Source organism: Vulpes lagopus, chromosome 23 (assembly GCF_018345385.1).
Source record: "Vulpes lagopus strain Blue_001 chromosome 23, ASM1834538v1, whole genome shotgun sequence".
NCBI classification, from domain to species: domain Eukaryota; kingdom Metazoa; phylum Chordata; class Mammalia; order Carnivora; family Canidae; genus Vulpes; species Vulpes lagopus.
This window is the reverse complement of record NC_054846.1, coordinates 20,444,976-20,731,724: the sequence shown is the minus strand read 5'-3', so window position 1 is coordinate 20,731,724 and position 286,749 is coordinate 20,444,976. Positions and strand designations below refer to the sequence as shown.

The 286,749-nt window shown below is 37.5% G+C and overlaps 2 protein-coding genes across 9 annotated transcripts; one reads left to right on the top strand and one right to left on the bottom strand.

The window, feature by feature from the left end:
* Nucleotides 1-44,804: 44,804 nt before the first annotated feature.
* ANAPC10 (anaphase promoting complex subunit 10) lies at nucleotides 44,805-253,497 on the bottom strand. Of its 8 annotated transcripts, XR_005985142.1 has the most exons (7): nucleotides 253,352-253,497; nucleotides 250,711-250,837; nucleotides 235,560-235,650; nucleotides 221,261-221,381; nucleotides 195,553-196,077; nucleotides 193,934-193,984; nucleotides 193,740-193,823 (listed from the first exon to the last, which is right to left on the bottom strand). XR_005985142.1 is itself a non-coding variant. In XM_041737818.1 (6 exons), exons 2-6 carry the CDS (start codon nucleotides 250,823-250,825, stop codon nucleotides 171,282-171,284), a joined length of 426 nt encoding a protein of 141 aa, XP_041593752.1. In that variant the 5' UTR covers nucleotides 250,826-250,837; nucleotides 253,352-253,496; the 3' UTR covers nucleotides 171,132-171,281. The 8 variants fall into 8 exon arrangements, 3 of the variants coding, with proteins under 3 accessions (XP_041593753.1, XP_041593751.1, XP_041593752.1); XR_005985145.1 differs by lacking the exons at nucleotides 193,740-193,823; nucleotides 193,934-193,984; nucleotides 195,553-196,077 and adding exons at nucleotides 44,805-44,858; nucleotides 226,665-226,779; XR_005985144.1 differs by lacking the exons at nucleotides 193,740-193,823; nucleotides 193,934-193,984; nucleotides 195,553-196,077 and adding exons at nucleotides 125,864-126,128; nucleotides 226,665-226,779.
* Nucleotides 253,498-253,540: 43 nt separating this feature from the next.
* Nucleotides 253,541-285,053, top strand: ABCE1 (ATP binding cassette subfamily E member 1). Its single transcript, XM_041737816.1, has 18 exons — nucleotides 253,541-253,686; nucleotides 260,297-260,430; nucleotides 261,698-261,783; nucleotides 264,970-265,067; nucleotides 266,093-266,210; nucleotides 266,792-266,929; nucleotides 267,067-267,136; nucleotides 267,362-267,458; nucleotides 268,035-268,124; nucleotides 273,287-273,408; nucleotides 276,307-276,528; nucleotides 277,527-277,586; nucleotides 277,689-277,747; nucleotides 279,568-279,678; nucleotides 279,968-280,110; nucleotides 280,235-280,357; nucleotides 281,535-281,646; nucleotides 283,368-285,053. Exons 2-18 carry the CDS (start codon nucleotides 260,328-260,330, stop codon nucleotides 283,413-283,415), a joined length of 1,800 nt encoding a protein of 599 aa, XP_041593750.1. The 5' UTR covers nucleotides 253,541-253,686; nucleotides 260,297-260,327; the 3' UTR covers nucleotides 283,416-285,053.
* The last annotated feature ends 1,696 nt before the right edge of the window (nucleotides 285,054-286,749 follow it).

Genomic DNA, 286,749 nt, shown 5'->3' with positions numbered 1-286,749 from the left:
TAGCATACTGTACTATTGCAGTACCAAAGAGTACTGTATACTCTTCGCTCTGAGATTTTTTACATTGGCTTTGGACCAAAACCAATAAAATTTTTAACTCTAGGTATAGTTTTATAGTACAGTTAACCATTATGCATGTGTGGAAACTATGCACTGTAATAATGTGTATGCACATCTCTGAGTATAAACAAGTGAAGAAGTAGCACCACACACACAGAGTGCTGGTGGACAGACACTTGTCATGTGCCAAACTTCCCAAAGTACAGACAGAGGAACCAGGGTCATGAGAGTATAACTGTGTGCTTTTATTTTGGGTTGTATAAAATTCTCCTGGAAAAGAAGAATTTTGGAGCAATAATCAACATTTAGAGAGAGAAAATCAAATCCGTTAGGCTGCCTGTAAGATTCAGTTCTAACAATTTTACCACATGCAACCTGATGTGCCTGTGAGGCATGAGCCTGTGAGGCTCCAATATTGTACAGACTGACTTCAGAGCCCATAGACATAACCTCTGTGCTCTCCCGTCTCACAAAGAAAGTATATTAAATGTGTACAGAACTTTAACTTAATTCTCTGTTCTTCTATTTTCATTATTTAACAGAGTCACAGTTTATTTCATCATGCAAGCCCTGCAGGGCCACTATGTAAGGTATGGCCAAGCAGAGGGTCTGGGACCCAAAGGAAGTGGGAAGTGAAGTGAAGAAAAGATCTTTTCCTAAATGAAAATAGACACAAAAGGCACAAGACGGTAGCAATTCAGCTAAAACAAGTGGAAATAAGTGGGAGTGAAAATAATAATACCTAATCCTTACATAATGCTATGTGCCAGGCACTTGTTCTAAGTACCACAAGACCATGAAGTCTGAGAATTTCACTCTCCTTAGAAGCTAACAAGTTAGCCTGCCACACTTTCATGAATGCTGGCAGGAGACACGACACTCCTGGCTCAGAGACAAAGGACAGTTTATTACTCAAAACGATAGCCATAACCAGCATCTAGTTTTCTGAGCTCCCAATTTTATAAAATAACACAGGAAGGGCCAGGTGGTACTTGCACACGCAGTGGGTTGAGTTGCAGAAAAGGAACTTTGAGTTTAGGAATGCCAACTCTTTATGATGGACAGTAGGCAAACCTACCTGATCATTTTGTTAGAGGGAGAAGCCACCCCTGTTCTCCAAGGCTGTTTGCTACATAAGCATCCTTGAAAAGAACGTTAGGAACAAAGGCTTTCGGGCCTTCTGCTTTACAAGATGTGCAGAAACATGGAAGACCCATGAAGGATTGTCGCCCAATGAACACTTCACAAATATTTTTAATTCACTTAAACTTCACAACAGCCGTGCGAGGTCGGTGTTCTCACGCCATTTCACAAATGAGGAAATAGAGGAACACAATGTTCCCACAGCTATTAAATGGCAGAATGAGAATTTGAAGTCAACAATTGGGCTCCAGGAGCCGCATTGTCCAACAGGACCATTATGTGAGCCCTGTGTATCACCTAACATGTTCTAGTAGCCACAGTTAAAAAGTAAAATAAGAAACAAGTGAAACTATTTTTAATAATATATTTTATGTAACGCCATGTACCCAGGATATGATTTCAACATGTAATCGATATATAAATTATTCATGAAATAGTTTATATTCTTTTTTACACTTAGTCTTTGAAAACTAGTGTGCACTCTACACGTATAATACATTGTAATTCAGACATAAAATTTTTATCAAAACTACTTGAAAGTTGAAAAAGTAGATTCATGTACCCAATTTGTGGCAAGTAGACTTAAAAGCTTCCAATAACTGAATCAAGTCTTGGTTTTTGAAGGTATACTAATCAGGATGAAACAATTTAAACATTCATTTCTTCAGTCACAGTAGCCACATTCCAAGTGCTCATCAGCTAATGAGCAACACAGTGGCTCCCATATTGTACAGACTGACTTTAGAGCCCATAGACATAACCTCTGTGCTCTCCCGCCTCACAAAGTATATTAAATGTGTACAGAACTTTAACTTAATTCTCTGTTCTTCTATTTTCATTATTTAACAGAGTCACAGTTTATTTCATCATGCAAGCCCTGCAGGGCCATTGGGAGAAGCAAAGAGAGGGTAGTGCAGTGGGGAAGCTCAGAGCACAGGCTCTGGTCAGACGGCTCAGCCCGACCCATCACTTCTCAGCACTTCTCGGGTGACAATCAACATATTTCCTGACCTCCTGAAGCCCCAATTTATCCTTAAGGTAGGGCAATGACACCTCTGAGGATTAAATGAAGCCATTCACATAAAGGGCCTGGCCCAGTGCTTGGCACATAATTCATTCTAAATAAATGTCAGTCATTGTTTGGTAACTAGAGAAAATTTAACATGCCACCAAAAATGTTTAATAGTATACCTCATTTTACGATGCCCATTTGCTTCCTGGAGAGAGGCCTTGTCCCCTCAGCCACGTGGCCCAATGTCACCCTCTAGTGCCAGAAACCTTGCACAGCAGACAGCACATACCAAACCTCCAGAACACCAAACCTCAGAAAGGATGCCTTCATTACTTCAACTTCAGATGCTGGTTGGCTCCAGGTCCCCCAGGCCCCGGCCCTGTTCAACAGTATGCTGGCTTTTAGGCCAGTGCTTCTCAAACTTTAATGTCCTTTCTTACCACTTGCCAGCTAGTCTTGTGAAGAACAGTTGACTCACTAAGTATGAAGTGGAACCTGAGAGTCTATGTTTCTTTAAAAAAAAAAAAAAAGATTTTATTTATTTATCCATGAGAGACACAGAGAGAAAGAAAGAGGCAGAGACACAGGCAGAGGGAGAAGCAGGCTCCATGCAGGGAGCCCGACATGGGACTCAATCCTGGGTCTCCAGGATCATGCCCTGAAGGTGGCGCTGAACCGCTGAGCCACCTGGCTCAAACAGAATCTGTTTCTAAGCAGATTCTGATTCCAACGTTGCTGCCCCATAAACTCCTCTTTGTGTAGCAACATTTCTGGAAATTCTATTTCACATTCCAACTTTTTTCAAAAGTAACCTCCAAAGTGTTCGACTAAAAAACTACAGGAATAAACTAAAAATTGTCTTCTTCTCCTGTAGGCCTGTGCAAGGGGAAAAGCCTTAAATGAATACGGAAGCTGAGAGACACCTGAATTTTAAGGATGGCTTCTAAGAACTATGCTCCTAGCAAGAGAAGATGGGGGTGGATGGACCCCAGGGCAATGCTTATTCTATTCCTTTGACTTCAGAATGTAATTCAAGATCATGTATTATTCTAACTGGAAATCTATGAATTAATGATGACTAAATGAGTTACTCTGTGTTCATAGTTCGAGGCCCAGGGTAACTTGGAGTAGATAATGACATAGTGCTGGGATCACTGGACCAGCAGTGGAAATTAAGTCAGAAGTCACTGACCAGTGGTCTTCCCAGTGCCATATTCAAGAGACACTGGAAGGTTAACATTTGGAAGATGTCATGATCTCTTGTTATTTCATATTTGGTAAAATAGATATAAGGATAGCTGCTATATTTCTGCAAATGTTAAATAAGGTAACATTGTGAAAGTGTCTCAAAAATAGTGTTCCACACATATAGATGTAATTCATTTGAAGTCTGACAGACAAAATTGGCCATTATCTCTTTGGCATTATAGACAAACCGTTTGGTTCTTCTGTCTGGTAAGGAGAAAAGGGGGAAGGGAGATTGGGGTTTCCTTAAATGTGTCTATTTCTTTGAAAACCTTATTAGGGTTACAATGACTTAATTACTACAAATTTCTAGGTATTTGTGTTGCCTCCCACAAGTGACTGCCAAATTCATGATAATATTTATTCTCATCTTGTTTTTAAACATTTATTTCCGATGATGAGTTTAATACACCATGATACAGTCATATTTTGTTGGTAAGTTTGCTCATTGTCTAGCCAGACTCACTATGTTACCAACTTTGGTAAAAACAAAGTCCACAGGATTTTTCAAAGGCATGCTGAGTATCAAATATGGCAATCACATGGGGGGCCTATAGCATTTATCTCAAAGTGCCGTGATATCATTCTGGACATGAGTTCACATTTTTTTTAACCTACTTTCAACCCCTGTTCCACCAAAGATATATGTGCAGATTGGCCTCCGTACTTCCTTGTTTCTTCGTAAGAAATGATTTGATTTGTTCCTGTTGGCTTCTTAGAAGCTTGTTTTAAAATGTTTTGCTCCCACTTGTTCCGACTTAGGATCTCATATTAATGTGCTAATTGATCCCATCTACAACATGAGAAATCAACAAAACATTCATATCAATGTAGTATACTTACTACAACATAAAATGAGAAAGAAAAGTTTGATTACCAAAGTTTTAGAAAAAGAACCAAAAACTGTTGTGCCCAAGATTGCGAATCCGAGAAACCACCAAGGAGCCGACACCGATGCAAGTGCATGAGGGTTTATTTACAAGCTCGAGCTTGGGTCCAAGTGTACCCAACGCAGCGGAGCAGGGACTTGGACCCCGAGACTAAGAGGGGTAGCAGCTTTATAGGGGCCAGTGGCCAATGGGATCGTATCATACGCAGAAAGTTGCACAGTCATGTCGGTTCACACGCAGGTGGCCGATTGAATTACATTTTACCCTATAGTATCCATTTGAGCTGGCCTATTATTTTGGCCAGAATCTGCGGGCAGTTTTGGTGGGCACAAGGGGGGGTGGTTACATTGTTATGAGCCGATTTCCAATTAGGGTGTGCCCAGCAACTTGACTAGGGTGGGGCAGCGCCTTAAGCAATAAGCAGGTCATGTGGAGGTGATACAGGAGGTGGCAGGTGCAGCACAAAATGGAGTTAGTACTGTTCTGCTTGTCCAGGGGTAGAGGATTTTTGTTAAATTTCCTGGGTCCCACAAAACAATATAAACCCAGCCCTGCGTCTCTATAATGAGAGAAAATCAAAGAAAGAAGGTACAAGAGATGAAGGGAATGAAGAAGGAGAAAAAAGAAGGAAGGAGAGAGAGGGGAAGAAATTGGGAGTTTTCTTTGCTATAAGCTTTCTCTTGCTTTTTTTTATAAGATTTTTTTGCTTTTTATTTATTCATGAGAGGCACAGAGAGAGGCAGAGACACAGGCAGGGGGATAAGCAGTCTCCCTGTGGGGAGCCTGATGTGGGACTCAATCCCAGGATCCTGGGATCACAACCTGAGCCAAAGGGCAGATGCTTGACCACTGAGCCACCCAGGTGCCTCTTTCTTTCACATTTATATAATACAACTAGACATTAGGGCCAGAAAACACTGATTTAATCACATGATGGTGTTAAGAACATTTACAACAATGCACCAATTGATAAATAGTTACTAAAGAGCAGTCCAGGCCCTGATGGGAAGACAAAGGTGTAGAGGGCAAGTTCTTCTTTCTCAAAATGCTGAGAGACTGTGGGAGAAGGGAAAATATGCAGACTTAAAAGATAACATTATTTGTGTCTCAAAGTACTTACCTGACAAAGCAAATTTTTAGGCTTAAATCCAACCCACTTTGATTATTCACCTAAGGCCTGTGTTTGGGGCCTGAGTCAAGAGAGAAGGGTGAGATCTTGTGTCACAATTAAAATTCCAGATGAGATTTTTCACTCAATCCATTAAATGAACCCATCATTTGTCACCCTGGGCACCGTGGAGATTCCCTGCTCTTCCCATTTCCCTATATCCAGACTGACCAGACCCTCAGGCCAGCCAAACAATCTTCCACCATCACGGTAAGTGTCATAAGCTCCTGCTTTCAGCCTCTTTGATCAGCCTGTCAATTCAACTCCACCTCAGGATGGATACTCTTCCTTTCATTATTGCGTTTATGAGCTACCTCACTAGAAGCAGAGACAGCCATGACATATACATGCCCAGATTCAGAAAAGTTTACTCACAGGCAGGCAGCCTGGGCCAATATAAATGTGGCATTGTCAGACTGCTACAAACATAATATATTTATTTAATGTTTCTATGAAGTTAAATTTCCTAACAAAAAGATACCACCTGAACATCTCCATAAAAAAGTGAAACAAGATTATGGAACTTCTTGAGATTAAAACTTCATACTACCAGTCTTTCTTCATTATCTAAGTTGCTTCTCTACTCAGTAGGGAAGAGAAACAGCAAGGCTAATATTTGCAAGGAATTCTTATCTGAAAACCACCATGTGAAGATACATCATTACTCTTCCTTTAGGAGACAAAGTGCATTTCACTTACGAAAAAAAAAAAGCAGCTTTTGAGAACCCCCCCCCCCCCAAAAAAAAGTCTACTTGGAACACTTTGATTGAATCTATTCAACCTCAATTCTACTTGTCCCCAAATTCCTTTCCAAGCAATTTAACAAAAACACTTGCAGCATGTGTAGTGAAAGTAGAGCTAATTAAGGGAAAAACTTAAAGGGAGCCCAAACTGTTCAGGAAATAGCTCCTTACCCAGATATAAAACATTATATGGAAAGCTAATGAGTAGCCAAACGTCTCACTATCTGACTAGGTAAAATGCAATCCAGTGATCAGTCAGTGGAGTATCTGCAGCAGAGAACTCCCTTGATGTACCCACTGGCCTGCCTCGGGGGCTCGGGGGGCTACAGGAAAGACTAGACAAGGCAGCAGACCAGAGGGAAGGAAGGTCCTTGCTGGCACAGCCTGCATTTCTGCAATGTGGGGCTGGGTGGTGGGCTTCGAGGACAGGAAGGCCCAGAAACGCAGGGCATGTCAGAATGTCTGTGTCTTCTGAATAGGAACTAAACCCCTGGAGGAATGTTGACTTGGGAGGAAGAAGGGGGTAGGCCAGGCTTCTTACCCTGCTGTATGGTTATTGTTGCGTTCTTTTTTTTTTTTTAATATTTTATTTATTTATTCATAAAGATGCAGAGAGAGAGAGAGAGGGGGGCAGAGACACAGGCTCCATGCAGGGAGCCTGATGTGGGACTCGATCCAGGGTCTCCAGGATCACGCCCTGGGCTGCAGGCGGCGCTAAACCGCTGAGCCACCTGGGCTACCCTATTGTTGCCTTCTTTAGAGACTCTGTGGGTCAAGGGGAAAGATATTGCACAAATTCTGTGTTTTTAACAAAATTGAGTTAAAGCATCGGTTTATCCTGGCTTTGGGGCATTCATTCAAAATTCCATTAAACAATAACTGCACACTCACTTTGGGCTCTGTACAAAGACAGACAAAGATCCAAGCCGGGAAGAACTTTCCTACTAAGGAGGGAGACATAGTAGAGAAATTCACAATAGACAGTGAATTTCGCAGTGATTTGTTGTATATTGTAACAAATGGTATTGTGGCTGGCCGTATCCTCCAAGGTGGCCGCAACAAGATCTCCTATCCCACGTGCCTCCTAGAGTCAACTGGCATGGAGACATAAGGCTTATTGCCCTGATCTTGAACCGTGGCCAATAAGAAGTAGAAATGAAGCTGCAAGCCTTTCAGTATCACCACGTCATAAAAGGTCGTGCAAGTTGCACTTTGCTCACAGGAACACTTCCCTTTTGAAGCCTCAACCACGATGTAAGCAGCTGGATTACCCTGAGGCCACCATGCTTTGAAGCCGCTAAAACTACCCTGCCTGGAGAGACCTTGAGATTACATGAAGGAGAGCGCTGCCCAGCCCAGCCCACGCTCCTGGCCCCCGTGCTGTTCCAGCTCCGGTCACTTCCTAACTGCAATTGCATGAGACACTCTGAACAGAAGCCACTCAGCCAAGCCTTTCTCAATCCCTGTCCCAAAGAAACTTAGAGATACATTAATAGAATGATTGCTTTTGCTTTAAGCCTCTAAGTTTCGGAGTGATTTGTTGTACAGTAGTTGATAAATAAAGCAGTTAAAAGGAAATGAACGGGGTGATGGCAGAGAGTAACGGGACGTGAGACCTACTTGAAATGGAGAGGTCACCGAAATCCCGTCTCAAGAGAAGGATGTGAAGCATCTGGAAAAGGCCATCCAGACAGAAGCAACACCCAAGATCTTGAAGGAGGAAAAGACCAGTCGTGGTCAGGGGGGGTCAGTGTGGCTGAAGTATTGGAAGCAAAAGGAACAATGAGTTGCATGTAGTTAGGAGACAATCATATAAGGTCTTGTAGGCACCTGATAAGCAGTATGGGGTTTTAAGTGCGTTGAAAAGCCTTTAGGTGATTTGAAGCCACTAACTAACACCAGTCCAAACCATTACTACAGACACCTTAGTTCCAAGGCTCTCCCTCCAGGCCACAAGTCCCAAAAATGGGCCTCGGTATCCTCTGGAAACTGAAGTTGACTGACATCAATAAACAATACATCCACCATCTCAATCAGCAGTGTCTGCTCATAATGCAATGGCAGATGTCTCTTTTATCTCAGAGACTGGCACCCTATGTTCTATACAGGATTTCCTGCTGACCAAGATGTCCAGTTTCAAACCCTCTCAACTGTGCACTCTAGTTTTTAATCTTCATACTTACTTCCAGACAAGGAATTTCATTTTTGCATTTCCCTGCAGACCCTACTACTGAGTAGAGACTTGTTGAATGAATGACTTGCTAGAACAATGCAAAACCATGAAAGACACACCAAATGTTTGATTTAGTAGCCAACTCTGTTCATGCAATAAAATGCAGCCTGCAAACCCTGCTCTTAACCCTGCAAACTCCATCCTTAACTTATCTTGATGGGTTCTTCTAGATGAAGTCCTTTGTGCTAAGGGCCTTCAATAAATCTGCCTTGATTTCTGAGGTTTGTGGAGTCTGTTTTTTAAATGGCATTTGGAATTTAGAGACGTTCCCAGACATCAGAGTTCTGTGAGCAAAGAAGGGAGGTAGAGGGGGAGTGGGATGAGTTGGGCAGGGTGGACCGGGTGGTCAACTGGTTCTTATCATAACTGTTTAGTTTCATTTACATTTTTCTCTGGGTTTCTCAGGTCCAGGGCAGTGTTATTTGATGTTGAACACCTGCCTTCACACAGGGAGAGCTGCAGCTAGCCCTGCCAAGAGCAGCATCGACATTGCTGCTCCATAGAATTGTGTAACAGGGCTAAAAGATGGACACCCACAAGCTCCCATCTGCTTCATGGGATTCCAGTTCCAGAGGAGTCACCTTATCCATGATTATAGAAGAGAAGACTCTCTACTTGTGCTTTTAGTGCTTGTGGTAAAAGCAAGCTTGTCAGCACACTTAGGCTACTTGATTTTGTTCATTGATCATTTTTACAGGTCTCAATTCACTCTTTAAGGAGACATGAGTGAAAGACAAGAAAAACCTAGACTATATTGTGCTACGCTGATTCTCAGGGAGTCCTTGGACATACTCTATCAGAGCTGTATTAAAACTGGAAGTTCTGCAACTCAGAGAGCTTTCCATTCTGAGAATCCAGAACAACTCACAGGTTACTAGATAATAACAGTTATACAGGAACCTCGAGAATGGCACTTCTCACATTTTCATTTCTGTACTAATTGCCTGGGCATCTTATAAAAGGCAGATTCAGATACAACAGGTCTTGAGTGGGACCCAAAACTCTAACAAGCTTCTAACAAGCTTCCATGGGATGTCAATGCTGTTGTCCAGAACCACACTTGAGGTAGGAAGAGTCTAGATTCCAGATTCTAGTTTAGACTCCAGATTCTACAGCCCATGCCCCAGGACAGTGGTTCCCAAAGCATGGTCCCCAGACCAGCAGCATCACCGGGGAACTTATTAAAAATGCAGATTCACAGGCCTCACCTACTGGATCTGAAATTTCAGCAACAAGGCTCCTCACTCAGTATGTTAGTGAGCACACGGGGATTCTGATGTACACAAAAGAGTGAGACCTAAGGCACTATCATGATTCCCTCACTCTAGGGGACATAAGAATTTTTAGCCCCTCTCTCCAAACTTTGATCTAATAATCAACAACTCTAGAATCAACAAGTTTGATGTATTTAACACAAATCTAGAGTTTAGAGTTGAAAATCATTTCAAAATGTTTCATCATCACCAGAATGCAATTTCCATATAAAAATCCTCAGCATTTTTCGCATTTAAAAAGATTAATTGTTTAAAAATAATATGATCTCGGAACAAGTCCAAAATCCTGAAAGCCAGGCTCTTAATGCCCAAGTATAGATGCCAAGCCAAGGAGCACTGGAGTTCTTGGAGTCTAGGCACATCTTTGAACATTTCCGGGGGCCTGGTGGTTATCCTTAGAGGGAGATGAATAGATGGCTCAGGGATATCTCAGATTGAAAAGTGCTGGACTTGAGTCATTTCTTTTACTCCAATGGAGTAGGCCAAATGGAGCAACCTCCTAAAATGATTGGCAGGATCAGTAGTCTAGCAAGAATTAGACCGCCCTCCTTACGTAGGCTGGAAAAACATCTCTGACCCCAGACCTTGAGGCAAAATTTCCAGGGTTGCCAAGACCCTGTTAACTGTCTATCACCTCTGAGAGTGTGAAAGGGCAGGTTACCTCTCAGGTCACCAGAGAAGGTGAAATCTGGAGCCTGTCCAGGCCACAGGCCACCACCTGAGACACCCATGAATCAGGCTTAGAGCCTTCATACCTACTCTGATTTCAGCTTTCACAACTGGGATCACTTTGCAATTTCAGTTTTAAGAGTGATCTTGTGGAGAAATACATAAACCCCTCACCAATGCCTCCTCAACTGTAACTGTGGGAGCACAAGACCTTGCAGCAGAATAGTGCTGACTAACAGGATGTTAGGCTCCTACAGCCCGTTTTGGCATCTGAAGCCCTCAATGCACCAGCCCGCACAACCTCTCCACTCCTTCAAACAACTTCAGTGAAACAGAAACATCATGGTCTCCAATCCTCATCAGACGAGAGAGAAGAGAGCGTGTTTGCCCAGGCCTCATCGGAGCTTCTGACTGGGCTCAGGGCTCAGCGCACCAAGAGAGATTTGGGTCCCCAAGGGCGCTCAGGAAGAGGGGAATGAAAAAGAAAAAGGTCATCCTGAGAGGAAACAACTCTGCTTGTGATGTAAGCAACATTAATCACGAAACCAGCAGAATTCCCAGGCAACAGAAAGAGGGCAGGCTTCCGGAAATGTTGATTTTGCTTCAGAATGTGTATTTTTCTCTCTTCTTGTCCTGTGCTAGTCTTTCGACGGGGTCGGTGTTGGTTTGAGGGGAGCAGGGTTGAAGGGAGGTTCCAGCTCCCTCCATGTTGCTCAAATTCATCTTGTGATGTGCTGCCTGAGGGTCAGTGGCTAAGCTTACACTTAAGATCCTGATACTTGGTTTCCTGATGGTTCCCTATGAGTTTCCCAATACCACTTTTGTAATCCACATTTTATTTATGCAACAATTGCAAAAATTTCCCCAAGGGGGTCATTGAGGATGTTATCAAAAGTACCTCAGGTTTTCTGAACTGATAAGTTAATATCTAAAGCTTTTTAGAATGCTGTGATTGCTTTTCTTTCTTTTCTTCTCTCTCTCCTTTCTTTCCTTTTTTTTTTCCTTTTTCTTCTTTTTCTTTTTCTTTCTGTCTCTGTCTCTTTCTCCCTCTCTCTTTCTTTCCTATTTTAAAATGTCAAAGACTTCCTGACATGCTTTGGCCATGGAAATGGAACATATTTTCTCATTAGGTTAATTAATGGCTCTGCTTGGGTGGCATAATTTGGTGTAAGTTTCCTTTTAGAATTCTGTCATAACTAAAAAGGATCTTATTTTTGTTATGTTTTGTGGTGTCTTTAAATTTTTATGACTTCTACTTTGTTTAGTCTGTGTGTAATCCTTCTTTTGAAACCTAATGTCCTAGAAAATTTACAGTTTTCTCTCAAAACTGGCACTTTTTACATTTTATAGTGATTCCTGTTTCTTTGGTCCTCACTAGAACTTCATTGAAGTCCTTAAGGTATAATTCGCAGCTCAGGGAATTTATGATTACATCGTCAAAGTCAACTCCCCAAATGCAATATATTAAATCTGACAAGATGCTGTTCATTAATCTTTGAAATACAGCCAGGTGTGATGTAGTGAAGGGAGCCTTCCAACTAGGAACAGCTGAGGAGCTCCAAACTGCCCCCCGCTGGGGAGGATTCCTTCCTGCTCCCTGCCAAGGCTGCCTGGGTGGGGAGGGAGCCCGCCAGATGCCTTCCTTGGCCAACCGCGGGGTTCCCTGGCTTTGCTGGTGTTCCTGCAGCCCCGCAGCGGCTCACTTCTCTGTGCCTTCATCCAGTCAACAAATATTTATTAGGAGCCCACTTTGTGCCAGGCACGAGGTGGGCCTGGAAAGACCGTGGTTACCCACACAGAATCAACCTTTGCCTCATGGGCTCATGGCTTCGGGCCCAGCCCTACCAGCTATGAACAAAGGCCTCAGAGCTCCTTCAGTCGCTACCATGCACCCATGCGAAACACAGCACACCAGTTGAACGTGCAGCGTCGCTCCTGTCCCTGACACACGGCTTTGGTACGCACTGACTTTCATCCCCTGCCAGGGGGCCTGCAATACAACCTGACGAGCCAGCACCCTGGCTGGGCTCTGCATATGGCACGGCAAGGGGGGCAGCCAAAGCCACTTTGGGGGCAATCGGTGGCTAGATAAGCACTGTGCCTCCAGAACCATGTGGTGGGGAACTCTAGTTGAAAGGCAATGCTTCTTAGAGGAATCTGTGGACCCCTCTGCCTGTCCATAGGAAACGTGGCCAGCCAAATGCGGCATGGTATTCTGGTTTGGATTCTGAAAGAGAAAAAGGCCATGAGTGGAAAAAAGGTAAAATCCATACAAAGTCTGGAGTTCAGTTAATAACAACATGCCAATATCGATTTCTTAGTTTTGTCTAATGTGCATCGCAGTGTAGATGTAACACTGGGGAAATGGGGACAGATGTTTAGAAACTCGTCACACTATCTTAGCAACTTTTCCACGATTTTAAGACTATGCCAAAATAATAGATTTGGTTTTTCTTTTCTTTTTTTTTTTAAAGATGTATTTACTTGGGGGCAGCCTGGGTGGCTCAGCGGTTTAGCACCACCTTCAGCCCAGGGTATGATCCTGGAGACCCAGGATGGAGTCCCATGTCAGGCTCCCTGCATGGAGCCTGCTTCTCCCTCTGCCTGTGTCTCTGCCTCTCTCTCTCTCTCTCTCTCTTTTTTTCTCTCTCTCATGAATAAATAAATAAATAAAATCTTTTTTAAAAATCTTAAAAAAAAAAAGATGTATTTACTTGAGCAGGAGAGCACACATGTGCGCAAGGGGAGAAGGGCAGAGGGAGAGATTCTTCAGGAAGACTCCCTGCCAAGTGTGGAGCCTGATGCAGGGCTCGATCCCATGGCCCTGAGATCATGACCTGAGCTGAAACCAAGAGTCATATGCTCAACCATCTGAGCCACCCAGGTGGCCCAATAAGTTTATTTTTTAAATGTTTGTTTATGTAAAAGAATCCTTAAAATGAATAATAAGCTACTAAAAAAGAAGAGCACATAGTTGGTGTTAGGAAACCATCTAGCTCCCAGTGACAAAATACAAAGTTTTCTTGAAGCTAAGGAGAAATATACATAAAAACTCCAAACCTTGGAAACGGATGGTCTACGAAAGACAATACTCTGACTGGACTTTTCCCTCTCTCATGCTACTTTGAATTTGCTCTCATTGGTTTTAAGATCACCTTTCAAGGCTTGTGTAAAATGAACAAGTATGTAGTGGAATCTTACATTCCAGGTTAAAGAAGCAAGATTCTTACAATTTTATTTTTTAACTCTGAATTTATAATACTCATTCTTTTATTCATTGCCACCTTCCCTAAATCTCTTTTCCTCTCTCTCTCTTTCTCACACACACACACACACACCCCAGAACATTGCTGAAACACAGTTAGCTCGTCCTTTCGTGTATGCACACATGCTCTTCATTTTCCTATATTTGCCTAGCCATGTAGAAACTTCTTTTTAAGTAACATAAGTATTTATGTGTGCAGATTGAAGATATTCCTGGCTTAGAATTACATTCAAAAAGACTTGGCTTGCAGCATCCAATAAATGATCCTTGTTTTTGTTAGACTTGTTACACGGTGGGGTAGTTACACAATATGTGCAGTACACACTCCCACTTAAATCTTTTCAAGGAGAATTTTCTCTTTCAAAATAGAATCGTGGTGATGAAGGCAATTTTTTTTAGCTAGTTGCATGCTTGAAAAGATAATGGTTTTGTAAACCAAGTATAAACCTCTGAACAAACTCCTGGCTGCAATACAGTTTCCTCCAAGAGCAGAGACAGCCTTTCTTTTTCTTTTTTTTCTTTTTTTCCTAAGTAGGCTCCAATGCAGGGCCTGAACTCATGATCCTGAGATCAAGACCTGAACTGAGATCAAGAGTCAGGTGCTTAACCAACTGAGCCACCCAGGCTCTCCAGAGAGAGCCTTTCAACATTCTAATGATGCCTTGTCTAAGATGAAAACTTCTCCCCATCAAGGGAAACGGATCATAGAATTAGACTGTTAGTGCTAGGAGGATTCTTAAAGATCATCTCATGTAATTTTATTGTATTAAAGATGAGAAAACATGGGCAGCCCGGGTGGCTCAGCGGTTTAGCGCCGCCTTCAGCCCAGGGCGTGATCCTGGGGACCCGGGATCAAGTCCCACATGGGGCTCCCTGCATGGAGCCTGCTTCTCCCTCTGCCTGTGTCTCTGCCTCTCTCTCTCTCCCTGTGTCTCTCATGAATGAATAAATAGTTTAAAAAATAATAATAAAGATGAGAAAACAGATGGGGGCTTATGCTGTATTCAAGGCTTTGATGACAGAGCAGAACCAAAACCAGATACCTAGATCTCGGGCCCACTTACTCCCGCTCTGTGCTGCACTGGAGTGACATCCTGGGGCCTAAGCCCTGGGGGCTTTTTTTTTTAATTTTATTTATGATAGTCACAGAGAGAGAGGGGCAGAGACACAGGCAGAGGGAGAAGCAGGCTCCATGCACCGGGAGCCCGACATGGGATTCGATCCCGGGTCTCCAGGATCACGCCCTGGGCCAAAGGCAGGCGCTAGACCGCTGCGCCACCCAGGGATCCCCCTGGGGGCTTTCAATACAAAAACTCAAAAAGTTTGCTTTGTGCTCCATACCTTCATTATTTAAATGAAATAATATGTGCAAACAAGTCACTGATGAACTGGGATGTGCACATACATGTCCTCTCTGATGCTGTTGTTTTCATTATTAGTACCTCCAGTGGGCGAGGAGAGGGACATGATGCATGCAAATTCCACAAATTCTATCCTGGAAAGACAGGCACACTTGACATGCTGATAATCATCTTCTGTGCTATCCCTTCTGATTCCATTGCTTCCCCGTGGGATTCCCTGTTCTCTTGAAGAAACTGCTTTTTAAAATTCCTTTCCTTCTTTTGGACTTTCATTCTCTCTCTTTTAATATGTATATAAGCCGACAAGAAGGACTCACTAAAGAACAGGGCCCAGGTTTCTAGAAAGGCTCTACAAATAGGAAGTAAAACCACATCACACTATTTATCGGCCAAAAGTAATAAACCCAGCCAGCCTCAGCGCCCTCTTGACTTCGTCAGCAACTAACACTCCTCATTTCTCCCTTTCCTTGCAAAGGCAAAGGGAAAAAAAAAAAAATGCCAGGCAAAGAATGCCAGGCAAATCAAACCATGGGAAAAATAACACCTTCAAACTGAGGGCAAAATTCTCCTTTCCAATCCCTGTTGCAGATGTCCCATCCGGTATGCTTGGCCAAGTATGCTGCTCTTGGAATAAGATATGGAACACAGGTTAGAGAGAAGATTTTGGCCAGAGACTCGTTGTTAATTTTTAACGCATAGTTGTAAAGCCTGAGAAATCTCACTATGATTTAGTTTCAGACACTAATCAAAACATACCCATGTGAGATAGTTCCTCATACATCTTTAATAAATATGCCTCTGATTTCCCACAAATTATATTAATTAGATGCTCCTCAAATCAGCGAGTCTGTGCTTATCATTAATTGATAGAATAAATGGCAAACTTGAGATTCAATATTCCAATATTTGCCCCAAACAGAAACTTCCAGGGTGATTGCAGCCTGGAAAAGCCATTCTTGATTCTTGCCTTTTTGGCCCTGGGAATCCATCTGCCTCTTCTCTTTCAAGTCAATAAAGGATTGTTTGAAGACAAGCAAAAAAAGGCCACCTTCTTTTTTTTTTTTTTTTTTTTTTTTAAGATTTTATTTATGTATGAGAGACACAGAAAGAGAGGCAGAGACACAGGTAGAGGGAGAAGCAGGCTCCCCACAGGAAGCCCAATGTGGGACTCAATCCTGGGACCCCAGGATCATGACCTGAGCCTAAGGCGAACACTCAACTGCTGAGACACCCAGGCGTCCCAAGCCTACCTTCTTAATGTCAGCTTTCATCTTTCTCATCAACCAAGAGTAGCAGCTAAGAGACGAAACACACAACCACTTGCAATGAATCACCCTTTCTGAAATACAGGGTATCAAATACTCTGGATTTTAAATCCTGCTCTGTTGTGAACTCACTGTCTGGCATCTCCAGGTTCTCAAACTCCTTCTAAGTCCTCCAACATTCTGTTTTTAAAATAAGGATAGTTTCTCCCAGTCCTAATATTTTCTAAACCTCAGAATGAGATTCTTGTCAAACAGGTAGGAGTACGTAAGTATCTTCCAAGATGCGGTCACTTGGGTAGAGAAAGGCACATACACACTTTCATCTCTTGAAATGGTATTAATAGGGGCAAATGAAAATTCTATGACCAGAAGAAGAAAAAATCTTCCTGATTAGGACACCAGTTGTGTTCTACTCATTTCCCATTTGCCAAACATTGTCTTTAACTGCCCTTCTTGTACCTAGGGTTTCTTCCAAGAGAGGGAAAACAACACTCCAATACATCCAGGAAAACCTTTTCTCCTGTGATTAAAATTTGACCAAGAAGACAACATTTTGAGGTGCTGCTTCATGATTGATCCTTGTTTTATTTTTTTTTAAGATTTTATTTATTTATTCATGACAGACACAGACAGAGAGAGGCAGAGACACAGGCAGAGGGAGAAGCAGGCTCCATGCAGGGAGCCCGATGTGGGACTTGATCCCGGGTCTCCAGGATCACACCCAGGGCTGAAGGCGGCGCTAAACCGCTGAGCCACCCGGGCTGCCCTTGATTCTCGTTTTAAAACAGGTGCTGTCATAAATCAGGAGTTGGCAGGCACCGAGCCCATATTCTGCATGAGACTGTGTGCTCCACACTTAATATTAGGCACTCACTCAGCCACGGCACTTAAAGAGGGAGATTGGGGATCCCTGGGTGGCGCAGCGGTTTGGCGCCTGCCTTTGGCCCAGGGCGCGATCCTGGAGACCCGGGATCGAATCCCACGTCGGGTTCCCGGTGCATGGAGCCTGCTTCTCCCTCTGCCTGTGTCTCTGCCTCTCTCTCTATCTCTCTGTGACTATCATAAATAATAAATAAAAATTTAAAAAAAAGAGGGAGATTGTATCCCTTCTTAGGGAGAAAACTAAGGCACAAAGAAGATAACTTGTCCCGGGTCATTTATGTGTAATAAATGCTGACTTAGAAATTTAAATCAAATGTGCCTAGTTACAAAGCCTTGCCTTTATGGCGGATGAACTTGTTTGTACAAGGTTTTGCCTCTTAGAAAAAACTTAGCTTATTAATGGTATCAAAGTCAAGTTTCGGGATCCCTGGGTGGCGCAGCGGTTTGGCGCCTGCCTTTGGCTCAGGGCGTGATCCTGGAGACCCGGGATCGAATCCCACGTCGGGCTCCCGGTGCATGGAGCCTGCTTCTCCCCTGCCTGTGTCTCTGCCTCTCTCTCTCTCTCTGTGTGACTATCATTAAAAAAAAAAAAAAAAAAAAAAAAAAAACAAAGTCAAGTTTCCTTTGTCTCTCTCTCTCTCTCTCTCTTTTTAAAGATTTTATTTATTTATTCATGAGAGAGAGAGAGAGAGAGAGAGAGAGAGAGAGGCAGAGACACAGGCAGAGGGAGAAGCAGGCTCCATGCAGGAAGCCCAACGTGGGACTCCATCCCGGGTCTCCAGGATCACACCCTGGGCTGCAGGCAGCGCTAAACCGCTGAGCCACCGGGGCTGCCCAAGTTTCCTTCCTCAAGACAAAAGCATGCAGAGTCATGAGATCATAACACTTTATCAGGCACAAATTATTGAATTCAATGAGTACTAACATGAAATCAAAAATATTCTCTTATCCTTATAGAGGATAAGAGAATATTTGCATTTTACAGGTCTGAAAACCAGTGTGTGATGGATCCAACCAATGTTTCAAAAGTCACCAAAGGGGTTGGCTTACACAGCCAACTAAGAAGATTTCACAGTGGTCGTTCTTTTCAAGTATTTCCCTACCTCACCCTAGCTTCCACCACCCAGGGAATTTCAAGAGGCAAAAGGAGCATGGCTGGCAGAGCAGTGGGTCAAAGGCAGGACCTGCAGCGCTGCAAGGGCCACCAAGGTGAAACTCAAAGAACCACCCCTTGAGAGCTTTGTTTTCACGCATGAGAGCCTTTTTGAAATTCACTGACTGGGATTAAACTCCCCAAATGTCTCTTCATCCCATCCCCCCTCCACAGACACAGGCTATTTATTTACTTCTCTCCACCTCCCAGATCTGAAAAAAACAGGGACTGTAAGTGGGAAGTAGCAGGAGGAGCTTCGAGGTGTCCCAGGCCAAGAGATTAGAAGAGATCACGTTTCAACTCCCTACCGTCCCACCCATTTACTCGGCCCTACGGCACCCATCACTCACCCTGACAGGCACACCTTACACCTTTGGCTATCTTCATGGAGGGTGTTTATAAATAAGGGCACCTGTCTGTGAGAGCCAGACATTCATGGGAGCAGCCAAGGAGACAATAGAGGATATGTTTGGGGCGTGTTTATGCCTGAATTTTCCCAATAGCTGGATCTGCATTATATAATAGCCTATATAGGCTTTTGTGACGTTTGTGTTGCAGGAGAGAGAAAGGAACAGGTTCCCTGTCTTCGTACTGGAGACATATCCATAAACCTGTTGCATTCTACAGCAAGTGAACCAAAGGTAAACATCTAATAGTACTTGGAACTCTACTCCTTCTCTGTTAGGGAAGGTTAAAACATGTTGGTTAAATGAAAAGTTTGGCTGAAACTAGATTCTTCCCCAAACACAAAAGAAGGTTGTAATTTCAAGCATTTTCCTCCTTGGACTTAATCGTGAATATTAAGTATTGGTACCCAAGTGCCAGAGTAACAAAGTAAAATAAAGACCACCCATCAACTTAATTCCAAAAGCTTATTTCATGCAACTCAAGCTCCAGTTATCTGAGAGTGAGTGATGCTATTCACAACTGCCCATAACAAAAGTTAAAGCGTTTATGGTAATTTGACTTTTTCATTTTTCACCAGTTTGCTTTCAGATTACTGGGAAAATATTTTTCACTTGTATTCGATGACATGATTTCTAACATATCTTGACTAATTTCTCAACTAGCCAGGATCACCCCAAATGCCACTCACACTGAATCATGGGCCAAAATGTCCAAAACATGATTTGAACACAATAATCCATGAGATACTCCTTAATAGAAGCAACTGACTCTGTGTTACATTTGTAGTATTTGCCACATCTTAAATATCATACCTTTTATTTCCTTTTATGTAGTTTCATTCTATTCAGACCCAAACACTCCAACCTTCTCCCACCAGCACCAACACTCCATCCTCCTCCCTTGACATTTCAAGATGGAAATGAAAGATTCTATCCTTTGTCATTTCAGAGTCCAGAGTGCACTCCTCTTTCCTGTTGAAAACAAGAAACCACAGATGTTTCAGTCAAATTTCTGTGATTAAAATAATTTCTGCAATGGAGACATCATGCCAAAAGCAAAAACACATTCTAATGCATTGTTTGTCTGGAAAAATAAACTGCATTACAGGGAGGAATGTAGAGCAAGGTAATCATAGAAACCCAGAGGCATAATCCAGTTAAACTTCTTGACCTGCATCAAATGTTGACAATTCTAACTTCTCTGTTCCAAGAGAACTTTCTGGGACACATTACCGACATTGCTTAAAAGTCCTGCCACCTAGTGGAAGAAGTAAATAAACTAGACCTCTGGTACCCTGCTAGATGGAGAGACCTTGAGAAAAATAGCTCCTCTATCAACAAGACTTCACTTGAAAAATCATATTGGGTTAGCGTTAGACCTGATATTCATAAAGTATCAAGATTTATTGAAAAGGGTTGTTCTACTCTTCCTGTTCAATGCATCACATTCAAGATGCATAAGACTTAAGATCAAGCCCTCAACTATGGGTGGAATCCACAAAGTTAAGAAATAAACCAAATCCATTCCAGCTTTTCCTGGTGGAGGGCACTCAACTAGGCACTTAATCCTCCAAAAGCTCAGCAGGAAGACTCTTTATAAAAAGAATTTCTTTAGTTGGCAAAAGGAAAATATCCTGCCTGAACAGGAAGGTAGATCATTAGTGGCTGGACCTCACAGATAGCCACTAAGTTTCTGAGAAAACTTCCTGATGAGTCACGTTGGGAAGGAGCTCTCCAGAAGAACTTTGAGCATAGTAGTATTCATGAATAAGATCAACAAGGCTTGCTTGGCCCAAATGATAACAACAGATGTGTTATGACAGGAGTCAGTTCCTCAGTGACTTTAAGAAGGGAACTTGCCTCCCTGTCTACCTGGCAAAGGAAACAAGAGAGTCTGTGATGGGCAAGATCAGAAATAGTGTGGGATTACTGTACATCGCAAATTGACATGTTTCTATGGTGCAAGGCCACTAAATACACTTGCCATTTGCCAAGGCCAATTTTAGATTCTTCTCTGTCCATGATTAAAGGCAAACGCTACTAGGCCACTAGCCCTCTCCAAAGGTCCAAGGCTATTCTGAGAGAAACAACATTTGCTTCTGGTAAAAAAAAATGATGATTCCAGGCTCCAATATTAATTGTATCTTCAATTCCATCCTCTATCTCTGGGACAAACGATCTACTGGCAAACACTTGTGGATAAATGATCTACCAGTGAACACTTGTGATGTTTAAATTAATATGTATAAAACACTTTGGAAGGAGTTATGAAAGACAATCCTACCACTCAATATTCAAGAATTATGTTCTGTGTCTTTATCCAAACTTGCCATTATTTGTTCAGGTTTTTTTTTTAAAGCAAACACCATTGTTTACCGACTTAGATTTGATTTCACAAAGAATTTATTTCACAATTGAAGACTGAAGTGCTTTTCATAATTTAATTGTTAGTATTGCTACATGCAAGAAAGGTTTTTCCATCGCTCTTACAGAAATTTTTTTTCAGTTTTAGAAACAAGAGAACCTATCGAACTGGATCAAAATAAAAGAACTACAGTATTTCCAAAGAATGCAAAATATTTTTTATAACAAGGACTAATTTTTGTTTTATCATTTAATCAGTTATCTCTAAAGATTTCATAGCCACTTCTATGGTTACATCATCTTCTTTCTAAAAAAAATTAAATAAGAAGCCAGTAAATGAACCTGAGGGTTCCCCTACAAAAAATAGCAGAGTCCTTCTGGGTGAAATCAAAGGATACTACACAGTAACTTAAATTTACATAAAGAAAAAAGAGGGCCTGTAAAGGCAAATATATGGATAAAAATAAAAGAATAAATGAAATTTTGTTTATAACTCTTCTTTTTCCCTCCTCTCTGATTTAAAAGACAACAGCACCTAACAATAGAACACCAAAAAAACATGAAGCAACAACTGACAGGATTGAAGGGAGGAATAGACAATTCAACAATAATAGTTGAAGACTTCAAATACTCCACTTTCAATAATAGAACAAGAGACCAAAAAAAATCAACAATTAAATAGAAGACTTGAAATGCATTCTAAGCCAACCACACCTAATGGAGAGAACATTTTACTCAAGAATGGGAGAATGCACATTCTTCTCACATGTACATGAGATATTCTCCAGGCTCTCAATGTTTTTATTGATACAAATATCAATAAATTTAAAAGGTGTAAAATCATACCAAGTTTCTTTTCTGAGCACAAAAGAATAAAATTAGAAATTAATAACAGAAGGAAATTTGAAAAAGTCACAAAAGTGTGAAAATTAAACACCTTCTTAAGAAACTGCTTCAAAGAAGAAATCGCAGGAAAATCAGAAAATGCTTAGAGATGAATAAACCTAAAACACAACATACCATAACTTATGAGATGCAGTTAAAACACAACATACCATAACTTACGAGGTGAGCATACCATAACTTATGAGACTAAGTTAACCATAACTTAGAGGGAAATTTATAGCTGTAAAATGCCTATATTAAGAAAGACGATCTCAGGGGCACCAATTGGTTAAGCATCTGCCTACAGCTCAGGTCATGATTCCAGAATACCAGGATCAAGCCCCATGTCAGGCTCCCTGCTCAGTGGAGAGTCTGCTTCTTCTCCTTCTGCTCCTCCCTCCTGCTCATGCTCTCTCTATCTCAAATAAATAAATACAACCTTTTTTTTTTTTTAAAGAAAGATAGATGATCTCAAATTAATAACTACTCTTCCACCCTAAGAAGAGAAAACTAGGGATCCCTGGGTGGCGCAGCAGTTTGGTGCCTGCCTTTGGCCCAGGGCGCGATCCTGGAGACCCGGGATCGAATCCCACGTCGGGCTCCCGGTGCATGGAACCTGCTTCTCCCTCTGCCTGTGTCTCTGCCTCTCTCTCTCTCTGTGTGACTATCATAAATAAATAAAAATTAAAAAAAAAAAAAAAGAAGAGAAAACTAATGGATGTCAGCAGTTGAGTATCTGCCTTCCGCTCGGGGCATGATCCCGGAGTCCCAGGATAGAGTCCTGCATTGGGCTCCCTGCATGGAGCCTGCTTCTCTCTCAGCCTGTGTCTCTGCCTCTGTGTGTGTGTATGTCTCTCATGAATAAATAAATAAAATCTGAAAGAAAGAAAGAAAGAAAGAAAGAAAGAAAGAAAGAAAGAAAGAAAGAAAGAAAGAAAGACTAAACCCAAAGAAATTTTCCTTTTTGACAAATTAACAAGATGATTCTAAAAGTCTTACGGAAATGCAAGGGACAAAAGGATACCCAAAATAATTTACTGAAGAACCAAGGTGGAGAACTTATATTTCCTAATTTCAAATTTACTCTAAAGCTATAGTAATTAAGACTCTGTGGTACCAGCATAAGGATAAATCAATGGTACAGAATTGAGGGTCCAGAAATAAACCCACACATCTATGGTCAGTTGATTTAGACAAGGCTGCCAATAACATTCAATGGGTGAAAAGAATGGTCTTTTGAACAAATAGTATCCAGACTTAAGGAATTCTTACAACTAAATAATAAAAAGATTAAATAACACCATTAAAAATGGACAAAAGATTTTAGTTGATATTTTTCCAAAGGAAATACATAAATGGCCAATAAGCACATGAAAAAATGCTTACCATGATTAGTCATTAGAGAAATGCAAAAACCACAGTAAGATACCACGTTATACTCACTAGAATAATTATAATCAAAGACTGATAGTAACAAGTGTCGATGAGGATGTGGAATATGAAAGCCTTCAGACATTGTTGGTGGGTGTGTAAAATGAAGCAGCTCTGTGTGAAAAGAGCTGGTACTTTTGGTACTTTCTCAAAAATTTAAACATAGAGTTTCACTCTTAGATATATGTAAGAGATCTGAAATATGTAAACACGTAAATATGCACACAAATGTCACATCGCTATTCATAATAGTAAAAAAATGGAAATAACCTCAAATGATGAGAGGATAAACAAAAGGTGAGATGTCCATTCAATGGAATATTGTTCATCCATAAAAAGATTTGAAGGCTCAGGCTTGCCCTGAATGGATGAACCTTGAAGACATTATGCTAACTTAAAGCAGCCAGACATAAAAGGTGACACATTATATGATTTCATTTATATGAAATATCCGGAATAGGCAACTCCATGGAGACAGAGGGTTGTTTGGTGGATGCCAGGAGCTGAGGAAAGGGAGAAGTGGTGAATGACTACTCATGGGAGAATTCTTTTGGGGATAATGAAAATGTTCTGAAATTAGATAGTGGTGGTATTTACCAACCATGTGAATACACAATATGCCATTGACCTGTACAGTATAAACAGATAAGTTCTATAGTATATGAATTGTATCTCAATAAAAGAAATTTAAATTTTTGAATTATATATAACATAAAAATAAAAAGATGATTATTAGTATCAAACTGTTGCTCCACACACAATTTTCCAATGCCTTGTTCTCACAATGTTGTTCATAGGTCAGCACCAAAGGCATCGACCTGTGAGTTTGTTACATGCAAATCTCACGCTTGCCTCAGATCTACTGAATCAGAATCTGTATTTTAACAAGATCCCCAGGTAATTCATACGCACATTAAAATTTGAGAAACACTACTCTAATTTAAGAGTTTTCATTCTATTTTAGGGTGTATATGAAAAAAATTAAATGGTGTCCCAGAAGCACTCTAATTTCCTTTTGGGGATTACAACTGTGTACCATTATTAGTGGGATGGTAAATTCAGATGCTCCGATTGGTCTTCAGAGGTCAAAGGGATCCTGGAACATCCTTTCTCTTATTACTGACCACCTGCCTTTCATGACCATTCCTTTCTCCACTCACTCTAGCCTGACCAACAGATGAATGGGTATAGGATCAACTCTATCAGACTCCCTCTTCTGCAACTTAAAATCTTAAAGGAAATGACTCAATGAGAGATGAAATAGCTGGTTTCTGTCACTCCAGGAGTAGCCCCCTAATGACTAAATATTCCTTTTTTCAAGTCTGTTTCCCCATCAGTTTGGGGAAAATGTCCTTTTATTTTATTCTTTTTTTTTTTTTTTTGTATATATTAGTCAGAGATGGATTTTGGTGCTTGCACAAAATCCCATTTTAATATTGGTAGATATTAAAATAATTGTTAATGGGTATAGTTGTGATTGTTAAATAACTAGTCAAAGGTTCAAAGCTAGTAAGTGGCAAAATATCCATTGACTGCTGACTGGATAAAGATGTGGTATACATAATACAATGGAATATTATTCAGCCATAAAAGAATGAAATCTTACCATTGGCAATGATGTGGATGGAGCTAGAGAATATTATCCTAATCAAAATAAGTCAATCAGAGAAAGACAAAATTAATGAACAGGGGGAAAAAAAAGAGAGGCAAACAAGAAACAGACTCATAACTATAGAGAACAAACTGTTGGTTACCAGAGGAGAGGAGAGTGGTGGGCTGGGTTAAATGGGTGATGGGCATTAAGAGCACACTTGTTGTGATAAGCACCGGGTGATGTATGGAAGTGCTCAGCCACTAAATTCTATACCTGCAACCAATATGATGCTGTATGGTAACAGGAATTTAAATAAAATGTTGGAAGAAAATAAACAAATAGCAGTCTAGTAAGTGGAAGAGGTAGGAATCAAACAGAACTGTCTGACTACAGGATTCATTTATATAATTCACTTTGAAAGGGATAAGGCAATAGGTAGGAATAAGAGAGGGTGAGATATTGGGGCTCTTAGCCAATCTTGAAGCTGTGGAAGCAGCTGCCCACAGAGTACGCTGAACGACACCTCAGGACTGATCTGAGCTCCTACTGGCAGAACGTGCTCATGCCCCAAGGTTCACAGCAGCGTTGTTCACAATAGCCAAAAGATGGAAACCACCCAACCATTCATCGACAAATAAACAGATGAACGAAATGTAGTATATACATACAATGGAGTAGTAGCCAGCCTGAAAAAGGAATGAAATTCTGACACATGTTACAACACGGATGACCCTTGAAGACAGTATGCTAAGTGAAATAAGCCATATGCAAAGAAGGAATATTGTACAACTCCACTTATATAAGGTATCTAGAAGAGGCAAATTCACAGAGAAAAAGTAGTACAGTGGTTAACAGGGGCAAGGAAAAGGGGTAATGCAGAGTTATTGGGTTTATTAAAAAAGATTTTATTTTTTTATTCATGAGAGACACAGAGAGAGGCAGAGACACAGGCAGAGGGAGCAGCAGGCTCCCTGCAGGGAGCCCGATGCGAGACTTGATCTCGGGACCCTGGGATCACAACCTGAGCCAAAGGCAGATGCTCACCCACTGAGCCACCCAGGTGCCCCCAGAATTACTGTTTAATAGGCACAGAGTTTCTGGTTGAGGTGATGAAAAAGTTCTGTAGATGAATAATGGTGATGGTTACACAACAATGTGGAGGAACTAATAAGACTTAAAAATGGATAAAATGGTGCTAGGGACTGAATATTTGTGTCCTCCCCAAAATTGTGTGTTGAAGCCCTAATTGCCAATGTGATCCTACTCAAAGGTGGGGCATTTGGGAATTAATTAAAGTCGTGAGAGTAGAGCCTTCATGAATGGGCTTAGAGCCCTTCTAAGAAGAGACAGAAGAAAGTTTCTTGTTCTTTTGGCCACATGAGGAATAGAGCGAGAAAGTGGCCATCTATAAATCAGGAAGAAAGCCTGCACTCAAACCCAACCATGCTGGCTCCCTGATCTCAAACTTGCCAGTTTCCAAAAAAGTAGAAATACATTTCTAGTGTTTAAGCCACTCAGGTTATGGTATTCAGTTATAGCAACCTGAGCTAAGACAAAAAGTATATTTTATGTTAAGTACATTTTACTACAACTTAAAAAAAAAAAAAAAGAATTTGTATCCTAAAATGTTAAAATCCGAGAAAGAAAAGTGAAAGTAATATATGATTTACAAGTATTTTTAATGGTAAGATGAGCCTCTTCCAGTTCAAAGTAACAAAAAAAAAAAAAAAAAAACGCAGTTGAAATGAATAATTTGAGCAAAGGGAATTGATGGATGCGTGTAACTACGAGGCCCAAGCTTAAGTCTGGATCCTGGGATGTATCCTTTTTAATTTTTTAAGATTTAATGTATTTATTTGACAGAGAGAGGGAGAGACAGAGAGACAGAGAGTGCGCACAAGTGGGGTGGGGTGGGGTGGGGTGTGCAGCGGGGAGAAGCAGCCCCCCACGGAGCGGGAGCGGGAGCCGCCAGCCCACCAGCCCGGCCCGCTCAGCCGTGGGCCGCCGTGGGCCGCCGTGGGCCGCCGTGGGCCGCCGTGGGCCGCCGTGGGCCGCCGTGGGCCGCAGGGCCTCGCCCCCACTGGGGCTAGAGCTGGCGGCCCGCAGCCTGCAACCCCGGCGCCCAGGCAGCCCCCGCGGGCGCTCTGCTCCGCCGGAGACTTCACAACCGCAGGCCCAGGCTCGCGGCCCAAGGGCGAGGGAAGGCTTCCTCCTCCGCAGAGCCGCCGGCAGCCAGGCGCGCGGGGACGGTCCCCGGGGGCTGCTCCCCAGAAGCCCGGCTGCCCACTGCCGCCGCTGAGGCTCTGCCTGAGGACTCCCTGAGCAGAGCGCTCAGGCCTCCTGGGGATGGGAAGCTTTCAGCCAGTGACAAATGGATCTGATGGGGGAAATATTGCACCTGTCTCACTCTTATTCTTTCTTTCTTCCTTTTTTTTTTTTTTCTTTTCTTTTCTCTCACTATGTCCTAGGTTTACATGACATTCTCTTGCAATTTCCGCCCTTACTTGCCTGTGTCCCCCATTTACCTTCCAACTCCTAAAGGCGGGGTCTGGAGTAAGTAAATATATGAAGAGACTTGTCCAAAGTCACAAGGTAATATGAGATGAAGGTAGGATTTGAACCCACAGAGTCTGGATTCAACTGGGAGCTGAATAAGTGCTATCCCACACCACCACTATCTTCTTTTGGTGCTTTCCCGCCCCTGGGCCCTCACATTTCTTCAGGAAGCCCCAAATGCTCCAGTAGGCCCCTCTGCTGGGGGTTCAGGCTCAGTTTCAGTGCTCATTCAGGTGGGCCCACTGGGCCTGGCATGTCTTCTACAGGATGAAGGCCCAGCTATGGTTAGGTAACAGACGAGGTCGCCGTGCCAGTGCACAGAAGACTGGTAAACCTTGATTCATCCCTAGTGCATTTAGCCAAGATGTCATCATGTGTCACCAACACTTGCATGAGACATTGTAAATAATTAACACATTCTGGGAAAATTACTCTGATGGAAGTTTTTGTGTGAGTGAATAACACATTCTCCCCAGCCAGGAACCACAGGACAGGTGGCCTGGGCATTTTATTTAACAAGGCTTTTTTTTGGGATCCCTGGGTGGCGCAGCGGTTTGGCGCCTGCCTTTGGCCCAGGGCGCGATCCTGAAGACCCGGGATCGAGTCCCACATCGGGCTCCCGGTGCATGGAGCCTGCTTCTCCCTCTGCCTGTGTCTCTGCCTCTCTCTCTCTCTCTCTCTGTGACTATCATAAGTAAATAAAAATTAAAAAAAAAAAAAAAAAACAAGGCTTTTTTTTTTTTCTTTCTAAAGATTATGTTTGAGTGAATTGATTCAATATTAACATAACCTCCTGTCAGAGGAGATAGAAACTGAATTGTAATTGGGTAAAAACATGGTTATCATGGGCCTATTCACCACACAAATACTGACACTTACAATGCTGTTATAAACACAGTAGGAAAGACTGGTTTCATTATTGGCAGGGAGTGCCATCTATGCCTCCCCCCAAAACGACTTGCTACGGTTGACCATTGAGCTGTGGAGGGCCCCCAGAGCAGCCCAGCCATCCACCAGAGTAATAGTAGCCACCTTAACAATGATGATATTGATGGTGAGCAACCATTGTTTATGCTGTTCCAGGCATGGGGCTAAGCACTTGGATGTCTCGACCTAATTTTTTCCCATCATGATAAGTGCACTCTTTAATCCCATCCCCTATTTCACTCATCCTCCTTCCCACATCCCCTCTGGTAACCATCAGTTTGTTCTCTGTAGTTAAGAGTTTGTTTCCTGGTTTGCCTCTCTCTCTCTCTCTCTTTCTCTCTCTCTCTTTTTCCTTTGCTCATTTGTTTGGTTTTTTAATTCCATGTGAGTGAAATCATATGATATTTATTCTTTCTCTGATGGACTTTTTCACTTAGGATTATATTCTCTAGCTCTACCCATGTTGTTGCAAATGGCAAGATCTCATTCTTTTTATGGCTGAATAATATTCCGTTGTACATATACCACATCTTTATCCAGTCATGTATTGATAGACAATTGGGCTGCTTCCATACTTTGGCAATTGTAAATAATGCTGCAGTAAACACAGGGATACATGTATCCCTTAGAATTAGTGTTTTTGTATTTTGAGGGTAAATACCCAGCACTGTGATTACTGGATTGTAAGGTAGCTCTATTTTTAACTTTTTGAGGAACCTCCACACTGTCTTCCAGAGTGGCTGTGCCAGTTTGCATTCCCACCAACAGTGCAAAAGGGTTCCTTTTTCTCCACATCCTCACATATAATACCTGTTGTTTGTTGTGTTTTTGTTTTTAAGTGATTCTGATAGGTGTAATGTAATACCCCACCGTAGTTTTGATTTGCATTTCTCTGATAATAAGTGATGTTGAGCATCTTTTCATTTGTCTGTTGGTGACCTCTATGTCTTCTTTGGAGAAATGTCTGTTCATCTTCTGCCCATTTTTTTAATTGGGTCATTTGGTTTTTGGGGTGTTGAATTAAGTTCTTAATTTATTTTGGATGCTGATTCTTTATTAGATATGTCATTTGCAAATATCTTCTTCTTATCTTTAGTTTTGTTGATTGTTTCCTTCTCTATGCAGAAAATTCTTTTTTTAAAAATTTCTTTTTATTGGAGTTAAATTTGCCCACATATAGCATAACACTCAGTGCTCATCCCATCAAGTGCCCCCCTCAGTGCCCGTTACTCAGTCACCCCAACCCCCCCACCGACCTCCCCTTCCACTACCCCTTGTTCATTTCCCAGAGTTAGGTGTCTCTCATGTTCTGTCACCGTCACTGATACTTTCACTCATTTTCTCTCCTTTCCCTTTATTCCCCTTCACTAATTTTTATATTCCCCAAATGAATGAGACCATACAATGTTTGTCCTTTTCTGATTGACTTATTTCACTCAGCATAATACCCTCCAGGTCCCTCCATGTCAAAGCAAATGGTGGGTATTTGTCGTTTCTAATGGCTGAGTAATATTCCATTGTATACATAGACCACATCTCCCTTTACCCATCATCTTTCAATGGACACTGAGGCTCCTTCCACAGTTTGGCTATTGTGGACATTATGCAGAAAATTCTTATTTTGATGTAGTCCCAATAGTTTACTTTTGCTTTTATTCCCCTTGCCTCAGGAGACCTGTCTGGAAAAAAGATGCTATAGCCAATATCAGAGAAATTACTGTCTGTGTTCTCTTTAAGGCTTTTTATGGTTTCACGTCACACACTTAGGTCTTTAATCCATTTTGAATTTATTTTTGTGTATGGTATAATAAAGTGGCCCAGTTTCATTCTTCTGCATGTTGCTGTTCAGTTTTCCCAACACCATTTGTTGAAGAGAACTGTCTTTTTCCCATTAGATATTCTTTCCTGCTTTGTCAAAGATGAATTGACCATATAATTGTGGGTTTATTTCTGGGTTTTCTGTTTTATCCCATTGATCCATGTGTCTACTTTTGTGACAATACCATACTGTTTCAATTACTACCACTTTGTAATATAACTTGAAATCTGGAATTGTGATGTTTTGTTTTTCCTTTTCAAGATTGCTTTGGTTGTTCGAGGTCTTTTGTGGTTTTATACAAATTTTAGGATTGTTTATTCTAGTTCTGTGAAAAATAATGTTGGTATTTTGATAGGGATTGCATTAAATGTATAGAATGAGTAGTATAGACATTTTAACAATATTTGTCCTTTCAACCCATAAGCATGGAATGTCTTTCCATTTCTTTGCATCATCTTGAATTTCTTTCATCTGTGTTTTAGTTTTCAGAGCACAGATCTCTCACCTTTTCACTTAAGTTTATTCCTAGTTATTTTGCTGTTTGCACCCACCTCACTCTTCAAGAGCAACAGTTTTGAGGCATGTTCTACACCTTCTCCCAGAGTTCTGTGATAGGATTAAGCCCCATTTGCCCAAAATGATAGCCTGCTTTTTAATCCAGCTTTTCTGTTTTACTTCTCTACAATGGTTTCCTGTTGTCACTTCCCATAATAGTCTATATACACTTCAATCCCAGTCTGTGGATCTGATTTTATGGAAACTCAAATTAAGACAACATTGGTGGAGCACCTGGGTGGCTCAGTGGTTGAGTGTCTACCTTCAGTTCAGGTCATGATCCTAGGGCCCTGAGATCGAGTCCCATATCAGGCTCCCCACAGGGAGCCTGCTTCTCCCTTTGCCTGTGTCTCTGCCTCTCTCTGTGTCTCTCATGAGTAAATAAATAAAATCTGTATTAAAAAAAAAAAGACATGTATCATGGAGGGTAAATTCATACTGTTGTCTGTCCTTTTATGTGAAAAAAAATTTGTAGGGGCTATTTGGTTTTATCTCTTCATTTTCTTTAGAACACTCAGTATTTATTTAATACTTAAACTTGAAGAAAATATTTATCCAGAAAAATACATCAAATTGTATGTAGATATATTCATTTGTTAGGGATGCCATAACAAAGTACCACAAACTGGGTGGCTCAAACAACAAAAATGTGTTACCTCACAGTTCTGGAGACTAGAAGTCCAAGATCAGGATGTTGGCACAGTGGTTTCTTTTGAGGTCTCTCTCCTTAGGTAGTAGATAGCTGTTTTCTCTGTGTCTTCATATAGTCTTCCCTCTGCATGTATGAGGACCTGAATCTTTTCTTATAATAACACAAGACATATTATATTATGGCCTACCCTAGAGTCCACATTTTAATTTAATTACTTCTTTAATTATTTACTAACTTCTCCAAATACAGTCACATTCTGAGACACAGGGGGTTAGGCCTTTAATATATGAAGTGAGGGTACATTCAACTCATAACAGGAGGTATCTGTGTATTGTGTCATGTTTGTCATTAGAGGCAAAATGGATAGATGATTTCCCTGTCACACTCTTCTCCACAGATTAGTATAATGCATACCACAAAATAGTGTCCTTTGTTTAGACTTTGATGCTTAGCATTACAGAGTGGACCAAAAGAACTAAAGGGAAGAGATACTGAAAACCAAAATATACAGCAGGAAGGAATCTGTGCACTTCCTGAGTAACATGACTGAATGTTACTTGATGAAGAGTCCTATCACAATCCCCACAGTGAAAGGCTGGGATTCTGTCCTGGTTTCAAGTCTCCACAAAAATCACTAGCCAGAAGTTCTGGTGGTCTTCACCTCATCACCCCTGGAGATTTGATATGACAGATTTATTTTGTATCTTGAGACTGCATTACACACTCATTCCTCTGTGACTTAAATGAGGACATTGAGGTCCAGTGGATAATGCTAGGCTCTCTTCAGCCTGTAGATGGATAGGGGAAATTACGATTGGCTCTGCATGATTGGAGACTGTGATGATAGCATGATTTATGACCAGCAATGCCAATGTGGCTATTATTCAGTATTATGTTATAAATACACTGAGAAATACACTCATGTCACATCACAAGCCAATGTCATCTGAGCAGCTTGATGATATTATGACCCAGGACTCAGCAAAGTATTTCATTAAGGAGACAGGTGGAATGTGAGACATAAATGCAGGGATCAAAAAAGCAACAAAATTGGCTTCTTGCTGCCTAATACATGACCTATCAGTTAGAAAGACCATCTCCACTCAACTGCACGTTTTTGTATTTTGCCACAGCAGTGCCATCTTTCCTTACCACTAGAATTTCTGGCCCTTCTGGGCTTCCTTTCTGCACATATTTCATAGCCCAGAAAGCATGCTTAAATACAGATAGAGATATCTTGGTCAGAAAGTCAACCCAAGTTTGTTTGCTGCCCAATGCATGTCACCAGGCCACAGGGATTTATGTCTTGTTTTGTTTTTAATAGAACTTTCTCTAGACTCCTGATCTTTCCAGATCTGTGGCAATCTGGATCCTGTTTTCTCTTCCCCAGATGTACTTTCAGTTGTTGCCTTTTTTCAATCAATTTCCAGATGTCATTTCTTATTCATTTTATTTCCAGCACATTTTATCCTTTCCTGAACTTTTGCATAATTCTCTCCCATGACACCTTCCTGCGCCTCCTCCATTCCATTCAGATGAATTCCAGAAACCTGCTGCAATTACACCAAATTCAGTTGGCTTTTCCATGCCCCAACTGAATGTGCCCCAGCTCTGAAAGAGAAAGGAATGATTAGTCTGCAGGAGGAACTCCCTTGAATGAGCTCCCAGCTGATAGCCAAATGCTGTTGAGGTCCGAGGTCCAGGCCGAATATTTTCTAAAAAGTCTCTATAGAGAGGAAGAATGTTCACTGGTGCCCTGAAGTCCAAACCACAATTTGTTTTAGAATTTTTTTAAAAAATAATCTCTTTGTGTAAATATCAATCCAGTAAGCCAGAAATGTTTTTTAAATTATCTTGAACAATACAAAAATTGTAAAGAGGTCTTGACTTTCTGTAATACTTCCTGCATTTGGCACTATTTGGAAATGAGATCTTTCACATAAATTAATTCTTTAGACAGTTAAAACATGTCGTAAGGCCCCAAATTGTTGCAAATATTAACTACTTTTACATAAATCTTTCTAGAATGCATTATATTTTAGGGTATACTGATCATAATCTAATGTTTTCCTAATGATTCAGGGTCAAGGTTATGAATATCAGTAGCCATGTCCTGAGGTTTATGAGATGTTAGTTTGCTTTCCTTTACATCAAGATTTCTCAACTAGGCATTATTGTGATTTGGGTCTGGATAATCCTTTGTTGTAGGAGTATGGCCTGTGCATTTTGGAGGCTTAGCAGCATCCTTGGCTTGTACCCACTAGTGCTAGTGGCACCACCTCCTCAGTGGCGACAACCAATAATGTCTAAGAACAACAATGTGTACCACCAATGCATTTTCTCAGCATTGTATGGGAAGCCCTAGTCAATACAATAGAAAAGAAAAAGAAGGGAAAGGTAAAAAGATTGGAAAGAGAAAAAGCACTAGCTTTATTTGCAAAAGACACTACTATATACATAAAAACTTCAAAGTAATCTGCAAACTATTAGAATTAATAAGTGAATTTAGAGCATCACTAATATCAAAATCAACATACAAAGATTAATTGCATTTCTATGACCTAACAAAAAGACAACTGGAAATTGAAATTTAAAAAAAATACTGTATATAATCTCATAAAAAATAAAATAACTAGAAATGAATTTAACAAAAGATGTATATGAGCAATATATACTGAAAACTACAAAATATTAAAGGGAAAGTAAAGAAGACCTAAATAAACTGAGACATGGAACATGTTAATGGATTGGAAGAATTCAAGATTATTAAGATTTGATTCTCCTCAAACTTTTCTATAAATCCAGTGATATTCAAAATCAAATCCTAGGCAAGGATTGATCCCATAATTCTGGGATAGGGAGCAATTTTTAAATAAGACACAAAAATCCACAAAGAAAAATACTGATAAACTAGACCTTATTAAAATCAAAAGGGCAGGGATCCCTGGGTGGCGCAGTGGTTTAGCGCCTGCCTTTGGCCCAGGGCGCAATCCTGGAGACCCGCAATCGAATCCCACATCCGGCTCCCGTGCATGGAGCCTGCTTCTCCTTCTGCTTATGTCTCTGCCTCTCTCTCTCTCTGTGTGTGTGTGTGTGACTATCATAAATAAAAAATATAAAATAAAATAAAAAATAAAATAAATAAAATAAAAAGGGCAGCCTGGGTGGCTCAGTGATTTAGCACCACCTTCAGCCCAGGGTGTGATCCTGGAGACTGGGGATCGAGTCCCATGTTGGGCTCCCTGCATGGAGCCTGCTTCTCCCTCTGCCTGTGTCTCTGGCTCTCTCTCTGTGTCTCTCATGAATAAATAAATAAAATCTTTTTAAAAAATAAAATAAAATCAAGAACTTCTGTTCTGAGAAGACAGCCTTGGAAGTATGAAAGATAAGCTAAGAACATTGAGTGATGTGTATTAAGGAGGGCACATGATGTGATGAGCACTGGGTGTTACAGGCAACTGATAAATTATTGAACACTACATCTGAAACTAATGATACATGTTGGCAAATTGAATTTAAATTAAAAGAAAGAGATGATGTACAGAATATATTAAACACACACACACACACAAAAATCCGTAACACATCAATAAGAGAAAAAAAAGCCCAAAGACTTGAAAAAGAATGGCACAAAAGAGTATATACATACAGACAATAAAAGGATATTCAACTTCATTAGCCATTAGACCCAAATTATAAAACACAATAAAGATACCACTATGCACCCACAAGAAAGACTCAATAAAAAATACTGACAGTACCAGATGTTAGCATGAATGTAAAACCAGCAAAATTTTCATACATTTCTGGTGGGAGTTTAAATAAGTACAATGTCATTGGAAAATTGTTTGATGGTATCTACTAAAGTTAAACAAACATATGTCCACCCAATGACCCTACAGTCCACTCCTACTTATATGTAGAATAGAAATATGGAAATCTTTCTCAAAAAGACAAAAACAAAAATGGATATAAGGATGTGAGAATATTGATCATAGTAGTAGCATTCATAACAGCTGGAAATTGGAAACACCCAAATGTCAGTTAATCAGAGAACAAATTGTGGTATACTCATTGAGAAGAATGAGAAAGAAAGATCATTGCCACATATACCATGAATTTCACACACATAATACTGGGCAAAAGATGACCTTAAAAAATACATACTATATCTATTTATTCTATTTATATAAAATTAAAGAAAATGCAAATTTAATCTGTGACAGCAGAAGTCAAGATAGTGGTTACCTTGAAGGCAGTTTTTATTGGAAGAAGGCACAAGTGGATTTCTGGTGTGCTGCTAATTTCTGATTTCTTGATCTAGGTGGGTGATAACATGGGTGTGTTCTTTTTGTAAAAATTCATCATTATATACCCAAGATCGGTACACATTTTTGTATGATGTATACTTCAATTAAAAAATCACTCAATGGGGATGTTGGGTGCACTATAAACTTCTCCCTCTGCCTGTGTCTCTGCCCCTCTCTCTCTCTCTCTCTCTCTCTCTGTCTCTTATGAATGAATAAATTAAAAGATCTTTAAAAAATCACTCAAAAGGAAAAATCAGTAAGTGTAAGTCTGATGAGAGTTTTAGAAAATAGGATGATATACAAGTATATCATGGAGTACAGATGAAGTCAGGGCAGGTGTCTTCAAGGACATAATATTTAAATTGAACTATACGAATTAACCAGGGAAGGGTGTGTGGTGTGTGAGGAGTCAAAATGAGGAGACTTCTCCAGGGAACGAACAATTTGAACAAAATCCTGGAAGCATAAAAAAAAGCATAGCTTATTCAAAATATTGACAGGAGACTGCCAAGAGCAAAGAGAGCTAGGGTACAAGTGACAAGCTTAGCTTCACTAAGCTGAGACACAGATAGAGTGTGGTCTTCAAAGCCACAGTAAGAATTTTGAATTCTGTCTTATGAACATAAGAAATGCATAGATGGACTTTTAGCACAGACTCATGTGACCTGGTTTATATTATGAGAAGATGGCTACCATGCGGAGAATTCATGAAAGGGAAGGAAGACTGGAGTGGAGAGACAATTTAGGAGGCTGTTGTGGTAGCACAGGTGAGAAATGACAGTGACAGGAGTCTGGTCAGAAGGAATAGAGAGAAAAAAATGTAGGATGCACTCTGATGATTGAATGTCACATGTGAAGGAAAGCCTCAAGTCAGAGAGGCTTCCCAAGGATCCTCCCAAACAATTGGGTGGATAGTGATGCCAATTACTGAAATAAGTGACTACATCAGAGCAAGAAGATGTGTTCACTTTGGTCGAGTTGAGCTTGAGATCTCTACAGGTCACCCAGGTCTGGAGGTCTGAGGTAGACAGCTGGATATATGGATCTGAAATTTTAGAGAGAGGCCTCAATAGGGTGTTAGCAGTTCTACTTTTTATTGATAACAGAATGTGCAGTAGGGTAATATTGTATCATGTTAACATTTACTTTTTTTTCCCCTCAGAATTTTACCCCATAACCATCCTCCATTCAGGCAACAAAACTTTACATAAGACATTAATTGCATGAAAAGAACAAAAGAGTCAAATTCTAGACTTCCGAGTTAAAAGCTTTGAAGGATGCCAAGGTCCAAACTTTGCACAATAAACAATAGATTCAGAAGAATACACAACCAGTTGATTAGTTTTTCTGCTCCAGGAAAGATAAAGGGTTTGAGTGAAGGGCTGGATAAACGAGAAATAACAGACCTTGGTCTTGGGTTATTTCTCTGATAAAGAAACCTATTCCTCACCTTGTAGCTCTACCTACCCTGGGCTGAGTCTTAGGGGAGGAAGAGGAAATAACAGAAATCCCAGATATGTTAGTCAGGGGGTAAAACAGCAGAGGAAACCTTAGACTTTGTGCGGAGCCCAGGGAGGTTCATGTCCTTCAGAGTTGCCTCAGTATGGCCCAGGGAAATAAGCAGACCTGCCTCAATAGGTTGAGTTTCCCACACCCTGGTAAGGCATGAGAAAATCACAGAAGTAGCTGAGAGAGATCTGAATTCTAGGGACCTTCTGGTCAATATAAGAAAAACATGACAATGATTTCAATGGATTTATGATTGAAGTATAGAGGGGGACAAGGATGTAGCAAAGAATCTTACCAAGACGCCACTCTCTTGAGCCTAATGGACTTAATGTATCAGCTCTTGCTATAAAAATGCTGCATAACTATCCCAAAACACAATGATTTAAAACAACCACTTGCTTAGTTGCAGATCAGCTGGGTTTCACTGGCCTAGGTTGCTGTAACTGGGGGATGAGTTCTGCTCTACCTGTCTCTCACCATTTTCCTGGAACTAGTCAGCTAGTCTAGGCTTTTTTTTTCTCTAACAGTGACAGTGGAGGCTCAAGAGTAAGCAAGTCCAACTCTTCATACATGTTTCAAGCTTTTGATCACGTTATGTTTGCCAATATCCCACTGACTAAAGCAGGTCCTAGAGTCAAGGGCTGTGGATAATCTTGTCCATAGTTGGAGGGCAATACAAAGTTACATGATAAGGGAATGGTAGGGAATGAGGGCTATTAATTCTGTCTCTGCCACATCTAAAATTAAATGATGCCCCTGAAAGAGAAGGAAGAAAAAACAATGATGGGACTGTAAAAAGCTAAAAATCTGTGATTAAAAAAAAATAAAATCACATTTTTCTTGATGCTTGCACATGTAGGATTTTGAACTGAGATTCATACCTGTGACAGACAAGAATATTAAAAATAAGAGTACAAACAAAATGCGAAGGAAGTCCAGCATCTCATCCTGACATCAGAGTAACACCAAAAATAAATAACACAATGTTTGATTTGGTCTATGTTACAGAAAATGAGTAGGATTTCAAACAACTGAGGTTAAACAGAAGCACAGTATTATTAAAACTATCTTTTCAATGGCAAATATTTTTGTGGCTGCATAGAATACAGTGATTATCTTCAGACCAGACACCTGCAAACAATAGGAATCCACAGGTGTTATCTTTCTGTTTTCTCAGTGCTCATAAAGAAGGATGAGAGGAGCATGGTCTGCATCCTGAAGGCAGGAACTGTGCAAGAAGAATATGTCAAGGTAGGAGTAGGTATGTGAGGTCTGGGATGGGTAATTCCATCCAAAGTAAAAAGCAGAGAGAAGACATAAGGGAAGCAGAGAGAGAAGCCAGTAAAGCTGGACAAGGATTAGAGAAAATCACAGGAGGACCCTTTTAACCCTAATTTCTGTGGTTTTTCTGATGAAGATGTGGTGTTAATGGTTTCAGAGTTAATCAGAGAGCCATGTGTCTTCAATCTCAGATATAAACCAGATGAAAACAGACATCCCACTTAAGTGGTATTTTAGTGACACAAAGGCTGAAAGAGAAAAAAAAAAAAAGATTTGCATAGTAATGACTCGATCATTGCTTTAAAGCTGCATGGTATTTTCAGAGACCCTAACAACCACCAAATCAAGAATTCAAACCACACCCTGGGAAGGCTGGGCTTCCTTTTGTTAAGAACAAAAACTGAAGATCTCTAAGGTACTCTAACCACGGAATATCTGCCATGTGGACCTACACCCACCTAGGATATTGCCAAAACCCCAAGAAAGTACCATGACTAAGATCCGTGTCTTTCCCTGGGTACTATTTCCGCAGAGAGCTTCTTATGTCTCTTCCCTGACATTTCACAAAAGAGAGAAAAAGGCAAGGAAAAAATATGCCTGAGAAAAGGCCAAGTGTGAAGAAGAATTTGATTTCGGCATCCCATTTAAAAATCTCTACTTACTTCCTCAATCCATATGAGGCTTATTGTCAAACCAACACCATGAAGAGAATCCAGCTTCTGTTTCTACGAAACACTATGCCGTGAGCAAAAGCACAGATTAGACAGATAAATAATAACTATAGCTAATAATCAGTAAATTCCTAACGTGTCAGACACAGTACTAGGAATTCTACATATAAAACCCGTGAGATCCTGACAATGATTTTATGAAGCTGGTACTTTTATTACCCCATTCAATAGGTAGGAAGGCTGAGGCACAAAGAGATTATATTACTTTCCCAAGGTCAACACACTAAGAAAGTGGCAAAGCCATGATTCACGCTGGAATCAGCAGTCTGATTTCAAGGCTCATATGACTTAAGCACTATGTATACGGACTCTTAAAGAAAACATTGGAAATAACACCCTCTTACATTAAACTTTTCCAGAGACTAGAAAAAGAACATTTTCCAACTTATCTCATAAGACCAAAATATTCTTTGCTCTGAACCGAGAAGAATATTACAAAAAAGGAAAATTATCAGCCAATCTCTCTTGGGAAGATAGAAACAAAGCATACTATACAAAATATTAGCATCTGATTTCAGAGAATTCTTAAGAAAAAGACAATCAAATGGAAAAATGGGATTTCATAGAAGTTATCCAAATGGTAAGTAAACAAAATTTTTTTTAAATGTTCAACATCATTAGTCATCAGGGAAGGGCAAATTAAAGCCATGGCATATCCACCAGATTTAATAAAATGAAAAAGATGATAATATCAGGAGTTGATGAGGATGTAAAATAAGAGGAACTCTCACACACTATTGATGAGAGCAAAAATTGGTACACTTTGAAGAAGAGTCTAGAAGCATCTACCACAAGTGAACATTTATATACTCTGTGGCCCAGAAATTCTACTCCTACATATATACTCAACAGAAATTTATATATGGACACAAAAAGACACAAACAAAAATGTGCATAGCATCCTATTCATTTAGGATACAACCTAAATATCTACTAACAGTGAAGATAAATAAATTGTGTTATATTTATACCATGAGGTGCTATACAGCAGTGAAAATGAAATACTGCTGTTCACAATGACTTGAATGAATCTCACAAATTATAATGTTGACCAAAAGAAGCCAGACACAAAGCATATACTTTATGATTCCATTTATATATTGTTTTAAAACAGGCGAAACAAATCTATGGTGATAGAAGGCAGAACACCACCTACATCTGAGAGGAAGCTGCAGTGACTGCAGAAAAAGAAAGGTGCCAGGAATGCTTCATTTCTTGACCTGGTCATTGGTCACATGAGAGTATTCACTTGGTGTTTCAGGTATAGTTTGAGAAGGAGCACCTTGGTGACAGATGTGGGCCAATCCAAATTCATGGTCTACAATAAGTGAACATGGTTCAACCAGATGAGAAAGACATTAAGCAGAATTGACTGCAATATCAACTACACATTCATTGCTTCGCTTTTTGAGTATCTAAAATATGCCTGGAACAATGCTAAGTCCTTCAGTCAAGAAGATGAAAAGACAAACTTCTTGTCAGCAAATTGTTTACAACCTAACTGAAAGAGATGTATAAAAATAATCGATTTCAAACCATAGGGTGCAATTATGGAATGGTGCAAACTGTTCTGAGAGTTTAGGGAAGCCAGGGAAGGATTTCCAGAGGTGGCAAACTTCAACCTCAAAAGGGTTTTGCAGGTGAAAGGGCTGGATGGAGGGTGTAGAGGGAGAGAGTCTGGGAGAAGTATTTGCCTGAGAATTGACAGCATTTGCAAAGAGAGCACAGAGAGACAGTACTGTGAATATTAGGGACATTGGGTATGTAGACATGGCTAGAGCTTAAAATGCAAGATCAAGAACAGGTGAAGGTGGGCAGGTAAATCTTTTACTCTATCTTGGATATCTATCCTGTGGTACATGGGAGCTACTGAAGAATTTGTATTTACTCTAGTGTGAAGGATAAATGGGAGGAAGGTAAAACTGAACACTAGAAGATTGGGTAGGAGGTTTTTGCTGAAATTCAGATGTATGTGTCAGGTTTACCACAGTAATACACAATCCAAAATCTTAGCGGCATACAACAAATACTCATTTCCTCCAAAACCTTTGTATCTTACAACAACAGACTCAGGGGTCTGTTGGTCAGCTGTAGGTTGGTATTAATTCAGCTGGGCTGTGCAGGACCGAGTGTGGCTTGGCTCCAGACATGGCAGATCATGTGTGCTCCGTGGGTCTTCCACATTGGGACACAAGATGAAGGAGCAATGACTTCTGTGGGCCATGCTCTTCTATTATGGATGACAGGCATGCAGGGGAGGTGGGTAGGAATGTGTGATGTCTAAAGCCCCTGCTCAGAGATAGCACACTATCCCTGCTGACCACATTACACCAGCCAAAGTCACATGGCCAACCTCAGTGTGTACAGGACACAGTAGGATTCTCTACCCATAGGGTAAAAGGGGACAGTAAATATTTGCTGAACATATTAACTCAACCTACCACACCAAGAAAAGATTATGAACACCTAAACCAAGGTAGGCAGTGTAGGAATGGACAAGAGGGAGTCAGGAAAGCTGAAACACCCCATAACCAGAGTCTGGGGGCTGGAGCGAGGTGGGATGGGCAGGGATGAACCTTGTCAGGACACTAAGAAACTAGATCAGAACCTTTAACTCAGGAAGTGTCTGACTGGCACAGGGAAGTCAATCTAAATCAATTCACTGATTTGAAAACTTTAGGCAAGATGAGAAATATAAGAATAAACCTCTCAGAAAAGGAGCTAATGGAAGAGAAGATTGCAACGAATGGGGGGAGCAGAGTAGTGACAATATCAAACTGGTCTCAGTTCTGTGGCAATGGGCATCTTGGGAGCTCTCGAAAGGTGGCCCCCAAAGAGAAAATGACAGAACTGATGTGGGAGGAAAGGGAGAGGGGAGAATTTAAGATAAGTCCCAGTTTTCTAGTCTAAGAAACTGGGAGGACACTGGTACTGTCTGCTGACTCAGGAACACAAAAGGAGAGAGGGTTTCAGAGAGAAGATGGTTACATTCAGTTGGGTTTGGTTTCTAGATCTGAGCCCTCTAGGTGGCCATACCTAGGGGAGAGTTGTCTAAACCTCCCTTGTGCCTTTCATCTGTTTTCATATTTGAAACTACCCCCCCCCAACCTAGCGAACGTCTTAAATGCTCCTCCTGATCATTTACGTTTCTGTGCTTCCTTTCTTTGAGCTGCTTGCATCTAGGATTAGCATGCCTCATTCAACCTTGATCATTTATGTTATACCCACATCCCACCCCCATCCACCCAGTAATCATGTGGCCTAAACTATAAATTCCATAAGGTCAAGACTTTGTGTGTCTTTAATATCTCCTATGGAACTTAGCACAGTGATAGGCAAAACCTAAATTAAAAAACTAAAAAATGAATTTAAAAAAAAACCCTGAAAATTGTGTGATGATTAACTACCTCAGTGAAGAATAATAATGACTATCATCCTAAATAATGATGTGGTGTCACTGTAAAGATCATTTTAAAAGGTATCTCTTTTTATTTGGAGAGTGCATCTTACAAATTTTCTTTAAAATGGCATCTTTTTTTACCTAGTTTCAACATTTAAGATGATTCTTATTTTTTAAGCATTTATCTCCTGGTGTACATCTGCATGATTGTATCTTGTTCAAGAAATACTGTTACAGGGCAGCCCCAGTGGCTCAGTGGTTTAGTGCCACCTTCAGCCCAGGGTGTGATCCTGGAGACCTGGGATCGAGTCCCACGTCGGGCTCCCTGCATGGAGCCTGCTTCTCCCTCTGCCTGTATCTCTGCCTCTCTCTCTTTCTGTGTGTGTGTTTCTCATGAATTAATAAATAAATAAAATCTTTAAAAAAAAAAAGAAATACTGTTACAATTTTAACTTTGATACATGTTAAGTGGCGAATGAAAAGTCAGCCTCCTGTAAAAATTAGGCCAAATAATGAACAGTATCAAGAGTTCACAATTTAGATGATCAACTATTTTGTGGTTTCTTGCCAAGAAGACACCAATCCAAAGAGATAGTACATGCTGCGAACATAAAAACACCAGTAAATGCAAAGTATTTTGGAAAGGCGTGCTTATGATTCTTCACATCAAGTCAGTGTTCACTTTAGAAGAAGAGAAGAAGGGGTACCGTTTCATAAGTTCACACTAACACCACTTTTTGTTTTGGGGGCAAGAGTAGAAGACAGGTCTCTAACTTCCAGACCAGAGCTCTAAGACCCACTCCTAACTAGTGGCTGCATCCCAGTAGGGTAAGAATAAAAGATATAGTTGGAGCAGCTAAAATTAAAAGGAATGTTTTAAAATATTTTAGTTCTTCTTTTAAAGGTAGGCTTCAAAAACCTTAATTTTGTGAGGTATTCAACAGGGACCTGGAAAACTGCCCTTAGCATTTTAACATAAATTAAAAATCATTTAAAAAAAAAATCATTTAAGCAGACCTCTTTTCAGCTCTTGCCAACTGCACATTCATTTTTCTGGTCAAGGGCTTTGCCGTTACAAATGAAGGGGGAAATGAAGGTATTAGAGCTTGGGCATATCAGTTTTTTAAAAAAAGGAAGTGAATGTGGATGTTGGATTAACTTCTCTCATATTCGCAATTGCATTTATCTGGGCAAAGAATGTATCCCCCCACAAGGTACTCTTGAAAACATTCTCTGAAAAATTAGGTTGCTGTGTAAAATCTGGAGTTGCTGCAAGTGGTTCTTAAAACCTCATTAGCCCTCCAGAGAGCTATGAAAGTAAAACAGCTCCAGACCTAATGAGAGCTCAGTAAACAGGTTTCCACTGCACCTGTACTGAGAGATGGGTGACCTCCGAGGAGCCTGGAAGCTTAGTTCCATTTTGAATAAGCAACCTCAAAAGTGGGGGGATGGGAAACGGGGAAATGAAGGATAAGAACCTTACTTGCTAATTCTAAACATATGTAGCCTGCACATTAGTGAGCTGAGGTGGGCAAAGGGTAAAACAAAATCTCGCTGAACTGCTTTCCTCAGTGACAGGTATACTTGTTCATTTTTCCACAGGCACCCAGCTTTGGGAGGCTCCACTTTCCTAATATGGGAACAATAGAGGGCAGTCATCACTCATGTCTGAACATGACACTTGCCATCCATGTATTCATATAGAGACGATCATCTTCTGTGAGTCTGCAAAACATCAGTCTCGCTCAGGCTTAGAGTGGAGAAAGTTATACCCACAGCCTAGTGGATTCAAAGTCACCACAGACGGTACCTCTCCCTTTCTTTCGGGGCTTCCTGCATTTCCCAAAGCCAACCAGCAGCTGAATAGAAGAGGCCAGGAGAGGTTTCTTCTCCTCCCATTTTCCCCCATTAGTAGAACATGGCAGAGGAAAAATTGTGACAGTCAACTCACCTGCTGACCTAATTAACGATGGCCCATCTGGAGTCAAAGCAATCGGGGGTCCATTCCAGCAGCAGGAGGAAGCGGAGTTGAGAGGGACGCCACCAGTTACTGGTCATGGAACTTGACAGTCACCTGCATCAGGAAATTGCACATACACGGAACTGTAGAGAGACAGAGTATGTCCCAATGACCATGAATATAGCCAAAAGGCCTTTTTTTTTTTTTTTTCCACTATGCTTAAGCTAGGACTGGCTAGGAAGTAAAGCAAACCTGTGACTATGCTATGAACTCTTTGCTATGGCTCAAGTACTTCCCAGGCAAGACCTTATTCATTAAAAATAAGCTTGAAGGGAGTAAGTTCCCCACACTTCTCTAATTGAGTCTTGCCCCAGTAGGTGGTGAGAGAACCCAACCTACTAATTGTAGCCCCAAGTAAAACATTATAAATTTTGTCCTCTTCAAAGGCACAGGACTAAGATGTCCGATATCAGCAGTCTATCCCTGAAGAGTGCCGTCCCTGCTCTTTGTGGTATTTAGCACAGGATCTACCAGAGTGTGTGTGGATCTGTTTCAATCTGCATCAGCAAATATTTACTGAGAGTACACATTGTCCAAAATACTTTATTAGTATTACATGGGTTATAAAGGAAGCTAAGAGATGACTCCTACTCTCAGGTCCTTGTCCTGCAGAGGAAGGGAATTAGAGATAGATTATACAGGAAGGCCAGGTAAAGTAAGAGCAGTGTCATGAGAGAAGTACCAAAATGTGAAGGAATTTTCCTTATTTTTAAAGATTTTATTTATTTATTTATTTGACAGAGACAGACAGACAGACAGACAGACAGAACCAGCGGGGAGGAGAGGGAGAAGCAGGGGCTCAATCCCAGAATCCGGGGATCATGACCTGAGCCAAAGGCAGATGCTTAACCAACTAAGCCACCTGGGTGCCACAAACATGAAGGATTTTTTTTTTTTTTACATGAAGGAATTTTAAAGAAGGAAGGAGGCATCTGTTTCTGGAGGCCTGAGAGGAAATGGTGATCGAGACAGCAGTGACAGATCAACAGGATTTCAACTTGCAGGGCTAAAAGGAGGAAACTGCTTGGTATAAGTACAGAAAACGAGCAGTCAGAGATCCTCTAGTTGTCCTGTTGGCTGGGGAAAAGGAGATACAAAAAGAAAAGTGAAGGCTGGGGCTGGAAAGGTAGATTCAATCAGCAGTGTTTTCTCCAGGCTCAGGGTACGAATGCCTGCAATAGTTCCTACTGGTACTTGGTATGTACTCACAGCCCTTTCAATCCTATACCCTGCTCTCATACAGCAGGATCTAGAAAGTTAAATATTATGTTTGTAAGGCTCCTATGCAGCTAAGATTTTATATACGATTTAGATTCTGTCAATGAGGGATGCCTGGGTGGCTCAGTGGTTGAGCCTTTGGCTCAGGGAGTGATCCCAGAGTTGCAGGATCGAGTCCCACATCGGGCTCCCCGCATGGAGCCTGCTTCTTCCTCTGCCTGTGTCTCTGCCTCCCTCTATGTCTCTCATGAATAAATAAATAAAATCTTTAAAATAAATAAAATAAAAGATTCTGTTGGTGAGATGTACTCTTGTGAAATTTGGAAAGCAGAAGGAAGATGGAAGCCAGGTTTGTGCAACAGCAGTATCCACTGACAAGATTGAAAATTTGGAGGACATTTCAGGGAAGCTTTCAGGAGTCTATTTTTCTGAAGTCAGGTAGGGATCACTCCTCCAAAGTGAAGATAAGTCACTGCACCTTGCAACCCCTAGAATTATGAAAAAGGTGGGATTTGGTAGCCTCTTTTAGGCTTAGAGGCGATGTAAGTAGGTGCCAACTTTAAGTGTGCTGTTCCTATCTACTTACCAAGAGCATAAGTTATCAATAGTCTCAGTAATGCTGCAAAACAAACTAAACCCAAAAATTAGTGGCTGAAAATAAAAGTCATTTATTATTTCTTATCAGTCAACGGAGGATTGGCTGTTCCAGCTGGGAAAACTCAGCCCTCCTCCACATGATCTCAAATCCTCCAGCAGCCTACCTAGTAGAGGATTCAGGGGAAGAAGCAGAAACACATGAGGACCTTTCCAGCTTCTTCCTGAGTCAAGTTATCTATTATCCTATCGACCAAGACAAATCTGGTAGCCCAGTCAGAGTCAGAGTAGGAAGATACTACAAAGTTACAAGTCCAAGTATATGGATACATGCAGGCCATTAGTTGGGGGCTAGTAAAATAATGGTCTTCTAAACTGAATAAATTTTAAAGCTGCCAGTTTTGAGTAGGGCCCAGAGCAAGAGAAGGCTCTGCTACTAGTCCAGGCTGCAGTTGAAGCGGCTCTGGCTTTATGACCCAGTAAACCCAATACTATTTAAAGTGTTTACAAAAGATGCAGACACAACATGAGTCCTCCAGCAAGCCTTGAGAGGAAAATCCTAAAGTTTCTGGAGCAAGATATATCCTCTGCAATAGGTTTTTCAAGTAAGTACTAATAGTGACTAAATGTCTGCTCTTGAAAAAGTGAGTGAGCATAAGATCTGAATGGCCAATAAAACCTGGTGCTATCTGATACCAGAACTATAAGGTTCCCAAACTGAAGAGGCCACTGGGTACAAGCAGATACAAAAATTATGTAAGTAAGTGACTCAGGTGCCCATGGCACCCACCCCTACTACACTGCAACCTCTCCCCCAACCAATAGCCTTGCTTTATGAGGAGTTCCCTATAGCCAACATGCTGCAGAAGGAAAAAATGTCAGGCCAGTTTATAGCTTTGCAAGATATGCCAGCACCAGCTAAAACTGAACTGCTACACAAGAAATCCCCAGTTAGACACAGCCCAGCAGAAGGACAATCAGAAAGAGAAATATATTCAATGGGCAAAAGCTCAAGCTGTGTACCCAGTTCTCCACTTTGACTAAAAGGAGACACAGAGAGGTGTGCGTCTATAGTGCTCCATAGGCAACAGAATATGGTTGGCCAGACAGTCATGGGTAGAAACGGAACAAAATTAGAGGACTGATTATGAGAAGGTCTAGAGAAAAGGCCTGTGCACAGACTTCAGAAATGGCAGAGAGAGGGGGAGGCCCACTTAGTCAGGAGGAGAAAACCCATTCTGTGAACTTCATTTAGCCTCCTCTCCTACCTTCTCTAGAGCCTGCACATTCAGCATAGCATCACCTCGGCCTGATAGAGATGGAAATGATGTGCGGCTCAGCAATGTGGACTTTCTCTCACTAGGGAAGATAAAGAAAATGCTGTACTAAATGCCTTGCCGTGAGGAAACGTCAGAAAACTTTTTTTAATGTACATTCATTCATTCTCAGGGAGATTTGAAAATAATTTAATAATTTAAATAATTCAAAATAGAGACTGAAGAGGGGAAATGGATATGAGTGAATATTAAATAGTTTAGCTGGAAGATTGAGAGGAAAGAATATCCCCAAACACAGGGCTACGGCACAGAAAAATGGAGACATAGAAGACAGATGATAGGAATGAGGAATTTCAGAAGAAACAGAGAATGGAAGTGATTATTTAAGAATAAAAGAAGGACAGAACATAAAGACTCCTAACTCGGGGAAACGAACTAGGGGTGGTGGAAGGGGAGGAGGGCGGGTGTTGGAGGGGAATGGGTGACGGGCACTGAGGTGGACACTTGACGGGATGAGCACTGGGTGTTTTTCTGTATGTTGGTAAATTAAACACCAATAAAAGTTAATTAAAAAAAAAAAAAGAATAAAAGAAGGACTGGGTGTTATATGCAACTGACAAATTATTGAACTCTACATCTGAAACTAATGATGTACTGTATGTGGGCTAATTGAATTTAAATTTTAAAAAAAGAAATAAAAAAGAAGTTACTCAAAGTAATAAATTCACATATTTAAAAGTTTCAGAATTAGTAAAGAAAAAAAATACTAAATACATCTTGGTAAAATTTCAGAACCCTAAGCATAAAGTACAAATCCTAAAAATGGTCAGAGTAAAATAAGGAGCTGTTCACAAATAAATGAAATTCAGATTGGTATTCACTTTCTCATCACCAACTCTGGATGCTGGAAGACAATGGCAGGAAGTAAGAAAGAAAGTGAAAAAAATGCAGAGTAAATATAATGGAAACAATAAATCAAAACAATTATTAATCATAATATTAAAAGATAACAAAACTCAGATTACAGAGACAGGTGGCAGGAACCAGCTATATGATGATTATATAATAGATATTGTAAAATAAAATGATGCAGGGGAGCCTGGCTGGCTCTGTTGATAGTACATGTGACTCTTGATCTCAGGGTTGTGAGTTCATGCCCCCACATTGGGTATAGAGATTACTTAAAAATAAAATCTTAAAAAAAAAAATAAAGGAAAATGATGCAGAAAGGTTTATTGTAAATAACTAGGAAGATGTACTGGAAAAATAATGCTGGAGTACTAATATTAATATTAGGAAAAAAACAGGAAAAGATATAATTAAGAAAAATATTTACATTGATATTGGCATAAATTACATTGATATTCTTGCAGAATCTACCAAATGATGCAAATACTGGACAAAACCTGCCTTTTGAGAGTGGAAGGCAAAATCCTAAAAAGTATATGAACTAAGTATCAACTCAAGAAGCTAAAGAAAGAGCAAGACAGAGAAAGGGAAGGAGAGAAACAGAGAGGGAGAAGAAGAAGGAGGAGGAGGAGATAGAAGAAGGAGGAAAACCAAATAAGCTAAAAGATAAGTTAATAATCATAAAAATTAGAAAACACAAATAAGTGGATGATTAATCAAATGAAAATATAATTTTTTGATGAGTTCTTTAAAAAGAGCAATTAAATAAACAGACTGTCAAATGTGACCATGGTAAAGAAGAAGAAGAAGACAACTAAAATAATTAACATTAGGACTGAGAAAAAAATGTGGAACAAACTTGAAAATTAGTTGAAATAGATTATTTTTGTAGGAGAAACTAAATAATGAAATTGACTCAAAAAGAACTGAAATCCTGAAAAAACTAATAACCGTAGAGGAAACAAAAACCCTAAAAAGGGCACAATGCCCAGATAACCTTCTGGGCACATTGTATTAAACCTGCAAAGAATAGATAATTCCTGCATTATTTACACTATTAAAGAACATTGAAAGAGGTGGAAAGTTTTCAGTTCATTCTACAAATACAGCATAACACTAAATCATAACCAGATAAAAATAGAGAGAAAAACCACCCACAACAAAACAAGAAACCCAAAGACAAATAGAGGCAAAAATCCCAAATAATATATAAGGGAATTTAATGCAATACTTCACAAAGAGAATTATATCATGAACTAGTAGTCATTTTCACAATAATGCCTAGGATAAGGGCACGTGGGGGGCTCAGTGGCTGCACATCTGTCTTTGGCTCAGGTCGTGATCCCAGGGTCCTGGGATGGAGTCCCACATCCAGCTCCCCACAGGGAGCCTACTTCTCCCTCTGCCTGTGTCTCTGCCTCTCTCTGTGTGTCTCTCATTAGTCTGTCTTTTAGTGTAATTCACTACCCTAAGAGCTTAAAAGAGAAAAAGTATTTGATTATCTCAGTACATATGAGAAGGCATTTGCTAAAATTAGCAATTTTTCCTGATAAGAACAGTTTTTCTTAAGCAACTTGATAGAAGATGCTACCAGACACTTGCATGATGTTTTCAATGAATCATAAAGAGCATTTCCACTAGACTGAAGGGTCCTGCCACTGGCAGCAGAAACTACTCCGGTAGAACAAGGCAGCAAATGAGGGAACAGGGAGATGTATGACCCAGGAAACAGGTAATGCAACACAGCAGAAAGGCAAATGAAAGCCCCAGAATTGTGGTGAAAGAAAAGCCAGCCAGATAGATGTGCAGCAGCAGATCTAGAGAGTGAGGGGTAGGAAGCCGAATGGCCACAGGCAGGATAATTTGAACAAAAGAGGAAAGAAAAGCAAAGACAGAAACTGATAGAACACTGTTAGAATATAATGAGAAGAGATATAGACTTCAGGCAGAATTTCCATATGAATTACTAATACGTACCTAGATAAACAAACAAAAAAAAAGTAGTAAACTATTAACTCTGGGGAGAGTTATTTAAGAAAAATAATCAGATTATAGTACATTATATGACTTATCTGCAAATAATATATATAATCATAAATGTAAACCCTGCATATTGATTTAACCAAAATTGGGATATAACCTTTCTGGGAGAGTGGGATGGTGGGAGGGGCCATTCGTACAAGAAAGCTAATTCCTTATCTTCCATAGTCGGAAGTCATTAGATAATATCTAAAATTTAAAAGTAAAAAGAGACACTAGCAGAAGCATATTATTTAGAAGTATAAACGTGAAAACCAGAAAAAGCAGCTGTAAGAACTGAAAGTGATGCTACTGGGGAGTGCAGGGGTAGACAGGGATGCAGCTAGGACCGCTGGGTTTTGTTGCAAGCTTGTTCACTTTTAAAACTCAATCATTTATTTAAATATCCGCATGTATTACTCTGATAAAAACTTAAATTTATTATGTTTTTAAATTTGAGTATAGTGGACACATGTTTCACTCCTTTCAGGTGTACACACAGTGGTTCAACAACTTTGTATGCTATGCCATGTTCACAAGCGTATATAGCTCTTACCTGTCCCCCTGCAACACTATTAAAATACCATTGACTACGTTCCCGACACTGTGCCTCTTATTTCCATGACTTATTTATTCCACAGCTGAAGTATCTCCCACTTCCCTTTATGCCAATCCACACCCCCCCACAACCCTCTCCCGTCTGGCAACCATCAGTTTGTTCTCTTTATTTTTAAGTCTGATTCTGCCTTTTGTTTATTTATTCAGTTGTTCTGTTTTTTAGATTCCACACGGGTGAAATCATATGGTATTTATCTTTCTCTGTCTGACTTACTTCACTTAGCATAATACCCTCTAGGTCTATTCATGTTGTTGCAAATGGCAAGACTCATCCTTCTATGGCTGTGTAATATTCCTCTGTGTGTGTGTGTGTGACCTCTAGATTTTTAGAAAGCAAGAATGACAATACCTACTAAGGATGTGGAGGAATATATATACTTGGACACTACAGAGAGAGAATAAATTATTATAAGCTTTTCAGTTGAGCATGTTGGCAGTAAGTATCAAAATTTCAAATGTTTCTCTCTCTTAGCCCAATTAATTCCTCCTCTGGCAAATTATTTTCAGGAAAACAACACAGCAGATATGCCAAGATTCACCTTAAAAAATATTCAAAGCTTCATTCTTTAAAATATTGAGATACTTGTGCTATGCATATACATTACTAAGGGAATGATTAAGTAGATTATGTACTTCCTAACAGTGGAATACCTGCAGGCTTATAAAATAATTATATAAAGTAGTGGTTTCCAAATCATGCTCCAAGAGGCTGGACTATTTTTCCAGGGCTGCCATAGCAAAGTACAAAACTGGGTGGCTTAGAGCCACAGAAATTGTCTCATAGTTCTGTAGACTAGAAATCTTAGGTAAAGGTGTCCAGGGGGTTAGTTCCTTTCAAGGGCTGTGAGGGAGAACATGCTTCTCTCCTAGCTTCTTGTGTCTGCTGGCAATCTTTGGTGTTCCTTGGCTTGTAGAAGCATCACCCTGATCTTGGCCTTCATCTTGTATGGTGTCCTCCCTGTGTGTATCAAATTTTCTCCCTTTCTGTGATCAAATTTTCCTTTTTGATAAAGACACCAGTCATATGGGGTTGGGGCCAACCCTAATGACTTCATCTTAACTTGATCATCTGCAAAGTCTATTTCCAAATAAGGTCACACAGGTATCTGGGGTTAGGATTTCAACATCTTTTGTGAGTTACAATTCAAATGCACAACAGAGTCTTATCTTAGCGTTTCTGCAAAGTGCCTCAAAAACCACTACTGAGGAACTGTGGGTACTGAGCTGATGAGCTCTGGACTTCTCTTACTCATTTTAAGTAGAAAAGTTCCCTCCCTTATAAATTAGTATTCTGAGAGTTCATATAGGAAGGTCCACTATTTTAAAGAATTTTAAAACTACCAAGTAAAACTATATTTATGTATGTCTCCAATATATTGCAAATTAAGAAGAGCAGTTTGCAAGCATGTGAACATGTTTCCAGTTCTGTAAAAATACAAAATCTCTATCTATATTCATATTTACAGTACTTAGGTTTAGATTTAGATTATTATTTTTCAAATAAATATTGACAGTGCTAAGATGGCTACAGTTCTAGAAGTATCCTTTATATTTGTCTTCACACTTTTCCATATTTTCTAGGTTTTTAAAAATGACATATCTTTGTAATAATAAAAGATTATAACTCTTTTTTAAAGAGAGAGAGGTCACTTATGACATTTGGCAAATACATGTCAGTGAATTTATTGATACAGTATTATCCATTTGACTTGGCTTATAAGAATTTCAAACCAATATAATTTGAATGACTATTCAGTTCTCTCTAAAACTTCAGTCTTTGCCATTCAAATCCCATCGATAGAATTGAGTCTGCAAACCCAAGTGTCTATCAGTGGATGAACACATAAGTAAATTATGGTGTTTACAGAGAATGGAATATTATTCAGCCTTTAAAAGAAAGGAAATTCTGACACATGCTAAACATGGATGAGGCTTTAGGACATTACGTTAAGTGAAGGAAGCCAGTCACAAAAGGACACAACGAGCTTATTCCATACGAGGTACTTAGAATAGTCAAATTCATAGAGATCAGAAAGCAGAATGGTGGATGCCAGGGGCTGAGGAGATAAGAGAATGGGGAGTTATTGTTTAGGGTACAGAGTTTTGCAAGATGAAAAAAGTTCTGGAGATGGATAGTAGTGATGGTTGTACCCATATGAATGTACCTAATCCCACTGAACTGTACATTCAAAATGGTTTTTGGTGAAAAACTCTAACAAGGACATCAAGAGATTCCTTATTTGGAATATTTAGATGGATTTGCCTGAACTCCACATTCACTCCCCTTGCCCAGGGCAACCTCTCTCCCCAGCCCACCACTCTTCATATCCCATGCCACAAAAAGCCACAAAAAGATTGAATGAGATAATCAGAAAAACCACCCAAGAAAAGAAAAAGGGAGAATCAGTTACATATTCAACAACTCAGGGAACAAGAAAACTCAAATCTGTTCCAGTTCTCTAGTTTCACCTTAAAAGCAGGGAACTGTGGATGTTTGTGTGAAGCCCTTGAAAGCCTAAATTCTCAGCCCCACCACCATGCAGGAGGTTACCAGCATCTCAAGAAAAACAACCAATACCAGAAAAGCTCTTCTTTGTTTTCATTCTTTGCAGTCCTTCAGGAAACTCTTGATAATGTGAAGTGTTATTACTGTGAATGTTGGCCCAGGCAAGTTTACTCTAGAGTCTATCACTGACTGTTCGCAAAATAAAACCATTTTTAAAGCCTGAGAGGAGAGCCAAGTGCAAACCACAAATCAGAAAACCACCAAGGCGGGCTGGCCTCGCTGCCAGAGTTTAATGTGATCTAATGGGAGGACAACAAGATGTGAGAATTTGATTTTACGATGCTCCATGTAACATTTGGCAATACAAAGGGGCCAGGCCCAACTTCCCGATCCTTAAGCAAACATTTGAAGTAATGTTTTACTTTCTCATCAGTTTTAATTCTGTCAACCAGGGTGTTGAGATTCAGCCTGCCCTAGTCATTCTAAAAATGCTGTCTGCTTTGGGTGGTTGTACATTTGTTTAATATCAATTCATATAAGATGAAGATGGGCAGGTGGGGCAGGGGCCAGGAAAATCGGATGAAGCTATTCAATGGCAGTGGATCAACTGGATTTCAGCTCTCTTCTACATTTGTGATTTATTTCATGGGTGGGAGGGCAGGGATTGGGCTAACTGAAGGAACATGCTTTCATAAGCAAAAGCTAATCTCGAGGAGAGAGACAAATCTGGGCTGGATGGGGTCGCCCAGTCTCACACCAAATGGGATTGGAACTCAAGTGTAGTTCTATTTCCCATCACTTGCTAAAGAAAAATAAAAAAAGGAAAAAGAAACAAAATGGTTAGCAATACCCAAACTCTTCACATATGGCAAATTAACAACCGATGACATTATGGAATAAAGAGGGGGCAGTCAGGAAATCCCATTAAGGGCACATGAACAATGGAAGATAAACCAAAGCCACATTTCGTGCTGCTTCTGTTTCTATAGCCAGGATTACAGAATCAGAATCAGACCTCCTTTCCTCTTCTTACAGAATAACGCATTCCTGACAACACCAAACTCTTCCTCCCATTGTCACTGTATAGTTGACTCAATGAAGAAATGTGACACCCACTGACACAAGTTTCTTAAAGCAATAGTTTGCTAAGTGAAGTCATTTCTCAGAATGCAGGAAGAAATATTAGAACTTCTAATTCTATTGACTCTTGACATAAACAATAAGAAAGAAAGAAAGCCTCATTAATAATTAAAATCAGAACGACACTAGGTATCCTCACTTCGTCAGATGTAAATGGTCACATACCACTGTGGACTGTTGAGTCTTCCTGAAAGAAAGCTGAGGTCAACAGTGTTAAGGGCATGACAGGTGCTATGTCAGTTCAGGTAAGATGGGCTGCAGCAATAACTAGACCAAACATGTAATAGCTCAACACAATAGAAATCTATTTCTTGCTCAGGTAATAGTTTTGGTGATCATCAGGATAGCCCAAGGTACACAGGAACTTCCGCCAACGGTCAGCATGGCCATCTGCATTTCTTCCAACCGAAGAAGGGTGGGACGTGGAGAATTAGTTTTAGGAGATTTTTTATAGGCCCAGCCTAGAAGAAGCACACATTTCAGCCCTCCCTGGCAAGAACTTAGTCTCATAACCACACCTAACTACAAATGAGGCCAGGAAATGGAACTTGGTGCTGGGCCCAAGAAGAGGAAAACGGATCATGGGGAGCAGCCGGCAGTCCATAGGCACCCTCAGCCATCTGGTTATCACAACATGCCACAGTCTACGTGTTCCCCTTATGCAGGTTTAACTGTTATAATGAAATTTAATCTCACAAAACGAACATGAGAGACACACACAGAGAGAGAGGCAGAGACATAGGCAGAGGGAGAGACAGGCGCCCTGTGTGGAGCTCGATGCGGGACTTGATCCCAGGGCCTGTGGTCATGCCCTGAGCTGAATGCAGATGCTCAATCACTGAGCCACCCAGGTGCCCCTTATGTTACAGTTTAGTGTAATAATATACTTAATATATTATTTTGAGAAGTTTTCTTAATCTTGTTGATAGATGTGTAGAAGCTTCTTTTGAGATTTCTTGTTTAATAACAAAATACAAAAAGCCACATAGCACTGGGTTCTCCTCATTTTTCCTTTCCTCTGTATTAAAATGTCAAGATAAATGTGAAATAAATGTGAAACAATCTGGCATCAAATAATTCCTTTGTCAACATTGAAAAAATTGCTAAGATTATAAGAAATAAGAATTAAAGTATTCTATTAAATATTGGGGTTTGATTTATAAATGAATGAAAGTACAGTTATTTCCACATATCCCAGATTATAGCACTTGCTAGATCCTTTATCAATATACAATGATCTGTGTGTAGGTGTCTGTTGCACATCTGTGCCTACCTGCACACTCACTATATATATATATTTCATATATATTATTTCATTTCAAATACATTTCAGCATTTATATACTAGAGAATGTATCTTCTCAACAGTCATTCAACCAGTACTTATTAAGCACCTACTCTTACCATAATGGAGTTTTCATTAAAGTATCAATAGTAAAGTTAGCAAAACCAGTATTTTAAGAGAAAATTGTACTGTGTAAGCATAGCCACTGATGGGACAATTTCTTTGACTCAGTTTTTTAATAGGTTTCTGGGATATGTTTACTGTAGCACAAGTGAAATGTATTTGTTCCACCATTCATAGGTAAGCTACTGCAAGAAAATGCTATATAAAATGTCATGGATGTGGTTACTTTTATAAAAACTAGACCTTTAAAATATAGAGGAGTCAATCATCTCATACTCATTAGGATGGCTACATCAAAAAACCAGACAATCAGGGATCCCTGGGTGGCGCAGCGGTTTGGCACCTGCCTTTGGCCCAGGGCGCGATCCTGGAAACCCGGGATCGAATCCCACGTCAGGCTCCCGGTGCATGGAGCCTGCTTCTCCCTCTGCCTGTGTCTCTGCCTCTCTCTCTCTCTCTCTCTCTCTCTCTGTGACTATCATAAATAAGAAAAAAATAAAAAAAAATTTAAAAAAATAAAAAAAAAACAGACAATCAGTGTTGAAGAGGATATGGAGAAATTGGAACCCTTGTGCATTGTTTGTAGGAATATAAAATGGTGCAGCCATTATGGAAAACAATATGGCAGTTCTTCAAAAATTAAAAATAGAGTTACCATATGACCCAGAAACTCTACTCCTGAGTGTATACCCAAAATAACTGAAAGCAATGTCTTTTTTTTTTTTAAAGATTGATTTATTTATTGTGGGGGGGCGGAGAAGGAGAAAGAGAATCCTGAGCAGATTCCCCACTGAGCATGGAGCCTGTGGTAGGGTTGTCATGACCTGAGCTGAAACCAAGAGTCAGATGCTCAATTGACTAAGCCACCCAGGTGCCCAAAAAGCAGTGTCGGAAAGAGTTATCTGTATGCACGCATTCATAACAGCTTCGTTCACAAAAACCAGAATGGTAGAAGCAACCTACATGTCTACTGACAGATGAATGAAAAAATAAAATGTTGTATCTGCATATAATGGGATATTATTCAGCCTTAAAAGGAAGAAAATTCTGATACATACTACAACATGGATGAACCTTGAAGACATTATGCTGAGAGAAATAAGTCAGCCATAAAAAAGACGATTCTTTACATTTACACTGGACGATTTCATTTACATGAATACCTAGAGCAGTCAAATTGAGACAGAGATTGCCAGAGGCTGGGGAACAGGAATGGGGAGCTGTTATTTAATCACTATAGGGTTTCAGTTTTACATGATGAAAAGAATTCTGGAGACTGGTCATACAACAATGTGAATGTACTTAACACTAGTGAACTGTACACTTAGAAGTGGGTAATATGGTAAGTTTGCAATGTGTATTTTATTATAATTAAAATTGTTTTAAAAACAAAGGAGTCGGGCAGCCCGGGTGGCGCAGCGGTTTAGCGCCGCCTGCAGCCCGGGGTGGGATCCTGGAGACCGGGGATCGAGTCCCACGTCGGGCTCCCTGCCTGGAGCTTGCTTCTCCCTCTGCCTGTGTCTCTGCCTCTCTCTCTCTCTCTCTCTCTGAATAAACAAATAAATAAAATATTTTTTTTAAAAAGGAGTCTTAACAATATTTTGTAGTGAGATATGGAGGAACAATGAAAATATTTTCTACCACTCAGAAGTTTGCTGTTTTTTTTAAAGAGCAAAGAACACACATACACACACACACACACACACACACACACACACACACATAATCTGCTTCCAAAGTAAGGATGATATTTTACAATAGCTAAAAAAATAACTGTTCTTTAAGGGAACTCAAGCTATGGTGAGAATATTTCAAAACATACTTAAAAGTACTCTTATCACTGCAGGTGTTGTTGCAGATAATTATACAAATGTAGCCCTATGTAAATTTTTATAACAGAATAATTTCACTTAAAAATCTAGTATTTAAGCTATCTAATAATTTATCAAAGAGTTTTAATGATTTAGAATCATATTAGTAAGACAATGCCAATATAGTAACTTCCAATTAGCCTGTAAGAACAATTGATTGACATTAAGAAAGATGAAAAATTTTTACCCAGATTTCCATAAATCTTTGCAAAATTGAAAAATAGGAGTATTATGATTTAGTAAGCCTCGTCAGTAATGGGTTCTTTTTATTTGGATCTACAAATATTTATAAAGCATCTTTTTAAGATAAGATAATCAAAAATTCAAAACTGAGAAAAAATTCAAAACTGAGACAGATTTTGGATTCATTACATTACAAAATATTAAACCAAAAGTTAGGAAAAATAATGAAGCATATTAATTCACATAACCTTCACTGATAACAGCAAAAGGGGGATTGGTACCACAAATAAAACAGGAAAATAATTATTTCAAAGATTTTATTATTTACTTGACCGAGAGAGAGAGAGCATGAGAGAGAAAGAGAAAGCACAAGCAGAGGGAGAAGCAGGCTCCCCGCTGAGCAGGGAGCCCAGCGTTGGGCTCAATCTCAAGACCCTGGAATCATGACCTGAGCTGAAGGCAGACGCTTAACCAACTGTGCCACCCAGGTGCCCCCAAAGTAAAATAATTTTTAAAATATTTTTCATTTCATTTAAGCCTATGTTAATGTCTCTTTTATACATTTTATAATGTGCATATCAATAAATAGTACATGGATATAATTCATGAATGAGTTAATTTTGTTCATACATAAAATTGTTTTTAGGGATAGGGTTATAAAATTTAATATATGTGCTGCCAAAGCAAGCACTGATAGGCATACAAAATTGAGAGAACACTGTTGTGAAAATTCTGGGAAACCAGTTGGGAAGAAATGTATTACTCTTCATTATAAAAGCAAATGGTCTAAAACTGATATAGAAGGCCAAAACTGGATATGAGGAAGACTTTTCATTATAGTAAAGGTAAGGAGACACAAAATAAATCCTCATCCATCGGAATGATTTAGGTATTATTCTTCCTCAGAATAGAGAGATCAGTTCATTTATTCAAGGAATACTATGTAGCTCTTTTCTTCTTTGTATTAAATGTTGTCCATGAAAGAATTCAGAGTATATATCTGCAGTCAAGAATATGCTTTCTTGGGGATCCCTGGGTGGCGCAGCAGTTTGGCGCCTGCCTTTGGCCCAGGGCGCGATCCTGGAGACTCGGGATCGAATCCCACATCAGGCTCCCGGTGCATGGAGCCTGTTTCTCCCTCCGCCTGTGTCTCTGCCTCTCTCTCTCTCTCTGTGACTATCATAAAAAAAAAAAAAAAAAGAATAGCCTTTCTTAGGGAAATAACACTGTACATGTAGATTTTCCTATATAATCTACATGTATATACTTCTACTTTCATAAATAAGGTTCTCAAATCTGTTTTGGAATGTGCTGAGACGTATTTAAGTAAATAATTACATAAATAAACACTATATTATTTTCTTTTTATCTGACCTCTCTCTTCACATAAACACACAACAGAGGGAAAAACATTATGCTTATATCACAAAACAGATTATATTCTCATTATTTAGAATGCCTTACCTCACCTTCTTCCATCTTACCTGAGTTTTCTTTGTCCTTTGGGGTCCATACCCAAGTTTCATTCAGCAACTTTTTGGGCATACTACTGTGTTACATATGACTATGGTAGATGACTTGCAAAAATGGTCTTTTTTCCTATGCCTATAAGCTCTTTGCAACGTGGCTTTGCAGTTCACCTCATCAGGGAGTAGAGTCTACTTTCCCACTTTTCACATGTGGACGACCTTTGGGACTTTCTTTGGTCAATAAAATGTAGCAGAGGTAAGAGTGTGTCTTGCCTACTTGTAATATGTCACTTGGGACCCTGACTACCCCATAGAATAAGGGAGGGCTAGATGACTGTCCACATGCCAGATAGCTGACATGCTCCAAATGATGGCTCACAAATGCTCTGAAGCTGAGCGACCAGACTTATACATGGATGACAGCATGAGCTAAGAGCAGAAGAGCCACCCAACTGAACTCTAAGGTGGAAACTCACAGAATTATAAGCTAATGAACAGCTATTGTTTTAAGCAACTAAGTTTCGAGGTGTTTTGTTAGGCAGTTTTGGGGTACAATACAATTATGTATTAGGTATAATAAATGGTGGAAACTGGTCATTTCTTCCCTTCAAGGACTTATCTTCTGGGGACACGAGTTTTTAATTGGGAGCCCACTGAGGAATTTAAAGAGACCTTGACTTCTCCGAAATGGTATGTGATATCTGGCATGGATCCTCAGGCGTTTTTTTTGTTTTTTTTTTTTTTTCCCTATGGGTAAAGTGGAGCTCATAGTTTTCATCAATTTCTCCAAGGAGCTGGTCTCCTCCCAAAAGGTTAATACAGTGCAGTCATGGAAGCTATTGACTCATTTGTAAAGAATTATAATATAATGCATCAGATCCAATAATGGAAGCACACGTCAGGCGGTATAGCAACAGAGAAGGAAATTTTTAAGTCTCCTGAGGAATGCAGAGGCTTTCTCAAAGAAATTATTCTTCCAATGCAAGAGGGAGCCCCACAAACAGAAAGAGTCTTTCAGACTGTGGAATGGCAGGGATAACAACAACGCAGAAATGTTAAAAATGCCTGATTTATGTAAAGAAAAGCAAATAGACGCAGCTGGAGGGTGAGATACATAGTTAAGGTTAAGGTATGGCAGATACAACTGGAGAAAACTGGAATCAAGATGGGAAGGGCTTTTATTCCAAGTTAGGAAATTTGAATTTTATAACTGTAAGAATCTACCCCTAAAGGTTCTGAGCAAGGGCAAAACATAATTAGAACTGCATCTTAGAAGAAGTCTCTGGTCTTTAACGTTATAACCATGAAAATATTGAGGTCCATCTTAGGAATGCATTCTTTGGTCAGAGGGTGCTTAAAGAACCACAAGTCTTTCCTCAGCACCTGGAACAAGAGTGGTACCCTTCCCAGCCAAGTCCTGTGAGACCAAGCTGGGCTTGAGGTCAGAGTCACTGGGAATGCAAATTCTGGTGAGTCTCCATTCTACACTGTGGATATCCTACACATACTTCTTGCAGACCAGCTCATCACGGAGCAATGCTACCTAAACCAACACTTCCTCAGAAGGAAGGAAAACAGTGGGGAGACACCGAGATATCCCCAAGAGCTACCTGAGTGGGATCAGCTAGCAACAATGGCTATCAAGATATATCTGATATGAAGTTCTAATCATAAGGTCCATGGGAAGGACACCTGGATGGCTCAGTGGTTGAGCATCTCCCTGGTTGGCTCAGGGAGTGATCCGGGTCCTGGAATCTAATCCCATATTGGGCTCCCTGCATGGAGCCTGTTTCTCCCTCTGCCTGTGTCCCTGACTCTCTCTCTGTGTCTCTCATGAATAAATAAATAAAATCTCGTCCTACACTCCAGCTCCAGCCAGGTGTCACCAGCGACAAGCATGGGCAGCACAAGAGACACCTGCCCAGCAGCCCGTGCCATGTTGGAGTGCACCCCCCGCCCCCTGACAGCCACCTCGACCCGCATAGGACCCTGACAACTGTGGCCACCCCCAGTCTGCAGTTTTACAGATGATAAAACAGGCTCAGAAGGGTCAGGTAACTTGTTGGAGATCACTTGTTGGTGTTAAACAGCAGAGGTAGGACTCAGATCCAGTTTTCCCATGTAACACAGCTCTCTCTCCCTACATCGTAGGCTGGTATGAGTGGGCACCACGGGATCAGGTGAGGATGGCTTCCGGCTCTCCTGCCAGGTGAACCAGGACAAGGATTCAGGAAACAGAAAAAGATGACTTTTAAATCATTCTGAAAACCTACAAATTCTACCTGAGATTTAAAGAGAGAACAGCTAGAACGCTACAGAGAGAAGAGTTTGCGCTTCTAACAAGTACAACTCATTTTTAGCCACTCTGCACTGAGCAAAATGAATAGAAAGAAGAACTCACCACAAAAGAAAGGATCAGAAACAGTCCTCAGTCCCATAAAGTTACAGAATTTGGATTACAATTTAAAGTCAGAAAGCCAATGCAGAAGCAAAATCATAAAGCTACTGGTCACTCTGGAAAAAATCATGAAGGATTCAAGAGACTTCATGACTGCAGAATTTAGATCTAATCAGGCCAAAATTAAAAGTCAATTAAATGAGATGCAATCCAAACTGGAGGTCCTAATGATGAGAGTTAATGAGGTGGAAGAAAGAGGGAGCACATAGAAGACAAGTTGATGGCAAAGAAGGAAGCTGAGGAAAAAAGAGAAAAACAATTAAAAGACCATGAGGAAAGGTTAAGAGAAATAAATGACAGACTCAGAAGGAAAAATCTATGTTTAATTGGGGTTCCAGAGGGCGCCAAAAGGAACAGAGGACCAGAAAGTGTATTTAACAAATCATAGCTGAGAACTTCCCTAACCTGCAGATGGAAACAGGCATTCAGATCCAGGAGATAGATCCCCTCTAAAATCAATAAAAACCGTTCAACACCTTGACATTTAATAGTGAAAATTGCAAATTCCAAAGATAAAGAGAAAATCCTTAAAGCAGTAAGAGACAAGAGATCCCTAACTTATATGAGGAGAAATATTAGATTAACAGCAGACCTCTCCACAGAGGCCTGGCAGGCCAGAAAGGGCTGGCAGGATATATTCAGGGTCCTAAATGAGAAGAACATGCAGCCAAGAATACTCTATCCAGCAAGGCTCTCATTCAGAATAGAAGGAGAGAGAAAGAGCTTCCAAGATAGACAGAAACTGAAATATGTGACCACCAAACCAGCTCTGCAAGAAATACTAAGGGGGACTCTGTAAAAGAAAGAGGAAGCCCAAAGAAATAAGCCACAAAAACAGGGACTGAATAGGTATTATGATGACACTAAATTCATATCTTTCAATAGTAACTCTGAACGTGAATGGGCTTAATGATCCCATCAAAAGACGCAAGGTTTCAGACTGGATAATAGAGCAAGACCCATCTATTTGCTGTCTACGAGACTCATTTTAGACCTAAGGACACCTACAGCCTGAAAATGAAAGGTTAGAGACCCATTTACCATTCAAATGGTCCTCAAAAGAAAGCAGGGGTAGCCATCCTCATATCAGATAAATTAAAGTTTATCCCAAAGACCTTAGTAAGAGATGAAGAGGGACACTATATCATACTTAAAGGGTCTATCCAACAAGAGGACCTAACAATCATGAATATTTATGCCCCGAAAGTGGGAGCTGCCAAGTATATCAATCAATTAAAAACCAAAGTTAAGACATACTTAGATAATAATACACTTATACTGGGAGACTTCAACACGGCGCTTTCTGCAAATGACTGATTTTCTAAGCACAACATCTCCAAAGAAACAAGAGCATTAAATGATAGACTGGACCAGATGGGCTTCACAGATATTTACAGAACTTTAAATCCAAACGCAACTGAATACACATTCTTCTCAAGTCCACGTGGAACTTTCTTCAGAATAGACCACATACTGGGTCACAAATCAGGTCTTAGGATACCAAAAGATTGGGATTGTCCCCTGCAATTTTCAGACCATAATGCTTTGAAACTAGAACTCAATCACAAGAAGAAATTTGGAAGAAATTCAAGCACGTGGAAGCTAAAGACTACCCTGCTAAAAGATGAAAGGGTCAACCAGGAAATTGGAGAAGAATTAAAAAAGATTCATGGAAACTAATGAGAATGAAGATACAACCATTCAAAAATCTTTGGTATACAGCAAAAGCAGTCCTGAGGGGGAAAAAACATCGCAATACAAGCATCCATCAAAAAACTGGAAAAAACTCAAATACACAAGCTAACCTTGCACCTAAAGGAACTGGAGAAAGAACAGCAAATAAAACCTACACCCAGCAGAAGAAGAGAGTTAATAAAGATCCGAGCAGAACTCAGGAGACCAGAAGAACTGTGGAACAGATCAACAAAACCAGGAGTTGGTTCTTCGAAAGAATTAAGAAGATAGATAAACCATTAGCCAGCCTTATTAAAAACAAAAAGAGAAATGACTCTAATTAATAAAATTAGAGGGCACCCCAGTGGCTTAGCAGTTTAGCACCGCCTTCAGCTCAGGATGTGATCCTGGAGACTCAAGATCGAGTCCCACATCAGGCTCCCTGCATGGAGCCTGCTTCTCCCTCAGCCTGTGTCTCTGCCTCTCTCTCTCTCTCTCTCTCTCTCTCATATAAATAAATAATTTTAAAAAAAAGAATCCATCAAAATCCTTGAGGAGAACACAGGCAACACCCCTTGTGAACTTGGCCACAGCAACTTCTTGCAAGATATATCTGTGAAGGCAAGGGGAACAAAAGCAAAATGAATTACTGGGACTTAATTAAGATAAAAAGCTTCTGCGCAGCAAAAGAAACAGTCAACAAACTAAAAGACAACCTACAGAATGGGAGAAGATATTTGCAAATGACGTATCAGATAAAGAGCTAGTATCCAAGATCTATAAAGAACTTATTAAACTCAACAGCAAAGAAACAAACAATCCAATCATGAAATGGGCAAAAGACATGAAGAGAAATCTCACAGAGGAAGACATGGACATGGCCAACATGCACATGAGAAAATGCTCTGCATCACTTGCCATCAGGGAAATACAAATCAAAACCCCAATGAGATACCACCTCACACCAGTGAGAATGGGGAAAATTAACAAAGCAGGAAACAACAAATGTTGGAGAGGATGTGAGGAGAGGGGAACCCTCTTGCACTGTTGGTGGGAATGTGGACTGGTGCAGCCACTCTGGAAAACTGTGTGGAGGTTCCTCAAAGAGTTAAAAATAGACCTGCCCTATGACCCAGCAATTGCACTGCTGGGGATTTACCCCAAAGATACAGATGCAGTGAAACGCCCAGACACCTGCACCCCGATGTTTCTAGCAGCAATGTCCACAATAGCCAAACTGTGGAAGGAGCCTCGGTGTCCATTGAAGATGATGGATAAAGAAGATATGGTCTATGTACACATGGAATATTACTCAGCCATTAGAAACGACAAATACCCACCATTTGCTTCAACGTGGATGGAACTGGAGGGTATTATGCTGAAAGAGGAAAGGAGAGAAAATGAGTGGGAAATATCAGTGAGGGTGACAGAACATGAGAGACTCCCAATTCTGGGAAACAAACAAGGGGTGGTGGAGGGGAAGTGGGCAGGGCGTTGGGGTGACTGAGTGATGGGCACTGAGGGAGGCACTTGACTGGGTGTTATGCTATATGTTGGCAAATTGAACTCCAATAAAAAAAAACTAAATAAGTAAATAAAATCTTAAAAAAAAAAATAAAAGCCCATGGGAATGGATGAAGCCAACAAGAAGACAGGGAGAAAAGCAGAGGCTACCAATGGCAGCCTGCTCTGGACTGAACCAACACAGAAGTTTTGTTTGCCCCACCCAATGTTTTTAAAAACAGTGCTATCTGATGACACTTAAAGGTTCAAACATTTCATCCAAAAAAAAATCAATTTTTGCTTTTTTTGAAAATTAGAAGGCTTTGCAACACTGGTCTCGTGCTTCCGCTTGTCAATAATTAGAAGGAATTGAGAAGCAATGGCTACCTTTACAATGACCACTGGTCCTTCAGTTAGCTATTGCTGTCATTGGTTTCTTTTTTTGTTTAATAAGATTTTATTTACTTATTCATGAGAGACACAGAGAGAGAGGCAGAGACACAGGCAGAGGGAGAAGCAGGCTCCCTGTGGGGAGCCCGATGCAGGACTCCACCCCAGGACCCTGGGATCACGCCCTGAGCCAAAGGCAGATGCTCAACTGCTGAGCCACCCTGGTGGCCCTGTCATTGGTTTCCCTGATCTTATTTACCTGCTGCTCTCTGTAGGCACCTGAATTTGTAACCTCCTGGGTAGAATCAGAGACATGGAAGAATTTGTCTCCTGCAGCAGCTGCTTATAACCCAGTTTCTCTTCCCCATTAAAAGGAAGTTCTTTGATATCAGACCTTAGGCTTTATTCTCCTTTTGATTCCCACAGCACTCTGCCATGGGTAGATAATAGGTATTCCCCCAAGCATTTTCTGAAGCTTTTTGCTTTTTGGTTTGAGGTTTTTATGGGGTTTGTTTGTTTTCCTTTTGGTTTAGGATAAATCAGCATTTGTATATAATTGCACTTTTTAAAATCTGAATTTGATGTCGATTTACCCAATGGTACATCCATAGTTCACTCACCCTTTCACTGTCATTACCTTAAATATCTGCCGTGATCAGAGTAAAAAACACTAACTGCCTATTTCATGCCTAATTCGCTTAAAATTGGAGGGTCTTGTGGAATTTTTATTACCTCCTACTATAAGTAGCAAGAAATTGCACATCCACAGACAAATAATATAGGGAGTTCTGTATTATGTAAACAATACAATAAAAGCTCAAAGAATATCATTGTTCACTTAGAAAAGAGAATAGGGAAGGACTGACTGTGACCATGTTTTGATGATTGGCACAGTGAAGGAGGGAGAAACAAAAGAAATTTCCCTTCTCTCTCTTTTTTTTTTTTTAAAGATTTATTTCTTTATTTATCCATGACAGAGAGAGAGAGAGAGAGAGAGAGGCAGAGACACAGGAGGAGGGAGAAGCAGGCTCCATGCCGGGAGCCCGACTTGGGACTCGATCCCGGGACTCCAGGATCGCGCCCTGGGCCAAAGGCAGGCGCCAAACCTCTGAGCCACCCAGGGATCCCCAGAAATTTTCATTCTCAAAGAGAAGAAAAAAAATAAAACTAAAAAATACTCATGGTTAGAATCTGTTATATCAGGATCTCACAAAGTCTCACTGGCTTTGGCAATAAGTTTTGCTGCATTCTGGAAATACAAAAGAATTTATGTCACAGAAATGCCAAAGCCACCTATCAACATACCCTCAATCGTTGCATTTTAATAATTCTCACCTTTTTTCTGCTAACTGAAGAAAGCAAGAAATGAGCTCATATTAAAAATAGGATACAGCAAGTCTGATATGAAAGTTAAGGGATCAATCAGAAAACTTACTGTCAAAAGTTTCCTCCCCCATTCATGGTTCCCATGAAAATGAAAGATAATAAAAATAAATTTTATTTAATCACATTAACTCATTAATCCCATGAAGACCCAGGTGTTGACTTTCCACCTTTCCCATAAGGCTGAGAAAGTCAATAAAGTGATAAATAAAATGAAGTCTCTCTCAGAACTTTAAAAAAAAACAACAGCAACAACAACCGTGTTTAATGATTAAGAATAATGTACACTTGAGAGTCAAGTCAATTTCTCAAAAATTTCATGAAAAATACCGGAATGTTAGCTGTACCGGACAAATGGGATTTTTTGCAATCTCTTTAAAAGGGAGAGATTTTAATGAGCTTCCCTGTTCACCTTGATTAAATCAGAATTTTAGAGAAAGTAACCTAGCAGAACTTCAGAAATGTGAAGTTCACGTTCAACTAATGAAGGGACAAAGACTTTAATTTTCACTGAATGGTCCTCCCATTTTTGTGTCAGCTTCACACTCTATTAGATCCTCCAGAACAAAAGGCTCAGACCCTCCTACTGGGAATCTTTAGCTGGAGCCCTGGGCACTATTGTTGATTTTATCCTAAAGGGCTTGGGAACACGTTTTATAAACATGAAAATAGAGAGCAAATAAGTGTGAGAAACATTCAGTGAAAGAAGGTCAGTGGAAGTAGCTCATACGCTGTCAAAGCCCCACTGGATTTCCTTTAAAATGATGTAGGTAGATGCATTTCTGGTTAGTGTGTTTAGTCTGATAGAGGTTTGAAAATGATATTCATTTGTCTCTTTCTTTGCATGTGAAAATAATCACAATTTCTCAGGGAAGAATCACCCGCTGGGTTACCAACTGCTGAGCTCATCCTCTCATACAACCGAATACCTTATTTCAGCCTGAGATTCAAGGATGCTTTCTTTGGACAAATCAACATTGGCTACATGTATGGAAATTCTCCTTCCTAGGGTTACCCAATGCAAGTGAGACACTGGAATTCCATTACACCTGCAAACCATCTTTACCCCCCTACTGGATTTGGCACAGAAAGGGATGGAATTGGAACTAGAAACTCCAGGACCTACGTGCCAGATGAATGCTATTTCATGATGTCTTCGATGTTGTTGTTTTCCTTTTAAACAAAAGTGAAATAACACCAAGATGAGTTTCACACATGCTAAAACAGAAAAGAGAAGACATTATTTCTTGACCTTCCAATATATGTGAAACACATTTTTAGCTGGAATAAACAACCTGAAAGTGTATTATATTCACAAATGGCATTTGAATGAAACAGTTGCTTATGGGAGGTGAGAGACACTCCATCTATTAATAGATAGCTGCCAGAAATTAAAAACTCAAAACCTTTCTCAGTTTAAGTAAAAATAAATAAATAAATAAATTTTTAAAAATGAGTCTCCTACAAATCCTACCCCTAAATCAAAAGATGAAAATCATTCAGCTTTAGTATGCAGACCTTTCCAACTAACCATAGGAACAATTCAGCCTAAGAAAGCCACTATTAGCCAGCATGGAATCTCTCATATGCAACAGAAAGTTTTCTCAAGCTCTCAGAGGAGTTCCAAGATTGCATTTTCATGACAAATGATGGTTATGACTAACTAAAATTCTACCACAAAATTTAAAGTTGACAGTAGGCTAGAAATCTATTCAGTGAGCAAGCATTCAGTAACTATGAGCCAACTGGAAAAGACACACCAAATAAAAATCTATATCTATTCCATCATCTATTCAGGACATATTTATTAAGGGCCTACCACATACTCAGTCCCATGCTGGGAGCTGGGGTGTGAGCAAGATAGACATAGTGCTCTTCTCATGTAGAGTAAAAATGGTCTCACTCCAATACTGGGCTTGCCAAGCTATAAATGGTAGTGACATCTCAGATTGATGAAAGAGCTATTATCATTGGTGTCAGAATGGGAGAACTCTTGCTCCAGCTTCCTCCAGGCCAAACTACTGATGGGGTTGCAAAGAACAAATATGCTTAACACTTCTGCGAGTTAAAAAAAAAAAATTACATAGGGGCACCTGAGTGGCTCAGTTAATTAAGCATCTGCCTTTCACTCAGGTCATGATCCCAGGGTCCTAGGTTGAGCCCCATATTGAGCTCCCTGCTCAGTGAGGAGTCTGCTTCTCCCTCTCCCTCTGCCCGCTATGCCTGCTTGTGTTCTCTCTCTCATTCTTTCTCTCTCTCTCTCTCTCTCTCTGTGTCAAATAAGGAATAAGTTTTTAAAAAATTTACATAGAGTTTGCTATATAGACTGAATGTTTGTGTCCTCCCAAAATTCACATGTTGAAACTCTATCTCCCAATGTGATGGTATTAGGAGGTGAGGCCTTTGGTGTCTGATTAGGGTTAGATGAGATCACGGAGTCAAGTCCCTGTGGATGAGATTAGCACTCTTAGGAGTTAGGAAAGCTTCCTTCCTCAGCTCTCCACCATGTGAGCGTAGAAAGAGAAGTCAGCAGTCTGCAACCCAAAAGAGGGTTCTCACCAGAACCCTTCCATTTTGCTACCCAGTCTATGGTATTTTTGTTATACCAAACAAACTAAAATTTATTATGAACTTTTTGTTTTGTTTTTATTGCAGTTGTTATTGTGTCCTCTGTCTCCTCTCTCTGTAGACCCAATCATGAGTGGATTGGAGTAAGATTAAAGTTACTAACCACAGAACACTAACTCTCATTTAGAGCCTTTGGCACTGAGCTGATCCAGACAGACATCACTGTTGTCATCACGGTCATCACTGTCACCATCACTGGAGTCATCAAGATGACTGCAATCCCTACCCGACCAATCCTATGTATTATATCCATAAAATGGGTGTTAGTATTACTCAAATGGCACGAGGGACTTGGTCAGAGAACATATTTCAATATATATCTGCATATATTGAATAACTAATGGATTAGGTATTTTAGAAATTGCACCCAGGCTGGCAAATGCAGATGGGCTGGAGCTGCATGAAAATGTAATAAAAATCTAATAAAACATGTGAGCAAACTCACACATCTGTGGACCGATGGGAGGCATTATGTAATACAGGTCATTGCCACAGCAACTTCTAACCTCTCTCTGGCTACTGCCGCTGGGCCAAGGTTGCGTGTAAAGGGCCTCTGTGAGTTTCCTTCTCTGTCAGCATTCAGAGAAATCATTTTTAACCTCTCTAAAATGAGCTATTAAAATAGAAAGTCTTTGACCCACACTTATGAAAATGATGCTCAAAATACCTCAAGTCTTTGACCTAGGACCCAAGGTCTCACTGCTTATATTTGTTTTTGAAAACATAATATTTCAATGAACACACTTTGCTACTTGCCAGAAGTTTTTCTCTCTGACAAATGTACTAGATGGTAATGTTTGAGATGGGCTACCCAAGGTAGCTTTGGGGAATAATTTCAGAAGTAGTTGAACAATCAGCTATACAAACCACAAAACAGAATGAGAGAAAGGCTTGGAATTTTTAAAAGGCTATATTCACCAGACTATGTGAATAATTTCATATTATTTGGCACAATAATATGAAATTAATACTCAGAAGTCTTCATTTGAAGGAGAATTTAATATGTGTGGGTGTGTGTAAATTTTATTGAATTCCAGAATAACATTAGAATTTCCTCTTTCCATCTACTGACTAATCTTCAACTTGATATTCTAGAATGGCTCTCTTCCATGGATGGAAATTCTATCTTCTACAGTATTAAATATTTAAGGCGTGTAAGTCTGGAAAGTGGGGGTTAGAGGGAAGAAGGGAATCTACTTCTGTACCATCTGAGTGAAAAGCTATCAAAGAAAACTTAGAGAACTGTGTTTTAGAAGTGGAACGTTACATGCTTTGGGATCAACCCTACCTGGATTCAACTCTATCACTTTTTTGGTCATGTGATACATTCCTTCATCTTTATTGCTCAGTTTCTTCATCTGTAAAATGAAGATAATAATAGTACCTATCTCCAAAAACAGGTATGAGTTTTAAATGAATCATTGTATATATAAAGCACTTAGAATTGTGCCTAGAACATAATAAGTACTCAATAACTGTAATGATTATCATAGTTATATTTTAGGTGTTGGTGCAAAAAACAAGATTTCAACAAAAAAAATTATTGTTCAATCATCAGAATCCTGAGTCCAAGCAGCAATGCCAGTGAAACTCAATGACCTCAAAGTGTTTAGTAAATGTGCCATGAGTCAGTTCTTAAAAATTTTCATTAGAAGCTGAATCACTTCTCACATATTTATTGTTAGCTCTCTTAGCCATTTTTGGCCTATTGGTACCAAAAAAACTGCCAAAATGAGGACTAGCACTGATAAAAGGTATGTGCCTAGTCTTCCTAGTGTAAAATCCTAAGAATAAGAACTGATAAATGGAGCTTGACTATCAAATTCATAGGTCTGAAAGATTATTTTTCCCCAGATCAGGTTACATAGAATTCGATAGATGGAATTAGAACTTTCAATTATAATTTATAGAATATTTTATTATAAAACCTTTCTTATATATACAGATTTGTAGAGAATATACATTCCCAGTACACTCAGGGCTGGCATGTCCAGCAACTACTGTGCAGAAGGCACTGTACTTCCTACAATGTGGATGAATGATTCCCGTGGAGGTTACTACAATGTATTCTATGTGAAGGGTGTCCCCTAGGATTGAGCTATGCAACAATGAACCTGAACACAATCCCAGACCTCCAGTTACTACTACTTCCATGTATCATTCAGGAGCCTGCACCCTCAATTTGGTGTTGATTATTCCCATTTTGATACTTTTATTACATATGTATCTATTTGTATAGATTTTCTCTGCTTTGGGCTTTATATGAACAGTATCACTCTTACAAATCATTCTGTAACTTGCTTTTTATAAACTCAACATTATACTTGTAAGAGATAGTCCGATTGACTGGTGTAGCCCCGGTTCATCCATTTTTAACTGCTGAATAGAATTTCAATATATGAACAACCAATGTAATTATTTATCGAGTCTCCTTTTTGAGGAACAGTTACAGCTTTTTATCTCTCTCTGCTTTTTTTTTTTATGAGAACATTGTAAATATGCAATAAATGTTAGCTATTATTACATGTCTTGTTTTGCATTCAATACACTGGTGAACAACAACTATTCCATGGTCCTTCTTGTGTGTCCTTCTATAAATCAGTATCTAAAAAGCTAAAAACTACATTTATCAGTTCCCCTTACAGCAAGAGATTTAGGTTTAGCTAATCAAAAGCAATCATGAAAAGTTTTCAGCATGGAAGTAAGATAGACGCTAAATGCCTGCCATTTCTGCTGCTGCTGTTTATTCACATGTCATGGAGGTACCGAATTTTTCTACATAGAGATGGCAGAAATCCTAGTGTACAGTCATTTTATGAGGTTTGAGAGGCAGGGCATAGTGTATCCATTCTGTCAATGTGAATCATTGCAGACCTGCTGTGGGTTTGGAACTGGCAGCAAGTGATGCCTGATGACATGATAGCTTCCTGTTTGTGGCAGCTTCCTGCTCAGGGTAGTGGGTAGTTTGGTTCTATGGCTGGCAGCTTTCTGATCATAAAAGAGCTGGCCTCAGGAGCCAATTCTGTAGTGTGACTTTGGATGTCATACCTGAGAGCTCAACCAAGAGTCTATTTTTTCATACCACTAATGATTTAATTGAATCCCATCATTAGAGATGGATTTACTATGAAGCTTAAGCTTCAGAGATCCTCACTGTGTGGGGCCCATCGCTGGTATGTGTTTTTATAAAAATTGCAGAAGTAAGATATTTTCACTACTCTAAATTAAGGCCATTATCTCTTCCCACTCAAACTTCCCCTCAGTTACATTTGTTTCTAGGGTTGATGGAGTGGCCTTAGGCATTTTGGGGATCCAATTAAGGAGGAATTAAGAGTATATATTTAGATAGGGTTAAAAGATATACTTTTGTGACAGGAAGGGACAGATTTGGAGATAATATTATAGTCAGAAGGTATCCTACAGTGTTACCACCATTAGAGTGAGTACCGGAGGAGTAACAAAGTTTAAAGTCTACAGAGCAAGAAGATAATTGGTAGAAAACTTCCAAATTTTATAGTTCATATAAGAAAGAGATTTGACAGTGGTTTTTCCAATTTTGACAATAATTCTAAAAATATACATGTCATTATCAATAATGAGTTGTAAAGATGAAAGAAATTTTCTAAACTATGGATAATAAAACCATAGTTACAAAAAACGGAAAGACTAACTTGTCTTTTTATTCTCTCTGTAAAAGTGACAATATAAAGTTATTATCAAGAGGCAATCAAAGCATGTAAAAGGCAAAAAATGTAGGAAAAATACTGTAAAGATACGTTAAGTATTTGATTAATAAAATATTATTTTACTTTACTGGATTTTGTGTTCTTTGTGGTAAATGTCAGCTTTTTAGAATTTGTAATTTGTGGTGATTTCTTTTCTCATTATGAATAAATTTTGAATTTCATACCCAATTTTGTTTTTGTGATATTGTATTTTTTTCCTAAAGAAGCTGCCAAATTTTGTATTAAATTCATGTCCCCAAAGAACTAGGTCTTTCTTTGTCAGTAATAAATCAATTGCTTAAACTAACTAAAGTGGATTCTATTCCCTGCAATGGAATTCTAAAAGAGTAATTAATTAGTATCAGGTATGGTTGCATGTAACCGATTTTCAAAGAAATGGTCTGCTGGAAATAGTTATCTCACCTGGGTGGGTTTGAAAGCTATGACATTTGCAGCAGATGATGAATTATGTTTGCCAAGAATGAAATACCTATCAAATGGAAGGCTTAGTAGAACAGCTGGCTGTTGCACAACCCTTCTGGTAAGAATGAGGAATAAAAGAAATGGGGAGTGAGCTGGCTAATTCTAACTGCATTAGAGAGTTAAGGAGGAGGAGGAGCAGGACAAAGTCCACATTTTAAGTTCTTAATTCAGTGCACAGAGGGTTTGGAATTGGACCTGATAACATGATGTGTTTCCTGTTTGTGGTAGCTTCCTGTTCAGGATAGTGGGTAGTTTGGTTCTACGGCCCTAAATGAACACCTTTCCTTTTCTACCTGCAGGACAGATATAACTAAAAAGCAGATGCAACAGGTTGCCAAAATACAACTTAGGTTAATTCAGTTTCACTTAGCCTCTTGTGTAAAAACACATTAGTTTGGAGAGAGTGGGACACTATAAATAGGGATGGGATGTTTGAATGGATTTAAATGTCTGAAGGTACAAGCCCTGCTGAGCTCTCCAGGCTAGCAAATGTCACACTCCCACCTCTGTCAGATAAATCTGTCATACTTAAAGACCCAATGCAACTGTACCTGCCATAATTAACTTGTAGGAAATATTAATTCTTCTTATGGTTCATCCTGCTAGTTCTTGTTCACTCTGGTCAAGGAGTCAGATTCCATGCAAGTACAAAGTTTGACTAAGGAGGAGAAACCTTAGATAACAAAATAGTGTTAAGATTTTGCTAAATTGTATTAATAAAAATCTGGAGATTTATGGGAATAAATTCTGAGAATGATCATTCAGGCTAAATTTATCAACATGGAGCATTTACTAGACATTCTGGATTCAGTATTCCAGTTCGTAGGGTTTGGAAGTAATCTAAAGTGTTTGCTCAATTAGTTAACTGAAACTTAACTCACAAAATAAAGTTAGGCACCAAGAATTCCTTGAAAAAGGTAGAGATTTTGGGAGAAAGGAATGTTGGGAAAATTTAACATGCATGACTGACTTACCACCCATTACCTGTGAGCCTTGAAGGGACTCGGAGGACCCTCTCTTTACCAAAACATTGAAAAATCACTGCAGTGTCATTCTTTTGCAGGCTACAGATCAAGATAGCAGACATTTCCCCAGAAATAGAATCCTGAGTTTAATAAGGATGAGGCCATTTCAGAGTAGCAGAAACCATGTGGCAGCAAGTAACGACCTAAGGTCAAAGAAATAGACCTATTAAATAGAAATCAGGGATAGTCAGAATGGTTCGATCTATTCTATATACCTCCCACCAAAAGCAAAAAACTTCTTTGGCTGATAAATGGAGGCTTGACTTGAATGAAAATGATAGACAATGAAGGTTGCTCCCCAATTCCTAGATCTGAGCACCAGAGCCCCATGACTAAAGAAGAAACCAGGAATACCTCAGGAAGAAAGTCAAAATGTTGCTGAAAGTCCCCTACTATCATTGTTCTACCTCACCTTCCTGGGGACATTCAATAGTATAATTGTACCCTGGAAAAAGAGAACTACCCATACCTTTACTTAAAGAATTATAATATGGGGGGCTCTGAGTACATGCTAATCCCTGGGGCCCTATATTGCCTTTGTAATCAACTATTAAGAAGGGGGATTTATTGGTGTCAAGTGATAAATGGAATTTTGATCCAAGTCCATCTCGCAATGGGCCCAGCGTGTTCTTGCAGACATCCTGTAGTTATTTCCTATTCCTGTAATGCAGACTTGAAAAAAATGACAACTAGGGGCACCAGGCTGGCTCAGTCAGAAGAGCAAACGACTTTTGATCTCAGGGTTTTGAGTTTGAGCCCCACATTGGATATAGAGATTACTTAAAAAAAACTTTTTAATAAAGAAAAGATTGACAACTAAATTAATTCTCACAATAGCTTCCTGATCTGTGGACTGATGGCTATTATACATGTAGGAAAGCCAAGGGGAAGTTTCTGGAATTACCACTTCTTTCCACAGTAGAAAACAAAAGGTAATATCAAATCTCTAAGAGGAATCAGAGATTAGTGCTATCATCAAAGATCTAAAAGACATAAGGATGGTGATTCTTATCACATCTCCCTTTAACTCTTATTTAGATTGTGCAGAAGACATTCTTGGAGAACAATAGTGGATTATCCCAAACTGGCTTGGTCTGCTATAACAAAATACTATAGACTGGGTAGCTTAACAACAGACATTCATTTCTTGTAGTTCTGGAGGCTGGGAATTCCAAAATCAAGTGACCATAGATTCAGGGTCTAGGGAGAGCCTTCTTCCTGGTTTATAAAGGGATGCCTTCTTGCTGGATCCTCAGATTAGGGGAGAGACCTCTAGTCTCTTCCTCTTCTTATTAGGGCATTAATCCCATTTTGGGGCTCCACCCTCATGACCTCATCTAAATTTAACTCCCAAAAGCCCCACTCCCTAATACCATTACATTGAGGTTATTGTTATAATATATGAATATTGGGAAGATACAGCCATTCAGTCCATTTTGGAATGACTCTGATAAGCACTTGATTAGCAGCTATAGATCTAGCGACTCTCTATCCCTATTTTAGTAAGCAGAAAACAACAGAAGCCCTTCCATTGCACATGGCAGGGAAAGGCATGTGCCATTACCATCTTGCCACAAGGCTAATTAACTCTCCAGCTCTAGTCACAGCGTCCTTTATCATCTTACTTTCCCCAGGAGGTCACAGTGGTGATTAAATTGATGACATCAGACTGATCGGACCTGGTGAGCAAGGAGTAGCAGTTACCCTGAATCTCTTCCTTAAGGGAGATGTATGTTAGAAAATAAGATGTACATAGAAGATAAACCTCATAAAAGTTCAAAGTCCTGACAATTCAGTTCATATGTCACTGGATATCAAGATAGAATTGTAAACTGAAATAAAGAAGGAATGAATAACTCGCAAAATTACATGCAAGGATTGATGGGACTTTAGTTTTCCCCTACTCTGGTGGAGATAAGCAAGTTCTTATTTGTGTGAGTGACAGAAAAAATAAGTTAAGCTTTTATATTGTCGTTTGGAAACCTAAGTCAGGGAAAAAGGGCATGTTGGTGCGCTGAAAAACCACAGAGGTACAATGTGGTATGTCACAGATTGAGATTCACACATGCAGACACTAGACAGATAAAAACAATTCCCCCTCACCTTTACAACTAGGTTCTGGAAGTGATTTAGATTCTACCAATCAGATGAACTCTAGCTTTAGGAGGTAGAAGTGAGGCAGAGCCCTTCTTTAAAATAAAATCTTCTTTAAAATATAATCTAAAAAGGTACAGCTTTCTGCTGCTTCTGTGCTCTCTGGCAAGAGTGATCATGGACTATGTGTTGGCCAAATCCCAGCAGCTAGTCATGAGCTTTGTAGGTGTCAAGAGCCCGAGCAAGTTATCTGTTTTGGTGATGTGATCATCGTAGGCATGGCACTGATCTGGATCCAGCAGTGACAGCAGCAGCTTTCTGATCACGGTGGTTTCCTGATCATGACAGTTACCTGCTGTGACAACTTATTGAACCTGGCAGGGGCAGTCTGGTTCTGGAACCAGCAGCTTCCTGATCGCAGAGGAGCAGCAGCTCCCATGTTGATCTGGTTCTGTTATCCTGGGAAGTCATTCCTGAAATCACAACCTAGAGTTTTTCAGCCCTCTCAATCATTCTAAAGCCATTTAACTACTTCTAATAAATGCCTTCTTGCTTAACAAGCTAGAATAGATTCTATTCCTTGAAGAGGAACTGAGATTGATACCAACTGCATGTAAGTTTATCCAGGGTATATATCCAGGAGTGTAATTCTTGGCTTACAGTACAAACACTCTTAGCTTTATTAGATATTGCCAAAATATTCTACAATCTACTGTGCCAATTTGCATTTTTATAAGAAAACTCCACCAAAATTTGTTATTATGACACTTTTAATTTTTGTTAAATGGATGGGTACAAAAAAGGATCTCATTTTAATTTGCAATTAATGATTTTTCATATGTTGATTGGTAATTCAGTTTTCTTTTTTAATGAGTTTCCTGGTAATATGGTTTGTTCATTTTTCTGCTGAACTGCTTATTTGTATTGATTTGTGAATTCTTTATATATTATGTACACTATAGTTTTGCAATTCCAAATATCTTCTATCTAGTAGCATGCTTTCTCATTTTACTAGGGTTATTATAGTTGCACAAAAAAATCTTCACGTTAATGTAGTTAAATATATCAAGCTTTTGTTTCATTGTCCATGCTTTTTGTGTCTTATCTAAGAAATCTGTTATTACATGTCATAAAGATATTTTCTTATGTCTTCTTTTAGTCTTCTTTTAAAAGTTTTGAATTTTTTCATTTTTACCTCTGTAAGAAATCTGGAAATTATCTTTGTAGCTATATGAGATAGCAATGTGATTTTTATGTTTTGCATAGTTATTTCAGAACCATTAGGTAGTTAGTCTTTACCCCACTAATTGTAATGTTGCCTCTGTCCTGTTCCAGGATTCTACATACGCATACGTTTTTTTCTGGGTCTAGTCAGTTTCACTGCTTATTTTTTCAAGCTTGCAGCAGTACCACAGATTTAATTTTTATAAGCTTTGACATCTGGTAGAGTAAGCCTCACAGCATTTTTGTTAAAACTTGTTTTGGCTATTCTGGGAAGGCAAAAGGCTATATTTGTGGACTACAAGAAATGAAATTAACCAATACAGATAGATTAGGGTGTATCATGTGACTCATACTTTTAAACAGATAAAATACCACATTCTGAACTCTATCAATATGTTTTCCCTTAACTGAATTTATTATTTTAAATTTTTGACCTTCAACTTCAATAACCTTTTGTTCATTCTGATTAACTAGGAATAATTACACATAATTCATCAAGTAGATCAGTGGATCCTAAAACCCATTTTTTAAACTTGTGCTTTAATTACCATACTATTCAGCCACAAAGACAATTATAAAATGATATTTCCAATCTGTTTATCTCTGGGTCTACTAATTTCCTTTGATACTAAAAAGAAGTGTACATGTATGTATTTGTGCATATCCAGTTCATCTTTCAATTTTCCCTACCTCCAAGTAACCTATTTTGACAGTCTGCTTTTCATTTAAATTTAAGAGTGATCCTCCCTATACAAAGCATTCCATAGACCTGACTCATTTAATTCTCACAACATACATATGAAGTAGTGTTTAATAAGAAATACAGATTTGGATTCTAGGGAAGGAAGATGGTGGTAGAGTAGGAGGACCCTAAGCTTGCCTCATCCCACAAATACAACTAGATAATTATCAAATCATCCTAAATACTCCAGAAATTGATCTGAAGACGGGCAGAACAAATTCCATGACTAAAGGTAGAGAAGAAGCCACATCAAAGAAAGTAGGAAGTATGGAGATGAGACTTAGGAGAGAAATGGATCATGGCCACTCTAATGGGTAGGGAGTTATGGTCACAGACAAGGGTGAAAGACAAACTGACATACAGGAGAGCACACAAGGAAAATGTTTGCCCATAGCAATTGGCTTGGAAAGCAAGAAAACCTGAATTTCCTCAGTTCTTGCAACCAGGGGGCCTTAAAGCCTGGAGTTTTAAAGGTCACCATGCTTGGCTCTGGGGGAGCTTGGAGGGCACTGAGACTAATTTTGGAGAAAACACAGGGCAAACAACAGACATACAGTATGGAAACAGTGATCTGGGGAATGTCTGGGGCACACAGTGGGGAGATTATTTGCTCTTCTTGGAGCATGTCCCAGAGAGGCAGTGTTCACAGAAAGGCCATTCCAGGAACATGGGAACTGGCTGGTACCATTTCCCTTCCCTGCCCCTCAGTATAAACACAGAGCCACCTTCAGGAACCAGCACAGCTGCTACCTAACTTACATACACCCAGCCCTGCCACCCCATGCTCTGGTGGAACTGCCCTTCCCAGTCACACCTGCTTCAGTCCCAGTACAGTGGGACCTCTCTTTCAGAAGACCAGCTCAAACTCCTGCCATCACCATGTTTCCCGACCAGGGAGTTTTGCAAAGCCTCAGTTCTGGTTCAGTGGCAACAGGTATCATCTTACGAGCAGATGAGAGCACATCTAGTTAGAATGAGCCACATTCAGGATAGGGACCAAACACTACCCACAACAGGCAAAGAGAACCTTTGCAGACTACTGGCCTAAAGGATAAAGAAGCCAAGACACAACAGCAGAGTCACACAGCACACATGGAAGACAATCCCAAAAGCACCCAGGGGAATAGGGGACAATATACTACAGGACACTACAGAACCTCTTCTTCATAAAATCATAACCTTCAAGAACAGGAGAGATAGCTGACTTTCCTAACACAAAGAAAGAGGAGACAGACAGAGACAAAATAAGAAGACAGAGGAATTTGTCCCAAATGAAAGAACAAGACAGGGCCACGGCCAAATATCCAAGTGAAACAGATATAAGTAGCATTACTGATGGAGAATTTAAAGTAATGATCATAAGTATCCTGGACTGGACTGAGGAAAAGAGTAGAGGGCTCTAGTGAGACCATTAACACAGAGATAAGAAATAACATAGCAGAGATAAAAGGTTTAGTAAATGAAATGAGAAACATGCTTGAAGGGATGAACAGCAGGCTGGAAAAAGCAGAGGAACAAATCATGACATAGAAGACAGAGTAATGGAAAGTAGTTAAGCTGAACAAAAGAGAGAAACAGAATCATGCAAAGTAAGAATAGACTTAGGGAACACAGTGACACCATCAAATATAATGACATTTGTATTATAGGAGTCCCAGAAGAAGAAGAGAGAAAAAGGGAGAGAATTTAATTAAATAAATAATAACTGAAAACTTCCTTAATCTGGGGAAGGAAACAGATATCCAGATCTAGGAGGCACAGAGAACCCCCAACAAAATCAACAAAAGCAGATCCACATCAATACATATTTGTAATTAAAATATAATGATAAAAAATATTAAAAGCAGCAAGACAGAAGACAGTTACATACAAAGGAAACCCCATAAGATTATAAGCAGATTTTTCAGCAGAAACTTTCCAAGGCAAAATAAAGTGGCATGATATATTCAAAGTGCTGAATGGGAAAAACCTGCAGCCAAGAACATTCTATCCAGCAAGGCTATTATTCAGAATAGGAGAGATAAAAAGATTCCAAGACAAACAAAAACTAAAGAAACTCATGACCATTAACCCACACCTGCAGGATATATTAAAGGGGACCCTTTGAGTGGAAAGGAAGGGCCAAAAGCAAAAGTATGAAGGTAGGAAACAAAAAAGCAGTAAAAATTCATATTTCTGTAAAAAAATCAGTCAAGGAATCACAAGATAAAAAGATGTAAAATATCACACCTTATACCTAAAACATGAGGAAAGGAGTAAGGAATTAAAACTTAAACAACTATCAACTCAATATAGACTGCCATATGCAGAAGATGTTATATACTACTGCAATGGTAACCATAAATCAAAAACCACTAATAAATATGCAAAGAATAAAAAGAGAGAAGTCAAAATATATCACTAAAGAAAACCAGTAAACCATGAAAGAGAGAATGACAAGAAAGGATCAGAGAGTCTTCAGAAACAACCACAAAACAAGTACTAAAATGCCAATAAATACATACTTATCAATAATTACTTTGAATGTAAATGGACTAAACACTCTAATCAAAAGACACAAGGCGACAGAATGGACAAAAAACAAGACCCATCTATATGCTGCCTCCAACAGACCCTTTTTAGACCTACACACACCTGTAGATGGAAAGTGAGAGGACTGAGAAACATTTATCATGCAACTGGATGTCAAAGAAAGCAAGAGTATCAATACTTATATAGAACAAAATAGACTTTAAAACAAAGATTAAAAATTTTTTCAAAAATAAAACAAAAATTATAACAAGAGACAAAGAAGGACACTATATAATAATAAAGGGGACAATCCAATAAGAAGATATAACAACTGTAAATATTTATGCACCCAACATGGGAGCACCCAAATACATAAAACAGTTAAAAACAAATATAAAGGAACTAATCAATAATAACACAATAATAGTAGGGGACTTTCACACCCCACTTACATCAATGGACAGATCATCTAAACAGAAAATCTATAAGGAAAAATGGTTTTTTTTTTAATTTTTTTTTAATTTTTATTTATTTATGATAGTCACAGAGAGAGAGAGAGAGAGGCAGAGATACAGGCAGAGGGAGAAGCAGGCTCCATGCACGAGAAGAAAGGAAGGAAGCGGCTCCATGCACCAGGAGCCTGACGTGGGATTCGATCCCGGGTCTCCAGGATCGCGCCCTGGGCCAAAGGCAGGCGCCAAACCACTGCGCCACCCAGGGATCCCGGAAAAATGGTTTTGAATGACACACTGGACCAGATGGACTTAACAGATATATTCAGAATTCCATCCTAAAGCAGCAGAATACACATTCTTTTCAAGTGCACATGGAATATCCTCCAGAATAGATTATGTATCAGGCCACAAAATAAGCCTCAACAAATTTAAAAAGATCAAAGTCATACCATGCATCCCTGTCTCTTTTTTTTTTTAAAGATTTTATTTATTTATTCATGAGATATACAGAGAGAGAGAGAGAGAGAAGCAGAGACCCAGCCAGAGGGAGAAGCAGGCTCCATGCAGGGAGCCCAACATGGGACTTGATCCCGGGACTCCAGGATCATGTCCTGGGCCGAAGGCAGGCGCTAAACTGCTGAGCCATCCAGGGATCCCCCACGCATCTCTTTTGACTACAATATTATGAAACTAAAAGTTTGTGAGGATCACAAATACATGGAGGCTAAATAACATGCTACTAGACAATGACTGGCTCAACCAGGAAATAAAAGAACAAACTAAAAAGTACAAGGTAACAAATGAAAATGAAAACCTAATGGTTGAAAACCTTTGGGTGCAGCAAAAAAACAGTTTTAAGAGGGAATTTTGTAGCAATTACAGCCCTACCATAAGAAGCAAGAAAAATCTCAAATAGACAATCTAATCTTACACCTAGAGGAGCAAGAAAATGAACAAAAAACAAATCCTGAATCCAGCAGAAGGAAGGAAATAATAAAGATTAGAATGGAAATAAATAGAAACTAAAAAAAAAAAAAAAATACAATAGAACAGATCAATGAAATTAGGAGCTGGTTGTTCAAAAGTATCAACAAAATTGATAAACTTCTAGATAGACTTATCAAGAAAAAAAAGAGAAAGGACTGAAATAAATAAAATCACAAAAGAGGGAGGAGAAATAACAACGAACAACACAGAAATACAAACAATTATAAGAGAATATCATGAAAAACTATACATTAACAAATTGGACAATGTAAAAGAAATGTATAAATTCCTAAAACCATATAAACTATCAAAACTAAAACAAAAAGAAACAGAAAATTTGAACAGACTGATAACCAGCAAAGAAACTAAATCAGTAATAAAAAAAATTCTCAATAAACAAAGTCCAGGATCAGATGGCTTCACAGGTAAATTCCTTTTTTTTTTTTTTTTTTAAGATTTTGCTTATTTATTTGAGGGAAAGAGAGACCACACAAGCCAGGGGTGCAGGGGAGCAGAAGGAGAAGCAGAATCCCTGCCAATGCCATCCCAGGACTCCAGGATCATAACTTGAGCTGAAGGCAGACGTTTAACCAACTGAGCCACCCAGGAGCCCCTCACAGGTGAATTCTATTATTTATTAATTTATTAATTTATTTATTTATAGAGGAGAGGCAGAAGATGGAGAGTGAGAATCTTAAGCAGGCTCCACACCAAACATGAAGTCCAACATAGAGCTCAATCTCACAACCCTGAGATCATGATCTGAACTGAATCAAGAGTTGGACACTTAACTGATTGGGCCACTCAGGCACCCCTCTAACAACATTTAAAGAAGAGTGAATACCTATTCTTCTAACATTATTCTAAAAAATGGAAAAGGAAGGAAAACTTCCATTATCTTGCTAAAAAAACAGATACAAACACCACACGAAAAAAACTACAGGCCAATATCTCTGATGAACATAGATGCAAAAATCTTCAACAAAATACAGCAAACTGAATCCAATGATAGATTTTTTTTTTCCAATGATAGATTTTTAAAAATCATCACCACAATCAAATGAAATTTATTTCTGGATTGCAAGTATGGTTCAATATTTGCAAATCAAAAACATGATATATCACATCAGTAAGAGAAAGAATAGGAACCATATGATCATTTAAATAGATATAGTAAAAGCATTTGACAAAGTACAACAGCCCTTCATGATAAAAACCTTCAACAAAGTAAATTTGAGGGAACATCCCTCAACATAATAAAGGACATACATGAAAACCCCATAGCTAACATCATCCTCAATGGGGAGAAACTGAGAGCTTTTCCTCTATAGTAAGGAACAGGAGAAGGACATCCACTCTCACCACTTATTCAACATAGTACTGGAAGTCCTAACCATAGAAATCAGACAACAAAAAGAAATAAAAGGCATTCAGATCAACAAGGAAGAAGTCAAACTTTCACTATTTGCAGACAACATTATACTATATATAGAAAACCCAAAAGACCCACCTAAAAAATTCTAGAACTGATAAATGAATTCAGTAAAATCCCAGGATACAAAATCAATCTACAGAAATCTGTTGCATTTCTATACACTAATATTGAACCTGCAGAAAGAGAAATTAAGAAAACAATTCCATTTATAATTGCACCAAAAATAATAAGATACCTAGGAATAAACTTAACTAAAGAGGTGCTTTCACCTGGTGAAAATGATAAACACTGAAAAAAGAAATTGAAGATGAAACAAAAAAATGGAAAGACATCCAATGCTCATAGATTGGAAGGACAAATATTAAAATATCTATACTACCCAAGGCAATCTATGATGTTAATGCAATCCTTGTAAAAATACAACAGCATTTTTCACATAACTAGAACAAACAATCCTAAAATCTGTATGGAACCACAAAAGATCCTCAACAACCAAGGCAATCATGAAAAACAAACAAACAAACAAAAAACAACTGGAAGTATCACAATTCTGGACTTCAAGGTATACTACAAACCTGTAGTAATCAAAACAGTAATGTAGTGGCACAAAAACAGACACATAGATCAGTAGAACACAATAGAAAATCCAGAAATAAACCCACTATTATATAGTCAATCTTTAACAAGGCAGGAAATAATATCCAATGGGAAAAAAGCACTCTCTGTAACAAATGGCACTGAAAAAACTGGACATCAACATGCAAAACAATGACACTGGACCAGCTTCTTATGACATGCACAAAAATAAAATCAAAATGGATTAAAGGACTAAATGTGTGACCTAAAACCATAAAAATCCTAGAAGAGAGCATAGGCAATAATTTCTCTGACATTGGCCATAGAAACTTTTTTTCTACATGGATCCCCCCCAAAAAAGGGAAATAAAAGCAAGAATAAGCTATCAGACTACATCAAAGTAAACAGTTTCTGCACAGAGAAGGAAACAATTGACAAAACTAAAAGGCAGTCTATTGAATGGTAGAAGATACTTGCAAATGACATATCTGAGAAAGGGTTAGTATCCAAAATATATAAAGAACTTAAACAATTCAACACCCAAAAAGCAAATAATCCAATTAAAAAATGTACCAAAGATATGAACAGACATTTCTTCAAAGACATACAGATGGCCAACAGACACATGGAAAGTTGCTTATCATCAGGGAAATGCAAATCAAAACGAGTTATCACCTCACACTGGTCAGAACGCCTAAAATCACAATATGATCAGCCCACAGAAACAGCAAAAACAAAAACAGTTTTTGGCAATGATGTGCACTTTTGGTGGGGATGCAAACTGGTGCAGCCACTCTGGAAAGCAGTACAGAGGTTCCTCAAAAAGTTAAAAATTGAACTAGTCTACAATGCAGCAGTTGTTGGGTATTTACCCAAGAATAAAAAAATACTAATTCAAAGGGGTACATGTACCCCTACAGCAACATTATTTACAATAGCTAAGATATGGTAGCAGCCTAAGTGTCCATCAACTGATAAATGGATAGAGAAGGTGTGGTATATGTATACAATGGATATTATTCGGCCATAAAAAAATAGAATGAAATCTTGCCATTTGCGACATGAATGGAACTAGAATGGTAAATGAAATGTCAGTCAGAAAAAGAAAATACCACATGCTTTCACTCATATGTGGAATCTAAGAAACAAAACAAGCAAAGAAGAAAGAGAGAGAGAAACCAAGAAACAGACTCTTAATTATAGAGAACAAACAGATGGTTACCAGAGGGGAGGTGGGTGGGGGGTTGGGTGAAATAGGTGATGGGGATTAAGGAGGTCACTTTTGGTGAGCATCAAGAGATTAAAATAAAAGCTTCAAAATATAGATTTGGTCTTCTTCCCCAGTTCCTGTCACACAGCTCCTAAAACCTTATAATATCCTGCAAGAAGTTACTGTGGCCAAGTTCAAAAAGGGTGTTGCCTGTGTTCTCCACTAGGATTTTGATGGAATCTGGTCTCACATTTAGATCTTTCATCAATTTTGAGTTTATCTTTGTGTATGGTGCAAGAGAGTGGTCTAGTTTCATTCTTCTGCATGTGGATGTCCAATTTTCCCAGCACCATTTATTGAAGAGACTGTCTTTCTTCCAGTGGATAGTCTTTCCTCCTTTATCGAATATTAGTTGACCATAAAGTTGAGGGCCCACTTCTGGATTCTCTATTCTGTTCCATTGATCTATGTGTCTGTTTTTGTGCCAGTACCACACTGTCTTGATGACCACAGCTTTGTAGTACAACCTGAAATCTGGCATTGTGATGCCCCCAGCTCTGGTTTTCTTTTTCAATATTCCCTTGGCTATTTGGGGTCTTTTCTGATTCCACACAAATCTTAAAATAATTTGTTCCAACTCTCTGAAGAAAGTCCATGGTATTTTGATAGGGATTGCATTAAACGTCTAAATTGCCCTGGGTAACATTGATATTCTCACAATATTAATTCTTCCAATCCATGAACATGGAATATTTTTCCACCTCTTTGTGTCTTCCTTAATTTCTTTCAGAAGTGTTCTGTAGTTGTTAGGTTATAGATCCTTTACCTCTTTCGTTAGGTTTATTTCTAGATATATTATGCCTTTGGGTGCAATTGTAAATGGGATTGACTCCTTAATTTCTCTTTCTTCAGTCTCATTGTTTAGTGTATAGAAATGCCACTGACTTCTGGGCATTGATTTTGTATCCTGCCACACTGCCAAATTGCTGTATGAGTTCTAGCAATCTTGGGGTGGAGGCTTTTGGGTTTGCTATGTACAGTATCATGTCATCTGCAAAGAGGGAGAGTTTGACGTCTTCTTTGCCAATTTGAATGCCTATTTCTTTTTGTTGCCTGATTGCCGAGGCTAGGACTTCTAGTATTATGTTGAATAGCAGTGGTGAGAGTGGACATCCCTGTCTTGTTCCTGATCTTAGGGGAAAGGCTCCCAGTGCTTCCCCATTGAGAATTATATTTGCTGTGGGCTTTTCATAGATGGCTTTGAAGATGTTGAGGAATGTTCCCTCTATCACTACACTCCGAAGAGTTTTGATCGGGAATGGATGCTGTATTTTGTCAAATGCTTTCTCTGCATCTATTGAGAGGATCACATGGTTCTTGTTTTTTCTCTTGTTGATATGATGAATCACATTGATTGTTTTATGAGTGTTGAACCAGCCTTGCATCCCGTGGATAAATCCCACTTGGTCATGATGAATAATCTTCTTAATGTATTGTTGTATCCTATTGGCTAGTATCTTGTTGAGAATTTTGGCATCTGTGTTCATCAGGGATATTGGTCTATAATTCTCCTTTTTGGTGGGGTTTGGAATTAAGGTTTTGGAATTAAGGTGATGCTGGCCTCATAGAACGAGTTTGGAAGTACTCCATCTCTTTCTATCTTTCAGAAAAGCTTTAGTAGAACAGGTATTGTTTCTTCTTTAAACGTTTGATAGAATTCTCCAGGAAAGCCATCTGGCCCTGGACTTTTGTGTCTTGGGAGGTTTTTGATGACTACTTCAATTTCCTCCCTGGTTATTGGCCTGTTCAGGTTTTCTATTTCTTCCTGTTCCAGTTTTGGTAGTTTGTGCTTTTCCAGAAATGCATCCATTTCTTCTAGATTGCCTAATTTATTGGCGTATAGCTGCTCATAATGTTTTTTTTTAAGATTTTATTTATTTATTCATGATAGACATAGAGAGAGAAAGAGAGAGAAGAGAGGCAGAGACACAGGCAGAGGGAGAAGCAGGGTCCATGCAGGGAGCCCGACGTAGGACTCAATCCTGGGTCTCCAGGATCACACCCTGGGCCAAAGGCAGGCGCCAAACCACTGAGCCACCCAGGGATCCCCTCATAATATGTTTTTAAAATCGTTTGTATTTCCTTGGTGTTGGTAGTGATCTCTCCTTTCTCATTCATGATTTTATTAATTTGAGTCTTCTCTCTCTTCTTTTTAATAAGGCTGGCTAATGGTTTATCTATCTTATTAATTCTTTCAAAGAACCAACTCCTGGTTTTGTTGATCTGTTCTACAGTTCTTCTGGTCTCTATTTCATTGAGTTCTGCTAGAATCTTTATTAACTCTCTTCTTCTGCTGGGTGTAGGATCTATGTGCTGTTTTTTCTGCAGTTCCTTTAGGTGCAAGGTTAGCTTTTGTATTTGAGTTCTTTCCAGTTTTTGGATGGATGCTTGTATTGCAATGTATTCCCCTCTCAGGACTGCTTTTGCTGTATCCCAAAGATTTTTGAATGGTTGTATCTTCATTCTCATTAGTTTCCATGAATCTTTTTAATTCTTCTCTAATTTCCTGGTTGACCCTTTCATCTTTTAGCAGGGTGGTCTTTAACCTCCACGTGCTTGAATTTCTTCCAAATTTCTTCTTGTGATTGAGTTCTAATTCCAAAGCATTATGGTCTGAAAATAAGCAGGGGACAATCCCAATCTTTTGGTATTGGTTAAGACCTGATTTGTGACCCAGTATGTGGTCTATTCTGGAAAAAGTTCCAGGTGCACATGAGAAGAATGTATATACATCCATGAAGGCAAGAGAAACAAAAGCAAAAATGAACTATTGGGACTTCATCAAGATAAGAAGCTTTTGCACAGCAAAAGAAACAGTCCACAAAACTAAAAGACAACCTACAGAATGGGAGAAGATATTTGCAAATGACATATCAGATAAAGGACTAGGACACAAGATCTATAAAGAACTTATTAAACTCAACAGCAAAGAAATAAACAATCCAATCATGAAATGGGCAAAAGACATGAACAGAAATCTCACAAAGGAAGACATAGACATGGCCAACACGCACATGAGAATGCTCTGCATCAGTTACCATCAGGGAAATACAAATCAAAACCCCAATGAGATACCACCTCACACCAATGAGAATGGGGAAAATTAACAAAGCAGGAAACAACAAATGTTGGAGAGGATGTGGAGAGAGGGGAACCCTCTTGCACTGTTGGTGGGAATGTGAACTGGTGTAGCCACTCTGGAAAACTGTGTGGAGGTTCCTCAAAGAGTTAAAAATAGATCTGCCCTACGACCCAGCAATTGCACTGCTGGGGATTTACCCCAAAGATACAGATGCAGTGAAATGCTGGGACACCTGCACCCCGATGTTTCTAGCAGCACAGTCCACAATAGCCAAACTGTGGAAGGAGCCTCAGTGTCCATTGAAGATGATGGATAAAGAATATATGGTCTATGTACACAATGGAATATTCCTCAGCCATTAGAAACGACAAATACCCACCATTTGCTTCGATGTGGAGGGACCTGGAGGGTATTATGTTGAGTGAAATAAGTCAATCGGAGAAGGACAAACATTATATGGTCTCATTCATTTGAGGAACATAAAAAATAGTGAAAGGGAATAAAGGGGAAAGGAGAAAAAATGAGTGGGAAATATCAGAAAGGGAGACAGAACATGAGAGACTCCTAACTCTGGGAAACAAACAAGGGGTGGTAGAAAGGGAGGTGGGGGGATGGAGGTGACTGGGTGATGGGCACTGAGGGGGGCACTTGATGGTATGAGCACTGGGTGTTTTCTATATGTTGGCAAATTGAACACCAATAAAAAAAAAAAAACCCTTTATAATATCCTGAGTAATACAGGATGCTTATTAGAGCATACTTTGTTTTTATACAGAATTGTATAAATTCTTGGTTTTTATGCAGAATTCACTAAAATCCTAGGAATTTCCTAAGTGATAGAAGTCTTTTGTTCTCCCTAATCCATTTTATTTACACCGGATTTATGCGAATGAGGTGACTTAGGGTGAAGTCCCAAATAGCCTCATGACAGGGTTGGTCACCAGAAAGACCAAATGATTAGAGGGTTGGGAATTCTAGCCACTGACCTTCAGGAAGAAGGTTGGAATGGGGAGCTGAATAATAAATATCTATAAAAACTCTTGAAGGATGAGACTTGATGATCTTCCAGGTTGAATTCATCCATTTGCTGGAAGGATGACAGATCCAAGTCCACAGGGACAAAAGCTCCTGCACTAAGAAAACTTCTGGACCTTACCCCATGTATCTCTTCTTCTGGCTGTTCAGCTGTATCCTTTATAATAAATAAGGAAATGTAAGTAAATGTTTCCTGGAGTATTGTATGCCATTCTAGAAAAATATCAAACCTGAGGAGACTGTCGTGGGCACTTCTGTTTGTAGCCAAGTCCAACAGAAGTTGTAGGTAACATGGGAACCCACTGTTTTTAACTGGTATCTGAAGTGCAGCAATCAGTCTTGTGGGACTGAACACTTGATGTTGTGAGGTTTGTTCTAAGTCCAAGCAGTTAGTGTCACAATTGAGTTAAATTGTAGGACATCCAGTTGATGTCCAACAGAGAAGGGAATTGCACTCTTGTGGAAAACACACACACACACACACACACACACGCACACACACACACACCTGGTCTCAGAAATGTTCTCTGTAAGAGTGTAGAGAAACGGTTTTTTTCCCAGAAGTAGGTCCTGTTGTACCATGCCCATTATACAGAAGAGGGAAGCAAGACATAGAGATCTTAAGTAACTGGACCAGGCCGTCTTTGTTAATACATGGCACAACTGAGGCTTGAACCTAGGCTCCATCACTCTCCCTGAAAACCCCTACAACTCCACTACCTCTCACTAAACCAACAAGAGATTATATCATGAACCCGGAGATTTATAGCTACAACCAAGACAAGTACTTACAAAGGAGGAGGACAAGGAGCTATGAGAATATGTAACACGAGGACACAACCTAATCTGGAGGGAACAGGCAGGTAGTTAGGAAAGGCTGTAATGAAGAAGAAATGTTTAAACTGAATTCTGGAAGATGAGCAGCATTTAGTTCTGTGAAAGGCTTTTTCTCTTCTCTTCCAACAAGGGGGTGGAGGCGATTGCAAGTGTACAGTGGTACCTTTGAAGAAGCCAGCGCAGCTGGAATTCAGACAGAGACAGAGGGTGGTGTGAGCTGAAACTGGAGCTGTGGCCTGGTGATCAGGTCAGATGGGTGCCCTGGCAAAGTATTTGGACTTGATCCTTCACCTCCAAAGAGTTTTAAGCCAGAAGTAACATGAACAATGCAGTGGTTTTAAAGAAGATGAGTTTAACACACTAAAAAATGTACAATGCAGGGGTACCTGGGTGGCTCAATAGGTTAAGCAGCTGACTCTTGCTTTCAGCTTAGATCATGATCTCAGGGTCCAGGGATGGAGCCCTGCATTGGGCTCCACACTCAGTGGAAAGTCTGCTTGTGGATTTTCTCTCTCCCTCAGCCTCTGCCCCTCCTCCCCCCCACTCATGTGTGTGCACTCACTCGCTCTGGCTTGCTCTCTAAAATAAATAAATAAATCGTTTTTAAAATTTTAAAAAGAATATTGTTAGAATTTCATTAATAAAAGGAAAAGTCTATGTAAATATTTCCATAATAACCTTTAAAAAATTTTTTTCTGAAATGCTATAAATTTACCATCAAAACCTAAATTTAGCATGGACCAAAAAAACAGAGACCAAGGAGCATAGCATTTGGAGAATTCATATCATACTTTCATCCCCACCATTCAAATTACTATGTGATTCAAGAAAAGTTATGTCATTGCTATGTGTCTCAACTTCCTCATCAGTGAAATGGGAATAGTATTTACTTACAGGCATTTCTTACTACCATTTACCTACCAACAGGAGCCCTCTAAAACTTAGAAGTCTGGTTGAATTTGGCCTAACTCTCTAATCCATGATTAAAACCCTTCCTACAACTTTCTGTAACTTCCAATGGCTCAGGGCCTTGGAAGATCTCCACTTCTAGATTTCACCCATGAAGCTACCTCTGCATAGTCATATGAAGGGAAGGCTGGCCCCTTCACATTCTCACCAAATTTCTGGACTCAGATATTGCATAAATTTCAGGGCTTCCAGGGAGGATGATGATGAGATGATGATGTGGGGTGCTAGTCTTCCATCACCTCATCGATACCATCTTCTGTCTTCCTCTCTTCCTGGTCCCCTTTCTGTCTCACTCAAGAACAACCAAAACAGTGCCTCACTTACTAAGAGTGACCATGCCCATGCCTCAATCCTCACAATCTCACGTTATCAGTCATCACAGTATTTCCCTAGCAAAAACAGCTCTCCTCTTTTAAGAGGAATTATGGTGAAAAACTTTGTCTTCATATCATTACATGCAGATTTCAAAATCACTAACTATAGATGGTAGCTGTGGGACAGGGAAACAGAAAGGACCCCATGAAGGACGGCTTGTTTGCTCCTTTTCCTGCTTCTGTTCTTCGAAGGATCTGCACCTCTACCCTACATGTGGCTTATAGAACTGATAATGTATGTCCTCCTTGTAAAGGTCAAGGAGTTAATGATTTCTTTGGCATCTTCCAAGACAACAGATAACATCCAAGGAGTGACCAGGGTCGTCATGTCATGAACATTTTCCAAGACCAATGACTCACCAAGACCCCTGGCTCCAGGGCATAAGTGACTTAGGGAGGACACCTAAACACTTATCTTTGTTCCTGGATGCCTGAGAAGACATGTGCACCAGACCATAATCTTCATTAAAAACCCCAGGCCCCAAGCAAAGACAAGACTCTTTTTTTTTTTCTTTCCAAGTCTCCCAGATGCTTTGTCTGCATCTGCACTCTCTTTGTGTCTTCAATAAACTCGCTCTCACCTCCTCTTGGATTGTGTTTGACTGCTATCCTTTTCGAAGCAAGGATCCTCTTAGCTGGTCCTGTGGGATCCTCTCTGGGTCCTTGGACCCAGCCAGGCTCCATCAGCTGCTATTATGGGTCTTACAATTATTTGTTGGTGCAGACATACTGTTTCTTAGTATGTAGAAAAACATGCCTTTGAACTTTTATTTAGATTTTCCTTAAGGCAGAACCACCCGCCTATCAAAATCTCTCTTATCCAAACCAAGGATAACAGTATTAGTTAGTGTGTTGCCTAAACATGAATCTCGGAAGGTGGGGCAAGATAGCGGAAGAGTAGGGTTCCCAGGTTACCTGTCCCCACCAACTTACCTAGATAACTTTCAAATCATCCTGAAAACCTACGAATTCGACCTGAGATTTAAAGAGAGAACAGCTGGAATGCTACAGAGAGAAGAGTTTGCACTTCTAATAAGGAGGAAAGTGGAAAAAATAATAAATAATAAATAAATAGATAAATAAATAAATAAATAAATAAATAAATAAATAAATATCCAGTTGGGGAGGGGCCCCGCCAGGAGCCGGGCTAAGGGAGGCGGCGAGAGCCTCCCGGACAGGAAAGTCCAACCCCAAGAAGCAGGAACTTTAAAAATCCGCACCGGATTCTTCCCGGACAGAAAGGCGCTCGCAGGGAGCTCGGGCAGGACCCCAGGAGGGGCCGTGGAGCCCCCAGGCTCCCGGGGTCACTAACAGAGGAGGGGCGCCGGGGGAGAGCGCGCCACACCCACGGGCCGAGCACGGGAAAGGGCTGGAGCCTGGAGCGTGCCCAGCGGAGCCTCGGGAGCATCTCACGGGGGGCTCCTCGCAGAGCGGGCTACGCCGCCCCGGGAGCGCGATTCCAGCAGCGAGCCCAGGGCGCCAGGGGACACAGCCCAGGATCCTGCTCTCCCCTCAGGACAGGCAGAGGCGGGGAGGGCCCAGGAGAGTGAGGACGCTCCTGCCGCCAGGAGCCCCCAACGGTGCAGGTCAGCGCCCCCCGCTCCCGGAGCATCCAGGCCCCTGCGGACTGGGAGCTGCGGTAGTTCCTGCGGGAGCGGACTCCACGGCTGGAGAGCTGGCCGCCGCCAGTGCTGTTGTTCCTCCCGGTGTCACCCTGTGCCGGGACGGAGCACGGCCGCCAGGAAACAGAGGCCTCACAGGGTCAACAACTCCCACTGAGCCATGCACCTGGCAGGGGGCGGGGAAGCTCCCCCAGGTGCACACACCTGAGAATGAGCACAGCAGCGCCCCCCCCCCCCCAGAAGACCAGCTGGAAGGACACAGAAAGAGCAAGTTCTTGACCAAGCAGCGCTGGAAAGCTCCAGGGGAAGTCAAGGGATTTACAGTATGTAGAACCAGAAGATACTGCCCCTTGGGTTTTTCCTTTGTTTACTTGTTTGTTTTTTCTGTTTTTTTTTTTCTTCCTTTTTCCAGTGCAACTCGTTTTTAGCCACTCTGCACTGAGCAAAATGACTAGAAAGTTTAAAGACCACCCTGCTAAAAGATGAAAGGGTCAACCAGGAAATTAGAGAAAAATTAAAAAGATTCATGGAAACTAATGAGAATGAAGATACAACCATTCAAAAATCTTTGGGATACAGCAAAAGCAGTCCTGAGGGGGGAATACATTGCAATACAAGCATCCATCAAAAAACTGGGAAAAAAAATCAAACACACAAGCTAACCTTGCACCTAAAGGAACTGGAGAAAGAACAGCAAATAAAACCTACACCCCAAAAAAACAAACAAACAAACAAACAAACAAAAAAACCTACACCCAGCAGAAGAAGAGAGTTAATAAAGATCCGAGCGGAACTCAGGAGACCAGAAGAACTGTGGAACAGATCAACAAAACCAGGAGCTGGTTCTTCGAAAGAATTAAGAAGATAGATAAACCATTAGCCAGCCTTATCAAAAACAAAAAGAGAAATGACTCTAATTAATAAAATCACGAGGGCACCCCGGTGGCTTACCGGTTTAGCACCGCCTTCAGCCCAGAGCATGATCCTGGAGACCAAGGATCAAGTCCCATGTCAGGCTTCCTGCATGGAGCCTGCTTCTCCCTCTGCCTGTGTGTCTACCTCTCTCTCTCTCTCTCTCTCTCTCTCTCCCTCTCTCCTTTCTCTGTCTCTCATGATAAATAAATAAAATCTAAAAAAAAAAAGTAAATAAAAAAATAAAATCACGAATGAAAAAGGAGAGATCACCACCAATACCAATGAAATACAAACGATTTTAAAAACACATTATGAGCAGCTATACGCCAATAAATTAGGCAATCTAGAATAAAAGGACGCATTTCTGAAAATCCCCAACTACCAAAACTGGAACAGGAAGAAATAGAAAACCTGAAAAGGCCGATAACCAGGGAGGAAATTGAAGCAGTCATCAAAAGCCTCCCAAAACACAAAAGGCCAGGGCCAGACGGCTTCCCAGGGGAATTCTATCAAATGTTTAAAGAAGAAACAATACCTATTCTACTGAAGCTGTTCTGAAAGATAGAAAGGGATGGAGTACTTCCAAACTCGTTCTATGAGGCCAGCATCACCTTAATTCCAAAACCTTAATTCCAAACCCCACCAAAAAGGAGAATTATAGACCAATATCCCTGATGAACACAGATGCCAAAATTCTCAACAAGATACTAGCCAATAGGATACAATACATTAAGAAGATTATTCATCATGACCAAGTGGGATTTATCCCCGGGATGCAAGGCTGGTTCAACACTCGTAAAACAATCAATGTGATTCATCATATCAACAAGAGAAAAAACAAGAACCATGTGATCCTCTCAATAGATGCAGAGAAAGCATTTGACAAAATACAGCATCCATTCCCGATCAAAACTCTTCAGAGTGTAGTGATAGAGGGAACATTCCTCAACATCTTCAAAGCCATCTATGAAAAGCCCACAGCAAATATAATTCTCAATGGGGAAGCACTGGGAGCCTTTCCCCTAAGATCAGGAACAAGACAGGGATGTCCACTCTCACCACTGCTATTCAACATAATACTAGAAGTCCTAGCCTCGGCAATCAGACAACAAAAAGACATTAAAGGCATTCAAATTGACAAAGAAGACGTCAAACTCTCCCTCTTTGCAGATGATATGATACTGTACATAGCAAACCCAAAAGCCTCCACCCCAAGATTGCTAGAACTCATACAGCAATTTGGCAGTGTGGCAGGATACAAAATCAATGCCCAGAAGTCAGTGGCATTTCTATACACTAACAATGAGACTGAAGAAAGAGAAATTAAGGAGTCAATCCCATTTACAATTGCACCCAAAAGCATAAGATACCTAGGAATAGACCTAACCCAGGAGGCAGAGGATCTATACCCTAACAACTACAGAACACTTCTGAAAGAAATTAAGGAAAACACAAAAGAGATGAGAAAATAGTCCATGCTCATGGATTGGAAGAATTAACATTGTGAAAATGTCAATGCTACCCAGGGCAATTTACACATTTAATGCAATCCCTATCAAAATACCATGGACTTTCTTCAGAGAGTTGAAACAAATCAACTTAAGATTTGCGTGGAATCAGAAAAGACCCCAAATAGCCAAGGGAATATTGAAAAAGAAAACCAGAACTGGGGGCATCACAATGCCAGATTTCAGGTTGTACTACAAAGCTGTGGTCATCAAGACATTGTGGTACTGGCACAGAAACAGACACATAGATTAATGGAACAGAATAGAGAATCCAGAAATGGGCCCTCAACTCTATGGTCAACTAATATTCGACAAAAGAGGAAAGACTATCCACTGGAAAAAGGACAGTCTCTTCAATAAATGGTGCTGGGAAAATTGGACATCCACATGCAGGAGAATGAAACTAGACCATTCTCTTACACCATACACAAAGATAAACTCAAAATGGATGAAAGATCTAAATGTGAGACAAGAATCCGTCAAAATCCTAGAGGAGAGCACAGGCAACACCGTTTTTGAACTTGGCCACAGCAGTTTCTTGCAGGATACATCTGTGAAGGCAAGGCAAGTGAAACAAAAGCAAAATGAATTACTGGGACTTAATCAAGATAAAAAGCTTCTGCTCAGCAAAAGTAACAGTCAACAAAACTAAAAGACAACCTACAGAATGGGAGAAGATATTTGCAAATGACATATCAGATAAAGAGCTAGTATCCAAGATCTATAAAGAACTTCTTAAACTCAACACCAAAGGAACAAACAATCCAATCATGAAATGGGCAAAAGACATGAACAGAAATCTCAGAGGAAAACATATACATGGCCAACAAGCACATGAGAAAATGCTCCGCATCACCTGCCATCAGGGAAATAGAAATCAAAGCCACAATGAGATACCACCTCACACCAGTGAGAGTGGTAAAAATTAACAAGACAGGAAACAACAAATATTGGAGAGGATGTGGAGAGAGGGGAATCCTCCTGCACTGTTGGTGGGGATGTGAACTGGTACAGCCACTCTGGAAAACTGTGTGGAGATTCCTCAAAGAGTTAAAAATAGACCTGCCCTATGACCCAGCAATTGCACTGCTGGGGATTTACCCCAAAGATACAGATGCAGTGAAACGCCAGGACACCTGCTCCCCAATGTTTATAGCAGCAATGTCCACAATAGCCAAACTGTGGAAGGAGCCTCGGTGTCCATCGAAAGATGAATGGATAAAGAAGATGTGGTCTATGTATACAATGGAATATTACTCAGCCATTAGAAACGACAAATACCCACTATTTGCTTCAACGTGGATGGAACTGGAGGGTATTATGCTGAGTGAAGTAAGTCAATCGAAGAAGGACAATATATGGTCTCATTCATTTGGGAAATATAAAAAATAGTGAAAGGGAATAAAGGGGAAAGTAGAAGAAATGAGTGGGAGATATCAGTAAGGTGACAGAACATGACAGACTCTTAACTCTGGGAAATGAACAAGGGGTGGTAGAAAGGGAGGTGGGCGGGGGATGGGGGTGACTGGGTCATGGGCACTAAGGGGGCACTTGACAGGATAAGTTCTGGGTGCTATGCTATATGTTGGCAAATTGAACTCCAATTAAAAAAATTAAAAATAAAATAAAAATAAAAATAAATAAATAAAACCAAAATGCAAAGTCAAAAAAAAATTAACAATGAATCTCAATTGACAATAGCTTAAAACAAAGTTTTATTTTTTCACTAGCATTTCACCTGGACTTCAGGTCCACCACAGCTGTTTTTGACAATGTGCAGGCTGTAGTTCTGCTCTGTGAGTCTTCACAATGTAGAACATAGACTAAAGAAGCAGCCCCCGTGTGGGGCATGCCATTCTCACTGCAGATGGAGAAGAGGGCCACAGTCAAACACATCATGGCTCTCAAACCTCCTGCTCAAACATGACATATATGATGCCCACTTACCCCTTATTGGCCCAAGAGTCCCACAGCTAAGTTCAATATCAATGAGTCAAAGTGGAGAGACTGAATATACAAGTGAACAGTGATCAAACTGATGCAATAAGACTCAGACCCATAACCTGGGCAGCAACCAGCCCAGGAAGCCAAACCACAACATCTTTAGCAATTGGCCCCAAATGATCAGGACTTTGTTGATGACTGCCAGAAATGTTTGCCCCTGCTTCCAACTCAGCATCAAGCAGAGCAAGCCAACTATGCTCCCAAACCAATCACATTACATTCCCCACTTCCAGTTAGATCTGCCGCCAGCTTCCCCTTGCCAACAACATCCAATCAGCATACCCAAAACCTTCCCTTTCTTTCTCCATAAAATCGCTCTCCTACTCCCCTGCGTACCTTTGAATCTCTGCCAAATGCTAGTGATGGAGGCTGACTGCCTTGCTATGTAGCAAACTCTGAATAAATAGCCTCTGTTTATTCTCAGTTGGGTGGTCTTTGCTTGTTTCCACAAAATATACCCCTCCCATGGTGGGAGGGTCAGGTGGGGAGGGTTACCGCAAATCATATGGCAATGGGTGAGTATGAATAATTCCCTGTGAGGGAAGGGGAGAAAAAGTAGAGGGGGGACAATACACAATCTGCCATGGTTTACCCTCTGGATCATGAAGAGTTGCTTTCATCCTCTCCACATGCAAAATCTCATGAATTATGAAAGCACATCTGAAGTCCAAGGATCTCCTGATAGTCTCTACTTTGCAACTGGGTATGAGTACTCTTTCTTCAGAGATATATGGACTAAAACACAAGTTATGTGGTTAAGCTATAATAATAGCTCAGGAATAAGATAACAGCAACAAACATTCTTCAGAAAGGGGAAGAATGAGAGATACACAGCAGTAACATGATAATAGCAATTCTTTTTTTAAATTTTTTTTATTTAAATTCAATTTGATTAACATATACTGTATTATTAGTTTCAGAAGTAGAATTCAGTGATTCATCAGTTGCTTATAACACCCAGTGCTCATTATATCATGTGTCCTCCTTAAGCCCATCACCCAGTTAGTTACCCCATCCCCCTACTCACCTCCCCTCCAGCAACCCTCAGTTTGTTTCCTATAGTTAAGTTTATTATAGTTTGCCTCTCTCTTTGTTTTTGTCTTATTTTATTTTTCCTTCCTTTCCCTTATGTTCATCTGTTTTGTTTCTTAAATTCCACATATGTGTGAAATTATATGGTATTTGTCTTTCTCTGATTGGCTTATTTTGCTTAGCATAATAAATTCTAGTTCCATCCACATCATTGCAAATGGCAAGATTTCATTCTTTTGATGGCTGAGTAATATTCCATTGTGTGTGTGTGTGTGTATAACATATAATATATGTGTATATGTGTATATATTATATACATTGCTGCTACATATAATATCATATATAGTATATATTCCATAATAGCCAAAATATGGAGAGAACCCAGATGTCTATCGATAGGTGAATAGATAAAGAAGATGTGGGATTCTTGCTGAAGGCAAGCAATCTGCTAGGGTGACCAGAGATCAAGGGTGGAAGGAATTCTAGAATGGGAGTCAGAGGGGAAAAGTAGTTGAAAAGAGGGCTCCTAAGGGTCAGCATCTTTCTCAGCCTGCTTTCTATCTATAGATATGCAGCGACTGAAAAGTTTGCTCTTATGTCTTGCAGTCATGGTCTTTTCAAATTCAAGCCAGTGGTGGCTCTTTTGAGAATCTCTCTCTCTCTCTCTCTCTCTCTCTCTCTCTCTCTCTTTCACACACACACACACACACTCTCTCTCTCTCTCTCTCTCTCTCTCTCTCTCACACACACACACACACACACACACACACACACACACACACACAGTTGTTGTCTTCATATCTATTTGATTCCAGTTAGGTCCATGTGACAATAGCCACTATAATTTTTTTAAGACCTCTTCTCCACCATAAGTAGTTTGAGTTTATTGGTCTTTTATTGGATAGACAGGCCCTTATCTCTTTTCTCTGAGCTATCTCTTTTCTCCTGTTCAGCTTAAGGATTTATTTGGGAGAGAGGGAGACACCTTAATACAGTTAGAAATTTTAAGAAGGGATGTGGTAACCATGCCCCTTGATTTGTTCTTCTGCCCAGATTAAGTTTGAATTGACCTCTGTTCCTGAAAGCATTCCTAAAGTTTATCTTTTATTGGTAGATAAGAGAAACAGTTACATATTTCAACCCTACAACTCTCAACACTTCTGAATTCTCTCTTTCCTCTCATCCCTGCTTGGCTAATTCCTTGCTGAGTTCATTTCTTCTTTATAGTTGTCAAATGCACCTAGTAACCATTGCAGCACATTAGTGACATTCTGTTTCACCACATCTTAACCTAAAGTCACAAGTATATTAAGATAAAACTATCTACCTTCAAATTATTCTGAACAGCCATTATAACAAATACCACTCAATGTCATAGATTACCATTATTCCCCCTGTCTTTATTTATTTTTTTTTCCTTTTTTTTTTCCCCCTGTCTTTAAAGTTTCTTGTCACACACTGGCCAGAAGCCAATGGCCATATCTCTTAGGATTTTTGTTATGCAGCATTTCACTTCTGGTACCAGTCAGCTTTCCTGTAATAACAAATGATCCCCCAAATTTCTGTGGCTTATAAAAGACTATGTGGTATAGTCAACCACTTAAGGGCATTTACCACATCTGCTCAGATAGGACTAGTCAAAGGAAGTCACGTGGTAAAACTGGAGATCAATGGGACAAAAAGAATACTCTTTAATGGATGAGAACTGCAGGGTAAAAATGTATAATCTCACAAGAACAGGAAGGAAATAATTAAAGAAATCATAATATCAACTACATTGGTTAAGGATAGAACTATTAAAGAAATATATTTTTCTCCCTTGATCTTGACAAGCAAGAGAATTAATAAATGAGTCAAAATCCCCACTAAAACTTTTATAAGAAGAAAAAGAAAAAACAGACTGTGTGTGTGACTTCCTTTTGCTCTCGAATGCTTTGTTTTCACTCCCTCTCTACTTATACATAAAGTGTACTATGTAAAACAAATGAACAAACCAGTCCCCATTAATTCTGCTCACTTTCCATCACTAAGACCGCTGAGACCAGGGACACTGGGTGGCAGTGGAATGGTGGGATTACAGATTCCACCTTTCAGGGACAGAGGTGTATTCCTCCCTCCTTTGGTTTATTAACTTTCACCAGCAGAGTAGGCCAATTCCTAGAATAGCATGTAAATCATAAGGCCACATCTATCCTTTATTAATAAGAGATCTGAAACTATCAGAAAAATCTGCTACAGATCACTAGCTAAATGCCCAAATATACTCTACATTATTCTTTTTGTGTGGTCCAATTTCAGAAGCAGAGACTCAATCTTCTTGAACAGGGCAGCTATTAACTTATACAGGCTTTTGTGCTAACGATGAAAAAGGTGTCTCCCCTTGGTGGACAGATTAGGAAAATATCATTATAAAAAGTTCCCCTTCCTCCCACATGGTGAGTTAGTTAAAGATGCCCCCTGAAGGAGAGCACATGGCTTAACTAAAGAAAGTACCTTTGTAGGATGAAAAAAAATGCATTTTGCTCCCAGCAAATGTAGTCTGTTAGCCAAGGTTTCAGCTTGGTAAGTGCAATGTGGCTTTGATTGAAGCCCCCACTCACCTCTTGGACCAGGTGCCTTTGTTCAGTGCACAAACACACAATTATGAGTGACAGCCCTGCATTTGACATTAAGCATGGGATGCAAAAATCTCATGTAAAACTTGTCCAAATGAATATTTTTCCCCAATAAATTTCATTCTCAGCTTCTGCAGACTAGTGTTGAGTGGTTTAATTAAACTCCACACTGACGTGAGCCAGTCACTAGCATCCATTCTCTATTGAGAAAGGAGCCTTAGGTAACTTAGTGGTTCGAGTACAATAAGACCTTTCTCTTCGCTGTAGGTAATATGTCATGTTTAGTGCCCTCTAATGGAGTTATTTATACACTTCCTTAATGCAGAAACAAGCTAGTGAGGTGGGGTTTTTAGGTTTTCTTTCTTTCTCTCTCTTTCATTATTGTTTTGCATTTTATTCTCCTTTTTGGTTCAATCTTCCACATTCAGATCTTTACCTTTTCTTACCAATCACCAATAACAGTATACTTGAAAATGTTCACAGGATTTTCTCCAGACACCTGCTATCAAGTACCACATGTAGGAGACTTGTACTGTAAATGGCCTTTCATTAGAGAGATTTGCCATATGCTATTATAAAGAAGTCATTCTTCAACTCCTTTGCTTCACACAGCATCATACTCAGCAGTGCAAATGTAAGGATTATTAATGTTTCACAACACTCACAAATGGAGTTTTAACAAAAAATGATCAACAAACTAAGACTATTTACTTTTGGAGAAGCCAGTGTCAAAGCATTGCAGCTGCCTGAACTGTAATATGAGTTCTAATTTTTCAAATTTGTACAGTATCCACTCTGGCAATGTGTGTGTTCGGAGTGCAGAAAGACTGGCTGGTGACTTGTTTTTCTTAAAATATATCTACTCACAGTAGAAGCAGTCATGAATAATCTAGGACCACTCATCAGAAGCCACACAAAGTACATAAAATAGAAAATAAAAATAAATAAATAAATGTTTTAAAAACCTGCTCAGTTCTAATTTGCTCAGTGTAATTTGAAAGTTGACTTTTTAAATAACACCCTTTGAAAAATTTTGTTAAAATTAAAGATATTCATCTATTCACCTAGTTGAGGAGAATCAATGTGGTTGGTTATTTCAATGTAACCAAACTGAGTTTATATGGTTTTAATAAGATGGTTATAAATTTTCATTGCATTATGATCTTCTTGGGGATTCCAAAGGCAACTATCCAGAGATGACTGCTCTCCAAGTATTGTCCTTCTCAACTTTATTTAGTGTGAAGATAAAAAGGAGGATGTTTTCAGTTACAAGTAATGAGGCTCTCAAAATACAAACAAATAAATTATTTCACATAATAAAAGGTCCAGAAGTAGAGAGGGCTATAAGATGGCTAAGTCAGTGTTGAACAACGTTATCAGTTCTATCCTTCTCTCCACTGTGGTTAGCTTTATTCTCAGGCTGGTTACAAGATTTTGGTAGTTCCAGAGCTCATATCCTGATAAAATACAGATGATATATTTTTCTCTTGTATGGATCTCTCTTAGGAACAAGAAAATGTGTCCCAGAGGCTCTCCTCAAAGCTTCTACATCTCATTCCTAAATCACCACTGGCAAAGGCAATGAAATTATCCTTAAATAAATCAGCCCTATTGTTGTAGCTGAGGAGGCATCCATTAGTCCCAGGTACATGACTCCATGGTGTTGGGGGAGTGGAGAGAGAGAGGCAATAGTTTCATAAAAATGGGTTTCTGGTAGAAAAAAAGAAAGAGAAAATGGATACTAAATGAGGAACCAATATAATCCTCTCTGATAGCTAAATCTGGAAGTGCATCTGACCCTTGAAAAACAATGGTTTGCTTCGCTTGGGTCCATTTATACATGGATTATTTTTTGATAAATACAGTAGAGTACCATAAATGTATTTTCTCTTCCTAATGATTTTTTTACCAATATTTTCTTTATTCCAGCCTTACTGTAAGAATATAACATATAATACATGTACAAAATATGTGTTAATTGACTGTGTATCCTATCAGTAAGGCTTCTAGTCAACAGTAGGATATTAGTAGTTAAATTTTGGGGGAGTCAAATGTTACACAGGGATTTTCAACCATACGGATGGTCAGTGACCCAACCCCAATATTATTCAAGGGTTGACTGGAGTTTAAGACATTTTAGTGTCTCCAAACTACTACTGAAATTCTGATTATAAAAACATAAAGATCTTAGATTTTAAGAGATTGTCCAGTTTATTTTTTTTAACATTTTATTTATTTATTTATTTATTCGTGAGAGACACAGAGAGAGAGGCAGAGACATAGGCAGAGGGAGAAGCAGGCTCCCTGAGGGGAGCTGGATACAGGACTTGATCCCAGGATCCCAGGATCACAACCTGAACCAAAGGCAGACGCTCAACCACAGAGCCACCCAGGTGCCCCAAAGATTTTCCAGTTTCTGCATGAGGTTTAATAGGAAAGGAAAGGAAAGGAAAGGAAAGGAAAGGAAAGGAAAGGAAAGGAAAGGAAAGGAAAGGAAAGGAAGAAGAAAATAAAAATCTTATATATTCTTAGAGATTTATTGAGCCTTTTCAACCTCAAAACTAAGAAATTTCACACTCACTATCTTTAGAATAGATATTTTGGCTCCTTTTATTTGCTGAATACTCACCACAAAGAAAGCTGTATGGATTTATGGTCAATAGAAAGACTTGCTGAGAGGCTAAAAAATTATGGGTCTTCTCAAAAGATATAGGAAACATTTCCAGTTTGTTGTGATCTCTGATTTTTTCTGATGCTATAGCTACTGATCCACATATTTTGGGATCCTCTGTAAGTATTTTACAAGTTTTTTAAATAGCCTACCATCTTGCTATTCAAAATATATTCCTTGGACCAGAAGCATCAGCATCATGTGAGAGCTTGTGTGAAATGCAAAGTCTCAGGCCCACCTCAAACTTACAGAATCTGCATTTAAACAAGATTTCAAAGAGATTAATATGCACATTAAAGTCTGAGAAGCACTACCACAAGGTATATGTAGTCACTTCCTTGGCTCCTGGTGCCTGGGGGATACTATACATAATATGAAATACAGCAAATACAGGGTAATATAACTTATTGTAGCATGGAACTTGAGGAGCCAAGAAATTAACATCATGGGCTCCAAAAGTAAAATTCTAATATCAATACTTCATTTACTCATTCATCTAAATATGAAGGATGCCAGAAAAATGTCTGATCCCTTCTTCTGATCACATTAAAACAGTTTCGGTGTTTATTTATTCATTAATTTATTTTTATTTTTTATTTTATTTTATTTTTTTACAGTTTCGACATTTGCACATGGATTTCATGGTACACACTGGAAAGACGAAAGATCAGAACTTGCTTGGAGTCATTTAGATAAATGCTGGCACTATTTCCACCAAATACAGACTCAAGGTAATATGGAGGCCAACACATGGCAGGTGCCCAGTAAATACCCCCATGTTAATTTTTTTAAGTGATAATAAGGCTAAAATTACAAACTGAAGTTTGTTCCTATGGTTTGATCATTTAGACAAGTACAGTATGTTCAGAGGCTTATCTACCACACATTTAGCACACTCCCCTTCTTGGCATTTCTCTCATTTCCTCGAAAAGACTTTTCTGGAGAAACTTCAGATCAGAAGCCAAAGAAAATTCAGCTCAATTTGCCCTGCTCCCCGTAGACCTCCCAATGACTGAAGGCTTTCATTCCCTTCTCTCCCACATTAATCCTGGCTGTGCGTTAGTCACCATCAGTATTTCCCTAGGTTTCATGATGAGAAAGAAGTGAATTTGCTGGACTAGTCTAGACTGAGTTAGCAGATTGATGCTTTATTTTCATGGGTGTTTGTTTTGCATTGCTTTGTTTGTTGTTGTAGTTGTTTTGCATACTACTGATGAAAAATATAACCAAAGATGCCAAGGACTGGCAGCAGCCATCAGAAGCTAGAAAAGGTGAGGCAGGGGTCTTCCCAATCCCCCAGGCTCCAGAGAGAGGTGGCCCTGCTGACACTTTGATTTCAGAAGAATTCTGATTTCCAGAACTGAAAAAAATTTTCTGATGTTTTAAGCCACCAAATTTTTGGTCATTTGTTATAGCAACCATAGGAAATGAATATAGCTTCCCTGCCAGAAAGATCTGGCCATATCAATTAGCTCTTCTTTCTCCTACACTTTCAATCTTTTACTGCCACTTTTCCCTTAGCCCATACATCCGTGCAATATTCTCTCATCTTAAAAAAAAATTACTTATCATTATTAATTTTTTTTTTTACTCTGTACCGCTGTATTCTTTTCAAGTAAACACTTTTAAAATAGTCTGCATGCCACTCTGGAAAACTGTGTGGAGGTTCCTCAAAATGTTAAAAATAGACCTGCCCTACGAGCCAGCAATTGCACTGCTGGGGATTTACTCCAAAGATACAGATGCAGTGAAACGCCGGGACACCTGCTCCCCAATGTTTATAGCAGCAATGTCCACAATAGCCAAACTGTGGAAGGAGCCTCGGTGTCCATCGAAAGATGAATGGATAAAGAAGATGTGGTCCAGGGATCCCTGGGTGGCGCAGCGGTTTAGCGCCTGCCTTTGGCCCAGGGCGCGATCCTGGAGACCCGGGATCGAATCCCATGTTGGGCTCCCGGTGCATGGAGCCTGCTTCTCCCTCTGCCTATGTCTCTGCCTCTCTCTCTCTCTCTCTCTCTGTGTGTGTGTGTGTGTGACTATCATAAATAAAAATAAAAATTAAAAAAAAAAGAAGCTGTGGTCCATGTATACAATGGAATTTTACTCAGCCATTAGAAACGACAAATACCATTTGCTTCGACGTGGATGGAACTGGAGGGTATTATGCTGAGTGAAGTAAGTCAATCGGAGAAGGACAAACATTATATGGTCTCATTCATTTGGGGAATATAAAAAATAGTGAAAGGGAATAAAGGGGAAAGGAGAAAAAAATGAATGAGAAATATCAGAAAGGGAGACAGAACATGAGAGACTCCTAACTGGGAAACGAACAAGGGGTGGTGGGAAGGGAGGTGGGTGGGGGGATGGGGTGACGGGGTGACTGGGTGACGGGCACTGAGGGGGGCACTTGATGGGATGAGCACTGGGTGTTTTCTATATGTTGGCAAATTGAACACCAATAAAAAATAAACAAATAAATAAATTAGTCTGCATGCTTTGTTCCCTCTCCATTTGCTCCCTCTCATATTTCATACTGCTATAGTCAAACTACTCTACCTACCACTCCAGTGAAATACCCTTGTAAAGGTCATCTGTGTTCTCAACATTGCTAAAGCCAGTGAACTCTTGTCACCTTTCATCATATTTGACCTCTTTGCTGTATTTGATACTACTGCCTCCACTCTTTTTGGAATGTATCCTTTTCTCGAATTCTAAGGTGTAAATCGCTCCTAATTCTCTTTCTCTCTTGCCCCATATCATCATAAATTCCCCTGTTGTTCATTTTCCTAGTCCTGTAAACATTGCTAACACTCTAGGTTTTTTCTACTCCTGGCCTTCCTCTCCTTAATGGCTCCCTGGAGAACCTCATCTTTTTCTGTGGCTTTAACTACCACACATATGGATGAAAACCTAATCAACTTCTCAATATAACTCCTTCCCTGAAGTTCTAAGTGCATATAGCAAACTGCTTACCGGTTCTATGTTAGGAAGTGAAAGTACCTACCTTAACACCCCATTAACACCTCAAACTTAATATTCCCAAAATGAAACTCATCGATTCCACCACAAGGAACTGGTATATTTGGGAGTCATTCTAAGGAGCCAATTCTTTATGGCACTTTCAGCTACACATCTCAGACCATCTTTTCAAGGGTGTTAGTACAGCAAGCAACCTTGAAAGACAAAGGCAGTGTTTCTCTCTGGGGTCAGGAAAATAAAGATACATTTCCTGACCAGGACAATAAAGATAATGTCTCTATTATGGGCCAAGATTGGGAAGCTTTGCTAGCAGGCCCTTTAAAGATTAGGAGATTCCTTTGCACAGAGTTCCTCAGCTCTGACAGATGACAGTGTGCTTAGCATTCACTGAGTGTGCTCCACATTGTCCACCTGACTTAGGGAAGAAGAACTGGTGCTGTGCCATAAGTAAGTAACAGTCCAAGTCTGTTTGGCTCATTTTTTCCACATTGACTGCATTTACAAACGTGTGTCCAGGAAGCCTAGCAGTGCCAGTAGTCATCGTCACTTAGAGGTTGCTCAGCCATATGAAGCTATACACCTAGACCGGGAAGAAGAGAGGAAATGGCCAAAATATTGCATAAAAAGTTTGGTATTGGGTTAGTAAAGGCTAGAGATGGAGACATTTGGACAAGGTAAAAGATTAAGGACCTCAAATGAAGGCTGGGAAAGAGCAGAGGTAGTAGACCTTAAAGATCCTTGGGTACTTCCCCCGCTAAGGAAGTCACTAGTTCTCTATCTTAAAAGGCACAGCAGGAATTTGTCTGCAATATGTGAACCACATAGGCCTGACTCATGTGCATCAGACTTGCTTCCTGCTGCCACAGCCCAGAGTCTCATTGTTGAATGAGTGTATCACTCGTGTTGGGCATAAAAAACACCCAGGACCAATCAACAAATAAACAAAAGTGATCTTCCTCTTGTATTAAGTTAAGACACTATTTGCCCTCACCGAAGTCAAAAACTCAGGATCATTCTAAACTCTTCTCTTCCCTTTCTCTTCTCTCCTAACCTCCCACATCAAATTGATGACCAAGTTCTGTCAATTTCCTCTCTATAACATCTCTCATTTATATCCCTTCATCTTCATCACATTTTTATAGCTTTCATTCAAACTGTCAATACTTGGCACCTGGACTCTTGTTACAGTCACCTGACCTATCTCTTTGCCTCAAGTCTTGCTTTCTTCAATTCATTATCCACTGTGCTGCTAAAACTCTTTGTGATTCCTGACTGTCCACTAAGATAAACTCCATGATGAAATATGGCATATAAGGCCCAACACAATCTGGCTTCTACCTCTTTCTCTAACCTTCTCTCTCTCCCCTCTTACTGCATGCCCAAGTACCAGTCATGTTGAAATATCTCCAAAACCCCAACCCCTTCCATACCTCCATGCCTTTGCTCATGCTGCTTTCTCTAAAATGCCCTTTCTTTGGGATGCCTGAGTGGCTCAATGGTTGAGCATCTGCCTCTGGCTCAGGGTGTGATCCCGGGATCCAGGATCGAGTCCCATAATGGGCTCCTTGCAGGGAGCCTGCTTTTCCCTCTGCTTGTGTCTCTGCCTCTCTTTCTCTGTGTCTCTCATGAATAAATAAATAAAATCTTTTTTAAAAAATGTCCTTTCTTTTTCTCCTGCTGAACATTTGACTTGGCTTCAGAATATTCCTCAAATATGATCTCCTCTATGAAGTTTCTTGATATCATTTCTCCTGTGCATTGGGGCCCTAACTGTATTCTGCACACAGTTCAATCATAGCATCGATAGACTTTATTACACTTGAGGTTCCGTGTTTATCCTTCCCACTAAATTGTTAGATAATGGAAGAAGGAATCTGCCATCTTTATCCCTAACACCTTGCACAGTGCTGAACACAGAATAAACACTCAAAAAAAAAAAAAAAGCTTCCTGAATATGTTAATGAATGAGTGGATGAAAAATGTGAATCCAGTTTACTGCCTTAAAGCCATGCAGCAGGTGCTGGAGTGGGACAGAATGCACATGACACCTCTTCCTATTGCTTCACTTTTATACAATGGCAAGTAAGTTAAAATATTTTAAATTAAAATAAGCAAAGACTTACTACAAATCATAGTATAAACACAGAGGATTAATACTGAAGGTAAAATGGTCAAAGAAAGTTCAAACATGATTTGGAACATTTTAGACTGAGGCTTAGACTTCCCCAGGGCAGATGAATTTAGAATTCATATTCTCTACCACTGAGAGTAATTTAGTGAAAAAGTTTCAGAAGTAATGGTAGAGTGTAGTATTTATGGTAAGTAATAAAATGGAACTCACTATATAGATATTACTAGCTAGGATGAAGGGAGGTGTGTATCACCTAAGGCAAAAATACAAGGTCTGGATCCATACAGAAAATAGATTTCAAGATAATTCTTTCCCAAAAAGACTCAAAAAACAAACAAAACAAAACAAACAAACAAACAAAAAAACACGATTCACAATAGAATTCCTTTAAATATCAAATTCTATGACATTTAAAAAATAGCTCAAGTTATGAACATTTGATTCTCCCAACTTTTCATAAATATGAACATTTCTATAAGTTTTTTTTTTCTTTAATTTATTTATGATAGTCACAGAGAGAGAGAGAGGCAGAGACACAGGCGGAGGGAGAAGCAGGCTCCATGCACCGGGAGCCCAACGTGGGATTCGATCCCGGGTCTCCAGGATCGCGCCCTGGGCCAAAGGCAGGCGCCAAACCGCTGCGCCACCCAGGGATCCCTGAACATTTCTATATCCCAGGATTTCAGATCAAGTTAGAGTCAATTGTGACAATTCAGAGACCTAAGTTTATACTGAGGACTCGAGCTTTGCCTGCACTCTTGCTTCTAAGTTGTAGGTACCTGTCATACAAACTAGGGAAAAACTTGAGCCCTACAGTTTCTGTAACTCCTGAGTTGAAATAAAGATAAGGCAAATTTTAAAAATAGTTGACTATATTTGGGGTGCCTGGGTGGTTCAGTGGGTTAAGCTTCTGACTCTTGATTTTGGCTCAGGTTATGATCTCAGTCAGAGTTGTGAGATGGAGCCTTTACTGGGCTCCACACTGGGTGTGGAGTCTGCTTAAGAGTCTCTCTCTTGGGATCCCTGGGTGGCGCAGCGGTTTGGCGCCTGCCTTTGGCCCAGGGCGCGATCCTGGAGACCCGGGATCGAATCCCACATCAGGCTCCCGGTGCATGGAGCCTGCTTCTCCCTCCACCTGTGTCTCTGCCTCTCTCTCTCTCTCTCTGTGACTATCATAAATAAATAAAAAATTAAAAAAGAAAAAAAAAAAGAGTCTCTCTCTTTCTCCTTCTGCTCCTTCCCCCACACCCAACTCACTTTCTCTCTCCCTCTCTCTTTTAAAAAGAAATACATATATATATATAAATAGTTGACTATATTTGTGCAGCACAAAATACTTTTAAGAAAAAAATATCAAGGGACTACATCAAAATAAAAATCATTTGCACAACAAAGAAAACCATTAACAACAAAAAAAGGCAACCTACTGAATGCGAGAAGATATTTGCAAGTGATATATCCAATAAGGGGTTAATATCCAAAATATATAAAGACCTTATACAACTCAACACCAAAACAAAACAAAACAAAAACTAGTCTAATTAAAAAATGGGCAGGGGACCTGAAGAGACATTTTTCCAATAAAGACAGACAGATGGCCAACAGACACATGAAAAGATGCTCAATATCACTCATCATAAGGGAAATGCGAATCAAAATTACAATGAGATATCATCTTATACCTTTTATAATGGCAAAAATAAAAAAGACAAGAAATAACAAGCTTTGTAAGGATATGGAGAAAAAGTATCCTTCATGCACTGTTGGTGGAAATGTAAATTGGTGTAGCCACCGTGGAAAACAGAATGGAGGTTTCTCAAATAAATAAAAATAAAACTACCATATGATCCAGCAATTCTACTACTGGGCATTTACCCAAAGAAAACAAAAACTACTAATTCAAAAAGATATATGCATCCCTACATTTATTGTAGCATTATTTATAATATCCAAGATATGGAAGTACCTAATGTCCATCAATGGACAAACAGATGAGGAAGATTATACACTATAAGACACACACACACACACATACACACTGGAATATTTCGCAGCCATAACGAAGAATGAGATTGTACCATTTGACATAACATGGATGGACCCAGAGGGTATTACACTAAGTGAAATAAGTTAGAATGAGAAAGACAAATACCATATGGTTTACTCATGAGTGGAAACAAAACAAAGCAGAATCAGATCTAGAAATAGAGAACAAACTCATGATTGACAGAGGGGAGGAGGTGGGGGATGGGTCAAATGGGTGAATGGGAATGGGAAATACAGGTTTCCAGTTAGAGAATGAATAAGTCATGGGAATAAAAGCACTACATAAGGAATATAGCAAATGATATTGTAATAGTGATGAAACAGGGCAGAGAGCAGCTATACTGGTAGTGAACATAGCACAATATATGAACTTGTTGATTCACTATGTTGTACACCAGAAATTAACATAATATTATGTGTCAACTATACTTAGAGAGAGAGAGAGAAAAAAGAAAAAAGAAAAAAGAAAGAAAAAGAAAGAAAGAAAGAAAGAAAGAAAGAAAGAAAGAAAGAAAGAAAGAAAGAAAGAAAGAAAAAAGAGAGGGAGGGAGGAAGGAAAAAAATGATCAAAGTTCATCTACTATAGAAACTTTTTAAAAGTTCTCTTTACTAAAGAAAACAATTGTCAAAACAAGTTTAGCTATATTATGCCAACTGTAGATTATCTTCTTGCCACCTTAGAATCCATTTAGAGATAAATTTACATGGCACATATTTTATGTGTATGTCACTAATTACATATAGCAACAAAATCACTTTTCTGTTTAATGACACTTGTTGAACCATTAGTAAATAACTAAGTGCCCACAAGAGTTAGAAAACAAAAGCAATCCAAAAACAGAGGGTGGAGGCAGCTGAAAATTTAAAAGTTGCTCAAAAGACTATCTTGGGTTGATGTAAGAGGAAAATCTGAGAACATTTTCTTTTAAAAAAAAATAATAAAAGGAAACAGAGCATGGAACTTTGGAGCTCAACTTGTGCCTAATCTCTTTGTGTGGGATTTTTTCATTCCAACATGCACCTCCCAGGACAAGCATGGCCGAAATCCCTAAATCATGTTCATCTTCTGAGGATAATATGTAATAAACATAGCCTTCCTTAACATGTGGGGCAGGGCAAAACGCAGTGTGTGTCTCCCATCCTGAAAATCCAAAATGTTTATACAGATAATATCTAGTGAAAATGAACACTAATGGCCACCTTGCTGGGGACAAAAAAGGATGCAGATGTAACAGAAGAGCATGTGACTTAGGGAATATGGAAGCAGTAAGGAGACTCTCATAACTACTTCTGAACTGTATGAACTTTATGTGTGGTTCGTTTTCTTTTCCACTGGGTGGTAGGCACCACCTCCTTTGTCCACTATGATTACCTTCCTAAGGAAGTTCAGATGCCTGGTTCTCACAGCATCAGCATTTGAGCCCACCAAATTGCTGAATCCCTGTTTAAGCAACATCCGAAATTATTTTTGTGGTAAATATGGCATGTGGAGGACACCTCAGATTTCTGTACCTATTCCATTCTACATCTATGGGTGACAAAATCTACTAGAATCTGACAGATGCACACAAAGCAGACAATGTTGTCTTTGAAAATGAGTATTTAAATACCTAGAACATCAATTTCTGGTAGATTGGCTTTACCTCCTTTTTATCTTTTTATATGCATTTCAAAGCAATTCCAGAGCCATAAAGAAGGCAGACATTATTACTATTATGGTCTACCTTAGAGAAAAGACAAAGAACTGATAGAAACCGCCATTTCTAGCCACTGGTGTTTATAGCAGCCATTCCATACTCTTCTGTAAATCCTCTCCATGTGGTATGTATTTGAAGCTGTAAGGTGCAAGTGCTGGAGAAAACCCAGCTCTTTCCTCAGTGAAATAACCTGTTATTCTGTCAAAAGAAAGAAGGTGTTTCTCTGAGACCACCATTACACCTGCTATGCTTTACTGAAATTCAAACCTCCCACTCCCCCAGACCCCCATCTCTCAACCACTCACATCTGGGAGCTGGCTAGCAAAACCACATATGGGTAGGATGTGGGGGAAGGGTTAAAATATGGTTCCTGGATAAACAACTCTTGCAAATGTCTATGGTATTATGTGCATAACTAAATTTGGGTCTAACTATATGGTGAAAATAACCAAACACTTGTACTTTAATTGACACATACCAAAAAAAATTTTTTAAGATATTTGGCAGGGCATTTTGTTTTTGACATTAGTGAAATGCAGCCTAACAGTGTTCTTACTGTAGTCTTGCCCGAAAGTGATCACTTTTCTGTACTTTTCCTATGACAAATTTATTTTCCCTATATGCTTTTGTTGGCTAGCAGCTCTGGCATGACTTGACTGACAATGAGCCAGAAGATCTGAGTTTGGGGAAAATGCACAGTTCTCAAGCCTTGGCACATGATAGATAAGTGCAGAGCAAATACCACACATTCAAGCAAAGCCTTGTGTGTTGGCCTCATCAGCTCACCAAAGGACACCACAGACAAAAATACCCTACAACCTTGGGAACAAAAATTCTAAAAAAATAAATTAGCTTTTCAATGTTAAAATAATTAAACAATTACTAAAGCTTCCATTAGCTACATTTGCTAAGCAGTTGGTCATATGTTATAGGATTTATTTAATTCACATAACTGTTGTCCTAAACAACATATGAGAAGGTCTCCCTCTGATGATTTATCTTTCCTCTAAAGAAGGAGGAGAGGCTATCAGCTCAGAGTGAGGATGGAAGTAGCAAGAGTTGAAAGAAATTATCCTAAGTCATGGACTATGAAAGTTTTTTAACAGCAAATTGTCCAAAGAAGAATATATTAGCAATCTGATTGGGGTATTAGCACTTGATATTGATCTTTTAATCTAATCCTCTAGCATTTAATCACAAGCAGTGCACAAAAGACTTAAGTTCTACGTAACAGTTGATACCAAGGTATGCCAGCATATACCTAGAAAAGAGACCTAAAGATTTCCAGTTCAATGGACAAAAGTGTGCATGCACACACACATATGAAATGGCTTTATTTGTTTTTAACACTAACAACTTGTCTTCATCAGAATCTGTGCAGTTTCATTCAATAGGTGAATGGGTCTGATATCTGGCACATGTTTAAGCCTATCAATAAACCAATGGGGTAACAATTTGTAAAACTTTTCTGGGCCATAATTGTCTGAGAAGTGCCAAACACTAAAAGTTCTTCCCAGAAAAACATACATACACATCAATTTTATGAAAAATTTCAGATGGTTCACAGACTACCATAAAATCTATTGATCAGTTAGCTATTACTGAATGCATCACAAACCAACCCAAACGTAATAGTGTAAGACAATACTACTTACCTGAGTATTATTTGGGTCAACAATTTAGGCTGGATTCAGCTGAACAGTTCTTCTGGTCTTGTCCGGGTTCCCTACCCCCACTTTTGGTGAGCCACAGGTCAATTATGGATGCTGTTTATGCTTCTGGGTGCTGGCTCCTGGAGGCCAGGACACCTTGGCTCTATCTAACAAAGTCCCATGTGGTCTATCATCCTCAAATTTGTCTGGACTTATCCTCATGGTGGAGACAGGTATCCAAGTGAAACAGTTGAAATGCTCAAGGCCTCCTAAAGTCAACTAAAGCCAAATCTCATAATTGGTGCTATGCCTCATTCTCTTAACTAAAGCAAGTCACGAGTCCAGCCCAAACTCATTGGGCTAGAAATAGACCCTACCTCTTAATGTAAGCTGTTATAAAATTATATTGCAAAGGGTATTATTACAGGAAAGGATAGAGAATCGGGGCCAATTTTTCCATCAATTCACCATACCTGTCATGAACCTAAGTTAATAATTTTCTGCAATGAAAACAAAGTAATGGGGTTAAAAGAAAAAGCAGGAGTTTATTTTTACCATGATATATAAGTGCAGAAATCAATAACTGCTTGACATTCCAGAAAGTGCCCTTATGTCCAGTCCAGAGCCAACAGAATATCTTTTTCCTAGTGGCAAGCAAGAAATCTTCAATACTTTTCTGAAAGATATGTTAGGAAATAAATATGCTCCACACAACCTAAAGTTCTCACTTTGTTATTGAAACAGGACATCATGGATTACACATATACACAGTGGAATGAATGTTAGCAATACTGATGGCCAGCTGAGAAAAATGACACTGAATATTCTAAATGTCTGCATCAGTTTTTATGTCCAACTCTATCAAGTAGGGACTTCAAGTCTTTCCTCAAGGATTCTAGAGTAAATAGCACTAACATTTCCCACTAGACCAGAACCCTAAAAAACACTATTTCCAGAAAGCACAGAAAAACTTTAGGATGTTAAAAATTCCAAACAGGAAATATTGAACTCATAATGTGCCCTGAGTGTGTGATGATGGACCCAACAGATGCTGTGGCATCATCAAAAATCAGCTATAAATAGTTTTGAGTATGGTTATGTTTTTCTTCCCCCTAGAAAGAACAGCAAAAAGGTAGTTGACTATAGGAAATTTAGCAAATAATTGACAATAGTTGACTAAATTTAGCAAAATATAAGTCCTTTATTCAGGTGTATTTAGTGTCCATCAAGTCTGACTTTACCATTATCAAAGGGTATACATGTCTAGAAGAGATCTTCTTTGATACTTAAATGCTTTCATTCTTCTTATATTCTTCCCCTAAATTTTAAATGAATTGGTGTAATGACTGAATCCACGAGGATGAATCCTCCATTTTATCCCAAATTCCTCTCTAAAATTCTGTATTGGTTTATTGTTGCCACTATAACAAATGACCACAAACGTAGTGGCTTAAAATGATACAGACTTATTATCTTTACAGTTTTGGAAGTCAAATGCCTCCAATAGATCTCACTGGGTGTCAATAGGCTGCATTCCTTTCCAGAGGCTCTAAGCAAGACTCCATTTCTTGCTTTTTTGAGCTTCTATAGGCTGCCTGCATTCCTTGGCTTGTGGCCTCTTTCCACCTTCAAAGCCAGCAGTGGCTGTTTGGTCTTTCACATCTCATCACTCTGGCACAAATTTACCTCCCACTTTCACTTTTAAGGACCACTGTGATTATATCAGACTCACCCAAATCCAGGATAATCTCCCTATTTAAAGTCACTTGATTAAGAACCTTAAATCTGTCTCCTACCTTAATTCCTCTTTGCCGTATATCATAACATATTCACAGGTTCCCGAGATTAGGACATGGACATCTTTGGGAGGCCACAATTCTGCCAATCACAAAATATAGGCCATCTCATCTCTTTTCTCAGATTACCTTAAATACTGATGTGTAATGATGTGAACCAATTCTTCCCAAGAGAGACTTTGCAGCACATGCTTATGATACCAAGGAGAATTTTTTTAGATGGCAAATTGCGTCTTCCCAATGCAAATTCTAGAAATATCTATCATATCATCATTGAAATGGAAAAGAATGTATCACATTCTTTTTTGACAATAAAAAGGATCATTTGAAAGAATATAATTAGAATATTTTATATATTTTTGATAAGCTACACTCAGTCAATTCAATGCATCAAGCTTGAATATTGATAGGTTCCTTAATACCACAAACCCTCTTCAAGTCCTTGTTTTTACCTCTTTCCTTACCTGCAAAGTGTATGATAATAATTGCTACTTATTTTGAGGTAGTGATCAATATCTTGATTTAATTTTTTTCAAGTTACTAAATAAAGATGAACAATAATTAGTCTTTGCTTTCAACTTATAATAAACTGACACAAAAATGATATGCCCATTTGTAAGCAGACATAAGGATTATTTATGTCTTGTGATCTGTTTATCCTCTTAGACAACAGTGAACATGGTCTAGTCCAGTATATAACTATATATAAGATATGGTAGGATGAAGGCAGGAGTTCTAAAGTACAAAAAAGAAAAAAAGGAAGAATAAATCAGTAAAGGAAGAAAAACCTAGGAAGAAAGGAGACTAGAACTATTACAAATAAATGAGAGAGAGCACTAATTTCCTTGTAATTTAAACAGTGGTTACATGGTGGCTGCCTTATTTTTTCACAAGGTATGACTTAAATTGAAATATTGGTATAAAATAGCATAATATGGTATTGAAAACATAAGGGAGTATGAGAATAAATTAATGCAAACTTGACTGTTGGGTCATTATATGAGGCAACAGCTTTTTTTGCTAATATTCCATTAGAAAAACTACCAATGTCTCCATTAAGAAATGTTCACTCAAAAAAATGATGTGGCAATTTTTGGATATTCCCACTACCAGTATAAATCTGGGAGGAATAAACAAATAGTCATGCGCTGTGGACACTTACTGTATTTATCTAAATCATGGGTGGTCATCTAGTATATTCAGTGTCTCCTTCTTTGATTTTGTTCTGGTCACAGACAACTTTCCATATAAACTGAACCATTTGAGTTTCCCCAATCATGCCTTCTTTCATTCCACTCCTTTCACCTAGAACATCTCTCTCACTTTTCCCAAGAATAATTCCTACTCTTTAATACTGAGTACTTTTGAGAAGTAAACTCTGGCACCACCTTTTCTAGATACTCCTATAATGGTGTGCTCCTTTTATCACTACATGTGGCACATTATAGCATAAATAAGTGTTCTCTTCTCTTCCTCTACTCTATTCTCCAAATTAGTTTTCCTATTACTTGAAGGCAAAGTCCCTATTGTTTTCTTCACTGTACTCTCAATGCCTGACACATAGTGAGTGATCAATAAATGTTAGTTGAATAAATAGGTAAGTGGGAAAGAGAGAGAGAGAGAGAGAAAGAGAGAAAGAACAAGAAAGAGAGAAAGAAAGGAAAAATAAATAAATAAATCTGGGAGAAAAGATGCTTAATAATGCTTATTCACAGCTCAACCATAAAGGTTTTCTACATCTATAAAAGAAATGCCACTTGCTACCATCCATGACTTATAAAAAGGGCATTTATTGACACACCCCGGCCATTCTCAGCATGCTCCATTTTCACAGAAGATCATAGACTATACAGTGTTCTGCTGTATAGTTCAAGAATGATTCCACTCAGTCACTAGAGAGCAACCGATGTGACTGTGAAAAAGAAACTTTGAGAGACTTAATTAATATTCTTCTACCAAAGAGAGATGTAATCTCTCCTGATGTTGATAAGGTATTTTGATTGTTTTACAAAACAAAGTTAAAGACATTTAGAAAAAGAGGTTTTGAGTCATGTGTATATTAAACAAGTGAATGACTGACATGGGGGTTACATTCAGAGGACAACTATCAGTGGTATATAATCAATTTGGAGAAACCTTCCACGTTGTTTCACAGGTATAAGCACTATACCTGTGCTTATCATTTCTTATCATTATTAATGTTGAGAATAAAGGAGTTAAAAACTTGCAGTTGGTTGTGCTCTGTTAAAAATTAATTTAGGGACGCTTGGGGGGAGTCAGTTAAGCAGCCCACTCTTGATTTCAGCTCAGGTCATGATCTCAGGGTCCTGAGGTAAAGCCCTGTGTCGGCATCTGTGCTCAGCTGGGAGTCTGCTTGCCACTCTGCCATTCCTGGCCAACCCACTCATGTTCTTTCTCTCTCTCAAATAAATAAATAAAAGCTTTAAATGATTAATTTAAATGGCTTTGATTAAATGGGTAAATTTCCTATAAAATTAAATAAAAGAAGAAGAAACAAAATATGTGTATATTTTGAAACCAAAATAAATAATTAATATGTAGAATAAAGTATAATTGACAGGTAAACCTTAGGTACAAAAGAAAACAATTGGAACATAATGGGCTAAATTTGACTGTGAGCAGAATGGGTTAGTAACCTAATGTCCTAAACCAGTCGTTCTCCACCAGGGATGATTTTGCCCCACTGGACACATTTGGCAACATCTGGAGACATCTTTCACTGTTATGAGGGGGAAAGGTGCTACCACCTTCTAGTGGATAGAAGCCAGGGATATACTATGCATCCTACACACAACAAAAGTTCACCACCACAACAAAAAATTATCTGACCCAAATTTTCAATATGTTTAAGTTGAGAAACAAATTTTAAAAATATGTGATATAGGAATATAATAAAATAAATGATAATAGGCATTTAAAGTTTCCCCTCAACAATATTCTGTACCAAATCCTTATTAGAACATGGTATCCTAGCTAGGGTATGACCCTTTAGAAAATGTAAGTTGTGAATTATTAAAAATAGGTTCTACTATAATTGCCCATGTCTTGCACGTCTGCTTATAACATAATGCATTATGTTATTACTCTGTCTCCCACCTATTTAGAAGATGTGGAAATAATTTATGCCCATTTTAAAACTGAATTCCATGTCATAGGTTAGCATCAAGAAAGCTAAGATTTCTGGATAAAAAAATACTCACAAATATACTGTCTGATAAACAGACTAAAAAAGAAATCTGAGTAAAATTTAAATTGAATGCTCTGGAGAATAAAGTCAGTTCTCAGTTGTGTGCTAAAAGAAAATCTCTAAAAGTTAAAATACATAGAAAAATATTAAATACACCAAAAATACAAATACCACAAAACTCTAAATGAATGAGCCAAAAATCTTACATTACCAGCATCAAACTATCCCAAAGGTTCAACATGTTTTAATAATATGCATTTTATTGCTAGAAATGTGGTAAAAATGAAGAATGAGGGATTCCAAATCAAAATAAACAAATCTTCAAGTCACTTTAGAGTAGACAACGGTTAGAAAAGGGATAAGGTGCTGGAAATGAAGTTAGAAGAGATCATTTTAAAAAGTGGGAAATGACAAGCAAGTTTTTGTGGTGAGAAGAGTTTATTTTCATGAAGCCACATTGAACAAAATGACACAGTGGAACCATTTTGTGTGGTCCTGTTCATATTTCCATTGGTTGGGCACTGTGCTGATTCCACCATATGCTTTGCAGCCAAATATGACAAAATGTGACTTTTAGCAAAATATGTATAAAGTATTGTTTATTATTTAAATTTCAAAACAAGTATTACATTCAGAATAAGAACCACATACTAGTTAAGCATTATGAAACACACCCTAAGTATGTATGGCCATAGCTTTAGTCTAAATTTCATTTTCTAAATCTTCTTTGGTGAGATAGTTCAATTTATAATATTATTTAATTCATTCAACTGCTCAGTATAACAAATACACTAAATTTCACTTTGATAATACACCATCCAACAACTAAAAGGGAAATTTGGATTGTTGTAACATAATGTGATTTGGAAATGGAGAAAAATGGGAGAAGTCTTCAGACAAGTCTTTTTTTACCTCCTAGCCAGTAGTTTAAACATCTTGGCCAGCAAATCTTTTCCCAGAAATACCAACACAAAATTAAGGATCCTCCTTAGAGTTTCCCTCCCTAGGTGGTAGGAAGAAGCAAGACTCTATTGTGTCAACTCTTGAATAATCAGGAATTAACCACAGTCAGTATTTTTATAAATCAATGCTTTTCTCACTTCTGAAAATTTCTCTGCATTTTCTCTTCATATATGGGAATCACCAGTTCTTTCTGTCCCTCCCATCTCCTCTTCTACAACTTCTCATGAAGCAAATATTATATCTCCTCATTTTAATTTTTAAATTAAAATTAGATTAATTTGAAATTAAAATCCGTGCTTTTAAACACTTTTCTTACTTTTTTCATTTTTAAAAAAATTCATTTATTCATGAGAGACACACAGAGAGAGGCAGAGACACAGGCAGAGGGAGAAGCAGGCTCCCTGCAGTGAGCCTAATGTGGGACTTAATCCCAGGACCCCGGGACCATGACCTGAGCCAAAGGCAGATACTCAACCACTGAGCCACACAGGTGCCCCACTTTTCATTTTTTATTTTCTGCATTCGTATGTTCTCAGATCTTTTAATTTACTAATCTTTCTTCAGTTGTTCCTAACATAACATAAACTTGTTTATCCATTGTTTTTTGCATTTCTAATGACTACATTTTTCATTTCTAAAAGTTCTCTTCAGTTATTTTTCAAATTTACATTTTCTTTAATGATAGAATCTTTTAAAATTGTTTTTTGTCCTTCTTTTGTGGCCTAAATTATTTAATTTCTTTTACAATATTAGTTGATGATTCTTTTTTTTTTTTCCTCACCATTTAAATCATGGGAGAACAACATTCCAGCCAGTGAGCAGATTGTGCTGAAGTGGGACCTACCCTCTCACTTCAAATACATACCTATGCTGAATAAAATAGCACAAACAAAATTAAATAGTTGAATTATAACTTTAAAAAAGAAATGTGCAGGTGCTAAAAATGAAGAAGGAACTTTATTAAAGAAGACTGTATGGGTTGAATTACATCCTCCCCTAAATTCATATATTGAAGTTTTAATCCTCAGTACCTCAGAATATGGTCTGATTTGGAAATAGGTTCACTGCAAATATAAATGGTTAAGTTAGAATAAAGTCATATTAAAGTAGTGTGAGCCCCTAATCCAACATGATGGTATCTTTATAAGAAGGGGAAATTTGGACACACACACACACACACACACACACACACACGTGCAGAAAAATGTCATGTGAAAGTGAAGGCAAAGATCTAGGAGACATTCCTATACACCAAGGAACACCAAAGGCTGCCAGCAAAACACCAAAACTTAGGTGAGAGGCATGAAACACCAAAGGCTGCCAGCAAAACACCAAAACTTAGGTGAGAGGCATGAATCTTTCTCATAGCCCTCAGAAAAACCAACCCTGCTGACACCTTGATCTCAGATTTCTAACCTCCAGAACAGTGAGGTAATAAATTTTTGTTGTTTTAGCCACACAATTTTTTTTTTTTACTTTGCTACAGGAGTCCCAGAAAACTAATACAAGTGGTGAGCTGAAGCCAAAGATATGGGGCTTACTGGGTAATCAGGACCAGTGATGAGCCTTATCATCCATGAGCTAGAGCTTTATGCCTGGGAACTGAAGGGGACTCAAGGGTAGATCCAACTTTACCCAGGAAGGTAAAGTTGAGCTACTGTGTAAGGCCAGGAATCTAGGAAGGCTTCTTTGTGGGTAAAAAGAGACTAGAGAAATTCCATTACTGAGCTAGAGAAATAAAAATGTATCTCCTAAAGCCTTTGGCAAAAAAAGTCTACATATAAGATAATCTTACTACTTCCTTTCACATTTGGATGCCTTTCATTTCTTTTTCTTGCTTAATGGCTCAGGCTGCAACTTTTATTATTATGTTAAATTGAAGCTTGCTTTATCTTAGAGGAAACATATTCAGCCTTTCACCTTGAGAATGATGTTCATGGTGAGTTTTCCAGATATTGTTTTTATTATGTTGAGGTAGTTTCCTTCTGTTCCTAGTTTGTTGAGGGTTTTTATTATGAAAGGGTGTTGAATTTTGTCAAATGCTTTTTCTGCCTCAATTGAGATGATTGTGAATTTTCCCTTCATTCTGTTAATGTTGTATATTACATTGGCTGATTTTTGTATGTTAAATCATCATTGGATGATTCATAATTCATTCCAGGAATAAATCCCACTTGGTCATGGGGTATAATCCCTCTAACACACTGTTTGAATTCAGTTTGTAAGTATTTTGCTGACAATTTTTGCATCGATGTTCATAAGAGATACTAGTCTGTACTTTTTTTCCTGTCCTGTGTGTGTGTGTGTGTGTGTGTGTGTGTGTTTCCTGTAGTTTCTTTATCTGGCTTTGTTATCAGGGTAATGTTGGCCTTACAGAATGAGTTAGGAAGTGTTTATTTCTCTTCAGTATTTGGGAAAAGTTTGAGAAGGACTGGTGTTAGCTCTTCTTTAAATATTTGAAATAAATAAATAAATAAATAAATAAATAAATAAATAAATAAATAAAAATATTTGATGGAATTCACCAAGGAAGCCCCCAGGCCCAGAGCTTTCCTTGTTAGGGGATCTTTGATTGCAGACTCAATTTCATTACTAGTTGTAGGTTTATTCAGATTTTCTAATTCTTCATTATTTAGTCTTGATAAGGTTTTGTATTTTTAAGAATTTGTCCATTACATCTAAGTTATGCAATTTGTCGGCATACAATCATTCATAGTGCTCTCATAATCCATTTAATTCTACAGAATCATGGGATCCCTGGGTGGCTCAGCGGTTTAGCACCTGCTTTTGGCCCAGGGCACGGTCCTGGAGTCCCAGGATCAAGTCCCGTGTTGGGCTCCTGGCATGGAGCCTGCTTCTCCCTCTGCCTGTGTCTCTGCCTCTCTCTCTATGTCTATCGTGAATAAATAAATAAAATATTTTAAAAATTCTACAGAATCAGAAGTAATGTCACCACTTTCATTTTTATTTTAGTATTTTGAGTCTTCTCTCTCTTATATTCTTAGTCAATCTAGCTAAATGTTTGTCAATTTTGTTGATTATTTTGAAGAAAAATTTTTTTGTTTCATTGTTTTCTCTATTGCTTTTCTATTCTCTATTTCACTTATCCCTGCTCTAATTTTTATTTTCTTTCTTCTACTAACTTTCAGCTTAGTTTGCTCTTTTTTTTTTAGTTCCTTAAGTTGTAAATGTTAATTTGAGATCTTCTTTGTTTTTTAGTATAAGTATTTACAACCATAAATTCTCCCTTAGCACTGCTTTCACTGCACCCCATAAGTTTTGGCATGTTGTCATTTTAATTTGTCTCTGTCTTAGTGTGCTAGTGTGGGACACCATAACAAAATATCATAGTTTGGGTACATTAACAGAAATTTACTTTTGTCACAGTTCTGAAGACTGGAAGTCAAAGATCCAAGTACCAGGAGAGTTGATGTCTGATAAGAACTCTCCCCTTGAGTTGTATACTGCCATTGTCTCATCTTGTGCTCACATAAATTCTTGTGCATTGTGGGAGAGAGGTAGTGGCAGAAAGAGCTCTCTGGTGTCTCTTCTAACAAGAACACTAATCCTACTGACTCAGGGTCTCACCATTATTACCTCATTTAACCTTAATTGCTTCCTTAAGGGTCCCATCTCCAAATGCAGCCACACTGGGAGTCAGGGCTTCAACATACGAATTTTGGGGAGACACATTCAGTCCATAACATTCTGCTCCTGGGCCAGGTGGCACCTTCAACATTTTGCTCAGAAATCTCTTCAGCTAAATATCCAATTTCATTGTTCACAAGTTCTATCTTTCACAAAATACTAGAACACAATTCAGCCAACTTCTTTGCCACTTTATAACACAGATCACCTTTCTTCCAATTTCCAATAACTGTTCTTCATTTCCATCCAAGACCTCACCAGAGTAGCCTTTAACATCCATATTTTTGCCAACATTCTATTCCTGATTATTTTTTTAAATGGGGGCTTTCTCTCCAGCTCTCTTCTCTTTTTTAGGAGACCCCACCAGAATCACCATTGACATCCATATTTTGACCAACAGTCTCTTCATGAAAATCTAGAATTTTTAAAGCACTTATCTCCAACAGCCTCCACCCAGTGCCCTTTCCAAAGCCACTTCCATATCTTTTGGTATTTGTTATAGCAGCATACCTACTTCAGGGTACCAAATGTGTCTGCTCAGGCTGCTATACGAAAATACCACAGACTGTGTGGCTCAAATAACAGAAATTCATTTTCTCACATTCTTAGAGGCTAGAATGATCAGGGTCCAGCAGGATTAAGTTTCCTGGCTTCAGTTCTCTTCTTGATTGACAGATGTTCACTTTCTCAGTGTGTCTTCACATGGCTTCTCTTTGGTGGGTGTGTAGAGTCCTCTCTGGTGTTTCTTCTTATAAGGAGGCTGACCCTGGTAAATTAGGGATACACATTTTTAAATTCATTTAACCTTAATTCCTTCCTGAGGGACCTCATCTCCAAATATAGCCATACTGGGGGTTAAGTTTTCAATATATGAATTTTAGGGGGACATAAACATTCAGTCCATAACAGTTTCTAACTATTTGCTAACTCCCTTGTATCTTTTTCTTTGACCCACTGGTTGTTTAATTTTCATAAATTTGTGAATTTTCCAGTTTCCTTCTGTTATTGATTTCTAACATCATCCTATTGTGCTCAAAGAAGATACTTTGTATGATATCTATATCTTAAAGTCTATTTTAAATTTAAAATTCATGACCTAACATATGTCTATCCCAGAGACCATTCCATGTTCGCCTGAGAAAAATGTGTATTCTTTTGTTATTGAGTAGAGTATCCTATATATGTCTATTAGATCTAGTTGGTTTATTCTGTTGTTCAAGTCCTCTAATTCTTTACTTATCTTCTATCTTGTTGTTCTGTCCATCATTGAGAATTGAGTATTAAAGTCTCCAACTATTATTGTAGAAATATCTTTCTCTCCCTTCAATTCTATCAATTTTTGCTAAATATAAAATTTTTGATGGTCTATTATTAGATGTATAAATGTTTATAATGGTTTTATCTTTACTGTATTAAACTTTTTATTAATATATAATGTCCTCCTCTGTCTCTTGTGATCTTTTTTGATTTAAAGTCTATTTTGTCCGATATTAGCATAACTATCTCTGCTCTCTTTTGGTTACTTTTTGCATGGAATATCTTTTTCCATCCTTCCACTTTCAACTAATTTGTGTCTTTGGATCTAAAATAAGCCTCTTGTAGACTGCATATAGTTGGATCTGTTTTGTTTTTGAGAGAGAAAGAGAGAGCAAGTTGGGAGGTGCAGAGGAGAGGGAAAGAAAGAATCTCAAACAGGGTGCACACTTAGTGCAGAGTCTGACACAGGCCTTGATTTCATGACCCTGATATCATGACCTGAGCCAAAATCAAGAAATGGACACTTAACTGACTGAGCTACTCAGGCACCCCTGGATCTGTTGTTTAAACCATTCTACCAATACCTGTCTTTTTATTGGAGAGTTTAATGTATTTACATTTAAAATAATCGTTGATAAGGAGGCACTTACTTCTGTCATTTTGTTATTTATTTTCTATATTTCTTACAGCTTTCTTATCCTTTGTTTCCTACATATGGTCTTTTTTCTATGTAGTTGATTTTAGGGGAGTAAAATGTTTTAATTCCCTTCTAATTTTCTTTTATGTATATTCTATAACTATTTTTCATGTAGTTACCATAGAGATTACATTGAATATCCCAAAGTTATAATACTGTAATTTGAATTTATACCAGATTAACTCCAAAAAGATACAAAAGCTCTGCCTTTTATATATTATCTCTATCTCTTTGGTTAATGATGTCACAAAATTATGTCTTTGTACATTATATGTCCAAGAATTTAAACTAATAATTGTTTTTAAAAATGCACTAGTCTCTTGAAATTATGTTAAAAACAAAACATGAGGTTATAAGTAAAAGTTACAGTAACACTAGCTTTTAAGCCAATAAATTTTTTAAAAGTATTAGTCTCATATAAGTCATGTGAAAAATAAAAAGTGGAGTTATAGACTACTGAGAACTTTATTTCTTCATACAGCTTCAAATTATTATCTAATGTCCTTTTATTTCAATCTTCAGGACTCCCTCTAAGATTTCTTGTAGGGCATTTCTTGTAGTGGTAAGGAACTATACCAGATTTTGTTTACTAAGGAATGTCCTAATTTCTCCCTTACTTCTGAGAAACAGATTTGCCAGATATAAAATTCTTGGTTGACAGTTCTTTCTTTTAACACTTTGAATATATTGGCCTACTGCCTTCTGGTTTCCTAAGTTTCTGGTGATAAATCTGCAAATAATCTTATTGAGGATCTCCTGTGTATGACCATTTGCTTTCCTCTTGTTGCTCTCAAGACTCTCTGTCTTTAACTTTTTGACAATTTGATTATAGTGTGTCTTGGTGTGGATCTCTTTTGATCATCCTACTTGGAATTCATTGAGCAACTTGGATGTTTATCTTCATGTCTTTCATCAAATTTTTGAGGTTTTTAGCCATTACTTCTTCAAATGATCTCTCCTTCCCTTTCTCTCTCTCTTTTCTTTCTCGGACTCCCACAATGTGTAGTACAGTCCACTTGGTGGTGTCCCACAGGTTCTTTAGGCTCTCTTCACTTTTCTTATCTTTTCTTTTTCCTGTTCTTCACACTGGATAACTTCAGCTGTCCTATCTTCAAATTTGCTGAATCTTTCTTCTGCCTGTTCTACTCTTTGAATCCCTCTAGTGAATTTTCTACTTCAGTTATTATACTTCTCAACTATAGAACTTCTTTTTGGCTTCTTTTATGGTTTTCTATCTCTTCAGTGATATTTCCATTTTGTTCATACATTTTTCTTGAACTTTTTCCACATCTTCCTTTAATTCTTTGAGCATTATTATGATACTTGTTTTGTCTAGTAGTTCCGCCTTCTGGTTTTCCTAAAGAATAGTTTCTATTTGTATTTCTTTCCTTTGAATGGGAAATATTACTTTCTTTCTTTATATGTCTTGAGATATTTTTGTTGAAAACTGGACATTTTAATCTAATAATGTGGTATCTCTTGAGATCAGATTCTCCTCTTCCTTCAAGGGTTTGCCGGTTTTGTTTGTTTTGATCCTTGTACACTATCTCCTTGCTGAGGATAACCCTGGGATATAAACAAGGTCTTTTCAGATCTTTTCTGAGCCTGAACCTCTTCTTAGGCATGTGCAATGACTTTATCATTTCCTTTGGATCTGCAGCTGTTTTTGAATGTCCTAGTCTTTAATGTGTGGTTCCCAAAAAGGGGAAAAGGAAGAGGTAAATGAAAGGGGGTGCCAGCTCATCAAAGCCCCTGGAAGTCACTTGAGCCAGGCAGAGAAATGCTTATAACAATGGAGAGGAATGGTGCAACAATGGCTGGCCACTTCTGCATCTGCACTTCCATGAGTAAAAGCAGGAATCAGAACTAAATACCAGACTTTCAATATTTAAAGGACAGAGTCCTTAATGCCCACCCTGGCTCCCGTAAGTTGCATGTAAGCCACTATAGGATCATGTACCAAGCTGCCTGCCTTGGCCTAGGGAGTGGAAGATAGGGGAGCTACCTCTGTGCTAAGAGTTGAAATTAATTGAAATTAAATGTCCAAGTCTTTCTTTGGAAGCTGCAAGCCTTTAATAGACTCTAGGGTTCCAAAATAGTTACACCAGACAGATTTTGTAGTGTGATTATTGTCTAGGTGAAAAGAGAGATTCCTGGTGCTTCCTACTTCATCATTCCAGAATCCTCCTGCCCCGCTAAATATTTTTAAGAAATAGAGTCTGCAAATATCAACATTGCTGTGAACTGAAGTCTTTTCTTTCTTTTAAAGTGGAAAGAAAGAAAGAAAGAGAGAGAGAGAGAGAGAGAGAAAGAAAGAAAGAAAGAAAGAAAGAAAGAAAGAAAGAAAGAAAGAAAGAAAGAAAGAAAAAGAAGAAGAAGAAGAAAGAAAAAGAAAGAAAGAAAGAAAGAAAGAAAGAAAGAAAGAAAGAAAGAAAGAAAGAAAGAAAGAAAGAAAGAGAAAGTTAACATAACCACCTGTTTCTGCTTGGAAGAAATTCTGGAGTGCTAATGCATTTATATAGAATACTGCCTCATGACATCATAGAAAAAACATGGTCTGACATCACATGATTCCCATAACATACAAATATTATTCTTTTTTTAGAATGAATATTATTCTTAATGATGCCAAGATTTTGTTCAAGATGTGGAGTTAAAGGAAAGAAATGAGATCTTTAAGTAAGAGAAACTTACATACATGTAAAATCTGGACTCTGAGAGAGCTGAATTCATGCTGTATATTGGAACACAAATGAAACATAATTTATTCCTTCCTCCCTTTCCTTCCTTCCTTCCCTCCACTCTTCCTTTCTCTCCTTCCTTCCATCATTAAAGAAAGTTATTATATACCATCATGTACCAAGCACTGTTTTAAGACACTAAATAAGCAATGAACACAGAGTCTCTTTTTTTTTTTTCTTTTTAAGATTTATTTATTTATGAGAGACACAGAGAGAGAGGCAGAGAGAAGAGAAGCAGGCTCCATGTAGGGAGCCTGACATGGGACTCGATCTGGGGTCTCCAGGATCACGCCCTGGGCCAAAGGCAGGCGCCAAACTGCTGAGCCATCCAGGTGTCCCAACAGAGTCTCTTCTTAATGGAGTTTACACTTAGACAAAAAATTGTAGACATGACAAATAAATTATATGGTATGTTCAAAGGTGGTAAGTGCTATGGAGAAAAAATATAAAGTGGGAAAAGGAATGAAGAGTGTCAGGGTGGTAAAAGCACTGCCATTTCTTCTGTAGTGTTTAGGGAAACTCTCACTGCAGTAAATCATCTAATATATTTGAATCATAGTCAGTTCTGTCAGTAGTTAAACCTTCCTTTCAATCAGTTAATATACAATACCCAAATTAGCCTAACTTTCTCCACCTGGAGAATCTTTTGATCTTTTTCCTTATTAAATTAAAATGTACCAAAATGCTGTGCTTATTGCTGAGTGGGTCAGGCAGTTTGATGTAAAAAAAAAAAAAAAAACCTGAATAAATACTTCTCCACTCCCACCCCAGAGGTGTATGCAATTATTAGAGTGATTCTTTAAAGGACTTGTTAAAATGCCAAAATAGTGCCACAGAAAACATGTGAAATAAAGATTTAAGTTTTCTTTATGAAAAAAAAGTGTTTAACAAGGGTTTATGGGGTTTTATAAAAACACCTTAACACCTTACAGACCTAAGGGGGAAAAAGCTCTATTTAAGTATCATGCACCAATAGCAGACCACCCAATGCTGATGACTAGAAGCTCCAAACAGACCCATCCTTGGGAGCCTACGTGGAGACCCTAATTTTATGGTCATTTTAATTGTATTTGGGTTATTACCTCATGCCCTAGCAAACACCTACAGTATTTAATAAAAATGAGCACAGAACACTGTTCTAGTTAAAGTATGTACCAAAATCATAAACTAAGTATGCTTCATCATAAATTAACTGGGTGTTTAGTGTTTCTTTGCCTTTAAGTTATATTTATTTTTCTTATAACATGCTATGCTTCACTATATACCAAATCGATGTTAATTGACTTAGCATTTAGACACGCTCTTCTATCTCTAGCTCATATACCCATAAACACACCTGCTCTACATATTATGAAGTGATAAATACTGTTAATCAACTCTCCAGATATTCAAGAGAATAACTACATTAGATCACTGGAGCTGAAAAGCAAATCTTGAAAAGAAAAAGAAAACTCATTTTGTATTTGCCTAGAGTCTAGCTACTACTTACAACAAAGTTGAGTCAGATATAAAAAGTTGTGACCTTCCTCTGCAAAACAAAAGGAACTCTCTTGAAAAACCCAATACCATCATTTTGTATTTGTGTATAGTATAAAAAAATGGATTCTTAGTTTCTTGCTTCAGTGCTCTGAAGAAAAAATAGATGAGGGCAACATATAGAATTTAGAATTGACGTTCTTTACTGCCACCACTGTCGAACTAGATATTCCAACATAAAACCCTTAATTACCAAATTTGTAGCTCCTTCTATTTCTTTACCTGGTCATTCCATAGCCCATCAAATTTAGATCTGCACAATCCTCCCCCTACAACATTACACTAAAGTAGTTCTTGTTTAAGTCTCCTGAAATCTCCTAATCGCCAACATTACTGGTCTTTTTTTCAGTCCTTGGTTGATTTGACTTCTCTGTAACTTCTACCTTATAGAGTACTTCTGCCTCCATGAAACTCTCTCTGTCATGAAACCACCAGCATGATGGTTCCCATCCTCCAGTCTTAGAACTTCTGTCTCCTTCACTGGCTTCTTTTCTCTGAACATCTTTTAATTACAGATGACCCTATATCATCCTATACAGTCTTCTCTTTTCACTCTACAAACAGCCTTTGAGTGATTCTATCAATTCTATTGATCTTAATATACTGACTGTATGGTAATAATTCAAAGTGAATGCATGATGTCCCCTTCTCCAAGAAAAACAGATTCTTTCCTCCATGTCCCGTATTTCAGGAAAGGAAGATATTATTTAAGAGATGCTGGTGCCAAAAACCTAGATGTCCTTTACCTCTCATGTAGGGTTACTAGATATAGCAATTAAAATATAGGACTTTCAACTAAATTTTAATTTCAAGTAAACAATGAATACTTTTTCAGTATTAATATTTCCCAAATACTGAAGTTTAACTGAGCACACTGTATTTTATCTTGCAATCTGATCAAACAATTTTCCGTTGCCTCTATCCTAGACCTACCCACCATTGTCTATTGCTTAGATCTCTAAAATAGCCTTCTAGTCAGACTCCTTGAATGCTTCATGACCCCTTAAAATCCATTTTCTACACAGTAAATATAATGATCTTTAAAAAAAACTGAATTAGAAAAACAAACATGAATTGTATCATGATATTCATCTTCTTATCTACCATCAACAAATCCCTTACTACTATCACCTCTGCCTATCTCTCTAGCCTATACTTTAGTGATTCAATCTAGTTTATTATGTTTTGGCTACAATTATCTTATTTCAATTCTTAAAATTCTTTTAGAGCCTATCTGCCTTCATACATACTACTATTTCCACTGCCCTGGACTTTACTGACTACTGATAACAAAATTTGTAATGTACTGAGGTGAAATTTGCATAAAAGAAATTTAATCATTTTAAAGTGAACAATTCAGCGAAATTTAGGATAGTCACAACATTGTGCAACCTCTACTTCTATAATGTTGCAAAACATTTCCATCACACCAGAGTAAAACCTTTTACTCATTAAGCAGTTTCTTCCCGTTCCCACCTCTCCTTAGCTCTGGCAACAACAAACTACTCTCTGTCTCCATGGACTTGCGTATTTTAGATACTTCGTATAAATGGAATCATATGATATGTGGTATCATGTGTCTGGCTTCTCTCATTTAGTATAACGTTTGGGAGGGTCATTCATATTATGGGATATATCAGTTCTTCATTACTTTTTGTGGCTGAATGATATTCCATTGTGTGTATTTGTTTGGATAACAACCCATTATTTGTTTATCCACTCACTGTTGATGGACTGTTGGGCCACCTCCATCTTTTGGCTATTTTGAATAGTGTTGCTAAAAACATGCTGGTACATGTGCTTTTTTGACTACCTGTTTTCAGTTCTTTTGGGTATATATCTAAGCATGGAAATGTGAATCATATGGTAACTCTGTAGCTTAACTCATAGCTTTTTGAAGAACCACTAAACTGTTTTCCATAGCAGCTGAACCATTTCATATTCCCATTAGCAATGTATGAGGGTTCAAATTTCTCCACATCCTCATCACACTTATCTGACATTTCGATTATAGACATCCTAGTGGGTATGAGGTGTGTCTCATATGGTTTTGATTTACACTTCCCAATGACTAATGATTTTGAGCATCATACATATACACAAAGGGAGAACATATAAAGCTTCTTGCCTGTTTGTATATCTGCTTTGGAGAAGTGTCTATTCAAGTCTTTTGCCCATTTTTTAAACTGGGTTGCTTATCTTTTTGCTGTTAATTATAGAGTTGTTTATATATTCTAGATATTAAACTCTTGTCAGATATGTATTTGCACATATTTTCTTCCACTGTATAGCTGTCTTTCCACTTTCTTGATAATGCCATTTGATACACAAAAGCTTTTTATTTTAATGGTCTCATTTTTTTAATGAGGTAATTATTTTTATTTTTTTATTTGAGACCTAGAGAGAGCACAAGTGGGGGGAGGGGTAGAGGGAGAGAAGATCCAAGCCTACTCCTGCTGACTCTGGAGCCTGATGCAGGGCTTGATCTCACAAGCTATGAGAGCAAAAGCTGAGTGGAAACCAAGAGTTGAATGCTTAACCAACTGAGCCAACCAGGCACCCCTTTAATGAAGTCTAATTTACCTATTTCTTCTTTTGTTGCTTATGCTTTCAGTGTCATATCTGAGAATCAATTATCAAATCCATGGTCATGAAGATTTGCCCCTACATTTATTTCTAAGAGTTTTATGGTTTTAGCTCTTATATTCATAAGGCCATTGATCCATTTTGGGTTAGTTTTTTATATATGATGGGAGGTAAAAGTCCAACTTGACTCTTTTACATGTGGATATCCAAATGTCCAGCACTATAACAGAATTTTCCCCCATCCTCTTCTCCATCTCCTCCCACCTCCCCTTTCCACCCCCTATATATGTTTCAGGGCTTAAATGTTACCTTCCTTGTATACCTGCTCCCTCCCTCTCAGAATAGATGCTATTCTATTATTTAGATATTTAATAGAAATTATTCTATTATCCCTATTATAGGCCAACATTTCACCATGTGCTTAGTTTCTGTCCTCTGCTACATTATAAGCTCTAGAAGGAAAAGGCTATGTCTGTCTGATTCATCCCTACATCCCCATTACCTACCATGGTGCCTGCCATATATATTTGTTGAATTAATAAATTTTTGTTGCATCATCCACTTCCCACAATTTATCTCCAACCCAGGTCCCCAAGCCTCTTCTCAATCACACTTAAGGATTCTTTATTTAATGAATAGAAAATCTTTCTCTTATTTCGAAGTTTCTTGTCTAAAATGATTTATGCCCATTCTTTGCCCATTCCTTCAAAACATGCTCAAATGTTACTTCCATAAAGACTTACCTGACTTCTATAGCTACTTATTCACTTCTTTATAGCACCTCGAAGCTATTTCTATAATAGCACTTAATATATTATAGTTGACTGTTAGAGATCTGGTCTTATACTAGGGTATAAACTCTTCAATGGGAGGGAACAAATATCATTTTCTTTCTTTCAGTGTCTTACACAGTGCCAGATACGTAGTAGGATTCCAAAAAATATTTGTTAAATAATTAGAAAAATGAATATGTGATTGATGAAAAAAACATGAATCAGAGTAATTATTATTTTTCTGTGTTTCCATAAGTGCAAAGACCTGAAAGTTACCTTAGAAATAGCTCGGTTTCCATCATAATCAACAGACCATTTGTAGACCTACTCTTCAAATTTGCTGTGTAAATTATATAGAAATCAAATTCCTGGGTCAGTGAGCTTAGGAAATAAATCAGTAATGAACTTTTTTGAAATTTCCTAGATGCTTAGTACTGTGCTGGGTGCTATGGGACAAAGAAAAGAAAGATAAGGCATGATCTTTGCCCTTATAACTTAGATTAGTGCAAAAGATGAACCGAAATGAAATGATTAATGAATTATATAACAATTAATGGACAATATAAGAATATAGCTAAGAACTAGCTCACATATTAACACTACAAATGCAATGGAATTCAGAAATAAACAAATCAGCTTTTTAATCTAAGAAAACATTATTGCATACTTAATACTGTAACAGGCTCTGTGCTAGATGCTAAGATATAGACCTAAATAAGACACCCCTTTCTTAGTCAAAAACTCCTTTGAGTGCCTAAGTAAAATTATGGATACTCTCTCTAGGAAAATGCATATATGTTAAACATACAGATACACAAACACACACTCACAGCAACATTGTAAATAATATTAGGAGATCATGAATCAAAAATGTCTGATCTGGAGGATTTGTCTAGGGAATATCAAATGATTAAAGGCTGGAAGAAATTAAGCTTCTTCAATGTTTTTTTTTTTTTCTTTCAGAGTGCTTTGCTGGAGTGCATGTTTAAAAGCAAAATATTTATTATTAGTAGAAATAACAGCAAAAAAAGATTGAAGGATTGGTGAACAATTTATACTCCATGAAGAAGTTACATTTTATCCAAAGAAGGACACTTCAGCTGACAAGTGCCACCCAAATGTGGGCTCAGCAATGCCTGATTTTGAAACTTTTCAAGAAAAGTCATAAATTCAGATTTTATGTGAATCCTTCTGGTTTTTAAATGTTGGTGCTGTGAAAGAGACTCTTCTGTGCCTCTTCAACACCCATTCTCCCCTCCTTTCTTACTAACAGAATCCCAATTTTATTGTAGCCACACTGTCCCAATTAAAAGTTGACACTTCCTGGCTTCATTTGTTGATTGGGCAGCCAGTGAAATGTCAGCAGAGTTGTCAGGTGACTTCTAGAGAGGGTTGAGTCACTTGGAACAGATGCTCCTTTTGCCCTTATTCCTTTCTACCTTCTTCCAGCCTGAAATTGGACATGATGGCTGGAGCTCTGAGTTCAAGACATGACTTTGAAAATAAAAGCTATGAGTTAGAGATGGTAAAGCACAAACATGGGTGATGTCTAGGTCCTTGATGACTGTGACGTTTCCATTCCACCCTGACTGCCTACTTCCAAACTTCTTTTACATAATAGAAAAATGGAAAAATTAACCATTATCTTGTTTCAAATATTGTTTGGAGAAAGGGTGTTTGTTTTATGTAGCTAAATAAATTCTATTATTTCATATTTTCTTTTTAAATACAAAGTAAAATATATCTGTGGTCTATATCTAGCTAACAAGTCACCTATTTATGACCCCTTGCTGGGGACACAGAAAGCACACTAAAAGTTAATGTTATGTATGTATATACATGCATATATTTCCTAGCTCTGTCCACTGATAGGCCTAGATGCAATCACACTGCAGAAGAAATGAACATATCACGTATCCAGATCTTGATTTTCAAATGTCATTCTCCTCATGGCAATAGAAAGAACCAGGACATTGGAGAGAAATAGCTGATTCCACTACTAGAGCAGGGGAAATACAGGATGAGCTGGAAATTTCCTGCCAGAAAGTAAAGAAGTAATAACAACAACCACAAGATGATGTGGGCATGTTGAAAGGACACAGGAGCCAATCTCTCTGGAGGCAATCTGATGGCTTAGTATGGGGCAATTTGAACAAGAAAATAAATGATGATAGTAATAGATTGTAATCCATAGAATAAAGTAAACATTCACAAGTCCATACTAATATAAATAATTGAATAAATAAGTAAATGTGGAAGAAGAGACTGAGGTAGGGCTCGATCTCACCATCTTGAGATTACGGCCTGAGCAGAAACCAAGAGTTGGACACTTAACCAACTGAGCCATCCAGATGCCCTGAGATAGCTTTCTTACAGCAGAATTCCAACTAATAAATGTACATTGAATGATGGAAATAAGAATTAGCATTTGGTAATACCTGAGTTAATAATTATTGCAGGCTAGAAAAATCAATGGATTAAAAAATTAGTAAGCAAAAGTATGGTAAAAAAAAAAAAACAACCCAGGATATTACATGGTCTCAATATATCTTTCTACAAAATACTTATTAATCACAAAGGGGAAATACTAACTTTAAGTGCGAAATCTTGCAGACACTTTCTCAACCAAGTGATCAAAAATAACATCATCTACAATGAGACAAATCAACATCACACACTTCCTGATATGATGCCTGAGAAGGATATTACATCACTTTGGTGGTATTCTTGCCAAGAAGGCATAATTCAACATGCATGTTTCAACATGAGGAAACATCAGACAAATCTAAATCAAAAGACATTCTACGAAAATAATGGCCAGAACTCTTCAAAAGTGTCAAAGTCACGAGCAACAAATGATACCTGAAGAACTATCTCAGGTTAGAGGAAATTAAAGTGACATGCCAATTAAATGCAATGCAAAATCTTGGATTGGATCTTGGACCATAAAAAGGACTTGAGTGGGACAAATGGCAAGATTTGAATGAAGTCTGTAAATTAGTTAATAATATTGTTTCAATGTTAACTTGCTGGCTTTGATTATTTTATCATGGCTATAGCATACTAATATTTGGTTAAGCTGAACAAAGGGCACATGGGAAATATTTTTGTAACTTTTTTGGAACTCTGAAATTATTTCAAAATAAAAAGTTAAAAAAACTAACAGGTGTGATACTGAGATATATCTATAACCTCCCAAATGATGTGTCTTTTTGTATGCTAAGAAAATAACTGGTGGTGGGAGCATTTGAATAGCTCAGGATGGGGGCTGGTTGCTAGAGAAACCAACCATCTGATTAGAGGGTTGGGTCTTTCAGTCCCACCTCCAGATCTCTGGGGGAGGGAGGAGCTGGAGTTAACCACTAACAGCCAATGATTTAATCAGTCATGCCTACTTAATAAAGCCCCCATTAAAAACCCTGACCATACGGTTTAGAGAACTTCCAGGTTCCTGAACTTGGGAGGGTGGCAAGTTCAAAGGGCATGGAAGCATTGAATACCTTGTCTCATGCATCTTTTCCAACTAGTTGCTCTTGAGTTGTATCTTCTTATGATAAATCAGTAGCCTACTAAGTTAAGCACATTTTCTGAGTTCTCTTGAGCCTTTCCAGCAAATTATCAAACCTGAGGAAGGGATTATGGGAACCTCTGATGTATAGCTTTTTGGTCAGATGCATAGGTAACCATCTAGATTTGCAATTGGCATCTTAAGTGGGGCGCAGTCTTGTGGACCAGAGCCCTTTAACATACGGGGTTTACACTAACTCCAGGTAGTTAATGTCATAATCGAATTATAATAGGACATCTTAGTTGGTATGCTGAGTTGGAGAATTTCTTGGTGTACAAAACCCACAGGTTGGGTGTCAGAAATGGCTATGTGAGTAGAAGAAATAGTTTTTCCTCTAATAGGTTAATGGTTATGATAACATATTATTCCTTATGTCAACACTATGCTCTTCATGTCTAATAGAGTTGGCTATCTGTGTCACAGAAGATTTCTAGAAAAAAAGTTTTCAATTCATTTTTAAGTAGAACACTGACAGTGGGTACCTCTGAGTTACCAGTGTTATCTTGTGGTGACAACCTCAGACCTATATATGAAATACCCTGAAATAGCATTCAGTGTGTTTTGAGGTGGGCAGTAGTACAATAGAAGTGGCATCTAAGAAAAATCTACATGGCAGATGGTAAGACAGAAAGATTAGAAAGGAAGAGGGGCATAGCCAGGTAATAGACTATGACCTAAATGAGAGTGGAGGAGGATTTGAACTCTGGTTGGCAGTCAGCATAGAGGGCAGGTATTAAAGTTGTTCACATTTTAAAGTTCGGAATTTGAAATCTGAAAAACAAGGAAGGAGCCACAGATGCTAGTTATCATGGAAAACAGTAGCATCTTGATAGAAATAAAGAAATTGGGAGGGACATATGATGAACCCAATTTTGGCCATGTTGAACTTTAAGTAGTGACAGAACATTTGGAGATATGAGGCTGGAACTCAGAAAAGAGATTCAAGCTGGAAGTACATTTGGGTGTCACCAGCAGAAATGTTAACTGCTGAAATCATTAGAATGCATGATCTCTTTGACGGAAAAATCGCAATAAAGAAAATCAGAGAAATGGGGGCTACGAAGGGGAAGAATAAAAATAGGCCATTCTCAGATTTCTCGGCCCAATTATTAACAGAAAATGGGCCACTTCAGTTTTAAAATTACAGCAAGCAAATTTTGTGATAGTACCTGCTTCTCAATGATCCTCCATCTCTGAGAAGGGCTTATGGCCACAGGGATGGAGTCCAGTGCCCACGCTGCCTCATGACTCCGCACCTTGGGTACTGAAGAAAATAATAGAAACCCGGTACAAGGAAAAATTTATCCCTCTCCCTCCCTCCCTCTCTTTCTCCCTCCCTGGTATTTAAAACTTGGAATGTAAAGATATTGCTCCTGGGAGTCAAGTTTATGGGAGAGTCCCATAGAAAAAGTCAACCAAGTCTTATCTCTAAAGTCTCTGAAGCTTAATCCCTGAGGTTTGGTTTTCAATTCTCCATAACAGGGATCCCTGGGTGGCGCAGCGGTTTGGCGCCTGCCTTTGGCCCGGGGCGCGATCCTGGAGACCTGGGATCGAATCCCGCGTCGGGCTCCTGGTGCATGGAGCCTGCTTCTCCCTCTGCCTGTGTCTCTGCCTCTCTCTCTCTCTCTCTGTGACTATCATAAATAAATAAAAATTAAAAAAAAAAAAAAGCAATTCTCCATAACATACCCCTCCCTTTTCAACAAATGCCATCACTCCTTTTTCTCCTTTCAGGGACCAGAAATCAGTTTCCATTGTTTTGAACAAAACAATTAATACCATTGGTCTTTCCATTCGGGCTGTTACAACAAAATACCAGAGACCAGAGAGCTTATAAACAATAGAAATGCATTTCTCTTACATCTGAAGGCTGGGAAGTCTAGGATCAAGGCCCTGGCAGATTTGGTGTCTAGTGAGAACTCATTTCCTGGTTCATAGACAAAAGGTTCAGCCCTCATGACCTAATTATCTCTCAAAGACCCTTCTCTGAACACCCTAACATTGAAGATTAGGTTTCAACATACAAGTTTGCCCAGAGGTGGGGAAGGATGGGGACCAAACACCATAACAATCACAAACATTTAATGACCATTCCCTCCGTGCTACTCAAACTTTAGTGTGGATATGAATCACCCAGGCATCTTTGAAAATGTAGATTCTGATTCATTGGGCCTGAGGTAGAGTATGAGATTCTACATTTCTAACCAGCTTCCAGATGATGCCATTATTGCTGATCTAAAGACACACTTGAAGTAGCAAAGCACCATATGACACGAGCTCTGTCCTCAAGGAAAATGCATAGTCTGGCAAGGCAGACAAGCCATATGCCAGTGAGATGAATAATTTAGGATTTCACTGTGCAGCATAAAGTATGCTGGAGTGATTTTAGACTTGGCTGTGTTTAAACCTACCACGTTTAAACTTGCAAATCACTGAATCAAACTGGACCTCAGTTTCTCCATCTGTAAAATGAGAGTGACAGGATGACTATGTCCTTCTCAACTGTTAAATTCAATCTGTGATTAAAATTAAGATTATTTATACAAACAGGGATAATACCAACTCAGACAATTATCCATATAATATCCATTATATGTGTATAATAAGAAAAGAGTCATAGGGATCCCTGGGTGGCGCAGCGGTTTGGCGCCTGCCTTTGGCCCAGGGCGCGATCCCGGAGACCCCGGATCGAATCCCACGTCGGGCTCCCGGTGCATGGAGCCTGCTTCTCCCTCTGCCTGTGTCTCTGCCTCTCTCTCTCTCTCTCTGTGACTATAATAAATAAAAAATAAAAAAAAATTAAAAAAAAAAAAAGAAAAGAGTCATTTCTCATAAAAATATACATTTAATGATTTCAAAAATGTACACAAAATAGTGGAAAATCAGTTTCATTAATAATGTATATAATATTGTCTCATTTTAAATTATCTTTGAATTCCTGGCTAATTCTAACTTTTCCTCCTTACCTGTATTTTCTACTATCAATAGGTATATTTTTAAAAGAAACCCCAAATCTATTCACCCATCCTTGTGAATCCCTGACTGTCCCAACCCTTCCCAACTGCTCCCCACCTGAGCCCTGTGCTGGGAATGGTTCAGTCTGTCAATATGTATGAAGCTTCTTTTCATGACTGAGCAGAATCTGGAATTAGTTTGTCCAATGTTCCTGGAGGTACATTGAGACCCCCAGGAATTGAACTACCATTTCATCTGACTGGCCTCCTGCCCAGCTTCTGGTTTTCACCCTAGTTCCCTGTTGGGATAGGAGCCCAGCCCTGAACCCCAGCCAAAAAAGCTGTAGCCCTCGCTCTACTTAATTCTTGCCAGCCCAGGAGACAAACCCTGCTAGGGGTACCACCACCACTCCCAGCCCAGCTTCCCCAGTTGCTAGATTGTCTGCTTTAGCCCAGGAAGACCTCCCAGAATTGCTGCTCAGATAACAGCTCAGATAATGGGATATCCAGCAAAACCTGAGAAATTCTCCCCCAGGCCTAACACATTAACCTGCCAAAAAGCCTTTACAAATGACTTCTTTACATTCACAAGTAGACCGACTAGAAATACAGCAACACATTTTGCAGGCTAATTCACTGAACTGACAAAATTAGCAGCTATAGCTGAAAAGGTGAAATGTATTTGCTATTCAGTCATGGTAGGAGCACACACATTAATACATAATTCTGTGCTTGCATTATTGAATGGTTTGTGATCATATAACATCTTTGGGGCTTAGTCTCCTCATCTGTAAACTGATTGGACAACTCTCAAGTCTGTTCAATTAAAATTCTAGATAGATTACTTTTTACCAAGCAATTATATTCACTTTTAGACCCATTCTGTTTCTCCTATAGTATTCTTATGGCTAAGTATAGCCATGATGTCACATGATTTAAAAAAATAAATAGGATAGATCAAGCCTTTATTTTTAGACATTTTCACAAAGGGGTTTCAGTAAATGAACTTTCTAGTGGAAGAGAGAACATGAAAAACATCAGCCTCCAGACATCAGCAGCAGCTCTGCTCAGGGCAGGATCCTCCTTGCCCAAGTGGTGAGGTGGAGGTATTTCCCTACCTTTATTAGCTTATCTTGCTGCCTCCTGTGGAAGCACACATTCTACAAAATCATCAAATTCTATCTTGCACCGTTTCTCTGCACAGATACCACCAATTCCATGTGCACATTCTATCCATTCTTTTTCAAAAGAAATAGGATAGAATTCCATCGACCTGTGTGGAGGCTGAGAAAATTAAGGCCATTCCACCTCAAGTTTAGCATTAGCACAAGTACAACCATCTCAGGCCCCTGTGAATAAGAGCTGAACTTTACAGGAAGAAACCACTCCCCCACTCTAGTCAAGCCACCAGCTCATATAGGAATGCGGGACCCCCAACTGCTGAAGAATGTAAACCCTGCCCTTTGCCTGCCAATTCTGACCAGAATAACAGGCTAGTTCAAACGGACCCTATAGGATGAATTATAATTCAATTGGCCACCTGCATATGGACTGACATGACCATGTAACTTTCTGTATGTGTTACAATCCCCATTGGCCACTGGCCCCTATAAAACTGCTACGCCTCTTAACCTCAGTGTCCAAGCCCCTGCTCTGCTGTGTCAGGTATACTTGGACTCAAGCTTGAGCTTGCTAATAAATCCTCATGTACTTGCATCGGTATCGGCTCCTTGGCGGTTTCTCGGATTCGCAATCTTGGGCACAACACCTGGAATCTGGTTAGGCCACTCAGCACTTTGGATTGTCATCCAATGAGCCAAGTTAAGGGCCAGCCTCTTCTGCACATCAAAGAAAGAATGGCATCCCACCATGGTGCTCCATGGATGATCTACTACTGGATGATCTCTCACACTACTTTATAGTTAGTTGTACATGTGAGTTTTTTTCCTATGACTTCTTTGAAGACAGAGCTTTTGTTTTACTTGGTCCTTGTAGCTGAGTTTCTTACACGGTTATGAGCTCGCAGTAGGCTTCAGTCAACAGAGTGAACTGCAAACATGAATAACTAAGTCACAAGACAACACCTACAATACTACACACTTAAGCAAAATTTGTGAAATGTTTTCTTTATAGTTCTTAACAGTTCCTGACATTCCAAAAAAGTCATTTTTAGATAAAATTAGTCATGTTTAACTTCATCAGAGCAACCTTAAGATATTTTGGCTGTTTGATAGTAAGAAAATGGAGGGGGGAGCAATTATTTGATGAATTAATAGGGTCTTCCTTCCCCAAAGAGAACTTAGGGCAATTTACAATGGCCCACAATGACCCAAAAGAGGTGGGAATTGGCAAACCTCACCTGACTGTTGCCCAGAAGCCCTGAATCTTCCTGCCCAGAAAGAAAACAGCTCACACGAATTTGCATAAGAACAGAAGCACCAAGCCACTCTGGAAAACACTATGGAGGTTCCCCAAGAAGTTAAAAATAGAGCTACCCTATGATCCAGCAATTGCACTACTGGGTATTTATCCCAAAGATACTGATGTAGTGAAACGACAGGATACCTGCACCCCAATGTTCACAGCAGCAATGTCCACAATAGCCAAACTGTGGAGGGAGTCACAATGTCCTTCAACAGATGAATGGAAAAAGAAGATGTGGTCTATATGTACAATGGAATATCACTCAGCCATCAGAAAGGACGAATACCCACCATTTACACTGACATGGATGGAATTGGAGGGTATTATGAGAAGTGAAAAAAGTCAGTCGGAGAAAGACAATTACCATATGGTTTCACTCATATGTGGAATATAAGAAACAGTGGAAGGAACCATAAAGGAAGGGGGGAAACTGAGTGGGGAAAATGAGAAAAGAAGACATACCATGAGAGATTCCTGACTCTGGGAAACAAAGGGTTACAGAAGGGGAGGTGGTGGGGAGATAGGGTGACTGGGTGATGGGCATTAAGGAGGGCACTTGATGAACACGGGGTGTTATACTATATGTTGGCAAATTGAATTTAAACAAAAATTAGGGATGCCCGGGTGGCTCAGCGGTTGAGCGCCTACCTTCCGCCCAGGGAGTGATCCTGGAGACCCAGGATCAGTCCCACATCGGGCTCCCAGTATGGGGCCTGCATCTCCCTCTGCCTGTGTCTCTGCCTCTCTTTCTGTGCGTCTGTCATGAATAAATAAATAAAATCATAAATAAATAATAAAAATTAAAAAAAAAAAACTGAAGCACCAGGACATCAAGGCAAATGATTAAAGTGTTAGGCTAGGGAGGAAGCTAGAACTAGGCTGTAGTAATTTACTTCCTGATGAATTAACATCAAAATGTCTTTGGGTCACTTGAATAATATTTGGTAAAATATGTAAATATTCATTTTTCTTCCTTACCTCTAGTAGAGAAAAAGTGCCTTGAGAGCCTCGCAGAAAGGAGAGTTGTTAAAAAACTAAGTTTCAGGAAAAGATAAAATCATGGCTCCCGTGCAGCTATTAAAATGAACATGAGTCAAAGAATTTCTTTTAAACCATATGATATGAGGGCACCAGGGAGATGTTATAAGCCAGTTCCAAGGAAAAGTCAATGCAGCACAAATTCATAAGGAGTAAAGGAACATTGCACATAGGGCAAAACTAGCTTTTCCGCATGAGGGAGGAAGTAAATTAAAAGTATTGCTGGATCAGACATAATATCTGTATCTATTAGCTCCCTACGACTAACACAGTAGTAGAATAGCTCGAAGACAATGCACTGGGGCTAGAATTCCATCTTTTGGAAGGGTATGCTCTGGATAAGTTTAGCTTTCCATTGAAACACAAAAGTTTTTCTACAGAGTTTACTTGACCTTCGGCCCTAACAGCTTTCTTTAACCTCACAGGTGTTTCAGCCATGCTTTGGCAAGCAAATTGCTGTCATTTCATAAGTGAATTCTCTACTGGTATCTGAGATGCCAATATTTCATAGTGCCTATTAAAATAATGCCACACATGTAGCAGAACAAACCTTACATTTTTAAAATTCCTAGAAACCTGACATTCTCTACTAGCTGAACAGAGAATTCTACCTCTGTGCAGGAATAGGACACAGGGTTTTCCTAATAAGCAAGGCCAAATTATTTTCTCAAAATGCAATAATGACTCTGCTCAAATACTCTGGTGTGTATATGATTGACACCGAGGGTCCTGTGCCATGAACTATGGAAGACAATCTGGGCATGAGGAAGTTTGAAAGCTGGTGGTACCTAATACCAGGCTTCATTGGTATTTGCAGCAACTGCTTCAGGAGTAGCGCTTCCCTGATGGGCCCACAGTATTTCCATAGCTTTAGAACTGTTCTCCCTGGTATTTGTGCTCCTTTATGTCAGCTGCCCAACTGGCAGAAACAAAGGTGCAGACCTGCAAGGAAGACTCTAGATGCAAAGGCAGGACTCGATTCAGAAGCTGAAGCCTTCTTCCCTCTGCCACCATCCCGACAAGCATGACCTCACCCTCGGCCATTCTCCCCCTTCACCACCACCGGAGGTCTCCCTTGGTCATCCTACTGCAATCCAGGCATGGAGGAGCCTTTGTTCACTATCCTAATGTTTTGTGGGTCTATCTGTTCGTTGGACCTCAGCCCCTCAGCTTCCTTCTAACCTGCACCACTCTTTCTCCTCAGGAATATTTTTCTTATCTATTTTCCAGTCGAGGCAGCTGGCAGCTTTACTCAGAATCTAAAGACTCATGTAATTTTGAGCAAGGAGACTGGTAGGAGGGATTAGGATCCCCTTCTCTAAACAGGGAGGAGGGTGGTTCCTAGACAGCCAAGCACTCTGTAAACTACCAATGAGCTGCTTTGACCATAAAAGCAGTTCAGCCTGGCCTTTGGTGAATGTCTGGGGTTTTTTGTTTTTGTTTTTTTGTTTTTTGTTTTTTAAGTAGAATTGTATTCCACCAGCCTAAGTTAGCTGCAAAATATACATTCCAATAGCTGAATGAGTTGACCTATTGTATGGGGTTACTTAGTGTTGTTCATTTAAATACTGGAGAATGTCTGTCAAATACAATGGTTTTCATTGTAGCACAGTTGATGTTAAACTGTTCTGACAGTGAGTAGGCAATAGGTTCAGCAGCTTCTAAAGGGAAATCGTGGTTTGTATTAATAAAACCATGTCATCAGCATCGAGAAGGGCTCATTCTCTACCATTTACTATGCCTTGCAATGTCCTCCCATTTACTTAACAGCCATATCAAGTAATATATGATAGAGCAATAATGCCAAATTAGAACACTACTCTGTTATACATACATTTAGAATTGGAATTTTGCCCTACCCATAAGGAATTCAGAATGCACACCAGGATTATAGAACTTAATAAATAGATTCATTCAAATGATAGCCATTGAGTACATTATTGTTCTATAAACTGAAGATACGAAGAAAAGTAAGATACGGTCTCTGTGGAGAAGACAGTGCAAATGAGTATGACAACATTTTCACAAGGTTAGAATATGGCTAACAGTCATTCTGCTATTTTCTAATAAAATAATAAAAGTAACATATGATTATTATAAAAAAACCATCCACAATCCCATCACTTTATTATTCTTAACTATGTTTTTTTCTGAAAAACAAGAGTAATACTGGTCAGTAGTACATTACTCCTAAAACCTGTTCATTCTTCATGTAAGATATATTATATCCCTAGAGCTGATTCAGAAAAAAAGGATTTGCTTAAGAACAATGGTCTCTATTTCATTTCTTTTTTTAAGCTTTCACTGATAATAAAAGAGTTATTAGATCCCAGTTTAATATATGACTTAATTCTATAGAATACAAGTGACCCTTGAGCAATACGGGTTTGAACTGCATGGAACCACTTACAATTTTTTTTTTAAATAAATATGGTACAGTTCTCTAAATGTATTTTCTCTTATGATTTTCTTAATAACATTTTCTTTCTTCTAGCTTACTTTATTATAAGATGGTATATAATACAAGTAACATACAAAATACATATATTAATCAACTTTTTATGTATTGGTAAAGCTTCTGGTCAACAGTAAGTTTTAAGAAGTCAAAAGTTATGCACAGATTTTCAATTATGCAGGAGGTCAGCACTCCTAAGCCCCATGTTGTTCAAGGATCAGCTACACAAAGAGAGCATCTATGACTGTTTAAAGAAGAGTTAATACCTATTCTGCTCAAACTATTAAATAGAAGAGGAAGGAAAGCTTCCAAATATATTCTACAACCTTGGCATTACCCTGATACCAAAATCAGATAAGGGAATCCCAAAAAAAGAAAAGTGTAGCCCAATATCCTTGATGAACACAGATGCAAAAATCTTCAACAAAATATGAGCAAGGTGCATTCAAAAATACATGAAAAGGATCATTCACCAGGATTGAGTGGGATTTATTCCAGGGAGGCAAGGGTAGTTCAGTGATTGCAAGTCAAGGACCATGATACACCACATCAATAAAATGAAGGATAAAAATCACATGATCATCTCAAGAGATGCAGAAAAAGCACTTGACAGAATTCATCATGCATTCATGATAAAAAAAAACTCTCGACTCACCCTCATGATAAAAAGGGGGCTTAGAAGGATTTGGCCAAAAGACACATGAAAAGATGCTCAACATTACTGATCATAAGGGAAATGCAAATCAAAACCACAAGGAGATATTACCTTATACCTGTCAGGATGGCTAAAATCAAAAAGAAAGGAAATAACATGTATTGCTGAAGATGTGGAGAAAAGGAATCCTTATATGCTATTGGTGGGAATTCAAACTGGTACAGCCAGTGGAAACAGTATGAAGGTTCCTCAAAAAATTAAAAATAAAAATACCACATTTTCCAATAATTCCACTACTATGTATTTACCCAGAGAAAATGAAAACTTTAATTTGAGAGGATATACATACCCCTATGTTTACTGCAGCATTATTTATAATAGCCAAGATATGGAAGCAATCTAAGAGTCCATTGATAGATGAATGGATAAGGGAAATGTCATACACACACACACACACACACACACACACACACACACACAGTATTATGCAGCCATAAAAAAGGAGATCTTGCCACTTGCAACAACACAGACAGACCTAGAGGGTATTATGCTAAGTGAAACATGTCAGACTGAAGACAAATACCATTTCACTCATAAGTAGAATTTTTAAAAAAATGAATAAACAAACAAACAAACAAACAAACAAAAAGCAAATCAGACCTGTAAACACAGAGAACAAACTTATGGCTGTCAGAGGGAAGAGGGGTGAGGGGTTGGGCAAAATGGGTAAAGGGGAGTGGGAGACACAGGTTTCCATTTATGGAAGGAATGAGTCATGGAAATAGAAGGCATAGTATAAGGAACATAGTCAATTATATTGTAATAGCCTTGTATGGTGACAGACGCTAGCTATGCTGGTGGTGAGCACAGCACAGTGCGTAAGCTTGTTGAATCACTATGTTGTACATCTGAAACTAGTGTAACATTGAGTGCCAACTACACTTAAGCAAAAAAATTAAGATAAAATTTTTTTTAAATCTATGCAAAAAAACAATCAATGTGAAAAATGCAAATTAATTTCTTTTTCTCAATGTCAAAAGAAATGAGTGCAAGTCTTTTTTAAAAAGGGCTTCTTCTCTGGATTAGCACCCCAAAATTCAATACCAGGTTTTTCTTTAGTTTACCTCAAACTCTGACTTTAGCCAAGTCATTTTTTTGTACCTAAGTTTTCTCACACAAATCATACCAACACTAGAAGGTGATGAAAACCAAATCATAACTAAGGATTTAAGAGGATAAATAGGTTTAAATTTTTAGAGAAAAAAAAAGCTACAGATATCAAATTCCTTTAAGATAGCAAAGGCATCACTAATGACTGCCCCTTCACGTCTTTGACCTATAATTTCTTCACCTCTAAAATGAAAGATTGAGTTAAATGATATCTATACCTTGGGTTTCATGTGGTGGCAAAATTCTATCACCATGCTGTTTCTATTATCATGAGAACTACATCCAGAAAGGTAAGAAAGAAAACAGCAAACAACCAACATAAGTAGTATATCCATGATAAACATTTCTAAAACACTTCCAATGTAGCTTCTTCATAAGGAAATGAAATCCCAAAGGGGTTTTAGCTGGTGGTAAAAACGTACTCTGTAGCCTACAGTCTGAGTCAGGCACAAAGTTAAGGAGTTAATGTAGGCAGAACCACAACAAAGTGGACATGGTGGCAGAGGGACTTATTTAGAGTGGACTAAAAAAGAATTTGCTATTTTCTCCACTCTGGCTTTATTCAATCTAATAGGAAAAGTATATTTAATAGTGTATATCCAAGTAAACACAGCACTAGGCATTTCTCTAGGCCATTTACAATGCTTCTTGGGTGGCTGAAGACTCTCTGCTTCCAGTGTATTTGAGGTGTGCACTAAGGGCTTAGTATAATGAAGTATTTTAATGGCATACTTACTGAAGCACTTAATCTACTCTTGGGGGGTGAAGAGATCAAGTACATCCCTGTTAAAGCACAGAAGCTTGCTAGAGATAGTATAATGGCTCTTGCAGACTACAGTCCACAGACTCACCCTGTGGTTTGCTGATAACCTCAACTTATCAGAGTTATAATTTGTCACCAGGCATTTTGAATTAGAACCTAAGACATTTCATCAATACCTGTCAATCCACACCCAGCAAAGAAAGCAATACAGTGTCAAGCAAAGGATCTCACTTAACAAGCTGGCCATAAACCTGTCATGGGTTGTTTTTACTTAGCTTCCCTTCTTTTGCTGCTTCCCAAGCCAGATCCCACCAAATATTCAGGATTAAACAAAATCATTCTGAGTTGAGAGAAGTCCCCACAGACTTCCCCACCACACATCTTTGTAACCTGTGAGATAACTGGCTAGCCCATAGAGCTTTGGCTTGTCTATTAAATAAAGAAATTTATCTAAGTGATTTTGAGAGCTAACATTCCATAATTCTATCTTGCTTTTTCTTTCAGTAACTAGTAGTTTAAAGAACCCTGGGTAGAGCCAAATTTCCAATTGTTGTCTCCTCAAGGAAATCTGATTTTTTTCTTTTTTTTCTAAAATAAAATCTATGGAACAAGAAAAGCTGAAGACATCTATTTTAGCTTTATTCCTTTAGGGTAGTATTTAAAGAATGAAACCAGGAATGGCTGCTATTTAAAGAAGCAGTCATAAAAAAAAAAAAAAAGAAGATAAAATTTATGATTTAGAAGAAAATTGTCTTTAATGAAATAATGTCCCATATGACTGCATCTTCTTTTTAAACCTATCTATGTAGGTATAAATACCATGCCAGTATCCCTGTGTTATAAAACAGCTCACAAAAGAAGGGACCCTATAAATGAACTATTTTTATTGCAGGTAAGTTTTTTTTAGACCAAAAAACCCCACCTAGCTGTGGAAAGGCCTTGGGAGTTGAAAATCACTCCTATGTACTACCTAAGGGAAAATGTAATTCTCAGCATTTCCAGTGCAAGCAACAGAAAGAAGATTAAAATTTTCTTAATTGTTGGCCTGTGGGGCTGAAAGAAATACAGTGTAAAGGCCAGATACTCATTCTGTTTTTCTCTATAAACAATGACAGGAAAGACAACACATTTAATCAATAATTTTCAGGTCAGGGTAAGGAGAAGGAGTATACAAGACATCTGCTTTTATAAAGAGGGTCTGATGGGGGGAGAAGGAATGAGTTGAAAGAGCAGGTTCTTGAACCAAGTTGAGTGGCTTACCTCTTTGTCTGAAATGGACAGAATACTTTAGCGAGGTCATACAGAAGGAACTGAATCCCTTCTCCAGGAAGTAGCCTACTCTTAGGCTATGGTAGGATTAGACTAGCTATTTCTAAGTTCCTTCAAGTCTCTTTTTTCACTGATTCCTGGAACTTTCAAAGACTTATCCAAATGAAATACATGCCCAGTCTGAAGGCAAGTCTGCCACAGAAAAAGCCTCCTGTCACATGCAGTTCCATCTCGCCTCAATCAGTTTATTCAAGATTCTGGCCTTTCAGGCTTCTGAGCTCAAATTTTCATCTCAACTACTCCACCTCCTAGAAATACCTAATGGACTATTAAATAATTGGCAAAGAGTAAAAGAAATATTTCATAACTGGTATTTTTATTTTGGTTAGAAAAATTCACAGGTTATTTTAATTCACTGCTATAGTTCTTAGTCCATTTTAGAAGAGCAGTTAGGGCTGGAATTTTTTGATTTACCTTTTCTCTAGATTACCTGCAAATCATTTAAAATGTATCCCCAGTTGGTCCCACAGTCAATTAACGGTTCTTTGCAAAATCCATCTGTAAAGATTCAGTATAAAACACATTTTATTTCCCATTTTGCTTGTGATCCTAAGTTATTTCGTGCCTCTGCTTAGACTAATCCTGACCTAATTCTCATAAAAATAAACACAGTGATGTTGGAGTTCACAACCTTTGAACCAACGCACCACAGTTGCATTGTTGGCACTAACGCTACTCTTGTGGGATGACACAAGAAAATGGAGAGCACCTAAATCCTAGGAAGATGTGACTTGAAGTGTGTGCAGTTCCCACTAAATGAAGAAAGTGTTTAAATCTTACAATCCTGAATTAAGAATCTCCTTCTGTATCCTGTCGAAATGTTCTTTGAAGTTGGCATTCATTACATGCTGACCATCTAGCAGCAATAAGTTAAATGTCTGTTTAGTGATAAGGCCTCCACCTTCTCCATTCACACTTGATCCTGCACTTCTGAGACACAGAACATACACAGGAAGAGAAAACAAAGTCAGTTAATGGAAGTAAACTGATAATTTATTAACTATTAATTGTCCTTCTCATTAACAATAATGGTCCTGAGGCACCTGGTTGGCTCAGTGATTGAGCATCTGCCTTTGGCTCAGGTTGTGATCCTGGGGCACTGGGATCGAAGCCCACATCAGGCTCCCCATAAGGGAGCCTGCTTCTCCCTTTGCCTATGTTTCTGCCTCTCTTTGTGTCTCTCATGAATAAATAAATAAAATCTTAAAAAAAAAAAACAGTGATAGTCCTAATAATTCTATTAGGTTTCAAAAAGTAAATAATATGAAAACCCAAGAATCCACATTAAAATAGAACCCTTTCATTGGCATTTGGTTAAGCAATGAGTTGAAATAAGGAAAGAGCACTAGGTTAAGAGTCAGAAGACCTGGGTCATGTGCTGCCTTGTGGTTTTAGTTGTATCTGTTTTATGGGGGTGACACCCACCTTACCTGCCAGACAAGGCTGCTTTAAGCATTTAAATGAGACAGTGGGTATAAATGAATGTCCCTTGTAAACAATAAAGTGCTTTAGATAACATATGAATAATTCACATTCCTCCTATGTGTACAGAAAATGAAGTATGTTTTTTAAAGAAATTTTTATTAAAAAGTTTCCAAATGACCATAAAAGATTTCCAGTGAAATTTTCTGTCCTTATCAGAAACATAGGGAAGGGGATAGCAAGGTAGCAGCTGCCCAAGGGATCAGAGAACAGAGCAAAATCTGACATCAGGGAGAGTACTGAAAACACTTGAATCTTTCAAGAAAGTTTGAAGACAACAGATTAGCAGTTTTCCACAAGACCCAATTTCAATTTAATTACTGATATTATAACTACAAAGCAGCAAAATAGTCATACAAGCAGAGCTATTTATCGGTCACCTCAGGGTACTTGTCTTTAGATTGGCCCCTTCTCACATCTTCACAATGTTTTTGGACACCTGCAAAATTCTGAAGGCAAAAGAAAATGTCTCTTGCATCCCTATTCATGTCTCTGGGTCCTATGACCCAACATTATTATTAATTTATCAGTAATTATTAATTTATTAATAATGATTATAGTATATTCATACTCAGATTAGGCCATATTTAGATGACAATGCTAAATTGGCTATACGAAGTATTTCACTTGAGATTAGACTAACTCATTTGTGATTTATTGAGAATCCAATGAAGAGCCCTAAAGGTCTAAATGCTTCAGGTCCAGAATTATTTAAACAAGCTCAGAATAATTAAACACAAGCCTCAGTATGATACATAAATAATAGTTCAAGACAAAATTTGGAGATATGTAAGTTTCTCTAAGAAAGCCTGGAGGAAAAGAGATTCCTTGCTCTTTTTTTTTTTTTTTTAAGATTTTATTTATTTATTCATGAGAGATACAGAGAAAGAGAGAGAGACATAGGCAGGGGGAGAAGCAGGCTCCCTGAGGGGAGCCTGACACAGGACTCATCATGGGATCCTGGGGATCACAACCTGAGCTGAAGGCAGAGAGACGGTCAACCACTGAGCCACCCAGGGGTCCAGAGATCCCTTGCTCTTTATGAGGCTCAGTTTAAATGAAATCACATCGATTTATTCTCAAAGTTGTAAAGTCACAAAACAATCACGCAAGCCCCTTATTCTGCAAGGGGTCACAGAGAGAAATATAAATACTTTTCTCTGTATTGAATCAATCTTTCCTGCTTTCCACCTCTCTGTCACTCCATCCTTCTCCTCCGTTCTTCCTTCTTTTTCTTTTTCTAAAAAGCAACAGACTTAGTCTATAAAGAAATAGAAGCAATACGGTCTGGTCACCTTTCCATATTTCTTTATCCTTGTGTCCCCATCCTGCACTGCCCCGTCTCCTCACAGGAGTGATATGAGAGGGAAGGTTTTATTTGTTCAGGTCAAAGGTGGGAGTCCCAGGATAATACTATCCTTTTAATAGTCTTTGTTATGACAGAAAACATAAAACCAGAGGCCGCATACCTATCTTATCCACACATACCATCAACATCAATAGGTATGCTCCCACAGCCTCAGGCAGTGTTTTCTAACAAGCATGCTGCCCTCCAACCACTCCTGCATCCTGATAACTCAGCTAGCTTCTGACTGCTCATCCATTCCCTGTTTTCTCCTCTTCTCTACTGTTTCTAAACACAAAACAGCTAAACCCTACATTTGATCACAGCTACATGAATGTTTCTGATGCTTAAGTAATATGAAATTATTCATTACTGCAATGTGGTATCAATACTAGATGATGTTTTATAGACAGAGACAGATGAGAGAGAGGAAAGTTACTTCAGTAAATATTCAACTTCATCATTTAGTAGCTGTGTGATTTAGTCAAACCAATTAATCTGTTTCCTTCATTCAAAGAAAGGGAGAACAATAATTATGAGATTGCTATAGGGGCTAAATATGATAATATATAAAGAATGCTTCAGAATGACTGGCACAAAGAAAACACTCACAAAGTGTTAATTATTTTTCATGTTGCTGTGAGGACAAGAGGCAGTCTATGGAAGGCAGCAAGTAGAATGCCAGGCCTCAGTAAACATCTCAAAGAACCTCGATGGCTCTACATATTTCAAGTGTTAAACGATGTGAGTGAACAAGATCACTGAACAGCAACACTTGCAATGAACGTGAACAAAGAGAATCAGCAAGGAATTTGATTGTGAAAACACTTGAAAGGGCTTTCTTAGCATATTAGATCATTCAGCTTTAACCTGTGGATATTCAGGATAATGCTATAATTACTCCCCAGGTTGGAAGTAGCATGATCACTGGATAGGCTGAAGTATGTGGTCAGTCATATATTTAACAGGCATGTGGAAACAAAGTCTAATATAGAAAAAACTAAAAATATGATACAATTTCATTATAGTGATAATTCCCTTAACAATCATTTTTATAATGAAATATTTCATATATTTTTAAATGAAAAGAATACACATATAAATAATCTCAAGGTTACTTTCTCAGACCAAGATAAAAAGGCTAGTCTTCTATCAATACTTAGAGTTAATTTTTCCCTTTGTGCCTCTGAGTAGAATTTTGATGCGGCAAGGTCTAGCAACATCAGAATTTTAAATTAAATCAAAAGAGAAAATATCCTATTTTAAGGCCACTCAAACTGTGAAATTCAATGTCCTTTAAAAAAAGAAATCAAGGATATCTGGAAATATGTGGAGAAAAAACTCTATAGATGGGGAAAGAATTCAAGATTTGAGCTTCAGCAATACAGCAGACTATACATTAAAAATATCTTTTGCAAAAAAAAAAAAATATATATATATATATATATATTTTGCTAGCTTAGCTGGAAATGCTGAGACAAAGGACAGGAGATGAGACCTTGGCTCTTGCAAGGTGGAGAATTGAAATTAAGATCCCTGCATAAAACTAGAAGGGCTAAAATCTCAGTTGGGGGCAAAAAAATCTCCCCACCAGCAAAAGAAGACAATAGACAATAGGGAAATTGGTTTATCTGTACTGGGGCAAAGTAAATCCCTTCCTTAGGTATGTATCATCTGGACCTGCACAACACAGAGAATTGCATTTATGTCACATGTGGTCTAGTAAGCCACAAGTCAAAAAATTACAAAGAACTAAGTCCTCAACCAGGGATCTCCAATGAACGCACACAGAAGTAAACTCAAAACGATTCTGGAAGAACACTAACTCAAGCTGTACAGGAATTTTATAGATAAATTCATAACCCAAGATTTAAGACAAAAGAGACAATAAAAACAGTGGATTAAAACACCCAAGAAATTAACACAATAGAAATGTCTGAGAGACCACAAAATAATGACTAAAAGAATTATCATGTATCTTAACTAATTAGTCCAAAATTCTAACAACTAATTCAAATCTGCATTCTTTAACATACATAAAAATGAAAAATGTATGAGCAGCCATTCATGGAGATTAATAATTGCATTTTGGGGGGAAGATCAGGGCAAACCCAGAAATAGGAAATATTCAATTATTTGCCACTGAATTACTCTGGCATCATTTAAGAATATAAAGTTGTAAATGCACTTAATAGTTAGCTACTGTAGGGTAATATGGCCTCCTTTTGGAAATGTGTAAACTGAGGCTCTTTCATCAAAAGTACCTGCAAAAACAGTGATGTGGAGCAAGCACCTACATAGGATCTGGAGGTTCCTGGTCTACACGTCAAAGCGAACATAGTACTTTGAAAGTTGGAAGAGGTGGTGAAAAAGAAAAATGTTATACTCATCTTTAAATTTTATCCTATATTTAACTAATTGTGATGTTTTATAAATTAATAATCAATATATCGAGCATGGTCTCCTTACCTAATTTATTATTCTGAGGCCCCGTATAATAGATATTTATGCAAACATCTCACCATGATATTTATATCTGTTGGTTGATTTTCTTTTACTTAAACCTCCTCTCAGCCACAGTAAGCAAATAAGGAATTCTGTCTATTTTATATTTCCAATCATCCTTGCCACTTCCAGTGCCATATTCCTATCTGGCTTCTCATCACATCTCACCTGGGCTTTTCATTTAGTCATCAAATATTTCATTGCAAGCTTATGTTGTTCCAAATGCTATGTTACTATGATGTTTTCAGAACCTATCTTTATTCCTTCCAATGCGACCTGTTCCATTTGAACCTTACTGATTTAACCATCTTAAAATGTGTATCACTTACCTACCTGTTCAAAATTCATCAAAGGTTCCCTGAAAGAAGATACAGGCCAAACTTTTCACCTTGACATGAAAAGGCCCTCCAAAATCTGGCCCCACACTACCTTTCTAAAGTTTTCTCTCACTTCTCTCCTAAATGTTTACTTGTATTGGTTTGAGAAGCAATATATTCCATGGCTTCTTAGCCTTTTGGTTAAGGTCAGGTGAGAAGCAATAACTTCTTTTTTTTTTTTAACTTCTTTTTTTTTTTTTAAGTGATCTCTAAACTTGACATAGTGCTCAAACTCACGACCCTGAGGTCAATAGTCCCATGCTTGTCTAACTGAGCCAGCCAGGCACCCTAAGAAGCAATATCTTCCAAATAAGCCATACAGATTTCTTCCTCCCAAAACACCAAACTGAGTATAAAACAAAACCCAATTATATTCAATTTACAGAAAACATATAAGGATATGACATGGTCAAAAATAAAAGAATGGAAAAATACATAAATTCAACACAAATCAAAAGAAAACTGGTATAGCTTTATTAAATCAGAAAAGTAGCTTTATGGGGATGCCTGGATGGTTCAGTGGTTGAGTGCCACCTTTGGCTCAGGTCATGATCCCAGGGTCCTGGGATCGAGTCTCACATCGGGCTCCCCACAGGGAGTCTGCTTCTCTCTCTGCCTATGTCTGCCTCTCTCTCCATGTCTCTCATGAATACATAAAATCTTAAAAAGAAAAAAAGAAAAGTAGCTTTATGGCAAAAAAAACCCACAACCATTACTAGAGACAAATAAATACACTCATTATAGATGGTTTGACTCATCAGAAAGATGTAACAGGGAATCCCTGGGTGGTTCAGCGGTTTCGTGCCTGACTTTGGCCCAGGGCAGATCCTGGAGTCCCGGGATCAAGTCCCACGTCAGGCTCCTGGCATGGAGCCTGCTTCTCCCTCTACCTGTGTCTCTGCCTCTCTCTCTCTCTGTCTCTCTATGTCTATCATAAATAAATAAAAATAAATCTTTAAAAAAAATAAAGAAAGATACAACAATTCTAAATGTGTATGTACAACAGACTCAATATATATATATAAAAAGAAAACTGACAGAATTACAAGGAAAGGTAGACAAATCCATAATCATGTAGATTTTCATACAATCTTATTAATTGAAAGAATGAGCAGATAAAAAATCAGTTGAATATAAAATAGTGGATGACATAATTAACCTGATCTAATGAACATATATGGAGCACTGTAACAAAAAACTGTAGTATATAATTTTTTTAATGAAACACTAATAAAAATTGAGCATATGCTGGGCTATTAAAGCACGTTTCAACAAATTTCAAAATATGTTCTCTGACCACAGAGTAATTATGCTAGAAATCAATGATAAACATACTTTAAAGGGCACCTGGGTGGCTCAGTTGCTTGAGCATCCGACTCTTGATTTTTGGCTCAGGTCATGATCAGAGTCATGGGACTGAGCACCTCAGTTGGGCTCTACATTCAATGGGGAGTCTGCTTGAGATTCTCTCTTTCCCTCTCCCTCAAATCCTCCTCCTCTAAAATAAATAAAGAAATATTAAAAAAAAAAACTCAGAAAATCACCATATATTTGGGAAGAAAATTATGAAATGTAATTCTAATTTTTTTTAATTTTATTTATTTATGATAGGCACACAGTGAGAGAGAGAGAAGCAGAGACATAGGCAGAGGGAGAAGCAGGCTCCATGCACCGGGAGCCCGACGTGGGATTCGATCCCGGGTCTCCAGGATCGCGCCCCGGGCCAAAGGCAGGCGCCAAACCGCTGCGCCACCCAGGGATCCCTGAAATGTAATTCTAAATAACCCATGGGTCAAGGAGAAAAACTGTAATAGATACTAGGACATATTCTAACTGAATGACAGTGGATAATTATCAAAACAGTTTTTGCTGAGACTAATGAAAAGAAAAAAGATATCACAAATAACCAATATCAGGAATGATGAGGCACCTAATAATACGGATCCTACAGACAATATAAAGATCATAAAACGATAATATGAATAACTTGGTGGCAATAAATTTGAAATGTAGATGAAAGGGATGAACTCCCAGAAAAATACAAATTACCAAAACTTACACAAGAGGAAGTATAAAAATCTAAATAGTTCTCCATCTATTTAGAATTAGAAATCAAACCTATAATTATGTATTCACAATGAATTCTGTAAATCATTTAAGGAATTATTCTAAGCTCATACAAACTCTTCCAGAAAACAAACAAAAACTTTCCCACTTATTTTATGAAGCCAAAATAATTCCCATACCAAAACATGAAAAGGAAAGCACAAAAAGGAATATAATAGGCTAATATCACTCATGATGCAAAAACCATTGGTGCACATGGATGACAAATTTCTAAACTAATTTTTACCAAACCAACTTCAGTGATTCATAGCAACAAATAATGCCTATAGTCAAGTTGGATTTATTCCAGAAAGATGGTTAATTCAACATGTAAAAATCAACTAATATAAATTCAATATAATAATAATAAAGAAAAAAATCATACAGTTATAAGAAAACTATAGTTATAAGCAGTAACATGGATATATACTACAAAAGTCATGCTGAGTAAAAGAAAACCAACACAAAGGACAATATATATTACCTTTACATATACATATGAACATAATTTCTATTACATTAAACAGAGGCGAAACTCAGTTGCACCTTTTAATTCAGGGTAGAAGCTAACCTTGGAGAGGAGGGAAAAAAGTGTTTGAGAGGGGACACAAAGAGAGCTTCCAGAGTACCATGGTATTCTAATCTTTGGCACGTACATAGGTGTCCACCTTGACCTAATTCATCGAGCTGCTGTTTCATACATTTTACTGTATCTGCATTATGCTTCGTGCACACAATTAAAAGGATAGGGGCTTAAAAAAGGAAAAAAATAAAAGGAAAAAGGCTGACAAAATCAGCCAAAGATTATTGTAGCTAGGACTCAGGTGCCCATCTAATTCTTATACAATCAAGTTACTTCCTTCTAGCTTGCAAATAATGAAGAAAAATTTTCACATACAGAACCTTCCCATTAAAATATTTCCTCTTATGATTTCCTCTTTTAACCAGCTACAGAGTATATGCAAAATGATTACTACTATTTAAAAGAAACTCCTTTCATTATTTTGTTTCTTTATATCACTAGTATATCTCATGCTTCAGTTGACATATCTTGAAGAAGATTTATAGTATGAATAATACTGTTTCAAAGACTTCTTTAGTTTTAAAACAAGGCTCTCTTATTTTGAATCCAAAAGTAATTAGACATAAGATAAGCACAAATTGGACCCAAAGGAATGAAGTTGTGTTCTACTAATAATGATTCTGTTTAAACACACAATGTGCCATATTCCAAGAACTCAAATATTTTTGTAATGGCCACTTGAGAGCCTTATTTGGAGCTGTGTATGATTTCTGATGGTCTTGCTTACAAGTGTATTTTTCTAAGAATTCCACTTACTATCTAAATCTCTGGAATGGAAGGAGGGAACCTGGAATAACGGATCCAAACTGGATGGACATCTCTGAGTCAATCTCTAAGGAATGCTCTTCGGAAAAACACAGAATTCCACCCAACTTTTTACCCCAGACAAACTTCTGTTATTAACCTTCTCCATGGTTCAATCTTAGATAATTATATGTGACAAATATTAGCTAAATGCTTTAATTTACATAAAATTGTTTCAAAAAATAAGGATTTTACTTCACAGTCTCTTCCACAACTTATAATGGTGGTGGGTGTTAGACTACTCATATTGCCTCTCTTCCCCTCCAAAGTTTTAATATAGCATTAAATATAAGAATCATGGAAGAATTTGGATATAAAACTATAACAGGGTAAGATCAAATTTTCACCACACCCTACCCTACTTTTTTTCCACTATGTACCTTAAAGATGTTACAGATTACTCAGGCTAGCATCCCACTATACTATAGGCTGAATATAATCTCAGAGATCCCTGGGTGGCGCAGCAGTTTGGCGCCTGCCTTTGGCCCAGGGCGCAATCCTGGAGACCCCGGATCGAATCCCACGTTGGGCTCCCGGTGCATGGAGCCTGCTTCTCCCTCTGCCTGTGTCTCTGCCTCTCTCTCTTTCTCTCTCTCTCTCTCTCTCTCTCTCTCTCTCTCTGTGACTATCATAAATAAATTAAAAATTTAAAAAAAAATGAATATAATCTCACTCCGTAAATTTGTGCAGTTGTCCATCCCTAAAATGCCTCCCCATTTCATCTCTACTTAAATTTACATGGTTTGGAACTAGAATGTAAATTTAGGAACACTTCTTCCCCACTTCTGATGATTCCTAACTGTAAGGAAGCTCAATTCCTTTACTCTGAGCTTCTCTCCACCCTGTTAAACTGGTCCTGAGGAGGTTAACATCTGATTTTAAAATATAGGAAGAACAATTGAGAATATATGGCTCCGTTCCATCCTCCTGCTTTGAGACAGCATCCTGCCCCATTCAGTGTGCAACCAGCTACAACATGAACCTTAGGGATTTATTATTAGAAACCCAAATTAGCTAAGACTTAAAAAGACATCCATCAGCCTTCAGGAAAGAAGGTAATTATTTCAGCCTTCATCTTCACTATTTGTTTCTCAATTTGTATAGAATCAAGGAAAGAGGCCTCTTCAGATAACGCTGTATATATGAGTGTCTATCTCTTCCACAGGAATCTTACAACTACACTAGGCATTAGCGAAAATCTTTTTTTTTTGTTTGTTTTGTTTTTTTTTTTTTGAAAATCTGTTTCACTCGATTATTATTATTACTTCCAACTGAGTATGTGTGAATGTCCCTAGCCATCATCAGCTAGACTATAAATTCTTTATAAATAAGAAAACATGTTTTCTCCTTATTTGTATTTTACACAGGATTTAAGGCATTCAATAGTACATGCTAATTGTTTGAAAAAAGATGCAGTATTTTTCTCCTAGAAACTATAAGTAAAACAATTGATCACAGCATTGTAAACATCTTTTTATTTGATAGGAATGAGCAATCAAGTATCCATAATAAGTAAAACATGACACTGTGGATTATTCCCTTCTATGTAAATCTTTGTAAAATGTATGCTTTCTAGCCTTAGTGTATTTCCTAAGCCAAACTACTTATCTTTCTTCATTGGCACAGTATCACTATCTTGATCAGTTATTAGAGATCATCTAGAACAGGAACTTCAACTCAGTGGATCAAAATAGAGGAAGCTTACTCTTAGTGGCCCAAAAGAACAACACTGAAGAGAGACAAGTTTGGAGCTAGCAAAATAGTGCTTATCATAAAATTCTGAAGGGTCAAGACAGGACATCAAGTAGCTACCAGCAGCTAAGGGATTCCGATCTAGATCAAAAGTGACAATGCGCCTAGTAGACTGGCTTAGAACTGGTTAGACACAGTAAGTGTGGAACTTCTCTTTTGGCATGATGCTCATTTCCTGCTTCTGGGAATGAATGTGTGTTTTAAAGAATTTACAGGGCTGTTCTTCGCTTGCAACACTGGAAAGTTTTATCAAGTATGTTTTCTTTTTTGGTAAGGTTGAAAAATGCAAGAATTAAGAGTTTTGATATCTTGCATGAGCTCAAAAGGACAACATAGTTAATAAATAAAAAGGCTATGTTAGTCCCCACCCACTTTAACTATCATGGCCAAGGTATAAGTATATGGTAGATGATAAAATGCAGATGCTAAAAAGGGGTTCTAAGGTTACCACACAGGCAGTGCTGCAGAACTAGCGGTTATCTTCTCAAGTCCAGCAGAACTCACAAAGAAGGGGGAAAAACAGCCATTTCTTCCCCATAGATTTCTCAGATTAAACTACATGAGCCGAAGACAAAATAATAATAAAACCAGCTACTTTTTGTTGGATACTGCTATTTGCCACACACTGTGCTAAGTGCTTACTTTTATTATCTTACTTAATCCTCTGAAATGAGTACTGCTGTTATTTACAGTATGCAGATAAGGGTGCCGAGGCTCAAAAAGATTGTGTGAGGCAGATGCTGCTTACTGTTTACCTCTTATCTATTCTCCCTTCTTCCTCGCAGAGAGAATACTGTTTGTAGTTTTTTGTTTTTTTCAGGATGATGTATTTTGTCCTAGAAAATAGTAGTTTGGGCAGCCCGGGTGACTCAGTGGTTTAGCGCTGCCTTCAGCCTAGGGTGTGACCCTGGAGACCAGGATGGAGTCCCATGTCAGGCTCCCTGCATGGAGCCTGCTTCTCCCTCTGCCTATGTCTTGGCCTCTCTCTCTCTCTCTCTTTCTCTCTCTCTCTCTTTCTCTCTCTCTCTCTGTGTGTGTCTCTCATGAATGAATGAATGAATGAATGAATGAATAAATAAATCTTTAAAAAAGAAAATAGTAGTTTGCCATGAATGAATGAATGAATGAATAAATAAATCTTTAAAAAAGAAAGAAAGAAAATAGTAGTTTGCCTAAGGCAACAATGACAATCATGTTCCCTGCTTTCCCAGACAAGCTTGCCTCTCTTTCAGGTAGAGACAGCTGTGTAAGCCAGTTCTCACCAACATGATATAAGCAGCACACTGGAGATTCCGGGGGATAAAGGAAGATATGGCCAGTGCTAGTCTTCTCCCTTCTCTCTCAAGTGTCAGTGTGAGAGTTAGGATGATAATGACTATTTTTTGACCTTGAGAATGACCTAAGAATTCTCAGAGAGCCAGTGTTATTAAGCTGCTGGACCAATGAAGCAAACATGGATCTCCAGACCTTTTAATATACAAGAAATATAAAAACTTATTTAAGTCACTGTGGCAGGGATTTCTATCATTTGTAACTAAATGTATCCCGACACAGTGATTTTGTGAAAATGAGATATAAGATGCAAAAGTATGTCAATGCAAGATCTTAGAAAAACAAGGTGTATTTATTTCATGCTACTGTATGTTGAGAATTGTAATAATGCAAACCATTGAGTTCCTGTCTGATTCTGTTGTCAAGAGTTATTAGCAATACACACAATATAGCATTTATGCGATAATATAGTGCTGGCAGAGCACATAAGTGCTAAGAGGATTTAGAATAAAAGAATTATCAAAATACACAGCATTAAAATCAGATAAGCAAAGGCATTCAAGGGAGTGACTCTTGAGCCAGTTTGTTTAGGAAAGTGGTATCAATTGGTAGAACAGTGACAACACTAAAGGCCACTAGATGTTACATATAAAATACTAAAAATGAGAAGGAGGGAGTTGTGCACAGAAGACAGACAAGCATATTTGCTGGGCTAGGTCGAGAAGTCTGAGGATAATGAAAAGGTTATAAAAGAGGCAAGGAAGATGTATGGCCTTGAAGGGATGCCAAAGGACTTCGGGTTTATTTACATAGGTAAATTTATATAGGTAATGTGGAATTAGTATAGATTTTACAGAAAGCCATATGATGGAATATTGTTTGGATAATTTTATCTTAGCATAAACTAAAGACTAATGGTCCAGCTGGGAGCTTCCTGCAATTGGCTACAATGATATAAATGGAGTGAAACTAAAAGTGAATGTGGTGAAAGTATCTGCAGGACTTGGGGTTACTGAGTATGGGAAGAAGAAGAATCAAAATCATACCTGACTGCCAGTCTAACAATTGAAAATTTCAAGACAAAAAAAATGAGTTTTATTCTAAACAGTCCTAATGACTGAGAAAAAAAAATTAAACTTCCAAAGAATACGTTACTTGCATCTCCTAGTAGTTACTGAATGCTACCTTAAAAAATAAGCACTCTTTTAAAATAGCGAAATTCCTTTTCTTTGTCTTTGATAAACACCTGAGTGTGTTAGAACTTAAGAGCTGGATGGCTTGTTATCATTCTCCTTTTACCTAGACCACCCCTGCTTCATTCTGTAGCCATATCCATTTAACATGTGATTCTCACAAATTTTAACAGTTGAAAAACAAACAGCTGGCTGAACTCTCTGCTTCAGTCTTTTGGATACTTTGCTTCTTGGTAAGTGATCAGTATTTTGATACTGCTGTAGTAATAACAGGAAATGATCTGTTAAAATCTGGATCTCCAGCTATAGATGAATGCCAGGGTAAAGAGGAGAGCTAGTCTCAGAATAAAGTCTATAAAAACAGTTTGGGAAATTACTCCTAGGACCACAGGGAGAGAATCATAATTTACTCCCAACATCAGAAAAGCAAATGCAAAGTGGAAGAATATCTTATGATGATCACTGAACTTCATCAGTGGAAAGCTTAGGCCACAAACCCGTCATTAAAACAACTGAAATGGTAAATGCTAGAGCTTCTGTAATACAGGAGGTGAAATATCATTTCCTGAAATAAAAATTCAGCCAGGAAAAGGTTTCATAAGCAAGTAGAACACTTCTAGATTGGTCCAACTGTAATTTTGCCTATATGTGCAAAATAGTAAGTGGGTTCTATTCACCAGAAAGGACAAGAGAAGACAAACGATGGTAATGGGATTAGCCACAGAATAAAGAGAGGGTACTTTCACCTAAGGAGTCATAGGAGAAGTGGGGAAAGCCAAAACAATGTGGGCAAAAGAAAATAATCTTGGTGTTATAATGGCTAAAAGAACAGAAGGCATGGTAACTAAAATTGCTTTTCAAGATTGTCAGTGTTTTAATTGTTGGAAACTTTCAAACAAGAGTAAATATACAAAACATCACTTAATTTTGAAACACAAATCATCTGTTTCAAATTAATTGTTACTCATAAAAACAATGACAGTCTGGATTCAAGAATAGGCTTGAAAAGTAAATAACTAGATAATATTACAAATAGTCTTTCTTTTAAAAATTCCACTTTCTCCACAAATGTCTTAGCTTTACCTCCATCTTCCTGAAGAGAAAGTCAACTCTCCCTTCTACCCCCTTGCCATCAGAGATTTTACCACTCTAATTTCTGATTTGGCTGAGTAGAGAGAGACCTATTACTACCCCTAATAGACTAGAAGCAACTGGAAACCAAGGTCTGCATCAGATTTACCTTGGTTTCCTAATTAAATCTAAGTTAATACCCAAAATCTACTAGTCTTTTTTAGAGTTGTGTATTTATTAGTATTCAATGAACTGCTGTATTTTAAAATTCATTTTTACAGTTTCTTATAATATTTCCCCAGCTAATAAACTCATTTTCAAAGTATCTTACATTTTAGATTATATGTGAAATTTAAAAATTTAAATCTAAAACTTCATGGTTTGTCCAATACTCAAAGGCATATACTGATTATAAATGAATGAGTGAATTAATTTGCTGTCACTGTTTTATTAACTGTTAAAATGGCTCTTCAATCTTAGGTTTTTTATATTCAGATCCTTTCAGTAACACATAAAACTACTTCAGATCTAGCATCTTTGAATGATTACTATGTGCAACAGGTAGAATAAGCTATTTTTAAATCAGCTTTATTGAGGTATAATTGACATGAAATAAACTACACATATGTAAAGTGTATAATTTGATAAATTTGGACATATGGATGTATCTGTGAAACCAGTATCACAATCCAGATAATGAACATAGCTATCATTCCCCAAAATAGTCCATCCTTCCTTACTTCTCCACACTTCCCATCCTATACAATCATGGATCTGTTTCTGTCATATGATATGTTTGTATTTTCTAGAATTAAAAAAACAAAAACAAATTGTATATACTTTTTTGTATGGCTTCTTTCTCTCAGCATAATTATTATGAAAATTTATCCATGTTGTTGCATGTATTAATTTTTCATTTTTATTGCTAAGTAGTATTCTATTATGTGAGTATATGAACATTTGTTCATATATTTTCCTACTCATCAATATTTGGGTTGTTTCCAGTTTTCAAGTATTACAAATAAAGCTATGAATATTCTTTGTATAAACACACTTTTTTTTTTTTCTGTCGGGTAAATATCAAGAAGTGAAATGACTGGATCACATAATAGGTATATGTTTATTTATTTTTTTAAAGATTCTATTTTATTATTTTATTTTATTTTTTAAGGTTTTATTTATTTATTCATGAGAGACACAGAGAGAGAGAGAGAGGCAGAGACACAGGCAGAGAAGCAGGCTCCATGCAGAGAGCCTGACGTGGGACTGGATCCAGGGTCTCCAGGTTCACACCCTGGGCTGAAGGTGGCACTAAACCACTGAGCCACCCAGGCTGCCCTATGTTTAACTTCTTAAGGAATTACTGAACTATTTTACAAAGTGGTTATACAGTAATTGCAATTTCACCATCATTGGGAGGTCCAGTTCCTCATCTTTGCCAATGCTTGCAATTGTCTTTTTAACAGCAGCCAGCCTAGTGGTTGCAACATGGTATCTCACTGTGTGTGTTTAAGATTTTATTTATTCATGAGAGACACAGAGAGAGAGAGAGAGGCAGAGACACAGGCAGAGGGAGAAGCAGGCTCCATGCAGGGAGCCTGATACGGGGCCCCAATCCCAGGACCCCAGGATCACGCCACTGAGCCACCCAGGTGCCCCTCATTGTGGTTTTTACTTTGCATTTCACTAATGTCCAGTGAAGCTGAGCATCTCTTTACAAACTCATTTGCCAATTCAAGATCTTCCTTGGTAAAATGACTATTCAAATTTTCTGCTTTATTGGGTTGTGTTCTTTTGAGTTGTAAGAATTCATTATTCATATATATATATATTCTAGATACAAATCCTTTGTCGGGTATATTACTTGCACTTTTAAAAGAGAAATGCAACTACTTTAGATAATTATCCTTTGCCAATATACATGGTCTATCTGTATTTTATATAATCCTTATAAAAAGGGATGCATTACCTCCATAATACTCAGCTACCAAGTTTTCCCATGCCTAATAAAGGTGATCAGCCAGCTGGCATATAAAAAATAAAGAATAAGAGTAGAAATAGAAAACGTACTGATTTTCTCAACATTCTTCTTTATCCCTCCTGATTTTAGGAGCCTCTTAACAAACTATTAATAGGAGATAACTGAGTGGATCATGTAAATGATAGTCCTCTTCCTTGTTTCTTCTAAGCAAAATTTTAAAAAGGATTTAGCAAATAGTAACATTACTAATAAAACCTTCTGTACTTTTTATTAGATTTCTCTCTTTTCCTAAGACCCTATGTTTACATGAATGTTTTCCTTATTAGACTAAAGCAAAACATTAAATACAGTACCTAGTGAATACTATTATTTTCTTGATTCTCTCCTTTTCTTTTTTCTTTCTTTCTTTTTTTTTTGTTTCGTTTTGTTTTTGTTTTTAAGTAGGTTCCATACCCAGCATGAAGCCCAACATAATAGGACTTGAACTCACAACCCTGAGATCACGACCTGAGCTGAGAGAGACACTTAACCAACTGAGCCACCCAGGTGACCCTCTTTCCTTTTCTTTTAATTCTTATCCATATGTTTTCCTCTCTTCTACCATTTCCAGCATCACACATCTACATTTGGATTAATGTGCTGATCCGAAATGAGTCTTGGTTACAGATTTTTTTTGGTGACGCTAGAGATCACCTACCATGCTTACTTCAAAGAAACAAAATGAAAATAACAATAAAACTCTTTTTGGAACTCATAGAAAGAACAGCAGAAATTCTGCTGAGTGAAAAAATGAAACCCTTTTTTATAGTATTCATGTAAATTAGTACTCCTTGCCAGAATAAAGCATATACCTAATTATTTTTTAAACTTTACTATTTAATGGATTAAAGACCTAAATGTGAGACCTGAAACATAAAACTCTTAAAAGAAAACACAGGCAGTAATCTGTTGAACATCAGCTTTAGCAGCGTATTTGTGGATTTTTCTCCTCAGGCAAGTGAAACAAAAGCAAAAATAAAATATTGGGACTATATCAAAATAAAAAGCTTTTGCACAGGAAAGGAAACCACCAATAAAACAAAAAGGCAACCTACTCATTGAGAGAAGATATTTGCTATGATATATCCAATAAGAAGTTAATACCCAAAATATGTAAAGAACCTACACAATTTAACACCAAAAAAACAATCTGATTAAAAAATAGGCAAAGCGACTGAATAGACAGTTTTCCAAAGAAGACACTCAAATAACTAACAGACACATGAAAAAATGCTCAATATCACTAATCACCTAGGAAATGCAAATCAAAACCATAATGAGGTATCACCTCCCACCTGTCAGAATGGCTATTATCAAAAAGACAAAAAATAACAAGAGTTGACAAGGATATGGAGAAAAGAGAACTCTTACGTATTGTTGGTGGGAATGTAAATTGATGGAACCACTGTCAAAAACAGTATGGAGGATCCTCAAAAAGTAAAAAACAGAACTACCATAAGGCGCCTGGGTGGCTTAGTTGGTTAAGTGTCTGCCTTCTGCTCAGGTCATGATCTCTGGGTCCTGGGATTGGATCCCACGTTAGGGTCCTGGCTCAGTGGAGAATCTGCTTCTCCATTTCACTCTGCCTCTCCCCACCACCACCCATACCCCCCCAGCTCATGTGTGCACACACTGTTTTTATGTCTCAAATAAATAAATAAATAAAATCTTTAAAAAACAAAACAAAACAAACAAGAACCACCATATGATCCAGCAATTCCACTGCTTTGGGTATTTACCCAAAGAAAACAAAAACACTAATTCAAAAAGATATATGCAACCTTATGTTTATTGAATGATTATTAACAATAGCCAAGATATGGAAGCAACCTAAAGTGTCCATCAGTAGTTGAACAAAGAAGATGTGCTATATAAATACACATGATAGAATATTACTCAGCTGTAAAAAATGAGATCTTGCCATTCATGATATCGAGGGACCTAGAGGGTATTATACTAAGTGAAGTAAATCAAATAAAGAAAAACAAAGACCATCTGATTTCACTTATATGTGTAGTCTACAAAACCAAACGAACTCTCAAATATGGAGAACAAACTGGTGGTTGCTAGAGGGGAGGGAGTTAGGGGGATGGGTGGAACAGGCAAATGGGATTAAGAGTTATAAAATAAATAAAACATGGAAATTAAAAGTACAACACAGAAAATATAGTCAATTACTTTGTATGGTGATAGATGGTGACTACACTCATCCTGGGGAGCACTAAGTAACATACAGAATTATCAAATCACTATGTTATACACGTGAAACAAACAGAACATTGCATGTTAACTATACTTCAATTAAAACAAAAAAAGAACGAAAACTTTACTACTTAAGACTTCAGTCTACCCAGCAATGCAAGAACCACCAAGAAATCTTTCCCAAACAATTAACCAATCTGTGGAAGCTCTTGTAGCTAAACAATGATCCTCCTAAAAAGTAATAGACATATGGGGGGAAAAAATGATACAGAATCAAATCTAATCATTTTAAACCATGGAAAGAAAACACATTTCAGTTCCTTTAAAATATTTTTATATACAAAGAACAATTTTATATACTTTAAAAATTTTTAGGAGAATCATTATCCCTCATTATGCTTCAGTGTCAGACACAAATTTGAAATGAACTCTTCTATAAGCAGCAGAACTGGGATAAATAGCAGATGATACTATCAATCTCTGACCCAATATCAGGATTTAAAGAACCCTGGAATTAAAAGTATTTCATGGAAGTAATTATGTCATAATATAACTATATTCTCCAAATCAGAATGGTTCTCATAAGACACCTAATGCTAAGGTATTTTGACACTGTTTTTTAAAAGGTCCCATATTAAAAAAATAAGCTTCCTCTAGAGAAAGGAAAAAAAAATAATTTTGGCCTATTAAAGATAGTATCTATTGATAAAATATTGTTCCCAAACATGCAATAAATTATTACCTAATGCATGTTCACTGTATGAAATAATCACTTAGTAAAAAATTGTGTATCTCTTAAAATTTTCAGTTCAATTGTTTTTCTTTTGATATACTAAAAAATTTCATGATTGGCTTTAAATCTTTTTTTAATAATGTAAAATATGTGAGCTTTATTATATGTTAAAGAAAATAAAAATAGGATGACCCAAAATTTACTCATTAAAGTTACAATAAAGTACTCTTCGATGCATACAAAATTGCAAAATAACTGATGCTTTTTCGAATAAAGATTCCAGATATATTTACTGATGAGATAAAACAATGATATGTTTAATGACTTTTGTTCTGTGTTAAGGTCACCTTATTGAACGATACATCATGAAATCGATAGTTGTACATCTAGGAAATTTACCAATGGAGCTCTCTTCCACTGGTGTGTATATTTTAATTTGTCTCATGTGGGTGTCTCTTCCATTTTGGTGATTGGCTAGAACAGCAATCTGTATCATGAATGTGCGAGTTGGCTTCTTATGGTTATCAGTTAAGGGAACATGAATCCAGCCACTTGGTTCCACCAATTCAAGTTGCTGCCAAGAAAACAGAAGTCAGATTATATTTTTACCCAATGAATATAATTTATTATAATGAATACATTTTAAAGTTGGCTTATAATTAACATTTTGCTCACTGAGAGAATGACAGTATAACAACCATTACCAGTTATTTGGCATTTTTACATCATGATCCATTCTTACACTTGCTAATAAGCACTCTACATGTACCATGTTATAGACAAAATAAAAATAGATGTATGCAGTCTTAGTGTTTATAGAAACTTGTATACCATTCAAGTTCAGAATCAGACATGTATTAATGTATATAGCCAATGGAAGACCATGTTGATATAAGTAGGAAAAGAATCTAACGTTATATCTCAGGTATACTTTATTTCAAGGACCATACCTAATATACCTGAAACACATTTAAGAATAAATCAGATTATATATAAACTTCAAAAAATATTAACAAAAGAAAATCAATAATTAAAAAAAAAACACAGCTTTTTTTTCTTGAACAACAGTAAGCGATTTATCTAGTCTGGATGATATTCTAAGCCTAAAATCTAGATTTTTAATAAGAAATGCCAGATAAATTTTTTTAATTCTTAATTTTATTTTAATCAAGAGTCCAAAATATCCTTCCTTAACAAGGGAAAGAAAATCATAAGTCAAAAGGTAAACCTAAGTTTCTAAAATTTTTTCTTTGAAGTAGTTTTTAAAAGAAAAATACTTATTTCTAAATTATCTTAATTACTGAACATATATAAACTATATACATCACCAAAAACACAGGTTTACCTTAACAACACAAACAAATGGCAGTGTCAAAGAATCTAAATCTGGATTCTATGAGTTACTCTACTAAAACAATTAATTGAACATGACTGTATCTTCTTATTTTCCTTTCCTCTCTCCCTTCTTTCTTTTTTCTTTCTTTCACTCTTTCATTTCTCTCCTTTTCCTCCTTCCCTCTTTCCCTTCTTCCTTCCTTCCCTTCTTCTTTCTTTATTCTTTTATTCATTTTTTTTTTTATGGAGGAGAAGGGTGGGTAGATAAAAATAGAGATGTGGACAAGACAAAGAGAAAAGGAATCCTATGAAAAGGTAGTTATTTTTTTAAGACAATGATTTCTCCTTTTAACTACAGAATGTAAGAATGAATAAATCTCTACTCCTCATAGTATTTTTAGTCAGTGGTTGTTGTTGCTTTTAAAAAACTTGTATCAGTGCTAACTTACCTTTAAAAAAAGGGGGGAGGGGATCCCTGGGTGGCTCAGCGGTTAAGTATCTGTCTTTGGCTCAGGGTGTGATTCTGGAGTCCCCGCATCGAGTCCCACCTCAGGCTTCCTGCATGGAGCCTGCTTCTCCCTCTGCCTGTCTCTGACTCTCACTCTCTCTCTCTCTCTCTCTTTTTATGCCTCTCATGAATAAATAAATAAAATCTTTTAAAAAAATTTAAAAAATAAATAAATAAAAAGATTTTATTTACTTATTCATGAGAGACACAGAGAGGCAGAGACACAGGCAGAGGGAGAAGCAGGCTCCACGCAGGGAGCCCAATGTGGGACTCGATCCCGGAACTCCAGGATCCTGCCCTGGGCCAAAGGCAGCAGCTTGTGGTGCTGACATTTCTGATGTGGGTGGGATTCACTACGCTGATGCTGTGTTAGAAAAACTGCAAAATGAACTCAGGTATCTCTATGGGAAGGAACTGCTGCTGTGGAGAAACACTGCTAGGATGATGGAAAGCAAACAGGACAATTAACAGAGGGAAGTAAGTCTCTTTTTCCTCTTCCTGCCCTGCAGTCTTCCTCTAGCCTACCCTTTTACCAGAACTTAACAGCCAGGCAAGAGCTCCACATATATGAAATCTTTACTGAGAAACCATTATGTGTTGAACAATGTTATAGGGGCTAAAAATAAAAAATACAGTGGCAAATAAGATCATGCCTGAAAAAAACTACTCAAAGAGGTACAAAAAGATAGGGTTTTTTTTTTTTTTTTTTTTTTAAGATAGGGTTTAAACATGACTTCAGGGGCAGCCAGGGTGGCTCAGCTGTTTAGCACCACCTTCAGCCCAGGGCCTGATCCTAGAGACCTGGGATCGAGTCCCACGTCAGGCTCCCTGCATGGAGCCTGCTTCTCCTTTGCCTGTTGTCTCTGCCTCTCTCTCTGTGTGTCTCTCATGAATAAATAAATAAAATCTTAAAAAAAAAAAAACCCACATGACTTCAAGAAAGAAGTCATAATAAAAATATTAGTAGTGAGGAAGAAAAATCAACAAAAAGAATAAAAAAAGAAAAAATCAATATACTTATAAAATAAAATGTGTCAATAATAATTCCTCAAAAAGAACGCTAATGACAATAATAGCAGCAAGTGCTTACCTGGCACTATTATGTGCCAGGTACTGTTCTAAGTGCATTAAGTATATTAATTTACTTAATCCTAGCAATGAGGCAGGTAACATTATCCTGCTGTCACAAATGAGACAAGTGAGACACAGAAAAGTTAAGTAATTTCAGTGAAGCCACACAGCTGGTAAGTGGCAGAGCTGTGATTCAAACAGGCAGTATGATTCCAGGGACTATGCTTTTATAAATATAATGTGTTTTATATTATATAAAGATAATAATTTAGCGGCTATAATTTTATCTGAAATCCTATATTATACAAAAAAAAACATGAATTAAATGAATTATGGGTAGGAGAGAATTCCCCACAATCCTATCATAATACAACTTCCTTTTAAGCCAACACATAAACATATACACATATGACATAAAGGGAATTATAAAAGAGAACAATAATAGAATTAAATATATATTTCAATTTCAAAAATCTTAAAGAGGAAAAAAGTAAATAGTATTATATATACTAAAAAAAGTTTTCATTTTTAAAAATTTTCATTTATTATTTTTTATATATACTGAAAAAAGTTATACCACCCTACCAAGTAGGGTGGTATATAGAAAGTATAAAATAAGTTGATAAAAGATATATGCATCAAACACCATCTTTAAAAAATCAGGGTCTTGGGGTGCCCAGCTGGCTCAATTGGTGGAGCATGTAACTCTTGATCTCAGGGTTGTAAGTTTGAGCAGCACGTTTGGTAGGGAGATTACTTAAAAATAACAACTAAAAAACAAGAACAGGTTCTCTTGAGGATATTGTGCTAGTAAACTGTGCCAGTTATAGAAGAACAATACTGCATGATTCCACTCACGTAAGGTACCTGCTAGTGTAGTCAAATTCAGAGACAGAAAGTAGAATGATGGTTGCCAGGGGCTGCAGGGAGAAGGGAATGGGGAGTTAGTGTTTAATAGGTATGGAGTCTCAGTTTGGGAAGATAAAACAGTTGTAGAGGTGGATGGTGGTGATGACTGTACAACAATGTACCTAATGCCACAGAACTGTACTTATAAATGATTAAAATGGTAAATTTTATGTTATGTATATTTTACCATACAAAAACTCCAGTTCTCCGTTCAACAAAAAAAAAACCCAAGTCATGTGGTGATATTGAAACCCTAAAATACTGCTGGCTGTAAAATACTGTACTGGCTGTACATTTTACACTGTAAAATGGTGCCACCACTTTGGAAAATCATCTCACAGTTCCTCAAGTGATTAAACATAGTTACTAGATGATCAGCAATTCTATCCTCAGATATATATTCCAAAGAAATTAAAACACATGTTCACCCAAAAAATATATACACAAATGTTTATAACAGCATTATTCATAGTAGCCAAAAGATGCAAACAACCTAAATGTCCGACAGTTGATGAATGGATAAATAAAATAGGCCATACTCATACAATGCAATATAATTTAGCAATAAAAAGAAATGAAGCACTGATATATACATAAATATTTTGAACCTTGAAAGTAAGTGAAATAAACTGGTCACAAAGGACTGCATTCTATATGATTCCATTTATATCAATGTCCAAAGTAGGTAAATCCATACAGACAAAAAGTAAATTGGTAATCACGTAGGGCCGAATAGTGGTGGTGGTGGGGTGCAGGGGATGGGAAGTGATTACTTATCAGTACATGGTTTCCTTTGGGGGTCATAAAAATGTTCTAAGACTGGTGATGCTTGTACAACTCCATGAACACACTAAAAACCAAGGTTATACATCTTAAATGAACTACATAGTATGTAAATTATATCTCAGTAAAGCTGACTACATATAAAAAAAAGGCAAATCTGTTTTAATACAGTGATTAAGAAATATTCTAAATACACCAATAAAAAGAAATTAAAAAAAGAGAAATATTCTAAATACAAGCAAATGTTAAAAATATACTTGACAAATGAAATCAAAGAGAAAACAGAGAGAGAGAGAGAGAGAGAGAGAGAGAGAGAGAGAGATGCCTGGGTGGCTCAGTCAGTTAAGTGCCTGATTCCTGATCTCAGCTCAGGTCTTAATCTCAGGATCATGAATTCAAGCCCCATGTTGGGCTTTAAAAAAAAAAAAAGGAAAGAAAGAAAGAAAGTAGAACTACAAATATTAATTAGATTCTTAAGTTTTTCTGGGGAAAAATGGGGGAGGATAAGAAAAGTTAATATCCAAAAGAGAAAAATGAGGACAAGGAATAAAGCTGGTAAGTCTAGAAAGTGAAACCTAGTACAAAGCCATATTAAATAAATGGTATGGTACTATATTTCATATCAGTAGGTGTGCATTTCATATCAGGTCAGGGTGCATTTGGCTGCAGGTAGCATAAAATCTAATTCAATGAGACTTAAACAATGAGAAAATTTAGCCAATAGGAATATAATAGGAATGCCTGAGTTAATATGGTCACAGGATAGGTTAATTCAAAAGCTCAAGGATGCTCTCTAAGACTCAGGTCCTTTCATCTTCTCACTCTTCCAGGATAGCACTGTTCTCAAACTGATTTCCCTTATAGTAGTCACTTGATGGCTGCAGCACTCCTCCAGAGGCAGAAATTAAATACTACTCACGTCTTGGATCTTTTTTAAGAATAAGCATACCTTGGGGCACCTGGGTGGCTGAGTCAGTTAAGGTCTGTCTTCGGCTCAGGTCATGATCCCAGTGTCGCGGGATGAAGCCCCGCATCTGGCTCCCTGCTCAGTGGGGTGGCTGCTTCTCTTTCTCCTCTGACCTTCCTCATGCCCTACTCATGCTCTCTCTTTCTCTCTCTCAAATTAATAAAATCTCAAAAAAAAAAAAAAAAAAAAAAGAACAAGCACACATTCTCAGAAGCTCCTGTTAAATATCCATCCTTAGGTTAATCATCAACAGAGGAGCAGGACCACCATGATTGGTTTGCCTCAATTTGGACTCATTCCCTGAGTGGTAGCACATAGCTACTTTCTGGAAGGTAGAAAGTTGAATAAAATTGGAGTTCTATCAGAAAAAAAGGTTAAAGAGAATGGATATTGAGTGGAAAACTAACTGCCATAGTGAAGAAAGGATGGCTTTCAAAACTAGCACTGTAACGACTGGTTATTTAATAAAAGTTTAGATTTTAACTTTATACCAAATTCAAAAGTACATTCTTAAAGAATTAAATATCTATACAAATAAACAATCACAATAACAAAACTACAAGAGTATTAGAATAATTATACAAGATCACGTTTACAATCTTCTGGTAGGGTTCACCTTCCAAAGCAGTTCACAAACCAAAAGATAAAGGAAGAAAACAAATTTAACTACAATAAACATCAAAAATTTCTGTAAGGCTAAAAATAAAGTAAAAAATAGTAAAAAACAAAAACAAAAACAAAACAGTAAACTGAGGGTAAAAAACACCTCTATTTCACAACAAAGAAATGAGATCTTAGAAATAATCAGAGGAGCACCTGGGTGGCTCAGTCAGTTAAGGACCTAACTCTTGATATCAACTCAGGTCACAAAACCTTAAGGGGAAAAAATCAACACAAATTTAAAAAATAGACATATGCTATGTACAGTATATATGTATATACAAAAGGAGAAATGTAATGGGCCAACAAACACAAGGAAATTGTTCAATCTCAATAATAGATACAAGTTTAAAAATGTGTGTGTGTGTGTGTGTGTATAATATCATACTGGTAAAGATTAAAATAATTAAGAACTCTCATTATTGGTGAGGGTAAGGGAAATGTACTCTCATAGACTGATATAGAAATTAAATAGGTATAAGCTTTCTGAAAAGTAATCTGGTAAGACCTATCAACATTTTAAATGTAATTAGCCTTTAATAGAGTAACTTCACTTCTGGAACTATACACATAATGATTATAAATATAATAATATTCATATTTGCAAATAAGTTACATGACTACCAATTGAAGGGTGATCGTGGTAACCAGATGACCCTGGTGATTCACGGCTTTTAACTAGTTTCTTCCTACAATGGTTAGGGTTGGCTTTGTGCAACCAACAGAGTATGTCACAAGTGACAATGAGAGACTTTGCAGATAGGTCATAAAAGACACTACAGTTTCTTCCTCTGTTGTGCTACTCCTTCTGGAGAAACCAGCTCCATGACATGAAGACACTGAAGAAGCCCCCAGGAGAGGTCCATATGGAGAGAAACCTAGGCCCAACTTGCCAGCACATGAGTGAACCACCTTAGAAGTGGATTGATTCTCCAGTCTCAGTCAGCGTAGCTGACATACCACTTTAACTGCATGAGAGACTATGAGAGAGAACTGGCTAGCCAAGATCTTTCCAAATCCTTGAACAGAAATCATGAGAGATAATAAATGATAACTGTTGTTTAATACCACTAAGTTTTGGGTTATTTGTTACATAGCAATAGTAAAATACAGACTGGTTAACTAAATAATAGTCCATATCCTGGAATATCCTACAGCAAGTAAAAATGATGTATCTTTCTATATATTTGCAGTTATTTGCAGCTATCTCTGGTTAATTTTAAAAAGTAAAATACTAATAAATAACTTGTATGATCTTATATTTTTTAAAGATTTTTTTATGGATGGAGAAAAAGTCTAAGGATATTCACTAAAATATAGACAATATCTATAGTGATGAGAATATAAATCATTTTCATTTTATTCTAACTTTATGTATTGCCTATGTTTTTCTTAATAAACATGTATTTATCTTATTTAAAAAGCTATTTTTAATTTGATGGTGGTTGGGGGAAGAAAGATTTTCAGGAAGTTTCAATACCTGAGCTTAGTATCTCATTAATAGTACTCCTTTCTTCCACTAATAGACTCATCCTTCTTGGTGATTTATACATCCATTTAACAACGTGGATTCTCCTTTTCTTCATTTCTTCACTTCCAACAATTTTGATTAGTCATATTCACACTTGATCATGAGCAACGGCTGCAATATAGCTGAAATGTTGACTTAAAATACCTCATCTTTACAGGCTCCTAAATTACTGGCTTTCTTTAGTGATACCCCTGGCAATAGTCTTACCCCCAGCAAAACAGCTAGACCACTGATTCCACCTACTTCTTGACTATTCATTAATCCATTCAATCTTAGTTCCTACTTTATCTCAAGACATCTGATAGTTCATCATGACAATCTCTTTACACACTTAAATTCAATGTCTCTCTCTGTTTTTTTGTTTGTTTGTTTTGTTTTTTTTAAGGAAATAATCCTGGTTATATCCAACTCTCTGCTTATTCTACGCCTATTGAAGAAAAATATCCATGCTCACGGTCTCTGGATTAGCTGTTTCTAGGCTTGTCCTCAAATCCTAACATCTCTAATCTTTTCTGAGCTATTGTTTTATTAAAAAAAACTGTTTAGAGGGAGGGGCAAGATGGCAGAAGAGTAGGGTCCCCAGGTCACCTGTCCCCACCAAATTACCTAGATAATCTTCAAATCATCCTGAAAATCTACGAATTCGGCCTGAGATTTAAAGAGAGACCAGCTGGAATGCTACAATGAGAAGAGTTCGCGCTTCTATCAAGGTAGGAAGACGGGGAAAAAGAAATAAAGAAACGAAAGGCCTCCAAGGAGGAGGGGCCCCGCGAGGAGCCGGGCTGAGGCCGGGGGCGAGTGTCCCCAGGACAGGAGAGCCCCGACCCGGAGAAGCAGGAGCTGCACCAACCTTCCCGGGCAGAAAGGCGCTTGCAGGGAGTTAGAGCAGGACCCAGGAGGGCGGGGATGCCCTCAGGCTCCCTGGGACACTAACAGACACCTGCGCCCCGGGAGAGTGCGCCGAGCTCCCTAAGGGCTGCAGCGCGCACGGCGGGACCCGGAGCAGCTCGGAGAGGCTCGGGCAGAGGAAGAGGCTCCGTGCGGAGGGGGCTGCGCGGCTCCGGGAGCAGCTCGGAGGGGCTCAGGCGGCGGCTCCGCGGAGGCAGCTGCCCCGCCAGAGCGCCAATCCAACAGCGCAGGCTCCGGAGCACAAGGCGCCGGGGACACAGCCCAGGATCCGGCCTCCCCCCGGGACAGGCAGAGGCCAGGAGGGCACAGGACGGAAAGGACGCTCCTGCCCCGAGCTGAGCAGATCAGCGGCCCGCCCCAGAGCCTCTAGGCCCTGCAGATGGGAGAGCTCCGTAGTTACTGCGCGGGCTGAAGCCAGGGCTCCAGAGCTGGCCTCCCCAATGGGTTGTTCCTCCTGGGGCCTCACGGGGTAAACAACCCCGGCTGAGCCCTGCACCAGGCAGGGGGCAGAGCAGCTCCCCCAAGTGCTAACACCTGAAATCAGTACAACAGGCCCCTCCCCCAGAAGACCAGCTAGACGGACCAGTTCCAGAGGAAGTCAAGGGACTTAAATTATACAAAATCAGAAGATACATCCCCGGGGTTTTTTTTTTCTTTCTTTTTTTCTTTTTGCTTTTTGATTTGTTTGCTTCCCCTACCCTTTTTTTCCTTTCTTTTTCTTTCTCTTTTTCTTCTCTTTTTTCTTTTTCTCTTTTCTTTCCTTCTTTCTCTCCTCTTTTTCTCCTTTTCCCAATACAACTTGTTTTTGGCCACTCTGCACTGAGCAAAATGACTAGAAGGAAAACCTCACCTCAAAAGAAAGAATCAGAAACAGTCCTCTCTCCCACAGAGTTACAAAATCTGGATTACAATTCAATGTCAGAAAGCCAATTCAGAAGCACCATTATACAGCTACTGGTGGCTCTAGAAAAAAGCATAAAGGACTCAAGAGACTTCATGACTGCAGAATTTAGATCTAATCAGGCAGAAATTAAAAATCAATCGAATGAGATGCAATCCAAACTAGAAGTCCTAACGACGAGGCTTAACGAGGTGGAAGAACGAGTGAGTGACATAGAAGACAAGTTGATGGCAAAGAGGGAAACTGAGGAAAAAAGAGACAAACAAAACACCATGAGGATAGATTAAGGGAAATAAACGACAGCCTGAGGAAGAAAAACCTACGTTTAATTGGGGTTCCCGAGGGCGCCGAAAAAGACAGAGGGCCAGAATATGTATTTGAAAAAATCATAGCTGAAAACTTTCCTAATCTGGGAAGGGAAACAGGCATTCAGATCCAGGAAATAGAGAGATCCCCCCCTAAAATCAATAAAAACCGTTCAACACCTCAACATCTAATAGTTAAGCTTGCAAATTCCAAAGATAAAGAGAAGATCCTTAAACCAGCAAGAGACAAGAAATCCCTGACTTTTATGGGGAGGAATATTAGGGTAACAGCAGACCTTTCCATAGAGACCTGGCAGGCCAGAAAGGGCTGGCAGGATATATTTAGGGTCCCAAATGAGAAGAACATGCAACCAAGACTACTTTACCCAGCAAGGCTCTTATTCAAAATGGAAGGAGAGATAAAGAGCTTCCAAGACAGGCAGGAACTGAAAGAATATGTGACCTCCAAACCAGCTCTGCAAGAAATTTTAAGGGGGACTCTTAAAATTCCCCTTTAAGAAGAAGTTCAGTGGAACAATCCACAAAAACAAGGACTGAATAGATATCACGATGACACTAAACTCATATCTCTCAATAGTAACTCTGAACGTGAACTGGCTTAATGACCCCATCAAAAGGCGCAGGGTGTCAGACTGGATAAAAAAGCAGGACCCATCTATTTGCTGTCTATAAGAGACTCATTTTAGACAGAAGGACACCTACAGCCTGAAAATAAAAGGTTGGAGAACCATTTACCATTCAAATGGTCCTCAAAACAAAGCAGGGGTAGCCATCCTTATATCAGATAAGCTAAAATTTACCCTGAAGACTGTAGTGAGAGATGAAGAGGGACACTATCTCATACTTAAAGGATCTATCCAACAAGAGGACTTAACAATCCTCAGTATATATGCCCCGAATGTGGGAGCTGCTAAATATTTAAATCAATTAATAACCAAAGTGAATAAATACTTAGATAATACACTTATAATTGGTGACTTCAATCTAGCTCTTTCTATACTACATAGGTCCTCTAAGCACAACATATCCAAAGAAACGAGAGCTTTATTTATTTATTTATTTTTTTGAAACGAGAGCTTTAAATGATACACTGGACCAGATGGATTTCACAGATATCTACAGAACTTTACATCCAAACTCAACTGAATACAGATTCTTCTCAAGTGCACATGGAACTTTCTCCAGAATAGACCACATACTGGGTCACAAATCAGGTCTGAACCGATACCAAAGATTGGAATTGTCCCCTGCATATTCTCAGACCATAATGCCTTGAAATTAGAAGTAAATCACAACAAGAAGTTTGGAAGGACCTTAAGCACATGGAGCTTAAGGACCATACAGCTAAAAGATGAAAAGGTCAACCAGGAAATTAAGGAAGAATTAAAAAGATTCACGGAAACTAATGAGAATGAAGATACAACCATTCAAAATCTTTGGGATGCAGCAAAAGCAGTCCTAAGGGGGAAATACATCGCAATACAAGCATCCATTCAAAAACTGGAAAGAACTCAAATTCAAAAGCTAACCTTACACATAAAGGAGCTAGAGAAAAAACAGCAAATAGATCCTATACCCAGCAGAAGAAGAGAGTTAATTAAGATTCGAGCAGAACTCAACGAAATCGAGACCGGAAGAACTGTGGAACAGATCAACAAAACCAGGAGTTGGTTCTTTGAAAGAATTAATAAGATAGATAAACCATTAGCCAGCCTTATTAAAAAGAAGAGAGAGAAGACTCAAATTAATAAAATCATGAATGAGAAAGGAGAGATCACTACCAACACCAAGGAAATACAAACGATTTTAAAAACATATTATGAACACCTATACGCCAATAAATTAGGCGATCTAGAAGAAATGGACGCATTCCTGGAAAGCCACAAACTACCAAAACTGGAACAGGAAGAAATAGAAAACCTGAACAGGCCGATAACCAGGGAGGAAATAGAAGCAGTTATCAAAAACCTCCCAAGACACAAAAGTCCAGGGCCAGATGGCTTCCCAGGGGAATTCTATCAAACGTTTAAAGAAGAAACCACACTTATTCTACTAAAGCTGTTTGGAAAGATAGAAAGAGATGGAGTACTTCCAAATTCGTTCTATGAGGCCAGCATCACCTTAATTCCAAAACCAGACAAAGACCCCACCAAAAAGGAGAATTACAGACCAATATCCTTGATGAACATGGATGCAAAAATTCTCAACAAGATACTAGCCAATAGGATCCAACAGTACATTAAGAAAATTATTCATCATGAGCAAGTAGGATTTATCCCCGGGACACAAGGCTGGTTCAACACTCGTAAAACAATCAATGTGATTCATCATATCAGCAAGAGAAAAACCAAGAACCATATGATCCTCTCATTAAATGCAGAGAAAGCATTTGACAAAATACAGCATCGATTCCTGATCAAAATTCTTCAGAATGTAGGGATAGAGGGAACATTCCTCAACATCTTAAAAGCCATCTACGAAAAGCCAACAGCAAGTATCATTCTCAATGGGGAAACACTGGGAGCCTTTACCCTAAGATTAGGAACAAGACAGGGATGTCCACTCTCACCACTGCTATTCAACATAGTACTGGAAGTCCTAGCCTCAGCAACCAGACAACAAAAAGACATTAAAGGCATTCAAATTGGCAAAGAAGTCAAACTCTCCTTCTTCGCCGATGACATGATACTCTACATAGAAAACCCAAAAGCCTCCCACACCAAGATTGCTAGAGCTCATACAACAATTTGGTAGCGTGGCAGGATACAAAATCAATGCCCAGAAATCAGTGGCATTTCTATACACTAACAATGAGACTGAAGAAAGAGAAATTAAGGAGTCAATCCCATTTACAATTGCACCCAAAAGCATAAGATACCTAGGAATAAACCTAACCAAATAGGTAAAGGATCTATACCCTAAAAACTATGGAACACTTCTGAAAGAAATTGAGGAAGACACAAAGAGATGGAAAAATATTCCATGCTCATGGATTGGCAGAATTAATATTGTGAAAATGTCAATGTTACCCAGGGCAATATACACGTTTAAGGCAATCCCTATCAAAATACCATGGACTTTCTTCAGAGTGTTAGAACAAATTATTTTAAGATTTGTGTGGAATCAGAAAAGACCCCGAATAGCCAGGGGAATTTTAAAAAAGAAAACCAAAAAAAAAAAAAAAAGAAAACCATAGCTGGGGGCATCACAATGCCAGATTTCAGGTTGTACTACAAAGCTGTGGTCATCAAGACAGTGTGGTACTGGCACAAAAACAGACACATAGATCAATGGAACAGAATAGAGAACCCAAAAGTGGACCCTCAACTTTATGGTCAACTAATATTCGATAAAGTAGGAAAGACTATCCATTGGAAGAAAGACAGTCTCTTCAATAAATGGTGCTGGGAAAATTGGACGTCCACATGCAGAAGAATGAAACTAGACCACTCTCTTGCACCATACACAAAGATAAACTCAAAATGGATGAGAGATCTAAATGTGAGACAAGAGTCCATCAAAATCCTAGAAAAGAACACAGGCAACACCCTTTTTGAACTCAGCCACAGTAACTTCTTGCAAGATACATCAAGGCAAAAGAAACAAAAGCAAAAATGAACTATTGGGACTTCATCAAGATAAGAAGCTTTTGCACAGCAAAGGATACAGTCAACAAAACTAAAAGACAACCTACAGAATGGGAGAAGATATTTGCAAATGACGTATCAGATAAAGGGCTAGTTTCCAAGATCTATAAAGAACTTATTAAACGCTACACCAAAGAAACAAACAATCCAATCATGAAATGGGCAAAAGACATGAAGAGAAATCTCACAGAGGAAGACATGGACATGGCCAACATGCACATGAGAAAATGCTCTGCATCACTTGCCATCAGGAAAATACAAATCAAAACCACAATGAGATACCACCTCACACCAATGAGAATGGGGAAAATTAACAAGGCAGGAAACCACAAATGTTGGAGAGGATGCGGAGAAAAGGGAACCCTCTTACACTGTTGGTGGGAATGTGAACTGGTGCAGCCACTCTGGAAAACTGTGTGGAGGTTCCTCAAAGAGTTAAAAATAGACCTGCCCTATGACCCAGCAATTGCACTGTTGGGGATTTACCCCAAAGATTCAGATGCAATGAAACACTGGGACACCTGCACCCTGATGTTTCTAGCAGCAATGTCCACAATAGCCAAACTGTGGAAGGAGCCTCAGTGTCCATCGAAAGATGAGTAGATAAAGATGATGTGGTTTATGTATACAATGGAATATTACTCAGCCATTAGAAACGACAAATACCCACCATTTGCTTCAACGTGGATGGAACTGGAAGGTATTATGCTGAGTGAAGTAAGTCAATCGGAGAAGGACAAACATTGTATGTTCTCATTCATCTGGGGAATATAAATAATAGTGAAAGGGAATATAAGGGAAGGGAGAAGAAATGTGTGGGAAATATCAGAAAGGGAAACAGAACATAAAGACTCCTAACTCTGGGAAACGAACTAGGGGTGATGGAAGGGGAGGAGGGCGGGGGGTGGGAGTGAATGGGTGACGGGCACTGAGGGGGGCACTTGACGGGATGAGCACTGGGTGTTATTCTGTATGTTGGTAAATTGAACACCAATAAAAAATAAATTTATTATTAAAAAAAGAAAAAAAAAGTGTTTAGGGCAGCCCCGGTGGCTTAGTGGTTTAGCACTGCCTTCGGCTTGGGGTGTGATCCTGGAGACCCAGGATTGAGTCCCACGTCAGGCTCCCTGCATGGAGCCTGCTTCTCCCTCTGCCTGTGTCTCTGCCTCTCTCTATCTCTGTCTGTCATGAATAAATAAATAAAATCTTTAAAAAAATAAATTAAAAAAAAAACAAAAAAATCCCTGTTTAATTGACAATTTAAAAACTGTCTATTAAAAAAACAGAGACAATCAGAAAAAATACCATCTTTCCATCAGCTGTTGTACAGTAAAATAACTAACTGCTCCTGAATTTTTCTGAGGCCAGTTCTTCCATTTGCCAACAGATCCCTTTGCGAAGACTTTCCCAACCCAAAGACCCTGATCCCTAATAAACATTCTCTCTCCAAATAATCTTCTCTTAACTGAAGCCTGTCATCAGTATTCAAATATGCCACAATATTTGTTGTTTTAAAAATTAAAAATAAAACCCTTTCTAAATCCTATATTCTCCTCCACCTACTGACGCAATCCTCTGTTGCCTTTTACAGCAAAACTCCTTTAAAGTTTAAAAAAAAGTTTTTTTTACTTTTTATTTTTATCCCACTGCAGTCTGAATTTTATTCCTATCACTGAAACCAATCTTTGACCAATCTGGCCAAAGTTACCAGGGACCCTCAACTTGCCAGATCAATTCCTCTCAGAACAGTTCTTGATACAATTTGTTACTGAATTCTGGATTTTATCTAATGATTTTATTTAATGATCCTGACCACAATATATATTTATATTTAAAGTTTTAAGGTTTTATGTAATATTGTAGTTTAAACACAGTTTTGTATACAAAATACATAACATGGTTTATCAAAGAATGTTAAAAGAATGTTCTAAATTATAGAGAAAATAAATGGAAACTTGGCAAAGAGATAAACTTAAAAGATTAATAAAGTCAAGACTTATTAAAGTAAGTTTAATATTTGAAATCATGTGCTTAAAGATACATCTACCTGAGTGAACTTGGAAAGAGGTCCTTCCCAAGTCAAGCCTATGATAAGATTATAACCTTGTAAGATTGCAGGCAGAGGATGTAGCTTAGATATACCTAGACTCCTGACTCACAGAAACTGAGTATGTGTTGTTTTAACCTACTAAATTTGTAGTAATATGTTACACAGAAACAGAAAACTAATACATAAGGGCATCAGATGAATAATGAATATTGAAAAATTTATATAAGACTAGTAAAAATTCCATGTTAAAAAATATCTAGGGTTTTTACAAGTGTTTATAACTAACTCAAACAGATATAACAAACTGAGACAATTCCTAGTGTTAATTTGAAATAGATATTTCTTCAACATTTCATTTTGGGGAGCCTGGGTAGCTCTGTCAGTTAAATGTCCAACTCTTGGTTTCAGCTCAGGTCATGATCCAAGGACTCGTCAAGCTCTGTGCTCAGTATAGGGTCTGCTTGTCCCTCTTCCTCCCCCTTTGCTCTCCTCCCTGCTGCAGCGCGTGCTCTCTTGGTCTCTAATAAATACATGAAATATATTTTTTAAAGATTTTATGTATTTATGGGACGACTGGGAGGCCCAGCAGTTTAGTGTCTGCCTTTGGCTTCAAGGCGTTATCCCAGAGTCGCAGGACTGAGTCCCACATCGGGCTCCTTGCATGGAGCCTGCTTCTCCTTCTGCCTGTGTCTCTGTGTCTCTGTGTCTCTGCCTCTCTTTCTCTCTGTCATGAATAAATAAGTAAAATCTTAAAAAAAAAAGATTTTATGTATTTACTTGACAGGGAGAGAGCAAGAGAGCACAAGCTGGGGAAGTGGTAGAGGGAGAGAGAGAAGCAGACTGCCTGCTGAGCAAGAAGCCTGATGTGGGGCTTGATCCCAGGACCCTGAGATCATGACCTGAGCAGAAGGCAGACAATTAACCAACTGAGCTACGAGGCACCCCACAAATATAAATATTTAAAAAAAACAAACCACATATTTCATTTATTTTTTTAAAAAGATTTTATTTATTTATTCATGAGAGACAGAGAGAAAGAGAGAGAGAGAGAGAGAGAGAGAGGCAGAGACACAGGCAGAGGGTGAAGCAGGCTCCATGCAGGGAGCCTTACGTGGGACTCGATTCCAGGTCTCCAGGATCACGCCCTGGGCTGAAGGTGGCGCTAAACCGCTGAGCCACCCAGACTGCCCTCATTTCATTATTTGACCATGATCTTGTTTAGTTAATTAGTTCTAAAATATGTGTTTTAGAGGCAACCTACATAGTAGGTATTCCATCTAGTGGTAGGAGAAGCCATGTAATGGACCACAACATCAGCACTACTGACAGCCCAAAGTCTACTGAGTCACTTCTGAACAGGAGCCACCACCTTTCCTTAATATTCCTTCCTTGATATCAGCTCCTATGGTGCAAAGCCTACAATGGTAAAAACTGTATATAAATACAATCCATTAGTTTCTCTATCAAGGTATCTTTCAGCCTGGCTCTGGGATTTTCTACTTCTAATCACCAGCCTGAGTCATTACCTCTATTTTGGCTATGATTTATTTATGAGCACATGTACCCTTCTAAGGATACACTGATTAAATCCACCATAAACAAAGCTTACATTTAAAAAAAACAAGCAACATTTATCAATAAAAATCCTGTGCAGTATTAAATACAAAGTTGTTTATAAGTCCTTTGCTATTGCTAAACACATATCCCTGGAAAATTAATGAAATAAGAAATAGCTGTTTGATAGCTGTTTCAAGAAAGCTGTCCTCTACTCTTCACTCTATCTTTTCCTCCTTCATAAGCCATAGCTGTGACTTGATAAAATTCTATAAAATCTCAAAGAGAACTGTCAACACACAAAGGAGCACATCCTGGAATTTTAACCATCCTTCCACTTATGAAGGAACAGAATCAGTTAACAGCAATGATGACCTACTTGTAGACAAAAAAAAAAGTCTAATATGATCCAAAAGAAACTTCAGAAGTTCCAAATGTGCTATTCTTTACTTAAGAATACCACAAAAGCAACTTAACAAAAGAGAATCCAACTCGAAAAAAGCTCAGTATGGAAAGCAAGCTCTTTTGCCCCAGTGAAGAAGGCAACTACGTAACAAGGTGACTTTGAGGTCAAAACCAGTCACCTTGCTACAGATTGTCAAGACATTCATTTTGGGTGGTAAGTCAGAAAAAATTTCTACACAGACAAATTTACTACAGAAAGAGTTCCTACAGAGTTAAGATTATATTGCTTCACTGGTCTAAAAGTGCCCTCGTTTTGTTTTATTTTTTAAAGAAGTATAACAAAGAGAAAAGAACTAGTATTCTACTAATCTACATGAGCAGTTCTGAATAAATTTGAAATTAATGTCATTTAAAATAATAATTTCATCAAACACCCAAAATGGCAAAGAAATGTTAAGAAGAAACTGCTAAATAGTTTTGGACAACAAAAAAACTTGAGAAACCAAGTTAACCAGACTTAATTATCATTAAAAGAAACCAGTAAATATGAATACATGCATATATACATACTAAAATTATGTTTTAGTTTTGGTTTATGTTTTAGTTCTAAAGAAAAGCTAGGGGGCGGCGAGGGTGGCTCAGCGGCTTAGCGCCGCCTTTGGCCCAGGGTGTGATCCTGGAGTCCTGGGATCGAGTCCCACGCCGGGCTCTCTGTGTGGAGCCTGCTTCTCCCACTGCCTGTGTCTGTGTCTCTCATGAATAAATAAATAAAAATTAAAAAAATAAAAAGAAAAGCTAAATGTCTTATCTAATGAATAATCAAGAAATGACAATAGATAAAAATATGTAGTATAGTAGATCAAAAATAAAAGTAGGATAATTTTACTCCTGTATAATTTATAAGCTTTCCTCATAAGAATGTTGTAATATAATAAGTGTCATCATTGCTCAATCCATGGGACACTTTTCAGTTTGAAATTTCTTATCCTTTCTACATAACTTGATGTAACCTCTGTTGAAATGTTCTTTTCTCATGGCCTCTGATTTCACCTTCTTCAGATATTCCTCTTCTCCCTTTCCCTTTCCCTTTCCTTTCCTTTTCTTTCTTTTCTTCCTCCTTGTCTTTCTGGAGATTCCTTGTTTGTTGCTTAAGTGTTATATTCCTCATAGTCCTGTCCTATAGCTAGTCTCACAACTCAGAATTTAATCTACACAATTGTCTTATATCATCATATCCAGACCTATGACTTCAGATACCTCAAGTGGCTATATGCTGATGGCTCAAAATTTTATACCTCCTTTTTAAGAGGCAACTCCTAAAGGGACCAGCAAGGATCCTATGGAAGGAAAGGCAAGACAGAAAGATTCCACCATAGAAGCTACATGAGAAAGGTCTGGACTCTAAAAGTATCTCTTTTAAGTAAAGAAGATACTTTTAAAAGTATCTTCTCACCAAGGAGAATGGTGGTTGGTAGCAAATCAATGTTTCTGCTGAAAATAACTATAATCATACAATCATTTTAGAGTTATCAGAGCTACTGAAGCAAAGAAGACTAGAGGAGCCCAGGATCCTGGGGAGAAGTCTTTCTGTACCCACTTCCACCATGGGCAGGGTCTAGAGTCTAAGATGAGGCAAGATGCTGAGAACTGTGGTTTTGTCCAGGCAGAGAGCTGCTTCTTGAAGCCAGAGAGACATGCAGAGCTATTACTAGTAATTTTTCAGAAAAGACAAAACTAGAGACTTCAAGAGCTTCAAGCACACATCCTATTTTCCCCTCAAAACATTTGCCACATTGTGAAACTGTCTGAAATGGGAGGCTAAAGGGATAAGCAAGCGGTCAATGAGAGCAGAGCATAGTTTCTGGTAATCTCTCAGGGGTGAAGAAACAAATACTACAGTCTAGAACATGCCAAGGAGAAGGAACCCAGTAAATACATCAGGCCCCTAGATGAAAGCCTTGAGCAACTTTGAGTAGCTATGATATAGGAGGATTTTTTTTTTTTTTATGATATAGGAGTATTAAAGAACAGAGGTAGACAGAACCTTACCCAAATTGCATCAAAGCCTCAACCCAACTTAGAGACTGAGAGGAGTAAAGCTATTCCATCTATCTGTCTAGCCCAGGAAAAACTAAACTTTCTAGAGAAAGAATATATTAAGAGCAGTACTGTCCAGTAGAATAAGAGTGTGGGCCACAAATGTGACCCGTGTACATAATTTAAAATTTTCTAATAACTGCATTTGTAAAAAGTAAAAAGAAACAGGTCAAATTAATTTTATATTTAGTATATATATATATATATATATATATATTTAGTATATAACACTTCAACATGTGATCAATATAAAAGGTTGTTAATGAAATATTTTACATTCTTTTTTGTTATACAAAAAAAAAATCCAGCATTTTTCACTTACAGCACATCTTAAGATTAGTCACATTGCAAATGCTTAAAACTAAAATCCACACACAGCTAGTGGAGCTGAAAAAAAAACTCCCCCCGCCCCCAATGTCTAGCAATCAATAAAAAAATTACTACTATTAACATGGCTAAGAAATAAGAGGCCAAGATGAAGAAAATAAATGAAAAGATAAAGAATTTCATCTGAGAATTGGAATATCCTTTTTAAATGGAAATGATAGAGCTGAAAATAAAATATCTGCAACTAAGAATTCATCAGACTGATTTAACAAGTTATACATATGAAAAGACAAAATGAACATATTCTTCAAAAAAAATTATCAGAGCTAAAAAAGAAGAAACAAAATACGAATAGAACTATCTATTAAGGAAACCATCTCATAATTTAAAATCTATCACAAAACTCCAGTTCCAGAATTTTGCCAGTCAATTCTTCCAAATATTCAAAGAAGAAATTATATCAATTTTGCACAAATGCTTTGGGAATAGAAAAAGAAGGAACACTTTTAAGTGTTTTTATGAAGGTATCATAACTTTAGTTCCAAAACTTGGTAAGGACATAAGAAAGAAAAATTACAGACCAATTTTTCTCATGATAACAATAAATTTAGAGCAAAATATTAGCAATAAATTATATCAAGCAATATATAAAAAGGAAAATGTATCACAGCCAAATAGTTTTGGAGGGTTTACTCCAGGTATACAAGGTTAGATTGTCATTTGAAAATTAGTGGAATTGACTTCACTAATAGAAGAAGGGAGAAAAATCATACAATCAACTTGTTAAATGCAAAAAAAAAAAAAAGGCATCTGAAAAATTCAATAATCATTTATAATTTTAAAAATCTTGGTAAATAGGATTTCCTTAATATGAAAAATAGCATCTTTCAGACAAATTACCTACAGCATTTATATACAATGGTGAAATCTTGGAAACTTCCCCAATGAGATTCTAAGCAAAACAAGATCATCACCACTTCGATTTAACACTGTACTAGAGGTGTCAAGCAGGGAAATACTGCAAAGAAAATGGAAGGAAATAGAGAGAGGAGTAAGAGGGAAGAGACAGGATAAAAAAGGATGGTAAGGGAAGAAAAAAATAACATTATTTGTAAATTATATGACTGCATATCTAGAAATCCAAAAGATTCTATAAACTATTAGATTAATAAGAAAATTTAACAAGATCACTAGATACAAGGTCAATATATAAAGTTATAACTAAAAGAGTCTAGAATTAGTGCAAAGATAGAGTAATAGACCAATGGAACAGCTAAGGGACTACAGAAACAGACCCACACACTTACAGCATTTGATTACGGTCAGAGATGACACTGGTCCAGCAAAGGAAAGATGGTTTCTTCAAATAATGATGCTAGATAATTTGGGCTTCCATTTGATGGGGAAAAAACCCGTAATAATCTTGACACCTACATTTCTCACCATAAACAAAAATGAGTTCCAGATGGATTTCAATGTAAATCTCAAATATAAAAGGTCAGAAGCTTCCAAAAGAAAATAAAACATGTTTGTAACCTTGAAGTAGATAAAATTTTCTTAAACAGGACACAAGAGACACCTGGGTGGTTCAGGGGTTTAGCGCCTGCCTTTGGCCCAGGGTGTGTTCCTGGAGTCCCAGGACTGAGTTTCACATCAGGCTCCCTGCATGGAGCCTTGCTTCTCCCTCTGCGTATGTCTCTGCCTCTCTGCCTCTCTCTCATGAATAAATAAAATCTTTAAATAAATAAATAAATAAACAGGACACAAAAGCACTAATCAAAAACTATTGATCAGCTATCTTAAAATTAAGAACTTTTGTTCATTAAAAAACACAATTATGCAAGTGTAAAAAACAAACTATAGACTGGGAAGTATTATGCCTATATCCAGCAAGGGACATCTATCTTGAATATATAAATATAAATATATCTATACAGAGAGACATATATATGTATATATGTATATATATATATATAAAACCACTGAATTATGAGTTCTCCTATGAATATATATAGCCACTACAAATCAAAGAAGTATATACCCAACAGAAATGCATACAGATGTTTAACAGTGTACACTCAAATGCTCACATGAACATTAGTTATAATAGCCAGACTATCCAAATACACACTAATAGTCAAATGGATCAATTGGAATGAAGTCACAAAATGAAATATTCTACAGCCAATGAGAATGTACAATCTACAACTACCCAACTATATAGATGACTCTCACAGATGTGTTGGGTAAAAGAAACCAGACACAAAAAAGTATAGGCACAGGGTACCTGGCTGGCTTGGTCTGAAGAGCATGCCACTCTTGATCTCAGGATCATGAGTTCAAGCCCCACATTGGGCAGAGCTTACTTCAAAAAAAAATACACAGGCACAATATGGTTCCATCTTTATAAAGTAAAACATCACAAAATAAACACACACAAAAAAGGATTTTAAAACCCAGATGAAAGTAATCTATACGGTTACAAGTCAGAATAATGATTATTAGCCTTGAAGGAGCATAAGGAAACATAGAGGGTTTCTGGACTTTTATTTGGTTGTGGTTATATAGGTGTGTTCAGTTTCTGTAAATTCAATGAGCTTTTTCACTTATGATATATGAACTCTCCTGTTCCAATATAACAATTAAAAGCTAAAAAAAAAAAAAAAAAAATTAAAAGCTAAAAAAAAAAAAAAAGACCCAGAACTTTCTGCTCTATCATGCGCTGTGTGTGTGTGATGTCTGCAGCAGCAGCAAGCATCATGTTCTCATACAACTATGTCCAAAAAGGCTTTTTCTTCTTTTAATTATGAAGGAAAATATTTTCCAGAAGCTATCAGATTTCCCATTGGCCATGTCTGAATCACATGTCTAAGTGGTAACTGAAAGGGAAGGTAACTGAATAGAGAATCAGGCATTTTCTATTTTTATGGAGGAAAGTCGTCTCTGTTGGCAGGGAAGAAAGATGGAGGAATGCTGCATAGGTAATCAACACTTTCTGCTACCTAGAATTATTATTAATGGCCTCTTAACTAGTCTTGCCATAGTCACTTGTCTTCTTCCAGTCTATGCTTGGGTTAGCAGCAGAGTCATCTGATAAAAATGTAAAGTTGAAAAATATTTCATTAGGTTAATTCGGTAAGAATAAATTCACAATCCTTAACACAGTTGATCAGGCCCTGTGTGATCTGGTCCCTGCTTACCTCTTCAGCCATATTCTGAATGGCCTCTCATTTATATTTTAGCCATATAACCTGCAATAATACAAAAACAAATTTACATCGTACAGGAGCTGGCTCTGAAAATATTCTAAAGAGATGACAAATATTAATTATATATCATTTAAAATGGATCAATTATCCTGGATGTATACTGTCATGGATATCTATGGTTATATATATGGGAGCAAATATTTTTAAAAATTTTAATGATCTGCTTGGGAGACAAGGAAAACAGAAGATATAGAGAATCAGTGGCTCAATGCAGGAGGTGTCATAGCTAACAAATGTGAACTCATAAAGAACAGAGAAAACAGAGAGGAAAAATATGAAAGAACATAAGAGCACCTCCCAGAAGGAGAACAGGTGCTTCCTCAATGATGGGCTCCACAGAGCATCCAGCACAATGAAGGAAACACACACACACACACACACACACACACACACACACACACACACAAGCATGGCATAGCAGCACGAAATTTCTGAATATCAAGGGTAAGGAGATTAAAAAAGCTCCTATAGAGAACAACTAATCACATGCAAAGCATCAGGAATCAAAAGTGGTGTTGTATTTCTGAACTTTTACACTGAAAACTATGAGGCAATGGAGAATGTGCTTAAAAGTCTGATGAAAAATTATTTTCAAACTAGAATTCTATACCCAGCCAAATCATCCCTCGAGGGTGAGATTAAAACAAACTTTTCAGTCATGCAAGGTTTCAACAATTTTACCTCCCATGTGGAGGATGCATTCTACCAAAAAAGGAAGTAAATCAAAAAGATGAAGACCTGGGATCCAGGAAACAAGGGATCTACCAAAAGAGAAGGTGAAGGAAATTCCCAGGATGATGTTGAAGAGACATCTTAAGAAAATAGCTTTCAGAGTGGGTCCTCTGAGAAACAGACACCAAGGCATGCATAGCAATTAGAAATTAGAAATACCAGAAATTTATTAGGCAGAACATCTGTGAGAGAACATGGGGAGGAAGGCTAGAAGAGCTATCAGACAACAATGCAGGTCTAACCCCCAGGGAAGGAGACAGGGAAGGAAAGACGGTTGGAAGGTTGGGTGGACTCGTGTTTGACTACAAGGCAGTTCTAGGGAAAATTCAGCATGGCCATCGGGGACTCCGTGAGCCGTTGGCAGCCTGTCAGAGGACTCCAGAGTCCCCAGGAATGAGCTGCTTTTATACCCCTGGTGTCTCAGTCACTGGCTGGAGACAGACTGTGGGAGGCATGGCCTCAGCAGAAATGCAGTGATGGATTTCAGAAAGCAGCAGCTGGGGCCATCAGTCAGTTACTCCCCACAGTCAGAGATCTGAAAGGAACATTCTCATGGCCATCTGTGATGGCTTATTGTAATGTGCCACTGTAGCTAGCCTAAACTACATTTCCCAGGATTCTCTTCCTCACATGTTTCTGGTTACATGAGACACGAGATATTTTCATGCACTATTTGGAAAGCCAAAGTGAAGCAGCAGTCATATTTTGGGTTTTACACTCAAATTGAGGTAGGTGCTTTTGTAGATCACACATGGTATCACTATCTGCTGGTTTGGCTTGCTGTCATGGGGCAGCAGTCAGGCATGCAACTGCTCTACCTTCCTCCTGCAGTTCTGACTCCTGGGACAGTTGCATTTACTCCATGATGAAGGGCATCAGCTTCTGCAGAACGCTCACATCACAAGGTTGGAAGCAGTGAGAACTGATGTGGATTCCACTTCATCTAGTTTGTGCTCATGGGTTCCAGCTTATCTTTGCTTTCCACCACTTCATAATTGTGTTCACTTTTGACTTCCTGCTCTCTGAATTTCAAGCTCCAGCATCAGACATGAAAGCAACAGCCTTAGAATTTAATCACTTCCTATTTGTGTAACATAAAATCGCTATATCAAACCCACATTACAGACCACCACCCATCATTTCCATACACGCATATATGTACATACACGTGTGTATATGCTACATGCACACACATACACATGCTCTGCTTCTCTAACTGAATTTCTACTGCCATGCTGACAATGCTGGCTGAGGTGGAGGTCCAGAAGGGATATCTTCAAGAAAAACAGGTGGAACTGAAAAAGTCCACGTAACTCTTTCAAAAGGTGTTTTATAGGTCTGTTCTGTAAGAGAATTTAGGGATATATTGATAACTGATAACATTTTAAACATTAAGGAAAAAATGAGGCAACCAGTAATTCCATAAAAATAAAACTATACCTAAAAAGGAAATTTAAGAATAGGACATGACATGAACCAAGCATGAACAACACTTATGTGGTCATAATAATGAAAATGTGCAAATTTCAACAAATGCCATGAAAAGTCACACTAGGAAGATGAAGAGAAGGGGAGTCTGTGAGAGAGAGAAGAAATGGGATTATATGACTAAATCCCAATGCTTCAGTTAAGACATTAGATCATGTCTTTAAATATAGATAGGTACCCATACATGTAGAGTTGCACATATCCATTACAGAAATCTGTGTACATATATTATTTAGAAATATTAAAGCAAATACAAGAGAAAAGACTAAAGGAAAAGGATTGCTCCTAAGGAGTGGGATAGGAATGTGCAATAGGGAGATAGGTGTGCTATTGCTATAAATGCTATCACAGTCCTTCTAGACTTTTAACCTATGTACATGTTTCACTCTAGTAAAAATACACTTAAGCTGAAAAATTAAACTTTAAAAGGTAAGCTTAAAAAAATCAAAGTTAGTATAATTGAAAATTAAAGACTAAAACTTATCAAGTTGGCAGAAACAAAAAAAGAGAAGGCAAAATCTGACAATACCAAGTCTAAGCCGCTTAGAGGTCAAAAACAGGCACTAATTGCTTAGGAATGCATACACAGGTGGTAAAACTATAAAGAAAGCTAAGAAATTACCATAAAAAGTTAGGATAGTGGTTACTTCTAAAGAGTAGAGAAAACATTGTGGTAGGGAAGAAAAGAGGGTATACCCCCAGCTTCTGGGATGCTCATAAAGTTCTATTTCTTACCTTAAATAGATTATATACACATATAAACTGTATGAGTATTTTATAAACTCTGGGGACAAGAAAGCACAAAGTAAACAACTAAACTCCAGTGTACATTTGTAGAACTTCTCATGCCATAAAGTTTAGCTTGATAAATTCACTAGTCCTTGATAGTCGAAGTGAACTATAATATGCTGTTAAATGAGCTTTAAAACATTTGAATGTATATTTCATTTAGATGGTAAATTATCTTTTATCCCAGAACAAAAATGAAACAGAAATTGTACTGCAAATCTGCGAAAACCTCATGCAAATATATACAAATTGGGACTTTTCACATGCACGAGTAATTTTTAAGTAAATTAAAAAGTACACTGTCATTCTAGCACCATAAATCTTAATAGTAAATACCTGAAACAAGGAAAGGTTAGAAATAGCATTCACACACACGTCAGTAATATATCTAAGGCAACAGGCTCTTTGATGACCTACCACTGGGTCATAAAACACTGGAAAACAATGGGAGAATCAGGAGTTTGAGATTCCAAAGAATCACTATAAAATGCTTTTGTATCAATCATTTAACCACTAAGAAAATAACTGCTTATGTACAAAATCCATTTGAAGAAGAAGGATACATGGAGATGCAAATACTTTTTAAAAAGAACATTCAATAAAGCAATGAATCCTTTAAAAGGTCTTTTCACAATCAAGCTGCCTTCAAAAGGACTGTTAAAAAGCTAACTAGGGCAAGACCTATAAGAAGCAGGTGACAAACTCAACAGCTGTTTTTGATTAAGAGACATCTAAAATTTTTACTATAAGGCTATCACAATTCTATGACAAGAATGAACAAAAAGCAGAATTCTAACTGCTACATATAATCCTAAACATAAGGAGATGTGGAGCTCTGCAGAGACTGGAAAGAAAGGTAATACAAAGTCTTTAGGAGCAGATGAAAGAGATACTAATTAACTAGGGCTGACTCCAAGTTTTACTGCTTTATGGTTTTTCTTTTGGGGGATCCAACTAACATATTTGGATCACTTACCTTTGCCAGGCATTAAGAGTTTTACATTACTGATTTATTCCAGCCTTGCAACAGCCCTATGATGTACAATATTTTCATCATCATTTTAGATATAAGAAATCTTAAGCAAAAAGAAAGCTAATTTCCAAGGTTCACAGTTGAGTGGCAGAGCAGGAACTCAACCCCCAGCAGATGACTTGAAAGCTATGATCTTGAATCTTTATCAACTCAAAGACATAAATGTATACCCAATAGATATATGTAGTTAAACCCAATTTCAAAAGATAAAATGGAAAAGCATAGTTGTGGATGCTTTTACAACCTATAAAAACATTACCAGTTTTCAAGGCTTTGTGCCTTTTAACTACCATTTATTGAGCTACTATGTGTTAGGCACTTAACATACATTTGTTTTAATCATCCAAACACCACATCCCTAATTTATAGCTGAGGAACCTGAAGTCCACTGAGAGGTTATATAGTTTGCTGAGTGTCACCTAGCTGATGAAGGATGAAGCCAAGATTTGAAAGTAATTTTGCTGCCAAAACTGTGAACATCAAAGTAATAAAGGAGTCTTAAAATGTCTGTGAGGGGGCGCCAGGGTGGCTCAGTCAGTTAAGCATCTGCCTTTGGCTCAGGTCATGATCCCAGGGTCCTGGGATGGAGCCCTGCATCAGACTGCCTGCTTAGCGGGGAGTCTGCTTCTCCCTCTCCTTCTGTTTCTTCCCTCTGCTAGTGCTCACTTGTGCGCTCGCCCTCTCTCTCTCTCAAATAAATAAAAAATCTTTAAAAAAATACATCTGTCTGGAATAAAAATAAAATGAGAATATATTCTGAGTACAAGTGAATAAATATTGACAATTCAAAAAGCTATAATACTATATATATGCTTCAAAGAGATGTGGAACTCTGAAGGGAATTTGGGGAGAAAATAAAAGTACTGCAGCTCTGTGAAAGTCCCACAATACTCATTGTTTCCTGTTAGTTATGGTACCTGGAAGTAAAGCATGACAACAGGAACAAATGAAATTCTTGTTACAGGTCTGGGCAGAGGTCAAAACCCATGACACACCTCCAGTTATATTAAAAATTAAAATGCAAACATCTGTAGTATTTTCAATAACCGGTTTCAAAACAGCTGAAGTAGTTTGCCCATACACATACCATGTTTGCCAGACCTGTGATTTCCCTTGGTCCCATAATTCACATACATAACAGATTTTGTTTATAAATAAAAGTATCAAAAAAAAAAAAAAAAACCTCAAAAAATTCACCTCATAATCTATTTTCAAAGGTGTTTATCCAAATCTAGAACAGCTGTCTAGAATAGTTCAGGTGGAATTATACAAAATGAATATTTTGGAGTATGAAATAATGAATTTTATTTTATACAGATTTTAAATGCTCTTGAACTAACTATACAACTTATTGCTTAGACACTATGAGGTTTGACTTCATCTTGATGAGAATTATTATAATTTTAAGAAAAATGTTAACTTGTTTCCTAAAACTGCAATCAGTGGCAACTGAGTAAAAAAAGCAAAGACATTTTTGTTCTATTCACAAGCACCAACAAACAGCTCAGTGGGGATATGGCAGTGTGCCAGGTTGCCTTGTGAGCAATTAGGCTTCGTGGCAATCAGGAGACTCAGGAGTCTTAGGCCCTTAGAAAACTAGTATGTTAAGGACTTGGTGTTTTTACTTCCTTTTCCAGGAAGCATATGTGAGATACATCTTGTATAGATGACAATCTCTTCCATCGACAGGACTGACAAGGTTGAGACAACTGATAAACAAATTGAGTAGAACATTTGAGAGATTAGTAGCATCATGGTCTACTGGACTTAGTGACTAAATGTACTAACTGGTCCCAGGTAGTCAGTAATCTCATCCCAATAATCAGAAGAAATGATAATTTAAAGTTTAATGCAATTATTATGAAATGTAAATGTACATTTTAATTGGTCAAGAAATTCAGAATGGAATTCAGAGGCAAACAAACCTGAAATTATCTCTTGATGAAAAATAGCTGAAATGGGTAAAAACCCAGGATCAGCAAAGATGTGTGTATATTTACTCTTATTAACCTCTACACAGAAAGTTTCAAAGAAAAAACAAATGATGTTGAATGATTCAAAGAAACCTTATGGGATATTGTGGACATTGACTTCCATTTAACCAAATTTAAGCCTGAAGTTCCCTATTATCTGGTAAATGCTTCTTCTTTTCGATGTTTTATGAATCTGAATGAAAGGCAGAAACTGTGAATACACTGGACCACATTTTCCAAGTTTGCTGTCTTTCTGATACCCAGCTACATAATAAGAATAAAAATGAGTGAATATGATTAGATATGAAAAAAATCAATCTAAGGATCCATAAATGCACTTTCTAATACATTTCTTGATTAGAGTAATTATGCAGGGTTATTTGAAAAATTTTACTAATATTGTCAAAAAGCCACCATATTTAAGTATCTGAATTTCAAGTGGAATACAGAACAAATTTACGATATTTTCATATTCATCTAGCCAAGATACACTTCAACTTTATAAATAAAATAGATTTTAAAAGGCAAAAGTCAATATTTAAATTAATCCTTCGTTATATCAAAAGCTCATTACTTCTCACCTTCAATAGTTATTTCACTTAAAGCTTTTCATTATTTTGTTGTACACAGACATACAAAGCTTTTCTCTATTTCTTGATGTGCCAGTGACAATCATGTAATATACATCTTTATTTCTTCTATAAACAGAAATCCTCACAAATTTAAAATATAAGGACCAACAAATGTTTCACTACACTCAGAAAACACAGAGTCTTTATTCCAAGAGGAACTTTTGGTAAAAAAAAAAATGATGTGTGAACAGCAGACACTGATGTTCACACAAGCATACTGCAGACAACCCAGCAGGCGGTTTTCTGTTTTTTTTGGATTATGCTCTGGAGGTGCTGGCACAATGGAATTTCAATACTATAATTGCTTATTTCTCTGTGTATCTTTAAAATAACAGGTAAAGAAAAAATCAATTACAAAAATAACAAAACAAAATGTTTTTAATTCTTCTTTTCAAAGGATATAATTTATAACCATTACACAAATAGAGAAGAAGCACAAAAGGGGGATAAAAGAAATAAAGTAATGTTCCAAAGGTTCAGTTTACAAGGACCTCACACTAAGTTTTTTTTTTCTCTCTCTCTGCAACTCTTACTAGAAACAGTATTATTTGCTAAAAATGCACTAGCTGCCAAGAGCCATGGTCCATCTAAAGCAAAATGCTTAAGATGGAAATAGAGTGTTAATACAGAAAAAAGAGCAAGATTCAGTATACAAATTTCTGTAAAACCTATTTAAAAAAAGAAAAAGATGAAGTTTTGATTTTGGTATCTTTTTGACTGAAAAGTAACTGCAGCCAAAGATAAAATACTAAAACATATAGTACTGTATTGAAACAAAAAGATGTAATCAAATTTCAAACTTTCTAATTAAACCTTTTTTCTGTAAGTTATTGGGAATTCAACACTAGTCTTGGTTCACATGATAGAACAATGGGAAAATTTTCCGAATGGTTGAACACTAACCCTGACAAGTGTGGAGAGCCAACTACAATACATTATATGGTAGCATAACCTGCCACCCACGTTGCTGAGAGAACAGCTTTCAAACACATGCACTGAGCTGTGAAACCACAAAATCCCTTATTACACATTGTTTCTTACTCTAGGTGAAATATACCATCAATTCTTTCCACTATAAATCTTTTTTTATTACTATTTTTGAAGTCCATTTAACAATCTGACTGTCTTTTCCTTACAATGTAAAAGATGCCTTTTCAAAAAAGAAAATTCAACGGGAATATTATCACCCTATACAGTATTACCATGAAAGCTGTTATCTGCTGCACAATTTCTCATTGCTTATTCTGGGGACCTATTTACCTAAAATGCATTTTGTGCTAACGTTCTTTTTATTTTTCCTTTAAAGACCAAGTCTTGACATTGGTTCACTAAGTTTCTTAGAGCATTTGAAAACATTTGCTTTTAGAAAAACTGATCTACTGCTTTGAGGGTTCTTTATCAAAATACATGATTTTCATCATTACCAAAAACAAGAGAAACAAACTGTCAAAATTTGTCACAGAATGAGTGTCATTCTAAGTCACCTAACATTCCTCCCTTCCCCCACTCTGGCACAAATCCAAACCTATACCAAAAAACAAACAAACAAAAACAAAAACCCATTTTAGAGTCAAGGATATAATGGTGCCCTGACAATACTTGTCTTATATTGGTAAAACATAAACGAAGCAAGACTGCAGGATGACAAACACACTTCATCCTCAGAACAGCACTGTGCTTTGTCAAAGAGGTGTTCTTACCTTTCAGAAAAAAGCCCACTGCAATAATGACTATCAAATCTGTACAAAAAGGATTGATCTACATATCAGGAAGGGTGAAAAATTTTTTAAAAACTTAAGACACTATTTTTACAGAGATTCAATGACACTACTTGGTAGAGATTCAAGATGGCTAAAATTTCTAAAACTGTGTGTGTCCTCTAACATTTTGCCTGATTTATTTCCCTCTGAAATTCTCCCTCCTATCCTTTACATTTCCCTCCCTCCAATTCCTGCCCACCATGATCCACCTCCAGCCACAGTCTGGTAACTGAATCATACATAGCATTCCAGGACAGTTACAGGACATAACAGTTTCTTCTGTGGTTTTCATTTGCAATGTTGTTGGCAAAGAGAATTTTATTTGTAAGTGTTCCTGTTATACTGACAAGGTCAATTAGTCCTATGAACTCTTCTTGGTCTTTCTGCGTGATAACTTGGTGGATTATTCAAGTGGGACCGTTCATAACCCATCAGCTATCACACCTACATTTGCTTATGGTTTATACAAGTAAATAAAGAATTGGAGAATCCTTTAATGTGCGATACCCAGTGCTCTTATCAAGCTTTCCCCAAAGTGCAAAAAGCACTACTGGTCCCAGAAGTTAGGTGGAAATTAGTTTGTATTGTACTTCAAATATTCAAAAGTCTTTAAGTTGTCAAGTATATTTAATTTTTAAAAACACAAAAGGAAGGAGAGTTTGCACTATGTGTTTCCTTATGTGACAGGCAATATGCAAACTTGATCTTAATCATCTTAGGAATCCAATGAAAAAGGCACTATTAACCCTATTCTGTGTATGAGGAACCTAAGGTTTCAGAGGAGTTAAATATGTTCCCAAGTTTCACACAGCTAATAAGTGGCAAAAATAAGAGATGTAAACCCAGATCTGAATAGTTTGCCAAACTGTGTCTTTCAACATTACTCAGCCTAAAAACTATGAGATAATACCCAGTCACCTCCCAGGGTCACTTATACTGCCAAAGCTTCAAAATCACTGTACAGAAGAATGATATTCAATTATTACTCTGCAACAACTAGCAAGAGATGAATGAATGAATGAATGAATAAGGGCATTTTGATAACCACACAGTAGTATCAACACTAAAGTTTTATTAAGAGTAAAACAACATTCATTTTTTTCATATCACTGTCAACCCAAAAGCACTCTCACGTATATGAATGTACATGTGATCTTCCACACACAGGCCTGTACAACTACTTGCTCACATACACACACACAAAGTAATCCAAACTGTCATACCTAATAATCCTGATTTCTAAACCAAAAGTATTGTTTGTTATGCCAGGCTACAGAGAAGTAAAAAGCTGCCTTAATCCTGCAGTTATCAAGGTATCAAATTTCTTTGCAAAGAAAGATTTTTAAATTAAGTGGAATAACTTTTTCCTATAGTACTGTTTTTAAAAACTATCTAATCTAATAAGTCTATTGTGATTACCTCTGTTTTTGCTTTACCAATTTCAAACAATTTGTTCAATCATTAGGGCAAACTGCCCTAACAGCAAACGCCTATTAACAGGAGCAAGCCTGTGTGCATTCCCAAAACTCAATTACTCCCAGCTTCCCTGCAATGGAAGCCTTCAGAGTGGCTAGAAGTGACTCTCAGCGCTTCATTCACTGCTTAGTGGAAATATCTGTAAAAGTATTTGTAGCAATTAGGATAAACAGAGCTTTTATGAAAATACTGGCTTTACTAAAAATAATGACAGTTCAGATGTGTATAAATGACATTTTTTAAATGTCCATTTATCCCCCTACTCTATATGCTTTTTACTATCAATATTGTGTTGGTTTAAAAGAATATATTCTGCAAAGAAAGTAGGAGGGCTGAGAAATAGAATTCAGAATCATCAATATTGTCAGCTTTCCTTACATTCTAAAGGAATCAAAAATAAATTCCATAAGCACAAAAAATTTCAGTAACAGAATACAAAATCAAAAGATGTATCCAAGTTAGTAAGCTACCGCCTTAATTAGTAAAGAAAGATCTAATATATTGACACAATGGATCACTATGTGATCCAACAGATCATATGCTATTAACTGGATCATATCAGAAAAATTACAATTGCTAAATTAAGTATTCCCTTTTAAAAGCCACCTTATACTAATGTCACTGATGCTGCAGTTTCAAAGAATTGAATCTGTAATATTTAAATCCACTGCCAAGGGAAATTTCATTAGAATAAAAAACAAAAAATAGAAAATTTGTATGGGATATAAGCTATGCCAAACAATTGATATTAAAATGCAAAATATCAACATTAATTAAAAATAAAAACCTTCACACTTAGATCTGGCAGTAAGGAACTGAATCCAAGATAACCTCTCTACTCTCTATTACTAGAACATTCCTTATTAAAGAGAACACCCTTATCTACCACTTTCCAACCTTCTGCAGTCATGAAAGAGTAGAGATAGAGCAATCAGGCATTACAAAACTAAAGAAAAAAGACATATGGAAAGATATAAATTTATATTGACTGAGAAACCTATGTTTGGTACATTACAGATGTTTTTACACAGCTTAATCTCATTTCATCTACACAACCACCCAAACAAAACAGGTATTATGATTATCATTTTTTAAAGTAAACAAAGGCTCAGAAAGAACAGAGAAACTGCCCTATATCACAAAATAAAGAAGTAATAGTACCAAGACTGCAACTCTGATCTGACTATAAAACCTGTGATTAAAGCAGCATGTGGCAGAGACAATCGAGAAACATGTTCCTTCCTCTGGCTTAGGTCTCTTCCTTCTGTCCCATTTTGAATACATTATTTAAAACCCAGATTGCAGATTATGAAACAGACTGGGTTTCTGCCCCTGTAAGCCAAGGTTAAGAGAACTCTGAGTTCAATGTTGAGTACAACAGGACTCTGGGGGAATAGCAGCAAGTTTCAGAGGACTACAAATTCAGGTTAAATGGAGTTCAGTGAGTCATGATGATTCCATGCCACTGATAATCCTGATTATAGTCAATAGAAAATTTTCAAATTTTAATTCCATTTCTCTCTCAACACAAGGCAACTTGTCATACAAAATAAGTATTTTAAAGCACGGAAAACCTCTCAGTGCCTTTCACTAATTTTCCTCAGAGAAATAGTAAAATATTTAAACAGATAAAATGAAGACTTAACAACTAGATTTTACAAACTACCTGAGAATAATTTTCATTTTTTATCCTTTCATTCTCTTAAATGTGAAGCAGCTACCCAAAATACTTAGATGTGTGAAGACAGAGATTTCTTTCCATTCCTAAGTTTGTTCTCATTCCCTGAAGCACCTTCCTTATCATACTTAACCTGAGGCTCATCACATTTGGGCCATGATAAGAGGTAAGTTATGAGTCTCCTGGATTCTCTCTAGTAAATTACATTCCCTTGAATCATTATCTCTAAGATCACATGCTTATACCAGACAGTGGGGTTGCTAGGATAGATTCAGTTTAAAAAGTAATCTGCTTTGGACCTTTCTCTAAAGTAAAGCTAAAACAAATGCTCCTCCACTATCTTTAAAGTAAATTCAAGGGCCACTGCATAGACAAAAAAAAATTGCACAAATATAACTGAACACACATGTGCTAACTATTTAGGCATGAGGTTTCATCAAGACAGATACTATCCCTGTGCTGGTAGAAGCCATCAAAGACTTGTGGTAGCTGATAAGAAATATGCTATACTAAAATCAGCAATGCAAGAAACAACAGGTGTTGGCGAGGATGTGGAGAGAGGGGAACCTTCTTGTACTGTTGGTGAGAATGCAAATTGGTACAGCCACTCTGGAAAACAGTATGGAGGTTCCTCAAAAAGTTAAAAATATGGGATGAGCACCAGGTGTTGTATGGAAGTGCTGAATCACTAAAATGTACTCCTGAAACTAATATCACACAGTATGTTAACTAACTGAAATTTATATAAAAACTTAAAAAAAAATGAAAAACGGTATTATTCGACAGAAAGAAAAAAAAGGTTAAAAATAGAACTACCCTATGATCCAGCAATCACACTATTAGACATTTCTCCAAGGAATACAAAAATACTAATTCAAAGGTATACATGCACTCTGATATTTTATAGCAGCATTATCTACAAAGGCCAAATTATGGAAACAAGCCCAAGTATCCACCGACTGATGAATGGATAAAAACGATGTGGTATATAGAATATACCACACACACAATAGAATATTAGCCATAAAAAAGAATGAAATTTTGCTATTTGTAATTGCCATGGATGAAACTAGACAGTATTATGCTAAATGAAATCAGTCTATCAGAAAAAGACATACCATGATTTCACTCATATGTGTAATTTAAGAAACAAAACAAATGAGCAAAGGGAAAAAACAAAAAGAAAGAGGGGCAAAGAAACAGACTCTTAACTATAGAAAACAGAGGAGGGGGGATGGGGGCATGGGCTAAATAGGTGATGGGGACTAAGGAAGGCACTTGCTGTGATGAGCACCAGGTACTGTATGAAGTATGGTATCACTACATTGTATACCTGAAACTAATATAATGCTATATGTTCATTGGAATGCATTTTTAAAAAAGATTTTATTTATTTATTTATTTGAGAGAGAGAGACAGAGATAGCAACAGAGAGCACAGGCAGGGAGGAGAGGGAGAAGCAAGCTCCCCGTTGAGCTGGGAGCCCAACATGGAGCTCCATCCCAAGATCCTGGGATCACGACCTGGGTCAAAGGCAGAAAAGATGCTTAACTGACTGAGCCATCCAGGCACCCCTAACTGGAACTTAAATGAAAACTAAAAAGAAAAAGAACTATTCCATGAAATTACTAAACAGATGGCAGAAGATAAGATTAGTGCACAAAAATATATACACAATTATTAAGTATGTCACAAATTCGGCTCCACAGTTCCTGGCAAAGCAAAGTGAGTATCATTATTGGTTCTAACATAGTACAGAGGTTCTTCTACTTATAAACAGATTTGTTTCCAAAGAGCTATCATTAAGTCCATTTAATCACGTGCAAATTTTTAACTACAGAAGCAACTGCTAATACCATCTATTAGTGACTAACAGAGTTGCCATACTTCTGCCCCCAACCACTGCTCCTTCACAGCAATAGGTTTTTCATATCTACCAAAGTCCCTAAGCTGAAAGGTCTTGAGCAAAGGAACCTGTGTGTGTGTGTATGTGTGTGTTTATTAAAATACAAACAAAACACTCTTTCCTGAATTCAGATCTGAATGAAATTTTTACTCTGGATCTGTACTAAAATGCCACTTTGTGATATAGTGGACTACATCCTCAACAATATTCCTAACAGAATTACAATAATAAATTTTACAATTTCCTCTGTGTCTCAATATAGGCCTATGGAATACCACTAAAGAGAACTTCTATAAAAGCAATTTTACAAAATAATGTAGCCAAAATATAATATTTGTAATAGCTTAAGCACATGCATGTCTTCCAAGCAGCTCCCAATTAAATAAAAGAGAGAGAGAAAGGAAAGAAAATAGGAAATTCAACTCCTGGAAGAACAGCCTGAAGATCTAAGAATAAGCTTTTAAGACTACTGGTAATACAGTCACTGCTTACGCAAGTTCTGTGTGTTAACACCTCTTAACTGTAATTCATAAAACATAGGAAAATAGAGCTTTCAAATTAAGTTCTGATGCTTTAGCAATTATATCTAAAATGAGTATAATACTTAGTGGATAATGAAAACAGATGCATTATTTTTTAAGAGGGCTGTTCATTTTTCTCATGAATCTCAAAGAAACTGCAATTAGAGGAGTTAGTCAAAGGCCACAGTTATTATTGTATATGGCTTTATAAAAAAAGATACACTATGGGAACAATATACATTGATTGGCTAGATTCACTACAATTAAATAAGAGAAAAAGCAAAAACACACTCTAAACACTCTACTACTAAATAATCGGAGTAACTTTTGCTCAACTTCAGAGGAATTTACTGAATATGAATACTTAGATTAACTCATACAAAACTGAAATTCAGTTAATTAAAGAATATAAGATTATGTTCACAGGGATTCTTCTTTTAAAATTGAGTAAAAGGGGCACCTGGGTGGCTCAGTCAGTTAAGTGTCTGCGTTTGGCTCAGGTCATGATCCCGGGATCTGAGGATGGAGTCCCACTTTGGGCTTCCTGCTCAGTGGGGAGCCTGGTCCTTCCTCTCCCTCTGCCTGCCACTCCCCCTGCTTGTACTCTCTCTTACTCGGTCAAATAAATAAATAAAAATCCTTAAAATAAAATAAATTAGGGGATCCCTGGGTAGCTCAGTGGTTTAGTACCTGCCTTTGGCCCAGGGCATGATCCTGGAGTCCCGGGATGGAGTCCCACATCAGGCTCCCTACATGGAACCTACATCTTCCTCTGCCTGTGTCTCTGCCTCTGTGTGCGTGAGTGTGTGCGTGTGTGTGTCTTGTGAAAAAATAAATAAAATCTTTAAAAAAACAAAATTAATTAATTAATTTAATTACAGTAAAATAACATTAAACATTCTACAGAATTAGAATCTGTATTTTCAAAGTTGCTTTCAAAATAGAGATAAAACAGATATATAATATACTGAAGTTGCATTTTAGTAGCAATTGGCTGTAAGTTTGTTATCATGATTTTATTGATTTCTATTATAAAACTGGAGATGTTTTCCTACAGAAAAAAATACTGGAAAAAAATACTGGGGTACTGATCATTATGAAATCTCATTTGCTTTGCAGCAAGAATGTAATCTTAGTGAAGATATATATATATATTTATTTATTTATATATATTTTTATATTTAAAATACTAAGGAAAATAATTTTTAGAGCAGTTTGATACACAGTAAAACTGAGAGGAAGGTACAAAGATTTCTCATACACCTCTTGCCTCCCACCACCAAATGCAGAGCCTCTTTTATATCAACATTACAGTTTCCTCTTGGTGTTGCACAGTCTGTGGGTTTGGACAAATGTAGAATGACACGTGTCTATGATTATGGTGTCATAAAGAGTATTTTCACTGCCCTAAAAATCCTCTGTGCTCTGCCCTTTCATCCCTTCCACCACCCCCAACTTCTAGCAATCCCTAATCTTCCTGTTGTCTCCGTAGTTTTGCCTTTTGCAAAATGTCACATAGTTGAAATTATACAAATAATTCCACATAGTTGGAATTATACAAACAGCGTTTTCAGTCAGATTAGTTTCTTTCATTTAGTAAGATACATTTAAGTCTCCTCCTCCATGTCTTTTCATAGCTTGACAGATCATTTCTTTTTTGCACTGAATAAACATTCCCTTCTGGATGTACCACATTTATTAATCTGTTCACTTACTGAAGGACATCCTGGTTGCCTCCAAGTTTTTGCAATAATTAATAAAGCTCTATAACTATCCATGTGCAGGATTCTATGTGGATATAACTTTTTAACTCCTTTAAGTGAGTACCAAGGAGCACTACTGCTAAGTCATATGGTTGGTATGTTGAGTCATGTAAGAAACCACCAAACTCTTCCAAAGTGGCTATACCCTTCTGTATTCTTACCAACAGTGAACGAAAGACCCATGCTCCTTCCCATCCTTGTCAGCACTGGGCACTGTAAAGTGTTCCAGATTTTGGCCATTCTAATAGGTTTGTAGTGGTACCTCATTTTAATTTGCACTTCCCTGAAGACATGATATGAAGCATATTTTCATATGCTTATTTGCCATCTGCAAATCTTCTTTGGGGAAGTAAGTGTACATTAAGGTTTTTGGCTTATTGTTTTTCTTATTGTTGAATTTTAAAAGTATCATGTATATTTTGGATAAGAGTCTTTTATCAGATGTGTCTTTTGCAAATATTTTCTCCCAGTCTATAGCTTGTCTTCTCATTCTCTTGATATTATGTATTTTCAGCCTGAGGTACTTGTTGCCATGTGATTTTATTTATTTGGTGGCAAAGAATGGGAACCTATGACCCAATATATAAGTCCCAGAACAAGAACTTAATTTTTTTAAGATAGAGTTCTCTATTTGGAAAGAGAGAGAAAGAGAGCATACACAATAAGGAGGGGAAGAAAGAGGGAGAATCTCAAGCAGACTCCCCAATGAGTGCAGTGTCTCATGACCCCGAGACCATGACCTGAAAAGAAATCAAGAGCCAGACTCCTAACCGAGTCACCCAGGCACCCCCAGAGCAAGAACTTATACTCTTCATTATCAAAAATAAGTAACAAAAAAATGTACACAGCTATTTAGTAAACACCACATTAATTTGGAACAAGATAAAAGACTTCAGGCTCAATAAAAATGGAGCTAACATATTATCTGGACAATTTCCCTGCTACTGTCTTAAAGTTATGGTACCACTTAGTCTGAAGCTAGATATTTTCTCATCAGTGCTCCTTGAGGATCTCCTCTGTCCAGTGCCTCTGTCCTACTTAATTAAGCACTAAAGATGAAGACTAACCATGGACCATTCAATTACCTAATTATCATTCTAAGCTAATTACAAAATAGACTATTTGTTCTGAAAATGTTGCTGAAATTGACGAGCTACTATTTCTGTTTTCTACCATCAAATGTAATTGCAAACACAAGAGGAAAGACTACCCACCCCACCCTCAAACATGCAAACCCTAGTGTGATGATATTTCATAACTCTCTTATGAAGGTAAAATGGCCAGAGAAGAATCAATTGGCTCATATTCCCACAGTTTCCACTCCAATATTCTCACTCTTTTATTCAGAGCCTTGGAGATGTTTTTTCTTCTTTCCTTAGAAATGTTATGCTCCAAAGTACACCATGTAAAGCCCGTTAATCATTAAGCAAAAGCAATCAACAGAAAGAAAAGCAAATATTTGTGAATGCTTATACCAAAAGCATTAGCATTACCGTATCAATCAATTTTCCATAGAATATATCAAGGAAGTAAATAAATTTTAAATACATTTCAAAAATCTATAGTTAATCTACCCCGTTAGTAGCTCATTTCCTCAACTCCACACTTCAGTTTTTTTTTTTTTTTAATTTCAAGAAATATTATGGTAACTTATAAGGTGATTTTAAGGGGAAAAATGGAAGGAATATGTATTGCATGTTGATTCCCACCTATCCCACTGACTTGCTGTGTAACACTGGGTAGTTCACCCCACCTCTGTGTCTCATTTGTAAAATAATAATGAGACTGCAATTTATTAGAAGTTGATCACTGGTGATCCCTTAGCCGCATCCAGCCTGAGGACATACCTTGTTTGCCCAGTGTATTTTAAGAATTGGGAAATTTCACACTAAAATCAAGATTTCCACTCTCTCGTTAAAAATTTTAAGATTGACATCACTGGGCCTACCTTCCCATGTGGTAATAAAAGCTGAAACTGAACAGAAGCTGCCTCCTTTGCACAAAGGCATGGAATCTTCATGTTATATCACCTGCCTGACTGCTCAGTTTCTAAGTTTTTGATGAAATTGATTACCTCTAAAGTTTCTTTCAGCTCTAACACTCTCAAAACATTTAGAATGAACCACATAGCCAAAGGTCCATGTAACCTAAGTCTCAACTTTACCTGAATGTAGGAGTACTAAAGAGCATCTGATCACCACTTGAACTTTGGAGACAGAACGAAATAGTAAGTGGTGACTGCTTAGCACAGGGACATGCATGTTGAGAGTGCTGAATAAACAGGAGACATGAGAAACACAAGTAACAGTGCACTAAGGACTCAAAATACAGTTCTATGATGGTCAATCCAATCTAGATCAAAAGTGACGTGCTGATTCTCCTCTTCCAAACACAGCACTGATACCATCAAAGATCTGCTACTTGCCACTAACTTTGAGATCATTCATTCTTCATTCACCATGTATAAAATAAGAGGCTGAGGAAAAAAAATGAAGGTCCTGAGTGGGCTGACCTCAAATAAAATCTATTTTAAAACTATGATAAAATTTTTCAGCAGGTAGTTTTTCAGCAAAATTTGCTGCAGTTCCTTCTGTTCTAATTAGGGCCATTTTTAGTTGCCAAGCATAAAGAAAGTTGCATTCAAGTCCACAGGGCAGCCCGGGTGGCTCAGCGGCTTGGCGCCTGCCTTCAGCCCAGGGTGTGATCCTGGAGACCTGGGATCGAGTCCCACGTCGGGCTTCCTGCATGGAGCCTGCTTCTCCCTCTGCCTGTGTCTCTGCCTCTCTTTCTCTCTGTGTCTCTTATGAATAAATAAAATCTTTAAAAAAAATTTTTCCACAGGGAAAGGGAGCTTATCAAAAAGTTTAGATAGCCATGGGAACCCTGGATAAAGTAAATAACCAGGTACCAGAAAGATCAGCAAATGAAAAATACTGGGAGCACCAGCCATTCCTTCAACTCTATTTTTTCTCTCTGTTGACCAATCTGTGTCCTTGCACCTACTCTATTCGTTCTACACCAACCTACCTCCTCTCATATCTCATAGTCTATGCTCTTCTAACTTTAAAACTTCAGAATGCACATGGCCCTTCACCCTCCCACCCTCTTCATAGCACTACCTCTCTGTATCAAGTCTTGCTACTAACTTGCTTTTCCTGTGAGTCATATTGCTGAGAGAGACAAAAAATTAAAAATAGAACCATCTTATAATCCTGAAATCCCACATCTGGGTATACACCCAAAAGATCTGAAAGCAGGATCTCCAAGAGATATTTATGTTTGCATACTCATGTTCATAGCAGCATTATTCATACCTCCTGTGGAAGGTCGATCAACAGGTGGATAGATAAACATAATGTGGAATGTTATTTAGCCGAAGGGAAGGGAAGGGAAGGGAAGGGAAGGGAAGGGAAGGGAAGGGAAGGGAAGGGAAGGGAAGGGAAGGGAAAGAAGGGAAGGGAAGATATCCTGTCATATGCTACAACCTGGGTGAACCTTGATGACACTGTGCTAAGTGAAATAAACTAGTCAGAGAAAGACAAATACTATGAGCCCACTTACATGAGGTATCTAAAGCAGCCAAATTCATAGGACCAGAAAGTAGAATGGTAGTTATTAGGGGCTAAGGTGAGGAGGAATTGTTCAATGGATATAGATTTTCAGTTTCGCAAGATGAAAAAATTCTGGATAACTTTTGTTCAACAATGTAAATACACTTAACTATTGAACTATATACTTAAAAATGTCAAGATGGTAAATTTTATGTTTTCTATAGCAATTTAAAAACTTTTTTAATTTTTAGAAGGAACCAGACCTGTCCAGAATCTTTTTTGAAGCAAACTATACAAGCATGGGCAAGCATAGTGACCGACTGCTGGTATACTTATTTGACAACTTTTTATTAAGTCCCTACTATTTCCAAAATAAAGGGTGTTGATAATCTATGTCTCTGAAACCGCAGGATCTTTATTTTTTTAAGGTGCATATTTTTATTGTATTGTATCCTGCCATATAATTAAATAAAGGGTTTTTAATTTTGTTTTCTTTGCCTCCGGCTGTTACTACTGTCACTCTGCCTAAAAGAAACAGTGCAATTCTTCCTTAACTGCTATGAAAGAGCACTTGAGAAAAGCCACTCTGGAGCACAATACTCTTAAAAGAAACCTCATCAACTTCAAAGTTTAAGTATGCATCTGCAGTATAAAACCTTCCAATTCAAAACATCATGAAACAAAACAAGAATCTCCTTCAGAATCTTCTTATGTGGCTCAAATACTAGAGTAGGAAAAACTGAATTCCTGCTATTAAATGATTTCATTGGTCTCAATCTATAATTGCAGAAACTATTATTCCAAAGAGTGATTAAACTATTTGCAGAAGCTGCCTTAGTACCGAATCGCATTAAATAAATTGCCTGTTAAAACATAGGCTTAGGCAGGAAGCCTTCAGTCCTCATCTAACTAGATACTCCTGACCATTCTCAGTCTGTCTCTCAATTTCCTTCTAGTTGCTGGCAGCTCCTCCAGCTTTTTCGCATTGAATCATCTTTTTGTTCGCAGCCCTTGAATACTGGCATTTCCATAGTTCCAGCCCCAACACTCTTCTTTCCTACTACATGCACTCCCTGAATGAATCAGAACTCACACCTAAGCTTCTATTTATTAACTGATGATTCTCAAAACTACACCTCTAACCTAAACTTCTTTCCTTGAGTTCTAATTCAATTACCCACTAAAAAGCCCTCCGTCTGAAAAAAATACTGGAAATTAGTGACAAAAACTAATCTCATTAGCTTAACCTTTCTCTCCAACCCCAGAGTTCTTTAACTCTGCACTCCATTTCTGATTAATGGCAACAATCAAACAGGCGCCAAATGTGAGATGCTCTCTTCTACCTACTTGAACCCCCACCCATACTTCCAGTATACTCTAACAATCAGTCACAAGCCCTTTTCATTCTACTTCAACAACATCCCTTTCTTTTGAATCCAATTCCCACTGCCTTGGTTAAATCTTCATAATTTTCACCTGGATACTACATACCCTGTCTTCCCGTTGCTCCAGCCCCAGCATTCCCCAAATTAAACTTTATCAATGTCTCCTCATTTAAAGTCTAAAACTCCCTAGAAGTCTAACATTAAGCACAATCTGATTTTGGCCTATGTATCTTCACTATAACAATTCCCTGAATGAATGTAAACTCCTTACGTACAGAGGCCATATTACCATTACCATCACAATAAATGTGTAGAATGCATACATACTTCCTCAGTCTTTCTTGCCACTCCTCCATACCTACCCAACTTCCAGGAAAATTACTTGCAGTTCTGCCATTATGCCATGCTTTACCAGCTTCTATACCTTTCTATACACCATGCCCCTTCTAAAATGCCTGCACTTGATCCCCACCTGAGGTTTTATATTTATCCTTAAGATTCAGTTGAACCATCACCTCCTTTAGAAAAACTTTTTAAGCCATTGCTCCTAATATTCCATTGTGTTCCCACAGCTCCATGTGTATGTACTAAACGCTATTGTAATCTTTTATTTATTTGCCTGTCTTTTCCACCAAACTATGAAGTGCTTAAGGGCAGAAACAGTGATTATCTTTACTGTATTCCCAGTACCTAATATAAGGCCTGTCACTTAGCAGGCCATAAATAAGCATCTACTAAATAAAGCATGAATCTGTCTTGTAATGGGAATGCTAGATTATACCTCTACAGTCTGTGGTCAAACAACAACAACAAAAAACAAGAGACAAAGAATATTACTCTCTTAAAATATATATAAAGGGGAGCTTGAGTGGCTCAATCAGTTACATGTCTGACTCTTAGTTTCAGTTCTGGTCATGATCTCAGGGTGGGAAGATGGGAGCCCTGTGTGGGGCCCCAGGCTCAGTGTGATATCAGCTTGAGATTCTCTCTTTCCCGCTCCTTCTCTCCCTCTCCTGCTTTCACACTCATGCTTGCTCTTTATCTATCAAAATAAATAAGATCTTTAAAAATATACATATATTCCACTGTGTAACATTTTAGATTCAAAAGGAAATATACCCCAAATGCATAGTCCTCTCAACTCCATTTTGGAAATAAGTAATGTGTAATCATGAATAACTTTTTTTAAATTGCATATATTACTTTTAGAAAGGGATAAGAGAAGATAAAATTTCTGGCCTAAAAATTATATGTATTGCAACAAAATATTCCACACTCATTTCAAAGATGTTCTAGGGTCAGTTATAAAAATTAATTTAAAAAAATATTTTCTTTTGGGGGCATCTGGGTGGCTCAGCCAGTTAAGAGTCTGCCTTCAGCTCAGGTCATGACCCCACCTGGGATGGAAGCCCACATCGGGTTCCCTGCTCAGCAGGGAGTCTGCTTCTCCCTCTAATCCTCTCTACTGCTCCTGTTCTCTCTCTCTCACACTCACTTGCTCTCTCTCAAATTTAAAAAAATTTCTTTTAAACTACCTAAATTCAGCAAAAACCATTTTTTCCAAAGGCTCAATAAATTAAACACTGTCCTATCAAACCAATTTATGTTTATAGGTACCGCCTAAATCATTCTACTTTATATGAAGTTGTTTAAAACAGACCCCTCATTAGAAAGTAAATATAAGTAGATTTTAAGATCAATGGATAGAGTTAAAGACTTTGTCTGCATCTTCTTACACTACCACACACATTAACAGAACTCAAATTATAATAGTAAATGTTCTGCTAATAGAAGAGCTGACTTTTTAACCACTTTTGTCAAAGTACCAAATGTGGACTCCCATAGCCATGCTACTGATTCAAGACATAAGGAAGAGAGCCTAAAGGCTCACCCAGATGGAAGAAAAGAAAAATATCATTACAGCTCTCTTAACATTGATGATTTGTTTCAAGCTTCCTCTTAAAAAAAAAAAATCTTTTGGTAACAGCTTTATTATTTGAAGACAAAAACAAAGCTTAAAATTCACTTAAGTGTTCAATCTTGTGTTCCATTAATATTCTATCCTTTGCGGTCACAAATTTTAGAAGCAAAATGCTAACAATGAATCAAAGGACAACTTTCACATATGCTGAAAGTGTCTGCTTAACCGTCAGTTAACAAGTTGTTTTTTACAGAACTATATAGAAATAATTTTGAGACCTGTCATTCTACATCTAATAAATCACTTTAGTTTCATTTTTAAGTACAAAAATATCTATAATAACTTTTAAAAAGATAAAGAACTAGTTAACAAACTGAAAAGGACTTTAAGTTTCCTTGAATTTTAGCTGGAGATGTTTTCTTCAATGTTAAAATGGTTAATCTAAGATAGACTACTCTGATTTCTAAATGACAAAACATTTCCTTCACACATATTTTTCCTTCTGAGGGCAAAGGGAAAAAACAGCATTAAACCAAAACATAATGCTAAAAGGCAAAGGATTTAAAAAATTTAAAAGCAGAGCACCTGGCTGACTTAGTTGGTAGACCTCATGACTCTCAATCACACAGCTTTGAGTTCAAGCCTTATATTAGGTATGAAGCCTACTTGAAAAATAAATAAATAAATAACCAACGGGATAAATAAAAAATTTTAAAGCAAATATCTTTATTTGAAAACTTCTCTTGAATAACCCTCCAATGTCATGATAGACATGACTTTCTGCATAAAAGTAACACAGTTTGTGATGAAGTGTTTTAAGAAAATAATGCCATAAAGACTCTGAAATGCTAAATCCTCACTTCTATACAGAAGGAATCTTGTGGAAGCAATAAATGACACACATCTCATGAAATGTTCTTAGGCTATTGGTTCCCAACTTCTGTAGAGCAGACAATCATAAAAACAAAAAAGTAGCATGAGTGGCATAAATGAATTCATGTTATCAAGGAAGTTATTCAAGAGAAGCTTTGGTGTCAAAACATTCTATTTGACCAAACCTAGTGTTAGTATCTTGTAATCATTAAGCAGAAAGTCTAAACTTCATTCCCACTGTAAGTGCCTCCTCAGGTATAGAGGTTGAAATATGCATTCTGGAAGAGTAAAGGGAAGGCCTGATCTCTCCATAGAGATTTTTCAACAGAGGTTACAAAGATCAAGATAGAACAGTGTGCTTTATAACTGAAATGAAGGAAAACACAGGATAGAAAAAGAATATTTTTTTGATATGGTAGCCATTAGCTTTTCCTGCCCTGAACTAAATTTTTGTAAAGTTACTACTTTAAATCAATGATAAAATGCCAGAAAGTAGGTTTTTAGAATGTTTCAGGTAAACAAATCCATAATTTCTAGTAAAAAAAGAAAACCCATTAAACACTCTAATACACACTACACCCTCCCGTGGGCAAGCCTCCATGGAAAAATATAAAAAGATTTAGTTGGATTTTCCACTCAGTTAAATCAGTCCTATAACTAATGAAATGATGGCTCTAAAAACCTCATAAAAGTTAACACTACTTTAATCACTTGTCTTAGTATCTGAGTTGGAAGAAAGATTTTTTAAAAATAACAGTTTAGATCCTATAGAGTAGTAATTTAAGCAAATAAAATCATGATCTACTTATCTTCCCTTAAAAAACAAAATATCAGATTATTTCCTTATCTTAGAAAAAAAGGTAAACAGAATAAATCACATATAAAGATGTATAATTAAAAGATAAAGTATACTTTATATCATGAGCTGCAAAGGTGGCACTAATATCTTAAAGCAAAATCCAAAAATTATGGTTCCTTAGTGAGAACTGTGGCAGAAAAGCAGTATGTTCATTAAGTTTTTCAGGAAAACAACTTACATTATCACCTGGTAACGTTTAGTATTACTGGTCTCATGAGGTTATGTGGTCACTACACAGAAATATAAACATACTTGGAATAAAATTAAGAGACTACCTAAAAGAGGTCTTATTCAATGTGGCTAATGTTTCAGTACTTAAGTGATATAACAGAAGCAAAAACCAGATTAAAGTATTCTGCAATGGTCCAAATACCATTTCAAGTTTGTCCAATTTACAACAGAATACAAAGTACATATTTAATACATAAGCCTAGAAATCATGTATGAAGATGTAAATTTCCCCAAATGCATCAAAGATATTTGAATATATATACTCTGAGAAAAACGGGTTACAACTAAGACTACTTAAGGTCTAACAACTAGACTGAGACCAGGAATTAAAGGACAATGGTGACATCTAGTGGACGTTTCAAATATATGCCACACATTTTGGATCAAGATCTGATTTTCAGTGTGTCACATAATTCATAATCCCTGAGAGATTAAAGGACAAACCTTTAATTTTAAACCAAAACAAGCCAGCTCTGCTCCCAAAAGGCTGCTCAATATGAGTAACCCAATCTTGTGTAAATACAAAATGTTTAACAAAGTAAAAAGGTAGCATCTCAAGTCTTTAAAGCACTAAATACTGATTAAATGTATCAGATACATGACTAAAAGAAGGGCTGGCAAAAGATTCAATATAATTATGGTAATAAAAAGAATCTAAAATGATATGAATGAAAAAAGTACATTTTAGAGTACTTGAGGAAGTAAATGAGGAAACTTACAAAGAAAATGAAGAACTGATCAATTTGTGAATTTATTCAAGCCTGGAAAGTACATATTAACCAGTATGGTCAGGCAAAATAAGTATTTTTAAGCCAAAAGAAGAGTATCTTACTTAGGACTATTTTTCAAAGACAAATTAGTATTCAAGAAAATTTAAAAAAAAGAAAAAAAAAGAAAAAGAAAATTTATAGGATCATTCTTTAAAAGTAAAGGGAGATAACTTTATCTTCCTTTAGGAATAAGACCAGGGGGTAGTGGTTTAGCGCCACCTTCAGCCTCGGGTGTGATCCTGGAGACCTAGGATTGAGTCCCATGTCAGGCTCCCTGAATAGAGCCTGCTTCCCCCTCTGCCTGTGTCTCTGCCTCTCTCTCTCTCTGTGTCTGTCATGAATAAATAAATAAAATCTTTAAAAAAAAAAAAAAAAGAAAAAGGTTAAGACCAGGTGATCATCTCAAAAAGTGACAAACTTATCTCAAAGAAGGACAAAGAAACAAAAAACCAACATGCCTGTGTGTGACAATGTCCTTACTTATTTGTCAGTATATAAATAAATTTCACAAGGAACCAACACTGCATTAAATAAGTAAATAATGAAAGAATATGTGATTCTCTTTTTTTTAAAGATCTTACTTATTTATTCATGAGAGACACACAGAGAGAAATAGAGACATAGGCAGAGAAAGGTACTTGATAGGTACTCGATCCCAAGACCCCAGGATCACACCCTGAGCCAAAGGCAGGGTGGCTCAATCACTGAGCCACCCAGATGCCCCAAGAATATGTGATTCTTATTAAGTATTTTAACTAACTCAGGGAAGAAATATAAATGTAGAGACGAGGTCTTATAAACACTAAGTCAAATTAGTCCAGGCCACAAATTGGCTGGAGGTCTTTCAAAAATCACAGGTGCTTCCCAGATCTCACAGAATCACCTAATTTAAAAGATTTTTAATGATTATTTGAAAAAAAAAAATGATTATTTGAGCTCAGTGACTTTCTGACAAGGGCCAGAACTTAACAAGTACAAAGTTGAAACTCATTGAAGGTATCTCTGAAATGTAAATATTGTGGGACTAATAACATTCAGGTCACAAAAGCATTATCCTAATAGCTTCAAAAAGTTATATAGCAGATAAATAAGTTGGGGTATTCAAACAATGGAGTACAACTCCGGAATATAAAAGAATGAAGCACTCTTACATGCAACAACAGGGATGGATTATCAAAAAATTAGGCTGAGCGAAAGAAGCCTTATAAAAAGTTATATCATCTGTGATTCCATCTACACAACATGCTAGAAGAGGCAAAACTGATCTATAGAATGAATGAACAAGCAAACAAAAAAATTAGAACAACACTTACCTCTGAGAGTAGGATAGAGATGGAGATTGATGGGGAAGGGATATGAGGGAATTTTATGGGGTAATGAAAATGTTCTATAACTCAACAGGAGTCGGGATTACACATATGTTTGCTTTTGTCAAAACCAAATAATACACTTAAGATTTGTGTAAACTGTATATAATTGTACTTTAAAAAATGAACCTCAAGCAAATATTCGTAATTCCAGTTATCAAAGAACATGCTGAAGTATCTGAGGTGGTAAGTACAAATATCTGCAACTTATACTGAAATGTATATAAAAATCAGATGAACTGATGGACAGATTATAATAAAGTAAATATAGCAAAATAATAATTATAGAATCTACAAAGTTAGTACACTGCAGTTCACTATACAATTCAGCTTTTCTGTATGTCTGAAAATCTCCATAATAAAACACTGGAAAAAAAGTGAGATGACAATTAGAATTCAAAAAAATTTTCAAATATAAAAACTTAAAATGTTTTCTTAAATATTAGTAATTTTCCTCATACATTAACATTTTAATCTAATGTCAAATATAACTATTTTCTAAAAACAAGACTTACAGGATGACATATTTTTTAAAATGTGAATGACATACCCGAATTTCTTGAAGATTGTGAAAATTATTTCCTACTCTGACCGATATCTTGCTTGGAGTATAGCTTTCATCAGATTTGTAGTCTGCATAAATACATAATGTCTTCACTGTTGTTTTTCTTCTAAAAACAATAAAATAAAAATATGCTCTTTATCATGCGGATAGATCATATCTAAAGCAACTTCTGATCATAGTTTGCTAAAATGAGTACTTCAATCATTTATAATTCCTTTCATTTTAGCAATAAAAATAAATAATAAATATACAGATATACATTTATATGGGCATCTCTTATCTAGAAGATGGTCAAGGGATGCCTGGGTGGCTCAGTGAGTTAAGTGTCTGCCTTTGACTCACATCATGATCCCAGGGTTCTGGGATCCAGCCCTCAATTGGGCTCCCTGCTCAGCTCTGCCCTCTTCTCCCACTACTTGCACGTGCTCTTTCTCTCTCTCAAATAAATAAAATCTTTCAACAACAACAACAACAACAAAAAGAACATGGCCAAGAACCAGATGTTAGCAAATTAAAAACAGTTAAACCAAAAGAGGAACTTTAAAGTGCAAATAAGCATTAAGAATTTCAGTTTTCTTCATTTGTATTTTAGACAAATAAATTATTCTAACAAGCTTGGTTTTATCAGTAAATTACTTAATTTCCTATGCCAATACTTGAAAATAACTACCTCAGTAAGAAATTAAGTCCAGCAAAAAAAAAAAATCATTTGTAATATAATTTTATAATATATAAACATATTATAGCATATGTTTTACAACAGCATAATTTTAAAATATAATGTCTTACTGCAAGAAATAAAATTCTGCCGTCTTTAAAACATACATATCTTAGGAAGATAAGCAAAGACTAATAAAACACAAAATTAATCTCAGAAAAATGCAAGTGGCCAAAAAACATGAAAATGTTTAATCTCTAGAAATCAAAGAAAGGGAAATTAAAATACAGATATTAGTTTTATCACACTGAAAAATATTAAAATGACTAATACTCAAATTTGATTAGAAAAAGATACTTTCATAACCAGTTATGGTACACAGACTTTGACTCATGAATTCAATTTCTAAGAATGCATTAAAAAGCAAAGATAACACAACTACTCAAAAATGGATGCAGAACAATGTTTACCATCCTGGGGTTAAATTACTAAAAAATCATAAACAACCTAAATATCATCTCAATAGGAAATTAGTTAAATAAATTATACTCAGTCTATAAAATTGTATAAGTTATACATACATAGGTTAGAGGAAAGAGCAGATTACAAAACAATATATACAGAAGGACTGCATTTTGGGGAAAACAAAAAAAATTTCAAGGCGTATAATAAACCTATCTATAAGTATACATGTTATATATAAATACATATATACATACTACACATACATAGATGTACATAGAATCATATAAAAAATAATAAAAGTGACTAGTTTGGTAGAGTAGAACTATGGGAGAGCTTTCTTCTTTATGATTCATGTATTTTCTGATTAATTTTTTTTGCATTGAGTATATGCTACTTGGATCATTAGGAAAAAGAAAAACACTAGATAATTTAAACATCAACCAAAAAAACCATTAAGAAGTCTATTTAAACGAGCTTTAAAAGTTAAGTTCTGGTATAAACTGGCACTAACTTAATAACAATGAGTTCCTTGAACAGAAGTAGTCTGTGTCAAAAGTCAACCTATAAAAACAGCAGGGGATCTGTAGCTCTTAGTGAGGGGACCAAACTTCTATAGCCCAAGCTATTCATCAGAAAGGAATGGGGAAAGTTAAGGACTTTTCCTTAAATAATAAAGACAGATCAAGATGTAAAACACTTAAATACCTAGGAACTGCTGACAGGATAAATACCATTTCCAGGTTTTCAGAAGAGGCCAGAGGTATCAAACTGACATCTTTCTCTTTCTGGTGGGCCAGGAAGGAGACATAAGAGGAAGTAAGGGAAGCCGGGGAAATTTTGAAGGGCATACAGAAGATCTTCTCCCTGATGAGCCAGAGGCAGGGAGTGAAAGGTCTTTCTTATTCTGGAGAGATCAAAGATCATGAAGACTCTTGAGGACTTTTGCTTTTCCTTTTTAACAAAAACAGATCTAAAGGATCAAGCTGTTTGCTCAGAATATTTTATCTCCAAGTTATGAAATTCACGATCATTTAGTCACTGGAACCCACAAGATCATCAGGGTAAGATTAGAAAGGCAAAGAAGGGTAACAACAATAATGACTATAAAAACAACAGCAACAGCTAGAAAATAGCAAGTGGATACTGTGGCCCAGAAGTAAGGCTTTATATGCATTATTTCATTCATTCCTCAACCTTGGATATAGAAGCTATTATCACCTTCATTTCACTGATTTAAAATAAGAAAAAACATTATTTTAATAATAACTGGCTAGTAGGTGGGCACAGTTGGGAGTTCAAACATGTGTCCGTCTGTCTGCCTCACATGGTCTTACCTTCCTGTTAATTAATTGTACTTAACTTATTCAACAGTCATTGATACTACTTTACAGTAATATGTAGGTATCTGTAGTTCATTAAATTTTATCTGCCATAAGTTCTTAAGATCCATGTATTCCCAGAAATCATAGGTATAATGTTTGCTATATACATAATTTCATTACATTTGCAAAGGGAACTACAACGTCACCAGAAGTTTAAAAACTGTTACTCTAGGGCAGCCCGGGTGGCTCAGCGGTTTAACACCACCTTCAGCCCAGGGCCTGATCCTGGAGACCATGTCCCACGTAGGGCTCTCTGCATGGAGCCTGCTTCTCTCTCTCTCTCTCTCTCTCTCTTTCTCTCTCTTATTAATAAATAAAATCTTTAAAAAAATAAAAAAATAAAAACTGTTACTCTAGAAGGTATCCATAAAACCTTTTAAAATTATTTATCAATTTTATCTCATGGTGCAGCAAAAAAAATAATATAGCACAGAAACCATGCTATATGTCAAATAGCAATGCATGTGGGAAGATTAAATACATAGATTCTAAGACATCATGGTGGCTATTCAAATTACTCAAAACATCATTATAATAATAATCACCATATACTGAAAGCTTATTCAGTGCCAAGCAACATGCTAAACTCTTAGGATAAAGTACTGTAGGAAGGGAAAAGGGAAAAGAGTAACCCTTCCCCATTTCTGACGACATAAGTAACATTTCTATTCCTCACCCACCCTTCCCTTTCTTCTGAGAAAGAGCTGCTGGCAGGATACATACATTGACTTTGTTCCTTCATGCCATAAATTTAATAGGAGCAGGATCTACCTGGCCTGGCACTTTTATGACTGGATGGGCATGTCTGTTTAATTCTAGGGTTTAATATTAAGAAACACATGTAACTGCAGATGTAAGCCCCTTTCTCAAGCATCAGCTTTGTCGGTTTTACAAGGGTGATATTTTGGTCTTCACTTGCTGACTCCTGGATAAATTTCTCAACTCACTGGGAACCCATGAAATTGTAAGAGAAAACATTAGTAACAGATGCTCCTGGATGCCAACCTAACAGCCCCTTTTCCCTTTCTTCTTCATATTATCCTGCTAAAAGACTATATTCCCCAGCTTCCCTTAAATCTATAAATGACCATATGGCTAAATTATGGCCAGTGAGATTTGAATCAAATGACTATATTTTATAAAGTTTCCTTAAAGGAAGACACACCCTCTTACCTTCACCACCTACTCCTTCCTGTTGCTTAGGATATGGACATGATGGGTAGAATTCCAATAGGCACCTTGAGGTGACCCTCAGGATAGAGCCCTTGAACTAAGAATGCTAGAATCGAAAGAGAAGGTATCTGAGTCCACAATACACTGTGTGGCTGCCATACCACTCTTGAATTGCCAGGTTCCTCTTATATGAAGAGAAAGAGAACATAAACCTCTACTTTGTTTAAAGCATTGTTATTAGAAGCTCTATTACAAAAAAAAAAAAAAAAATAGGCAGCAGCTCTGTTAGCAGAAGGTCTCATTCCTATTTAATCATGTCCCCCATTATAGATAAGGAAATGGAGGCTCAGATGCAGGGTAAGCAAAAAGTCTGATTTACAGATCTAGTAAAGCCCAGAGCCAGAATTTGAATCCAGGTCTGTAGGACTACAATATATAAGAGAAGGTACTAACTCCTGAGGCACAAGACTTAACACTAACGAAATAGTTACAATATTCTATTTATCATTTCATGTTAACATTCTAGATACATTATTACTAAGAGACTGAGACATAAAGAGTCCACAAACTTGCCTAAAACAAAAGGCAAACAAATGGTTTACATTTAGAATAAGTGACTACATTCTTCTTTGTTCCTCATACAATGGTGGAAAATGTCTCTTCGAAGGGAGAAGAAATGGGTAGGAAATATCAGAAAGGGAGACAGAACATGAAGACTCCTAACTCTGGGAAACAAACTAGGGGTGGTGGAAGGGGAGGAGGGCAGGGGGTGGGGGTGAATGGGTGAGGGGCACTGAGGGGGGCACTTGACGGGATGAGCACTGGGTGTTATTCTGTATGTTGGCAAATTGAACACCAATAAAAAATAAATTCATTATTTAAAAAATGTCTCTTCATGTAAAAGTTAATTTTCATCAATACAAACAGAATGCTAAAATGCAAGTTTTCACTAAAGGGTAAGACAACAAATACCATGTTTTAATAGGATATATAAAACCTCAGTGTAATTTTGTCAGCAGTAATGGTTAAAAACAAAACAAAACAAAAAACACCAGTCAGGGATGTCTGCACATGAAGAAGTAACTGCTATAGGACTTGACCCCCACACCATAAACAACTAAATGCCAGACAAACACATATGAAACAACTACCTGCAGACACTGAACAGAAGACAGCACTAAGAATTCTGAGAGACTGGATATAAATGAGGCGAACTCTAAGAACAACTGGGCTTGCTAACTGAAAGGCAATTTCCAGACTGCAATGCAGGGTGGGCACAGCCTAACAGAATCTTTCAGGCTCACTAAGCTGAGGAAGGAGTGATCCTGTGGAAAAACTCCAGAAGTCTGCACGCAGTGTCCTGCACATGCACAGGATGAAACTCTACAAAGACAAGCAAAGAACAGCAGTTGCTGGGCAAGGAACAATTACTGGGAAAATGTAAGCTAAATAATTCCCAGAGGTCACAAAGTGTAGGGAATCACTGGAGTTCCCAAGAACCAAAGTGGGGAGAGTACAAACACCTCTTCAGATATTTAGTATATTCAGTTGAGATCCCAGAAGGGTCAAGCCTTAGTATACTTGAGGCTAATCTTGCCCAAGAAAAGTGATCTTAAAGTGTGGTGTAGGGACTTGTGGAGGACTTCAAGACCCTTTTGGGGGATTGACAAGGTCACAACTATATTCCTAATAATACCAAGATGTTACTTGCCTTTTTCAGAAGCACTCTCTTATGAGTACACAGTGGAGTGTTCCAAATACTATCTGGCATGGGATGTTGCAAAAGATTTAATGAAGAGGCACATATGAGATTCCAGCTGTTCTCTCTTAAGCCAGTCATGAAAGACATTCATACCAAAAAAGTAAATCAATAACATTATTTTCACTATTTTTTTTTTGGAGGAGACAGTTATTTTACATTTCAAAAAATGTTATTTAAGCAAACATATAATAGGTTAATCATTATTTAATTTTAGATGAACAAATATTCTAAAATTCTTCAGCCATAATTTCTAACATGGTAAATACTGACAGATAAAAATAAAATAAAATAAAAGATCTTTGGAGACCTAGATAAAAGTTAATGGTACTAAAACCAAAAAAAAAAAAAAAAAAAAAAGGCATGCCTGGGTGGCTCCGGGGTTCAGCATCTGCCTTCAGCTCAGGATATGATCTCGGAGTTCCAGGATCGAGTCCCACATTGGGCTCCTGCATGGAGCCTGCTTCTCCTCTCTCTGCCTATGTCTTTGACTCTCTCTATGTCTCTCATGAATAAATAAATAAAATCTTTAAAAACTAAAATAAAATGGGGATCCCTGGGTGGCTCAGCGATTTAGCACCAGCTTTCAGCCCAGGGTGTGATCCTGGAGACCCGGGATCGAGTCCCATGTTGGATTCCCTGCATGGAGCCTGCTTCTCCCTCTGCCTGTGACTCTGCCCCCCTCCCCTCTGTTTTCTCATGAATGAATAAATAAAATCTTAAAAAGAAAAAACCTAAAATAAAATAAAACCAAAGAAATTAAAGAACTACTGCCCTAGAGCAGAGATCAGCAAAACATTGCTCACAGGCCAAATGTGGCCCACCACTTATTCCTGTGAATAAAGTTTTATTTAAACAAAGAAGCATCCATTCATTTATCTACTGTCCACAGCTGCTCTGTACTACAAATTCTAACAGCTGCAACAGCCTAAAATATGGTCTGCAAGGCCTAAAATATTTACTATCTATCCTATTACAAAAAGGCTTGTTGAGCCCCACCCTAGAGTAAAAGGTATTCCAAACCCACTGTAAAGAGATCAACTCTCAAAAAGATCAAGTTGATTCCTCAGTAACTTAACTGACTGCCAGAACAAAATCCAATCCTCCTTTAAAATGAAACAATAGGGGCACCTGGGTGGTTTGAGCATCTGCCTTCAGCTCAGGGCATAATCCTGGAGTCCTGGGATGAGTCCCACATCGGGCTCCCTGCATGGAGCCTGCTTCTCCCTCTGCCTATGTCTCTGCTTCTCTCTCTCTGTCTCTGTGTCTCTCATGAATAAATAAAATATATATATATATATATATTTAAAAATAAAATAAAATGAAACAAAATACTAAATCCAGCATCCAATCAAAAATTACTACAAGAATCAGAAAAATGTGACCAGCAATAAGGGAAAAAAATTGGTCAATAAAGATATGGAAAAGACAGAGATGACAGATTTAAAAAAACAAGGAATTAAAAGAGAAAATATAAATATCTACCTACAGGCCCAGCAAACCATCTGAAACTTGTGGCTTAAAAAATAATCATTATTTTGTTTATGAATCTGGAATTTGGGCAGGACTCAGAAGGGAAGTTCTACACAGCTCAGGTGTGGCAGCCTGACTTGAGATCTAAAGGCTTTGCTTCCAAGACAGCTCACTAATATGACTGAAAAGCTGGTGCTGGTTATTGGCTGGGAGCTTATTAGTTAAGGCTTTGGCCTTTGGTCCATTTCTTCATGGGCTTCTCTTTTTGATGTGGGTTTTCTCACAGCATGATAGATGAGCATCAGGAAGAGAATCACATAAAAGAGAAAAAAGGTAGAGGTTATATACTTTTTATGACCCAGGCTTAGAAATAACTGTCATCCATATTCTCAGGCAACAAACCCACAAGGGCCTGACCAGCTGCAACTGAGGAGACATAAATGCCATCTCTTTTATAGGCAGTTGCAAAGCTGTAGAAGGACATGTGCAATAGAAAATAATGTCATGGGATGCCTAGGTTGGTTAGGTGTCTGCCTTCAGCTCAGGTCATAGTCCTGGGATCAAGCCCTACATTGGGTGCCCTGGTGAGTGGGGAATCTGCTTCTCCCTCTTTCTCTCTGCCCCTTCCCCCTTGCTCATGCTTTTTCTCATGCTCTCTCTGGTGCTCTCTCTCATACGTACACACATGCACTACCTCTCTCTCTCAAAATCTTAAAAAAAAAAAAAAGAATGTTGTGAGCATATTGGAAAATACAATGTGTCATAAAGATACTCAAAAGAAAACATGAGCACAATGTGGAAAGATAAAGAGCATTTCTAAAAATGGAATTTGTAGACATGAAGAAATCTGAAATAAAAAATTCACTGGAGAGGATTAACAGCAGTTTAAATATTGCAGAAGACTATGAATGTAATGATATATAATTATAGAAACTCAAAAATTAATCATACAAAACAAAAAGCTCTCATCCCCCATTAAAATAAATAGCATATGGGTGATCTATGAGACAGTATAAAGTAGACTAACATGTAATTGGAGTCCCAGGAAAAAAGCGAGTAGAAAGCATTTGAAAGAATTATAGCTAAAATTTTCCAAATTCAATGAAAAGTACCCAAAGATTCATGAAGGTCAATGATAAACACAAAGAAATTCACATCAGGATAAGTCATAATTACATTGATTTAAAAAAAAAATAGCAATAAAGAAAAAAAATCTTAAAAATAGGAGTAGGGGTGATGAGGAGACACATTAAATACAGAGAAATAAAGATAAGAAAGACAAGAAACTTCATGTCAGAATCACTGATGGATCAGCATCTTTAAAGTGTAAAGAAAAGAAAAGAAAAAAAAAAACACACTAGAATTCAGAACCCAGTGAATTATATTGTAAAAATAAAGACAAAACAGGAGCGTGTGAGTAGGTCAATCGATTAAGCATCCGACTCTTGATTTTAGCTCAGGTCATGACTTAAGGGTTGTAGGACCGAGCCCCGTGTCCAGTTCCCCACTTAGTAGGACGTCTGCTTAAGATTCTCTCTCTTACTCTTCCTCTGCCCTTCCCCCTACCCTCTCTAAAAATAAAATCTTTAAAAAACTAAATAAAAGACAAAATAGAGACATTTTCAAACAAACAAAAGCTGTGAGAATTGGTCACCAACAAATTTGCACAATGAGTAACATTAAAGTTCTTCAGAAGGAAGGAAAATACCAAACAGAAACGTGAATCTATATAAGGGAATAAAGAGTACCAAAAATAAAAAAATTTTAAAAAGAGTACTGAAAATAATAAATATATAAGTGAATATAAAATATTTTTCACATTTAAAATGTTTTCTAAAAGTAATTGTTTAAAGCAATATGTTGTGGAAAAAAATAAACAAAGCAAAATGTTGTGGACTTTATAAGAAATGGAGAAATAAAGTACATGACAATAGCAGCATAAAGGAAAATGGGGAAATGGGAATAAAGAATTTAAGATTCTTGTATTATGTGTGAAATGTTATTATTTGAAGGCAGACTGTAATAAGTTAAAGATGCATATTGTAAATCTTAGAATCATTAACATTTTAAAACAATATTAAATAAAATAAAGGCATACACTTAATAAGCTAATAGTAAAGAACAATAAAATTGATATCAACAATAGCCAAATTATGAAAAGAGACCAAATGTCCAAAACTGATGAATGGATAAAAAAGATATGGCATATAGAAAACTTCCAAACTCATTCTTTGAGGCCAGTATTACCCTGATTCCAAAACAAAACAAAGATCCACCAAAAAGGCGAACTACAGACCAATATCCCTGATGAATATGGATGCAAAAATTCTCATCAAGATACTAGCTAATAGGATCCAAGTTACATTAAAAGGATTATTCACCACAACGAAGTGGGATTTATTCCTGGGCTGCAAGGGTGATTCAGCATCTGCAAATCAACGTGATACACCACATTAATATAAGTAAGGACAAGAACCATATATCCTCACCATAGATGCAGGGAAAGCATTTGACAAAATACAGCATCCTTTCTTGATTAAAACTCTCTGCAGTGTAGGGATAGAGAAAACATACCTCAATACCATAAAAGCATTATACAAAAAACCCACAGCAAATATTATCCTCAATGGGGAAAAACTGAGAGCTTTTCCCCTAAGGTCAGAATAGGACAGAGACATCCATTCTCATCACCGTTGTTCAATACAGTATTAGAAGCCCTAGCCTCAGCAATCAGACAACAAAAAGAAATAAAAGGTATCCAAATCAGCACTGAAGTCAAATTTTGGTCTTCGAACATGACATGATACTCTATGTTGAAAGACTCAAAAGACTCCACCCAAAAATTGCTAGAACTCATACAGAAATTCAGCAAAATGGCAGGATATAAAACCAATGCAGAGAAATCAATTGCATTTCTTTTTTTTTTTTTAAGATTTTTATTTATTTATTCTTGAGAGACACACAGAGAGAGGCAGAGACAGAGGCAGAGGGAGAAGCAGGCTCCATGCAGGTAGTCTAATGCGGTACTCCATCCCGGGATTCCAAGGATCACGCCCTGGGCCCAAGGCAGAGCTAAACCGTTGAGCCACCCAGGAATCCCCCAATTGCATTTCTATACACAGAAGAAAGAGAAATCAAGGAATTGATCCCATTTACAATTGCGTCAAAATCCATTAAGATACCTAGGAATAAACCTAACCTTTTACTGGATGATGATTACTGGATGATTGAAGGTAAAGATCTGTATTTTGAAAACTATAGAACGTATATGAACGAAATTGAAGAATTTCCCTGGAGTCCTGGGATCGAGTCCCATGTTGGGTTCCCTGCATGGAGCCTGCTTCTCCCTCTGCCTGTGTCTCTGCCTCTTTCTGCCTCTCATAATAAATAAATAAAATCTTAAAAAAAAAAAAAAAAAAAAAACAATGAAATACCACCTCACACCAGTCAGAAAGTTAAAATTAACAAGTCAGGAAACAACAGATGTTGGCAAGAATGTGGAAAAAGGGGAACCTTCTTACACTGTTGGTGGGAAAGCAAGCCAGTACCTCCACTCTGGAAAACGGTATGGAGATTCATACCTATTTCCCACAGGAAATACAGTGAGGTTCTAGAGCCAAGAAGGGTTAGAAAGTTGGCCTGGCATGCAATGTCAAAGTCCAAGTGGACTGAAGAGAACATCCACACAAGGGAGTGACTGATGATCCCAGACCAGGAGAAAAAGGTTATCTACAAATAGGGAAGAGCATATAGAGTGAAAAGACAACAGCACAGGATAGGTTGAGAGCCTAGGTGGGGTAAAGGGGCATCTGTGGAGGGGAGGGAACAATGAGAGAACTGGAACACTGGTTACATACTGGGGAATTAATGAAGTAAGTAGGAAGGATAAGAGAACCAACCAGGTTCTCATTCATGAAAGGGCTTATGAATAGAAAGAAAAAAAAGAGAATAAACCCTGTTCACTCTGGACTGTAACTGGAAGTGTTGGAATGAATTTATGATTTTTGTATATGTATGAAGACAGAAAAATAAATACTGATGTAAATATGTTTATATATGTATGTATTACATACATATATCCCCTTACTGAGAAGGCTTAGAAACAGCAATATCACACAGCAATGAGCATATCCAATACAAGACATGGTATATTGGGTATGCTCAATACACTAAGCTGGTTTCTTTCTTTTTTCATTTTTTTTGTTTTGTTTTGGGGCTTTTTTTTTCTTTTTTTTTAGATTTAATTCTTTGAGACAGAACGGGGGAGGGGGAAGCAGAGGGAGAGAAACTCAAGCAGACTCCCCACTGAGCAGGGAGCCCAATGTGGGGCTCAATCTCTCAACCAAGACCATGACCTGAGATGAAATCAAGAGTCAGGTGCTTAACTGACTGAGACACCCCGGTACCCCCACAAAATCTGGTTCTAACTACTATTCTCCACTAAAATACACCTGATTTTAGAGAAATGGGGCACAGAATCTTTTGCTAGAACATAAGAAATTGCTCAAATAATCAACAGAGACTGTCAAAACGTAATAGCATCAACTGGAGGGGACTCCCACTGGCCAAATCTGAGGCAATTTGAGCACTGACACAAACGATGATAATAACAGATTTAAAACAGGTGAATAAAACAGTAAACTTTGAGCACATGCTGATAGCAATAATTTTGAATAAAATGAAAGAATCTTTTCAGTGGAGAAGTTTAATAGATATAGATACTACCTTAATCATATAATAGAAGTAAACACTCATCAGTCAAGGGACAAAATAAAAATCATGTACCTCAAGTATTAAGATGCAATGACAAGGACAGAACATCACTTCTGTGCTACTTTCCCTAAAGATGTAGAACCTGAAGTTACTCATGAAGATCAAAGAAACCCAAATTAAGGGACATTCTTTAAAATAACTGGCCTATAATCTTCAAAAATGCTGAGTCAAATAAAGAGTGAAGAAATGTTCCATATTAAAAAGAGAGTAAAGAGAAGGGACAACCAAATTCAACCTGTGATTCAACTTCACTGCTAAATTGGTAGAACAGGAATGGGGTTGTAAAATTAAATGTATCACTGTTAATTTCCTAAGGATGTATTGTTGTTATATAGAAGAAGGTCTTTATTTATAGGAATGACATATGAAAGCATTCTGGAGAGTTGAGACATACATTGGCAATGTAGTCTGAAACAATTGTGGGAGGGAGGGATTGTAATGTATTTAGAACTTTTAAGTGTGAGATTGTTTCAAAATTCTTAATCAATTTCCCTTTTTCTAAAACATTTTTCAAAATGTGTTTGTCAAAGCCTTAGGCTTCCCTAGTTAGGACAAAGGCTAAGTTAAGCAGGGAGGGCCTTAAGTTCCTGACTGTTTTATTTTTTATATTTTTTATTTTTTTTATTTATTTATGATAGTCACAGAGAGAGAGAGAGAGGCAGAGACACAGGCGGAGGGAGAAGCAGGCTCCATGCACCGGGAGCCTGATGTGGGATTCGATCCCGGGTCTCCAGGATCGCGCCCTGGGCCAAAGGCAGGCGCCAAACCGCTGCGCCACCCAGGGATCCCACCTGACTGTTTTAATAAGCTTAGTTGAGAAACAGCTAAATACTAACTACAAACAGTTCTTTAAGTCCAGACTGCTAGATCACATCCAGGCTCTATAACTGCATGGATTGTGACCTGAATAAGCTAATTTTTCTAAATATTAGTTTTTTCATCTATAAAATGAGAAAAATGATAGTACCTACATCTTACCAAAGATGTTTTGAGGATCATTTAAAAATGATATATATTAACAACTATTAAATATTAAACTTTTAATGAGACAATACAATACCTGATACTTTTAATGCTCTATAAATATAACATATTTTTATTATTAATTCTTCAATACATTGGCCTTCTGTATAAAATTGCATTTCCTAAAAAGAAAAAATCCTAAAAAAAGTAAATAAAAATAATAAAAATAATAAAATTAAAAAATTAAATTAAAAAAATAAAAAAATAGAAATTAAAAAAAAAAAGAAAAAATCCTGCCATTCTAATATAATACAATTAAATTAAGACACTCATTGTACCAGCTTTGATAGCCTTTGTTGTCATAGAAAAGAAATTTACCCTACCCAGTATAATGGTTAAAAGCACAGGCTCTCTGGTCAGAGTGCTTGTGTTCAGATGCAATGCTGCCAGTTATTTGCTGCGTGATCTTGGGCAAGTTATTTAATTTATATAGGTCTGCTTCTGAGACTGTTTAAAAAAGGATAAAAATAGCTGTAAAGGTTAAATGAAATGAACAGACAACACATTTTAGCAAAGTATCTGATGTTTTAAGTCTTTAAAAATACTAGGTGCTGTTTTTATTTCTGGTAAATACATATTTAATACATAAGGACAAGAATTGGCATACTATGACCCACTGGGTAAACTATGCCCACCAACTACTTTTTTAAGACAAAGTTTAATTAGAACAACTAAATTTAGCCAGTGTACATTGCCTATAGCTGCTTTTATGCTATAATGGCCCTAGTAGTTGCAATAGAGACCAAATAGCTCAGAAAGCAAAAATGGTTAATTTCTGATTTTTCCATAAGAAATGTGCTGATCTGTACCATCAGTGAGAAAAACAAACTAAAGGGGCATCTTGCTGGCTCATGTGAGTCTTGATCAACCTGGGTTTGCAGGTTTAAGCCCCACACTGGGTGCATGTTCCTTTCCCCAAGAAAGTAAGCATTTCAAAACTGAAAATGTCCTTAAAGGTTTTAAGTTAAGACAATTTTTTTCCAATGGAAATACAAATTTGAGAATTACATGAATAGACTATACATAAAGGACATACTGTTATCACTCCAGATGTAGTTAATGCAATACATTAAGGCATTGCTTTGGGTCATAAGCAGAGCATATTTTTCTGAGATAAATCATCTTGAAAAGTATATTTAAGACATCTCTATGTAAGGCCACCTGGGTGGCTCAGCGGTTGAGCATCTGCCTTCAGCTCTGGGCATGATCCCAGAGTTCTGGGATCAAGTCCCACATTGGGCTCCCTGCCTGGAGCCTGCTTCTCCCTCTGCCTGTGTCTGCCTCTCTCTCTCTCTCTCTCTCTCTCTCTCTCTCGTGAACAAATAAAATCTTAAAAAAAAAATCTCTATGTAAAAGGAACTGTGTAGAATTCTATAAGATACTATAAAGAATCCACAAAGATAAGATGAGTAAAGTTAAAACAATCTACATGAGTAGAAAAATAATCTCAAGGCTTATAAAAACCAGAGTTAAGTGCATTTTACTATAATTTTTATATTTCTTTAAATTTTATATAAATAAAATAGGTTACTTTGTCCACTTAACCTACACAAATCAAAAAATACAAAAATGTATTACCTGAATTGGATGTTTACTAAATGAGGTTGGGAGCCATCTGATTGCCAATAAGTTTCAAGATTATCATCCCGTAACTGATCCACTCCAAATCCTAAAACGCAAGTGACAGTAAGTTCTCATGAAAAACAAAGAGTTATATATTCCAAATATAAAATTACCATCCACATTTGTCCAGAAAATGTGATCAACAGGATAGTCAGTATTGTAAAATTTAAATTAACTAGAATTCTTCCATCCTCTTCACCAGACCTCAACTCTTAGAATATCACCTGCACACGCAAAAGTTTCTATTAGGGCCAAAGCATTCTTGGGTGTGAGCTTTAACTTTTAAAGAATGTCTAAATATACTCTGAAGATAGCATTTGGGTTTTTAAAAATATTTTCTTTAGAGCAGCCCAGGTGGATCAGCGGTTTAGCGCCGCCTTCAGTCCAGGGTGTGATCCTGGAGACTAGGGATCCAGTCCCACATCGAACTCCCTGCATGGAGCCTGCTTTTTCCTCTGCCTGTGTCTCTGCCTCTCTCTGTCTCTCTGTCTCTCATGAGTAAATAAATAAAATCTTTAAAAAATTTTTTCTTTAAGATTTTATTTCTTTATTCATGAAAAACACACAGAGAGAGGCAGAGACACAGGCAAAGGGAGAAGCAGGCTCCCCAAAAGGAGCCGGACACAGGATTCAATCCCAGGACCCCAGCATCACGACCCAAACCAAAGGTAGACACTCAACCACTGAGCCATCCAGGTGCCCCAAGATAGCATGTAGTTTTTTACACTTTCTACAAAGTGGTAATAAGAATGATCCTCATGTCCTGCAAAATCTGATTTTATTAAGTTCAATATGCCACCTATCTATCTTTCTTGTGACAACAAAAGGACAATGTAGAAATATTTTCAAAGTCATATAAATTTTGAAACCAAGTGTTTCTGATCAAGATTCTGATTAATAAAAATTTAAATTTGCTCAGAATTTCATATCATCTAGCCATTCTACAGAACTGAAGTAAACCTACCCAGTATTGTTTTTTCTTGATTAAAATCATAATAATGCATACCAATTATAGAAATAATTAATGGTAAACTATAGATTTCTCAAAAATATTTAAGACAAATAAATCTAATTCACATTTAAAATTTTTCACTAGTATTATATTCATTATGGATCAAATTCAAATGATAGAAAAAAAGAACATTGTGGAAAGTCTCTATCCCTCCCCCAACTATCTGGTTTCCTTCTCCAAATATAATCAATGTTATCATTTTTTTACATACTCTTTCACAGATATTGTACACATATACAAACAAATATATATATATATATACACACACATATATATCTCGTTTTTTCCATTCTACACAAATAATGGCATACGATACAGTTTTATACTTTGCATTTATGTTTCACTTAATGTATCTGCAAGTTTCTTCCATTCAGTAATAATAATTAATAATAATAGCAGCAAACACATATCACATTTACTATGTGCCAGACATTCTAAGTATTCTACATGATATCATGTTAGTATTTATTTAACTCATATAATAACTCAGTTAACATAAACAGCCCCCACATTTTTTAAAGGTTATACAGTATCTCACTATCTAGAAATATAATTATTTAACAAAACCCCTACAGGAAAAAAAGACCCTATAGGTCATTTAGGTTATTACCAATGTCTTCCTGTACAACACTGCAGTAAACATCCACCTATCTTTAATTTTTATTTTTATTTTATTTTTTTTATAAATTTTTTTTAAATTTTTATTTATTTATGATAGTCACACACACAGAGAGAGAGAGAGGCAGAGACACAGGCAGAGGGAGAAGCAGGCTCCATGCCCCGGGAGCCCGACGTGGGATTCGATCCCGGGTCTCCAGGATCGCGCCCTGGGCCAAAGACAGGCACTAAACCACTGCGCCACCCAGGGATCCCTATCTTTAATTCTTAAATGCACATCAGTATTTCTGGAGGATGGATTTCTAGGAATAGAACCCTGGGTCATTAAAATTTTAACTTGATGAATATTGCCAAATTCTCCTCCAAAATGCATTCTCACCAATATTGCACAAAAACATCTATTCCTCTACATAACTAGTAAGTATTGGGGTATTCTGAAATCTTTACACAAAATGTTGAAGACTTAGTTTAAAGACATTAAATATCTATTTAATAAGCTTTTATATTGATTAAATACTGAAATCATTTTGGATATACTGAGACAAATTAATTAGGAAAATTGTATTTTTTTAATTTTAATATGGGTACTAGATAATTTTAAATTACATATGTGGTTTGCATTAATTTCTGTTGGACAGCTCTGCTCTGTACTCATGCTAAAATGTAATCATTCTTTCAAGTATTTACTAATGTGATAGGTGAAAAATTATATTTCAAACTTTCATTGATCATTTATATTTTTCCCATAGAATATACCTATTCATAATTTCATATATTTTCATTGCATTTTGGTCTTTTCATCGATTTGTAACTTTTCCTATTAATAGATATTATGCCTATATTTGTTCCATATGATCCAAATATGCTCTCCCCAGTCTGAGATGTGTATCTCAAATCTGCACATGCTGCCTTTACAGTATACTAACTAGTGAATAAGAGAAGTTTTCCAAGAGAAAATAATCTTTGCATTAAATTCTGAAGTACTAATAGGAGTTGGCTAAGTAAAGAGGTAGAAGAGCAAGGTTAAAGAGCATTCAGTAGGGACGCCTGGGTGGCTCAGTGGTCGAGCGTCTGCCTTCGGCTCAGAGCGTGATCCTGGAGTCCTGGGATCGAGTTGCACATCGGGCTCCCTGCATGGAGCCTGCTTCTCCCTCTGCCTATGTCTGTGCCTCTCTCTCTATCTCTCATGAATAAATAAATCTTTAAAAAAAAAAAAAGAGCATTCAGTAAATAGAAAAACATGCAATGGCATGGGAAAACAGAAGTGGAATCTGTAGGAAACAACAGCAGATCTTTTTGGAAGCTAAGGCTACAACTTTGTGTTGAATCAGGAAATGAGCCAGAGACATATGAAAGGAGTCATATCATATAGACTCTAGTGCACTAAGATACGAAGTATAAATTACCTTGAAAAATATGACAACCTACTGAAGAATTTTTAGTAGGGAAGTCATATGATTAGGCAATAATCAGATTAAGACCTTTAGACAGGTTCTTCAGTGCCAGGAAGGGACAAATGATGATAGTCTGAATTCAGACAGTGACCAAGATATATGCTCAAAAAACAGCTATTGCCCCAAAGAAAATCTTAAAATACAAAAACTGAGCTCTTCATTACTCACTCTGTAACTCTTAGATCTGTGCTGTACAATATGGCAGCTACTAGCCATATGTGGCTACTGAACACTTGAAATAAGGCTAGTTCAACTTGAGATTTGCTATACACATTGGTTTTTGAAGACTAGTAAGAAATCCAAAATATCTCATGAATAATAAGTCTACTTATTTGGATTAAAAACATTATTATAATTAATTTAACCAAAATATCCTTTTTAATGTATCTACTAGAAAGATTTTAATTACACATGCCACTTGCATTATACTTCTATTGGACAGTAGTTTGACTAGGCTGCTATTCTTTCTTTATACATTATTCGAAGGCTAATCCAGAATATTTATTTCTGCAAGTTATAAGATAAAAAGTTGTTTTGCCACCAATATAAAGACTTCTTAAGTTTTAAATCCCTTTTTCTTCTTACCAGTTTATGAGTTTGCTAAGATAATTAAGAACTCCACAACTAAATATTCTATTAATTAAAAGACTTTTGTCACTTACTATTGTAACTAGCTATGTAACTACTGTGACTATTGTAACTAGCTATTTGTCTAGTTTTTCTTTCTCTTCATTTTACAATTTTATATGTGTGTGAGCTCAAAGAATTTCAAAAAATGGTGTTTGTTCTTAACAAGCAAAATAAAACTAAACAAAAAACTTACAAGAATAAGAGATGTCCTGTAACTCAAGATAATCATTTTAAGTTTTTTTCTAAGATACTGCTTGTGAAACTATAGCAATACAACTAAGTAAGTGCAATCTCTGCAATCTCATCAATGACCAGTCTTAGCACCTCTGGAGTGCTAAGTATGATTATCAGCTTCTACTTCTTCAAAATATGTCTCACAAACAGAACATTTTACAAACATCTGTTTATGTGCCAATGCCATGACTCATAGAGTAAACTTCTTTTCCAAAGCTTCCCACTCAGTATTATACCTCATTTCTTTTAGTCCAAACAAAAGAACTACAAGACATATCTGTGGTAAGTGCTTTAACAGGTCCCATGATAATGCACACAAATGATATAAAAAAAAATGTAGATAATGACTGATTCTTAAGGAAGTGGTTCTCGCCGTATGGTCCCTGGATCAGCAGTATCATTGTCATCTTGGAACTTGTTAGGAATTCTAGACCTACTATATCAGAAGCTTCCAGAGTTAACTCCTCTAAGAATCTGTATTTTAATAAATCCTATAGGTAATGCTGATGCATCCTAAAATTTTAGAACTACTATTTAATGGAAAGTCTTCTCAACCTAAGCACTAGTGATAGTGTGCACTGGATGATTCTTTCAGGGGCAGGGGGTGTCCTATGCATTACAAGATATTTAGCAGCATCTCTGGCCTCTATCTGCCAGTTGCCGGTCACAATCCTCCCCATGCCGGCAGTTATATCAAAAAACCTCTGCAGACATTACCAGATGTCTCCTTTGAGGCAAAATCATCGCCAGGTGAGAACTATTGCTCTAAGGAAAAGAAAACCAGCATTCACGTATGGTTACTGTTTAATAAATATCCATTCTTCTCTACCCATCCTCCAAGGGAAGAAAATATTCTGCACTCCAGTCATATTACAGCTTAATCATGACTTGTTTTGGTCAACAAAATGTAAATGAATGCGACACAGGGGTTTAATTTAAAAGATTTTATTTATTTATTTATTTATTTATTTATTTATTTATTTATTTATTTATTTATTTATTTATGAGAAAAAGAAGGGTGGGGGGGAGACAGAGAGAATGAGTTGAGGGAGGAGGAGAGGGGAAGAGAGGGACAAGGAACTCCAAACCAAGCTTGGAGCCCAAATCAGGGCTCAACCCAGGGCCCCGAGATCATGACTTGAGCTGAAACCAAGAGCCAAACACTCAATTGATCAAGTCACCCTGGCACCCCCAAACAGAGGTTTTAAGTGTGCCTGCAGGTCTTCTTTGGCCTTTTAAACATTGGCACCCCAGTAACACATCATGCCTGAACACATGGAGCAAGCCTGGGCCCAACTCCTAACCTAGAGCCAAGCCACAGCCAAACAAGAATATATAGGTTTTGTTATAATATGCCACTGAGAGATACTGGTTGTTTGTTATACACCATTAGTGCAGCAAGAGCTGACTAACACAACATCAGCAGATGAGATACATTTGACTAGCCCAGCTTAGATTGCCTTTAGGAGTAAAACAGCCATTATCCTGTTTTACTTCTAAAGCAAGCATACTTTTTTTTTTTTTAAGAGCTTATTTATTGGGGCACCTGGGTGGCTTGGATGATTAAGCATCTGCCTTCACCTCAGGTCGTGATCTCCAGGTCCTGAGATCAAGCCCCATGTCAGGCTCCTGGCTCAGCAGGTAGCCTGCTTCTCCCTCTGTCTCTGCCTCTGCCTCTCCCCCTGCTCATGTGCGTGTGCTCTCTCTGTCTAAAATGAATAATTTTTTTAAAAATCTTAAAAAAAACGCTTATTTATTTATTCATGAGAGACACACAGAGAGAGAGAGGCAGAGACACAGGCAGAGGGAGAAGTATGCTCCCTGCAAGGAGCCTGATGTGGGTCTCGATCCCGGAACTCCAGGATCACACCCTGAGCCAAAGGCAGATGCTCAACCACTGAGCCAGCCAGGCATCCCAACAAGCATATCTTTTAACACAAACCCCTTCACATTTGCTAAGGCACTAGTATAATTAGGGCATATATCTTGGCTCTGAAGACACAAAGAGAATACATGGTCTCTGTGGAGGAGTTCATCTATCTAATACATAATTTATGCTAACTATTTACATTTAGACTAATTAAAAATAAATAAAATTTAAAATTTGATTCCTAAGTAACATTAGTCACATTTAAAAGTACTCAATAGCTACACCTAGCTAGCAGCTACCTCACTGTACAGTCCCAATGTTCTACTGGCCAGCACTGAGGGACTTAAGTAGATAAATTACAATATAAAGTGTTAAATGCTATAACAAAGAGATGAAGAAAAAACCCCCACAAACATATGAAGGCTAGGGGCACCTGGGTGGCTCAGTGGTTGAGCATCTGCCTTCAGCTCAGGTCATGATCCCGGAGTTCTGAGATCGAGTCCCACATCAGGCTCCCTATAGGGAGCCTGCTTCTCCCTCTGCCTGTGTCTCTGCCTCCTTTCTATGTCCCTCATGAATAAATAAATAAAATCTTAAAAAAAAAAAAAGAAAAAGAAGTGAAGGCTAAGCAACATGCTACTAAACCACCAATAGGTCAAAAAAGAAATCAAAGAGGAAACCAAAATATACCTGGAGACAAATGAAAATGGAAACATAGTAGTTCAAAATATTTGAGATACAGCAACAGCAGTTCTAAAAGGGACCTTTATAGAGATAAAGGCTTGCCTCAAGAAACACGAAAAGTCTCAAATAGTCTAAAGTTAAACGTAAAGGAAATTTAAAAAGAACAATAAAATTAGTAGAAGGAAAAAAATAATAAAGAGCAGAGCAGAAATAAATGAAATATACTAAAAAAACCACAAAGATTAATAAAACTAAGAGCTGTTTCTCTAAAAAGATAAACAAAATTGACAAACATTTAGTAAGGCTCATCAAAAGGGGGTGCTCTACATGGCTCAGTCAGTTAAGCATTTGACTTGTGATTTCAGCTCAAGTCAAGATCTCACGGGTCATGGGATCAAGCCCCACATCAGGCTTCACACTCAGTGGGGAGTCTGCTTGGGATTCTGTCTCTGCCTCTCTCTCTGCCCCTCCTCCCACTCATGCACTCTCTCTCTCTTTAAATTTTTTTTATTGGAGTTCAATTTGCCAACATATAGCATAACACCCAGTGCTCATCCCGCCAAGTGCCCCCCCTCACTCTCTCTCTTTAAAATAAATAATTCTTTTAAAAAAGAGAGAGAAAGAGGACTCAAATAAAACCAGAAATGAAAGAAGTAACAATGGATACCACAGAAATAGAAAGGATTATAAGAAACTACTATTAAAAATTATATGCCAACAAACTGGACAACCTGGAATAGATAAAATTTCTAAAAACAGATACCACAGAAATAGAAAGGATTATAAGAAACTACTATTAAAAATTATATGCCAACAAATTGGACAACCTGGAAGAAATAGATAAAATTTCTAAAAACATATAATCTTCTGAGACTGAATCAGGAAGAAATAGAAAATCTGAATATACTTATGACAAGTAATGAAAGGCCAGCATTACACTGAAACCAGACAAAAACACTACACACACACACACACACACACACACACACACACACATAATTATGGGCCAATATCCCTGATGAATACTGATGCAAAAATCCTCAACAAAATTTTAGCAAATGGAATTCAACAATACATTAAAAGGATCATTAACCACAATGAACTGAGATTTACTGCAGGGATACAAGGATGGTTTAATATCCACAAATCAATCAACATGATATACCACATTAACAAAATGGATAAAATAATCAGCTCAATAAATGAAGAAAAAGCAATTGACAAAGTAAAACATCCATTCATGATAAAAACTCTCAACAAAGTGAGTTTACAGGGAACATACTTCAACATAATAAAGGCTATATATGAAAAACCGGTAGCTAACATCATATTCAATGGTAAAAAACTGAAAACTTTTCCTCTAAGACCAAGAACAAGACAAGGATGTCCACACTCACTTTATTCAATGTAATACTGAAGTCCTAGTTGCATCAACCAAATAAGAAAAAGAAATAAAAGGCATCCAAAAAACTGGTGAGGAAGAAGTAAAACTCTCACCCTTCAAAGATGACATGATGGTATACATAGAAAACCTTAAAGACTCTACCAAAAACTATTAGACCTAATAAACGATTTCAGTAAAGTTGCAGGATGTAAAATTAGTAAACAAATCTGTTGCCTTCCTATACACTAATAACAAAGTAGCAGAAAGAGGAATTAAGAAAATAATCCAGGGCCGCCTGAGTGGCATAGGCAATTAAGCAAGAGATGCTTGGCTTTGGCTCAGTTCAAGATCTCAGGGTGATGAGATCAAGCCTCAGGCTCTGTCTGATTGAGATTCTCTCTCCCTCTCCCTCTGCCCCTCTCACTTATGCTTCTCTAAGATAAAAAAATAAAATAAATAAATCTAAAAAAAAAAAGAAAAAGTAATCCAGTTATATGAAAAAGAATAAAATACCTAGAAATAAATTTAATCAAAACGGTAAAAGACCTGTAATCTGAAAACGGTAAGACATTAATAAAAGAAACTGAAAATGATGGGATCCCTGGGTGGTGCAGCGATTTGGCGCCTGCCTTTGGCCCAGGGCGCAATCCTGGAGACCCGGGATCGAGTCCCACGTCGGGCTCCTCGTGCATGGAGCCTGCTTCTCCCTCTGCCTGTGTCTCTGCCTCTCTCTCTCTCTGTGACTATCATAAATAAATAAAAATTAAAAAAAAAAAAAAGAAACTGAAAATGATAGAAACAAATAGAAAAATATATCATGTTCACAGATTGGAAAAATTAATATTGTTAAAATGTCCATACTTCCCAAAGCAATCTATACATTCAGTGCAATTCCTATCAAAATACTAATAGTATTTTTCACAACTAGAACAAATAATCTTAAAATTTGTATGAAATCACAAAAGAGGGCAGCCCTGGTGGCTCAGCGGTTTAGTGCTGCCTTCAGCCCAGGGTGTGATCCTGGAGACCCCGGATGGAGGCCCATGTCAGGCTCCCTGCATGGAGCCGGCTTCTCCCTCTGCCTGTGTCTCTGCCTCTCTCTCTCTCTCTCTCTCTGTGTCTCTCGTGAATAAATAAATAAAATCTTTAAAAAAAAAATCACAAAAGAACCTGAACAGCCAAAGCAATCTTGAGAAAGAACAAAGCTGATCATATCTCAATCCCAGATTTCAAGTTACGATACAAAGCTATAGTAATCAAAACAGCATTGTACTGGCACAACACCAGGCATATAGATCAATGGAACAGATAGAGAGCTGAGAAATAAACCCACACTCATATGGCTAATCAATCTATGACAAAAGAGGCAAGAATATACAATAGGGTAAAGATAGTATCTTCAATAAATGGCTTTTGGAAAACTGGATGGCTACATGAAAAAGAATAAATCTGGACCACTTTCTTACACCATCTACAAAAATAAACTCAAAATGGTTAAAGATTTAGATGTAAGACCTAGAACTGTAACTTCCCAAAAGAAAACATTGGCAGTAATCTCTCAGACAATTGGCCTCAGCAACATTTTTCTAGATATGTCTGTTCAGGCAAGGGAAACAAAAGCAAAAATAAAGGGGACATCCAAGTTGTCGTGAATGGCAAGATCTCATTCTTTTTGATGGATGGACCTAGAGGATATTATGCTAAGTGAAATAAGTCAGACACAGAATGAAAAATACCATACAACCTCACTTATAAATCTAATAATAAAATAAGTGCACAAACCAGAATATAAATACAGAGAATTGCTGGTTGCCAGCGGGGAGGAGAGTGCTGAAGGAGGGGCAAAACAGGTGAAGGAGATTAAGAGGTACAACTTTCTAGTTATAAATCATGGACATTAAAGTAAAGCATAGGAAATGTAGTCAATAATACTGTAACACCATTGCACAGTAACAGGCGGAAACTACAACTTCTGAGTTGAGTATCGGCTGATTATGGTGTACACCTGAAACTAACATAGCATTGTAGGTCAAAAATACTTCAATTTAAGAAAAAAGAAAGAAAAGGGATGAATTAACTAACTTCTCGTCACATTGTCCTCTCTTGGCTTCTACCCTTGATCTTCTGCTCTCCTGGTTTTCCACTAGTTCAGCAGCTACTTCTCCTCAGTGCCGTGTACTGATTCTTACTCCTGCTGCTCTGCCAGCTGTATCTTCAAGTGCCCTGAAGCTTTACTCTTTTTTTTCTAAATACAATCTCTCCCTAGTGGAGGCTTAGAATACCATCAGTGTACAGATAAACCCTGAAATTTGGGTCTCCAACCCAGACATTTCCCCAAAGCTCCAAGTTTCTCTACTCAATTGCTTAATAAACACCTCACTAGAATGCTGATCTCAAAACTAATGTATCTGAATCATACCTTTTTTTTCTTACCCAAACCCATTTATTTCCCCCACCTCACTTTCTCAACTTAGGGAATAACACCGAGTTATTCAATCAGACACCTAAGAGTCACTTTGAATCTTTCCTTTCCTTTAGTAAGTCATGATTTTTCCATCTCTAAAAATACATCCCAAAGCCATCATCTCTCTCCGTATCAATGACCATCAGCCTATTCCAAATCAATACCATGTGACACAAATTACGGTACTAGCCTTTCCCCTCTGGTCTACACTATTACTCTTTTACCAATCATTCTCAGTGGCCATAGTGGATTTTTTTAAAAACTCTGTATCAGATCATCTCACTTTCCTGCTTAACATTGCCAGTGGCACCTACTTGTACTTCAGATCCAAACTGTACTTCAGATTCTACCAGAATTCATAATTTGGCCCATGTCTAATTATGTCTCCAACCTCATCTTCTACCTCCACTTCTCCTCCTTACCCACCATCCTCTAGCTATACTAGACTTCTTTCTAAATCTCAAACATGCAAACCATTTAGCGCAGAGCAGCCTTTGAACTATTCCCTGTGTCAGCAAGGTTCTGATATCTTTGCACAATGTATTCTTCTTAATATTTATATCTCAGCACAAATTTAATTTTCCAAGAGAAGCCTTTCTTGGTCTATTTATTATATTGCTCTTTTATTTTCTCCAAACCACATATTGCTATTCAACTAGAAACTCAATTATCACAATTGTCAATTATGGTATGGACTTAAAAAAATTAAAATTTAGTGATTTTTTTTAACAAGAACAGAATTATGCTTCTCAAAATCAATTCATAAAAGCAATGTCTTGGTAAAAGATATGAATTAAATGGAAAATATTTTTTATTATATTTTTTCTTTTATTTTTTTTATTGGGGTTCAATTTGCCAACATACAGCATATCACCCAGTGCTCATCCCATCAAGTGCCCCCCTCAGTGCCTGTCATCCAGTCACTCCAAACCCCCGCCCACCTCCCTTTCCACTACCCCTTGTTCGTTTCCCAGAGTTGGGAGTCTCTCATGTTCTGTCACCCTCACTGATATTTCCCACTCATCCTCTCTCCTTTCCCCTTTATTCCCTCTCACTATTTCTTATATTCCCCAAATGACTGAGACCATATGTTTGTCCTTCTCCGACTGACTTATTTCACTCAGCATAATACCCCCCAGTTCCATCCACGTCGAAGCAAATGGTGGGTATTTGTCGTTTCTAATGGCTGAGTAATATTCCATTGTATACATAGACCACATCTTCTTTATCCTGAATGGAAAATATATCATAGATCAGATGTTCACAAAATACAGCCTCACTAAATCCTTATTTTTGTTGGCTTACAAAGTATCGAAAGTGCATCAAACACAGAAGATGTACCTATTTTTCCCCTAATTCTGTTTCCCAACATGATATGAATTTAGTGCTTATGAAATTAAAATGATTAAGTTATTATAATAAGACTCTGTTAATAATGCTAGCAGTCACAGAAATCTGACCTTTAGCTTTTCCAGTCTCTTGGACAGAGACTGACAATTGTGCTGAATTGTGGAATTGTTTTGTGATGTGTCTTCAACTAAGCTGAATCTACTAAATACATTCCAACTTTAATCTGAGTGAAATATTGAACCAGTATTTTCAAAGACAGAAAAAATAATTTTGAAAGCTCTATACGACCTACCACATGTGGCAGGCAAGGAAATTTGTACCTCCAACAAACTTATTAACATTTTGAAAGTTTATTAAAAGACTTCCTTATAACACTTCTCACCTGAATTATTGCATGTCCTCCGAATGATTTCTTTAGCCTCTAACCTTGCTTCACTTCAATCCATCCTCTATACTTCTCAAATGTGAACAAACACTGATTGTTTTATTCTGCTACTTAAAATTTTTCAGGGCTCTGTACCATAAAGTATCAACTGTTTAACAAAGCCCTCTATGATCAGGCCTCTACTTAACTAGCTAGCTTCACCTATGCCACTTCCCTCTGTTTTAGTTTTACTTATAATTTTTGAATGAGCTATGTTTTGTCCAAGCTGTATACCTTTGTGTATACTGTTCCTCTTGCCTTTAGGTCCTTACTCAGCCCTTTCCTTGTTCCGTGATGAAAGAGAAGCATCTCCATGAAGCCTCCCTTGATTAAGGCAGAATCAGTCACTTTCCCCCAGGCCACTACTGACCTGAGCCCATAGAACCTGACCTCCTGGAATCACAACATTCCCACTAATTATGTGATCATTGCCAAAATACTTCATCTTTCTCTACTACAGTTTCCTCATTTAGAAAATGATAAAAATAATAGTCCATACTGCATACACATGTAAAGTACTTAGAACAGGACCTGTAATTTAGTAAGCACTAAATAAAAGTCATGAATTATTATACTGTATAATAATGACTAGTTTAAAAAAAATAATAATAATAATGACTAGTTTAAAGCTATAAGTCCTCCACTAGATTGTGAACTCCTTAATAGCAAGGATTCTGTCTTTTTTATCTTTTATTCTCTAACAGCATTATAGACTTCAGCAACTATCTGCTGCCTGGAAATGAAAAATACCTGATCATGGAAGCAAAGGTTAAACAACCTTCTCATCTCATTAATAAAGCATAGTCATTCACTCTTTATATATAAAATGATAATCATTTAATGATAGTTGACTGACAGATCCAAAAGTGATAGAAGTACAATGTATGACACAACAGGCATGCAAAGCTGGTCCAACATTCCAAAATTAATAATGTTATTCACCAGATCAACAGGCTAAAGAGGAAAAAATATATATATATGATCAATAGATCTAGAGAAAGCATCTGACAAGATCCAACACCCATTCAGTATGAAATCTATTAGCAAACTAATAATAAAAAGAAACTTCCTCAATTGTAAATATCCATGGAAAAAACCAACAGCTAACACCATATTTAATTGTGAGACCCTAAGAGCTCTCCCATTGAGACCAGGAATAAGAAAGAAGTCCCTCCTCACTACTCCCATGCAACATCATATTGGAAGTCTTACCTTTTAGAGTAAGATAGGGAAAGGAAATAAAAGGTACAGATTGGGAAGGAAGAAATAAAAACAAATTCTACTCCTACAAATTCTACAGAATTTTACTCCTAAGTATTTACCTAGCTGCTGTCAGGAGGCCAGAGTCTCCTGCCACACAAACCTCTCCACAGGGTTCCTTGTTTCTTCACAAAATAGCAGTTGGCTTCCCCCAGTGAGTGATCAAAACGAGAACAAGGCAGTCACCCTGTCTTTTATCAATCTAGCCTCAGAAGTAACATACAATCACTTCTGCCAAAAGTTCCAGATACCAATCCTGACAGTGCAAGAGGTCAACAGAAGGGTATAAATACCAGTAGACAAGGAATCACTGGGACCATTTTGGAAGCTGGCTACCACAATCTAAATGTCCATTAATTGGTGAATAGAGAAACTATGGTATATCCATACAGTGGAATAGTAATCAGCAATAAAAAAGAACTACTGACATATGTAACAACATGAAAAAAAAAAAAATCACAAATACTAAGAGAAAAAGCCAGACCCAAAAAGCTATGTACAGTATGATGTATTATACTCTGGGAAAGGCATAACAAAGGAATACAAAACAGATCAAAGGTTGTCAGGAGGGCGCCTGGGTGGCTCAGTCAGTTAAGTGTCTGCCTTTGGCTTAGGTCATGATTGTAGGGTCTTGGAATCAAGTCCCATGTTGGGCTCCCTGCTCAGTGGGGAGTCTGCTTCTTCCTCTGCCCCTTCCCCTGCTCACGTGCTCTCTATCTCTCTCTACTAAATACATAAAATCTTAAAAAAAAAAAAAAAAAGGTTGTTAGGAGATGAGAAGGAGGCAGAAGACTGACTACAAAGAGGCATGAAGAAATTTCTTTGGATAAAGGAAATTTTCTCTATTTGATTGTAATGGTGCTTATATGATCATATGCATTTGTTAAAATTCATAAAACTACATACCTAAAAAGGATAAGTTTTATTGCAAATAAATTATATCTCAAAAATCACTTATAAAAGGAGAGAAATGAATCTTAAGGGGAAACAAGAAACTTGGTTGGGAATACTGCTACAGCAGTCTTAATGTGTAAATAACAAGATTCCAAAGAAAAGTGACTATTAAACCAGTAACATGATAATAAAAGTTCCTCAAGCTAAAAAACTTTCTCTGAGCTTAAGTCTACAGATTGAAAGTGCCCATCAAATTATAAATTAGACAGATGAGAAAAGATACACATGTATCCTGGCATATCCTGGCAAAAGTCTTGAACTTTAAGAATAGAAAAAGTTTAAATGCTTTCCAGAGAGAAAGAACAAGTCACTTAGAAAAAAAGGAGAGACAAGCATAGGCCTTCTTATTTGTAACAAAAAAGGAAATGGTGAAATAGCATCCATAAATTTTGAGAAAAGGACTGCCACTCAAAAATTCTATCCCAAACAAGAGTAAAATGAAGTTATCTAGGAATACGCAATCACTCAAAAGAATGTATCATCCATTTATCCCATCTAGAGGAACAGCCAATAAAAAAGTGCTCACCAAATAACTAACTCATTTTACATATAGAGGAGGATAAAGAAGAGACCTTTTAAAATATGCAGTTAAATTGAAATGGATATTAGTAAAGCAATCGGGAAGAAACATATAACAAGTGAAAACTCAAATTTATTTTAGAATAAAAATAAAGCATCTAAACAAAAAAGAAAATTAAAGTCAGTCCAGTGTACAAGGTAACTATAAGTAGTTATTATAAACGATATGTTTGTTTTGTTTGGATTTACCTGGTTTGCAAGATGAGAGTGACCAAACAGCTTGTGACCCAATTTCCCGTACTGTTCCAGTCCTTTCCAACTGCTTAGGGTCAGCACCAGGAGGTGTCTTATTTGGTGTGGTCATTTTTAAAATATACTATGTAGAAAACAAGAATATCCACATTATACTGGGATCTGCGCACCTTCTACAAAAGGTAAAAAATTAAATTTTAATAGTAAAAGGGTAGCACTTATATACCCTTAATATTAATCATCTATTTCTCAAATGCAGGTAACATAACTCAATCACTGTAATAAAAAAAAATCTCGGGAATTCAGGGTTTTTTTTCTAAAATATATTAAGACTTAACAAGACATGCAAAACAGTAGAATTTAGTAGCCAAAAGGGCATGGAATCAGGGTTTTAACTTCAGTCTCTCCTTTAACTAGCCTAGACTTTGGGCATGTCTGGGCTTTATTTCCTTACCTCTAATAGAAGTTGACTTGATCTAAAATTCTATAATGCTACACAATTTTATACCTGAGAAAAAATTCTTTTTTAAAAAAGATTTTATTTTTAAGTAATCTCTACACCCAACATGGGGCTCAAACTCACAACCCTGAGATCAAGAGCTGCACGTTCCAGCAACTGAGCCAGCCAGGCTCCCCTCTGAGTAAAAATTCTAAATTCAAATGAATCTTTTTCTTTAGAAAAGTTAAATTGAAATATCCTTATTCCAAGAATATGTAAATGTTACTTTCCATTTTTTTATTTTGAACATAAATTTACTTTGATAATTTATTTTTTTATTAAAGTATAATTAACATACAGTATTATATTAGTTTCAGGTATACAATATAATGATTCAACAATTCTACACATTTCTCAGTGCTCATCACAGTAAGTCTTTTTTTAAGATTTTTGTTTTTTTAAGTAATGTCTACAGTCAACATGGGACTCAAACCCACAACCCCAAGATCAAGAATCCCATGCTCCATTGACTGAGCCAGCCAGGTGCCCCACAATAATTCTACTCTTAAACCCCTTTATCTGTTTCACCCACTTCCCCTCTAGTAACCACTAGTTTGTTCTCTATATTTAAGAGTCCGTTTTGTTTCTTAAATTCCATGTATGAGTAGGAAATCATACGGTATTTGTCTTTCTCTACCAGACTTATTTCATTTAGCCTTATACCCTCTAGGTCCATCCATGTTGTTGCAAATGGCAAGACCTCATTCTTTTTTATGGCTAATACTTCATCGTGTGTGGTGTGCATGTTGTATCTATCTGTGTGTATATACCATATCTTCCTTATCTATTCATATATTGATGGACATTTGTGTTGCTTCCATATCTCGGCAATGGTAAATAATGCTGCAGTGAATATAAGAGTGCGTATATCTTTTTTAGTGTTTTTGTTTTCTTTGGATAAATTACCCAGTAGTGAAATAACTGGATTATATGGTAATACTATTTTTAATTTTTTAAAGAGCCTCCTTACTGTTTTCCACAGTGGTTGCACCATTTTGCATTCTCCCCAACAGTGCACAAGGGTTCCTTTTCCTCCAACACCATTGGTGACATTTATTTCTTGTCCTTGATTCTAGCCATTCTGACAGGTATAACGCGATTATCTCACAACAGAAACATGAAAAAAATACTCAACATCACTAATTGTAGGGAGAAATGAAAACAAAACCACAATGATATTTTGGTCTGGTCTATATTTTAAACAATCCATTAAGTGGTACAGAGAAAAATCACTTCTCCCCACAAGTTGTCAAAAGTTCCATTTATATGACACAGAAGGTGTCGGGAAAATGGTTTCAAAGCATAGAAGTGAATAAATCCCAAAATTTACTTCATCTTTCACATCTTTTGTTAATTTTGGTAAATCTATGCAGACATGAAAAAAAAAACCCTCCAATTGGAAACAATATATAAAACAGCTTAGGTGCTGCAAAGTTACAGATGCTGCACATGGTTATATACACTATTATACACTATTGTAAACCTGGCCCAGTAGTTCAGTATACCATCTCCTTGACACCTTTTAGATCTCAGATGTTTCCTAATCTCCACACAGCACTCGACATTCATTAAATAATAGTAGAGCCACTAAACTGTAAAATTCAGAAAGGCCTGAGGCTTAAATGCTCAATTAGCAATTTACTGAATGAACAAATCAATGAATGAATAGGTACAGTCGTAAGCTAAAATATTTGCCTTCTGCTAGCTTTTAAATAAAGGTCTAGGATGAGATAAGTAAACCTGTGACTACCATTACAAGCCGAATATCCTGTCGTCAAACGTTCCAAAACTCAAGAAAGGGGTTGTCGGGGAGCCCATGTCTACACTGGAGCACAATTCAACTGCTCGACTTGGTACTGGACGCCACCAAGTGGTTAAAACACGAGGCTCGGAAAAGCCTGGGTTCCTGGCCACCCTCTTAAGAATGCGCTGCGGCCAAGGAGAGATCACCACCAACAGCAGTATTTGGACCAGACTCTGTTGGTCCTAATACCTCTTCTAGAAATGTTAGAAATCGCAATGGCTCTCCAGGGCCCCTAGACCGGGGGTGGAAAAGGGGATTGAGGATGGAGATGAGAACGCATCCGCTTACGCTAGAACCACTCCTCAACATCAAGGGTGAAAAGCCCACGAACTTACAGCTTACAGACGCGGCTTGCCGCAACCCAGCTTTTTAGGATACCCTGCAGCTCCGTGCCACTCCCACTCAGCACTGCCCGGCTTTCCCAGAGACGTTAAGTTGCAGTCGCAGCACAATGACGTCAGTTCTCGCCGTCTCTCCCGACCAACTCCAGGGCTCCGCCTGTCGCTCTCTGTCGCGCGCGCGCACTACGTCCCTAAGGCGTGCGCGAGGCGGCGGCTGAGCACCGCCATTTTGGCCGGTGGCCGTAGGAACACGCCGTGTGGGTAAGAAGTGAAAGGAAGAACTGATTTGGCCTCTGAGCTCCCCTTCGCGAGGGGATCGTTTTCTCCAGGTACGTGAATAGCCCGGGAGGGTTTGGCCGCTGGCCGAGGTGGCACACGACTTAAAGACCGTAGGGACGTTCGCGGAGAGTCCTTAGTGAGGCCTCCGGAGTCGGCGGCGGAGAACGCAGCGGCGCGTGGCAGCCGGCTCGGGAGGCACAGCTGGAATCGCCAGAGCGCGGGCGCCACCGAGGGCTTGGAGGCGCGTGGCTCCTCTCCTCCGGCTGACCTGGACCTCCGCCTCTTGCCTGCCACCCGCCAGGGGCTACCGGCAGGGACTTAGATGCCATCTCAGAGATCCAGTCTCCGTCGTCTCCGCTCCCCCTTCACGGCGCTCTCGCCCGAGAGCTGAATCTTAACGGAGAAGGAAGGCAACTTGAGAACTTAAAGCATCCCTTTTCCTCCCGTCCTTACCCTGACACAGTAAAATGGACATAGTGTCACACGTGGCGTATTTGATTATAGGAAGAAGTCGTGGCCTTTCCTTCCACGGCTTCTGCTGTGATTATGGAATGAGTCATGGCATTTTGCCGCCATTAAGTCGAATCCTTATCCCGTCTTTACAGAAATGATGGGCAGTTGTCGGTCTGCTTTTCGTATAGAGCAGCGGGTATCTTTTATCCCAATCTCCCAGTTCAACGCCTGTAAGCTTTTATAGCACTTAGCACTTTCTGCTTAGTGACTTGTTTTCCCTACCTTTATATGAGCGGCATGAAATCAGGTGTGCAGCGGTTCATACCTTGTAGACACGATGGCCAAAGCTGATTACCACATCCCGTAAACTACATAAGTCTGTTTTCTCTGTGTTCGTGGTAAAGTCCCTAAGAGAGAAATACTTGTCAAAACAACGGGGAGGGTTGTGAAAGGGGTTGTGTTGGTTTTGTGTTTTGTTGTGTTTTGTTTTGTTTACTCCTCCACAGGGACTGCTAGCTAGACATTTATGATAGTGGTATTTCGTGTTGCATTTTTAAGTACATTTGTCTCGTATACTGAGAATATTCATACTGTATCAGCTACTTGACAGTAAAGCTTTGTCAGTATTAACCAAGGAATCTTTATTTGTACCAAAAGGGTATTTTTTTCGTGTTAAAAATCTTGTTATGCCCATTAAAAACATTTTCTTAGGAAGAACATTTAATACAATTTCTGAGGGGAAAAAAGAAAGTGGTATTAATTGGTGTCCCTTCTAAATGTCTTCAGTTTAAGACTCTGAAATGACGAGTTCTGCACCACTCCCCATTTACATGTTTTATAAGACTAATAACCTACAGTAACCATAGGTTGGAATGTTTTATGTGATATCAAGCATCATTTGTTCACAGCAGTCTTTTAAGTGCTTTCACATGGTGATATAATTTTGGTCTCAGACTGCAAATACTTTCTTTCCATAATGCCTCTCACTTCCTTTTTTTCCTCCCGGCTGGAAGAATGACAGTGAGGGTCATTGTTTGAATACCTGTTTTGAACACAGTTTGTTTTCAGATCTGAAATACCTTCAAATTCCTCTTTGTTTCTAAGACTCTCTTATTAAATTCCACTCCCCCCACCACCTCCACAACTTCACTGTGCTCTGTCATTGAAAAAGAAAGTAGGGATCCCTTCTCCTCAGTTCTTTTTTTTTTTTTTTAAGATTTTATTTATTTATTCACGTGAGGCAGAGACACAGGCAGAGGGAAAAGCAGGCTCCCTGCAGGGAGCCCAATGTGGGACTCCATCCTGGGACTCCAGGATTACATCCTGAGCCGAAGGGAAACGCTCAACCACTGAGCCATCCAACCACTGAGCCATCCACACATCCCACCTCCTCCCCAGTTCTTAAAAATTTGAAAATAACATATAAATTTAGTCAGTAGTGTTCACACAAGTAACAGTTCCACAAAGAATCTATATTCTTTTTTTTTTTTTTTAATTTTTTTTTTTTTAATTTTTATTTATTTATGATAGTCACACAGAGAGAGAGAGAGGCAGAGATACAGGCAGAGGGAGAAGCAGGCTCCATGCACCAGGAGCCTGACGTGGGATTCGATCCCGGGTCTCCAGGATCGCGCCCTGGGCCAAAGGCAGGCGCCAAACCGCTGCGCCACCCAGGGATCCCAAGAATCTATATTCTTAATTCTTAAATGCATTTTAATTTATTACTATTTCATATAAATCAGCTTATTATTTCTGGTATAGTTTTATTCTATAAGTCATCTCTTTCAGTCACTTGGTTTTTGAAATGTTTTGAAATATCAGATAAAACACTTTAGTAGTTTGGCAGAAATCTTAGCAATTTTGTGTTAAAAGATTTGCCCTAAAGGACTTTGTGACATTCATTCACCACGTAATTTGTATGGTGTCCAGCTTTATTTTAAAAGCTAATTAACTCTTCAGTTTTCAGGGAGTTGTCACTTAAAATGAAAGCTTTTTTGTAGCAATTCAGAAGTCATTTAATTTCTTGCTCATCTAGTCTATGAACTGGACCAATTTTTAAAGGTTTTAAGGGGGTAATGTGGATCTATCAGTAACCATAGTTCTGTTAATTACGTAAATAACTTAGTCTGCTTTTGGGTGATTTTTTTTTTTTCAGTATATACTTTAGTGGATAGCTGTCACTGTGAAGTATTGGTAATTAAAATATTTCTGGTATCATTATAACATTTAAGAAAATTATATCTAAATTCATTTTCTCATTTATTCAACAAATATTTGAGCTTTTATGATGTGCTGGGCACAAGTGTAACCACTGGGCTGAATAGACAAATCTTTGCCCTCATTATGGAGTATCTTTTACTTGGGGTGGGAAAAATTCTGTGTGTAGAGAAAAAGTATATAAATGCATGTATATACACACAATAAATATTACATAAACCATTTGTGCACATACATATGAAATATAGACTGCAATATAGTAGAAAGAGCTAAAGAGAAATAGCAGTTTGGGTATATTTTTTCGTAGTATAGCTAGAGAAGGCTTCCTGAGAAATGGACACTGAAGACTTGAAGTAATGATCCTTGTAACTCACTAGGGTGAATAGCATTACAGGCAGAGGGAATAGAAAATGCCAATGCCCTGAAGCAAGAACATGCTAAGCAAGAACATATGCTAAGAACAAGGAGCCAGTGTGGCTAGAGCAGAATGAACTAGAGCTAAGGTAGTTAGAGATGAGATCAGAAACTAATAGAGGTTGATCAATACCTCATTAGTTATTTTAAGAACTTTGGCTTTTACTTAGAGTGAGTAGGGAAGCTATTGTAGGACTTTGAGTAGAGAGTGACATGATCTGGCTTACACTTAAAAAGGATCATCCTGGCTTTTGTAGTAAGAAGGAACTGTCAAAAGTCAGATTAGAAAAAGTTAATAGTAAAGTGACATGATAGGGAGCTATTAGAGTAACACAGGTAAAGAATAATAGTGGCTTAGATCAGAATGAGAAGTCAGATTCATGAAGGTAAATTGGGCAGAATTTGCTGTTGTGGCTTGTAAAAGATAACTTCAAGGGTTTTAACTTGAGTAAGTGAAGGACTAGAATTGTCATTTAACAGAATTGGCAATGGGCAGTCTGGGTGGCTCAGCGGTTTGGTGCCGCCTTCGGCCCAGGGCCTGTTCCTGGAGGCCTGGGATTGAGTCCCACATCAGGCTCGCTGCATGGAGCCTGCTTCTCCATCTGCCTTTGTCTCTATCTTCCCCCCCCCCCCGCCCCCCTGTCTCATGAATAAATAAATAAAATCTTTAAAAAAAAAAATAACAGAATTGGCAAGACTGCTAGAGAAACAAATTTTGTTGAGAACTTTAGGAATTGAATTTGGGAGATGCATACAGACCTCCAGGAAGAGATGTTGGATACTCAGGTGGATATACAAGTTTAGAGGTAGGAGAGGTATCCTGACTAGAGATAGAAATTTAGGAATTAACAGCATATAGGTAGGATTTAAAGCCAAGAGATCAGAAGACAATACCTTATGAATATAAGGTGAATTTTGATTATATAAGGTGAATATTTATGAATATTCATTCATAAAAATGAATATAGATAAAAAATGTGACTGAGTATTAGAGCACTCTCAACTTTTAGCCTAAAGGATGAGGTGAAGTAACCAAGAAAATAGGAGGAAAACCAGATTAGTGCTATGTCCCAGAACCATGTTAAGAAAGGGTTTCTATCTAGTAGGAAAAAGTCATAATTTGTGTCAGATACAATAGGTGTTCAAGTAAATTAAGAACTGTTAATTAACTATTTGTTTTACCCATGTATAGAGTAGCGATGACCTGATAAACTGTTTTGATGGAATGATGGGCATTGAAGTCTGAAATGGAGTCCAGAAAAAATACATACAAGTTTGGAACACTCTAGGCAACTCCTTCAAGTAGTCCTGTATAAAAGGAAAGAGAAATAAAGCAATGGGGAAAGATGGGGCCAGATAATAGAAAGTTTGAATGCTAATAGGAACGAGCTATTGGCAAGAATAATTGATGATGTGAAAGACAGGAGAGAGAATTGTTAGAACATTCCCCTTAGCAGATGTCTTTGAGTGTGCAAGTGGACTTCACTTTGGAAGTATATATAATGTGATTGCTGGTTGGCATAAGGCCAAGGGTTCACTTGAAATGACACTAGTCAGCATGGCTTCGCTTTTTTGTCTACGCATTTTCAGCTTTTTGAGTACAGGGGAAGAGTTGTATGTAACCAGGTTGTAGTTAAGGGTGTAAATCATTGACAAAGGAATTTTAGCTGGGGTACAGAGGGGCGTGAAGAGATAAGAGCTGACGGACAGTGGAAATGTGGTAGAATCAAGAGATAATGATTGTTGGTTTAGAGAAGGGAGAAAGTCAAAGAGTTGTTGGGCTGTTGGGTATGACAGGGGTAAACTGAAAAATAGGAGTGGTAGTTGGAGAATGGGGTATTTGATGTGGAGGTTATAGAAGGATTGCAGTTATTGTTAATAACAAGATCAAAGATTTCCCCCCAAAGAATGAAGGGCTTAGGGAGATTGAAAGAAAGGTCACTGGAGAAGAGAGCTTACTGAACTAAGAAGACAAGAAATATCAATGAACATATTAAAATCAAGAGAGAGTGAAAGTTAGCCAAGGGCAGAAATCTTCAAATTGGGAGGGAGTGATCTGATGGTCAGTAAATGTCTAAAGCAGTTGGATGATCTGAGAGGCAATAGCTGACTTTAGTGAGGAGAGAGAGAGAGAGAGGAGATAGTCTGGGAGCAGCATTGAGGAGCAGGAACTCTTACCACTCTCCAAGCCTAATAGTATTTCAGGGTGTGAGAATGACAGAGATCTGGAAGGGGAAGCAGTCAGTTAAAAAAAAAAAAAAATCAGAATTGAGGATCACAGCCCTTGATAGAACAAATTGTTTTGATCAGTGGGTAGTCTTTTGGCTTCAGGTTCTCCTATTACATACTGGAACAACCTGGAATTTTAAGATAATTTTTGGAATTATTTACTTTAATCACCATTCTGAGAAAATTGATATCTGTCATTAAGTCTAATACTGTAGAAGATTTTTTTTTTTTAATTTTTATTTATTTATGATAGTCACACACACACAGAGAGAGAGAGGCAGAGACACAGGCAGAGGGAGAAGCAGGCTCCATGCACCGGGAGCCCGACGTGGGATTCTATCCCGGGTCTCCAGGATCGCGCCCTGGGCCAAAGGCAGGCGCCAAACCTCTGCGCCACCCAGGGATCCCTGTAGAAGATTTTTAAGTTCACTTTGACCTTAGTTGCATAATTGATGGCACTGTTAATTATCAAGACTTAGAAAAGCTTCAAAAGTGAACACAGTCTATATGATACCTTGATCTTTTAATTTTAATGTGATTAGCATAAAATTCATCTTGGCCGTATTATAAATTTCCAGAGAAATGCGGTTTTTATTTTTGTCCTTTAACATCATGGTCATAATCTTAATAATTTCCATTAGTAGCATCATTAATAGTCAATATGACATGAAGTAATACTTGAGAGAGGAGTAAACATCCTTATTATGTATTACTTCTTCACATCAGCTCCTTCTATTCTGTTTTATTGGACTATACTAAGACACTGGTGTCAGTATTAATTGTGGAGATACTATATCATTTTTGTCCATCTATCGTGTAGTTTCCCACATCCCCTTTGCTCTTTTTCCTCTTCCTAGCCATTCTTTTTGCATTAGAGCTTTCAGCTTGGTTTATCTAGTTTATTTTTTTCCCTTTAAATTGAATTAAATATATAAATTTGGGGAAGGTTGAAATTTCTGGTATGACTACTATATAATTGTAAAAACTGAAATAGTATGACATTCTATTTGTTCAGGTCTTTTATGTTTTTCAGTTGTGGTTTGAAAGTTTTCCTCACATGGATATATCTTTGTTAGTTGATTCCTAGATCTTTTTTATGACCATTGAAAATGGTGTTTTTTCTTTCTTTATATAAATCTTCTGATTAGTAGTATATATGTAAAATTCTGTTTTTTCAACCTTACTAAATTATTTTCTTGCTTTCACTAGTTTTTCCAGTAGTTCCAGTTAATCGTATCTGAATGTAGTGATAATTTATGTTCTAATTTTTATGCCTATGACTCATTTCTCTTAACTAATTATAATTACATTGACTGTGCCATAATTTTGTTGATTTTTCTTTAATAGAAGAGCTGGATATTCTTACTTTCTTCAAATTATGGCAGATAAATTAACAAGAATTGCTATTGTCAACCATGACAAATGTAAACCTAAGAAATGTCGGCAGGAGTGCAAAAAGAGTTGCCCTGTGGTTCGAATGGGTAAGCTGTTCTATGGATAAGAGGTTTTTAAAAAAGCAAATTGGCTTTATAGTTCTGTAGGCATATGCCATTTTCCTATTAGTTTCTTTAAAACATGGAGCTAAGACCAGATTTTCTTCTAAATTTCTTTTACTGCTTTGTGACTAAATGATCCCATTTTTGTTAATGCTAGAATAACAGTATCCATATTTTTTAAAGTTCATGGACTATAAAATCAGTTTGTTACCGAGATTCTTACTGTTCTGGAAAAGTTCTGTACTTTTCATGAAGAAAGGACTACCAATATATTTGTTTTTGATAGTATTCTAATTTTAAAAAGCAATAATAAATAACTTAGTAAGAATGGCTAATTCATGAGGCTTTGCTGTATTTTCAAGATTAAGTAAATTTAAAACAATCCAGAATTATTGGTAGTCTTTAAGGGCTATGTTAAAGTAAGTATACTAGTGAGGTGTAAGCTTTTTATTTTATTTTATTTTATTTATTATTTTTTTTTTAATAATTTTTATTTATTTATGATAGTCACAGAGACAGAGAGAGAGAGAGGCAGAGACACAGGCAGAGGGAGAAGCAGGCTCCATGCACCGGGAGCCCGATGTGGGATTCGATCCCGGGTCTCCAGGATCGCGCCCTGGGCCAAAGGCAGGCGCCAAACCGCTGCGCCACCCAGGGATCCCAGGTGTAAGCTTTTTAAATCTTAAAAGAAACTTGGTCTACATGCTATTTAGAAATTCCATTATTAATATCCCTAATGCCAAGTTTAATTTCGTGTGTATATTGGATGACTACATACCTTTTTGGAGCTTCACTGAATTAGCTAATGTATTATATTCCTCCTCTGGTGTACATTATCATTTCTAAGGCATATTTTGTGAATTAAATATTCAGGTCAGACAGCTTAAAAATAAAACTAGTTTATGGGCACCTACCTGGCTCAGTCAGAAGAGCATGCAATTCTTGAACTCAGGGTCATGAGCCTCACATTGGGGGTAGAGATTACTTAAATAAATAACTTCAAAAAAAATTTAAAGTAAAACTGTTTAGGATTTGCCATAGTTTTATGAGCATATTTTCTTCCCCATTAGTATATGTTAAAAGCCTCAAAAAGCACTGGTTTTTTAGGATATTGTCTCAGTTGTATTTCTTTGTGTGGCCTTTGTTTTTGGAAATCTGCTTTTATATGAAGATTTGGAACCAGAATTACCTATATAACAATGTTCAGAAAATTCGAATGGCAGGGAAATAACTTTGTCTTTTCCTTTGCCAGGAAAATTATGCATAGAGGTTACACCCCAGAGCAAAATAGCATGGATTTCTGAAACCCTTTGTATTGGTTGTGGTATTTGTATTAAGGTAAGTGATACATTATTTTTGGGATCAAATTTGGAACCTGAAGAAGTCAGAAAATTCAGAATACATTATAACTATTTTTAAAGAGGCAAAATAGGGGATCCCTGGGTGGCGCAGCGGTTTGGCGCCTGCCTTTGGCCCAGGGCGCGATCCTGGAGACCCGGGATCGAATCCCACATCAGGCTCCCGGTGCATGGAGCCTGCTTCTCCCTCCGCCTGTGTCTCTGCCTCTCTCTCTCTCTCTCTGTGACTATCATAAATAAATTAAAAAAAAAAAAAAAAAAAAAAAAAAAAAAAAAAAATAAAGAGGCAAAATATAAAGCAGTTAATTAAAAAAAGTAGATTTAGGAGGATGGTATTCTATCAATAATCTAATATTGTTGCTTTTTGAATTAATTAAACCTCCTATAAAAGTTATCCTTGCTGGGGATCCCTGGGTGGCTCAGCGGTTTGGCGCCTGCCTTTGGCCCAGGGCACGATCCTGGGGTCCCGGGATCGAGTCCCACGTCGGGCTCCCAGCATGGAGCCTGCTTCTCCCTCCTCCTTTGTCTCTGCCTCTCTCTCTCTCTCTCTCTCTCTCTCTCACGAATTAAAAAAAAAAAAAAAATCTTAAAAAAAAAAGTTATCCTTGCCATACTCAACTTTGGAAAGCCATTTCCAACAAAAATTAATTTCTCTTTTTTTTTTTTTTTTTTTTTTTGCACCATTTTATGAAAAGGACATTCTTCCCCATGTTTTTACAGGTACTTCTTAGAAATGTAAATATTAAAAGTATGAGTCATATGACATACAATATTTTTGAGTCTGTATTTAATTGTAAATCACACATTTTAAATAGAAATGCATACAGCCAAAATTGTTTTAATTTAACCTAATCCTTAATGCTTCTGCTATATTATACATTCTTCTGTTGGAGTTATCACAGTAATTTTTCAAAATGCCTCAATTAGTTTTTGTTGCACTGAATAGTTTGGTTAGGGCTTTTGACCTTAAAGTGATCACCAAATTTAATTCATAAATGTTATTTAAGAACCAGTACATTTTATTCTTATTATAGGTATTTTTATTTGTAGATACTATTTTTATTTAGAAAGCAACTTTATTAGAGTATGGATACCACCCTGTTACTGATTCTAATAAGGCTTATGCGTATTGTACATTGGTTTCTGAATCCTTAGTTAAGTATCCAGAAAGACTTCACTGGTATCTGAAAGTGTTTTCCCTTGTTTTGAAAATATAATCAGGAAACATTCCTTCTAGCAAACATTTACGAATCTCTTATTATATGCCTATCAGTGTTGATGGTTCCAGAGATCTGATTTTGAATGATCTGTTATCTTCTGCCCTGTTTTCTTCTTTACTGCTATAAAAAAGGGGATTCCCAAATTTGGAGAAACACACTTTTAGTGGCTGAAAAGATACTGATGTGATGAATCTGTTTGGGGGTGGAGATATTAAATACCTTCTGAATACTAAGATATATTTTTACTTAAAATGTACCTTAGATGAAACAGTATGGATTTTTTTTTTTTGGTAGATTTAAAGAAGTTTATATTACTTTGCAACCTGTAAATATTTTATGTACATTGGGAATAATAGAAAATTTCCATAAATGGCAGTAACAGCATTGACAGAAAACTATCTTATGTAAAGAATTACTAGTTCTGGTTAGAGAGTGGTAATTACTTTGTTAGAATGTAAGATTTTTGTTTTTGTTTTTTAATTCTCTGTGTTCTTATAACTTATAAAATGAGAATTGACTGAAATCTTTGTATTCAAAGACTTTTGAATTGATCCCTTCAGCTCATTGAACAGTTCTGCTCAACAAATCTCTAATTTGAGGTTATATTCTTTTGATGTAACTTTATATAGTGTTCTGGGAGATTTTTCTAGTCACGTTGATGAGCTTCAGTAACCTTCCGGTTCTTGCCATCCTTGTACCTTGGACAGTTATGTGATTGATAGTCAACTGTTATTTGAGTAAATTTTGCTGTGAGTTAATTTTTTTTAATGTGAATTTACTCAATTGGAATATAAAGAATATAAAGGGGTTTTTTTTCATATGAGATGGTTAAAAACCACAATGGAAAGACCTTAATCATTGATCTGTGCAAATATTTTATTAGCTGTTAATGGAACACAAATAGACCCAAAAAGCATACACTAAACTTTAGCCATCAAGGACTCTACAAAGTAGAAAAGAAAGCATATGAAGATATGAAGAAGGAAGTAATGAGAAGGTATCTGTCATCAACTGAATATGGAATGACATACTCAGTAACCATGTTTTATCTTACTACTTAGCCTCATCTAATAATGTTTAAAAGAAAAATAGAGAAAAAAATACCCTACATTTTTGCAAGGTTTTTCAGTAAGTATTAAACCTATATTAAAGTCTAAAAGTATGCCAGTCACTAAGGGAGAAAACTAGTTAATATGATTCTTGCTTTCAAAGAACTTAACTTTTATTTTTTTAAGTAAAAATAAATGAATCGATATTTTACATCTTTGTGAAATTCCCACATTTGGGCGTGAGTTTAAGTTTTTTATTTTTTTTTCACTCTCTGCACCCAATGTGGGGCTCAAACTCATGACCCCAAGATCAAGAGTCACATACTCTCTTAACTGAGCCAGCCAGGTGCCCCATAATTCCCACATTTAGAAGATTGCTTATAAAAATATTCTTAACATATCTGTTTTAGTTGTGTGTGTATGTATGTATGTATGTGTATATATGTATACATATATTTATACATACATACATTTTAAGATTTATTCATTTATTTTTTTTTTTTTAAGATTTTATTTATTCATAGAGATAGAGAGAGGCAGAGACACAGGCAGAGGGAGAAGCAGGCTCCATGCAGGGGACTCGATCCCAGGTCTCCAGGATCCCACCTCGGGCTGCAGGTGGCGCTAAACCGCTGCGCCACCGGGGCTGCCCTATTCATTTATTTTTGAGAGAGTACATGGGGGAAGAGAATCTCAAGCGGACCCCCCACTGAGCACAGAGCCTGACATAGGGCTTGATCCCACAACCCCAGGATCATGACCCAAGCCAAATCAAGAGTCTGATACTTATTTGACTGAGCCACCCAGGGGCCCAGTCATGTGTATAATTCTTTTCTTTTCTTTTTTTTTTTCATGTGTATATTTCTAAAAATTAACACATAATTCTTTAAATAACAGAAATGTCCCTTTGGCGCCTTATCAATTGTCAATTTACCAAGCAACTTGGAAAAAGAAACGACACATCGATATTGTGCCAATGCCTTCAAACTTCACAGGTATATTTTCAAGTTAACATTCCTCTTTACTTTGGTCAAAAGTAAAATACATTTGGAATTTTCAGAGAAATATAAAAATGGGAAAAGGTATTAACCATCCACTAAAGAAAGATGCAAAACTATAACATCATACAGAATCATACTGTATGTGTTGGTAGTTCATTCTGGCTAACGTTATAATTACCTGGGATTTCTTTTAAAAAAACTAATACCTCAGTTTCAGCCCAGTTGAATTACGTCATATCCCTAGATAATAGGGTCTAGACCTCAGTAAGTTGTAAGAGCTCCCAGGTGATTCGAATATGCAAGTGGGGTTGACAATCACTATTGTTAATACCCCCGTTCCCAAAATAACTTTTAAAGGAACTTGTTCTCTCTTGTATATCCATGAATCTCATCTACAGAGAATATTACTCTGAACTTGGACATATATTGTTAAATCACAGGAATTCTTCAAGGTTTTTAATCTGCAGAACACTGATATTTTGAATCTGAGAGTCTAGATTTAATTAATAAAAAGGTATTTCTCAACCTGCCAGCTTTAAAGAGCCTACTGCAACAGGGAGAGTGAAGTGGGATATGTCTGGTTGATGTGGTACTTTTCTCCTTGTAAGTAAATGGCAGGCCAAAAAAAAAAAAAGTGTGAGGTTGCACCTGCTTTGTAATTTTGTACCAAAGCATTTGGTTATACATTAAAACAACCTTCTATGCAAAGGAGAATTACTTTAGAATGGACTTGAATGAAAACTGAAAAATAAAATTTGGAGTAATACTGGTCATGGATGCATTTCTAACAATTAACAATTTAGAAAAAAAAAAAAAAAAAAAAAAAAACAATTTAGGTTAATCTTGGCTTTTTTTTTTTTTTTTCCTCTAATAGCCAGTACTATCTGGCATATATCTCTTAGCTCATTAATGGATATGTGTGGAGTGCAAGTGCATTAAAATACATGATTCTAATATTATGTAGCTTTTTTACCTAAGTCCAAGTTGTTTTATTTTTTGTGTGTGTGTACTTATGACAGGTTGCCTATCCCTCGTCCAGGTGAAGTTTTGGGATTAGTTGGAACTAATGGAATTGGAAAGTCAACTGCTTTAAAAATTTTAGCAGGAAAGCAAAAGCCAAACCTTGGAAAATATGACGTATGTATACCACCTTATGAAAATGAATACTTAGGTCAGTTTTATGAGACTTTGAAGGAGAGTATATAATTTTTTTAATGTTCTTACTTTCAACATAATTAATGCTGAGAAACTATATATAGATTAAACTTCTTTTTAACTAGGATCTGTTAATGCTACTTAACTGACAAATCTGAGTTTCCTTAAACTATTTTAGAAGTTTTAAAGTACAGATGATTCTATTTGGATATAGAATTGGCCCCTTGAACAATGCAGGTGTTCTGCTGACACCCTCACGTACAGTAAAAAATTTGTATATAACTTGACTTCCCAAAAACTTAACTATTAATAGTCTACTGTTGACCAAAAGCTTTAGCAAGAACATAAACAGTTACATATTTTGTGTATTATGTATTGTATCCTTACGGTAAAGTAAACTGAAGAAAAGATAATGTTACTGAGTAAATCCTAAGGAAGAAAAAATATGTTTACAGTACTTGAATTAAAAAAACAATTTACCCATGTTGTTCAGGACTTCAACTGTAGAAGTCATCCTTTTTGCGTTATTATGTATTGTTAAATTCAGATCATTGTATTTCTAGGATCCACCTGATTGGCAAGAAATTTTGACTTACTTCCGCGGATCGGAATTGCAAAATTACTTTACCAAGATTCTAGAAGATGACTTAAAAGCCATTATCAAACCTCAGTATGTAGACCAGATTCCGAAGGCTGCAAAGGTCAGTTGCTCTTCAGGAGGAAATTTATATATTATAGGTATTTGTGGAGGTGTATTAAACTAAACTTGTTTTCCTTTGTAACTCATTTTAATATTGAAGAAAAGTAGTAGTTAACTATTTCTGGTATATTATGACAGGGGACAGTGGGGTCTATTTTGGACCGAAAGGATGAAACAAAGACACAAGCAATTGTATGTCAGCAGCTTGGTAAGTTGAACCTGAACTTGACTCAGTTGGCCCTGAACTTGACTTATAAAGACAGACACCTTTTTTATGGATTGCTGAAATAAATGGGAAAATCTCTAATTGTTGTATTTAAGTTCTGTGTTAACACGATTTTCAACTGAAATATCATTCACACCCAGAATGATTTTTGCCTAGAAGAGGTAAAATAAAACAACATTGAACACAATGCCTCTATGTTCTTTGTAGATTTAACCCATCTAAAAGAACGAAATGTTGAAGATCTTTCAGGAGGAGAGTTGCAGAGATTTGCTTGTGCTGTCGTTTGCATACAGAAAGCTGATATGTAGGTTGTTTTATACCTTTTGTATATCATAATCCTTATGTTAGAGTCTTCATTTGTAATACTGCTAATAAAGCAGTGCGTTTGAGAGAAATTAAATAATATCTGAGGTTCTGCTTTTGAGGTAAGATATGGAAACAGTTGTCCACATTTCAACTCTGGCATCCAGTGGACTTTTTTCCACAAAGTATTCTATCATTCTGTGCAATGCCCTCCTTTTCAAAAACTCTTACTTGTTTTAATGCAACTGACATCAGCTAACAAAGAGAAACATCCTTAAATTACTTCAGACTATATTGGAATATTTTTCATGAGGAGATAATAATTTGTAAGTTACCCTAAGCTGAGAGTCTCTCCCCAGACTTGATATGCAGCTCTGCTTCCATAATTTTTTTTCTTCTTTTTAATTCTGAACAGAATACAGAAGTTCTTACCCTTAGGCAATGGGCTCCTCATGAGTGTAAGAGGAGATTATTGTTTTGGTTAAATCAGAAACTATGTTACAGGGATTTAAAATATCACGCAAGAGAAAATTATATTTGTCTTGCAAATTACTATATTTGCTTTTCTTTTTCATAGTTTCATGTTTGATGAACCTTCTAGTTACCTAGATGTCAAGCAGCGTTTAAAGGCTGCTATCACTATACGATCTCTAATAAATCCAGATAGGTAAGTACAGATTTGGTATATATTTATATTATTTGGTAGTTTTACACAAACTTCTGGAGATTAAACACTGGGATCATCAATGTCCTATACATGTGTATGTTTTCTATTTTGGTTATTTAGAGCAAGCAGTTAAAATTACTATCTTCTATCTAGAATAGAGGTTCTTAATACAAGATTTACTTACTACCATGCCTGTGTCCAGGTAATACTCTGGGGATACTCTGAAATGATACGAAAGTTTTGGCATCTATGTATTGATTTCTGGAAGGCAGATCCTTAGCTTTTACCAGATCCTCAAGTGGATATGTCACTCAAACACACAAAATTTAGAACATTATGTACATTAGATCACCAGAGTAACTCTGGTTGTTCAGGGTGTTACTGAACTCCAGAGATCTCTTAACCTGTTAAATAATCACAGCCACCCTGTGTTTATGGGGTGCTTTTGTAATTTGTAGAATTTTTAAATCCATTCTCTTATTTGAGCCTCATAGTCTTTAGGTAGTATTCCAATTTTGTAGATGAAGAAGTTTAAGGTCAGAAAAAGTAGTGATCTGTTCTAGGTTACAAATCTACTGCATGGCAGAGCTATAGCCAAAACCCACGGATCATGTTGTATGTAGCATTTTCTATCCCCCTCCTTAGTAACTGATTTAATGCATAGCCAAAATTATAAGAATGTAGGAGAAATCCCTAGGGATCAAAACCAAAGAGAAAACTATAAATTAAAGAGAAAAGACCAGGATTTAACAACCACTTGTGAGCAGAAAACAAAGCCTTATATTTGATTATCACATATAAAATGCCAGGACTCTCAAATAACTGTTTTCTCAGCAAAAGGCAAGCATGTGAAGATGTCAAGGAAGCATATATCTCACTGAGTTCATTGAGAGTGGAGGGATGGCTCCCCTTCAAATATATTCATTTATTATAAGCTTACATGGATATGGAATTAAAATTTATAAATTCATATAAACGGGAATCTAAACTCTTCGCGGTAAGAAAGTAATAAAAAGAAGGTCCTAGAATCATTAGTCCTATGATACCTAGCAGAAGCAACTGCAGAGATAACACCTTTAACCCTGGTCACATGATTCCCACAAGAAAAACTCATGATCCAAATGATAAGAGGAAACCTTCTGCAAATGAATCAGTAGACGCAACAGACAACAGGATTAGACCTTCAGGAATGTCTCCGGTGACATTCTCAAAGAAACTGCAAAATAATAGTATCTAAAATAAAAACAAAAGGATACAAAATTCTAAGAATATGGTACCACAAAAAGGCAATAGGTAAGTGTTCAAAAACTCAAACAGCTTTAGAAAGTATAGCTGTGACATTAGAAATTCGCTGCACAGCTTGGGCAGGTTAAGGACAGTAGAAAAGAAAAAAGAAAAAAAAAAAGGACAGTATAAAAGAGCATTAGAAACCTGAAAAGTGGGCAGCCCCAGTGGCCCAGCGGTTTAGCACCGCCTTCAGCCTGGGGTGTGATCGTGGAGACCCGGGATCGAGTTCCACGTCAGGCTCCCTGCATGGAGCCTGCTTCTCCTTTTGCCTGTGTCTCTGCCTGTCTCTCTCTGTGTCTGTCATGAATAAATAAGTAAAATCTTAAAAAGAAAAAAAAGAAAAACCTGAAAACTGATTTGTGTAAATTACCAGAATGCAGCAGAGATTGAGATTGAACTCAGATTGAGTGCAGAAGGGAAGTTTAGAGAATAGAATGAGACAATTTACATATATTTTAATAGGGGTCTGAAAAATAAAGCCATGACAAGGCTGAGAAGTTTTCTGAGCTGAGAAGTTTTCTGAAGTGAAAAATTTGACTCCTTAGATTCTTAAAGGAGCAAGTGATCCACATATATAAAATTTTTTTTTTAAGATTTTATTTATTGGGGATCCCTGGGTGGCGCAGCGGTTTGGCGCCTGCCTTCGGCCCAGGGCATGATCCTAGAGACCCGGGATCGAATCCCACGTCGGGCTCCCGGTGGATGGAGCCTGCTTCTCCCTCTGCCTGTGTCTCTGCCTCTCTCTCTCTGACTATCATAAATAAAAAAAAATAAATAAAGATTTTATTTATTTATTCATGAGAGACACAATAGACAAGAGAGGCCGAAACACAGGCAGAGGGAGAAGCAGGCTCCCTGCATTGTTTCTGCCTCTCTCTCTCTCTCTCTCTCTCTCTCTGTCTCTCATGAATAAATAAATAAAATCTTTTAAAAAATAAATTAAGTAAAAAATAAAAAATGTTCAGGCAAATCACTACAAATTCTGTGTCTTGAGAGATTGTAATAGGGATAACATGTCAAAACAGATTGACAAAATGAGTTAGACGTTTTTACAACTGTTTTGCGTCTTATTTATAGATAAAGGATTAAAATGATGTCTTTGTAAGTGATACAGTGATAAAAAAACAAGTATAGGCATCCTGAAATTCTGTGACATGTCAAGGCAGTGTTCAGTCTTGATGCTATAAAAAGATTTTGAAGAGCATATCCTTAAAATAAAGAAATAGAAAAAAAAAAAAAAAAAGAAATAGAGAATGGATTGTAGAAAAGACACTAATACACAAGATTTTTTAGCATTTGACCTCTAAGGACATCTTTGGTAAGATAAAAAACCAATAGGTGACTCAAAACGAATCATACGAATTTCACAGCATATATTTCTCATCGTGCAGCAGTTCCTCAGAAGATACAGTGGCTCACCTAAATTGTTTTTTACATTTTGGAATTCTGTGTAAGCTCCATTTAAAAGTAGCAATATCAGAAGGTTTGACCTGGTTTTTTTCCCTTTCTAAAGCAAATTAAAAGCCCCTAAATGGTATACTATGCTGCCTTATACGGAGTCTTGAAGATTTTAATGGTAAAAAAAAATAGTTATTCCAGATAATGGAACATTGCCAACAAAGACACCAAGGCAAGGATGAGTATTGGCTCACTTGAGTGATTTGCTGCTGTTGTTTTTTGGGGTTTTTTTTTTGTTGTTGTTGTTGTTTTCTTAAGATTTTATTTATTTATGAGAGAGAGGGGGGCAGAAACATAGGCAGAGGGAGAGGCAGGCTCTGTGCAGGGAACCTGATGCGGGACTCAATCCCAGGACTCAATTCCCGGGACTCCAGGATCATGCCCTGAGCCGAAGGCAGATACTCAACCACTGAGCCACCCAGGCATCCCTGATTTGCCGTTTTAATTGATGCTTCTTCAGTATGGTAGAAAACATTTTCCTCTTAATATTTTCTTTTCATAATTAGACTTGCCCTTATTTTTTTTTCCTTTTACCACCTGATACCTAAATTGCTGTGGTACCTTCCTTTAAGAAGGTCTATGGTTCTTTCTTCTTGCCAGAGTAGTCTTTCTGAAGTGATATTTTTTCTTATTTTTCTCTTACTTTAGAACTGTGCTGTACTCTCTAGCCAAACATTGCTATTTTAATTTTAATTGAAATAAAAATTTATCCCTTCAGTCAGACTTACCCACATTCCACGTGTTCCACATCCCAAGGAGCTACTTGCTACCATATATGGACACTGGAACATTTTCACAACCATAGAAAGTTCTACTGGACAATGCTATTTAAGAACCTACCATTTAAAAAAAAAAAAAAAAGAACCTACCATTTTCCTTCATTGTCAGCATAAGTCCAAGTTCTTTTGTCATTCAACAGCTTTGTTAAACATATTCTTAGTACATATCACAAGATTAAAAGCCATAGAGGTGCTAAATGTGTTATATAGTCTAACTTCATAAAATTGAGGAACAGGTTATAGAAGTACTCAAAAATAATAAAATCCAAGTATCTTTTCATAGTTACAGGGGGTCATGTGTTGGGGAAAGTTGATTTGCGTATTAGGAGGAGTGCTCTATAGGTTGAAATTGTGATGGATCTTAAAGTATTGAGTAAGATTTCAGCAGGTGAGGATTTAGACAGGAGACCATTTAGGAGAAGGAACAATCCCTTAGACAGGGAAATGGAAAAGTGGATTATTCAGGAAACAATGAAAGATCAATTTTTCAGTGTATCTTAGATATTCATGAAGAAAAATTGTACCTGAAGTTTTGGAAAGTCTTGAAAGAAAGTCTCAGGATGTTGATTTATTTGCAACTGAGAGCCATATCTGGGAACCTGAAAAAGATGAGGTTTGTTAAAAGTCTATAGCAATATTGAAAGAAATCTGAGAGCATGAACTAGAATCTAGGCAGAAAAGGAAAGGATGAAATAAATACGCATGTTGAGAAATTCGACTTGACAGACTTGACAATTTAAGCAGTATATCATTGGGAATAAAATTAGCTTTTTTAACAGGAGTGATGATTCCATTAATACAAATATGGAGATTTTTTATTTGTATAGGAAACTAAGTTGGAATTTGTGGTGTCTGTAGGACATTGCTTTTTTAACATTTTGAGCCAACTTGAATAGGAATAAAGTGCTACATAAAAGTGTCATAACTTTTGTTTGCCTGATATTTGTACCATAGCAATACTGTGTTCTTACCACTTCAAAAGTCATGTCATAATCTCCCACTTATAAAGTACTTCAGTACACACCTGTTTCCTTTCTGATCTTCACTGGATTTTATATCTAAACATATTTGGCTGTGTAGGTTTTTTGATAATGTTTCATGTCTATTCAGTGTTTTCCCGAGATAAATTGAAAATTCCCAGATTAAGTGTTCCGTTGTGTTCTCTATATCCCCTACTACACCTGACATACGGGACAGGACAACTAGAAAGGCTTAATGTATAAGATGAATAGCATAATAAAGAGTTTAGGCTACATCAGATTAAAAAAATCTATTGTAATTGTTTCTGCTTGGTAAAGTGTATTTTAAAACGTGTTCTTAAAAAAAATAAAATAAAATAAAATGTGTTCTTTATTGACAAAACACATTTATTTCACGTATTCATAAGTTGTTTCCTGTTAATTTTTTTCCCCTTTTAGTGTAGGAAAACAATTTGAAACAAAAGACTGATAATGAGTCTTACTTTAAAGAATATGTTTTAAGGCTTTGTTTAATACGGTCTCTACATTTTTTTTTAACGTATCTATTTTCCTTGACATTTACACTGTTCTGTGTAAGAGTTTAAGTTGTAATTAAATATAATTTTAATTTCATTATGTTATGTTACATTTAAAAATAAAAATCTATATTGATTTGCAGATATATCATTGTGGTGGAGCATGATCTAAGTGTATTAGACTATCTCTCTGACTTCATCTGCTGTTTATATGGCGTACCAAGTGCTTATGGTGTTGTCACTATGCCTTTTAGTGTAAGAGAAGGTAACTTGAAAAACTATTTCCACAATGCTGTATTCTCTTTCACTCTAATGCTTAGAAAATGTATTATTGTTGATATTAAGTAGTTACATGTTGCTCTGATATTTATCTAAAACTCCCATCTGCCAAACCGCTGAGCCACCCAGGGATCCCCTTAATGGAATTTAATCACTCAACAGAATGTATATATAGGAGGTTATAACCATCAGTTGTTATTCAAAACATTTCATTTTGGAGAATTTTCAGTTGGAAGGGGTAGAAATGCTTTTTCAATTTCACTCTTTGCGATCTTAAAATTTTTATTAGATTTTGGCTTCTATAGCATCATTATAGTATTTGTCATCTTTATCTTTGAAAGGCCAATACCAGTAGTAAAACTCCTATAATTGATTTAGTGTTCATCTTGTTTTCATGTTTCAAATTTATCTGTAATCTAGATCTTAAGTTTGTAGTAGATTGTCTAAAAACTTCATAAGATAATTTAATAAGCATATTAAAATATGAAAGTTTAGTAAGTATGGTTTAATAAGTAATCAAGTCTAATTAAATAGCTTAGTAAGTGTATTTTCATTTATTTCTTCTACTTTCAGGAAAGAGGGACTCTGGCCTCTCTTTTCCATGTCTCTTATCTACCTAATAAGTTAGGCAAAAAATAATAATAATAGTCTACCACTAAATGGCTCTGGAAACAAATGTCAGTGCATTCTCTACCTGGTATGCCTTTTTCCTTTTAATTTTTTTGCATTTCCTTCCATTGATTCTCTCCTTTTTTACTTTATTTTTTTTTTTAATTTTTTTATTTATTTATGATAGTCACACAGAGAGAGAGAGAGGCAGAGACACAGGCAGAGGGAGAAGCAGGCTCCATGCACCAGGAGCCCGACGTGGGATTCGATCCCGGGTCTCCAGGATCGCGCCCTGGGCCAAAGGCAGGCGCCAAACCGCTGCGCCACCCAGGGATCCCTAGAACCTTTTTTACTTTATACTTCATCTCTCCAGCTGTGCCTTCAGCTGACAATCTAGAACAATTAGGAACGTCCAAAAGGACTACCTAGTTCATACTTTGAAAAAACACCATATTTTAGAAGAATAATTATTTGTGTTGTCTTCAGATTGGGCAGGCTCCCTTTTTTTTTTTTGAAAGCAGTCTCTTCAAAGAGATCATTTCTGATATACCTAAGAAGCTTTTGGAAAAAGACATTTATATTGTGTCATACACTTGCATAAAAAGGCAGTGGTAGATTTTCAGTTTATAAAGAATACATAAAATTTTTATGTTAAGATAATAGAATTGCTATCACCTACTTGTACATTTGAGATAAATAGATGCATATGTTAAGGAAAAAGTTGTGAAATTGCCCAGTTTTCTTTCCAGTAGTCTTAAGAGATGATAACAGGAACAATTATTAAATTTTTTGTTCTTCTCAATTAGCAAGCATTTGTTGAGTACCTACTCTATACCAGAATCGCACTGATAATGATGTAGGCCGCTAGCATTCACTCTTCACAGTACTAGTTATAAATGCCATGTCTAAAAGCTGTATCATTTAAGAAATGGTTCCTGGTGAAGTTTTTGAGGTTCCTCCTCTGTTAAAATAATTCAGGTAAACTGAGCTTACTTTCTGCTTCCCATTAATATACTGAAATTAATGTGACACATATATGTAAAGGCTCTTCTTGAACTGTAAAGGCAGTTATACCTCGAACTATTTTAAATTGACAAACACAGTAGAAATGGAAGGACTGGTTTGTTAATGGTTTTTTGCACAGTCACACTTTTCTGAGCCTCATTCCCTTACCTGATGAATTAGGTATCTGGATTAAATAGCCACTAAGGTTTCCTTCAAGTTTATGTTCCTATTTAATTTAATTTTTGGTTTTAATTTTTTTAACCTCCTATTTGTAATTTTTAAATAGCTTTAAGTTAAAAAAAAAATATGCTGCTTTTGGCAGAATAAGTTTGTCTATTCATTTGTTCTTTCCACAAATAATGAATATCTGTGTTCTAGGCTGAGGCTATAGACCCCTGATATGGCTCTCAATTCCAAAGGAGACGAGTAGCATCCTTAGGCTTTCTTTTAAGACCTTGGCCAGACTTGAGCTTTTTTTTACTATCTTAAATATAGGAAACACTGAAAACATCTTTTCATTTTTCCCAAATAATCCACTTTTTCATTTCTGCATCTGCCATTGTGGATCTTAGCGGTTTTAGTATAGAGGGATTATCATGTGTTCTTTCATGATTATTTAGTATATTTATATTTAGTATATTCATGATTATTTAGTATAGAGGGATTATTATGTGTTTTTTCAGTTACTAAAGTCTGATTAGATAATGATGTTTATTTTTGTATAGGGAAGCCAAAAAAAATATTAAATGAGGTCAGTTTATTCCTATAAATGTATTACAAACCTGCAAAATTAATCTGAAAAAAATGGAGTATATATTATGACTTCAGTTTGTGATACCTAGCTCTCATGTGAAAATGCATACTCCTAAAAAATTATTCCTCGAACTATCATTTTATGTCACTCTGAAAAGATCCCATTTTTACCTTTGTCATTTTTTCAGAAAAATTGTAAGTTTTGAATTTAAAAATACAGAAATGACACCATATTCTTTTGCGTAAAACCTGATGGAAAAAAATCTTATAAAAATCACATTAAAAATCATATCATATTGAAAAGTTATTGCTTTGTATATATAGGCACATATATATGCAAAAGTTATTTCAGCTTGAATTAGATACCTAAAACACCAATGTTGTCATTGCATGCTACCACAAATCCACAGAAATTTGAAATCTATCCTTAGATTGCTCTCAAAATAATTTCTTGCTGTGGAGAAAGACTAGTCTTTAATTGATCTTTACTAATCTTTTGTCAATGACTTTCCACCAGGCATAAACATTTTTTTGGATGGCTACGTTCCAACAGAAAACTTGAGATTCAGAGATGCCTCACTTGTTTTTAAAGTGGCTGAGACAGCAAATGAGGAAGAAGTTAAAAAGATGTGTATGTATAAATATCCTGGAATGAAGAAAAAGATGGGAGAGTTTGAGCTAGCAATTGTAGCTGGAGAATTTACAGATTCTGAAATCATGGTGATGTTGGGGGAAAATGGTAAGTTTTCCTTTATTACATTTGAAAGTCTCTTCTGTTTATCGAATAACTTAGTTATTCCATGAAAACTTTGACTCACATGTAGGTCTGGGAGCTAGAATGAATCCATACATTTCCTCAGTGTAGTTCACATTTTGTGACAGTGTATGATTTCCTGTTATTGCCATTCAGTCAAGTATATCTTTTGTTTCATAATCTGGGGTGAAAATAAGATTTTTTTTTTTCCAAAATAGTTTTTCTTTGTATAAATTGATAGGGCATTTATTTGTTTTAGAAAAAATGGATGAGAAAGGAAAGGATAAGTTAGGTAATGGAAAAACAATCCAGTTTAATTTTTTTTTCTTGCATTTCTCCATTTGCGCTCTCATTATTTTAAATTCAGTCTAGTCTGTCTTTGTAAATAGTTGTATTACCTGAATTTTCAATATTAGATTGCTGTAATAAACAGCTATGAGTTGAATCTGAGTACCAAATGACTGGTATTGCTTTCAAGATTAAAAAAAAAAAAAAAAGATTTTAATTCTATACTTAGAGCTTATTAAATCTATAGAAATTCCCTAGGAAGATTTTACAATGTAACAGGTTTTAGCTTAATGGAAGAATTTTGAACTGGGTTGCATTTGACTTAAATATTTCATGTAAACGGACTTTATAAGGATGGCATCAATTGTAACAGTACTATATTACTCAACAATAAATTGTATTGGTATTTTAGCTAACTAAGTGTTCTAAAAGCTAACCCAAGATTTGTATTTTATAGACCTACCTTTATTTTAAAGTGGTTATTAATAAGATTTATTATTCTTTACTACTCCTAATTAGTTTCAAATGATACTTCAGAGGTGAACTATGAAAGTTTTAAGTATTTTTCTATGTAACTGTTAAAATTTAGTAGTGTCAGTGTGTATCTTTAAAACTGATTTTTAGTAGTGCACATAGTGATTTCCTGTAAATGTGAAACATCTTTCAAGTTCATTTGTTGTATATTGTGTTGGCAGGTACTGGCAAAACGACATTTATCAGAATGCTTGCTGGAAGACTCAAACCTGATGAAGGAGGTACTGTTGTATGTTGTTGAATGTTTTTACTCTGTCCCATATAGGAAACTTTGAATATAATGAGTAATTTCCACTGTCTTCTTTATTTGCATTATTTTGCAGGCGAAGTACCTGTTCTGAATGTCAGTTATAAGCCACAGAAAATCAGTCCCAAATCAACTGTGAGTTATTATTCTGTTACTTGGTTATTAAAAAGAAAGTTTATACACATAACACACAAAGCACACCTGTAGCTTTAATCTTTCACCGTATCAAAATTCTTCTCCAAATTAGTTTCTGTATAGTTTTACCAAAAGTGGCTAAGGGAAAAAAAAAGAAAAAAAAAAGTGGCTAAGGGAGAGTATTAAGATGTCAGTCCTTGATTCATTTCCAGTGTTAGGAAATGCTTTTAACTTTATTCACCATCTTTTTTTTTTTTTTTTTAATTTATTTATTCATAGAGACACAGAGAGAGAGAGGCAGAGACACAGGCAGAGGGAGAAGCAGGCCCCATGCAGAGAGCCTGACATGGGACTTGATCCCAGGTCTCCAGGATCACGCCCTGGGCTGCAGGCGGCGCTAAACCGCTGTGCCACCAGGACTACCCCTCACCATCTTTTTCCAAAACAAAAACCTAAGGAGGGGGCACCTGACTGGCTCAAGTTGTTGGAGCTTGTGACTATTTATCTTGGGGTCTTAAGTTCAAGCCTTATGTTGGGTGTAGAGCTTACTTTAAAAAAAAAAAACCATCAGCAACAACTTAATGTGTTTTGTGCTGCAGATAACACCAGCAAAAAAAGTAAAAGGCCACGTACAAGACAGAATACATTTACCAATTATTTAATAATTGCTTATCTCTAGAATATACAAAGAACGGATACAACTCTGTTTAAAAACAGGCAAAGGATTGGAATAGATTTTTTTTTTCCAAAGAAAATGTACAGATGGCCAAATAAGCACATGTAAAGATGCTCGGCACCATTAGTCATTAGGGAAATGCAAATCAGAACTACAGTAAGATTCTGTACACCCACTAGGATGACTTTAAAAAGTAGTAACAAGTATTGGTGTGGATGAGGATAAATTGGAACCTCCTATTGCTGATGGGAATGTAAAATGGTAGAGCCAATAAAAAAAAAAACCTGTCAGTTCCTCGTATGGTTAACATAGAGTTACATGTGAACCGCATTTCCACTCCTAGATACATACCAAGGAGAAATGAAGACCTGTCTCAAAGCACAAATTTGACACAAATGTGTTATTCATAATAGCCAGAAAGTGGAAGAAAACAAACTCAATGTCCATCAACTGGTAAATTGATAAGACAGTATGGTATATCAGTGAAATTGAATGCCATTCAGTCATTAAAAATACTGATAAATGTTAAAATATGAACCTTTAAAACATTAGGAAGTTAACCTCCTTTGGTTCTAGAAGTGTTGTAATAAATTTCTTAACTATAGTATTTGCCCTTAGTACCACTTTATTCACCTATATGAGATAGCTTAGCTTACAATAAAAGTTTTATTATTGACCCTTTGTATAAGCTCAGCTTTTAAGTTCTGACTCTCCCCTCCTTAAATATCAAGCAAAAGACATCTTAAGTTCTTCACTGTTACATTATAAATTTTGTTATCTTACTCATTGCCAAAGAGAAATTGATAACCACACTGACCTTGAGAATTATTCCTAGTCTCAAATGATAACTTTCTTGAAACAGTCATCATATACTGCTTTTAGATTTAAGTTGGGTTTTTTTTTTGTTTTTGTTTTTTGTTTTTTGTTTGTTTGTTTGTTTGTTTGTTTACTTATTGGACATGATGGGTTTTTTAATATAAAAATTTCAGAACATGCCACAGACAATAAGCATAAAAATACTATCCTATCTGTGGGTGGCAAATTCATCTATTTTTGCTCTGGAGCTTAACTTTGTCAAGATTCATAATTAGGGGAGTTCTGTACTGAAATAAAATTTCAATACTTTTTTTTTCACTAACCACAGGGAAGTGTTCGACAGTTGCTACATGAAAAGATAAGAGATGCTTACACTCATCCACAATTTGTGACTGATGTAATGAAGCCTCTACAAATTGAGAACATCATCGATCAAGAAGTACATATTCTGATTTTTGTCATTTTATTGTTTAAACTTTGGGTGGCTCTACATAGTTCGCTAAAATTCTTCTCCAAATAGGGATCCCTGGGTGGCTCAGCGGGTTTGGTGTCTGCCTTCGGCCGAGGGCGTAATCCTGGAGTCCTGGGATCGGGTCCTGCGTCGGGCTCCCTACATGGAGCCTGCTTCTCCCTCTGCCTGTGTCTCTGCCTCTGTCTCTCTCTCTCTCTCTCTGCCTCATGAATAAATAAATAAAATCTTTAAAAAATAATAAACACACTTCAAATAGGTGCAGACGTTATCTGGTGGTGAACTGCAGCGAGTGGCTTTAGCACTTTGTTTGGGCAAGCCTGCTGATGTCTATTTAATTGATGAACCATCTGCGTATTTGGATTCTGAGCAAAGATTGATGGCAGCTCGAGTTGTCAAACGGTAATGTCCTGCCAGTAAGAGTATTGCTTTTAATTATGTGTACCAGTATGCAATGGTGTTTAATATAGCATTTGAATATTTCATAATATAAAACTGGAAACATTTTCAAAATCATATATTTTAGTTTCATACTCCATGCTAAGAAGACAGCCTTTGTTGTGGAACATGACTTCATTATGGCCACCTATCTAGCAGATCGAGTCATCGTTTTTGATGGTATTCCATCTAAGAACACGGTTGCAAACAGGTAAAACTATCTTCTGAAACATTCAGAAGTCCTTATAAGTTCTAACAATCAGAAAATTATTAGTCAAAACTTTGCAATAAGCTTATAAACATTAATGATACCATTTTATTTTTAAAGGAAAGAAGTAGCCAGAAATTCTAGGAATGATTGTGTGACTCACAGGATTATTAATGTTGAATACTAGAAGGGACTGGGTAGACTAGTGTTCAGACTGTGGTATAGAACTCCTGACCCAGGAGAATAAGCATGCAGAGCTCTGGGCTGCTTGCCTTTTCTTGCAAGTTAACTTCTGTCTGCTTAATTATTTGGATTTTCAAAACAGGTTAGGATTTTGATTCCCTGGAAACCACTGATGTTATATACAGCAGATAAAACAGGATGCACATAGGTTACATGATTTGCCTCACTTAGACTGCTAGTGGTAATGTTCACAGTGGACCCCAAATATCTGGTATTGATCTATAGCAGAGTCAAAATGAATCATTTTACTGTTCCCCTTTTTTTCTCTAATTTTACCTTATTGGCTTGATAGCAATTGTGATATAGAGAAGCCTAACAAAGTACTTTACTGAACTTCTTCCCAAAATTCCTTTGTTTTCATTTTAAATTTACTTACCAATTGAGAATTAACATATTTCTTTGAGAGGGAAGTTTTTTGGACTGTATAATAGCTTACTTAAATAACAGTTCTTTGTATTTATAAAAATGCTTAAAATGTTCCACAGGTTTGTTACAGTTTAGTATGATGTAAGAATTAGTTTGGGTTAAAAAGAGATGGATTAAGCATGGAAATAGAAAAAGGAGTTATGAGTACAATCCATTGTGCTGTACATTGTCCCTCCAGTGCAAAATTTGTGATGTTAATGTTACTTTTTTCTATTAAATTTTTTCTTCTTCCCTGAAAATGTCAGATTGGAAATTCTATAATCTCCTAATTGATGATCTTTCGTTTTTCTAAACTAGTATTTCTTAAATGTTTCTTTTTACCCAAAAATAATATAGCCAAATAGTCCAAGCAAAGACCCTTCTGAACAAAGAATTTATGATTGTACTATTACCTAAAGGACTTATGATTGGGGAATTTCAAGGAACAGTGCTGCTTAATACTCTTCATTCCAAAATGTAGTTAAATTTATGTGGTAAATTTTAATCACAGTTAACCTTATTTTTTCTCTAGTCCTCAGACTCTTCTGGCTGGCATGAATAAATTTTTGTCTCAGCTTGAAATTACATTCAGAAGAGATCCAAACAACTATAGGCCAAGAATAAACAAACTGAATTCAATTAAGGTAGGTAAAAAAACTATATTAAATCAGGAATAATTTCTCATAATAATTGAAAGGAATATTTCAAACTGGAAGGCTATTTCACAGGAAATTTTGTCATTTCATTCTAAGATTCATATTTTTCACATGTTACTATCTGATGGCATCCTTCAGTCTGGTAGGCAGTAATTATGTTTTTAGTTGCTATTGCTCCATGGACTCAGACGTGTTCATGTTGTCTGAGTTGTACCCACTGTTGTACTGCCTGTGTTGAGTTTAATTGCCATTTTAAATGTCTTCAGAAAGATTATACTAATTCACTGTTGAAACAAAGCAGTTATTTTTACAAAGACCTTAACCAGTTTCTCTCCTCTATTTTTCTTGTGCATACACAAGAGCCATCACCTGATTAAAATATTTTAAGAATGCAGACAAGCTCTTCAGTGAACATAAAATACTAATGGAAAAACATTTTGTCAGTTTAATTGGCAACGATTTCCTTTCTTTGTGGTACATAAAATTATTAACTATGCCTCCTACAATTCATGTACTTTGTGAAATTTTTTTTTTTTTTTTAGAAAGCAGTAATCACTTGGTCCCTCAGGGGGAAAAAAGTGAGCTCTAAAAAAGCATTTCTGTGTTTTTATCACCTGCAATACCTACTTAAAATGCTGCTTACATTTCATGGCCCTCTAACTCTTGTCCTTAATACTAGCTTTTACTAGATTTTATTATTTTCATATTTGTACTCTAGCTTTGCTATTAAACTATGATCTCTTAGAGACAAGGTCAGTGTATATGTAATGTATCCTTAAGCACCTGACAGAGTGTATTGATGTCTTAGATTTTGCTGTGTCTTTTGTTTATAAATGGTTTTACTCTTGGCCAAGACAGTGAAATTACAGATTTTGTCTTAAAATTGAAAAGTTTTTAAAAATCACACTAAGGGACACCTGGGTGGCTCAGTGGTTGAGCATCTGCCTTCAGCTCAGGGCGTGATCCTGGGGTTAAGTCCCACATTGGGCTCCCCACGGGCAGCCTGCTTCTCCCTCTGCCTATGTCTCTGCCTCTCTGTGTCTCTCATGAATAAATCTTTTAAAAAAAAATCACAGAAGAAAAGAGGGAACTAAACCCTACAATGCTTATTATGAACAGCTTAATTTTACTAAGAATTCCTTCTGAAATGTTACAAATGTTGTACTTTCATTTTCTTGTGTAAAGATCCATGGTTCTGTCCCTAGGTATACCTAGTCATCATTTCTCTGTGCCCACTCATCTTCATCATACCTTGATCCTAGTAAAGGAAGCACATAGGCAGATGAGTAGGTGGATCATTACTGGCCAGTCTGTAAACAGTCCTGGGAAAAAATACATTTACATGCATTTTGTGTAATAGGCAGTTGACTGTTACCTTTTGGACTAGGGGCTTAGAGTCAAAATGATGAAAATGGAATTTAATAGTTTAGCTGGAAATAATATGTAGCAAAATTCTACATAAGTAAATAAGGCATTTTATATAAAGGGGCTTTACTTGAGGTGGACCAAGGGAAGTGTTCCGGTGGTAGGGATGAGTAGCAGAGGTAATAATCTTGCTTTCGATTTAGCAGACCTGGGAATATCCAGCAGCAGTGCAGACAGTGACTGCAGAGGAAGTTGTATAGACACTGTTGTAAACACTGCTAAACAATACTGTGGGTTAAAGTATAGGAGGATGGTGTTGATTTTGTTGCTTTTTTTTTTTTTAGGATGTAGAACAAAAGAAGAGTGGAAACTACTTTTTCTTGGATGACTAGACTGAATCAGAATATTGAGAAGCCATTTCTTAACATTTATTGGGATTTTTGTCGTATAAAACTTTAATCAGGTTTTATGCCCCACATACTCTGGAGCTTGAAGTATAATTTACTTAATGTAACATCAAAAGCCAGTTGTGTTGTAAATTATAGTCTGAACACAGAAAATGCACTTTTCTGTTCTTGAGGCCCTTGTGTATAACATTCTAAAATGAAGACATTTCAAGCTACACAAATTACCTCCAGGTTTTCGTGATGTATGGGAAGATTTTCAGTAGGTGTTACCATATTCATGTACCAAATGCTGACCAGTGTTGCCCCCTTTTAAAAATCTTGAAAAAGCTTTCCAGACTTCATTTGCCAAATATTCCACTATAATATAGAAACTGCCCTTATTTTAAAAGCCGGTCGAAGATTCCACTAATGAAATTTGATAAATAAACATCAGGATTATATTTGTTACTTGTTTTCAGTCTTTGCACTGTTTTCAGTGTGTTTAGACTTTCAAAGGAAGATGATCTGCCACAAAACACCACTGTTGGAAAATGGCCATGTTCCCAGCTTAAGCATTGTTTACCATGTTTTTGGTGCTTTTGAATATCAAAAAATCATTTCCACATCCCTCTGCCCCACCACCAGAAAAATACCTAACTATGAATTACTCAGTTTTAGCATTCTGTATGATTCTGTATAATTCTCAAAGTAATGTCATTCTTTACAAGTCTGTGTAATCACTGATCACGATTTAGGAAAAGCATTTTAAAGAATATTTCCTTTCTTTAAAAATATAGGCTCAAAATCTTTCTTTAGAGTTGATTCATCCATGTAATTTTAAACTTCCACAGATTTCTAAAGGACAGTCAAGGACAGCCACTTTCCTAAAGGCAACATTAATGCAAACAAGCCCCCAGATAGCAATGTTAAAATACCTCTTGGTACCAAATATATTTATATCCATGTTTGGTATAGAGTACGTGATCTACACCCATTTGACTCGGGGGGGCGGGGGCGGGGGGGAGAGGTATGGGGGCAAAGGGGTGGGGAGTTTGGGATACTATGCAGCAAGAACTCTAAAAACTTATATCTCGAGTTCCTGAGTTTGAACAGTGAGATGCAGCATGAGACCACGTTCAGTTACACTTCTAATGCAGTGAACAGGAACTAACTTCTACTACAAGTGAGGAAGAGAGTTTACTAATAAATTAATGGGGCAAACAAAATAGAAATTACTGAACAGAATTTGAGAGCTTCTTGAAACAATACAGAAGCACTAATATGCAGATGGTGAATTGGAAATAATGGTTTGGTTTAACTGGTCTTTAAAATAGGCCTTTAAAAGTACTCATTTAGGAGTGATCCATAAATATTTGTTGTGAAAAATTCAAACCTACTGAAGTACATGTAATAAAATGTTATATCTCCTCACATTACCCTCCCAAAGGTTACCAGTGTTTGCATTTAATAATATATATCCTTTTATGCTTTTTTTTCTGTGCACTTACCAAGTGTGAATATGTAAAGGGTTTGTTTTGTACATATATGGGATTATACTAAAATAAGTAGTGCCTATTTTTAAGGATAGGTTAAATTTGTGAATGATTATTTCAAGTATATTGAATAAAAGAAGACAAAAGCTGTTTTTACTTACTGATTCCGTATTCTGTCCTAAAGAAAACCCTTGTGATGAGAACAGAGTTCTGCTTATTGCTGATGACAGAATATGTATATTGTGCACATAAATGAAATTTTTAAAAATACATTTAAATTTTTACATAGCAAAAGGTCTTACAGTAGGTTGCTAACACAAGAAAAAAAGTTTTTCTATAAAAATCAGTAATACCAATTCAAATACACCAACAGTGCAGATGTTAAATTTAGAAGTCTGGGTTTCCTAATAAAAGCTATGTGTGTGGTACTGCTTCTTGTGGACACATTCTGCCCGGAAGGTGACCCGGAAATGCAAGGCGGCCACCAGGTTGCTAGTCTTCACATTGAAAGTGCTCAGCCCCCTAGGAGGGGAAAGGCTGGCTTACTGAGGCTGCCTGTTCAAGTAACCGTGCCTCCCTCCATGGCCGAGTCCGTCTCCCCAAAGGTGGTTTCTGCCAGTGACCCAGCGTAGCACCAGCTGGGAACTACTCTTCATCTCGGCTCGCCAACAGGGAACGAATGGTACCATTATCAGTGTTTGGGATTTTTTATAGGGAATGTTTACTCTTATGATGGCCCTTTATACTGGGATGCTCCTGGTTTAAGGCAAGCATGTTAGTTCTAACTCCCGAAGCTGCCTGCACTGGTCTCAGATCAACCATGTCTGTCCCTCCCATCTCCTGGGCTGCGGCCTTTGTGCTGCTTCACGTCCATACCTCTGGTTTCTGGCCTCCTTTTTTGGCCCCTAGTCTCTGAATACTTCTTACATAATTAAATATACTTTGCCTTAGATGCTTTAATTTAGAAAGGAACAAATTTGCCACAAGTGACACAGTAATAGGTACATCTTACTACACAGAATTTTGGTTGTTGACCGTTAAGTAAAATAAAGGATGGGAAGCCATGAGAATCGCACTGCTCATCTTCTATATTTACATCTTTGGCCTAGACATTTTTTCTGCTAAATGTGAAAGCTATATAATCACAGGAATGTAAAGAGGATGGACTTTGAAGCTCCAATTTCTAATGAATTCAGGATCAAACTCTTAACATGTTTACAACCAATATCAATATCTGTAGCTTCACTATTCTGATGAGTGCATGACTCACACTTTTCAGAAGAGCTTAAGGATTCAGGAAAGGAAGCTGTTTAACATCCTTCGTTTAGTCTACATTCTCCTATTATTCCCTAGACATGGACCTAACAGTCAAGTGAAAACGTAACAAAGAGGAAAGCAAGCCCTTCTGATCATAGAAAACTTTAGAGAAACTAGAACATTTGTCATCACTTAGTTTTTACCTTTTTTATCCCATCAACTTCAAGTGCCCAATCCTGAAAGGGCTCCACCTGGCACCAAAAGACACCCTTCTTGGCTTTCCTCAGACTCCAGCTTCTCCCCCCCCCCACCCCCCCCCCCCCCCAATTCCTCCTCTCTCCATTCCAAGATTCTGGGATGCCCACTCACCTGCTTGGGCAACCCGCAACAGCTGGCTTTCGTGTCTCACCAACTTACCTTCCCACCAAACACGGCTGAGAAGGGAAGCCTTTCTTTAGGCTTTCCTTCCTGGGAAAGCCGTTCTGAGGACAAAGTCCATGTAGTGAGTAGATTAAATAAGCATTAAGCAGTAGCTTGGGTTTTCAAAGTGTTCAAGGGCACCTGCTACCTCAGTTTTCAAGTAAGACTTT

Coding starts and splice junctions, on each gene's coding strand:
- ANAPC10 (XM_041737817.1), bottom strand. CDS start 250,825: ATGACCACACCAAATAAGACACCTCCTGGTGCTGACCCTAAGCAGTTG. Junction 235,651..250,710: donor ACTCTCATCTTGCAAACCAG/GTAAATCCAAAC, acceptor CTTGCGTTTTAG/GATTTGGAGTGGATCAGTTA. Junction 171,328..221,260: donor ACAATCTTCAAGAAATTCGG/GTATGTCATTCA, acceptor TTTTCTTGGCAG/CAACTTGAATTGGTGGAACC.
- ABCE1 (XM_041737816.1), top strand. CDS start 260,328: ATGGCAGATAAATTAACAAGAATTGCTATTGTCAACCATGACAAATGT. Junction 279,679..279,967: donor AGAACATCATCGATCAAGAA/GTACATATTCTG, acceptor CACTTCAAATAG/GTGCAGACGTTATCTGGTGG. Junction 280,111..280,234: donor GCAGCTCGAGTTGTCAAACG/GTAATGTCCTGC, acceptor CATATATTTTAG/TTTCATACTCCATGCTAAGA.